Source organism: Microtus pennsylvanicus, chromosome 15 (assembly GCF_037038515.1).
Source record: "Microtus pennsylvanicus isolate mMicPen1 chromosome 15, mMicPen1.hap1, whole genome shotgun sequence".
Classification (NCBI taxonomy): domain Eukaryota; kingdom Metazoa; phylum Chordata; class Mammalia; order Rodentia; family Cricetidae; genus Microtus; species Microtus pennsylvanicus.
The window spans coordinates 25,245,016-25,482,201 of NC_134593.1; the positions used below are offsets into that span (position 1 = coordinate 25,245,016).

At 46.6% G+C, this 237,186-nt stretch overlaps 3 protein-coding genes across 7 annotated transcripts; 2 read left to right on the forward strand and 1 right to left on the reverse strand.

The window, feature by feature from the left end:
• Positions 1-1,751: 1,751 nt before the first annotated feature.
• Positions 1,752-64,488, reverse strand: Elp3 (elongator acetyltransferase complex subunit 3). Its single transcript, XM_075949990.1, has 15 exons — positions 64,011-64,488; positions 59,691-59,790; positions 54,631-54,769; positions 51,911-51,981; positions 51,203-51,266; positions 49,911-49,979; positions 47,235-47,389; positions 36,609-36,770; positions 33,981-34,107; positions 31,699-31,892; positions 22,908-22,998; positions 20,870-20,935; positions 19,194-19,421; positions 18,425-18,506; positions 1,752-2,831 (listed from the first exon to the last, which is right to left on the reverse strand). The coding sequence occupies exons 1-15, from the start codon at positions 64,147-64,149 to the stop codon at positions 2,755-2,757; spliced, it is 1,764 nt and encodes a 587-aa protein (XP_075806105.1). The 5' UTR covers positions 64,150-64,488; the 3' UTR covers positions 1,752-2,754.
• Positions 64,489-72,058: 7,570 nt separating this feature from the next.
• On the forward strand, positions 72,059-116,892 carry Nuggc (nuclear GTPase, germinal center associated). The gene is made up of 19 exons (XM_075949622.1): positions 72,059-72,166; positions 77,134-77,222; positions 81,244-81,348; positions 81,882-81,990; positions 82,702-82,924; positions 83,973-84,203; positions 86,391-86,600; positions 90,316-90,491; positions 91,736-91,754; positions 92,430-92,519; positions 98,561-98,666; positions 99,421-99,554; positions 104,100-104,264; positions 107,587-107,744; positions 108,983-109,121; positions 110,289-110,397; positions 110,925-111,061; positions 114,017-114,107; positions 116,671-116,892. Exons 2-19 carry the CDS (start codon positions 77,180-77,182, stop codon positions 116,814-116,816), a joined length of 2,391 nt encoding a protein of 796 aa, XP_075805737.1. The 5' UTR covers positions 72,059-72,166; positions 77,134-77,179; the 3' UTR covers positions 116,817-116,892.
• A 7,285-nt stretch (positions 116,893-124,177) lies between these two features.
• Positions 124,178-217,022, forward strand: Scara5 (scavenger receptor class A member 5). 5 transcript variants are annotated; one of them, XM_075949685.1, is made up of 9 exons: positions 124,178-124,507; positions 129,136-129,311; positions 147,573-147,701; positions 182,176-182,850; positions 188,603-188,683; positions 190,479-190,577; positions 192,301-192,348; positions 209,372-209,566; positions 214,947-217,022. In XM_075949685.1, the coding sequence occupies exons 2-9, from the start codon at positions 129,200-129,202 to the stop codon at positions 215,081-215,083; spliced, it is 1,476 nt and encodes a 491-aa protein (XP_075805800.1). In that variant the 5' UTR covers positions 124,178-124,507; positions 129,136-129,199; the 3' UTR covers positions 215,084-217,022. The 5 variants fall into 5 exon arrangements, with proteins under 5 accessions (XP_075805800.1, XP_075805797.1, XP_075805799.1 ...); XM_075949682.1 differs by having other exon boundaries at positions 129,177-129,311; positions 209,369-209,566; XM_075949684.1 differs by having other exon boundaries at positions 129,177-129,311.
• Positions 217,023-237,186: the final 20,164 nt, after the last annotated feature.

The following is a 237,186-nucleotide window of genomic DNA, read 5'->3' on the forward strand; positions in this document are numbered from 1 at the left end:
CTTTCATGTTACACACATAGCCAACGCTCAGAAGGTAGGGGGCCTTGCCCTGAGTTCTGCAGCTCCCAGCAGTTTCCATAACTGTCCAGTTCCTCCCATCAACTCAGGCCCTCTCTGGGAGCCAACGACAAAGTGTGTGTTTCTAATTGGGTGATAACCTTAAAAAAAAAAATACCCTTAACATCTTTGATGAAAAAAAATTTTTTTTAGTACACTTTGTTCTGTAGGGGTGGGAAACAGAAAAAGAATTTTCCCAAAATTTAAAAGCATTGCTCTGTACCGAGCTCTGTGACAATGTGCTTTAATGTATTTTTGGATAAATTCCAGTATGTTTTTGATAGTTTGATTTTTAAAAAATGGGTGCACAGTGTGGGCATGCCATGGTACACACGCGGAGTCAGAGGGACTTCTGGCTGGTTGAGGTAGGGTCGCTCTGGTTGTTTCGGTTGTGCCAGGTACATCAGGCTGGCTAACCTGAGCTTCTGGAAGATTCCTGCCTCGGCCTCCCAACACAGTGGAGTGTTGGGATTACAGATCAGGCTGCCACATGGGACTTCTTACCTAGGTTCTGGGGTTCAGTTTTATTCTTTGTGGTAATTTGAATGTAACTGGCCCCCATAATCTCTTAGGGAGTGGCACTATTAGGAGATATGGTCTTGTTGGAGGAAGCATGTCACTGTGCGGGCCGGCTTTGAGGTTTCCTATGCTTAGGATACTGCCCAGTGTGTCTGTCGATTTCCTGTTGCCTGCAAGATGTAGGACTCTAAGCTGCTTCTCCAGTACCATGTCTGCCTGCATGCCACCATGCTCCCTGCCTTCGTCGTGATGTCTCTTCACGGGAACAAAAACCCTAAGTCACCCTCTGAGCCATCTCCCTAGTCCAAAGCTTGAACACAGCAGAGCGACCTGAGCGCACTGAGGCCGTTGCCAAAGGTGTTCAGTGCAGGTCAAAAAAAAAAAAAAACAAAAAACCCCATATATCTGGCAGGACTGAGTCCAGGTGGCAGGAGCAAGGCAGCTGATCTTCCGCACAAGGTGGCCTTGGCTTGAGCAATACAGGTCTCAGAGGCTGGGTCAGTGAAGGTGGCAGCTACAGGAAGCGCAACACAGGCCAGGCACTTTGGTCATAAGAGACGCTAGGTCAGGAGCTGTGACACCTGCTGAAGCTCTGCACCTTCTGTAGACTTGTGCAGCCTCCAGAGACGCATGCCAAGGTGGGCTGGGGGTGACCTGGGAAGGGAACCTTGGAATGCGGGGCTGAGTGTCAGACGGACCAGGCATCGAGGTCACAAGAAGGGGAGGGGAGGGTGTCAGGGGTCCCTTGCTCGTTTGAAATTCTTGCTCTGAGTGGCCATCATTAAAATCAAACATTGTATGTACTTGTCTCCTGGTGGCTTCCTTGTGGGTTTGGGTTCACTTGACCCGGGGACACACGGTGCCTTGGCACGCTGCAGATAGGGAGCCTCGGCCCTCTGCTGGCCCAGCATGCACCAGCTCCTGTAATGCACTGTGAAAGCTGGAAGTGTGCGCTTTTGCATTTATGGGGGAAATGTCTAACCAAGAAATAGCTAAATTCCCCAAACCGCATTATCAGAAAGTGGCCCCTGAGACCCTGCGCCACCTGCTTTCAGCAGCGTTAATGAAATGGCAAGCGGCACCCGGGGGAACACACGGTGTCACCGGAGTGAAACCTGTAAATTCCTGACAAATGCCATCGCGTTTACAGAGCGAGGGAAAAAGCGCCACACCACTTCTCGTTTACGCTAAGGACTTTATTTTTCAGACCTTTAGAGAACAGTTTTCATCACACACTGATGGAAATGGCAGATGCCCAGGAGAGGCAGGCTCTCTCAGAGCCTAGACTACTGAGTGGACTAGATGAATGAAGGAGCCTTGGGAAACCCACCACCCCTCTGTGCAGGTCAGGCAGGCCTGCTTCACACACTATCAAACTCCTACGTCTCCATGCAGCACCGTCACACCCACCTACACAATTAGCATGCAGAAAGACACTTCTGAGGATGGACTAGTCTCGACCAGGGCCGCGAGGCTCTGGCTATGCACACTGGACCATGTCTGCTTAGGACAGAAGAACTGGCTGGCACAGAGCTAGCCTGGCACTCTGGAGATAGCTCACACCGCCCTGCAGATGACAGCCGGGGTCAGGGAAGGCCCCCGACAGGATGGCTGGTGATGGCTGGCACCAAGCTTATCAACACAACCCACAACCTCAGCTCTTCTTTTCCCAAACATAGCACATTTCAAGACAGAAGCACAGTCACTGATGACTTCCTGTGCAGGGTGAACGTGCACGCAGTTACAGGCCAGAGAGTCACGCCGACAGCGTTTCTGTGCTGCAGTCGGCTTTCATCTTTGGAGTATACAATCTCCTCCCGAGGCTGCCCCTTAGATGATAATCACAAGCAATTGATGGTCAAAGGAGTTGATTGGCTTTTGTCACAGCGTCGGAGCCCAAATGGGTCACCTGCAGCCTTCATGCAGAATTAGAAACTAGAAACATCATTTAAGCCTCAAAAGCAGAAGTAACTCCACGGGGACACAAAGGGGGTAGGTCCAGCCTCTGCCAGGAGAGGCTAGAGCTGGGAGCTAGCAGCCACAGGGGAGGGCACAATACTTCACAAGGGGTGGGGTGCAGGTTCATCTACTTGCTTAGCCACGGCTGGGTATTCAAGAGACCCTACTCTTGGTCTTCTGCCAGGGAGGTTGCTGCACGAAGGTAGACGGGCGTGGCCATTATTTTAGCATCTTTACCATGTACGGGCCTTGTAATCTGTAGCCAAGTTTTCGGTAGTAATTCCTGGTGCCAACACCTGCAAGGGAGATAAAGTAAACAGAGCTCTAGTCAGCCTCAGCTTAGCAGCCGTCAGAGCTGGCACGGGCCCCCGCCTCACGCCTTGTCTCTCATTCAGACTGCATCGCCGTCCAAACCGCTCTCAGCATAGCAAATCTGTCCCACTGCGATTATGCCGATGTCTAGTTGTATGAACACGGACTGCTGTGTAGGACAAATGCCCTTTCCCAACCGCTAGCACAGGACCAGGGTATATGGCACGCACACTTATGAGGGTCTGCGTGTACCAGTGCGCGAGGGAATGCAGATGAACAAGGAGCGGGGAGTTCACATACGGAAGGCCTATATTCCAAATGGCATTCTGGAGGTGAACAAGGCAGCAGCAGATGGAAAAATGGATTTCCACACAGCTTGCATAGCAGAAGCATGCATAGCTAAACATGGCCCCTGTCCGAGGTGCTGGGATACACAAGGGGTCACAGGAAAAATTTTCTTTCTTCAGCTGTCGCCAGAGAAGTGGGTTTGAGGGAAGGGCCCTGGCTCACAGGACACATAGTTTGTGAGGAGAAAGGAGGGCTTTTCTTACCAAACTGCTTGCCAGTTCTCTGTGGATGCCAGCTTAACTCAGTTCTGACAACTACTGAGAGGTAGAGCGGGTAAGTAGGGTGAGGGCTCAGCTCCCAGGATGCCTCAGTCTTAGACATCAGTTGTAAACACTTCAGTCTTACCCCAACAAGGAACAGAACACCCTCACCATTAGTTCTGCCCACTTCAGAGTGTCTGCAGGTTGGGAAGCGGCTGAAGCCCGTACGATGGACGGAGGCTCGCTCACCAGGACTAACTCTAACCAGGGGAGCCACACTGTCTTACACACTTCAGCTTGTCGTGTTATTATTACGACTTCTGCCTAACACGGGCTTGGTGCAGAGCAAGGGGCTGGTGGACATACAAAAAATGGGCACAGGCAGCAGCTCGGACTGACAACAGGAAGGCTCAAAGCCCAAGGGCCACCCTTCCCGAAGTTCTAGATCTGAGGGCATACTTCATGATGCTGCAGGTCTCCATCCCTCAGCGAAGAGAAGTGCTATGTCCCGACTAGTGAAACATTGTAACCCCCAAGATAAGCGAACCCAAATATCTCCAGTAGTAGGTGGGTATATTCACCAGGAAATGTAACTCAGCAGTGAGAAACAACTGTTATCTGTATCCATATGGAGAAATTTCCCAGAACCGTGTGGATGGAACCAGATAATAAAACATTCCATTTCAAAATTCAGACATGGGAAAGACTCCAAAATTTGGACAACAGTTAAATTTGAAAGATGACAAGGGTTCAGGGCCTCTGTGGTGCTGAGAATGCTGTCTCACATCCAGGAAGTAGTTACAAGGGATACACACTTGCTACTAAAGCTGCCATCTCGACACTTCTCTTTACTCCGTGTGTGTCACACCTCACTACAGAACCACTTAATACACATGTTCAAGTGTTTCAAGAGTCTGACGGATTCAGCAAAATAAGGCAGAGTGGGGCAGGAGAGGAGGCAGCCAGGAAGCCAGGATCAGGACAACCCAATGTGTTACAGATACAGACACAGTGGCCTGTGCCCAGCTCCTTCTAGAAGCCAGTTTACCAGCCATGGAACAGCAAACTCCATGCCTGACTCACTCTCAGCAGACGAAAGACCTTTTTATAGGTGGCACCGACTTGGTGAAAGCCGGAGCAGGCATGACCTATATAAGAAGTCACAGAACAGGGTCCTTCCTTGTGACCCACATCAGTGTGTGAGGACAGGAAGATAATCCCACTGGTGGAACAACCATAGAAAGTCCAGATTCAGAGCCTAGGATCACTAATGGCAGGTCCTAAAGCTTGAACTCCCATCTGAAAACAAACGGCCCTTGTGGTATCAGAGGACAGAACAGGCTGACCGGGTTGACCCCACTGATCTGCCATGTTCACTCCCATGCAGCTCTTGCCTGACTGCCCTCCAGTCCCAGCTCAGGCACTGGAGACCCGGGGGTTTCTTTCTTCTAGCCAGAGGCTAGCCCCACTTACAGGATCAACACCTCTCCCTCGTAGCTAGCAGGGCAGACTTCAATTACAGCCACTGGGTCAGCACTGCACGCTCTATTCCACTGTGTCTGCCTCCCTCCTTTTTAAGCCAACAGCTTTTGTCACTGGAGTTATTACAGTGAGTAGCACAGAATCAGGATGTAGTAAATGTCTGGGGACCTATTACACGCGCGTTACTTTCATGTTGTGTACTCACAGAGAAAAGTGCTACTGCAGGACGCACTACAGAAAACTGAAACCGGCGTGGCACTGCGGGCCAGGCGGTGGGAAGACTACGCACGGAAGGGGAGGAACTACCCTTTGGAGCCTTTCAGACCCCCACCTTGCTGGCCGAGGGGCACCATTTCCCATGCACTTACTTATGCTGTAAAGGTCTCAAGCATTTGAAAGTGGAGCCACAGGTCTACTTAGCCTGGAAGTCATCATGCAGCTCCCACAGTGGCTGGTTCACTCCTGATGCTTAGCCACTAACTTTCTGCTTGGGGGTGTCCCAAATAATCCCCCTCAGATTTACTTAGTTCAGGTCTTGAACACACATAATTCTGTTCATTTGTGTGGTTCCTGTCAAAGCAAGATGGTGGCCTCGTTTTAAGATCTGCTTCTGGGCAAAGTGTTTTTATAGATCACAGGCCGAGATAAGCCTGGATAACCAGGATGGTGAGAGCCCTGAGTTCCTGGATGGGTGGCTAAGACATGGGCTTTCCTGGAGTTCATGGGAACATTTCTCAGCAGTTACTCCAAGTGAGCTTCCTCCTCCCAGCGGGGGGACTCCGCTCCTCCGTCACATAGAACTGGGTCTTTGAGACCAGGTTGGAAAAGGCATCGGGGCTTTGTTGGGACCCTCTCTGGCTAGATCAGGAACATACAACAGCCCCAGTCAGTTCCTGGGGCTCTTGAGAACCTTCAAGTGCTGTGGAAAGCCTGGCCTCTGGCTGGTCCAAACTCCACTCCCCCCCAACCCCACATTTTCTTAGGCATCTTGTTTCCTGACATTAAGAATCGCCTATTTCTCCAATCTGCCAGACAAACTGGCCAGTGGGAAAGGGAATGTGGCATCACCTGGCTGCCTGAAGGCCCTTTGTGGGGCCCAGGCAAAGTCCTCAGTCACGGTAACTTTCCTGTGTTAGTCAGCCAGGAGAAAGCAATTACCCTTTGGAGCTGACGTCAGTGGCCTCCTGGACTGTGCTGACGTGCTGGGCTGTCTTGGTCCCAGATCAGCCTGGCTGCCGCCGCCTCTCCCCTACAGGAGCAGCACACAGCTGTGCAAGTAGGAGTTCTCCATTCCATCACTTGCGTGGGCTGCCGAGGACTCAAGCGCTATTGGCCGTGGTCTCTGGGGTGCTTACTATAGACTATAGAGCCCCCCGTTATCAGAGGAGCAGCAACAGTGGGGAGGGGTAGAGTCCAAAGTCTGGCTTTATCTTCAGGATTACTTGGTCCACAGTCAGAACTTATCTACGTCATAAGGACCTCATTTTTATGGTAGGCACAGTAAAAATCTGTATGGTCACTACTTTGCCAGCTGTGACAATGCCAAAATGAGGCAAGAGGAAAAAGAATACCACAAAACCTGCCTAGAGCAATATTCGCACATGTGACCAGCCTCCCTCCAAGTTATCTCCTTGGCCTCCATTTCTGCCTTAGGTCTTTTGGGAGAAGGAAATGTGTGTGAACAGACTTAACTGTGCAGACTACAAACAGTTATCAAATGGCTTCTGCCGTCTTCTCTCAAGGGAATGATGACCCAGGCAAAGTGGGGATTAAAGGAAGAGGGTATGACTTGCTCCAGATGAGGGGGCACTCAGCATGCAGTGGGGACGCCTCTGCTCTATAGGTAGATGATCTCCAAGTCTGGCTGCCAAGAGTCACTGGCCTCCTAGGACACCTACAAACCTGGACACTGGCAGTGACTGCATCTCGGGAACGTTTTCTATGCTGAACATGCGTAGACTCCAAGCCCCTGACACAGAAAGAAGCCCTGCTCTCTGATCCCCTCTCCCTGGCTTTGTGTGATGCCACTTAGCTTAAAACACAGTTCTGCCCGCTCTAAGGAGGAAGAGGGCACTACTCAAGACTGCGCTAACTGCCTCAGCCACTGGCTATGGGAGAGGGTTAACTATGGTTGCATAATGAGGTCAATACACGGTGTAGATTAAAACAGTTAACCAAGACATAACGGGAACAAACCCAGTTGTTTAAGTTCTACACTACGGAAGACGGGGAAGATAGTTCAGGGGATGAAGGGGGGAACTCTAGTGCAGATCCTCAGCATCCACGTTAAAAGCTAGGTGTGGCTGTGTGTACTGGGTGTCTCCTTGGATGAATGACCTGTACACAATACCAAATATGCTGCTGCCTTGGACAGTGAACTATCATCAGATCTGCAGTAAGCAAATCTCTCTTACTTCTTCGAGTATCTGTTGCAGCAGTCTGACGGACTAAGACACATGGCTATGGCCAAACAATTCACAGTCTGACATGAACAGGCTCCCTTGCTACCTGTTACAGTTCACCGCCAAGCTTATAAAATGAAATTAAAAGGGGGACAGTTTCAACTACACGAATAATTACTTCATCGGGGAAATGAATCAACCCTTCACACGGATGGAAACATAAGAGAACTCAGGCTGGGATTCCAGCTGGCAAAGGCCATGGGATAACTGAACAGAGGAAGAAATAATGCGGGGGCTCAAATGAGCACGTGCAAACACATTGCATCCTGGTATTCTGCAACGGAAGAAAATGTTGGTAAATGATTTAGACATTCTCATGCTGACAAGGAAAGGATTAGAAATCTGGAGGTGTATTCTTGTTCTCTGACACTTCTTCTCTTGGGGTACAAGGCTACCCTTTGTCATTAGCAATTATAACTGGATTGAATGAAGATTGAGCCCACATCACCACACTCCCACGGCCAAGTTCAAATGAGAAAGACAAAATACATTAATCTATCCCATGAAGCTAAAATCTGAGTTTTAAAAATTAGATATAAAAATGTAAGATGATGGTTTATGTCATTTAATAAAAAATAAAACAAATTAAAGAGACTGTTTCAATTATTTTTGCTCAATTAATCAGCTATCCATCCAGGGCTATATATGTGCTGCAGTATTAATACAGGGAAATATATTCATTAGTTTCATTCATTTACTATTTAAATGAGACTTTACTGCATCTCATTGATCTAAAAGGACGGCAATATTTCACTCAAAAACACACTGACATGGAAGTAGGGGAAAGCTTTTATTCTCAACATCTGAAAAAGAACCAATTAACCCAATGACCAGAAGTCTTTCAGATAATCTCTCTCATGTTCTGTTAATAAGGAAAAAAATTACAAAATTGATAATAGTTAGGAGCATAAAACTGAGCTCTTCTTCAAGGTAGCTAGTTATGGCAAGGCATTAATACCCTTTTCTTGACTGGAAAGAGGGTACCTGCAGGAACTCTGCTACCCAGCAGCCTAAGTGTCCTTTGCACATTTGCAAGGGGTCTTTGAAGATTACACAGTAAAAAGGAACACAGACCCAAAGTAGGAAACTTAGAAATCTAAACAGAATTTGGATTTCCCACATTCCATCATTTCCCACAGTGATGTCCAAGCTGGTGATGTTTCCCAGCATCCTGCAGGCTTTTCTTAAGAGAGCACGTGCCGTCTGATTTGAAAGTGGAGTGGCTATTGCGACCAGAGCAGATGCGTGTGATGGCACCAGTCACTCCCACTACCTTCTCTTGTCTCAAACCAGGAGCACATCTCTAAGAAGCCAAGGACTGGGAAAATCCACTGCCTGAAGCAAGACTACTCTCTTCTACTGACTTCTCTGACGTGGACTTTAAATGGTAGAGTAGGAGGTTCCAGAAGGCAGCCTCCAAACCACAAGAAACTACCTTGTGATACCAGGTTTTGCCAAACGCAATAGTGAGGGGAATGATTGGTGAATGGACAGGCCACGGCCTCTGGCCAGAAGCCAACTGAGAGGATCAATACTCTGAAAGCAGGCAGAGCTATGACTTGTCACATGTAAGCGGTCTTCATTGTGACTGACAGCTGACAGAAGAAACCAAAGAAGTCTCAACTGTGGGATTACTTATTAAACTACTGAAAGAAAATGACCAGCCAACCGGAATTCTATATTTGACAAGGACAAAGGAGAAAGACATTCCTTGATAAACAAAAGCTAAGGCATTTGTTACCAGGCTTGCCTCCTAAGAAAGGCTGAAAGAACCCGGAGCAATCAGAACTAAAGGGCACCATAAAGGGAATCACACAAACAAACAAAGCCATTAGTTCTAATTTACAATTTCTCTTTACTTCCTATGGAATCTAAAAGGCAAATCCATATAACAATAATTATAAACCTACGTTGATGAACACACAAGTCTGAAGTAAACCTGTGGTTAAAACAGCACACAGTGGGAGGGACAGACGGGCTAGGGCCAGTGCTTCAAGACATCATGCCACTGCCAACAGCAGAGCAAACAGTTTCACAGGAGCACATGGTGTGTTCTGTGGGTAACCATGTCAAGCCAGAAAAACACTGTAACCAGTGTGGAATGGAACCAGAAATCAGGAAGAGGTAGGAGGGAGGCGCTGAGGCTTGCAGGTGGAGAGCACAACTAGAGGCGGGGCCTCATGCTGCAGCGCGGGGGGGTGGGGGGTGGGGTGGATATCTAGGACGGGTGGGACTCTGGTGATGCAGCTGTTCTGGGGTCACTCACTTCTCATAGCTACCTCAGAAACCATAGTAACCGTGTGTTTGTGAGGTGTGCTGCTGAGCTGGAAGCCTCTTAAGACACGGCTTCTAGGCAGATGCAGAGCAGGCCCTGCACCGTGGGTCAGCTGGTGCTTTCCACCATGGAAAAACTTCCAGGGCAATGACCATGGCGGCTAAGATGGGGTCTCTACTCATCTCCAGCTGTCGAGGTGCTCTCTCTGCCTCGACCAGGACTTGGACAATTACTTGTGAGACTGAAGGCATTTTATCACACACACACACAGACACACACACACGATGAAAACTGCAGAACACATAATAAATATGTGGAAATTAACATACTCTTAAATGGCCAACAGGTCAGGGAGTTGGAAACTACTATGTGCAACAAGACTGAAAGCAAAGCAGGCTGATGGATCACTCCTATAATCCAGCACTCACAGCTGATGGAGGAAAACTGCCATACGCTTGAGCCTACCTGCAGGACAGTGAGTTCTAGGCCAATCTGGGCCTCAGACAAAGATCCCTGTTTAAAAAAAAAAAACTGAATACATTTCATTCCCATATACACTGAGTCCAGCAAAGGCAGTGTTCAGAGGGAAATTTATAGTGCAAATGGTCACACCGAAAATAAGAAATATCTCAAAATCGAGAAATGTCGGAGATAAAAAATGAGCATATTAAACTCAAACCTAGAACAAGAAAGGCGATGACAGAAACTAGGGATAAAATATTGAACAGAAAATAAAATCAAAAGTTCATTCTTAAAGCTGCTCAATCTCACCTCAGAGAGAAGAGAAACAAGTGGGGACATTGTTTACACCCACACACAAGAATCTAAACTCGTAAACAAAACAAGTGCAAACCAGCAGCAACAAGGAGCTGGTGAGAGGGCTCCCCGCGTAAAGGAGCTGGCCCAGGCCTAAGTTCAATCCCTGACATCTATCACACAGGTGGAAGGTGAGGAACGACTCTCTAAAGTTGTCCTGACCCTGACACATACACTGTGACACATGCAGTTGCCTCCCACTAGATAAATGTATCAAACCATTTTTAATAAAAGAGGAAAGAAATATAATTATGAGCGCAAACTATGGAAAAACTAGGAACAAACACCCTAGACAACCCACATGAAACACAGAAAATTTTCAGAAACACAAAACCTGACAGAGAACAGGATCTAAACTACAACAAGGAGAACCAGGCTCACAATCAAATGTAATCCCTCCATTCTTTAGATGGCTGGGGAGGCCAGGATCAAATAGCTGTAGGTAATTCTACCCATCAGATTTGAAAATAATTGGTATCAACTCTTCCTAAAGACTTCTAACCAATGGAAAAGAACTAATTCTCTTTGGTGTCAGAACTACCCAGCTCCAAAGCCACCCCAGCTAAGTCCTGTCACAGCACAGACCAGGCCTATCTCTATGTCCTGCTGAAGTTCTCACGTAGCACCATTAAGCAAATAAATAATTTCTCTTTTAAACCTCTAGATTAGAAGGAGGAGGATTGTGTTAGTCAAATAATCTGAGCAACCAGGAACTTGTGCACCATTCACAGGGAGAAGGCAAGGGCCTCATGGACACCAGACAACCACCTGCTCAAGGAGGCACAGTGGGGCGGGCATTAATAAACTAGCCCGCAACTACTGCCTTACAGCCTTTGTTCCCGAGAGAGAACTTGTCAGGGGCCAGAGCTCAGGCCAGGATGCCGGAAGAGTGAAAACGTGCCATGTGATATGATGGAAGCAGAAATCCCCAAACTAAAAGGCTCTAAGAACCCTTGGCTTAATGGGCTGCAGCAATATTTTCAGTACTATTTATCAATATCTAGTCACCTTAAGGGAGAGAATCCTGACTCTAATAGATACAAACAATAAAACATTATTAAATTAATGAATGTCAAATGTTTACAGAGAAAAAACCCAATACTGTTCCTAGGAGAGTTGATGAGGAGTTAAGGTTGCAATAAAGCATTATAAAAGACCAAAGTATGGCAGTCTCTTAAAGAAGGCTTGCTGCTCCACAAGAAACCTGAGCAGCGTTTACCTTTATAATAAAGGCAGACAGCCAATAACCTCAAAGCTCCCAGAACTTTAGGGATATCTGCACAGACGACATGGTACAATCCATTCCTCCTCCTAAGCAAAAGCACACAACCATTAGTGCCAATATCCACAAACCAGAAGGAACGGGACTGGGGAGAAACCTAGAGTATGGCCATGGGAGCAAGGCTAGCCTCTGGATGGCAGACAGTTCTGAAACACAAGGCGGCTAAAAGGTAAATGCCAACATGCAGTTCTTCCACTGCCGCCAGGCTAGTGTATCAGTGCTACTGCTTCTGTTGAGGAAATGTCCCCAAGACTCAGAAACCTACAAGATCTAAATAGTAGCCTACTGAGGAATACTGAGTATGAGCACTAAGGAGGTCATATGATACTTAGAGTCGGATGGTTTAATGCAAAATGCTACAAACTGGTACCTTATTCATTTACAACAAAGTGGTACCTGATACATCTACAAGGGACAAATGCCAAGCCCAAGGAATAAATATTCCTGAGATAAGCCAGGCAACAATGCTTCCGTGGCTGAACAACAAGAGACACCAATTAGCAAGCACACAGTCAACTTGTTATCTAGCTGAATAGTATTCTATGCCATCAATGCCAGTCTGATTAATGATGCTGACGTTAATAGAGGACTTGTAACAGCATAATGCTTTATGATGCATCTATTGTCTTTAAAAGCAAGATGATAGTAATGATAAAAAACAAGCCCACTGGAATACGTATCAAAAAAGCAACACGTATGATCTACTGTTAAAAATCAAAGTGGAAGAAGACACATGGAATCCAGAAAAACGTGCATTTAGTTAGAAGATGCTGCAGGGTAGTTTACCGAAAAGAAAATTATATGAAGGGTGACGGAGAGAGCACAAAAGAGGAAACACTCTTTCTCTTATTTTTTGCTAAGTCCTGTATTAACACACATGCACAAGTGGTACAAACTGGTTTGCATTTGGCAGGTTTCCTGGCCCATTAGCAAATAGTCTGCCATAATAAAGAGACGTTCTTTTGGGGACTCTGGTAGGATTATGAGTCCATTATCAGACAGAAGAGGCTACAAATGGACCCTGCTTTTCAACTAGATTATAATGCAAAGAATAAAATAACCTTGACCCAAAATGGAGAGCTGTGCAGGAACCTGGGATACAGGTGAGGTTTCTCAGGTCCAGGAAGTAAATCTCAGCTGGTCATAGCCTAAAGAAACAATTGCTATTTTCTGTCCACACAGAACATTATTAATCAGGGGCTCTGGAGCACAAGACCATTAATTTCTGTCCCAGGAAGCCATGTTGGATTATATAAAGCACAGACACATTGATTTTTGACTACTGGGGACTATAGTCACAGCTTTAGTCACATGGTTTTGAATAATATGATTAAGAATGACCTCATATTCACAGTGACTGTTTCACTCACCCTGTATTTAGATCTATCCTCCCCTCGTCATTGGCATCATAATAGGTTTAAATAAAATGGCTATCAGGCTCTGACTTGAGAGGTTTCTGACATCAACTATCCAGACCTTTTCTCATCTCTCACCATCACTGTGATCTATCAAGCTTGTACAGCTCTTGGCCAATGGCCATATTAATTTTCTACTTGAAAGAACACAAATAGAATACTGCTTATGACGAAGGTAGTCAGGGAGCTTGGGGAATAGCTGTCCATCTTACCGCATAGTGATTAGCTTGGCAAACTGAAACAGTAACATGATTAAATCTGATACCTAGCCAAAATTACCAAAAGAAAAAAAAAAGAATCCCTTATTCTGTTGAAGGTGCTAAATGGCGTTTTAAACAGTGGCTATTGATGGTTATATTTGCCCCTGTAGAAATGATATGGACATTGTGACATCAGAATTCTGGTTTCCATGGTGATTTTAGTGATGGCATTTGAAAGACGGTAGTTAGCTTTCTCAGTAGAGGTCCTTGCTCTTACTCCATAAATGAAGGATGAGATAAACTGCTTCTTGATGTTAGAAGGACAGGCTACTGATCATCATATAGACAAACTCCATGGATTTTAAGTAAACAGGCACCCGCAGAAGCCGCTCAGGTAAGCAGCCAAGACACTGATGCCCTTGAACACAACTGGGACTAGCTGCTTTGCAATTGAACAACAGCTAACAGATAGTCCCTACCAATACATTATTTTATAAACTAGTTTTTAAAAATTATTTTATTTTATTTGGAGATGGGGTTTCTCTGTGTAACAGAACTTGCTTTGTAGACCAGGCTGGCCTGGAACAGTTAAGAAAAACATGTTCCTCTGCCTCCCAAGTGCTGTGATTAAAGGCATGTGCCACCACTGCCTGGCTAACTAGTTTTAGCACACTGATTTGCCCATTTATATATATATGCACATGCAAAAAGAAGCACTTAATCCTGGTGGAGAAATGACTTGGAGCCTAAGGAGGAGTCGCATCCTCCCCTGCAAATGGGGATAATGATGGATGGAGATCCAGTTTGCAGAAGGCGGCTTAACATTACACCTCTCCTTTTAACATAAGAGTCTTACTCTGTAGCCCATGATGGCCTTGAACTCACGGCAATCCTCCTGTCTCAGACTCCCAAGTATTGGGATTATAGATTCTTTTATTTTTCCCCTCAACACATCTAGCGATTTTGATAATGATGAAGCTAAGTATTTCATTTTTGCTTTTAAAATAATTTTTACAGTTAAAGCTGACTGTTAACTTTAAAACTGTTTACTAAGGTAATTGTGTACTTTTAAAGTGTGTGAACTTGAATGCCTCGTAGTACTTCATCTAACCGCTTAAAGCAGTTTCAGTGCTTCTCATGGAGCTATGTTCACCAAGTACAGTGTACAGTTTTCAATAAATACCTGGAAGCAACAGATAAAAACATAAATAAGGAAAACGAGAATATGCAGAACCTTTCTGACTAGTGGTTCAAATCAGATCAAAAGCAAAGTTGCTAGCACTGTCCAGAGGTAGAGCACCAGATAATAAATCTAAGTAACAGAGAAAACCCACTGCCAAGATGAAGGGAAAGGCATTACTCTTACAGCTAGGCCAACACAATGACAAATGATCCCTCGACCCTTCTCCTCATGAGTCATGTCAAGACAGAACAGCCATGCCACCACTGTGTGTGACTTAGAAGAACACCACAAACAAGAGAGCAGAATTAGGAGCTGAGGAGAACGTCAGAGAAAACAGTAGTGTCAGTGGTGACCAAAGTCGTCACCATCAATTTCATCATGAAATACCTACCTGAGAATAAGAATGAAATTTATTACTGAAGAAATTAAAGAGTTGTCTATGGTATCAGAAAACGGGCTGGTAAAGTGTACTAAGACTTGTGTTTAAATGCTTAGTCCATAGGCAGTGGCACTATCAGGAGGAAATATCACTGTGGGGGCAGGCTTTGAAGTCTCATATATTCAAGCTATGCCCAGAATAGCACAAAGTTGTCCTGCAGCCTACAGATCAAGATGTAGAACTCTCAGCTGGCTCTCCAGAACCATGTCTTCCTGCACACTGCCGTGCTTCCTGCCATGATGACAACTGACTAAGCCTCTGTACTGTAAGCCAGCCCCAATTAAACATTTTCCTTTGGAAGAGTTGCCGTGGTCATGGTGTCTCTTCACAACATTAGAACCCTAACCAAGATACCAGACTAAATGGTCAAAGATAACCTGATGAACCTGATTTTAATAAAATTAATAAGGACCGTGAAATTCATTAGGTCACCAGGAGAGTGGCTGTCAAGGCAGGAATGGAGCACTGGCTCCCTGCACACTCCCCACCAACCATCTCTTTTCTGTGTCACATCTAATGGTGCCGTTCATGAAACACACCCCACAAACAGTAGTACCAAGTATCATTAGAGAATTTTGTATTAAGATCAATGTACAGAGCAACTGTTTGACTTTTTTTTTTTCTTCCCAAGACAGGGTTTCTCTGTAGCTTTGGAGCTTGTCCTGGAACTAGCTCTTGTAGACCAGGCTGGCCTCAAACTCACAGAGATCCGCCTGCCTCTGCCTCCCGAGTGCTGGGATTAAAGGCGTGCGCCACCAACATCCCGCTCTTTTTGACTTTTTATAAATGCCAGTTAAAACATAATTTGGGGCTAGAGAGATGGCTTAGCGATTAAGAGCACCCAGCGTTCAATTCCTAGCATACATACGATAACTCACAACTGTCTGTAATTCTAGTTCCAGGGGATCTGACACCCTCACAAAGACATATATGCAGGCAAAAAATACCAATGCACATGAAATGAAAGTAAATATATTAAAATACATGTGAGTATGATCATGTACACACACACTCACAATCACCACCATACTTAGAAAAAATTGAAGGAAAAAGCAACATTAACACATGACACACTAATAAACACTTGTTATCTACCTTCCGTAAGTTCTGAACCATAGATACAGAACGCACCTGCTACACAGCAAATGTGTTCAGTGTTTCCTTGTGAAGGTTGGTCAGAGTCAAACAGGAAGTCAAGGAGTCCATATGGGGCTTTCTTTACTACAATGGTGGGGCTCCAGACCAGAAGGCAGGAAACAGTGCTCACCAAACTTTCTCCCAAAGAACTCACGTCAGCTCCAAGAAGTCCTTCCAGGGCTGTTCCTATAGAAACCCATCCTGGCTGAAGAACCCTCTGCAGGGTGCCAGGGGAGGAGACCCAGCACTGCTGCAGACAGAAAGGTTCTCTTGCCTGAGTCTCTAAGCAACTCATTTCTTGTAATTTTAGAAATTCACCATGCAGATGACATGAAATTGAGCTATCATTTAGATTACGAGAAAAAACTGGTGAGCACAGATGCGAACTCCCACTCAGAAAGACACCCTGCTCAGAAAAAATAGATAGAGGCTCTTATGTGCAATTGGATTTGACCTTGGGCAAGTCGGGCCTTGGGTAGATACTTCTGAGGGAAAAGGGATGTCAGGAAGGCAGTGATGGAAAATGGACATCTGATTAGGGTCCCAAAGACACCAGAAAAATCACGTGCTACAGTGTCATCTGGGAGTGTAGGGCTGCAGATCAGAGAATTAAGATCACCTTAACGACTGGGAAGAGAGCATAGTGTTTGGAGAATACTTGATTCGAGCCTCTCATATTGGCCTGGAGACAATCAGCACACTGGCTGGTTAGCAACTGTGAGCTCTGAGCCCACAACGAGACCAGAATGCAATAAAGACTTTAGCAAGCTCTGTGGGTGAGTTCAGGTGTTGTCTGCCCCGTCCAGATGCACAGACAGAAGGCATTCTGAGGCAGGCTGCCCTTTCCTGGTACTCCTGGCCAAGTACAGGGGAAGCTAGGAGAGGGACTCATTCTCTATTACTCATCAGTGCCAGCCACATAGCTCAGCCAGGTGGTACTTTGTGGGATTCAAGTAATGGAGAAAAGGAAAAAAAAGCTAGACATGCTAAGAAGTACATTATTTATCTGGGTAACATCAAAAACCCAAGTCAGACTAAATGATTAAGTGAGCCTGTATGATTATATTTCTATAATTGTAATCATGAAGACCTGGGCACCAGTATTGATTTTATTGACTCGCAACTTCTTATTGATTTTTCTTTTAAAAACCTCATTTCAGCTTTAATTTTCAGAAGAATATTTCTTAGGTCACAGGTAAGCTTTTGGGATATGGTAGTAAAACAGGAAAACAAAATACATTCTGGGGCAAATACACCGTAAATTTTGATTCTGCCTTTCACGATCTTAGATTCCCTACTAGAAATTAGTAATTTTTTCTTATAGGGACACCACACTGAAGACTGTGAGTAAAAGGGGTTGTCCATCATTTCTTGCTCCCCCTACCCTCAAATCTCCTCATGTCTCCTCCCTAACTATAAGATGCCCTTGGTCTACAGGGGCGGAGGGGTGTTCTTACATGATTCAGAATGCACAAGTGCCTTGGCAAAGCTGGAGGAATCAAGAACACGGCAGGCTCAGGAAGAGCTCGGAACTTCCTCTGCCCTACCTTCCCAAATATTCTTCCAGCCTGTCCTGGAGGAAGACTACTAAGGATAGAGAGGTACCAAGAGGAACGAACAGGCCCTGCTAAGTCTCCCCCAGTTTATTATTCCTGGCTCACATCCTTCCTCCTACCATATTTTCCCATGACTTTCCACCCTTCATCAATGCTCAAGTTACACACATCTCCCGGCCTTCATTTGCTCAGGAAGGATGGCTCCTGTGTCTCAGTCATTTTATATGAATTTGCATACCTTCCTCCTGTTAATTTGTCTTTGCCTATTTAATTTTTGGATCTGGCCTGGGACCCTAAGAGGGCAGAGGAAAATTTCTTCCTCCTTTCCACTTCCAAATGAAAAAGCTGTCACTCAGGAGCAAAGGCAACAGCGGCGTCACGGGAAGGGCAAGAACTACACTCTGCCTTCAATCATCCCGAACCAGCAATCAGGCTCTACGCCGCTCACATTTCCTCAGGCCCATACTATCAAACTCCACTGCCACAGACAGAGCAGCTGACAGAGAGCACAAGAGACAAGTTGACCACAATGACCAGAGGTCAGGCGAGCAAAGAAAGTGCACTAGTTACTGGCCTGGCGCTCTGAGGAACCAAGTGCTTCTAGAACCCCAAGTTGACCAACTGCTCTCAGAAATTTCCCAAAGATTGGAGCATAAGTCCTTAGCTTGTCAGCCTGGACCAGTTTTAAACAGAGTACTCATACAGAGGCAAGAGAGTGACTCTCACTGTGGTGTCAGTGTGAAATGTCAATGAATGAATCATGAACTCCTCTCTCCAGTCACCTGATATAACTGCAATTTTCCCAGATCCATGCTCTTCTAGAGCGATTCTTTCTGCTTCTTCCATCAGCAGTGTGCCGAACCCCTAGAAAGAGCATAAAGGAGTTCATGGATTAATAAGGAAAGGAAATCCATTAAGAGAGGTCCACAAAACACACTAGTTAGTAAAATGTCTTAAAGTCGGTGATAAAAATCTACTGATGATTAAGGAAAAGGAAACCACTGGACCCTGCCCAGAGCCACACTTAGAGAAGAGGTCAGCATTGTGACAAGAGTCAGCTATGGCATTTTGGGTGATGGGGTTGGGTCAGCTCAGGGCTGACTTGCCCTCTGGTCTTTCTCTTTAGGAAGGTCTAGGCAACTGCAGTTGACACGAGTCTGGACTAATAGAATAGGTCTTATCTGTCCAACTCACCTTCCGCTTTTGAAAGGGGTCTTTCCTAAGTCTATTTCTGTTTTTAATATATTTTCCTGAAACTTCTAATTTTAGGTTGTTGGGGGTTAGAACAGGGTTTCATAGATACTACATAACTTACACCTGTGAAGCACATTCCTGCCATTACCTCATTTGATTCTGCAGGCTGTATCTGTTGTCCCCTGGTGCCCACAGGACCACATGGGAGCAACACTGAGACAGGATGCCCTGAACTGAAATGAACCCTGTTCTTTCCCGTCCTGTCTTTCCCTTCCCTCCTCACTCCACTGCTTTTGTTGTTTCCTATTTCAGACAATTTCTTATCTATAGACCAAGGAGAAGCAGGACGCAGATTACCTGATGCTGAAATTTGGAGGGATCCCGGCTGCTCACAGGAACTACACTTCCATACACGTGTAGTTCTCGGACTATGGAGACACCCCCGCCCAATTCGAATCGGAAAGTTTCCTCGGAGCACTTCCGCAGCCTCAGGAGGCCAATCAGAATGTCCTGTTCAGGATCTTCGTAGGACAGGAAAGTTTCCCAGCCACCATTGGCAACATAATCTCTCCGCACCAACTCAATCTGTTGGATAAAAAGCCATGAAAAAAACCTCATTCAGAATTAGAGAACCAAGCTCATTTTTATAATTGTATGGATGTGTTTAGGCTAATGTTCAGCTAGGAACAAAGAATGAATCATCACTAATTATGGCTTTTATTTGCCTTTTCTCAAGCACAGGATTAAATAAGAGCTCATGCCTTGTTCGTGGACTACTATAAATGGAGAACAATTTTACAAATATTTGAACTTAATTAACCTCGAGATTCTTACAGATAGCCCCAGCTCAGTGACTTCTTCTATAGAAATTTATGATGTCCTATGAATTGTCTCTAAGATATAACTACAGATTAATCACACATTTGGCTTTTAGAGCCCCCTTCCCCGTTTTGCTTTCAAATTGTCAGATACTCAATGGTTTCCCTATTTAGCCCTTACTTCTTCCACTAAAACCTACTTTTTATGTGTGTTTGGGGTGTGTGTAGGGGGGTGATCTTCGTCTCTTATTTCTCAATGGGACTTAAGAAAGTATAACTTAGCACAGGGCTTGTGAAATATGCCTAGTGAGGGAACGAGTATGTTAGAGTCCAATTGCCAGAGTGCAGGATGGATGATAGCTGCAGGGGGATTTCAATAGTAGAGATCTACATAAATTCTGACTCCAGCCCAATGTACAGATAATTCTATGAACACTATGGAGCAAGAGGTGTTCATTCAGAATTCTACTTATTTGAATAGGGATTTAACAGACCTATAACACCCTATAAATGGGTAGAACGTACTCAAAACAAAATAGATAAACCTCAGCTTAATGTTTGGTATATAATTAGATTAAGAACTTGTCAAAATGCAGTGTTGGGTGTACTTTTTCCCTCAAGAGACCCTTTAATGTCAACACGGTTCATGCTAAGAACAGAAACACTGATGCAGAGATCATCTATTCCAGCCTTGCTTACATGGGGCTACGAAGACTTGCACCCTGTAGAACACACTGCACCAAGTTAGATATGATGGACATATGAAAGTGAGGCTCCCCCGAATGCCTCAGGGTACCATGCCGAAGGTCTGCGGAACTCACTGAGTCATCATCAAAGGACAAGATCTGGAGGGTCACACAGAAGAGATCAGCAAGGCCCTCCACAGGAAGGCAGCCCCTGGTCCTAGGAAGCTACTCACACTTGAATGCATTCAGGTCAAATGACTGGGACTCTGAGTCGTCACTGTGCCCTTCAGAGTGACTGCAGACAGACTAGCAGCAGGGTAGAGCAGCCCCACCACAGAACATGTCACACACTGTAGTGCTGATGAAAATCAGGGTACAGCCTTGAATTTCCTAACCTGGCTCTTCCATAACTCAGTTACTCTCATGTCTGACTTTCCTGACTTGCTCTACCGAGTTATTCACTCATTTATGGGTTCCCTCTGTGAGCAGGTGGGGGTCCCAGTTTGGGACAGATTTAAAGGAAACTGACCTGGTATGGCCGCACTTTGTGATGAATTTCTTGGATTCCAACCTCCCTGGTTCTCACATCTCGGCACTGCAAAAAACACCAGAGTAGTGACTCATTCAGTGTTCATTTAACATAAATCCTGGGCTCACGTCTGAACATAACTTACACTGAAACAAAGGATGAAACCTTAGAAAAGCCATCTCTACTGAATTTGAGAATGGGAATTTATGAAGTTGTATAGTTTTCCTTTTAAAATGAATTCAGAATTCAAAGAGACCACATATAATCTTGGGGGAATAAAGAACATTAAGTCAGACAGTTAGAAAATAGTTTTGTCCAAGAGATGTAACTGTTTGAAAAACACAACCCCAAAATATGATTGAAAATATAGTCCTAAAATATGATCACAGAAGAGCAAAAACAAATTCTTAAATTTGTAAAACCTTCCTTCGGTATGACATTAATATTTTTAATACCGTATCATTTTAGATATGCAAAAAGATGCATATTAAAGGTATGTTTCCCTTTCAAAGAAAGGCATTGTGGAAGAAAGAACAGGAATTGGGAAGGAAGGGAAGATGTAGAAAGAAGCTAGCGTCAAGTATATGACACAAGTTGAACCTGAACTACGGATGGCTCTTGGACATCCCCTGGGTGTGCACAGCTTCCAGGAGACGATGCCAATACAATGCTTAGTCTGCATGGCCAAGACCTGTAACAATCCTCATTCCTACTCAACCCAGTGTACATCCTATACAGCCTGACACAGCATTACAAAATCTTGCATTATCCAACGGTATGTCCTATAGCATATTCTTCCCCTACAGAATAAACCATAAATATATTTCCAGGATTCTAATACTTTCTACTAGTGTGAGAGGATTGTGCTAGAAAATCTGACAATATCATTCAAGCAATTGTATTAACAATGCTTCTATAAGCGCTCCGTGTTCAGTTTTGCAAAAACAAAGGTATTTCGATGCTTTGGGAAACTTGCCCAGAAGGACACTCTGTTGATGTGGCCACCAGATCTGCAGCTTATCTACTAAGAGCAGATTCTATCTTCCAGCCCAGCTCTATACAGGAGACTGTGTGTGTAACTGAGTTACCTGCCAGTCAACAGGTACCTGCTGCTTATATTTCTTGTTTTTTCCTAGGGCATGGTTTTGTTTGTTTGTTTTCTATAAGGCAGAGACAAGTATTTTCTGGTAAGAACATTACCTATGGGAATTGGTTTTTAGTCACGCCTGGATCACTTAGCAGATCCTATCAAGGGTTAGGTAGAGCAAGGCTAAAGAAGACCAACAGATAGGGAGACTGCTAGCAGTCAGCCCTCCATGTGGTGCTGCTAATATACCGACATGCACTTGCTTATTTCTAAAACGGAAAACTTCACATTTAATTAATTAATTACACTCAATTAATTAATTATTATACTATTTTGTGTTGAATAAACCAATAATAGTAAAAAAAATTCTCTTCTGGACAATGTTCTAAATTTTTTTCCTCCATGATAATTTGAGTAAGCATAAAATAAGTCATGGGGAAGCCCACAAATGTGTGCTGTGCTGGCCTTGGAACCATTTCTCTGAAAGCATGGTCTATGCTTGAATACAGTCAACAGATCCCCTCACCCTCCCCCAACCAATGGCACTGCATTCTGGTGGCACAGCCTAACCCCTGGTGCCCTTGGCCAGGCACCACTCCTGGCTTATCTCTTTAGAAGCCCTAAGAAGTTCCTAGGATGCTTCATTTCAAACTCACTACTACCCCCAGAGACTGTCAAATTAACACCTTCCTTAATTCTTTTAGAGTCAAGAGAGAGAAGCTGCTTAGTAAATATAAAGCCAACAGGTCACAGAAGTCAGAAGTGGACAGAGACACAGCGGCAGCCTTGGTCACCACTCACTTCAGCTTCTATACGCTACACAGAACACCTGTAACATAGATAAGCTTTCTGACCCAACTAGTACCAGCAATGCATGAGAGCGACAGCCTTGGAGATACATATGATGAGATTTTTCTTTACAGTATCCCTGGCAGTCACATTTACTCATACCTGTATTCCAAGGTCTTTCATTCTTGCAAATGCCAGCTCTCGCAGGTTGCCATGTTCCACTCCTGAGCTGACGAGGGGCATCGGAATGTCTCTGAAGGAGAAAAACAAAACAACAAACCATCAATTGTGGAAAATATAAACCACTCTCCACAGCAGTATGGCAGGGAAATTTGAAAATGAAAAATAATGAAAATCCGCAAAGCCATGGAGCAAAAAGCAGAGGCAGAGCATCCTGAGGAGGAGAGGGAGCAAGGCTGAGAGCATCCCTATACCCCAGCTTTCCCATCTTCAAAGCTGATTCCACCCACCTCTGAGAGGGTTGGTGAAACACATCTAATGGAAATCACATTAGAGAACAGAGCATAGTATCTGCCCAAATGCCTGGGAGCCATTGGGAAGGATCTGGGGTTCATAGACACCTGTACTAAACAAAACAAGAATGAAAAGCAACAACCCTCAACCTACTGGAGAGAAATAACATTTCTGATTCATGTACCATTTTGCAAACACTTTCCCTCCCACACAGAACCTGAAACTCACCAAGGTCAAAAGCCTGGTTTCCGCTCTAACCCCTCACAGACCTTCCCCAGTTTTCCCCAACTCTAAACCAGAAGGGACTCTGCTTTAGGGGAATAAGATCTTGCCTAAGGTTGAGGAAATGAGATTTAGCTTCAGCATTGGTATAGCAGAGTGCCAGACATTAAGGAGATGCCAATCAGAAGCTGGAGTTAGGTGCTGTGTTGTACGAGCACCAGAAAGCTGATCAATGAGCACGAAGAAGCATTTCACAGATATGTCAGGCTCTGAAATCCAGAGGGTTCCATGAAGGTACTATAGAAACATACCAGGAGGCCCAAAGGGACGTAAAAGACTGGTTTTGTTTTTGACTATCTCGTTAGCATATATCGTTTATGTACAGTTTTTAGTAAAATGATTTTTAACTTTAGCATTTTAGTCTCTTAAATTCAGTATATACTTCAAAGTTGGTAATCAGAAAAAAGAATCACGCAGAAGTTTTGAAAGTAAATATTACTTAGCAAGGAATACATACTTTTGCTTAAAATCTTTCTGCTTATATTACATAAGCCAAATATAAAATCTTCTAAGTGCTCCTCTCTAACACTGAAATATTTTATAGCAACTTGTAAGTGTGTAGAATATATAACAGTCATTATATGAACACACTAAATATTTTAAAACTTAAAATATACTTCCAAACCCTTATTATACATATACTGAAATTAACCTGAGAGGATCAGCAGAGGGACAAACACATCTCGTGTCTTGTTATTTATGGTAGTTATGTCCTACACGGTTGCTATGAACAATGAACTAGACAAAGCTAGGGTAACTGCCCCGAGGAAATGCAGAGCTAGGGCTAATTCAACTGATTAGAGCATAACCTTGCTTTGTGTGTGTCTGTGCTAAAATAACTACAGTTCATATACCAGGAGGCTGCTCTATAATTCGTAGGACCTAGCACAAAGTGAGAACATGTAGCCTCTTATTATAAAATTATTAACAATTTCAAGATGGTGACAGGGGTAGCAAGCCAGGTGTTGGGCCTGTGAGACTGCATAGGCTGCATGTTCTTGTAGATGCCTATTACCATAGTAAACTTACAGGAATGCTACCAGTTCATAAAAGTCCGAAGTTGACGTCTGTCACTATAAAAATGAAGCACGGCTTTAATGGTCTTTGGTAGTGACATGCCTGGAGCACAGCAGATGGAAGCTCTCGGTTATTAAGGAACAGAAATGTGCAACTACAATTCTCAGAGATAGGATCCTTCACTGGAATGTGGAACCCATTTCTGCACTGGCCAAGCATCTTCTGCATGCAGAGCAGTGTATGATGGATCCCAACTCCACACTCAGACTGGGTTACAACCTGGGCCAGGCTGCTATAAATGGTTGACCTTGCTGCTGCATTGAGGTAGAAGTTTAAATTCTTTTAGGTTTCTCTAAGTAATTTAATCTAGTCTCTTTCCTGGCATGAAGAGACATCACACGTGCGAATACTGGCTCAACGGGTAATATTTCAAGCTTAGAGGTGCTAATATTTACAATTTGCTCATCAAAAACCTTCCCAAGCCATGTTAATGGCTGTTCCTGTCTGAAATTTCTCATGCATCAGAAGCAAGCTTTGGTTGCAAATTGGCATTCCTAGCCTGACGCCTCATAGTGATTTAATATCATATCGAGGCAGACAGCTGTCAAATAGCCTAGGGGCAGCAGCGATCTAATGCAGAGCCCATCATGTGCCTGGACAGAATTTTACTTAATCACTGACTACACTCCTCGGGGCTAGAATACAGAACCTTCCAGCAGGATGTACTTTATAAAAACACCCAGGAAGATGCTCCTAACCCAACTGTCAGAAAGCTAAAAAGTATGAGACAGTTAGGAGCAGGCAAGGGGGCAGGTATAGGAAATAATAACCAATGGAAACATCAAGTAATCAATTAGAAAGACTGACAAGCAGAAGGAAACCCTGAAATACGGTGCTTTCACTGCATTTTCTCCTCTCTAGAGACCCGCCTAAAACACAGTCTCTAACTCTTTCACCATGTCAACCTGAAAGGTTCACCTTTGCTAGGCAGCTGTGGCAGGCAGATGTTATGAGGTGGAATGACATAGAAACAACTGAACTGCTAAAGGGCCAGGACAGAAAAGACAGCCGTGACTTCCCTTGGCTTTGATTTCAAACAAAAACAAAGAAGGTATAGAATGCCTCAGGAGGAGGCTTTTGTGGTCACCAGGCTTCTTTCTAGAAGCCTGACCACCAGCCTCCATATTACAGTGAGGTGCTTTTAGATGTGCCTGGACCAGCAGCAGGTTTCTGACTTGCAGAACTAGCCTAATACTTTAAGACTGAAGCTAGAAGAAATGAGCTTGAACAGAACACCACTTGTCACAGCCACTTGACACTGCTCAACACCTAGCCTTCCTTCTGTACCTTTAATACACTTGATTGTGTGTATGTTTGTGTTGCTGTGTGCACACGAGTACAGCTGCCCATGGAGGCCAGAATAGGGTGTCAGATTCCCTGGAGCTGGAGTTACAGGCAGCTGTGAGATGTGTGAATGTTGGTATGAGAACTCTGGTTAGTTGCAACAACAGTTCTTGTGCTTAATGGCTGAGCCATCTCTCCAGTCCCTTCTCTGCACCTTTGTAATATGGTTTATGTTGCTCATTTACATTTTCATTTAAAGTTTTATCATCCAGATCTTGATATAAGTTTCTTTCTTGAGGTTCAGACATAACAAATTCTACCTCAGACTGAGTATAAATTTTAATACTCCTTGAAATGAAGCTTCAGGGTTTTAAACACACTCAATGCTATTTCACACCAAGAATGTTGCTGTCAGATGTTCTGATGCTCAAGTGCCCCATTCTGGCAGGAACTGTCAGTTCCCCAGCTTCCTATTTGTCCAGGTAAGAGGATTCAATGTGAGTGAACATTTATGAATTCCTTTAGGGGGATTTTCTCTATAAAAAGCACTCCCCCCCCTCTGGACCCCATGACTTGTAAATTGGACACAAGCAAGTCATGTAAGAACATAAACAATAATCAGATACAAGGCAAGAGCTAATCCCCACTAATGGGAAATGCAAATCATACCCTCAATGTAAAAAGTTATAGGCATGCAATGTTATAGAAGACAAGATAAAACAGAAATGATTTATAATAATTAGCATAATCTTTAGAAACACTGATTAATTGTATTCATATACACAGCAAACCCCATCCCATTTATAGTTCTTTTTTCAAAAGACTTAAATTATTAAAATGATGAAAAATACATAGATCCAATACCATATGTAATTCTTTCCATAGATTATTCTACTATAAAAAATAAAATTTTGATACATACCGATTTTAGCTATAATGGAGCCTAGGATAATAATTAAAGGGGGCTAGGCATGGTGGACGTACCTTTAATCACAGCCCTTGAGAAGCACATAGAGAGGTTCTGTCTCAAAAGGAGGTAGGGGCTAGGGATGAAGAAAGACCTGAGTAATGGTTAATATCAAGTGACAATTTGATGAGCTCTAAAACCACTTGGAGACAGGCCTCTGGGGATGCCCATGTTGCCCATGGGAGAGTATCCTGATTAGGTAAATGGAGGTAGGAGTACCCGCCCACTGTGGGTGGCACCACTCGCTGGGGTGAGATCCTGTGCTGTGTAAAGGGGAGGAAGTGAGATGAGCACCAAGGGTTGTCACTTTCTGTGCTGCCCCAAACTCCTCCTGCTGTGACTTCCTTGACATGTCACACTGTAGCCTGTGAGCAAAAACACGACTTTTTTTTCAAGTTTTTTTCAATTTATTTATTGATTTATTTTAAATATTTATTTATTATGTATATAACATTTTGCCTCCATGTATGCCCACATGCCAGAGGAGAGCGCCAGACCTCTTTACAGATGGTTGTGAGCCACCATGTGGTTGCTGGGAATTGAACTCAGGACCTTTGGAAGAGCAGGCAATGCTCTTAACCACTGAGCCATCTCTCTAGCCTCCTCAATTTATTTTTTTAATCTCAGCAACAAGAAAACAACTAAGACAGCCTGGAAACAGTCTAAATGTCTACCTAATGAAAGGACCAATTGCTACATAAGACAAACAGACATAAGACTATTATGCTGCCATTAAAGTATAGCCCTAAAGACGATATTATCTTATTTATATTTGAACGCTTTTAATTAACTATATCTAAGTTTTTAATATCTATATATAAACAGGCCCCAATGTGATGCTCTGATATTTCAATTTATTATAGAAAGTTTATTGCATTATTTAGTACATCTATCCCCCCCCCCCAAAGTATCAATTTCCTATGATAAGAACACTCAGAATTCTTTCTTATCCTAAATGCCTTTAGGGAAGGGACAGGGGCTAGGATTGAACCCTGGGCCCCACTTGCAGGCAGATGTTATACTGCTGGGCTACATTTCAGTCTCCTTTGCTTGACATGCAACTTTCCAGCATTTGCCTTCCTACTGCATCAACAGAGGAGCCACCCCTCACACTTAACTGCAACTGTGTTTCAATTGATGAATGAAGACCTAATGAGCACCCACCTGGCTCAACTTCATACTTGTGTGGATCAGTTTGCTTAGATCCACACACTAGTGAGATAATGTGGTGTTTGGTTCTCTGTATCTGCATATTTCATGTAAACACTGTCCTATTTACCAGTTCTCTGTAAAGATGAATACTCATCAAACAAAGATGTTTCTGTAAACAGTGTAAGCTCATTGTTAACACATGTGCTGAAGGAGTTGTAGGTTCTAAAACATTATCATATTTGTGTGGACAGAGTACTGTGTGGCTAGCTATGTAGGCATTAAACATTTGGAGAGTTAATATATCATACCTTGCTGGAGCCAAAGGAAAACATCACATGACTGCAAAGCAAGTATGAAGCACTGACCTGACATCAAAAACCACACCGTGTAAACATGGACCACCATATGCAATCTTACACACTACCTCAGTATTGCACAAGTAGAGGCTAAATTTCCAATGACTATTGAGGACAAATGGGAACTTACAGTCTATATTAAGTTGGAGTAATTTTTAAGTGCAGTACTGCATTCCTCAGTATTCTAGGATCCCAAAATGCTTGTTTCCACGAAGATGATGCCATATACATATGCTTTCAATCATCTCCAGATGACCTATCACATCTGGCATAAGATAAACACTGGAGAGTCATTGCTACACTGCTGTTATGAAGAACAGGAGGAGTAAAGTGTTTGTGTGCTCACTGTAGCTTTTCCCTGGGAAGTTTTTATCTGGGGTTGAGGCCATGGACGTAGAACACAAGAGACATCGAAAACCAAATGTACATAGACTATCTGGAAATAAAAATGGGCACAAACCAAATAGCAGAATGGTGAGAAGGCTGGGCAGGCAGAAGTGCCTGATGATTTGAGTGTGATTCCTGGAATCCGTGGTGGAAAGAGAACTGACTCCTGAAACCTGCCCTCTGTCCTCGTATCCTCTCAATGACATATGTGTGTATACTACACACACACACACACACACACACACACACACACACACACACACTCCTGAAAGTTGTCCTCTGACCTCCGTATATGTAGAAACCACACATATACACACAAAGATATAAAAAAAAGCCAAATAGGAAAATCTCAAACATGAATTTCCATGCAAATAGTCACATTAACATTTCAGCAATAATATCTAACTAAAAACATAAAACCAAAATATCTTGAAGAATTTCTACCCATGTTTACCAAAACCAATGTTTTACTGGACTAATTAGTCCATAGTAAGCTACACAAACCAAAATCTTTATGGATGAAAACTTGTATAATAAGTATCATAGTTATAAAGAGTTCAAAATAAAAAATAATTAAAAAAATGGAAAGTATTATAAAAAAATACTGTCTTTGAATTAAACCAGCAAAAGATTATTTTCAAACTTTGGAGAATCACCAGCCCTAGAGCATGGAAACTTGACCCCACTCTGGGAACAAGGTGGTGCTTCACCAGGCAAGTGCTGCTTGGACTCTTGGTCTCCTCAAACAGCTGTCCTTGGACTCAAGGGCATCATGACTCTATACCTTCAGGAGACCTCGCCATCCCCTGCAGTTATGAGGCAGATGGTGTCCCTCAAAGGCAGGGGGCTGCACACTAGATGGTCCTTCTCCCTCAGATACTTCAAAGATTGGGGCTGCTGTCACCCCCTAAATCCTTATTGTCTCAGTTGGTGCAGGCAGGATAATGGTCCGTGATGCCATTTCCTATGGTACCTGAAATGAAGCTTTTCACATTACCCAAGTGTCTCTGCTGCCCTGACTCAGGAGAAAGACAACAGGAGGCTTTATCGTCAGCTCCTTCCATTAGAAGACCCTGGTTCTCAGGGGTGGGTGGGAGTGGAACTGGCCTCCTCTGTGACTGGGTGGTGCAGACAGACACATGGACTCTTGTCCTGGCCTCTGCTACTGCTCTTGCCATGTCCTCTTTCCTGCTGTACTAGTTAACATCTGGGAAACAATGCCTAAGTCACAGAAGAAGTTCAGATAACTATAGTTCCTGACCTGCCGGAGAGGAAGAAGTAAGACGTGGCAAGACTTGGGATACTCAGACATTTCTACCACAACCACAAAACTGCCCCCAACACACACTCTGCTGTTGCTCTTTGACCCCAACAGAGTTGCACTAGCATCTTAGCAATGTCCTTCAAGCAAAAGGGCCCAGTTTCCATCTTGTATTTAGCGGTCACGTTTCTTCAGTCTCCATCAAACAGAGCTAACTCCCTGACCATGATACTCTGAAAGACGAAGCTGGTTATTTTCTAGAATGTGCACCTACTTGGGTTGTGTGATACTGGCTCATGATTAGACTCAGGCGCAGACACTGGGCTGTGGTTTTAATTGGCCCTAGCACATGGCACACAGCTCATTTCGTCGGTTTTGGATAATGGTCAGGCTTCTCCCGTGCTCTTTGGTAGGTAGGCAGTCAGTAGGTATTCCATTCTCTCAGTCTCCACCACCATGGAAGAAGTGAACCAGACCCACTGCTCCTACAGAGCACACGGGGTGAGGTTCCTATGAGCCTTTCACGCCACTTTTTTTTTTTTGGTCAACCATAAGTAAGTGCCTGTCCTCTGCATTTCTGTTTAAAGACATCTTATTTAATATATATAGTTGATTGATTCACACTGAACTCACGGCCAACAAGTCCCTCTTGGGCCTTCTCAATAAAGGTTCCCCAGCACCCGTTATTCCCTCTGTAAGCCACTTCACAGCCTCCCAGCACTTAAAAGCAACAGGCAGCACTTGAGCACTGTGTTTGGAGGTCATTTTAAAGAGCCAATTCCTAACTAGCTCACAAAAATCTGAAAAATGTAGCATTAAGCAGAGTGCAAAAAAAAAAAAAAAAAAACCTTGTTTACAGTGTGATGGCTGGAAAGAGGCAGAGAGGCACTGTTCTGACCTTGGCTAAGAGTGTGTACATGAACGACCCAAATTGTTCCCTATTCTGAGAATGATTTATGGCAAATGTGTTGCAAGGATAGAGTCTGAGTCACACAATTTTCTAGTAGGCAAATTTGCAAATACAGAATCTATATGTAATGAACACTGCTGATACTATGCTTTTGAGGCACACAAATTACTGACCTAATTAAGATTAGCAGAATAGATCAAAGGACTCGTACCTTATTCATTTGGTTATAATTTATTAACACACATATGTATATACTGCGTGCACATACACATGGAGGCCAGAGAACCGCTGGTGTGGTTCCTCAGGTGCTGTCCATATCCTTTTGAGATAGACTCTCTGTGGTCTGAAATTCACCAAGTAAGCTAGGCTGGCTGGCCACGGAGCCCCCAGGGCCTGCCTGCCTGCCTCTCTCCCCAGTCCTGGGATTACAATCATATGTGACTGTGCTAGACTTCATTTGGGTTCTGGGGACGATAGTTAGGTCCTCATGCTTGCATGGTAAGTACTTTAATGACTGACCCATCTCCCAGTCCCTCAATATATTTACTTTGATGCTCAGATTGCAGCAGAATTTGCCCAAGGGACCTATTCAAGTTGTTCTTACTTTCCTGGTTCACGGACAAATGGATGATGAATAAATATACAATACTGGCAAAGAGGACTGGGCATACCGTCCTTAGTTTCCTCACAGCATTCCTGATAATCTACTTGTAACTTAAAAAAGAATTCAAAACTCGTGATATACAACCAGAATACTCCTTTAGAGAGCATCAGTTATCTGGAGACTGAAAAGTAACACACACCTTTGCACTCGGTACACACGAGTCCACGGGGGCACGAGGGCTAGGATCCGAGCCACCAACTCGACCAGGTCACTGGGAGAATAGCTCCTGTATCGTCCCGATTTCCACAGCTCATACAGCCCAGTTCCACGGATCACCAGGGTAGGGTACAGCTTCAAACCATCAGGACGAAAAGCAGGGTTCTCAAAAAATTCCTATGGACAGATAACCAAAAATTATCCCTCCATTCGTTCTGTCCCCCACAGGGAAGGCTCACACCAGCTTCTCTCCACCTGCAGCAGGCCCGGAGCTGACAAGATATCACTGTTCAACAAGCCGAATCTGTGCTGCACTATACAGCCCTCCTGTACAGTACAGCCTTGTCCAGGCTGCCACCAGTCTCACACTGAGCATTAAGAGGCTACCTACCTTCCTTCCTTCCAGACGACAACATTTTTAATAGTACATATGACTGTTCAAACTTCTGAAAAATTGTGGAAAAAAAATTTAAGTCCCTTCAAAACCTACAATATAAACAAAGGGAAAACAAACAAATCTCTACAGTGTTTACAAGAGGGCCCTTTACAGAGGAAGTTGGCTGAGCCCAGGATGTCACACTTTTGTCGTCAGTCCAGCTGGCACCACTTCTGGCCTGGGCTAACAGTCCGTTTGTTAACTGATACTGAGCCACTCACCTGGCTCGTCTACTCTGGCATAGATCTCTTCCATCTTACAGTTCCACCTGCTGTTCTTTTATCTGGGAGGCAGCAGGGAGATACCAGGCTTTGTCCTTTCAGGACTTTGCATGGTGCTGATGCTAATCTTGACTGTGTGTCATTGTAGTGGACAGAGGTGGGTTCACAGTCCCGGCCTTTCCACCCCTGCACCGGACCTATCCAGTGAGCAGTACTCTAGCTCTCTGGCCCATAAATTTTAAATCGTGCTTTAAAATCTTTGGCTGCACTATCCTCGCAAACCTTCCATGGTTTACATTGCTTTTCAAATAATGTAGCTATAGGGTTTAGATCTCATTGACAGTCACCTTCCTAAATGCTGTATTCTTGTTGCACCATGTGGTCTTAGAGACATTCTTTTGTTAACTGTGCAATTTCCTTTGCAACATTTCTATTTTACAGATCTATAAGGTCTTTAATAAATATTCTAGACACCCACAAACAGCATGCAGGCAAGTCCTTCTCTGCCTAACCTGAATCTACACTGAGCACATGCCATCAGAAGACTACTGGTTCTAAGTAACACAGGGCTGCTATGTTCTTTCTGTAAAGACGAAGCTAGACTGAATTGGTCCTGGACCCATGATTAAACATGGGAGTTTAAAACATGGGTTTCTCTCTTTCTCATCTAAAATCACAAGGCATGATGAAACATTTTTAAAGAATTTTAAACTCAGAAGGACAATGAACAAGAAAGGAGATGAGGGAGCATGTGGGATGGCATCACGATATGAACACAGAAAACAGATGAAGCCTGGCACACAGTTCGAAAGGGAAGAAAACTGTAAGTTAAGAGGATGACGAAGGCCAGTTCATCACACCACAGTCCCATAAAGCCCACATATCAAAAGTCCTAGGCAGACTGGAACAGACACAGAGTAAAAGCCAACCCTAGATCCATGCTTGCACACGGAAGGACTTGTCTCGACTTCCTGTGCTGGCCGAGAAGCTTTTTTTTTTTTCCCTCTAGGGACATGGGACTAAAGGATTCTGGCCAAAAACAATGAGGACAGAAAAGCCAGCATCCCAGCTGACAGGCCATGTGCCTTATCTATGCCACCTGCACCATATGGAAATAAATGTTTTAGCCTACCTCATCTCCATGGAAATGTGAGTGTGCCTGTGTTACATGTGCATAAACAACCTCAGTTCCTAAAGCCTAAGCATTTTATAGTTTTAAAAAAAATCTTTTTTAATGTGTAAAAGTGTCTTGTCTACATGTATACCTAGTGCCTAGGGAGGCCAGAAGAATGAGTTGGATCCCTAGAATTGAAGTTACAGATGTTATGAGCTACCATGTGGGTGCTGGGCATAGAATCAGGTTCTTAATCACTGAGCCATCTCTCCAGCCCCAAGTCTAGGTATTTTAAAGCCTGAACAGAATATATTAAAATACAGTTTTTATCTGACAACGGAGAGGTAGGTAACCATTCTTTATTGTGTTCCTAATATTTTGGAACAGGTTTTAGAGCTTTGAGAATGGAAACACAAAAATAAACAAGCACGAGCAGAGAGGTGCAGGGAGCGTATAAAGGCAATCTGGGTCTGCTGGCTCAAGGCAATACTTACTATAAACTGCTCAATGTCTCTCTCTAGGCCCACGTTTGGCAGGTCAGGCATCATATGAGCTACCACTTTGAAACCACAATCTTTGGCCAGATGGAATGATTCACATGTTGCCTTCACAGTGTGGCCCCTGGGAAGAAAATGCATTACTGGTTAGACAAATAAATGGACAACCAAGTTAACAGGGGTGGGGGTGAGGTGGTGAGAAGGAGGAAAACAATCCATGAGACAGAGTCACTTGGCTGGGAACAGAACCCCAGAACTCACTTTTACACAGCTATAGGGAGGCCTGGAGGAAAACCACTGCGCTTCTTCCTTTTTTTTTTTTTTTTTTTTTTTTGAGACAGGGTTTCTCTGTGGTTTTGGAGCCTATCCTGGAACTAGCTCTTGTAACCACTGCGCTTCTAAGACACTGCTCGGAGGGCTGGAAGCAAATGGATAAGGGCCACTGTGCACTCAGATGACATGGCTCAGCACCAGCTGTAAAATCTGCTTATTACTGTAGAATCAACATTAAACAAGGACCATACAGCAGCCAGGCATGGCTGATACTCACTGAGAGTCCTAGTACTTGGGAGGTAGAGGCAGGAGGATTCAAGATTATTCTTGGCTCTATACCAGGATTGGGTACACAGTGGGCAACAAAACCCAAAAACCAACCATGAAGGGGCTTTGACTTCAGGTGTCATTTCATTTAGGATTAGGAAATATTGGTAGAGGGGGGAGTAAACTACAATATGAAGTAGACTGCACCAGTGTGTTCAGAGGGTCCATCAGAGAAAGGTTTTGTTGGCACAGGGTTGGATCAAGTCTCTTAGCATTTGCTTTCCTGCCACATACAAGCAGGAAGCAGGCCTTGATGACAGTTGGGGTAACTAACAATTGAAGCCTTGTGACAATTCCTTCTACCACCAAGATGCTCCCACTTAGCACAGAAAGATCTAGAAGCCATGAGCTCTACCATACTCCTTTTGGATACCCCACTCTCATTTCTAATTAGTTTTCATTAGTGAAGTCCAAAATTCTGGAATGGGACTGGGACTTTCTTTTGAATTCTGCACTCAAGAATTCTACTTCAAAGTCCACTGTATAATATGGTCATAATTATGTGTATATGGCTCTAAAAATTAAATTACAAAGAAATATTCATGTCCTCAGCTATACTGTCACATGGAAAAGTTGACCCCAGTGGAACATTCTACTGGTGAGCCCTGCTCTAAAGCACACCTTTATTTCTTCAGAGCATCCACAGCGAAACCTCTCCTTCCAAGGCTCCTGGACTTCCCTCCTAGCAGTCACCAAAATAACATACACTGCTTTGCAGGACTCCATGGTTTCCTGCTTAAATTACTCCAACAGCTGTGGCCAAGTCTGTCTCTTGTCAGCCCCCTTTAAACATCGCCCATACTGGAACAAAAGGGCTCTTACTTAAATGCAGGCATACTCCTATCTTAACTTCCAGCCTGCCTCCTGATTAAAAGCCCAGCTTGGGGGGCTGACTTCCTGGGCCCTTCATAATCCAGCCTCTGCCTGCCCTGTTCTCCCATTCTCAATCAGCTTTCCTTCAGGGCACGCAGCGAGTCTCCTCTGGGCCTTACAAGTCATTTCTTCAGGAAGCTTCCCTGGCATAGCCTGTGACACTACACTCTCCAGCAGCCTTCCTGTGTGAGACCGTCCCTACATGCTCCTATGTGTAGGTACAATACCTATTAGATATTTCCTACTTCCTCAGGTTCCTCGTGTTCCTAGCTGTAGGTACAATACCTATTAGATATTTCCTACTTCCTCAGGTTCCTCGTGTTCCTAGCTGTAGGTACAATACCTATTAGATTTTTCTTATTTGCTCAGGTTCCTCATGTTCCTAGTTGTAGGTACAATACCTATTAGATTTTTCTTATTTGCTCAGGTTCCTCATGTTCCTAGTTGTAGGTACAATACCTATTAGATTTTTCTTATTTGCTCAGGTTCCTCATGTTCCTAGTTGTAGGTACAATACCTATTAGATTTTTCTTATTTGCTCAGGTTCCTCATGTTCCTAGTTGTAGGTACAATACCTATTAGATTTTTTCCTATTTGCTCAGGTTCCTCTTGCTCCTATTTGTAGGTACAATACCTATTAGATTTAGATTTTTTTCCTGTGCTTACAAATATTCAACCAATCTCTGTTACTTAAAGGACCAAGTCCTGGAGCTATCATTCCTCTAGGCTGCTTTAAGTATGGACCAGTTTCCTTAACTCTCCTTCACAACCCCGGCCACGTGAAGTGACTTCCAGGTCCAACTCAACACAACTTCCTCCTGAAGCCTCCTTTGACACTCTGAGTCAGTGGTAGTTGCTGCCATTTTGAAATCTGAATTTCTCTGTTCGTCCACCAAGGGGGCAGTGATTTATAAATTTTCTCGTACACTTGACTTTCCCTGTGTATCCTCTCTAGATAGACAGAAGGGAATGTCAAATGACTACACTGAACATGAAGGCACAAGCAGATGATCTGAAGAGCATGGACGGGAGAAGAGATCAAAAAGCCAAATACTTAACTCTGAGACTGGGATCAAGGAAGAAAGGTGAGTACAGAGACAGAGAAAAGCCAGCAGACAGGAGGCTTGTGCTGGCCATCTGCCACCATCTCACCTGTTGGTATCCCTGGCCACATCTTCATAGACACTTTGCACCCCGATCTCCAGCCTCGTGCAGCCGTAAGTCAACATGTCGCTTAGATGCCGCTTCATGCAGTAATCAGGTCTGGTCTCAATCGTAATTCCAATACACTTTGTGAGGCTTTTCTCAGAATACCTGCAGAGCAGAACTAAAATGACTACACCTGACACAGTCTGGGGTCATTTCTTCCCAGCCTGCCTTCTCTTAGTCTTTCCAGGATCAGACAGGAGCTAAGTGTGTGGGCTCTGGAGCCGGATCGTGTAAGTTCAAATCCTAGCTCTGCTATTTCCTCACCAGGCACACAGTAATTCTATTAAGCTCTCTGGCCTCAGTATCTTCATCTACAAAATGATGGTAACAATGGTACCCACACTTCACAGAGCATCCTCATGTCATTACCGTTGTCATTATTATTCACACGCAGTTAGCTGCAGCCATAATCATCTTGAAAACAGTGATTTCACTGTGAAAAGCTATTTCTCACTTCCTAGCAACCGATTTCACATAAGCAAAACCCATTTGCATTACTTATTTCTCACCGCATCGTAGAGCCATTTTAAATACAAGAAACAAAGGGGAGAGGGGAGCAGCGTGGGCTGCATGGATCATTCGGGTGAAACGTCTAGCTTCTAGGAATGTGCAAAATTAGGGAGGGTTTTTGTCTCATCAAGTCTAGATACGAGAGCTTGAGGACCACCTTGGATTTAAGTTATCTGAGACGATGGCCTTACTCCCGGCCCAAGGTCAATCATCTGTCAGGGGGCTGGTGAGGTGGAGTGGCAGGAACTCGGTGATGGAGGTCACGGTGGTCAACACTGGCCCCTGACTATCAACTGAGAGGTGTCCTATCACCCCATTTACCTCAGGAAGACACTGAAGCTCAAGGGGAATAGACATCTTATTCAAGATACACAGGGAATAAAATCTAAGTTAAGAGTTGAAGGCAGGCCTGTCTGTCTCGGCATCTCTAACCTCCTAACTGTGACCTTTCTTCTCTGCTCCTGTTCTCACGGGCCGGGGGGAAAGACCAAGGGAAGCTTTTTGCAGTTATTTATTCCTCTTCTTTCTAAAGAAGTTTTGAAAAGCAGATATCATAATGATTTGTAACTTAGTTGCATTTCTTCATTTTTATGTGCCAATTAAAACTGACTAATTTAAAATTATAATAATTACTCAGAGTGTGAATAATCACTGAGCTGCAGGACTGGCTGTACGTACAATCTCATCTAACACTGGAAGTGTTTTGTATCACGTGACATCAGCCATAACCCACCCCCTATCATTTAGCCAGCCACTTAGCCAGAGAGCCTCTCTTTCAGTACTGCAGTCAACACCTCACCTTCTTAGATTCTGGGGCAGAGAGGAGCTGTTTTTCCTTCTAAGAGACAGAGCCAGGTCTACTGCTTTTTAATGCAGCCAGAGGGTTGTCTTAGGAAGGCTGCGGGGCTGCACTGAACCTACACATTTCCTGCAGGTTACCACTATGTAAGAAGCTCATGCCCTCTAAGAAACATAACAAGTCAATACTGTACACTGCAGGAGCTGTTTACAGGAGGCAGAGAGCAGGGCAGAGGGCAAGGAGAGCCTCACCTTAGAAACGAAGAGCAACAAAACCCATGCCAACCAGGTCTCAACTCTGCTCAAAGATTCTCATCCTGAGACATCTCAGAACCCTCGGTGAGGGCCCTGTATTCATCCACACTACAAAGCTAGGCTGTTATTCACGGCTATGTCTGCTTCTCTTTTCAGACGGGGCTCCCAGCAGGCCCAACAATGTTCAGTGACTAACAGCTTATGAGTTCTGCACTAACTCCTCCCATCAAAACAAAGAAATGAACATGAAGGATGAATAGGCGAATCTGCTGCAGCTGGGACAAAGGAGGACTCTCTCCCTTCCCACAGCCTCTAGATGACCCTGCTGGCTATCTGCCCTCTTGCAAACAGTAGAGGTATCTTGCTTTAGGTCAAAGGTTCTGGACAAACTAAAAATCTACTAGTTTTTAATCCCAGATTTGCTTTCCAGTCAAGCTATAGAATCCCAAACTCAATCCATTCTAGCTAAACTGAGAAGCAGATGAGGGCAGAGATGAAACACTAACTTCTAGTGTTCACAATCTACCAACTCTTCCCATCGTCTACAGGCCCCAAATGAGTTGTTCTTTGGACTGATGAAGATGTGCTCGGACTACTGACACCCGGGTTATTACTGAATGCCTCAGAACCACAAGCACAGAACAAAGGTCCTTTTACAAAACTACTGCCATACCTGGAAACTCCCTCAATAAAATCTGGTACTTCTCATAATCCATGAAGCTCTAGACTTAAGCCACTGGGCTTACAGGATTCATCCTCTCATTTTGGAGATCGTAATCCAATTTCTTTCTAGAGACTGGTTATGTTAATAGGATCTAAAAGCCAACAGTCTCTGCCCAATATAACTGAAAAAGTCAGAGAACTTTGATGTTTAACAGTACTACCAGGAAAAGCTGAGCTGCTGACATTGAAGATGAGAGAAAACGAGGCACCTATCACACCAGTCATGGCTGACGACACTAGAGCAGCGCTCGACATTCTTGGTTTTGATTCTTTCCATAGCTTAATGTTTTATAGTCATGATGAGATCGCCGAGGGACCAGGAGGAACAGAAAAAATGTCGCAGGTATGGCATGCTTTTACTGTCAAACCCATACTGGAATTTAGGGGCTAAATGCACAGGTGGATCACCCAAAAGCTGCCCTGACAGAGGTCATGGCTAAGTGAAAAACACAGTGTGGACAAAAGTACTCCAAAAAAAGTCTTCACATCACAAATGTCAGAGACAATCACCCGGGGGACACTTTAGTCCCCCTATTTTATTTTCCGCGACACGAGGGAGAGTAGAGCACAGAATATGTGCTTATAGCACAAGACAAGGCCAGGTGAGGAGAGAAGTCCGCCAGGCACAGAGCAAGTGCTCCTGACTTCCAGCTTTCTGGGCGCCTGAGGCAGAGGCCAGGAGGCCAAGATCAACCTCGTATGGAAACTTCATGAGGGCATTTCCACTTAGCCCATGCCACAGCCACCAAGTGCCTCTAACCTCTAGCCTTCAGGTAATGTCCTTACTACTTTCTCTTAAGATGTTCTCTATCAAGGGATACAGAGCAAACCAACTACAAAGAATCATAAAAGAATAGAATTCAATGAAATGATCATTCTGTTAGTGAAAACTAAAATATGGGGGGGGAGGGTGACTAAACCAGTAGACATAAAGACAACCAATATAGATTAATCATCACTAATTATACCAAATGTTAATACCACCAAACACTGCAATTAAATGACGCACATTATCAAAATGGGCAACTCTGCCTACTCCCTGCTCCCACAAGACCCAAGTACTATCGGATTCTGTCTAGAAGAAACCCAGTTGCTCTATAACATCACACAAGGGTGGAAAGTAAGCCAGCAGAAAGATCCAGGGCTGACAGGAAGCACACGAGGCTGTATGACAGAACTAACATCCAATAAAATAAACCTCCTAGGGGAGGATGTCAGGCCACTAAGGGCTGCCCTTGAAGGGCTGTGTCACATAGCTTTCTCCACCAGGATTCTTCCTATCGCGTGCTAAAACTACAGCCTGGAACCTCCAAAAGCAACAGAGCTTTTCTGTCTAAGCTGATATGTTGGGTGTTGCAGTGTCGCATAGCTCACTAAGGCTAACACACTAGGCTGTGCAAACACCAGACAAGGCAGAATTTACTTCCTTGCCAACACACATGCCATGATTCACTAAGAGGGAGCACATACCTGGGTCATAAAACAAGTCTCCACAAATTAAATAAAAGACAATAAAAAAACCCTGAAATTGAACTGCATAGGCACTCTGAACAAAATGAAATCAAATCAGAAATCAGTAAAGTATCAAACAAAACCTCACTGTCCAGAAATATAAAAATCAAACAATTTCCATATAATCCCTGGAATTGGAGAAGAAATAGAAAAGCTATTACATAAAAATTTACAATGAATAATTAAAATATATTACAATAATAATTTAAAATATAAAAAATGCATGGTATTTGCATAAAGAAATGCCTAGAAACTGGTAAGGTGGATCTCTGAATTTGGGACCAGTCTGCTCTACAAAGTGAGATTCTATCTCAAAATAAGAAAGAAAGAAAAAGAGCAGTCTTTAAAAAAACCCCACTTTCAATAGTAATATTACAATAGAAAAAGGATGGTCAAGCTTCCACATCTTACTTAAGTCACTAAAAAAGGAATGACCCAGGGGCTGGAAATGTGACTCAGTAGTTAAAAGCAGGTGCTACTCTTGCAGAGGGCCTGAGTTCAGTTCCCAGCACCCCTTATTCCAGTTCCAGAAGATCTGACATACTCTTCTGGTTTCTGTGGGCACCTGTACACACATGCATATACATACATACGTGTAAACAGACATACACATAAAATAAAAATGAAAGAAAATAAAAAAGTAAAAGCAATAAATGTCTTTACTGAAGATTGCTAATGGGAAGTAAAGGAAATCTAAATAAATGAGGAAACAGGCCATTTCATGACTGACAACTTGTCAACTCTCTCCCTAGAGACTGTGTCCTATCATTTGAAAACACCCTAACTCTATCACACTTTGCAAGAACACTGGTCACTGCCAGCTGATTCTGAATTTTACAAAGACATGCAAAGGGCTCAGCCTATCTACAGCAGTCTTGCAAATCAATTACAAAGTCAGAGGAGGTATACGATTTGTCTTCAAGACACGCTAAGACGGTACAGTAATCCGAACAGTGCAGTACTGGTCTAAAAGCCCAAACCTGCCAGCGGCACTGCACTGTGTGCTCCACAGGTATAGTCCTTTGATTCTAACAAAGGATTGATAAAATCTAAATGGGAAAGGGGAGCTTTAAAAAAATTATCTTGAAACAATTCACTTTCCATACTGGAAAAAAAAGAAACCTTGACTACCACCTCACAGTGCACATAAAAATTAATTCAAGAGGGGCTCAGAGAGCTAAATGTGAAAACGGAAATTTTAACTAGATGACAACATAGGAGACTAACCTTGTGTTCTGAAAACACGTGGTTTAGTAACAATACAGAAAGCAATGTTAAGAAAGAAAAAATTAGTCATATTAATTCTGCCCTAAGAGATCATCAATAGAATAAATAGTCAAGTACAGACGAAATTCTTGAATCAAGGGCATGTAACACTCTCCTACCACCCCCCGAAAAAAAGAAAAAAGAGAAAAAGATTAAACACTTCACAAAGGAAATATAATCAGACAGCATAAGCGTACACTCAAGTGCTCAATGACATTAGTCATCAGGAAAATGCAAATTAAAACCACAATAGATGCCATTACACACCCACCAGAATGGCTAAAATTAAAAGGACCGACAACAGCATGTACTGGTGTGGATGCAGAACCACCAAGTGCTCGCCCATTAGAGGTGGGAGTACAAACTGCACAACCGTTTCTGGCTGGCAGTTTTTCATAACACTAACAAACCTAGCAATTTCCATTACTACCCAAGAGCGATACATACGTTTAATCATAAAACAACCTGAACAAAACTGGTCACAGAGTTCTATTCATAAAGCTGTCAACTACAAGCAGCCCATGTCCACTGACAGAAGGATGGATACACACACTGCTTGGCAACTGCAGATGCACGTAACAACACTGCTCAGTAAAAGAAGTCTTCCACAGGAGACTACGTGATGGGCATGGGCATGATTCACCTAAGGCAAGTGGGCAAAAAACCAAAACCACCAGAAGAACTGCCAATTCTGGGAGGCGAAGGTGAGGGAGGAGTTTCTGGAGGAGCATAAAGGAACTCTGGTGACACAAACATTCTGCACTACTTAACTGGGTCTTGTTAAGTAAGTAGTTCAGGCTGGCCTCAAATTTGAGACCCCCTGCTTCTGTCTCTTGGTTGCTAGGATGACACCACAGTTGGCAATGTTCTGAATCTTAACAGTGTTTTGTTACACAGGTCTGTCAAAGCACACCAAGGTAAGCTAAGTCTGTGTATTCTGCTGTGTATAAACTTCCAGAGAAAACGGCCACACGGAATGCTAGTTAACATGGCACGTGGCAGAGCATCTGGGAGGACAGCCCAGGTGAGAACACGGAGTTCTCTGGGGTACTCAGCATTTCCTAGCATTCTAGCTTTCCCAAGATACGCAAGGACACAGTTGCAGGATTTAAAGCCACCGCTGAGGGAAGAGAGGAAGGAACGGAAATGAATTTAAAAATCTACGAGGAGAAGGTATGACTCACTGGCTTCTCGTGGGTAACTACCCTCTGAAATTGCATCTTTTGAAAACAGTCAAGGCACACTAAATGCAAAACGGGTTCTGGGCAGAGCTGATTAAAAAGGAATAAAACTCCTTTAGAAGATTGTTCTGAGCTATCTGGCAACATTCAACTCTGGTGACTGGTGACTCAGAAGGCACTATGGTCTTTTCTACCAAGTGAAGATGTTTTATGAGATGACAGTACTCAGTAGCTGTCAGTCTCTGGAGACCTGAAGAGGCTCAGTGATTACCAGTGGCCTGCGGGATTCAACAGCTTTTCCAGGGGCCAGGCCTGTGCTGTCCTTGAGCAGACCTGTGTTCCTCCACTTTCTGCCTGCAAAGGTTTCAGGCTTCTGGCTACCTGCTGGCCACAAACAATAACCAGGTTCATACTCTCGGGCTCTTTTGAAGTCTAATCCTAATCTTTGCAGTTAAATAGACAAATAAACAAACAAACAAGCAAACCTTTAACTACTCAGGTTAGACACAGGAAGTCCAAGGAGGGACACTTGAGTCTATAGTGTGACCCTCAGGATGCTTAACCTTCAAGACTGGTGGCTTGCCTGCCACCTCACAGAACTGAAGGCCAAGTTTAAAATGAACCCTTGAGCTGGGCGGTAGTGACGCACACACTTTAATACCAGTACTTGGGAGGCAGAGGCAGGCAGATCTCCATGAGCTTAAGGCCAGCTTGGGCTATACAGAGAAACCCTGACTCCAAAATTCCACCGACACATCTTGTCCTACTGAGCAAACTCACATCAGTGTTGTAGCTGGGCTGTGCAATGAGGAAATGTCTACTGTGGCTCAATACTGAGCCAGCTCCACGAAGGGAGGTGGGCTGCTCTGGAAAACAACTTCTAAAAGAATACATCAGACCCAAACCAGTTTTCCTGGGCTCTTCTTTCATTCACAACGATGCTAACATTTGAAAACAGTTTTGTTTCTAGCTCAGTTCAGAAACTGCTGCCTCAACTGACACAAAATGTCCCTTAAACACTTTATTATAGGGAGTTGTATGAAGAATCGACCTCAACAAAGCAAACAAGAGCTCACAAATAGGCACTTTTTATATTGCCTCACAAAGGACAGAGACGGGAGTGGGGAGAGAAGGGGCCAAGACACCAGCCCACTGGGCTGCAGAATAATGGAGTGCCACACTGAGGTGGCTTCGTGGCTCCTGGCTTGCACTTTTATTACTTCCTAGGAGCCATTCATGAGATTTGCTGCAATGAAGGCCCAAGTCAGTAACATTTTTTAAAGCTAAAAGCAGAGCGCCCTCTTGAGGTAAAGAACAGAACGAGCCTATGCTGGCCCTGGCCAGGCAGCCCCAGAAGAGAGGCTTTGTTCCCTCGTGGGCTTTTTGGACACATATCGTGATCCAAATTGAGTGAATTTCAACATAAAACCCAATTTTTATCACAAAAAGAGATGACGTATGGCCAAATACTCTGAGCACCAAAATATATATCATCAAACTGTAGCAAGATTGCCAACATTTCAGTTGACAAAAATGTCAGAGGAGCTGTACCCCAGAAACTCCGCATTTGCTTGGTCGGCCTGCTCCATCAGTACTCAGGGCTCAAACCCCACGGGGAACTCAGAGCCAAGTCACAGGAGAGGTGTGCCTTAACATAGACATAGCTGAACTTCACATATATAAACACTGTGCATATGGCTGACAAGATGGCTTATCTGTGCCATGTATCTGTAATCCCAGCTTTTCTGCTGTGAGATGAGAGACAGACAAGGGTCACTAGGCAGCTCAAGGGCTTGGAAGACTGGAAGGTAAGGCTCAGCAGCAGACTAAAGAGTAGCTGGGGCGGCAGCAAAGCAGAAGCAGAGGACTGAAAGCCTCCACACAAGCGCCATACATTTTAAAAAGAAATAAAAGAAATAATTTAAAAGTATTTAATGTAAGTAAATAAATCTTCCCAAGCTTAGGTACATATAGAGCCCTTTTCTCAACACAGGTTTCTTAAGTTGAAGGTGTGTATTTGTGTGTGCGCACACGTGAGGAAGCCAGAGGACATCGGGCTCATTGTCATGTGAGAGGAAAGATTCAGTGGTATTGAAGATAACACTGCTGGGGTTTTTTAGAAGCGAATGTGCTCAGTTGGGAACCCAGAGTCGCTCCTGCCACTATGTCTCCATCTTGGACTAATGGAGGCTAGTCCCCAACATCACACTTTAACTACACTTATCACATCTGACTCTTGAGTACAAAGAGGAGTGAGCTGAGTTACATCATCACTCCTCTATTCTAAAGTTTGCAGACTGAGGGTTTCACTAAGCATGACTCATATTCACGATGACCATTTTGAACGAATAGTAAAAATAGATGCCGTACCATCTTGCTACCGAGGTCCCTGTGGGACAAGTCACATACCCAGAAGTCTAGATTCAGGGACACAGAGTTTACCAGTATTTATCAGTCAAACACAAGCACTTGCTCACCACACATTCTTCCAGAGGATCAATCTTTTATGCAACCCCTCAAGCTATCCCTAACTTCTATTTACATTTATGAAACACCATCTTTATTTAAATTTCACAAGCCCAAAGGAAAGCAACAGGGGAAGGAAGGGACAAAGGAAGGTATAAGCTCATTCCAGGGGGTAACCCTACCAAAGTCCTCACTGTTGATCTCTGATAGCAGAGTGACTACTCAAAGTCCATTCTCATGTGTATTCAGGCTTTAGCTTCGGGTCAAAAAGCTCCCCTCATGTCCATTCTTGGCCTGATACTATTTATCACCACAAAAAAGCCTACAAGGCAGCACTATTTCACCCACCTTGTAATCAGCAGCAGGACAGTCTCCTTCCCTTTCACAAGAGAAGCCAAAGTCTGATGGTGCTAGGGGTGTTGGAAAGAGAACTACTCTCTTTTTAACATTCCGGTGCATGTGTGCACGCACACACACACACACACACACACACACACACACACACCCCTTTTACGCCTAGCAATTTCTAACTTCAGGCCTGAGGTTTCTATTCCCACTCTGCTATCAACTACCTGTGTTAAGCCTGGGTAAGCTGCTTTATGTCTCTGGGCTCTGGATTCCTCTAATGTAAAGCAGAGGAAATCTGAACACCACACTCAAAGGCTTACTGTGAAGTGAATCACAATGGTTCCACGTACATGGAACATGGTTCCACAACAAATGTAAGCCTCCTTTACTCTCAGCTCTTCTTCCTCCTTCCTCAGTGATGATCTTGGCCTGTGACAACCACACAGATAGGCCTGGGTAGACACATACATGATGGGACCGTACAGCACAAACTGTTCTGAACATTGCTTTTTGTCTTAGCACACCTTGGAGATGCAAAACTCTTCTACTAGATGAAACCATTCCTCCACGAGGCTGTGAATATCACCTATGACTGAAAATCTCCACTGTGTACCTGCAGCCAAGACTTCCTTTTCTGGACCCTACAGGACATCTCTATATACATCATGGGCATTTCAAAGATAACAAACCAAAAGTAAACTTCTTAATTTCCTCCATCAAACCTGAGCTTTCCTATGGCTTTTCCACCTTAGCACATGTCATTTCCATCCAGTTACTCACGCATCCAACGAAGGCTTGGCTTTTGATGCCTCTAATCAGTCTCTTCTCCATTATCACTGCCACTACCCTTGGTGAACCAAGGTGAGAAGGAAGCTTAGAGGCTTCTCACATTCCCATGGTAACTCTCTAACCTGTCAGTCGGAAGACAGTTCAATGACCTTGCCTGTTAACAAAGATGTGTTGGCTTGAAACAACACACTTCTACATTTCATACAAGCTCCAGCTCCTTGAAATACATAATTTGGCCCACGTTGAGTCTTTCAACGTCACCTGAGGACATTCCCTTGCTCACTGGAGTATAACCCAGTGTCCTCCTTGTGCCCTAAGGAAGGTCTCAGACTCGCCGTCCTACAGCAGGACCGTGTCACACCACGCCCTTTCCATCATACCCTTACTCTGTAAGACACCGATATAAAAGGAAAGCACCACAAGGACACACAGTTCTGTCTTGTTCACCATGCTGTGCCCACTGCCTGTAACTGCATAGACATGCGGCAGTTTGAGTAAGAATGGCCCCCACGGGCTCATATATTTGAATGCTTGGTCACCAGGAAGTGGAACTCATTAGAACAATTAGGAGGTGTGGCTCCATGAAAATAATTCTTTCCCATACACAGACATACACAAAGAAAGAAATTCAGAATATATACACAGAAAGGATCAAATCTTCACAGGTAGCTGCTAGGAGGATGAGCAAACGATCACTCAGTGAGAAAATAGGGCTTCTTACTTGATTGCCTCATGAACATTGTTTGAAGTGTGGCCTGATAAAGCATCATGCAAATTTCGGATAAAATAATCTCTGTATTCTTCTGGAAGGGCCATGAACGTTCCACCCATCACGATGAACTCCACCTTGTCCACGGAGTGACCAAGCTGCTTTAGCTGGAAGAAACACACACTCATCAGATCATCACCCTAGAGAAGCTGCAGGATTTCCAATTTCATCTTACAGTCGCACCAGCACAGTTTACAGTAAAACACATGTTGTTAATTCAGTGCATTTAAAAAACAACTCCTGGGGGGCTGGAGAGATGGCTCAGAGGTTAAGAGCACTGGCTGCTCTTCCAGAGGTCCTGAGTTCAATTCCCAGCAACCACATATTACAGCAACCATCTGTACTGAGATCTGGCGCCCTCCTCTGGTGTGTGGGCATACATGGAGGCAGAATGTTGTATACATAATAAATAAATCTTTAAAAAAAGAATAAAAAACAAAAACAAAAAAATTCCTGCTCAAAAAAGATGGGAAAGAGAATTAAAACTGAAGCAGAAGCCAGACTTCAATGCTGACAGTTAAATAGGAACTTAACAACAGGAAGAGTTTTAAGATATAACAGAATATAATAAATAAAAAATCAATATAATGTAGTATCAAATACTGCAAAAATTTACTGATCATATATTTTATGTCTGACTTCACAGTAGAAACACACAGTGGCGGGTGATGCATAACCTGGACTTAGTGCACAGGGAGAAAGATGAGTACTAGTTAGAGTGAGACTTCAAGATGCAATCTAAAGATGACTGTGGGCACAGGCCCTCAGGATGCTACTGGAAAACCAAAGCACTGACTGACTGCCCCAAAATGAAATATCGCACCTTCCCTACTTCAGGGCAGAAGGGCACAACGGTCCACTGGGTCAGCTACAATAACCTGGATTTGAAGTTTTAAAAGTTTTTAAATTTCTTGTTGTATGTTAGGTATAAGGAAACTGGATCAAAATGTCAAATTATGAACTAGAATATATCATGTAATGACTATCTCCATGGAACCTTTCAAAAATGGTTGTTTCTGCAAGTACCAAGTGGCACTGCTGTTACTGTGTCTGTGCATCTGAGGCAGCGTGTGTCTCCCCATCAACAGTACACGGCTAACAGAAAACTGTCCTGGTAGCATCTACAAAAGCTCCTGCTAGGACTCCAAGCCAAACTCCACACTCACCTGCAGAGGTGGAGACCCACCCCACTGCCACTGTCACTGTTTCCCATGGCTCTACTACATGTACAGTGAGAAAAGAATTGTTACTCTATGTGATTATCACAATGTCTAAACCTAGGATCTTCAAACATTTTAGTAAGTATACCTTTTCATACTCCGTTAAGACATTTTTAGTAGTATACCATTTCATACTCTGTTAAGACAGTTTTCCATCTTGCGATGGCTATTCTTGGTTGTCAACTTGACTACATCTGGAATTAACGAAAACCTAAATGACTGGGTATACCTGTGAGGGATTTTTTTTTAATTAAATCATCTGAAGTAGAAAACCCCCTTCTAATCCAGATCTTTTGAGGTGGGAAGATCTCTGTCACACCTTCTGCTGGAAGCCTAAAGAACAGGGAGAAGGAAGCTCTCTCTGCCTGCTTATTCTTGCTCTTGCTACCAAGACCATCCCTTCATTAGCTTCAGAGCCCACTTCTTTGGGGCTCCCCATATACTGAAGGTCGGCTGAGACATTCTGCTTCGTAGACTGAACTACTGGATTCTTAGACCATCTGTTCATAGGCAGCTATTGCTGGATAGCTGGCCCGCAGCCTGAAAATCATTTCATTTTATAAATTCTGTTCTATTGATCCTGACTAATATTATCTTAAATGAGTTACATACCATATTTGAATACAAAAACGAGGTCAAAGTCAGTTCAGAACACGTTTTCCCAAGCCTCATGGGCTCCCCGGGTAGGGTCCTCTTACAGCAAACACTCCTGCCCTACATGTGCTTGGGTGACAGCAAAGTGATCACTAGAACTGGTGGTGTTCAACAACAGACACCCAAACCCAGAAGCAACGTGTGTACTATACGCTCTATTTTAGACCTTCTATTTATATCGCCATGTAAATTACTATAACAACTACAGATGGTGCTTACATTTTAACACTTGTCAACTATGTTTAGAGAAGTTCAAGATCACCAACATAGTACTAGCTTTAACCTGTTATGTCAATGTATAAATTATATGCAATAAAATCCACCCCCTTTAAAAGGCACAAGTGGGGAGTTTGATGGAGTATACACCACCACGGTCATGGCACAGAACAAGTCCACAAGACCCAAACAGCCACCCACACCACTTTGCTGTAAACTGCCTGCTCTCACTGACCAAGCCTGTCACACTTCTTCACCTGGCTCTGGAAGCTGACGTTCAACCCCTTGTTGACTGTTAAAGAACTTTTACACACTTTCATAAGTGACTTCCTTCAAACTGAAAGGAGTACAAGAATATAAAATAAAAGCCTTCAAGGAAACAGGAGTCTCTAAGGAGTGCAAGTCTAACCACACATGGCACAGAAAGTCTCTCCAGATGAGCGTAAAATCACACTCTTCTCTCCTTCACAACGACTCCAAATCAAGCAACGGCACGGCAACACTTGAAGCACAAAAAACAATTTAAAAGTTTCTTTACCTGCTCAATCCGATGTCTTGTCTGCAGATAAGGGTCGTATCTAGCACGAATAGCTCGCATGGAAGTTGGCTAAGTAAATAAGGAAAAAATATCATATTATAGTCATAACAAATTAAAAAAATACTGAAGGAGTGAAGGGTTGTATTAAAATTAAACTACTCAAGGGATTTGAACACTAAAGCCATGCCTCATATCCCACCTTCCTTTCTCAGTTTTGGCAAGGTGCAGAACATCAGGTTAGTCCCTACCACACTGCTGAGGGTACCTCAACAGCAGGGCATCTTCTTGGTTTTTAGTCACCTTCTGTGGAAATGTAATGACATCCAAAGCATAGGTGCACACACACCGATGGGCACACATACAAGAGTCATGTAGCAAAATGCTCTTTGCACAAAGCCTTTATTGTTACACAAGGGTTCTAATGGTTCAGCAAATTGTCTTGACACCACTATCACACTGGAAACTACCGTGATGAAGCAGTTTCCTAGCATACAAGGACGATAAGCTTCTTTTTGGAACAGCAGCAGGTGGAAACTATTATAGAGACCCACAACTGGTCAGAATACAGAAAGTAAGTGATAGCGGAGTGGCTAACTCCAGCTGATACAACCTCTACACCAAACGCTCAGGGAGAGGTGGGCAGAAAACCAGGTCATGTCTTTTAGATGTGACAGGGATAAATACACTTACAAGATCCCAACAAATGACTATCTGAACAAGACAATGACATCACCAGCTGACATGCCAACATGGATGGGGATTTTCTAAGGCCCTACCACTAGATAATGAGCTACAGGCAATTGATGGTGCTGAGAAAGGGAGAATCAGTTTTTTCCAGGGACAAGCGCTCTGATCGATTATCTAATTCCCAAAGTCCTTGTGGTTAGGAAGTTGAGATAGGAATACTATTAAAAGGTTGAGGTCAATCTGAGTTATAAGAGAAATGTCTAAAAAAAAAAAAAAAAAAACCACACACACACACACATATATTCTATGCCTCAAATTCTTCACCATAAAACTGAGATAATCACAGTATCTTGTTTCCAAATACTGCTGAAAGGGTTGGAGTGGTAAAGCACTTGGGACAGTGGTCGGAAATAATAGTAAGAAATGCTCATGTTGGCACTGCTCCGGTGGCTTGGCACAATATGGTCAAATATCTGGCAAAACATACAGCGCAAATATCTGGCAAAAAGCTTTCTAATCAGGAAAAAAGCCCACACTTCTAAGAACGCTGGTACTTGTCACGCCACACTCTGGATCACAGCACTTAGTCAGGATTAAGTCTTTACCTCGTAGCCTGTGTAAGACTGGGTCGAGTACTCAAAATCCGAGTCAGGTCCTCCAGGGCAGTATCTAGACACAACAAAAAGGGAGGGCAGGTGAAATACTAGGTCCAACAGAAAATCCTGCTATCAAAGCGGTTTTGCCATCACCTCAAACAGCAGTCCGCTCTCGCAGCATTGTTTACCAACAAACAAACAAGACAGTAAGTGAAGGAACATGACGACATTCGTGTCCAGAACACTGCAGGCAAAGATCTTTACATCTTAATGCGGGAGCCCAGTTTGGATGATTCTATGCTTTCCTGGGGCCCATATTCAGGAAAATTTCCCTCCCATTTAATCTTCCTACTCAAGCCATGCATTTATACCCATGAATTCTTCTCAATGCCTCAACTACAGAAATCTAACAGCTATTTATAAGAATAATTTAAAAACTTTGATATTTTTCTGGTCCAAATTCATTTTGAATTTGATGCTGGAATCCAGGAAGCTTGTTAGTCACAGATGTCCGTTATCCCAAGCTCATAACCTATGGTATTTCAGCACTGCAGCAGTGGTTGCTCCACTTTCTTCAAAGTGCTGAAATACCTTACCAAAGCTGCGAGTCTATGCAGCAACATCTTAATATCACCAGCCTGCACTTGCAGGGCATTAGAAAATCTACTTACTAGTTTAACTGAAACACACATACCAACTTGTCAAAATCATACTTACACACATATATTCCCTGTAAAATTGATGTGTGGACATCTGTGAGGTTTGCACATCACAGCCACAACAGCAATCTATAAAAGAAAGATTAATTAAAAAGCTATCACTGAAAAATTAACACAGTTCTACAGAGTGGTTACCTTACGAGCGAAGGAAAGGAATGTAACTGGAGCTGCACATTAGGGTCTTCATGATATGAAGAGGGGAAAGATCGATGCAACCTAAAGAGAAATCTGGGTATCTCTCTCAAAATACGGATGGCGCTACACCCTAAAGCTGAATTCTTTTATACTGATAATATCTGAATTGTATATATGAGTTTTATAATTGGTTTTATGGTAAATACAGAATAAGGAACTGTTATTATTAATTTGTGGTGATGGAGACTGCATCCAGAGTCTTTGAACACTACTCCTTCACTGAGCTGTAAACCCAGTACTGGAAATTAATTTTTAAGGTTTGGATGAGTCTTATTCTCTCTCTAGTTTTTTTGCTAAAATATCGACAAAGGTCACTATATATATTAAACCTAATCATTATTATTCAAATTCCACGACACTCTAGATTTCAATCTATAGCAGAAAGCAGGGAAGTTAGGGACCAGACTGATCCAGAGTCTATGTGTAAAATCTCAAGAGTACCTGACCAAGTCCAGGATGGGTGAGGGAAAGAGCCTGCTTGAGAAAAGGCTGGTAGCAAAGATTTTAAGGCTAGGCCGGGCTATGGGGGTGCATGCATTTAATCCCAGCACTCGGGATGCAGAGGCAGTTGAATCTCTTTGAGTTCAAGGACAGCCTGGTCTACAAGAGCTAGTTCCAGGACAGCTACACAGGAAAGCCCTGTCTCGAAAAACAAAAAACAAACAAAAACAAAACAAAACAAAAGATATTAAGGCTATTAAGATATTAACACAGGAAGTAGCTGACCAGATAGAGCCACACTAAGGCTAACATGAGCAGGATTTCCTACAGACAGAGAGGAAGCTGTACGTATAACAGAGAGAATCAGGGCTGAAGAAACTAAAGTATTGTTCTCCAAATACAGTTGTTGACAGATCAAGACACCCCGAAACAGATGGAAGTGTGCTTATGTAAGCACACACATGTGTGCAGATTACCAAAAAGGCATGACCCAGCTCTAGTTACACAGAAGCAGTAGTTAAAGCAAACTGAGAAATGTGCTAGGAATGACAATCTTCACTACGAAGATAATGAAACCAAGGAAAGACAGGACAGGTATGTTCTGAGGAGCCATGGCAACCAGGTTCAGCAGGGATTCTGAACTGAGATGTTATTGAAACAGCAGGTGGTGAGAAGAAGACAGCAACGCACACAAGCTAAACTCCCGGGTTTTCATTTTTGTTTTTTAAGTTTTTGTGTGTGTACAAGTACTTGTTAATAACATATGTGCATCAGATTTGAAAGCACATTGTATGTAAAAATTGTGGGGTTCAACTGTCTACAAATATCAGAATCCAAAAGAGTAAGTCACTAAAGTAGCCAACACAGGCACCGGAAATGTCATGTCCTGATCCAGACAGCATACCAAACATACTGGGTCATACGATGAACATGGACTTCAACTCTGGAACCCCTTTCCAATGAACCCTAATCCTGACCCTGCCCATTTCCCCTGGCCTCTCACACTCAGCGATCCTAGAGCCTCAATCCCAATTCAGCCCATAATGCTTTACAGAGATCAGGACAAGAGTTCCCAACACAGCCTTACATTTCTGAACTGCTATGCAGGCCGGACCTGGACTAACTTTCTAGAAACTTGTCCTGCTCACATCAGGACCCTATACAGGCACCTGAAATGGTTTCTTGTTATCTGGTTTCTTTGCCAGATGTATGTGACTGTTTACAAGCTAATCCTAAACAAGGTCCCTAGTTGTCTCAGATGAACTCAGTATGAGTTCAAAGATCAGTGTGGTATCTACAGTGAGACTGTCTCAAAAAGAAAATCATCAATCAAGTGAACTCTGAGTTTCCGCCCATCTGTGGCACTTCCTGCCTGCACCCTTCACGCCCCTCCCACCTCTGTGATCTCTTTCCTATTCCTTTCTTGTTCCCAACACTCTGAGCCCGACCCCTCCCCCATAATCCAAGCATACTCACAGGTCAGGAAAGCACCATGCTTTCTGCTGGGGCTCCCTTTTGCTGTGGGGACCCGTATCTCTGGACACCCACGCACTCCCTATTGGAGATTTACTCCATAATCATCACATATAAAACTACCCTGCTGGGGCTGGAGAGATGGCTCAGCGGTTCAGAGCACTGGCTGCCCTTCCAGAGGAGCTGGGTTCAAGTCCCAGCACGCACATGACAGCTCATGGCTGACTGTAACACCAGCTTCAAGGGATCTGACACCCTCACACATACATGCAGGCAAAACATCAATACACATACAATAAAAATAAATTAAAAAGCGAAACAAAAGGAAAGAAAACCCTACCCTGCACCATGATATGATTTTTAGAAGTACCAACTGGAAGCTATCAGCAATAAGAGGGTCAGCAACAGTTGTTATAGTGTTAAGTGACCAAGCCTCAATCTTTAAAGACACTACAAAAACTGCTTTAAGCATACTGGCTGGCTTCCTTTCCCTTTCAGCATCGCTGCACCCCTCTTCACTCGAGCACACAGAACGACAGACTTCAGGAGTCTGAGCTCCCCACCCCCCCTCGTCATCGCCACCACCAGTTCTCCAGCTCAGCCACTTACCCCACTGGCAGTCCTGATGGGTTTGGCCCTTAACTTGGGAATCAGGGCCTTTCGATAGTGAGGAGGGACCGCAGCGATGATGTCCACCAGGCGGGGCTGGGATGAAAGGCCATACTTGGAAGCTGTCTTGGTTTTCACTCTGAAACCCAAGCATTTAGAGTTATCAAGATCACAGCACTTCAGGCACAAGTTACTGACAGAATGATGTGTACACATAACATCTGGCCCTGCTCTACCCTTCACCGGGGGCAAGAGCGGCTTAACAACCTATACACTAAGGAAACAAAGGTCAAAATCTGTTAGTAAGCACCCTGCTTTCCTTTAACCCTAAACACTAGGAAGTAAAGCAGGACTGTGGGCCCAGGATAATGGCATAGTGAAGGTCTCTTTCCAAACCTTTCCACCCTAAAGAACTACTCTGAGATAACTACCTTTTCAGTCTCGCTGTTGACATTTGGGACTGTGTGTAGACTTTGCCATGTGTCCCCAGGAAGAAATCAACCCAATCAAGAACTACTTCCTTGGATAAAATATAATATATAAAAGCAACAACAAATCAAACCAGAATACAAATTCTAGAATCTACCTTACCTATTAAAAAACAAAACAAAACAATTCTGTCTCCTCCTACCTATGACCCTATCTATAACCCCAAGAGTATCTTCTGTTCAAATAATTACTTTAATTCCTAAACCCCTCTTCCATTTGTCTTGCTATACCCAGGTTAGCTTCGGACTCAAAATTCTCCCTCTGCCCCTGAATGCTGAGATTACAGATGCGTGGTGTATCCAGCTTATCCCTTTATCTTCTCTACAATTTGACCAGCTTTGCTTTTCTTTGTGCCCACTAGCCAAATCCTACCGGTGGCATTGTCTTCTAATTGATCCACCTAGACAAAATCTGTGGGCTGTTCACAATGTTTTCAGCTAACTGAATAGCTAGCACGCACAGGCAACTATCCCCATATGTGGTATGTCAGGTGAAGCCACAGTCCTTTCTTGTGATGTGTTGTGGCTAAGCCCATACACATACACCACAGGCAAGGGCTGCTTCCCGAATACAGGAAGGGACTTTAACATGTGCTGGGGAAATTAGGGAAGACAGACCAGAGAAGCGCTCAGGTCTCAGGCAGTAGACACAGGGATGTCACTCTAAGACATTGTAGGAAAAGCTTTAGACTAGAATGCTTTCAGAGTCACAAGAGGACAATTATGACTCACTTATTCCTTTAGCAAATGCTTTCTAAGCACAGTGTTCAAAGGAAAAGGTTGGGTACAGCCACCTTAAGAAACGGAGAACTGGTCTACAAGAGGTCATGGATGTGGTGATTACATGACATAGTGGGGAGAACCCTTTCTCTGTGAACATATATAAGAGCAAATGCAGTAAAGAAAATAAGGAGCAGAGATGAAGGACCACTCAATCGAGAGTGTACCAAAGATCAAGGTGAACATGAATGTGTGGTAGAGATGGCTGGGAGTAGATAAGGGCACCAGACAAAGTGCTTCCAAGCAGACAGGAGAAAATGGGATGTGAGGTGATGGTGCAAAGGAACAAATGGGCTTTGGTTCCAAATCGCCATCTGTCAAGGATTACTCCCCCCTGGATGACTTACCGCCTCCACCTCTCAGATCACCCTTCTGTCAGTGAGGATGACACCTGCACCCAGCCCATACTGCTTTCATTTGGTTTTTAACTTTGTTTTTTCTTCTTTTTTTAGTTTTTCGAGACAGGGTTTCTCTGTAGCTTTGGAGCCTGTCCTGGAACTAGCTCTTATAGACCAGGCTGGCCTAGAACTCAACAAAGATCGGCCTGCCTCTGCCTCCCGAGTGCTGGGATTAAAGGCGTGTGCCACCACCGCCCAGCCAAGTTTGTTTTTTCAATACATAAGTGCGTGCCTGTGTTCCTGTGTCACTGTGGCAGTGTAGAGGTCAGAGGACAGCTTTTGGGAGTTGGTTTCCTCCATCCCCTACACTTTCACCTACTAGACCATCTTGCTGGCCCCTTGTGTGCCAAATTTTATGCCAATTTGACATAGGCTAGAGTCACCTGAGAAGAGGGAATCCCAGCTGAGAAAATGCCTCCAATAAGATTGGGCCGTAGGCAATCCTGTAGGATAGTTTTTTTTCTTTTTTGTTTTTTTGGGACAAGGTTTCTCTGTAGCTTTGGTGGAGTAGTTTCTTTTTTTTTTAAATATTTATTTATTTATTATGTATACAATATTCTGTCTGCATGTATTCCTGCAGGCCAGAAGAGGGCACCAGACCTCATTACAGATGGTTGTGAGCCACCATGTGGTTGCTGGGAATTGAACTCAGGACCTTTGGAAGAGCAGGCAATGCTCTTAACAGCTGAGCATCTCTCCAGCCCCTAGTTTCTTAATTAGTGTTTAAGATGGTTGTACATAACCTCTTCTACCATGCTTAGAAAGCATTTGCTAAAGGAATAAATGAGTTGTAATTGTCCTTTTTTTGGCTATGAAAGTATACTATTCTATAGTTTTTCCTCCAGCTCATTAAGGGTGATGCTGCCTCTGGGCTGATGATCCGGTTCAATAATAAAGCAGGCTGAACACACCATGGGGAACAAGCCAGTAAGCAGCACCTTCTTTGGCCACTGCATCAGTTCCTGCCTCCAGGTTCCTGCTTTGAGTTCCTGTCCTGACTTCCCTCAGTGATAGAGCTTGACCTGAGAGTTGAAAAAAAATGAAAGAAACCCTTTCCTCCAAAGGTTGCTTTTGGTCATGGTATTTCATCATAGCAACAGTAACCCAAACTAAGAAATTAGTAGCAGGAAGTGGGGTATTGCTGTGACAGACCTGATCATGTTGTTTTGGTAGGATTGTGGAAGGACTTGGAATTTTGGCCTGGAAAAGCCACTGAGAAGTTAAGAGCTCAGTGGACTGTTTTGTAGGAGCGTAGAAGATAAGCACACTGAGAGCAATGCAGAATATGGAGGCCTGGCTTGCGAAGTTTCAGAGGGAAGTCAAGACTCTACCTGGCCATTTGTGTGACAAATATGTGGTGTCTAGTGGAAAACTCAGCTACGAATAACAAGAGACCAGAATCGCTAAATTAAACCTTTGTTTTGTTGGAGCAATGGATGCTGGTTGGCTGGGGCTGAAGAACCAGCTGTGATTAAGAAGAGACCAGCATCACTGAGATAAAGTCTACTGGGAAGTGTTTCCCCAGAGTTAGCACATGCAAACTGTGTTCAAAGGTAGCCAAGGTCGGGGCTGGAGAGATGGCTCAGTGGTTAAGAGCACTGCCTGCTCTTCCAAAGATCCTGAGTTCAATTTCCAGCAACCACATGGTGGCTCACAACCATCTGTAAAGAGGTCTGGTGCCCTCTTCCGGCCTGCAGACATGCACACAGACAGAATATTGTATACATAATAAATAAATAAATAAATATATTTTTTAAACAAAAGGTGGCCAAGGTTGTACTTTGTGCTGGCAGTCAAACCTGGTCATGTGTATCCCAAGTAGTACAGGTTTTGAAGCCATGAAACAATCGTGGAAAGCAATTGAGGCTTGGCACTATGAGAGGTCAGTGGTGAAGGTATACCCAGCATAGTGGTGGAAACCCCAGGATTGAGGGGGCCATGAAAAAGCTGAGGCTTGGCACCACGAGGAGAGCCCAGGAAAGGCTACTGGTTAAAGTGCAGCCCAGTTGTAGAAGACCTCAACATTTTGAAGATCCCAGTACCATGAGGTGATCACCAAGAACAGCAGAAGCCGTGGAGTGGAGCCAGCCAGACCCTAGAAGGCGAGCTGTGTGTGCTGCAGAGGGCGGAGCTAGAGAAGGGGGCCAAGTACCCCGGAGGAGCCCAGAAGGTCATGAGTGAATCCCAGACATTGGACATTGAATTATTTACATTATTCAGATTGGGACTGTGCCTTGGTTCTTCCCTCTTGAAATAAAAAAGTATTTAACTTAATTTTGATTTCTACAGGAGCCCACAGTTGAAAGACTTGAACTTTTAAAAGGGATTTTAGATTTTTAAGGAGAATGAACTTTTAATCTGCTTGAATTGTAAAGATGGTGGAACTTTAAAGTTATTTATGTTTTATAGTGTGATATTAGTATTGATGTGCCATCTGAGGGATAAGTGAGAAAGAAAAGGTTCTAAGTAAAAAGTGTAGGCAATCTCCGTTTACAGAAAAGTGTTGTGCTTATGTGTCAAGCTGACAAGCAAGATGTGACTGTCTCACTGCAAAAGGTACCAAACCACGTGGCTAACATGGACAAGAATAATGGGCTAATATAGGTTATAAGAGTTAATAAGAAGCTTGAGCTAATGGGCCAATTAGTTTATAATTAGAGAGAGAGAGAAATGGTCTATAAGTTTGAGCTATATGCAAGCCTGTCAGGCATTTACTGATGGGGGAGGGTCCAGCCTATTGCGGGTGGTACCACCCCTGGGCTGATGGCCTGGGTTCTATAAGAAAGGCGGAGCAAGTCATGGGAAGCAAACCAGTAAGCAGCACTCCACTATGGCCTCTACATCAGTTCCTGCCCTGTTTGAGTTTCTGCCTGCCCTGATTTCTCTCAGTGACAGATGGTACCTAGAAGTGTAATCCAAATAAACCCTTTCCTCCCCAAGCTGCTTTGGTAATGGTGTTTCATCACAGCAATAAAAACTCAAACTAAGACACCCCTCATCAAGTTCCTGAGAGGATTAACTCAGCCATTACCTTCACTGTCCTTGTACCAGTGTCTGAGATATTGGGAGTACCTCATAAAGATGGAGGCAATTAGATTAGGAGGTTCGGACACAGCTTACTCATTGTGAAGGACATGATAGGACAAGGCAGAAATCTCCGTTTCTTAATGACTACACAGAAAACAGGTAGTGCAGGATCAGTTAACACAACTCTCCCACTCGGCATAGCGGGGCATGCTGGTAATTCCAGTACTTGGAAGGAAAAGGCAAGAGGAATGGCTTGAGTGTGAGGAGATCTTGGGCTTCAAAGTGAGGCCATGTATCAGACAGTTAGACAGACAGCCTGTTACTTAAGAACAAAACTGCAAGATTGCCCACTTATAGCTGCACTTACTTATTGAGATCGATGTCTCTCCCATGTTCGTGGGCATCAATCAGCTGCTTGATAACATCTCCTATAGTCAACAGCATCAGCTCAGCAGGGCTGAGATCTCCTGTAAAGATTTTAACAGCAGCAAAAGTCTCATCAACATCTTTTACGTTTATTTATCTATTCGTGTATATGTACATATGTAACACATGTATACACATGGGCATGCGCATGCAATAAAGTATGGAGGACGGGAGTTGGTTCTTTCCTTCCACTGCATGGGTTCTTGGCTTATCAGGCTTGGTGGAAAGTGACCTTACCACAGAGCCATCTTGCCAGCCCTCAGTAAAGATTTAACAATCTTACTTAGTAATTTTCCTTCCAAAATCATCTCAGGAACAGCTCAGGGGCATCTAATTCTAAAATAATTTCAAACACGCCAAACACATAGCTCAAGAGGAGGAGACACTAAATCTGTATTGTTCACAATCTGAACATCTTTTGTATTTTCAATTAATGCGCCTCTCAAAAACAAACAAACCAAAAAACAAAACAAAACAACAATAACAACAAAAAACCAAACCAACATTATCTGTTGTGGGAAAAGCTCCTTTTAGAAGCCCAGGACTGAGAGGATATTACAGACAGATACAGGAAAGAAGAAAGATAACTGCAGGAACAATCATGTACCTACGAGTGCAGGAAGGGGCCAGAGTAACTGAGTGTCTAGCCCTTCACTGCAGAGTGGCAATGATGAACACCGTAAGCCCACAGAGAACACTGAGATGCACTAACTCAATCTCAGACAGAGTGAGGGAAACAGAGCAGGAACTTGCCTGTCCCAGAATGCACTAACTCAACCTGAAGAGACTCAGGAGAAAGGACAGGACTACCTGCCCATTCCACAAAGATGTACTGAAGGGCCTTTGGCTGTCTTCTCATTATACAGTTCAGGCTGACTTGAATTTGCAGGCCTTGAACCTATGATTTTTCTGCTTCAGTGCTGAAATTATACTGCATGGACTACCTTGTCTGGCCTATAGAAGGATCTAGCCACATTTCTAAGACACCATCTGTAGACTTTCGTGGCCCTGTCTCGGCAGCCCCTCTTTCATCCACAGAAACAGGAGATGCTGCTGCATGTCCTATCATCTTACAGCCACACTGTCACAAATGGCTCAGCCAAACCAGGATAATCTCAGCTCTTTTTCCTAAGGGTCAGCGGAGCCTGTCTTTTACCAGCTGATAAGAATGGTGTGATGTCTTAGCTTGGGTGATGGCAACGACCATGCCTTCTGCCTGCTGGTGTAAAATAAAGAAGTGATCATGGAAGTGTGGCTAAGGAGGCCATGGAATTTACTGAGACCTTTCATCCAGTCCCATCTGAAACTCACTATCACACTGGAAAGCTGGTATTGCTATCCCATTTTATAGATGTTAAAAAATAGATCAAGCAGGGTTAAATCCCAGGTCCCTGTCTTCTCACCATAGTGTGCACTGTGTACCACACTGACTTAATGAGGCAAAGCTACAGACAAAACAACAAGAGAAAAGTCCACGTGCAGTCACTTCTCAATTCTACAAAGGTGGCCCAGAGACCGTGTACCAGAGGTGGACTTGGGGTGTGGGGTGAACACAGATGACATAGCATCCTGTCAGCTTGTACAGCCATATTCTCATACCCCCATCTGACTTCACTGAGAGGGCAGGAAGCTGTGTAGTGCGAAGTTTTACTCTTTTGGCTTTCTGTGGGGGCCTTTCACTCAGCTCCCAAATAAATCACACACGGAGGCTTATTCTTAGTTATGACTGGCTGGCCTTAGCTTGGCTTGTTTCTTGTCAGCTTTTCTTAAATTATCCCATCTACCATCTGGGATTTCCTTTTCTTTCCTCTGTATAACTTCCTTTCACTCTTACTTAGTGGCTAGATAACTGGCCCCTGAAGCCCTCCTCCCCTTGCTCTCTCTTCTCCTCCTCATTTCTCCTTCTATTTATACTGCCTGCCAGCCCCGCCTATCTGTGCTCCTGCCTCACGATTGGCCGTTCAGCTCTTTACCAGGACCTTCGGGTGTTTTAGAGAGGCAAAGAATCACAGTTTCACAGAGTTAAACAAATGCAGCATAAACAAAAGCAACACACCTTAAAATAATATTCCCCAACAAGGCTGGGCTGGTAACACAAAGACGTGTAAAACTTCTGGGAAACAAAGAGGATGGAACAGCGCCAGACATTACAACTACCTGTTCTGGTGAAAGGAGACCTATCTAACTTGAACACAGGCTGCCTGAACAGGGTTCAATAAACACACAGAACACTGGCCACTATGCAAAGGCATAAAAGGTGCTAACAACACTCTAACTTAAGAAATGAAAGCAGTTTTTAAAGAAAGAGAGGTTATCAATATAAACAAAAGGGGGAAAAAGATACAATCAATTTGGATTCTAAACAAAAGGCTTTTGAACAGTACATTAAAAATCCACATATGTGAAGACCTGAGTTCGAATCCCAGCACCCATGTTAAAAGCTAGGCATAAAGACATTAATACCTATAAACCTAGAATGTGTGAAAGAGAGAACCAGAAAGGACTATGGCAAGATTGCTGGCACTTGCTGGTTGCCAGCCTAACTCCAAGTTTAGTGACAGATCGTGTCTCAAGGGGTAGGGTGGAGTGTGACAGAACAGAACATTAGAACTCCTCCTCTGACCTGCGCTCCCACATACATAAGTGCAAACACCACATTTCTCTACCCATACAAAACAACAACAACAAAATAAAACCTACAAGACGCAAAGAAAACCTTTAAGCTGACAGGCAGCAGACCTGACCCAACAGACAAATCTCAGAAGACAGATGCAAGAGTTGACAAAAATAAATGTACACGAAAGCAAAAATGGTAGAGGGAATGACCGCAAGTAAACAAATGTAAGAGGTGATTTCAAAATAAGAACCAAAATTAGAAAACAACTTTCCTCAAGACCCTGCAATACCACTTTTGGGTATATATCCAAAGGATGCTCACGCGTACCACAAAGACATGTGCTCAACTATGTTCACAGCAGCATTGTTTGTCATAGCCAGAACCTGGAAACAACCTAAATGCCCCTCAACAAATAGATAAGGAAAATGTGGTACATTTACACAATAGAGCACTACACAGCGGAAAAAAACAATGACATCTTGACATTTGCGGGCAAATGGATGGATCTAGAAAACATCACATTGAGTGAGGTAACCCAGACCCAGAAAAACAAATATCATATGTACTCACTCATAAGTGGCTTTTAGACATAAAGAAAAACCAACCTGCAGTCCATAATCCCAGAGAACCTAGACAACAATGAGGACCCTAAGAGAGACATACATGGATCTAATCTACACGGGAAATAGAAAAAGACAAGATCTTCTGAGTAAATTGGGAGCAGGGGACCTTGGGAGAGGGCAGAAGGGGAGGGGAGAAAAGGGAAGGGAGTGGAGAAAAATATATAGCTCAGTAAAAACAATTTAAAAAAACCACAAGAACAAAATAAAAACTAAGGTGTTGGTGACTGTTAAAGCCAAAAGAGTAAAGTTGTGTGGCCTGGTCACCTCAGAAGGAACAAGTTATAACGAGGCAAGATCAAATCAATCTAGTGCATGTTGTGTTTGGTGCGACAAGAATACAGGCCATGCTGTTTGGAAGGGAAATTCCAGTTAATGCCAAGAAGCAGTGACCAACAACACACTTAGTTTTCATTTGATGCCGGGGAGTCAGGGGCTCACCATGACCAGTCGGCTCCACACATTAAGTATAAATTTAGACGACACAACTTCAAAATGGCTGGGTAAAGGTTCAGTTCCCAGCTATTGTTCTGACAGCAGACAAGCATTATCAGAACAACGGCTCAAGATGGTCTGCAGAGCTAGGAGTGGAATCTATTACAAATACTAAAAAAAATGTTTTTTTTCCTTTCTTTTTTTTTTTTTTAATGACCTCATTCTGTTGAAAAACCTGCACAACATTGCTCCAGGCCATTCCGGGGGTAAAACAAAAGGGAGCAAGTCCACGTAAAGCTGTTGCGCAAACTGCGTGGATAATTCCTACTTTAAGGAAGGGCCGACGCCTTTCCTACTTTAAGATTTAAAAACCAAACCAAACAACCAAATAAACACGCCCAATCAGTCGCCATAAATGAAACTGCGACGCCTTAAATCCACTCCCCCACCTTAACGCCTCTGAGACCTATCTTGGAATAACGGTACCATCCACCCAGCTACACAAAAGACACCAAGCAGCCCCTTCCAAAGAGGAAGAGAGGAGAGGCTGTTGGACACAAAGCACACAGATAAAGATAGGCCAGCCGACCCCAGGGCGCGGGGGTCCTCAGGGAGGCGAAATCCTTGGACGTGTGGGGTTCATCCAGGTCTTGCGGGTCATCCATTGCAGCCTCCCTTTCCCCCTCGTCCCGCTTTGTCTTTTTGGCACCTTTCCTCTTCTGCTTCATCAGTACGCGTTGTAGGGGGACGGCGCCACGTTACCGTAGCTCGGACTGCGGAGGAGCCGTGCAGCCGTAAAGCAACCCGGGACTGTCGTGAAAGCACAGCGATTGTACCAGAAAGCTCTTCCCAGAAGGCGGCGCGCGGAGCCCCGCCCTGTCTGGGTGGCGGCTCTCATCTCACTCTGACTGGGAGGGGCCGTGCGTTGCGTTCTGATTCTGTGGGAGGATGGAGAATTATTTTGGAACAGCCAGCTAGCCCTGGCTGGTACCGACCGGACAGTTTATTTAAAGCAGCTGCTCTGAGAAGCTGGGACGAGTGTGAGGTGTAACCTGAGTTCTTAAAGCAAAAGCCTGGGCTCTGACAATTTCCTCAAGTGGTGCTGCGACACGTGTCACCAGCAGAGTCAACCATGTTGGGAAGACGAACAGAAAAAGGAGACCAATGACCCCCCCCCCCCACACACACACACTTCACTCTCCTCCCCCACATCCACACCCAAGCCTGTCTTTTAGGGGTGTTGATATAAGCGTTAGTTTTTAAAGGTTATGGAAGAAATGAGGGCAGGAGCCACGAGGTATGCTTTGTTTAAACAATCCTGGAGAAGGTGTGCTCTGGTTGATCAGTGTCTCAGTTCTGCTTTGCAAGGTGGTCAAAGTCTTTATTGCTGATATCCCTCCAGGAGATCCAAGATAATCACTTACTGCCTCAGGGCACTGCTAATGGCCCTTAGATGGTCAGGAGTCTGCCCTTTGAGGCTCTGTTTTCTCTGGAGTCAAGGTGACTGCAGGTTTAGGACTACGATTTGTTTTTGTGCCTTCAGCCAGAGTAAAGGAGACAAATAGACACAAATAGACACAGAATGAAGACAGAAAACAGGCGGTTATCCTGCACTTAGTTACTTGTGGGCTCAAGTGGGGATTCAATGCTTGTTTTCTTGTCTTTGTTTTTTCCTCCAAAGGAGCGTGGGAAGTGCCTGTTTCAAGAATGCAGATGTGAGTGGTCCTTGCAAGGAGGTTTAGGAATTCAGGCACAGCACACAAAGACTGGATAGAAATCCCACACACCATGAGATTCAACCTTCACTGTGGTGAAAGCTACGCTCTAGTTTTCCTGAAAGACACTAGGCAAGACGCAAATATCAAATTGATCTTGCAAGCTCTGCAGTCTATAGCTTCCCTGAGTCTCAGATAAATGACACGACACATCTTTCTTGATAACTGTTCCGAAAACACTGGGTGAGACACCATGATCAAAATTATACAACATCTGGAGGTAGGACTTGGAATAACTTTTTCTTGAAACTTTTTCATGATCTCCTCTGTCCATGGACCAGATATTAAGAATCCTTCAAATTAATAAAGGCTTGGATGTGATGTTTCCAATTCCTTACTTCCCACTAGAGTTGAGGTAGCTCTGTTTTTGGTGCTACCATGACACTGAAACTGTTCTGGTCAATATTGATTTTTTTTTCAGTGTACAAAATTATCTTAATAGCACCTTCCTGTCAATAAAAATAAATTAGCTTCCCTGAAAATATTTTAGGACAAGGATCCCCACTCTAGAGTTTTCTATTATTTCTTTTCAGTGTCTTGTAGATACCTGTCTCATGTCAAGATACTGGTCTTCTTCAGAAGTCACTTGACCCTGACTCTTTCTAATGATTTCCCAGAGTTCCATGGTTTTAATTATCATCTCTCTGCTCTCAGATTTATCGTCCAACCCCCAGCCTCTTCTCTATCTATCTGTCATCTTGTTAGAATTTGATGTCAATATGTATTTCAAAACATTAACATGTATAAAACAGGAATCTGCTCTGGCTCTGTGCTGGCCAGTCTTATGTCAACTTGACACACAAACTAAAGTTATGAGGGAATGTCAATTGAGAAAATGCCTCCATAAGATCTGGCTGTAGCATATTTTCTTAATTAGTGACTGATGGAAAGGGCCGAGCCCATTGTGGGTGGTGCCATCTCTGGACTGGTGGTCTTGGGTTCTAAGAAAGGGGGTTGAGTAAGCCCTGAGAAGCAAGCCAGTAAGCAGTACTCTCCATGGCTTCTGCACCAACTCTTGCCTCCAGGTCTCTGCCCTGTTTGAGTTCCTGTTCTGTCTTCCTTTGGAGATGAACTATGATGTGAAAATATAAGGCAAAGCAACCCTTTCCTCCCCAGCTTGCTTTTGGTCATGATGTTTCATCTCAACAATAGATAGTTTAAGATAGACTCCAGTGTCATCAAGGTGTGGGAACCAAATAAAGCAAGAGATTATTGTGCCTCAAACTGAAAGACCCTACAGACCCCCTCCTCAAAACCCGCAGCTAGCATGCTCCCGGGGGAACATCCTGTTTGCTTTAAAAAAAATTCTCCGGATCAGCAGCCAGCCTGCTCTTGTAAGAACATCCCACGTGCTTGAGAGAGCAGGATGTCTATGAGATAGGAAGACTGCAGGGCAGGATGTCAATAAGATACAACATCAACAAAGCAGGTTGACTGCAAAACAGTATATCTATGAGATAGGAACAGTCATGCCCCCCTCCTCATTCCAATAACCACGCTTTTGCTTCTGTAAACTTGCTTTTTGCTCTTCCCTATAAAAAGCCCGCTCTCCAGTTGGCAGGCGTGCAAGTCCTCCAAAAGACTTTGCTGCCAGCAGGTACCTGTGTTTACTCAATAAACCTCTTGCTAATTGCATCCTGTGGTCTGGACTCGGAGTGTCCTGGTTCTGGGGACTTCATTGGAGGAAAAGTTCCTCTCTGAGGGTCTTTCAAAACAAGGGTAGAAAGCCATGGAAATGGTAAGACTTGTTCAGGTTCTGAAAACGTTTTTGATGACTTCAATAGGTCATCCACTCAGAGTGGGATCATGTGTGTGTGTGGGGGGGTAGACATCAATATCAAGTGTGAGACCACAGCTTTTGGAGCAAGAGGAACATATAGTTGTCATTATCTGATATGAGGTGTCTGTAATGATCTGTTCTATCTCTTTAAGAGACAGGCCACACCCACTTTCTCCTCTGTCCCCTAAGGCAGGCTAATCTTCAGCTTCCAGCCTGAGTTCTTCCCTTTTCCCTCTCCCCTAGAAGAGGCAGCTTCTCTCTCTTCTCTCTCTCTTCTTCTTCTTCTTCTCCCCCTTCCCAAACTTTCATAACCCGCTAAATAAATATTCAGCCTCACTGTGCATGGCATGCCTATCAGTCTGTCTGTCATAGGCCACTGCCATGTGGCTCGCTGCCGGGAACCAGCCACCTTGGGAGACCTGTGGTGTGATCTCGTGCACTGTCCCTGCGTGGGACTGGCTGCTCTTGGGACTGCTACCCCCTATCTGCCACCACATGGCCCGCTGCCTGTTGTTGCTTGGGAACCTGCAGCATTTCTGCCACTGCAGCTACTTGGGGATTCCGCAGCATTTTAATTAATCCATTTCAGTGTCCAGAGGGCCTGACTTTGGGTCTGTTGTATTTGGGATGCCTGGTGAGGGGCAGACCATGAAACAGATTATAGATTGAGATCCCAGTTGAGAGATTTAGATGTCTGGTGAAATTTAAAGTTGTGAAACAGGGTAAAAGAAGAGGCTGAAGTCTAAGCCTTGGGGTGTTCTATTAGCAGATCAGAGACAAGACTGGTAACCAACAATGAAACTGGCCGGGTACAGGAGGTGGGAGGAGAACCAGGAGAGTGTGGGAGACCTAGGAGCCAAGCCAATGTCAAGGAGCAGGGAGTTACCAGCGGGTCAGACACTACTGAGGAGTCAAGGACAGTGAGGACTGAGTTGATCAGGATCATTGAGGGACAGTGATGAGAAAGAACAGTTAGGAATGGTCCCAGCTTGGTTGGTGTAGGTTGATGTGATTGCTAGTCTTCTTTATCATCATGACATAGTTGGAAGAGAACTTCAATGAAGAATTGTCTCCATCAGAATTGCGTGAGGGCCATTTTCTTGGTGGTTAATTGATGGAGGAGGGTCCAGCTCACTTGCCTGGTACCAATCCTGAGCAGGTGGGACTGGGCTGTATAAGAATAAGACAGGTAGCTGAATGTGAGCTTGGGAGTAAGCCAGTAAGCAGCATTCCTCCATAGTTTCTGCTTCACTTCCTGCTCGAACTCCTGCCCTGACTTTCTTCATTGTTGGACTGTGACTTAGAAGTATAAGCCAAATGAACTGTTTCCTCCTGAAGTTGCTCTGTTTAGGGTATTATCACAACAACAGAACCCCACTAGGATAGTTCATAATCGATACAGAAGTGAGGGTTGAGAAAGCTTGTCATAAGGAAGGACCGATAAATGGGGTAGTAGTAGCTGGCAAGGAACCTGAGATTAAGGGGTGATGCAAAATGGCAGTGCAGAGTGGTGATGGGGCACTGGAGTGGGGAGCAGTCATGGGAGTAGGGTGTGATGACACTATGTGCAAATTCTTTCATTGGCGTTGATACTTTTCTTGAGTTCAGTGGGAATTCAGCCTGGCAGGGTGACCAAACCTCTAACCAGCCTAGCATTCAGATGGGCAGTGTCAAATGCTAAGAACGGTCATAAACCAATAAAACCAAATCGAAGACCCGGATATTAGTCCACACACATTCGGACACCTGATTTTTGACAAAGAAGCAAAAAAAAAAATCAAATGGAAAAAAGAAAGCATATTTAATAAATGGTGCTGGCATAACTGGATATCACCATGTAGAAGAATGAAAATAGACCCATATTTATCACCATGCACAAAACTCAAGTCCAAAAGGATCAAAGACCTCAACATAAAGCCAGCCACACTGAACCTCATAGAAGAGAAAGTGGGAAGTACACTTGAACGCATTGGCACAGGAGACCACTTCTTAAATATAACTCCAGTAGCACAGACACTGAGAGAAACAATTAATAAATGGGACCCCCTGAAACTAAAAAGCTTCTGTAAAGCAAAAAACACAGTCAACAAGACAAAATGACAGCCTACAGAAGGGAAAAGATCTTCACTAACTGATGTGGAAGTCCCCTCTGTGTGCTGTGATTACCACTAAAGAATGGTAATGTGATTACCATTAAAGAAACTGCCATGGCCTGTTGATACGGCAGAACTTAGGTAGGCAGGAAAGATGGAACTAGATGCTGGGAAAAAGAAGGTGGGGAGAGAGATGCCATGCATCTGCCAGCCAGAGATGTGCTGAAACTTTGCTGGTAGGCCATGACCTCATGGTGATACACAGATTAATGGAGTTGGCTTAAATTAAGATGTAATAATTAGCCAATAAGAAGTTAGAACTAATGGGCCAAGCAGTGTTTTAAATAATACAGCTTCTGTGTGGTTATTTCAGGGCTAAGCTAGCCAGGCGGCCTGGACAAACAAGCGCCTCCTCCAGCAACTAATCCCACATCAGACAGAAATCTGATCTTAAAAATATACAAAGAACTCAAGACATTAAACATCAAAAGAACACATAATCCAATAAAAAAAATGGAATTCAGACCTAAACAGAGAACTCTCAACAAAGGAATCTAAAATGACTGAACAACACTTAAGTAAATGCTCAACATCCTTAGTCATCAGAGAAATGCAAATCAAAACAACTCTGAGATTCCATCTTACACCTGTAAGAATGTCCAAGATCAAAAACACTGATGACAATTTATGCTGGAAAGGTTGTGGGGAAAAGGGAACACTTATGCACTGCTGGTGGGAATGCAAGCTGGTACAGCCCTTGGATGTCAGTGTGGTGATTTCTCAGAAAATTAGGAAATAACCTTCCTCAAGACCCAGTAATACCACTTATGGGTATATATCCAAAGGATGCTCAATCGTGCCACAAGGACCTGTGCTCAACTATGTTCATAGCAGCTTTTTTGTCATAGCCAGAACCTGGAAACAACCTAAATGCCCCTCGACTAAAGAATGGATAAGGAAAATGTGGTACATTTACACAATGGAGTACTACACAGCAGGAAAATAACAACATCTTGAATTTTGCAGGCAAATGGATGGAGCTAGAAAACATCATTTTGAGTGAGGTAACCCAGACCCAGGAAGACAATTATCACATGTAATCACTCATAAGTGGTTTTTAAACATAAAGCAAAGAAAATCAGCCCACAAATCACAATCCCAGAGAACCTAGACAATAATGAGGACCTTAAGAGAGACATACATAGATCTAATCTACATGAGAAGTAGAAAAAGACAAGATCTCCTGAGTAAATTGGGAGCATGGGGACCTTGAGAGAGTGTTGAAGGGGAAGGTAGAAGTAGGGAGGGGAGCAAAGAAAAATGTACAGCTCAATAAAAATCAATTAACGAAAAAAGAACTGTCATAAATAACCCAGGTGTCCCTAACAGCTTCCCAACCTATTATATATATAATATATTATATATATATATAAAATATATATTCCTTTTTTTAGTTTTTCGAGACAGGGTTTCTCTGTAGCTTTGGAGCCTGTCCTGGCACTAGCTCTTGTAGACCAGGCTGGCCTTGAACTCACAGAGATCCTCCTGCCTCTGCCTCCCGAGTGCTGGGATTAAAGGCGTGCGCCACCACCGCCTGGCTCCAACCTATTTTAAATGTGATTTAGTAGCACTTCTAAATAGTTAGCTATGGAGACAAGAAAATCGCCAGTAGGGGGCAAGCTAAGCACGTATTGTATGCTTGTAAGTGATGATCTGGTGATACTCATATTGATTTTTCTCTGTTTTGAAATTTGTACTGGCAAAAATATAAAAAGAAAATACAAAAAAACTTAAGGGGAAAAGTCTCTGAAATTCATATTGATATTTTAGAATCTTGCTTATGTAGGGAGGACCCATCCCATCAAAAGTTCAAACTAGTTTTTGAAATACTCTAAATATTTATCTTCAGTCCTGCCCATGTTATGATTTTTGTTACTTTATGACCCCATTTTGGAGTAATACCTAGAGTATTGTATTGTCCTGGTATCCAGGGGTAATAGCCCACAGCCGGGGGTTGAAAGAATGTATTTTCCTAGCCAGGCGGTGATGGCGCACGCCTGTAATCCCAGCACTTGTCTACAAAGGGAGTTCCAGGACAGGTCTACAAAGGGAGTTCCAGGACAGGCTCCAAAGCTACAGAGAAACCCTGTCTCGAAAAACCAAAAAAAAAAAAAGGAATGTATTTTCCTGTGTCCTCAGTCAGATCAACAGGTCAACAGGGTAGCCAACCTTCACAAAGGGAAACTTTTATTTTCTGCCCTTCTCTACTGGACAGTACTTTAAAAACATTTGTTTTTTAAAAAAGAACATGGATGTTGTAAGTTCAAGACCAGTCTAGGCTACATAGTGAGGCCCTGTCTTAAAAGAAAAACAAAATAATTTTTAAAAAAAAAGTAAAAAAATCTAAAGTTTAATTTCTCAAAAATTATTTGAACCTGGCTTTCCACTTTTTTTTTTTTTAAACAATCAAACCCAACAGTGTTTCACTTTTGGTGGAATTTATTTGGGGGTAGCGCTGTTTGTGTCAAAATTGGATTTTATTGATAGCAACCTGTTCTCCAGCTCCCTCAGTCAGGCACATCCGGGTATCTGGGAACCAGCCCTTTGTTTCTCTGCCCCGGCTCCATCTGGACAGCAGTCACCCTCAGGGAAAGTGTGCGGTGGCAGGATGCTAAAATCTGTTTGGGAAGGAAAAGTGGTCAAGTCCTGCCTGATTGTGGGGAGACAGCAGGGAAGGGCACACGATCCCCAGTTCATGTGCAATTGACGTTTAAATGAAAATAGAAAACAGCATATCTTCCTACTGAGGGCGGAAGTTGGGATAAATAGAACACCGCACATCTCCATATTGAGGGAAGAAGTTGGGGTAAAGAGCCTGATGTGGTTGGTTTCACTTCCGCTGTGTTTTCAGATGTGGCTTTGACTGTGACCACCGAGGGCCCTATCTGGCGGGTCCCTGGTGTCTGCAGTGTCTGAATCGATGTGTCTCTCTTAGCTACTGCTTCACTTGTGGGCTTCTGGAACTGAAGCAACACTGATTGGGTTTTTTTTTTTTTAAAAAAAAAGTCTTTTTGATTTTTCAGTTCAGCAACATCTGGTAAGTTGTTTTTCTTATCTATTCTGTGATATGATTTGTGGAATTTTTAAATAATAGAGTCTTTAAAATGGATAGTTTTAGATGTAGAGAAAGCTTGAGAAAATAGTTTGTGTAACCTGCCCTTAATTACCTTGCTTATCCTGGAGGGGCATATTAGTTATGAATGAGTCCATGGTCATGAATGAGCATGAGTGCTAAGGAAAACTCTGTGTCTTAGTGGATGAATGTTCCAAGTTTATGTCCAGGGTCCATATTCTATCAGACCCCATCCAGGATACCATGTCACACTTGGCCCTTCTGTCTCTAAAGGTTCTTCTTGGCTGTCACCTGAGAGCTTCCTTGTGTTTGATGATATGGATCATTTTGAAGGGTATTGATCTTGTACTTTGTAAGATTCTCTGATATTGGCATTTTCTGTTATTTTCCTCATAGTTAGATTAGAATTAGGGGTTGGGGGAAGAAGGCCACAGAGCCGAAATCTTTCTCATCACACCTCAAGGAGAACAAACAACATCTCCTTGAGCTGTAACTATTGGTGCTGATCTGGGTCACCTGGCTGGCTGGTACTGGGCGAATTGCCCCTTCCTCTCCGAATTCTATATTGTACTCCTCAGAGGGAAGTCGGTACACAAAATGACCCCAAGGAATAGGGCATTGTGCTTCTGCCCATGAGGATGGTTTTCCTTTTGTCAGAACTGAATGATATCTGCTTAACTCCTCCCATTCACCTAGGGGGAAACATTGACAGATAAACATGTCACCCTGTGCTTTTTCTGCCTCTGGCAGGCATGTAACATTGGACACACTGGTGGTTGGTGACAGCCACCTTTTTCCTCCAGGAATTTGAAGGTCTGGCTTGAGAGTTCATATGCTATTTAATGACTCTTGACCTTGCTGTCAGGTGACCATTACTTTACTGGGTGACTGTGGGTGAGTTCCTTCCCCTCTCTGTGCTTCAGAGTACATGTCTGTAAACTGAAAGCCAGGGCTGATAGTCTTCCTCTAATTCCACTCACCACAGCTGCGCTCGGGTAGGGATGAAGAGTTTGTATCACTTTTCTCACTGTTCGTTTATAAAGAGGCCGTAAGCAAGGACAAACCAGAGAAGGGGAGGGTGAGAGAGGCAAGAACAGCTGTCAACAGCCAGTTATTTAACAGGAAATCAGCCCTGGGGCAGCTGCCCCATGTTTAGCATTACCTGCAGAGCATCATTTGAAAGATGCCATTCTTGGGCTCAGGGCATGCGAATGTAAATAAGCCCCAAAAGCAAACCACGAGGGCTGGCCGTGCAGTTGAAACCCAACTGAAATGAGCTGTGCTCGCACAGGTCTATAAGTTGGACTGCTTTGGATTGGTTCTTCACAGACACCAACCCGATTTCCCCACCCTTATCACCTCCCTCTGCGGGGCAGTGTGTTCTGGCGTTGGCTGAGGATGGTTGTTTTTAAGACCGTGAACTCAGCACTGAGGCCTTCCCAGTTGCTCTGCTCCACTCCTTGGGAGCTCTCATTGCTGTTGTGCTGCTGGTGGGGTTTCATGATGAGGGGTGCCATCTTTTCAGCATCTGTTTACACCAGAGAACACGCCTTCTGCTCACAGATGGGAAACCCAAGGCCCAGAGTTGGCAAGGTGACTAGGGGATGTCCCACAGCTCCACGGCTCTTTGGGTTGGTAGCAGAATTAGAAGCAGGGTGGCCTCTGCCACTTCAGCATTCAGCTCCATATTGATGGGCTAGCCTCTTAGAGGTTTTCCTTTTGCTTTCTTTATAGAGTATTTCTGTCCATTTTGTCGTGCCTCAGTTGGTCAACCAAATGGCCCCTTCCTCACAGTCTTTGAATTTGGCAGAAGGGATCTGAAACCTAAATTCCTCTAACTACATTTCAAGTAGTTTCCATTATCCCTACATGTTGGTTAGAAGTCACAAATTCCTTGTGAACTGGTACTTGGCCGCTGTTTTGGTGAGAGGCTCATGTTTTGGTGTCTGCACTGATGCAGCTAAACTCAGTCTAACCCTGGACATATATGTGCCAACAGATTTTTCTGGACATCATGTTCTGTTGATGTAGTAAAAGAAGTCAGTTGAACATTCCCCTGACCCTGAAAGAAGCCCAAACCTCTGCTGGTATTCCAGTATCCAGTGAGCGGGCCCGCTTCTTCCCTTCACTCTGTGTGCTTTTAAAAATGTGCTTCGACCCGCATCCCTCTGAAAGTGAAGGTCCTTCTTCTCGAGATGAACCTTAAGGCATCTTCAAGTCTAAGAGCCTGAGCATGTTCATGTTGCCCGATGTCAGTGTGGTAATGATGCCTTTGCCGTGGTTCAATTGTTCTTTGGGGTTTTGTTTGGACTCACTAGTCCTCCTCCTCCTGGAGTTTGCATTCTAGAATGCTGATTGTCCCGGCAAACCATAGGATTTTGTCCAGCAGTGGGATCATACGTTTCCTTTGGTCTGCAATATTCACGAAATCAAAATAACGGCTAGTGGCTAGCGTTCTGTGTGACGATGGCTCACTGCCCCACCCTTCTTTAGAAAACAGCAAGGTTCTCTGTTACTTCCTCATTTTGTACTGGGAGTCAGACAGGCCTCGCTGAAGAGAGGCCATGCTGTGGCTCATCGCCTTTTCTGTCCTTATTCATTTCGGTCCTGATGTGGTTTGGTATGTTTAGTGTTTGGAACAGTGATTTTTAAATTATCTATTTATTTTCACGTGTATGGGTGTTTTGCCTATATACATGCCTGTGTATTATGTGTGTGTGCCCACTACAAACATAGGCCAAAAGTGGGTATTGCATCTGCTGGGACCAGATGGTTGTGAGTTACCATGTAGGTGGTAGGAATCCACTTTAGTCCTCTGCAAGAACAGCCAGGGCTCTTAACCGCTGAACCATGCCTCCAGTTCCAAGTATTTCAATGCAGAAGTCGCTGTGTCTCTCGTGGGATGTGACTTTGAGCATTCCCCCTCCCAGCGTTTCTGCTGTGCACGTCAAACGAGAACTCAGAATCTCAGCATTTGAGGACGAGTCCATTACCAGCTGGTCATACACATAGGTGCCATTTTTCAGACTTCTCTAGTATCAGAGAACCTTGTAGAACTCATAGTTCAGTAAGGAAGAGCAAACATAAACCATGGTTACTGCGCTGAGCACAGTGGTACATACATGTAATTCCAGCACTCCAGAGTTTGAGGAAAGAGAGTTGTGAGTTGGAGGCTTTGGAGGAGATCCTGGGCCTAAGCTGCATAGAAAGATACTGTGGGAAAGGGTGGGGGAAGAAAAAGAAAGAGAGAGAGAGAAAAGAAAGAAAAGTTGACATAATTGGGCCATTTACAGAACAGCAGGGACCTGAGAAGGGAATTATTAGGAATTCAGACACAATTAGGAATTCTTATTAGAGAAAAAAATTCCAGGTACACACTCTGGCGTTCACAGGGAAGCAAAGGGTCAGGGCATCCTAGGGTGCCAGTTTTGTGGACATTCACCAGGACTCCTTCCCTGGAGAACCATGAGGATGTGAGGGGCTCGAGAGAGGGAGTGGAGAGCTAACATGCTTCCAACCTTGCATGCGATCAGCATCCCATCCCATCTGACCACCATGTACCAAGCATGAAAGGCGGTTAGTCCGGTCAGATCTGTATGCTGAACTAAGAATAGATCATTTCAGCTGATGAGCTGTGATTTTAATTTGGGGGTCATGTGCAAATAAGGTGCAGGTTGCCTTATTTGGTGAGTCTGTCTCACTAGGGCCCCGGAGACTAGTGGAGACCGACACCTCAGGAAGGTTTTGCATATTTCAGAGGGGCTGGTGGCTCTGGTTTTGAGACACACAGCTGAGTGCTCTCCCACAGACGCAGTGGCTGTGGAGAGTAAGGGCTCTGGGTACTCCCCCAGCATTCCCTGGGTTCTCATCTGTGTGGGCAGAGAGAAGGGCTCCAGGGTGACGCATGTTCAGCTCTTCAGTATTCTCCATTCGGAGCCTCCATGGGCCCTGAATCTTCTTCATGCGCATGTCCTGGCTTATCTGCCAGCGACCTAGACACAGGCCAGCTCTGACACTCCCTTCGGATGTTTTCACACTGCTCTTCCTCCTGTGGATGCCCCATGCTTCAGGGCTGCATTTAACCTACCCCCAGTCAGGTGTCTTCCTGCAGAAGTGGGGTGAGTAAGGTCCATAAGACCGAGTCACCAGACCTCTCCTTCCCTGCTCAGTAACCAGCCACTCAGCTCCAGTCCCGAGAAACGGCATGGAGTCACCCCAGCTTCAAGCTGACTCTTGCTGGAAATATATGTCATTGGCACAAGTTCGAGTTCACCTGCCTGCGGCACTGACCTTGCCCAAAGCAATGTGTAGAATTTGACGTCCATAGCTCTGGTCACCAGAGGCTTATTCTCATTTCAGAATGGGTTGTTCTGAAGATCTCAGGCAATATCGAATTAAACCGTCCCAGATAACGTGTGATGGAGAACCAGTGATCACACACTGATCTTGGTCGCATCTCACGTCGACGGGTGATGCGTGAGGCACAGTGAGGGTTTCAAAGAGATGTGAGAAGACTCCCCGCTCTCTGGAAGTTAATGGAAGACATAAAACACAAGTATATTTATGTATTCTCACTTTTGGAGGCTTGTATTTTTATTCTTTAATGAGACACAAGGTCTTGCTTTGGAGCCCAGGCCGGCCTTGAACTTGTGATTATCTTTTTTTTTTTTTTTTTTTTGATTTTTCGAGACAGGGTTTCTCTGTAGCTTTGGAGCCTGTCCTGGCACTAGCTCTTCTAGACCAGGCTGGCCTCGAACTCACAGAGATCCGCCTGCCTCTGCCTCCCGAGTGCTGGGATTAAAGGCGTGCGCCACCACCGCCCGGCTAACTTGTGATTATCTTGTTTCAGTCTTTCAAGAAGTGGGATCGTTACTCCACCCGGCCGCTTTTTGTACTTTTAATGTGTGCATACCTCCTCTCTATCCTTTCAGGCTGGTATTCCTAAGCAGACAAAAGGAGCAACTGACTTAGCAGGAAATGGCAGAAACGGAGGCTTCCGCGGGTGTGATGCCACACTCAGGTAACACTCCTAAAATGACCCTAAATAGGGCCTGGCTACTGCTGTCTGTTCAAACACTGGGACTGTGCCCACAGCTGGCGTTCTTTGCTCTTCATTTGGATGCTGTTTTCTAATGGCAAGTTAGTAAGAACCAGCTGTCAGTTTTTCAAAACATTAACTGAAGTAGTCTGTTCATAACAAAGCGAGCTGCTTGATGATCAGTTGTGTGTGTGAGGATTCCTATCTTAAAAATAGTTTCTAGAACCCAAGCTAGGACTCTCCGAAACCTAAGGCAGCAAGGTGAGACCCTTGGAATACTAGCAGGTGGCTTTTCTCAGAACAGGAGAGATGCGCCTAAGAAGTGTCTTGTTGAAAAACGAGTCCATTGGAGTCAATGTGGGCAAGCTTCCTGCCTCAGCGGGCTGGTGGAAGATCTCTCGGGCCACAGCGAGTGCCTCTTTGAGGAAGCAGAGGGGGCAGCTCCCAGGTACTGGATCAAGGGTATATCAAATCATCCTTGTTTTCAGAACCGAGGAGCAAAATCCTCCTCGTCACTATGGAAACAGCTCCCTTAAGGGAAAGGGAACCAATATTTCCAGGTCTGTGTGGATAGCAGCCATCTCATGAAGTCTGACAGGCCACTCAAGCAAAAATCTCTGCAACTTCTGGGTCCCTTGGGCTGAGCTCAGAGCTAAGGAGGGGATCCTTTGTTTTAGCAATGGTTCACGTTGACTATAGAGCTGCACCTTTTGAGGATCAGTTTTCAAAAGCAACACCCCTGCCTGCTTCCTTCCATCCACCCCCTTCCTCTTTCTTAGAATATTTCAATAGAGCTGGAACACAACAAGGGGATGGCCAAGCCATTGTAGGGGATAAGAACCACGGTCCATGTTCAGGCCAGTCCACTCCAGCTACAGTTTAATAGACCCATTCATGATATAAATCCAAGATGGAATATTTTATCCTTTCCAGGTGGCTTTTCATTTTTGGAACTGAGAAAAGAGTTATAAACCTGTTATTTTATCTGAATTCTTACCCCAGGCTCCCACTAATATCAGATGAATTGCCGAGTCTTACGAAGTTGAAATGAGAGCTCTCGATAGATGGGTTTATTCCTTCTTTGATGCATATGGCTTAGAGACTGCATGAACATTGTTCACACAAGAGTACCTGAGTTACAAAGTAGACATCCTTCTATATTATTTTGTAGATGACTGTGCATGCATCCTGGCATTCTGAGCTGCTTCCTGATCTTTAGTGTTTGACCTACAACTGGCGCAGGCCTTTGAATAGCATGTTCTTTTCTTTTCTGCCTCTTTCTCTCTGGCTGAAGCCACAGAGCCAGCAGCTCCTTGGTATTTAGCTCTGCAGTGCTGAAGCTTAGCCAGGATGCATGCTTGCAGTTGAGATCAGTCACTTCCCGGAACAGAAGGATCTAGTGAACAAGCTTTTCATCTGTCACAGCAGAAGCATGAGGTGTCATCCGCTCAAGCTTTGGCACATGTGTGGCTCTGCCCTGGAACCTTCTGTGGCATATGAGCTGTCTCCAGAAGGCATCAGAATCTGCTCTGGGAGATGCAAGACTGAGGAGGTGGTGCTGGAAGGCTGTGTGTGATGTGTGGGAGACTCACATCTGGAGCCCAGTGATGCAGGCTGGGGCTTCTGCTCAGGCTGCTACCCTCGGTCCCCACTGAAGTGCCTCATCAGTCCGTCGGTGAACTTGACCTGCTTAGGCCACACTCAGCATTGGGGCCTTATATCCGCTCTTCCCATGAGCTCAGAGTTGCATCTCTTGGGACCAGGTGTTCCAGGTCCCTCCATGGCTATTTCCCTGGGCAAGCCCTAGGTGCGCTGGGTTAGGATCATTTGCAGCAACTTGCCCCAGAGACCAAGCTGTTCCCCCTTTCTAGCCAGGCAACACTAATGAGGTGTGTTTTCCAAATCTAAAGCACAGCCTTCCTTAGGCTTAGGGCCCTTACCAGCCTTCCACCTCATAATCAAGTCCTCATGTAAGGGAATGAATGACTCCTGCAGACTTCAAAGATCTGATTTCTATTTTCTCCTGCTTAAGGAAGCTGCTGCTAATGTCTGTAGGTGAAGAAGCACGGGGCAGGGGGGTGATTTTCCAATTTATTAACCAAAGGCATCTTTTATTTTTTATAGTATATTTTATTTTATCCTTTTGTGGTATTGAGGTTGAACCCAGGACGTCATGCGTGTTAGTTAAGTAATCGATACCACTGAGTTATTCCCATCCCCCTTTTTAATTTTCAACTTGTGTATGTATAAATGGTGTATGCATGTCCATGTGTTCATGTGTGTTTGTATTTATATGTGGGCACAAGTGCATGCGGGTGGGTGTGCACATGCATGACTACATATGGAAGTCAGAGTTAAATGTAGGCTATTTTCTTCAGCTGCTGTTCACCTTATTTTTTTTAAGTTTTATAAAAATCTTTATTGACAAAAAATTTACACAGTATACAATTTGACTGTTTGTATCATTTAACAGACTTTATTCCAGCATCTTTATAGGCCTGTGACACCATTGTCACTTTCTAGTTTAGAGCATTGTTATCTTCAATTTCATACACACATATAATGTATTGTGATTGTATTCCACCTTTTTTTTTTGAGACAGAGTCTCTCGCTGAACCTGGAGCTTACCAGTTAAGCTAGGCTGACAACCAGCAAGCCCTAGAAGCACTGGGTTAGGATCGTGGAGCTCCAGAGATCTGCTTGTCTCTGCCTCCACCATGCTGGGATTGAAGCTGGCCCAGCGTAGTTTTTACGTAGGTGTTGGCAGCTGCACTCTGGACCTCATGCTGTTCCATAAGCACTTTACTTGCTAGGCCACCTCCCAATCCTGATTTTAACCTACATTTTGAGATAAGCTCTTAGTAGATGTCCCAGGCCGGTCTAGATGCCAGGATCTCCCTGCCTCAGCCTCCTGAGTAGCTGGGGGTACAATTATGTACCCCCAGGCCCAGCTGGAAGGCATCCATTGGGTAGGGAACCCCTCACACTGTCAGTGCTTCTAATTGACCAGCCTTTTGGTTTACAGATGAGGAAGGACTCAGCGGCTTAGCAGAAGACACTTGCCATGGTTACCTATTTGCTTTCCCCTCTGTTCTGTTTCTGATGGAAGTCTGAAAGGCCTGTTTGATCCCTGTAAATTTCCTAAGGCTTAAACTTGGCGGACTGTATCTAGCTACTTTGGTTTCTGAGGACATGCAAATAGCCGTTTGCCTGTGGCGAGGAATGTTGGAACCAGATGCGTGATGGTATTTGTGTATATATATATGTGTGTGTGTGTGTGTGTGTGTGTGTGTGTGTGTGTGTGAAAGAGAGAGAGAGAGAGAGCTTGCTAGGACCCAGAATCACGTGGAGACGAGCCTAAGAGCGTGTCTGTGACGTGCTCCTAGGTTGGGTTAATTGAGGTGAGACCCACCCTAACGTGGGTGGCACTGGCCCGTATGCCAGGGTCCTGGGCTGAATACGAGGTGAGACCCACCCTAACGTGGGTGGCACTGGCCCGTATGCCAGGGTCCTGGGCTGAATATGAGGTGAGACCCACCCTAACGTGGGTGGCACTGGCCCATGTGCCAGGGTCCTGGGCTGAATACGAGGTGAGACCCACCCTAACGTGGGTGGCACTGGCCCATATGCCAGGGTCCTGGGCTGAATAGGACGACAGCAGTGAGCTGTGTATACATTACTCCCTACTTCCTGACTGCCGATATTACGTGACCGGTTGTCTTGTGCTCCTGTCACATGAGCCAAAATAAATCCTTTCTTCCTTCCTTGGGTGCTTTTTGTCAGGATATTTTATCACAGGTAACACAAAAGTAACCGATCTAAGGCACAACAGATGCAGTGACCCTGAGAATTAGGTTCTAAATTGAGACAACCAACTCCTCAGAGCAGGCAGAGCTAGCCAGGGTGCTCTGAGGCCTTCAGCTTGTGTGCACTGGCAGAGGGAGGCCAGGATCCCCTGCCCACCCTCAGCCTGTAATCCTCTATATCCTCTGTTTATCCCTAGTGGACTGTGATCTGTTTAAAGAACCCATGAAGAAAAGACGCAGGTCACATCGAGACCAGCAGTTCCAAGCGTTTCCCTCTGCGGAGCAAAGCGCTCTTAAGGAATGTGAGTGTTGGGAAAGGCTGGTGTGGCTATGGCAACACGATGCTGCCTTTCACAGACAGGTGCAGACACTCGGAGGGAAAGATGGAAAGTTCCGAAGGCAAGGGAGCATCTCCACATGCACCTGCTCCTTAGCGTCTCCACAGAGATATGTAACCTTTATGTCCGGGCTGCTCTGTTATCAAAATAGCCTTTTCTGAATGAGAAGACAGTCTGGAGATGGTTAGCTAGGTGCTCTGGTGGGTATTTATACAGAATCCACAGGAGAGAAGACTCTAGAAGGGCTAAAGTCCATGGCAACACACAGAAAAGTGTAAGGGGAGTGCAGAGTGTGCCAGTCTCTGGAGGTGATCAGAATCTACACGGCCTGTCGAGCACTTACCTCCAGCGGCAGATAGCTTGCTCGCTGGTTTAATTGACTTCTCATTTTGCTGAGATCTCTTCCTTTTCTGCAGTATTCAGTAGCCTCCTCTGGGGACCTGGCATTCTTTCTCTGCCAGGTACACTCCCAGATAACCCATTTCTATTGATTCCAGATGAAAAATTGGAGTCTCGGACCAGGAGGATTTTGAGCAACACTTATCAGAAAATGATTCAGTCTGTTTTCCTGGAGGACAGCATTCCCAGTGGACTCAAGTATCTCATGTGAGTCTGGAACCTGCACCCTCTAATCCGACGCCATATCCCCCACCAGGAGAAAGAGAAAGTGCTCTCAGTTAGAAACAGCACAAAAGGGCAGGAAACAATTCCTGCGGCTGGAGGCTTTCTTTTGGGCTATATTGTTTGGGGTTTTGTTTTGTTTTTAGGCACTGACAGGAACCATTTGTTGTGTGACCACGGTTGTCAGCTACTCTCCTGTGATTGGTCCATTTTTTACTGAAACTGATGCTCAGAGAGACCAAGCCATGGAGCAAAGTCACACTGTGGATAAGGGGAAATGCTCCAAACCCAGCCAAACTCTGTGTCACTGAGTTCATCAACTGTCCGTACAGAGTTGGCTCAAAGGTCCTCAGTCAAGTCGGTGACATAGTTGACCTTGCTCACAGGACTCCAGGTCGCTCCTCAGACTTTTCTGCGTGGGTTTTATTAGAGACGAGAACATGGAACACAAACAAGGATGTCTCTCACATCTATGTAGACAGTATAATGTTTGTGGAGAATTCTCTTTACCAAACATTTTTACCTAGTCCTGTTTGCTCCCCAGTCCAAGTCTATGTAGAAAATAGGAAGCAGTATTACCCCTTCGTCAAAGAAAGGAAGGATATAGTGAATTGCCCAGGATCGGACCTTAGTTTCTTTGCATTCTGTTTTGGTGTGCTTCTTCTCATACTCCTGTGCACTCTGAAATGGATGCAGAAACCGGCTTCTTGCCTTGATTGAAAAACCACCGCTGGAGCCGATCTACGTAGGGTTCCTGGGAAGCACTGGAGCCGGCAAGAGCTCTCTGATCAATGCCCTCATCCAGCAAGCCATGTTTCTACCAGTGTCTGGAGAAAGCATTTGCACATCATGCATCGTCCAAGTGAGCTCTGGCTGCTGTGAACAGTATGAGGCCAAAATACACCTTCTGTCTGATCAGGTAGGCCAGCCTGCCCCCCGTCTCTCATGTCTCTTCTTTTCCTTTCTTCCATGAAGTTTTTCTCTCGACACTACCAGAGATTGCAATTATATCATTATAACTGCCGCACAGGGACTGGGGAGATAGCTCAGTTGGTAAAGTGCTTGCCGGGTAAGCACAAACACTTAAGTTTGGACCGTCAGCATCTGTGGAGAGTAAAAAGCCAGGTGAGAACAGTAAAACGCCAGGGGGACAGAGATAATGACCGGCACTTGCCAGCCAGCTGAATTGGTGAGCTTCCATTTCACTGAGAGATGCTGTCTCAAACAAACAGACAAATACGGTGGAGAAGTGATTGAGGAGAACATCTCATGTCAAGCCCTGCCTTCATGAAATGTGTATGCACGCACACAAATTACTATAGAACATTCATCTGATGAAACCTATTTCAGCGAAAATATTCTGCAGGGTGAGATGGGGGTTCTGGCCCAGGGCCTTGGGTCAGCCATGCCCCTCTTTAAGCCCCTGCATGTTCATTGTTCTCATTTCTTTTCTGTTTCTGTGACAAACATCATGGCAAAGACTAACTGTGGGGAGGAAAGGGTTTATTTGGCTTGTGCTTCCAGGTCACAGTCTGTCACTGAGGGAAGTCAGAGCAGAAATTCAAAGACAGAAGCCACGGAGCACTGCCGCCTGTTGGCTCGCTCCCTGGCTGGCTCCCATGCTCATCCTCAGCTTGCTTTTTGTGTAGCTCAGGACCATTTGCCCTGAAATGGCATCACACACACTTGACTCCCTTCCGTCATTCAGAAAATCAAGACAGTCCCTCACAGACATGGCCACAGACCTCACAGGAGTGAGACGGTTCCTCCTTTGACCTTGTCTCAGATAACCCTAGACCGTATGAAATTGATGAAGCCAACCATTTACTGGACCAGTTAGGGTAGCTAACTTAGGGTTCTGTTCTCAACCTCTGCCCCCCATCAGGGCCTGGGGCTCTGCCCTTCCCCTTGTTACCACCCCTCCCCCAAGTCTGTCATGAGCAATGTGGCTTGCTCTGCCTTGGCAGGAGTGGAAGGCAGAACTGAAGGACTTGACTACGCTCCTGCACAGGGCAGAGGGGCCCAGGGAAGAAGACGCAGATATGTGGGCCAGGGATGATGCAGCAGAAGAAGTGGCCGAGAAGCTACAGATGCTGTATGGCCGTGGGGCAGAACAGAGGCCCTATGAGGATTTGCTAAGGACGAAGCCTGGAGTGAGGATTCCGACCTCCAGAACCATCACTCTTAAGGCAGAGGAGGTAATGTCAAGATTTATTTTTCTTTATTGTTAGTCTTAAATATAACAATTGAATATATCAAGGGGAATTGTCTAAGGTACAGTGGTTTTTATTGGAAATAAACTGTTACCCAAATCAGAATTAGATATCATCCAATTATCTTTCATTATTTATGCCTATAGATGGTTAACTTTGATTTCCAAATGAAGTTTTTATGCTCAGAAAAGACTACAGTCAGATGAGGATTAATTTGGGATGACTTTGAGTGAAAATGAGTATATATGTATTCATTATATATTATATTATATATCATATATAGCATACTATAAATATATATAAAGACTTGAGCATATGAAGTTTATTCGTTAGGGTCTTAGATCGGTTCAGTAACTCAGCTGTGTCAGATTCAACGTCTCTGTGGTCTTCTTGGCCTTCCATGGTGCTTGTGGCCTCTTAGTCATAAGGTTGCTGCTGAAATGCCAGCTGTTGCAGCTTGTCTCATGGAAAGAAGCAGATGCATGTTGGCAACAAACACATCTCCCATTTCAGGAAGTGGAAGCAGTCCCAGAAACACCATTGTTAACTTTGCGTGTGGATTTCATTGTTCAGAACTGGGCTGAGTGGCTCTCCTTAGCTATGGAAGGCAACAATCTGACTTGCCCTGATTAGATCAACCTCACTGCCTTGGCTCCCCAAACAGATCAGGCTGGCACGATGAAGCCTGAGATGCCCATCCAATTTCAGAATTGGCATACGTTCTATTATGCTGAGATTCAGAATCTATATTAAGACAAACTATCTGTGAAACCAACACCCACCCTATAAACATTGTACATTAAAGAACCTAGGTTTCCCACAGTGGGCCAAGTGACATGGCTCAGCAGGTGAAGGTACTGGCCGTCAAGACTGACAACCTGAATTTGATCCCCGAGACCCACAGAGTGGGAGGAGAGAACTGGTTCCTGCAAGTTGTCCTCTGACTTCCACGTTTGCCCTGAGGAATGCTTATGTGTGAACTTACATGTATGTGTCATTCTCTCTTGCTTTCTTTCTGGGCCTTTCCATAGACATTCATCAACAATAGCCACCATGGATCCTAGCTTTTCTGCTCTCTAAAGTGTACCAGTTGAGACTTACTGTCCTAATGTATGTAAGTAGGAACAGTAGACTGGAAACCTCCTCTTCCCCCAATCTCACTCACTGTTATTGAAATATTCTGGAAAAGCATATATATCAAGTGGGCACACAAACACACACACATGTATACACACACACACGGGGGCGGGGAGGAAGGATTTATTTATATATATATATTTATGTATATCTACTTGGAAATTTTTTTTAAATTTTCTTAAAGATCAAATTTCTGATCAATCTTTAATTTGTAAAATATGATCATTAGGTCATGATTGATTTTCTATAATTATACATGAGACTTCCAGGAACTAAATTCTTCACAGTTGCCTTTCGCCATGTGGAGAAAATATGCTCTAAGCAAAATTTAGAAAACTGCATCAATTTTAGAAGCAAATGGAATCTGGGAGATAAATTTAGCATCCTATAACTGTTCTGGAGTCCTCTTCTAGCTGTGTTGGGCTGGTTTTTTATATTCTGAACTGCCTTAAACTCACTGTGCAGCCAAAGATGCTCTTGAACTCTTGGTCCTCCCGTCTCATAACCAGGTTATGCAGTGCTGCGTCCAAACCCAGGGCTTTCTGCTCGCTAGGCCAGCACTCTATAAGTTGAGCTACATTTCCAGCCCCACTGAGTTCTAAATATTTACTTCTTTTATTTTGTTTTATTTGTGTGTGTGTCTCTCTCTCTGTGTGTGTGTATGTGTGTGAGAGAGAGACAGAGACAAAAACAGAGACACAGAGACAGGGATTCCTTGGAGTTGGAGTTTCGGACAGCTTTGAGCTGCCCCGTATGGATGCTGGGATCTGAAGTCTGGAACTCTGATTGGGCAGCAAGTTCTCTTATCCACTGAGCCACCTCTCCAGCCCCAACTATGTTAAGGAACTTGAACTTGCTGGTCTCCGGAGTCTTCACAGGCTCACAGGTCCTTGAGGAGACCATTCTGTGCTTCCTGGTGTCTGTTGTCTGAGGACTTCTCACTGTCCCTCAGCATCCCTTCACTGACTCTGCATCACAGCCAGGATAAAGAGCCCTCAGCGTGCTTGGTCCGTGCAACCTGTCGTTTCTCTTCAGGCAGGAGAGCTATCTGTCAAGCTGGACCCTTACATCCGCACTCAGAGGAGCAACTGGGATGGAGGATCAGCTGAAACACAAATCTGGCCCTTGATCAAATACGTGGAAGTGATTCTTCCCAAATCTGCCCTGATTCCGGAAGGGGTTGTCCTGGTGGACATTCCAGGCACAGGCGACTTCAACAGCAAGAGGGATGAGATGTGGAAAAAGGTGATTTTTCCCCCCCACGGGGTTTATCTTTCTTCTCTCTATTCCTCCACCCCTTCAGAGAAACAAGTTGGGATTTTGTGAACTTGTTGACATTAAATTCTTTCATTTTTCTGTATTCCGGTGTTGAATAGGGGCTGTATGTGGATGGCCACAGAAGCTGGGGGAGAAGGGATTGCAGGGGTGTGTGTAGCCGGGACAAGAGTGCATGACAGACGAGAAGGGCAGCAACAGAGAGGCCTAGGGAAGCAAAGTAAGGGGACAAGGAGGCCGTGAGCACAAAGAAGGCTGTGTTACTTTTCTCCTGCTGCAATAGAGTGTCCTGACAAAGAGCAACTTAGGGGGAAAGGATTTGTTTTGTTGGCTACGGTTCCAGAGGTGGTACAGCCCACCATGGGGAGAAAGAATGGTGGCCGGGGCACAGGGTCTGCATGACAATCAGGAAGCAGAGTGATCTCATTCCATCCTCACTTAGGAAAGAGAGTCAGAGAGAGGCAGACATGCGGTCATGTGAGAGAGTGGGTGAGAACAAGAGAGAGAGAGAGAGAGAGAGAGAGAGAGAGAGAGAGAGAGAGAGAGAGACCAGAAAGTGGGGTTGAGCTATCAGAAAGGATCCCTAACTTCTCCCAAACAGCACCATCAGCTGGAACCAAGCGTTCAAACACATGAGCCTGTGGGAGGCATCTCCCATCCAAATCATAACAGGGCGGGGGTTCAAGGTACAGAAGTCAGTCACTCAAGAACCAAGAGTCTGACTCTCTATTGGCAAGGCAGGGAAGGATGATGCTCTTTGACAGAGGGAGGGTCATGGTGGGTGTGGAGGAGGGAAATGGCCGAAAGCATGCCTGGAGCTGTCTACCTTCATCCTGCTGCTTCTGGGTTAGGCTTTTCAAGAAACCGGAAGGAAAAGAACAGACAGACCATTCTCTAAAGAAAGAAAGTGTGTGTGTGTGTGTGTGTGTGTGTGTGTGTGTGTGTGTGTGTATGTGTAACATAGGACCTCAGATAGATGGGGACAGGGATGGGGGAACACAGGACCCCAGATAGACGGGGACAGGGATGGATGATGTCTTGTCACTGTTAGTAGCAGGGCTACTATTATGAAGAACTCTTACAGCTCTGTCAGTGTACACTAAGTGAACAGAGAGCCAGATTCTACAGCTGAAGCCGTGAAAGTTCAGAAAACAGAGTCCCTTGTCCAAGGCTAGCCAGTAACAAAGTCCCTTGTCTAAGGCTAGCCAGTGACAAAGTCCCTTGTCCAAGGCTAGCTGGGGACAGAGTCCCTTGTCCAAGGCTAGCTGGGGACAGAGTCCCTTGTCCAAGGCTAGCCGGTGACAAGATTGAGTGATATCAGGTTTCTTAGCTGATCCACAGGGCTCTATCCTCCCCATCCCCGTCCTTTTTTCCTCTCCTTTAGGACGAGGTAGTCCATGTCCTTCACTCTGGTCAGTGGCTCAGGACTGGCCATGTGAACTTTAGTTTCTCACTAGTCTTAGCCCTAAACCCTCAGTTAGTTTCAGGCCAAGCAGAGAGTGACAGCTAAGGAGGGGCTGGCTCTTCCCTTGGATGGAACACGGCTACAGCCAGTTTGGATATACTGGGCTGTTTATCAAAGCCAGCAGATGTGGCCTGGATCACGCTCTGAGGAGGCTGGCTAGAGGGATAGGCTGGTTCCTAGAGTGCTCTGCCTGGCCCCTCTGCCCTGCATTCCTGAGGTTGTTTACAGCTTCTCACAGGAAGTTACAGACAGCATCTTCTTCCTAGGAAGAACCAGGAGGGGAAGGCAGCAAGCATTTTTACATTGGTGTCTAAATGTGGGTCCATTCCAAAGAGATGAGGGTCAGGGTCCAGATGTGTGTGACTCCTTTACTCCCCTGGACCTAGTTTCTTCTCTTTAGAGGGCACATATTCTTTAAACTATGATCTATGGAACAAAAGGACTTGGGGTCATGTTGAAGGAGGCCACTTGTTTGTCCTGGCTGCCCAGAACCAAATTAACCACACAGAAACTATATTATTTAAAACATGGCTTGGCCCATTGGCTCTAGCTTCTTATTGGCTAACTCTTACATATTAATTTAACCCATTTCTATTAATCTGTGTATTACCACGTGGCTTACTGGCTAAAGTTCTGGCGTCTGTCTCCATCGGGGCTATATGACTTCTCTCTGACTCCGCCCTTCTTTCTCCCAGCATTTAGTTTCTTCTTCCCTACCTACCTCTGCTCCTCCCTGCCATAGGCTCAAGCCAGCTTTCTTTATTAACCAATCGTATTCACAGCATACAGAGGGGAATCCCACATCAGGGTCAGAGAGAGGTGGGAGGCATAAGCAATTGATGTCACCATCATGATGCAATCAGAGCAGTTCTGTGTTTAAACAAGCACCCTGGTCCCTTCAAAGGCATTTGCTATGAATTAGAGTCTGAGGAAGGGGAAGATGCTGGGGCTGCCTTTTCACCAAAGGGATGCCTTGGACCAGTGGGTACAGTGCACAGGGGTCACAGCAGGCCAGTTAGGAAGTTAACCTAACCCCAAATTCTGCCGCTCATCAGCTGTGTGGCCTTAGAGAAAACTGTTTTGAAACTCACTGCTGTTAACTCAAGATCTCTTGACCTTGTAACGTTTGGAGCCAGATAATTCTTTGTTATCGGAAGGTCGTCTGGGCATTGTAAGATATTTAGCCTTTATGTGTAAGCATTTCAAATTGTAACAATTAAAAATATCTTTAGAGGGGCTGGGGAGATGGTTCAGTGGCTAAGAGCATTTACTGCTGCTCTTGCAGAGGACCAGGTCACAACTGATTGTCAGTTCAGCTCCAGAGAAGTGTACACTCTCCTCTTGCTTCTGTAGGCACCCGTACACACAACACACACACACGTACATATACATGCATGCAAATAAAAACATTCTTTAAAAATATCTTCAGGGATCTCCAGGCATCCTCGGGGTTAACACAATTGGTATGCTTCAGAATAATGAGAGTAATCATTCTCAAGTCACAAAATAGTCATACCTTTCTTTATGTGCAACTTATTGTATTGAAAAACTGAGAGTCAACTTGGTTTCTGATTGAGGTCAGCATTTTGCATATACAGAGATAAGACAGACAATACAGTGAGAATCATGTCACAGGGCCATGCATAATTGTCACTCAAAGATGAGCATTTAAGGAAGCAGTTGTTGGGGCTACTAATGTCATGTTTGTTGACCTTTGGAACATGAATTATCGGGCATTTAGCTTCTTGCTAGGTGAGCAAAGGAAGTTTTGAAGAGCCCTCCTGTGAGGCGACACATGTGACCGATGGGTCTGGGCCCAGAGCACTGATCTTTAGAACTCTGTCAATCATTCTTCAGGAAGCTGGGGTTTCTGATGGGCCAAGTGCTTGAGGTTCTGTGGACTCTAAGATGCAAGGCACAGAGGTCCCCTTCCCTCTAGAACTGCCCTGAACAGTCAGAGAGGAGCTGTGGTAGGGAGTTGAGGTGTGTAGGATGTCCAGGAGAGGGGGTCTGCTCATCGGTGCTAATCCAGTCCAGGGCCCTAAAAGACAAATGGAGGCACACATGAGTATCCACGAGCTGCTTCCTTGGCTGGTGCAGAGAGTGGAGTAGGAGCCCTGAGTGAGGGGCAGGGGTGGAGAAGGCAGCGGGAAAGCTCCATCACTGAACTGCAGGCTCTACCACTGAGATGCTGTCCACCTTCTGACCCTTGTCCTGCAGACCATTGATAAGTGTTCTGTGATCTGGGTGATCAGCGATGTAGAGCGGGTTTTGGGAGGAAAGGCCCACGAGGACCTTCTGAATGAGAGCATCAAAGCCTGCCAGCGTGGCTTCTGCAGGGACATCGCCCTGGTGGTCACCAAGACTGACAAACTCCACTTGTGGGAGTATCTCAGGTATTGTGCTGAGCTGGCAAGGTTGTGGCTCATCTGGCCCTGGACTTTCTTTCCTGGGTCCTGGCTGTGAAAAAACAATATAATGTCACCTCAGGCTTCACCAAGTGACTCTTGGGGATGAAAGAGAAGTCTGTGTGACTAGTTGAGATGTCAAGATGTCTGGGTGGGTTTGCTCAAAAGTCTCAGGCATGTGGCACTCCTGGGGCAGTTGTGTGCTAAACCACTGTTCTCTACGGAAACTCTGAAATACCATGCACAGTATAGAAAGAGTGCTTCCTGATCCTAGGGACATGGAAATGTAGGTTCCCTGCTACTCAGAGGAACATACCATATCCAGCCTGCTGTAACTTTCAAGTGTCAGATTTCGCCTCAGTATTGTTTACTTAAGGTTTTTAAACTTAAAACTTAAGAATTTGGCCCAAAGGTTTTAGAGTACCAATCTAATGACTAGGAATGAAAGATCTGTATTAGAGATAATGGGTTGGAGAGCTTGGTGGAAATTAATAATAGATGTCTTCGTTTCCATGTGACTCTGTCCCCCAGTTACTAGGGAGAGGTGGGACTTCCCTTCCACCTTGGGATACCGTTGAGTAAATAAATGAACCAGCAGAACAAATACAAACAGGCTGTGTTGAGCACACAGCATGAGGTCACAAGATACAATGTCAGTGTTACTGGGCCATTGGAAATTCTCTGCAGTCTCTGGAACTCATCACATGTCCCCTCCACATTCCTCCCAGGGTCACCAAAACTCAAGCCTGGCTGTTTTCTCTAAAATTTTTCCTCTTACGGTCTAGGTCAGAATTCTAGCTTCATTTCTCACCCCTGCAATTTATCCTGCCCTGCTCACCACCACAGAACGTCTGAAGCTCACTTTTCCAGGGCCAACATTGAAACTGGGCATCATTAAATCTGATGGGCACTGAGGATTGCCTCATTTCTAAGAGCACTGTCTAAAAGAGGGACAAGCCCAGTACCATGGGAACTCAGAATGAAAGGGCCACCCTCTTCCTGGGAAAGGGAGTGCATTTACAGGACATTGCTTACCATTGGGAAATAAAGGCTCTCTTTCCAAGATACTGGAAGAGGAGGGGTGGTGGTGGAGGGAGGGTTGAGCCAAAAAGAGCTTATACAAAGACAGGGACACGTTTGTTTGTCTGTGCTGCTTTCTGGCAAAGTTGGAAATTTTGAAAATGCAAAATAAGTTTAGTCATTGTTACTTTTTTTTTCTTATTTCATTTTAGGGAAAGAAAGATTGGAAATGTAAGTATGGACCAGTCATTTAAAAACATCTATTTTTGTTATTAATTATGTATGTGTGTGTGTGTGTGAGTGAGTGAGAAAGAGTGAGCGAGAGAGAGAATGTGTGTGTAGTGTTAGTGTGTATGAATGTGTGCAAGTGTGTGCATGCATGTGCTATGTAAGTGAAGATCCTGTGGAGGCTGGAAGAGGGATGGATCCCAGGAGCTGGAATTACAGGCAGTTGTGGTCCACAGAAATAGATGCTAGGAACCACACTCAGGGCATCTGAAAGAACAGCAGGTGCTCTCCATCACTGAGATATCTATCTCTTCAGCATCTGGACCAGTAATTTTGTTGATACTGTTTTGTTTTGGAGACAGGGTTTCCTCTGTGTAGCGCTGGCTGTGATAGCACTCAGTCTGTAGAAAAGGCTGGTCTTGAACTCACAGAGATTCGCCTGCCTCTGCCTCCTGAGTGCTGGGACTAAAGGCGAATCTAAAGGACTAAAGGTCCACCCCAGCCTGGACCAATAGTGTTTTTTAAATAATGTCTTTTGTGATTGGTAGTACATTATCCTAACATGTGAATACCCGAGTTTCTGGGTCAAATGAAGACAGCTAAAATAACATGCGCTGATCACCTCACCACTGCCCATAACCCTAGCCTCTGGCTGCTGTGTTTTTTTTCTTAACCCAGCAAGCTATACAGAGTCAGAGAGAGGCTGTTTTGCAAAGAAATGAAGTAATCAAACTACAAAAGACTAGAATTCTCAAGGAGAAATTGAAGGTGAGTTTGCAGTTTTGCTGTGTTTTTCTGCTTCTCTGTCCTCAGCTACTGAGAAACAGATGTTCATTTGGTCCTCTGTGGTAACAAGGTTAAAAGCTTTGGAGTAGACAAGTTAGACAAAAGTAAGTCCTGCTGCTTGATACCTCTGTGATCTTAGGCATGTTATAGTACCTCTTTATGCCTCTCCTTTCTTGTCTGTAAAATGGGGAGCTAGTGCTGTGTCCCTCGTGATTACTGGAATGAGTAAATGAAGATAGATATTGTCTCCAGGGAAAGTCAGGGCTAAGTATAGTGTGTGGGTGCTTCCCAGGGAGCCAGCTCTATGGGAACAGGTTTCCAAGTCCCATCGGCAGTAGGAAGAGGTGATACTAGGGAAAGGTATGGGGAAAATTCCCAGATTCTTGGGAATAACTGAAAAATAAAAAACCCAGTAGTCTTAGGCTGGGAAGATGGCTCAGTCGTCAAACACCGCTCCGCAAGCTTGAGGAGGAGACTGAGTTTGGCTCCCCGACATTCATATCAAAGCTGATATAGCTGCAGGCGGCTCTAGTGTAGGCCAAACAGGCAGCTCTCAGGGGCTTGCTGGTCAGCAGTCTAGCTGAGACAGTAATCTCCAGGTTCAGTGAGAGACGCTGCCTTCAAAAACAGGTGGACAACAAGAGAGAAGAAAGTTCATGTTAACCTCCAGCCTCAATATACATACGCACTGATAGCACACCTCTTATATACATGTATATACCACACACATACACACACACGAGAGAGAGAGAGAGAGAGAGAGAAAGAGAGAGAGAGAGAGAGAGAGAGAAAGAGAGAGAGAGAGAGAGAGAGAGAGAGAGAGAGAGCGCCATTGTCTTTAGGACAGGGGTCCATGGAGCAGAGGCAAGAATACAACTGCAACAGGTGGCCATGTTTGACAAATCATGCAGTAAAGCTGGAGGCACAACAATTATCCTATAAGAAACTTAGTTTTTTTTCTTAAATTATTTTTACTACTTTATCAATAAAATAGTGAGCCATAAGCTTATCCCAATAATCTCGTATAACTCTAAAACAGAAATCTATTTGAAGATTAATTCTGGCCATCACAGCACAAATGATGGGCCAGAGGATGTATACTGCCGTAGGTGTTGTGGGTTCGCCCAAATGAAATCCTCAGTTCCACTGTCAATGGCAACACTTGGCTTCTGTCCAGTTTAATCAATAGCTTTGTCTTGACTTCCATAACACGAAAGCAGAAAATGCATATTGTGCCATGTAGAACCAGAGATGCCAAAGCTTGTGTTACCAGCTCTGGATGAGCAGGCCTCCTGCATGAGCTGAGGTCTTCTGCTGAACAACTGGATGCCAGTTTCCATGAGGCGATAACTAGGCAAAGCTGTTCTTAATCTCTTGCACTGTTCCTGCTGGCATGAAAGAAACGTGCATTTTATGAGGTCCTAATCAGATTATCTCAGGAAGTGGAAAGCCATAGTACTTCGGTACTCAATTCACAGCTATGTTTATTGCTAACAAATGTGGCAAATTGATTTGCATGAGTTGGGATCTGGGCAGCAGTGTGCCAGGGTACAGGGTTGCCGTGGTTCTTGGTGTTGAGTGCAAGTTCTTTTGAGTCTGCAATCCATGGAGATCCCCACTGATGGCGAAGTGATGGATCAATTCTCCAACCACTTTGAACCTTCATTTGTTAAACCTTCATTTGTACTATTTGCCTTTGGAGCAGATTTCATCTTACTCCTTGAAAATATGAGGCTGAAGTTGAATAAAAGGTAGTCATTTTTATAGCTACAGGCCAGTAGATTTTAAGTCATAGAAATCAGAATTAGAAAAAAAGTTTGGCAAAGTCTCCAGAGCAGATAGGATGCAGGGCTTAGCAATGAGTGTTGGGAGAAGGTGAGAGAAGTGAGAAGGGCCTGGGGAGAAGAGATTTGGGAAAGAAGAGCATACAACTCTTTCAACATGGCAGAGAAGGTTTTAAGGACAAAAAAATTGCTAGGGACAAGCATCCAAATGGTGGCTAATCACCATCTGTAACTCCAATCTAAGGAGACCCAATACCCTTTCCTGGCCCGTGTAAACACTGTATGAATGTGGTACACAGGCAGGCAAAGCACCCACATATAAAATATATAAAATAAAAATAAAAAAAACCTCAACAAAAAAATTGCTAGGGAAAGGTTAGAAGGTTGCCTTGAGCATTCTTCAGTGGAGAGATTGTGAGAGAGACAGGACTGTGGTGCATCTGCCTGCTCTTGTTTAAACTGGGCTGCTGAGAAAAAAGGAGGGATTCTCTCTCTCTCTCTCTCTCTCTCTCTCTCTCTCTCTCTCTCTCTCTCACTCACACACACTACTGTGCACACACCTCCCTCCTGTTTGAAGAAGCACTCTTCTAGAGTACTAGAGGGAAAGGGGAGAATGGGTACTTTGTAAGATGTTCAGTTCCTTTCTTCCTTCCTCTAACCCTTCTGAGACTTAAGAGAAAATGTAAACAGAGACGTGCCTTCGTTTCCCTGCCACCCAGACCCAAATAATCACACAGAAACTATATTAATTATAACTCTGTTGGGCCAATGGCTAAGGCATATTCCTAGCTAGCTCTTAACATCTTAAATTAATTCTTTTTTGTTAAACTATATATCACCATGAGACTGTGGTTTACCTGTAATGTCCTGGCATCTTTCTCCTTTGGCGGCTACATGGCATCTCTTTGACTCCACCTACTCTCTCTATATCTCTGTGATGGGAGATAGGATGTGATGGGAGGTCTTTCCATTTTCTAATATCTTCTCAAATTTCTTTCTTCAAAGACTTGAAGCTCTGTCATAAAAGTCTTTCACTTGCTTGGTTAGAGTTACACCAAGATATTTTATATTATTTCTGACTATTGTGGAGGATGTTGTTTCCCTGATTCCTTTCTCAGACCATTTATCATTTGTATACAAGAAGGATGCTGATTTTTAGTCATGTTCGCAGCTCTGTCACTAGCTGGGATTAACACCTCTTCCCAGGCAGTCCCCATAATTACAAAGGGAGCAGAACAACATCAGCATATCCTGACCCAGGGTAGCAGCCAGTCTGTCAGTGCTTTTGGCAACTCAGTTGCTATTGTGACTTGAGCGCCTGGCCACCAATACAAGTCAAAAATATGTGGCCTGTATAATATTGTCCCACAGTACTGCCATATCATCTGCAAATAGCAATACTTTGACTTCTTCCTTTCCAGTTTGTATCCCCTTGATCTCCTTTAGTTGTCTTATTGCTCTAGCTGGAACTGCAGGTGCAATATTTGAATAGGTATAGGGAGAGTGAGTAGCCTTGTCTTGTTTCTGACTTTAGTGGAATTGCTTTAAGTTTACCTCCATTTAATTTGATGTTAGTTATTGACTTGCTATATATTGTTTTTATTATGTTTAGGTATGTTCTTTGTATCCCTGATTTCTCCAAGACTTTTCTCATGAAGAGGTGCTGGATTTTATCAAAATCCCTTTCAGCATCTAGTGAGATGATCATATGGTTTTTTCTTTCATTTTATTTATATGGTGGATTACATTGACAGATTTTCATATGTTGAACCATCCCAGCATCTCTGTGATGAAGACCGCTTAATTGTGGTGAAATCATCTTTTTAGTGTGTTCTTAGAATGTTTGTGAATATTTTGTTGAGTGTTTAGCAGCTATATTCATAAGGGCAATTGGTCTGTAATTCTGTCTCTTGGTTGAGTTTTTGTGTGATTTGGGTTTTAGGGTGGCTGTGGCCTCATAAAATGAATTTGGTAATCTTCTTTCTGTTTCCATTTTATGGAATAATTTGAGGAATATTGGTATCAGCTCTTTTTTGAAGATCTGGTAGAATTTTGCTCTAAAACCATCTGGCCCTGGTTGTTTTTTTGTTTGTTTGTTTTGGTTTTTTGTTTTTTCCTGGTTGGGAGACTTAAAGATTGCTTCTGTTTCCTTGGGGGTTATAGGTTTCTTTAAATTGTTCAGCTGATCTTGATTTAACTTTGGTAAGTGGTATCTATTGAGAAAATTGTCCATTTCTTTTAGATTTTCCAATTTTGTAGAGTACAGGTTTTTTAAGTATGACCTATGATTCTTTGGATTTTCTTGTGCCAGTTATGTCTCCTTTTTGTTTCTGATTGTGTTAATTTGGATATTCTCTCTCTGCCTTTTAGTTAGTTTGGACAAGAGTTTATCTATCTTGTTGATTTTCTCAAAGAGCCAACTCTTTGTTTTATTGATTCTTTGTATTGTTCTCTTTGTTTCTATTTTATTGATTTCAGCTCTGAGTTTGATTATTTCCTGCCGTCTCATCCTCTTGCGTCTGTTGTTAAGTCACTGATATGAGAATTCTCTAATTTCTATATGCAGTGCTATAAACTTTCCTCTTAGCACTGCTTTCATTGCATTAAAGGACTTTGAATTGGAGCAGTGTCAGGGAAATATTTACAAATTGACATCAAGAACACATCAAAAAAATCATCCACCAAGACTAAGTCGCTTCATCCAAGAGACCTAGGCATGGTTTCACATATGTAAATCAATATTGCCATGCCCCACCTAGGAGACTCAAAAGCAGAAACCATATGACCATCCCTCTATATGCAGAAAAAGTCTTTAAAAAAAATCCAGCATTTCTTCATGATAAAATCTCAGGGAATCTAGGGATATAGGTACATATCTCAAGATTAAAAGTAAATTACTCCATATTGAAATAAGTATGATTATTCAGCAAGAAACTTTTGTGGATCTGGGAGACATTAGGAGTTGTGAGTAAATATGATCAAAACACATTGTATGGCCGGGCAGTGGTGGTGCATGCCTTTAATCCCAGCACTCAAGAGGCAGAGGCAAGCACATGTAGATCTCTGTGAGTTCGAGGCCAGCCTGGTCTACAAAGGGAGTTCCAGGACAGCCAGGGCTGTTACACAGAGAAACCCTGTCTTGAAAAACCAAAACACAAAACCAAAACAAATCATTATATGAAATTCTCAAAGAATTTATAAAAAATTATTTTAAAAGGAAACTTTAACTTTTGTAGGACATGAAGAAAGTTGTTTTTGTAGGACATTTCTTTGCCTGGTCGTATGCTGGGAAATGTTTAAACACCAGCTGTTTAAAACAAAATGGAACAAAACAGTAGCATCTGACCCTTCTGATTTGCGCTGTGTGCCAACTCCTGTGCTGTGGATACCCCCAACATTGCTAGTCTATCCATCAGTACCACTCAGGCAGAGGTGGGAAGCCACGTGACAACCAGCCCTCAGAAGCGGGAATGCAGTGGTTTCAGCTTACCTCTGCCAACAGCGCATATTTTTGGGCTTTCGGTGTTTGGTTCTGGGACTTAGCCCAGGGCCTCACACATTGCTCAGCACGCACTCCGCTGCTGAACCCCGCCCCGAGCCCCGTGGTACTTAAGAACATTTATTTTCCTAAGAAGGATCCTCTTTGCACATTTACGTCTGAGCCATTTTCTCTATGCATTTCCTGCTGTAGTTGAAATTTTAACTTCATAGTTAAGAGAATTCCGTCCAGACATCAGTTTCCTTATGAGCCTGCTAAGAGTGGGCAGCTGGCAAAACTTAACACAGGAATAATGTTGGCGGGGGAGGCCACTCGCTTGGTAAAGGACCTGGCTTTGGATCCCCAGTGCCTGAAATCCTGGTGCTGGAAGGCAGAGATATGAGGAGCCCTGGCATGCTGGCGGCCGTTCTCTCTGAAGCTGTGAGCTTCAGGTTCAGCGAGAGATTGTGACTCAAGTAACAGTAATGGCAATGGTAATAGTAATTGATAGTAATAATAGGAATTGTAATCATAATAACAGTGCAAAGCAATTAAGAAACATACTTAACATCGCCCCCTGATGTCAGCGTGCAGAAGCGCGCACATGTGCGCATGCTCACGCCTCACATCCGTTCCCCCAAGGCACTCTTGCAGAACTGAAAGTGAGTGAGCTGAGGTTGCCAGGAGTTCCTCTGCGGCCTCTGGTGCTTCCTTCCCCACACTTGACCTATTGTGCTTTCTGCGTGTCTCCCTTACTGCAGAGAAAACTGCCAGCTGACTCCAAGGTTCTGGAAGCCTCGGATCTGGTGTACACAGTCAGCGCTCACGAGTACTGGCAGCAGTCCTTCCTTACTGATGAAGAAAGTGGTAATTTCTAAGTTTTTTTTTTTAACCTCAACCACTGACATTCGAAAGAATAAGCTTACACTCTAGGCATTCAGCACGAGACTTTTCCATGCCACAGGCGAGTTTTATTCCCACTTATCAGAGCTTCTGTGCCTACTAGCATGTATTATGTGCCTTGTGAATGTGTGTGTGTGTGTTACGTACATATAATCAATTTTTTCCTCCTTGTGTTGTTGTGTATCTGAGACCAAAATTCTCTCTTCCCAATTATACCAGAGTTAATAACAGTCAAGACAACAATGGGTTGCTATTTCCTTAGTTCGTCAATTGCCCAGCTATAGGCGTCAGACATAGTAAATGAATGCACATTGCATGTTTGTTGGTGAGGCAGGGCTCCTTTCTTTGCATAATTTTGAGCCTAAATGCGGAGTCAAAGATCATCCATGTGCAAAGATGAAAGGGAAAGCCAAACTTAGGTGGCATTGGCCATGAGCACAAAGGAAGGCTAGAGGATCCTGAGGCCCATGGGCACCCGCGGGCTCTTGGTAGCTAAATGAGGGTTCATCAAGCTTGATCTCAGTCTGAGCCTAATGGGATTATGTCTACACCGGTCTTAAGAGATGTGTGCACAGGTGAATGCATGGTGTTTAGGGAGCAGAAGTGTGCCATGTTCCCCAAGCCAGGCAACGGCTTCGTGAACTACCTTTATGAATTCTATTGCTATAAATGCCTGGGCTTTTCTTTCAATATTATCTGTGCTGCTTGTGAATTCCAGAAGTTCCCAAGTTAAGAGAATATATTAGAAAAAGGCTCTTGGACAAGAAGAGGAGGCTGGTAACCAAGTATGTCACTGAAGCCTTTGGTCTGCTGCTCCTCACTGACACTTTCAACCCGGAGGAAAGCCTGCTGGTAAGGAAAACCCCTGGGCTGTCTGGTACTCTGCTTGAACACATGTAAGTTAGGAAGACCCCTCGATTGTTTTATACGCCACCTTGGGCAGGTGTCATAGTTAGCTCAGATGTGAACTTGACACAGCCGGGAAGAGGAAGCCTCAGCTGTGGAACTGCCTTCATCAACTTGACCCGTTGGCATGAATGGGGGGCATTTCTTGATGTAGGGAGGTCCAGCCTACTATTGGCATTGCCACTCCGAGGCAGGTGGACCTGGGCTGTTTAAGAAAGAGAACTGAGTAAGCCAGATGGAGCAAGCAGTGTTCCTCCAAGGTCTCTGCTCCAGCTCCTGCCTTGGCTTCCTTCCATTATCATGGGCTGTAACCCTTAACATAAATGAACCCTTTCCTCCCCTAATTGGTCATGGTGTTTATCACAATCACAACAGAAGATGGCAAACTGGAACAGTAGGGCATCTCCATTGCCATACCAGGAAATTAACCTAGGATGTTTTCTTCTTTTCCTGTCAAAGGAAGATATATTGCCTTTAGAGTCTAAGAGGAGAAAATGACGACCGAAGGGTGAAATCATAACATTGGGGTATAAGAGAAGGGATATTTTACCCGGACAGGTTTATTGAAAGGAACATGCCCCAATACTTGGATATCTGGCATATCTCCTAAGACCTAAACAAGACGAGATGTATTTAAATGATGGCTGGGTGACTTGGCTTATAGACATCCTATCCATTGCACTGGAGATGATACTTACAGTCTAAAAGATAGCTCATCTGCCCATGGGTTCCCTTCATGTCCTGGTATGCTGTGAGGTCCATGTCCCCATGCCAGGAAAACGGGAGGGCTTCCAGAGGGTGGAGAGAGTGTGAGGCTGAAGAAGCAGAAAAGAACTCTTGATTCCCATCAGATGAGGGCTGCTAGGTGGGCACCCAGGCACAAAAGGATCGCATAGAGACAGGCAGGGGCACACAAGGGTCATGTAAGGGCAGGCATGGGCACACAAGGGTCATGTGAGCGCAGGCATGGGCACACAAGGGTCACGTAAGGGCAGGCTCGGGCACACAAGGGTCACGTAAGGGCAGGCACAGGCACACAAGGGTCACGTAAGGGCAGGCACAGGCACGCAAAGGTCACGTAAGGGCAGGCACGGGCACGCAAGGGTCACGTAAGGGCAGGCACGGGCACGCAAGGGTCACGTAAGGGCAGGCACAGGCCTATGTGTAGACTGATTCATAGACTACATGGAGATAACTGACTGGCAAACACAGGCTGACAAAGGCAAAGGCTTGGGCCTCTGATTCAAGGTCACATTTATGCATACACACACACACACACACACACACACACACACACACACACACGAGGAACTCTGCCCCAAACAGTTATATAACAGCTTATATATCTATCTTCTGGGATTACCAGACCTCCAGGCCTCATCATCCTTTCTGCACTGACCCTCAGCCCCTTGGATGTCCATGTTTTAGTGACTCATACAGGATATCCGTACCAGGATCATGTTGTGTATACCTTAACTGACCCTTGGGGGCTTCTTTCTCTGACTTGCCTTCAGAATCCCAGTCTGCATTAGTTACTTTCCTGGTCGCCGTTAGACAATACCTGGCAGAAAACAAAGCAAAATAAAACGAAAAACCGACTGAAGGCAGTAAGGTTATTGTGGCTCACAGTTGAAGGGATACCATCTGCCATGGTGGTGGGCCATGAGCAGCTCAGCTTGCTCACAGTTTGGTGGCCAAACAGGCAACAGAGAGCACAGAGAAGAAGGGAGGCTGCCCTATAACCCTTAAGGTCCACCTCTGCTGACCTAGGGCCCTGTGTGTGCCAGCTAGGCTCCATGTCCAGAGGGTTCCACAGCCTCCCCAGACAGCTCTACTGGGTGGGGATAAGTGATTGAATCACGGGAGCCTGGGGGAGGGGGGCTGTCTCACTGGGATGTAACAAACAGGAAGGGCAGTGGTGCTGTGAAAGAAAGGAGGCTGGAGAAGAGGGGCGTCAGCCAGAGTCCAGACATTTCTCTTCACAGTCTCGAATGCAGACCTTGGGAATGTCCAGCTAAAAACTATGTTTAGTCACAGAAATGGACAGGTTTCTCTCTGATAGATGCCCCCCCCCCCCAACAGAAGGGAGCTAACTGCCAAAAGAGAGACTTGGAGATGTAGGTAGAAAAATCAGCCCCTTCCACAGTCGCTAACTGCGTTGTTTCTTTTTACGAGACTGAGTGTTCAGACATCAACCAGACGGCGTGTGAAAACAGAGCCCAGACTCATACCCTACTGTCAAGTGTCCAGCAAATCAGCGCCCTACCCTCTGCACCCAGTTAGGAAGCCAGCCTGCTGGCTTCAAGTCTGAAGCCTGGCCGGAGATCAGATAGCCATCTCTAGTCACAATCCAGGAAGCTGGACAACTTCTGTAGCCAGCAGCTCCAACTGGCCAGGCCTCGGTGACTAGTTTCCCTAACCTTTAACCGGGCACAGAAGCCAATTTTGAATCCTTAACTAACCAACCACACGGGGGCTTGTCCCCCCAAACTGAAGCAATGGTGGTTCCGAGTAAACAACATTTGCTTTGCTCCTTGTCTATTTCCACACTTGGATTTGCCCACCAGATCTACATGATTGACTAGTCCAGGAAGGAGAGGGGCTGAGTGGGCTCTTGGAAGAGGTCCTGGGGCTGATCCTGGCCCAGGAAAGGAAGGCAGCCTTGAGCCTGACAGGTGGCAAGAATAGTCAGAGACTGGAGACGTGACCTCGGTGTGAAAATAAGCAGAGCAGCGCGTTGGCCAATGCCGGGTTTGGAAGACGGCAAAGGGGGAATCAAACACAGCCGTTTGTCACACTCCTTAGGCTTTGTTTTGGCTTAGCTGCATGAGACAAAGCAAAGCAAAATTCTGGGCATCTGAGACTTTTTTTTTTCTTTTCCATCTCTGATTTGACTGTTGTCCTCTGAAATGGCTGGGGAAGGGTTTGACCTTTCAGTTCCCTGAAAAAGTTCTGCAGGGTGAAATCTGCCTTTTTGCCCAACACTAGATTGCTTTTGGAAGTGCCGATGGAAAATCAATCAAACGTGATGCGTGTGTGGGCGGCTTGTTTTACAGACACAAGGACAGGATATTTTGGGGACCAAACCTGGAAGTGTCTGTCCCTGTTTGCTGTTCTTTGCCTACTCAGAAGTGCAGGCCCTGGGGGCTCATCCACCCCTCCAAACCTAAGCCATAAAGACACAGGGGCAGAGGCTGAGGAGAATGTCGCCGAGGGAGGTCTAAGGGAATTGCGGCAGCTTTCCTCAAAATTCCTTGGCCTCCAATGTTGGTCTTAATTCTTTGATGGAAAGTTGGAAGACAAGAGTTCCGTCAGTGACTTTGGATTCCTGAAAAAGAAAGAAAGAAATCAACCCTAAAATGTGTGTGCTTCATCATTTTTCTCAAGATTGTGTTTCTAACCAGAAGTTTAGATCTGGGGATAGTTAGTGATTTTTCAGTAAGTGATTATTTTTTGGATGGACAGGAAGTTGGTCCTGACATTTCGATGTCAAATGAGCCCTGGACTAATGCATATAAAGTCCGGCTTCCCCTCTTACTGTGTTTTATATCTAGCCCTTTACAGCAGGGATTTGTTCTGAGAACTGTGACCTTGCCAACCTTATCATTGTGTTATCCTCACCGTGTGTCTATTCATGAATACAGATGGGTGCTTCCCACGCACCTAGGCCCAGACATTATCACCCAGTCATGAGGTCGCTCTCTCCTATGTAGTTCACTATTGCAGACAACAGCATCATACAATGCATGCCTGAGCATGTTGTTTTCCTCAGTCGGCAGCATTCTTCTGGGAAGATAGGATTGTGGCTTTATTTCTATGATCTTACAGCGTTGCTCATCAAAGTGTGGCTGACGGTCCAGGACCATTCACTTAGCGGCTGACTAGGAACACGGAAACTTAGGCCTTCAGATTTTAAAATGGAGGGCACATTGAAACACTGCCCTCAAAACGGCTTTGTGTAAAGCCAAAGACTGAAATGCTTGTCAATTCAGATGGCATTGAGAAAATCTGTTTTCTTTTAAAGTTTTTGTTGCATTTTATATTTGCATGTATTAATCATCCATATGAATGAGTTTTATTATGACATTTTCATACATGTGTATAATGTATTTTGATCATATTCACCCCAGTGCCTGGTCTTGTCTCATTTCTATTCTTGCCAGTACCCAAATTTTGTTTCCATAATAATTGAATTGTCATATGGCAAAGATGAAAGGTTTCTGCACTATGAAGAAAAACCAGAGTATAGATGGTTAGCCAGTTACTTCCTCACATAGGCTGTGGATTTTACACCCCAAATAAGTTGCAACAGCTTTTTTGTTCTGTCTTCCATGCTAAGTAACCCAAGGGTGTCTGTGCACTGAGGATGCCTTCTGCAGACAGTAAGGATTAATCTCCTTTGGTTGAACTGCAGGTTAAAGCTTGTGCTAGTGACAGGTTTTCATAGAACAGAGTTTAGGGAATCTGATGCTCCTTGTGACCTGGCCCCAGACTGAACACTTGAACATGGGTGGCCTGCGGCGATTTGTGGAGGAGAAGATGGAGCTGCTGGAGAAGGCTATTGAGCAGTGCTTTGCCTGCGTGGAGCAGCCCCTGCAGGCAGGCGTCCAGGTGGCCAGGGCTTCCTACCGCCGTATCCTCGGGACATGCCTGGTGGTGAGTGGCCTTTTCTTCTCTTCAGCAAGGTCAACTTGGTCTCCAAATGCCTCTGATACCATCACCTTGCTTTCTAGAAGGAGCTAGAAGAAAGCAAGACATGGCTTGCTCACACCTATAATCTTACCTAACTCTGGAGGATTGCTGTGGGTTTTAGGTTAACCTGGGTTTTGTAGTAAGTTCCCAAGTAGTCTGGGGGAACTACAGAGTGAATTCCTATCTCAAAAACTCCTAGTCAAAATCAATCAATCAATGAAGCAAGCAAGCAAGAACACAAACAACAGCAGGGAAAGAGTGAAAATTCTGTGTAGGAAATCCTCTACATAGATGGTTGCCCACGTGTGGTGGGGAAAATTAAGCCTGCCGTTCAGCAGCGGAAGTACTGGGCTTCAGGGTTTGAGTTTCTTAGTTTGAGGGTCATTTACAGTAAACGTCTGGCTAAGGCGCAAACCCTTCAGTATGTTAAGACCATTTAGAGATTTCTCGATCATCTCTTCTATAGAATGGGAATGCTAGGTGTCTGCCCTAAGTATCTCCTGGCACTGATGGCATTATCAGTCCTGTTAGACAGAAGGAACAAACACCTTGCAAGCTGCTTGCTTGGCATAAATAGTTTTATGTATCGGTCAGATGTGTGGAGTTTCTCAGAGATGGAGCTGTAAATGCGGGGTAGAATTCTGTTAAGACTAAGGGGTGAAAGGAGAGTTCTGTCATTTTGCTCAGCAGTCATGACAGGGTGTCACAGGCACAGAGGGTGACTTGAGTAACAGGCAAAGCTCAGGAGGCTGGAAAGTCAGATGTTGGTAGTGTTTGCTGAGACCTATTTCCCTGACTTGGAGACAGTGACCTGCTCGTGGTGCCCCTTATATTTTTTCCATGTGTGTGCGCACGTGTGTGTGTGTGTGTGTGTGTGTGTGTGTGTGTGTGTGTGTGTACACGCTGCATAACTAGTGTCTCTCTTATAAGGACTCCCATTCTATTGAATTTGGAGTCCACCTTTGAGATCTCACTTACCCTTAATGACCTCCTTAAATGTCTCTGCTGTGGGGTAATGCTCTTGTTCAGTATAAAGATTTGTCACGTGTATCTGTGGTGGCCCACACCTTTAATCCCACACTTACAAGACAGAAGCAAGCAGATCTCTGTGAGTTCAAAGGCCAGGCTGGTCTACAAGAGCTAGTTCCAGGACAGGCTTCAAAGCTACAGAGAAACCCTGTCTCAAAAAATCAAACAAACAAAAAGTTACTTCTATTGGATTAATAAAATGCGGATTGACCAATAGCCAGGCAGGAAATAATTAGGCATGACAACCAGACTAAGAGAATTCTGGGAAGAGAAAGGGTAGAATCAGGAATTGCAAGCCAACTGCAGAGGAAATAAGATGAGAATGCCTTGCTAGGAAAAAGTTACCAAGCCATGTGGTTAAACATAGATAAGGATTATGGGTTAATTTAAGTTGTAAGAGCTAGTTAGTAATAAGCCTGAGCAATAGGCCAAACAGTTTATAATTAATACAAGCCTCTGTATGCTTATTTGTGACTAAAAGGCTGCAGGACCAGGTTGGACAGAAACTTCTGTCAACAAATGGCACCCAACATTTTGTAGCTGTATCCACGTAAAACCCAGGAGACTGAGAGAACTTGGGAAGAGATTCTAGATATGAAAGAACAGAATCAAGCATGGCTTCTTTGTCAGGGTCTGGTGCTAGCCCAGACCATAAATTATTTCTCTCTGGATCAGACCCCAACATAAACTATCTTTCCCTAGACCGGCATGGAGGTGCAGGAATAAAGACACACACAACTCATATGACTTTATCAAGAAGGCTTAAATCAGCATCTCTATCAGGCATCCTCCAATTACAAAGAAAGGAGCAAAACAACATCCTCACCTTTTGTTAGGTTAGCAACAGCCTGTCTGGAAGGTCATGTGACCATTTCAGGTAGGGAACTATGGCTTGATAGCCAGGCTGCCACACCATATAGAAATATGGGCCCACACTTCTTGGTAGCAGCATTTTCTTGGTGGGCTCTGTTATCTAGAGGCAAGCAGAGGTGTGGCTCCTTTATGAGAGGCTTCGTGACTCAGCATTAGCAGCAAAAGCAGCTCTTTTAAGATGCCCTGCTACCAAACACTTAAGTGGTGTTTATGAGCAGCCAGCAGCATGCTTCTTGGTGGTGGCATGGACCTAGAAACTCCGCAGAGTTGTGGCACTATAACGTGGCACCTACCAGTAACTCTGCCAAGAAGGTAGATTCTTAGGAAATCCAAGGAATGGGGCAGAGCCAGCCACCAAAACCTCTTAATGCTAGCTATGATACTTAGCAGATTAAAAACTCATGTGGTCAAAGATAGAGCTATACAGTAAAGACAGATTCAGAAAAAGAGAAAAACAAATAAAAAACCCCTCTAAATGGTTTACAGTATGTTTAAAAATATACATAGGCTTGGGAGAGATAAGAAAAGAAAACCTAGCTGGCAGAGTGGTGACTCCAATTGTATTTCATTAAATATTCAACAAAATTTTATACTGTTCCTCAGGGATTCCAAGATATATACTTACTGTTAGTCTGTAGTACACTTTTTCATTTATCCCATAATTTCTCGCTTAACAAATAGTTGTCAATCACTACTTGAGTCCTTGTCAGAGGCGAACATAAAGATGGGTGAGACGTTGGGCCTGAGCTCAACAATCTGACTTTCTGGCATAGAGACTGGCAAGTGAGGAGACGGGCAAGCCAAAAATTGTCTGGAAAGGCGAATTAGTGTATCGGTGACAAAATACCCAGTGAGAAACAGCTTGAGGAAGGAAGGGCTCATTCTGGCTCCCAGTTTGAGTGCAAAGAACATCATGGCGGGGATGGCGTGGCTTTAGGAGTGTGAGGCAGCTGGTCACACTGACTCTGCAGCCCAGAAGCAGAGAGAGACGAATTCCAGTGTCTTGATTGCTTTCTCCTTTGAGTTCGTTCTGGGACCCTCGTTGACAGAATGGCGCCATCCACATTTAGTATTGGTCTTCCCAACTCAGTTAACTTAATCTAGAGGTAGACTCTGGCACGTAGACAATCAGTATTATTCATCATAGAGGCTTGTGATTGACATGAACCTGAGACACTTTGGAAGTCCAGGCAGGGGCTCCCAGTCACCCTAGAGATGTGACCTTGATCGCTTAATGCCTTGAGGACCTGTTTCAAGACTGTGCTGTCTCATTTCCATTCTAAGATTCTCAGTAACGAAGTTTGACCAATAACAGTGAGAATCTGACCCTGTGACTTTCTAGTTTCTTCCCACTGACTTGCTAATTCATTGTTTAATTGTCTAGAGAAGCAGAGGGAACCAAGGTTTTCACCAGACCCTGAAAGCTGTTTGCCTCAAAAATGGCGTCTATGCCTCCAGGACTCTGGCCAGAATCGACCTCAACGGAGCCCTCTCTCAGCCTATCTATGACCAGATCGACCCTGTGTTTGGAGGCATTTTTAGGTAAAGAATCTTTCATCTTGCTCTCTCATAAATACACATCTGCAGGACATCAAGCCAGAGTCTCGGATTTAAGAATTTATTTCCTTGGCTCTGCAAGTGTAAAGAGTAGCTGGTTATTTGAGAAGGAAAGCTTAGCTTCTGGCACAACACAAAAGCCATCTTGGTTTGGTTTACTTAAAAATTTCCCATGGTGACCCGGGGTACAGATGGAGATGTTGCTTGCAGACTAATATTATGATTGCCATTATTTTCCAAATATCTCCTACGTGCAGCAGGGGATTCGTTTTCTTAGGGATCCGAGCCCTCGTACAGGGTATTTTGATTGGAGAGTGTGGAATACAGCAAGCGCAAAGCCTTTAGAATGTTCCCTGAGTGTTAAAAGAAAATGTGGCTCAGGGAGGATGCTGTCTGCCTTTGGTGCATGCATGCTCATGAACATGACTCGTGGGCCGTGTTCCCTGACCTCTAACTCTCCTTCATCAACAGAAGGAGGTTTCTCAGATTCCCAGTGCAGCAGCCTGTCCCAGGTATCCCTTCTCTATCCCCACCATTCTTTAAACACAGTTGGGTCCTGCCATACCATCTTCTACCCCACCCTGTGGGATAGACGTAGAGCATCATTCAGTACAACCTGCATCTGTCATGCTAATCAGCATCTGCGTGAGTCATCAATGCTCCCTGTGACTCTACAGAGTAGCTCTGGTCCTTTACACATGAACAAGTGGACCACGAAGAACTGTGAAACTTTCCCAGGAACCCCAGATCATGGAAAAACCCCAGGATTCAAAGCTCACTCTTCCTTAGTGGCCTGCTGCTTCTTCCTCTTCAGATATTCTGAAGAAGAGAACTCCTCCTTCATTTCACTTCCTCCCATCTCACCTGTGTCTAAAGGTTCAAGTCCTGCCTTCCCTAATGCAAGCACTGGCAATCACAGACAGTGAGTTTGGAGTCCGATCTCTGCCCCTTACCAGTTGTGTGATCTTGAGCATGTAGACCATTCCCTCTGTATGTCAGTTTCTCGTCTGTAAAATAGGCACCATCGTAATGACATGTAGGGCTTGAGGCCAAAGGCCTAGAACAGCCCAGTGTCTGGCACACTGTGGGGGATCTGACAGCTGTTACGGTTCATTGGTTTTTCTTCTTTAAAGTAATAAAAGAGAGCCAACGTGTCTCGTGCTCGTCTTGTCCCCAGAGTCACCACCATGGTCTGTTAATCTGTTCCATGGCTTTCTTCTTAGGGATGGGAAGCCGAGTGGTTCTGCTCTGATGGTGCACATAGATGCTTTCAAATGTTCCCTAGAAGAGAGGATGGCAGAAACCGGGATAAGAAATGGCTGGAAATGCGATGGCTACAAGAGAGGCCTCCTAATCCAGGAGGTATGCTCCTCAGAGAGGGTGCAAAAGACGAGCCCTGGCTTTCTTCTCCCTGGATTGTCTAGGGACTGGATGTGTCTCTCCAGGGCCCTGTGTGATATAAGACATGGTAGGATGAAGATGAGAGAAGAGGTCCTAAGACCACCACGGAGGCATAGGATACTCAGGAGAGCTTTGTTCCATGGAGAAGCAATTAATTGGGCATCTGAAGTGGTGAAGCTGACACAGACCCCAGGATATTCACAGAACACTTAAATGTACAATAATGTGCATCCCATAATAAGATTGGCACTAACCTCGCCATCATTTCTGCCAATTTTATGAATGAGCCAAAGAAGCAAAGCTTAGAGGAGTCAGCCATCATCATCATCATCATCATCATTATTGTTGTTATTATTACTATTATCATCATCATCATCTTATTTCATGACATTTGCTAGTATTGACAACTCCAGGCTCTTGCGTGTGAGTCACTTTCCTCCAGGCCTAACTCGAATCACATGGCAATGCTAGGCCTTATGCCAGTGCCCCTAGCCTCTCAAAGACCTTCCCTGAGTCTGTGCTCTACTTTGTACACACTTTGTAGAGTATGATTTTTCCCAGGTGTGCAGGGGCTCCTTTAGGGGATAATGACACTCTCGATAGAGTCCTTGCCCATGGGGAGCTGGCAGCTGAGCTGTCGGGACGGCGTGCAGACAACTGTGCTAGTTACTTTTCCAATAAAATCCAGACAGAAGCAAATTGTCTGATAAGAAGGGTTTATCTTGGCTCACAGTTTCTGGCTACAGTCCACCACTGAGGGTATTTCATGCTGGCAGCTACTCACACGACACCCACATTCAGGAAGCAGTGAGTGATGAATATGGGGGTTGGCCTTGTTTTCTCCTTTTGGTCCATGACCCTCCTGGATGGAGTGGTGTTACCCATATTTGATGTATGATTTCTGTGTATCAGTTAACCTCATATCTATAAAATCCTCACAGACCTCTGCAAAGGATTGTTTCCTTGGTTATTCTCGGTCCTGTCAAGGTGACAATATTGGTCATCACAACAGCCAGCCTAACAGAAGGCAGGAGGGTGGGGTGGGGCACACATAGGCACACACATAGGCACAGCTGACTGCCTCTGTCGGAGGAACCACCCCAAATATCTCTTAACATGCTTTCTCAGATAAGTGCCATCCTGGGAGGCCTGGAGGGCCATATCCTCCGGAGAAAGAGGAAGATCTACGAGTCTGTCACCAGCTCCATTCAAAACGACCTGAAGCCCTGCTATGAAGGTGGTCCTCAGGGAAGCACTTCCTCTTCCTGGTTTTCTGGGATCCCATTTCCTATCAACTTCCTGCTCTGCCGGCAGCTTTCTAAGAACCCATCCATCCCACCTGAGTTCTTGTACTGCTCTCAGCCTAGATGCTGAGACAGTAGCAGGATGCAGGGAAAGGGGCTGAGGGGCCTCTCTGTCTACAAGTTGTGGCTTAGGATACAGTGTTCACTTGTGCCTTCTTTAAAGGCTTGTGGGTCAACTCTCAGGCCCCTTCTTGAGTTTGTTTTAGGAAGTGATTCTGTAACCTGCTTAACTCAGTCATTAGATTTTCTGAATGATAATCTAAATCTTAGATGGTGTTTTTTTACATAACGTATGATATATATATATATATATATATATATATATATATATATATATATATATAGTGTGTGTGTGTGTGTGTGTTTCTGCTTGCTTGCATGCCTGGCTTTTCTTCTGATGCCACAGATTTCTCAGCAGTCCCTGCTATCATGTGACTGTGGCTATCTTTTTTTTGGTCAGAGGCAGCTCAGATCGCTGGCAGGAAAGCCTGTGAGAGAATGAAGGATGTCATCCGAAGAGGGGTGGAGCGGCAGGTAGCCGAGGGCATGTTTGAGAGGGCTCAAGAGAGGATGTGGCACCAGTTTCAACAACTGAAGGTACTCTGCCTCGGCAGTGGGTGGTTCAGTCCTGGGGAGCGTAAATGGGGAGCTGGTACAGGAGAAATGGTAGATACCTGTGCCAACTAGAGCCGAATGCTCTCTGTCCTGAGCCTAGACAGTGCCCACCGTGCTCAGCATCCTTTCTTCCCTGCCTGCCCTCAAACGCTACTGTCCACTACATCATGGGGCTGTGACTTTAGAAACACAACCCCCTCAGCTCTGTCCCTTGTCACACATCTCTACAAAGTTATCCGTAGGACAGGGGCCTTAATAGTTAGGTGGGTGCTTGGGTCTTGGCATGAATTCCCTCACTGAATCCCCAGCAAATCTGTGAGGTGGTACTCTCGCTGTATCCCTTCTATGTACTAACAAGCCCAGGCAGAAGAAATGAGCCAAAAGGTCACAGCTACCGGGAGTCTGAGCTAAGTAGAGAGTTCAGGACCAGGTGACATGGTACCAGTATCCAACAGTAGCATAATCAGAAAGCAGTAATATTTTTTAATAAGGAAGATGGCTCAGCTCAGTACAATTTTGGTAAGAAAATATCAGAATATATCCGTAGGTCAGTGAGTGGAAGGACCTGGCTCAAATTCAATTTTGAGTCCATCTGTTTCTGATATGGTTCCTAAGAGTCCTCTTGGACCCAAATATCCTGTTATCTCTGTGTGTCAGATGTACATGTCTTGGCTCTGGGTTTCTTAGCTTGCTTACCTTCTCCTTCCCAATGACAGAAAACCTTCATCTTGGTCTCGTTAGCCCCTCCCTGGCCATGAGGCTCCAAAGTCCTCTGTCCCAGTTCAGGCTTGGCTGACCTCCATCCCACCCACCAGAGGAAACCAGCTGTGGCAGCATCAAGCCAACTCCTCACTCACCTCCCTGAGACTGTCTCTCCTGCTTCTTCCCAACTTCCCCGTTTGTTTCAGAAAAGCCAGTCTCTGTTGTATAAAGCGGGGAACTTCCCTTGGCCTAAGTGAGAGCTATCTTGTTTATTAGCAGCTGTTTGATTCCACTCAGTTAGCATGGTACCACAGACCAGAAACACATGTGGGAAGCTGACCAAACTCTATAGAGCCGTTCTCCACTGAGTATGCAGAAATGGTATCATTAAGCTACTCAATGAAACATGTTACTGAAAAGGGACTAATACACTGACCATGTGCATATATAGCTTAAATCATAGACATGTGGATAGATAAGAATGGGTAAGATCATCTTGTGCTCCATCCGCTCACTTTTTTTTTTCAAGACAGGGTTGCTCTGTAGCCTTGGTGCCTGTCCTGGAACTAGCTCTTGTAGTCCAGGCTGGCCTCGAACCCCCAGAGATCCGCCTGCCTCTGCCTCCCGAGTGCTGGGATTAAAGGCGTGCGCCACCACAGCCCGGCTTTCCTCTCACTTTTTTAAAAATCAAAAATATTAGTCAATTTTTGCTGGGTGGTGGTGGCACACCTTTAATCCCAGCACTTGGGAGGCAGAGGCAGGTGGATCTCTGTGAGTTCGAGGCCAGCCTGGTCTACAAAGTGAGTTCCAGGACAGCAAGGACCAAACAGAGAAGCAAAGACTAAACAGAGAAACCGTGTCTTGAAAAACTAAGAAAAGAAAAAAGAATATTAGTCAACTTTTAATTATTTAAAAATGGAAGGAATTTTGTTTTATACATATTTAGTGTGAGAAAAGTTCCTGTTTTTAAACTGCCCTCTGGGCCGATGAGATGGATCAGCAAGTAAAGGCCCTTGCTGCCAAGCCTGGCGATCTGAGTTCGATCCCCAGGACCTACACAGTGAAAGGAGAGAACTGACTCCCACAAGTAGTCTTCTGGTTCTGACTGTGCGCTGCTGCCTGTGCCACCTCCCTCTATAGACTAACTAGCTCGCTAACTAAAAACAAAAACAAGTGGATCCCTTTATAATGTTATCGTAAGCTGAAGAGCAAAAGACTAGTCTACTGAATGTATTGATCAGTCTCTGCTAAACTGATCAGTCATACAATGTCTTAGTTAGGGTTGTATTGTTGTAAGGAGAAACTGTGACCACTGCAGCTCTTATAAAGGAAAACATTTAATGGGGCCTGGTTTACAGTTCAGAGGTTTAGTCCGTTATTATCATGTCAGGAAGACATGGTCCTGGAGAGCTAGCTGAGAGTTCTACATCTTAATCCTCAGGCAGCAGGAAGAGAATGACATTGGGCCTGGCTTGAGCATTATTAAACCTCAAAGCCCACCCCAGTGACATACTTCCTCCACACCTCCTAACAGTGCCACTCACTATGAGCTTATGGAAGCCATTTTCATTCAAAATACCACATGCGGCTTGCTGATTTGCTGTTACCATAGTGAGCTAACTATATCTGGTTTAGAGAGCTATAGCGCTCCCTCTCCCTCATCTTATAGACAAGGATGCTGAGGCCCAGTGAGCTGAATTTACTAGTCAATATAGGGGCATTGTTCTGGCATTGAAGAAATATAAGGCTAGGAAGTGAGATTTGATTTCAAGGCTAGAGTCCACCAAGCTGGAGGAAGGAGTCTTGGTGTTTGCCACAGGAGATAAGAAACAGAGAAGGGCAGACAGGGGTTTTAGGTGCTCAGAGGGTTGAGAACAGCAGAAAGACATTTCTCAGGCCTTTGGGGAAGAAGAGTCGGTCCTGTCTAACAAGGTGCGCTGCACGGGGCAATGGTGATAGATACCCACCCAGGACTCACGCAGGAGAGAACTGTGAGTTTGAAGCTGCATCTCTTCTTTAGCTCCAGATTCAGTAGGTTGCCTCCAGGAGACAGCCTGCCCTGCCCCTGCATAGGCAGGGAGGGAGCTGCAGAGGCAGGAAGTAGCCGATGAGAATGCCTTCTGCTGATGGCCCTCTGGGTCATCTACAGCTAGGGGGTCCAGTGAAGTTCATTCTTTATAACTCGCTTTCCTGTAGGCTGCTCCATCCTAACGATCTGATGTTCTTGTCATGTAGCATGGAATCACTGAGAGGGTCAAGGGAAGCATCACTACCATGCTGACCCTTGCTGCGCCCCAGGGAGATGGTCTCTACAAGGAGCTTGTAGGTGAGTAGAAAAACGTTTGAACAGAGGGCAGTTGTGCAGTTGCCCCTGGTTGAGTTCAAAGATACCAAAGTAGGTGGGACTGGAGAAATAGTTCAGCAGTTAAGAGCACCAACTGTTTTTCCAGAGGACTTGGGTTCAACTCGCTGCACCCACATGGTGACTCACAACTCTCTGTATCTCTAGTCCCAGGAGATCTGATACCCTCTTTTAACCTCTGTGGATACTGCACTCATATGATGCACACACAAGTATGCAGGCAAAACACACATACAAATGAAAATAAATAATAAAAATGTAGAAGCACAGACAGCAAGGTTGGAATTTCTAGAACAAGTTCTGCAGATGATGGTTTTGACTGTCCCACTCTGCTGAGGACCCAACAGAGACGAGTGCTTGGACTCAGTGGATGCCATCTTGTGTAAGTCTCCCCAGTCCTCAGAGATACTAGCCACTGCTCCAAGGCAAGACAACGCAAACCCCTGGGAGCACAGCCCAGATTGTGGGAGACACGTGGTTAGTGGGCAGTGGAGCAACTGCTGTGGCTGTGAAGCACCTCAGCCCAGAACACAGCAGTAAAAAGCATCTCCAGCAGGTGTTGGAGAGGAAGAAAGGCATGTGGGAAAGCATGCGTGGTGTATAGCCATTTGTGGAGGACGTCTCAGGGGGACTTGAGTTTTTATAGTCACTGTATCATAGATTGCCTTTATGGAAATCAACTGTCCAGTTGCAGACAACTACCCCAAGTGTGACCTAAGTTCTGCCTGCCTAGACGAAGCGTTCTTTTCCTCCTAATACCAAGTGCATATCATGATGGAAGACTATGCCAGATGCCAAGGTTATAAAAGGACCATATGGCAAACTGTGCATTCAAGTATTGCCTCGTTTGTCGGAATGGAACCTTCAAGACTAAAGAGCCCAGACTTTTCCCCCCACTTAACAATAGAGTAAAGTCACCTATGTGGTCTCCCAAAAGAGAGACAGGGAAGAGCAAACCAGTAAGTAGTAGAATATATGGTCCAGGAAGGTGCTCAAGGGAGGACTCATGAGAAATGACACTTGAGACCTGAAGGAGAGGGTCCACTCTAGAGGCAGATGGTTAGCATAGCTGTGAAGCAGAGCCAGTTCAAGGCTGGACACTGGGAAAACTGTGTTAGCCAAGGCTGGACACCAGGGAAGCTGTGTTAGCCTAGGCTGGACCTTGAGGGAAGCTGTTATCCACACATGGTGAGCCGATGATGGCTAGAGTCAGACCCAAGGTTCATCTGAAGTTTCTACCCTGAGGACTGTGTTGGTCAGAGTTCTCTAGAAGAACGGAACACAGAGAATGTGTGTGGATGTGGAGAGGTCCGTTCACTTGTGGAAGTCAGGCATATCAGACATTTGATGGAAGAGCGTAGCAGGCCGGCGACCCTAAAGAGTTTTGGTTGGAGTCCAAAAGTGGTCTCTGCAGAGCCATGAACTGATGTCCCAGGTGAAGGCCAGGGTGATCGGAGAATCTCTTCTTCCTCAGAGGGAGGGCAGCCTTCAGCTGGTGGCATAACACGTTAAGGGGAGGTGGCGACTGTGCTCCAGGTTCCCCAGTTTAAAAGAACCTCCCAGACAGACTAAATCCGACGAGTGTCTGGACACCGTGGCCATAAAATTACCCCTCATAGCTGACCTGATGGCGCATGCTGGCAATTCCTGCACTTGGGAGTCTGAGGCCGGAGGGTTGCCTGGGCTTATATCATGACAGCCTATTTCAAAACAAAAACGTTAAAACACACAACTCACCAAATAAATCAAAACCGAAACCAAACAAAAGACATGTACAAAACAGATAGCAAGCTAAGCACAGCGAGAGCACAATCAGAATCAGATTAGAAAATGAACATCTTCGATTCCAAAAGAGAGCAAAGCACGTTCACTGGGAACAGAGGTTGGGCGAGGAAGGAGGTCTGGGGGACAGAGATCTGCCTGGCGGGATTGTGGGCAGGTCCCACCGTGTCCTCTGCCTTGTGTCTTTCTTCACCAGGCTCTGAGGAGGTCTAAGAGAACGCCCAGAAGGTTCTCAGGACTTTTCCCCTAAAGATTAATTTTACTGTTTTTTTAAAGTGTGTGTGTGTGTGTGTGTGTGTGTGTGTGTGTGTGTGTGTGTGTGTATACATACACGTAGGCACATAAGTGCAGGTGTCCTTGGTAACCAGAGGCATGGGATTCCCCTTGAGGTTGTGTACTGCCCGCTGTGGATGCTGGACTTAGATCCTCTGCAAGAGCAGTAAGTCCCCTTTGGGACTGAGCCAGCTCTCCAGTCACCCAGGGCTTTTTGAGGGGTAGGCTCTTTTGAAGTGTGACCTCCCCGCAACCCATGCTGAGATGTCTTCAGGTAACAAAGAGACTCCCTGGCTTGACTGGGATGTTTATAAAACAAAGATACAGGATTTTCTGATTATTCCAGATCTTATATCCTTCTAAAGTTTCAGTTGCCGAGGGCTTCGTCCAGAGGGCTGTTCTTGAAGTAGCATTGACCGGGTGTGTGCGTGTCTGTGTCTCTGACTGCGCATGCGTGTCCGCTTCTCCCTAGACGTCAGGAGTGAGCAGAAGGAGATGGAGAAGCTCCACAGAAGCCTGAGGGAGGTTGCCGAAAACGCGCAGCTGCGGAAGGGCATGCAAGATTTCCTCCTGCGAATGTCCCCCAGCAAAGCAGGCCCCCGTGGGACAACACTTTAGTTTGAAGGACTTAAACCTGAAGATATGAAAATAAGCCTGGAGCCAAATAACAGTAATTATTATTATGTTTTTGAAACAGAATAAAAATCATTTCTCATCTTTTGAACTTTCTATATAACATAAAACCAGGATATCATTATTTTTGGTATAATTTTATTTTACAGCCGCAAATCTGTCATCCTGAGTCCTGAGTGGACTTTTGAGCTCTAAGGACAAGAACCTTACACTTCACAGAAGATAGATATTTACGTGTTAGAGAGCTTAAAAGTCAAGCAGAACGTTATAAAATTCGGCCTCAGGGACCAGACTGTTTCCAGCTCTAACAGTGATGTGACTTGAGGAGGAGGCGATGCTGTCCCGCGGGATAGGCCCGTGACCAGGTGTTGGTTACCATTCTGCGGCTGTGATAGCAAACCCTGGCAAAAGCCCACTTACAGGAGAGTTATGTTGGCTCAGGAGTCTGGGCACTAATCCGCCATGGCAGGAAAGACGCGGCGAGGAGTCAGAGGCTCTGCTCACATCCTCCGGCGTCCAAAAGCAGAGGATGAATGCCGGTGCTCAGCGCCCCTCTAAACAGAAGCCAGTCAGATCCCTGCTGGGCTCCAGTCTTTTTGCTTGAGATCTTAAAGAAAATTCCACTCCACGTAGACAAATACAGATCTGGAATACAGGGCAATGTTTTTAATAGGTATTTGAATTTATCAGTGGGGTAGTTCTTTGATTGTAAGGTCTTGAAGGATGGTAGTTTATTTTTAAAGATTTATTTTATGTTTTAATGTGTATGGGTGTTTTGCCTGCATGGATGTGGGTGCACCCATGGAGGACAGAAAGGGGCACTGGATTGCCTAGAATTAGAATCACAGATGGTTGTGAGCCACCATATGGGTGCTAGGACTCAAACCTGGATCCTCTTCAAGAGCAGCCAGTGCTCTTAACCACTGAGCCATATCCCCAGCACCCAAGAATGGTATTTTCTTAAAGGCTGGTTGCAGTGTGGGAGCTGAAACTGAATCAGTGAACTTTGTTTTTAAATCTTGTTACACTAAAATCCATTGTGTTGTCTTACACACACACACACACACACACACACACACACACAGCAGGCCTTTCTCTTTCTAAATTCTCCTGCCTCGGCTCTGAAATTCTGGAATTGCATGTGTCCAGCACCACATCTGGATTGTCTTCTATAATGTGAACACATTTTAGAAACCACTGCATGGTTTGACAGCATAAGGCATTATGAAAATACTTGTTCACTGGATCAGGCAGATGTTCTAAGTGTTGGCACCTTTCACCACACAATTTCACAAAGTCACGTTTCTTAATACTTTCACCGGTGTCCCCAGAAAAGGCCTGAAGTGGTGGGAAGCTGTGACGCTCAAGGCAGTGAGCACAGATTTAATACAGTTTTGGTTTTCCCCTAAAGGCTCGTCTCCTCGTTGTCATAGATACTGACAGCTGTTTGAAGCGAAAGGTTCGCTTTCAAGCCAGTTTCCACTGTATAACAATGCAAAATAAACCCCTGCTCTAGTAAACGCTTCTTGTTAGTTACTTGTCCACAGAGAAGAGAAGCCGCATGGGTAAGCTGTCTGTCAGGGGGTCTTGTTTGAGGATGGGTTCTGACTCAGCAGGTCTGGGCAGGATAGAGAACTGCAGCATCCGGACAGATTCCCAACTCTGCAGGTCCGAGGTCTTAATTCTACATCTTTGGGCAGTGTGATGATTAGTAATGCTGGTGTCAATGTGACGGGATCTAGGGTCGTACAGGAAAAAGCCTGTGTCCTTGAAGGGGTTTCTAGACTGGGTTAACTGAAGAAGGAAGAGCCGTCATAAGTGTAGGGGGAGCGTTCTGTGGGCTGGGGTTCTGGGCTGAGCAAGGAGGAGACAGGGAGTTGAGCTTCGGATTCATCATCCCTAGCTCTGCTTCCAGACTGCGGATACAACGTGACAAGCTGCCTCCCTTCCCGACTGTGGGCACAATGTGATAACCTGCCTCCTTTTCCAACTGTGGACACAATGTGGCAAGCTGCCTCCTCCCCGGCCACCATGACTCCCCGCTTTTGTGGGCTGTACCCTTGACTCTTGAGCCCAAAGAAATAAAGATTAGATATTTGATCGCAACAGCGATGATGACGACAACCATGACCATAATGATTAATACAGCTAGCAAAGGGACAGAGTCCAGAGTCTCAGATTGAATGCCTCAGATCCTCTGCCTGGTCACCTGGACAAATGACCTCTTCGAGCTATAGCCTCCCATTCTGAGAGACCAAGCTGCAATGTTCTGAAGGCTAGGAATTTTCTTTTGGGGTGAGGGTGGGGCTGGGTGAAAGAATAGGGAGGAAAGAACAGGCGGAGGTTCTGCGTCACTATGGGGCCAGCAATTTCCAGAAAATGCTAAGGCAGTTAACACTTTGGACTCATGCAGCTGAGCAGCCCCAGAGCTGCCTGGGAGACCTTTCCAGCTCTGCTAATTCTTCCACTCCTGAGTTCCCACTGGGAGCGAACTGCAGTATCCTTGAAGGTTCAGTGTTCTCCAGCGTCCAGCTAAGGACAGCCCCACCCCCATTCCTGGGCAGCTTGGTCACCTCTTCATCATAAAGGATTGGGCATAAAGAAGGCTTGAGGCACTTGGGAGCCTCTCTGTGGTCTTTGAACAAATGCCGGGCTCTTACAGTAATATGAGACTGTGTGATTGCCTGTGTTGAACTGAGACTTGGAATGTTAGCACGATGAGACCCTGGAAGCCTGCAGGGCTCAGAGTGGCCATCCGTGTGGGCTTGGAATGTCAGCCCTAGATACTGGGGTTTCAGCCGTCTGCAATGTGTCCAGAGCCTGCTGGGATGTTGTCATCAGCTTGGAGACCAGCTGGTTCTGGGCCCAGCTTTAGGAAATGTAACAGAGAGAGGATGCCTCAGAGAAGGAGCCATGCAAAGAATCCCCTGTAGGCAAAATGCCCTCTCTCTCCAGAACTAAAAGAATGAATGCACTGTCTTTTCAAGGACTCGTGTCTCCTTAGAGAGTCTACTGATAGATTTTTGTCTTTTATATTTATTTATTTATTTTTATGTGCATGACTGCCTTGCCTTTGTGGAGGCTTGAATTAGAATGGCCCCCATAGGCTCATATATTTGAATGCTTGATCCCCAGGTGGTGGAACTGTTTGGGAAGGATTACAAGGAGGTGTGTCCGTGGTGACACACTTTGAGGTTTCAGAAGACTGCCACCATTCCCAGTGTCTCTCTCTACCCTCTGCTTGCAGACTGAGATGTGAAATCTCAGTTCCTGCCACCATGCCTTTGCTCCACCATCATGGACTTTAACTGTCTGAAGCCTGAAGCCCAATTAAACACATCTTTTTATAAGTTGCCTTATTCATGGTGTTTCATCACGTTGATAGAAGGGCAACGAATACAGCCGGCATGTGTATATCTGTACCATCTGTGTGCCTGGCACCTGCAGAGGCCAGAAGAAGCTGTTGGATCCCCCAGGCATGGGGTTGTAGACAGTTGTGGACCACCATGTGGGTAACTAACTAAGAGCAGAACTCAGGTCCTTTGCAAGGGCAGCAAATGCTCTTAACTGCTGAGCAATCTCCCCAGCCTCCCTACTGATCTATTTGAAAACAATTTCTGTGACTGTAGAGAAGACAAATCCAGTCTGAGTTGTATTTTCTTTCTTTTTAGAAATACAGGAGCTAACTATAAAAAGTAAGAGTGAGAGCTGGAGTGAACGCCGATGGGAAACAGGTTTTTGGCGTGATGGTTGAGTTTAGGAAGCTCTTGCTTATGGAAGCCTTACACAGCAGAATGCTTGCATGCCTTCCTTTGATAAATATGCAATCCAAATAAAAACAAAATTTCCATTTTGCACCAGCTGTAACTTATGCTTCGGGAAAGAAAAGAAAGACACTAACTCATCACTCTTTTCCTCTCTTTCTTAAAAATTTTTGGTTTTTTTCTTTTTTCTTTTTGGTTTTTCGAGACAGGGTTTCTCTGTGGTTTTGGAGCCTGTCCTTCACAACAGATTTTCTGTGTAGCTTTGTCTGTCTTGGAACTCACTCTGTAGACCAGGCTGGCCTTGAACTCAGAGATCTACCTACCTCTTTCTCCCACGTGCTGGGATTAAAGTTGTGTGCTACCAATTCCAACTCCTTCTTTTTAAAAAATTTTTAAAAAAATTCTCTCTCAACCTTTGTTTTTTTCCCCTCTCTGCTCTTCCTGGAATGATACGTGCTGAGATGTCTTTACTGTCAGGCTTGTGGTGTTGGTGGACGGCACGTTTCCGGTTCTCAGTTCCTGAAAACATGCACGGAATGTCCTTTCTCTCCCTGACCAGAGAAAGCTAAGCAGCAAAATCAGTTCTGAGTTACTGTCACTCAGCACGATAGAGGGGCTTTATCACATTTCCCTTTAGAAGTGGGGGGGAGGCATCAGAGGTCACAGGGTCCGGCAAGCCACATGATGTAGGAGACCCGTGGTGCGGTAATCCTGTTGGGGAAAGAGTCCCCGACTGTGATCACGTGAAGTCCATAGTGGGAATTTTCGGTTCTGACAGGCAGTTCTAGCTGACTCAGTGCTGATCCAGGATGGTGTGGTTTGAATGATAAATGTCCCCTATAGACTGATGTATTTGAATACTTGGGTCCCTGACTGATGGTGCTGTTTGGTGAGGGTATGGAACCTTTAGGACATAGAACCTTGCTGGAGGAAGCCCATCCTGTACGGTAGACTTTGTGGTTTTATCGCCCTACTTCCTGTATGTGGATGAAATGGGATTGGCCCTTCCTACCATTGCGGACTCTCCCTCTGGAACCCTAAGCTAAAATAAACTCATCCCGTAAGTTGCTTCTAGCCACGATATTTTATTACAACAGAGAAACAACGAATATAGGCTTTTGCATGTGGAGAGAATTCTGAATCTCCGCAGATAATTCAGAGAAATCCAGAGCTTCTCCCCGTGGCAGCCCTGCGTGGATTGGCCACCCCAAACCTCCTCTGAGTGATTTCTTCTCCGAGCCAGACACGCCCTTTTCTTGCTTGCTCACTTCTGGACCCTTCAACACCCTTGCTACGGTTCCTACCAGATGCATCCAGAACCAAACACGCCATCATGTATGAATTTGTCAATGCGGACTTCAGGGACTCTGTGACCCCCGTTCTTCTGCCTCACTTAAACCCGTAGTGAATCACACTCACTCAGAGTCATGGAAAGTAAGTGTTTTAAGTGTGCCCTGGGAAGCTGGTAGCCCACATCCTGTTCATGGGGAGGACATCATTCCAACACCAGTGTCTGGTTTACATTTATCCCAGGACTTTCTTCTTAAGGGTTTTGGCCTAAAGGCTCCCTCTGTTTTTACTGGTTTCTTATGATTGAATGTTTGGCTACCAACTACAAATTGCTCACATTATAATAATTTCATTATCTAATTCTCAAGAAAAATTTGGATCCTCTGGGCTCTGAGATACAGCCCCTGGAAAGCACCCTGGCTCCCTGAGTGTGACAATGCAAGGGGCTCCAGGTAGGTCCCTTGAGGTAGCCCAGGGAGGATGCTTATCTACCTCACAGCCTATGAGTCTCGGACAGTGTGGAGAAACCCGGGCTGTCTCCTGCAATTTATCATCCACACACCTTTTGGAGAATGAACTCAAGTGAGTCCAGGGAGACAGAACAGGTGCTTGGGCAGATTCCACAATGGGCAAAGAGCAGGGAACTCCGGAAGGCAGGGGTCCCTGCTTCATGACTTGGCGTTGACGCTAGCTGTCAGCAGTGGGCACTGTGGGGACCCACATGACAATTAGTGTCCCATTTGTCAGGAGCTGTCAACTCTGAAAAGTAATAGCAATGGCTGACCTTTGGGATGCCCGACTATGTTTTTAAAGATTCCCTTGAGTCAGGGAAGCCAAAACTAGGAACCTGGTTTTAGGGACTGTAAAAACCTGTGTTCCAAGAGGTTCCATGACTTAATCCACAGCCACAGAGCCGGGGGACTGCCTGGCTGGAGACCTTGTCTTCTCTTCACAGGGCCCCTCTGAAGGATGCAGCTCATGAAGTACATAGCAAGGGTTGGCTTCTACTTCCTCTGGGCCCATTTCTGAGCTATGCCCTCCATTCCCTGCCCCTTATACAATCACTGCTTTTTCCTTCCTATAACACCATGCCCTGCAGGAGCTGCCTCTGGGGACAGTCCGTGAGGTGGTCACTGAAAACGACTAGGACTTTTCGGAGTCAGCGAGCATTGGCAGTCGCACACTTATTTACAAACCTTCTGAGTGCTGCGGTCCAGATCCACCACGTGACCTGACCGCTCAAGGCTCAGACCGGTTTTGGAAGGAGGGGCGGTGTTTCTCTGAGATCATCTCACTCTCCCCAGCACTCTCGTCTGATTGCGTCTTTAACATCTGGTTGGATCTCCTTTTAATCTCTTTTACTTGTATCTGTGTTTATGTACGCATGCGTGTCTGAGTGTACACATTTACAAATGTATGTGGGGAACTCAAGTCAACCTTGGAAGTCATTTCTAAAGAGCCTCCTCTGTCTTGGGAACTTTATACAGAGTCCCTTACTTGCCTGGAACTCACCAGGTAGGCTAGGGTGGCTGGCCACTGAGCCCAGTCATCCTCCTGCCTCCACCCCCAGCACTGGGGAGCGTGGCACAGCGTGTGCCGCCATACCCATTTTTTTAAAATGTGTGCAAGTCCTCCTGCTTGAGAGGTCAGGGCCAGCAGACGCAGTTATCTCCCGGACGGTGCAGCTCTTTTTACAAAGCAATTGTTTGCGCTGCTGTTTCCCATTCTTAGAGGTGCGGACCGTCAGGCTCCCAGGCGGCTGGCTGGCTTCTTAGTCTTGTCTCTTGCTCTTCTGCAGTTTTTGGGCTCCACAGACACTGGCTTTGTTGCCGAGTCGTCTTGAGCTTGACTTTGGGAAGTTCTCTCAGAGCCCCCAGACATTATTCTAAATAGCTCCAGTGTGAGTGTCCAAGTCCTTTGGGAGTGGATATGACTTCAGGAAATGCCAAATTTGCTGAATGAATGAATTGAGAAATGCCAGTTCTGCCCTACAATGCATTAAAAAATAAATCTGGTTTCCTCGGGTGTGTCATAAGCCAGACCTAGCTGCCATTTTCCCAGAAGTTGTCCAAAAAGTATTTTTGAGGAGCGCTTTTAGAACAGGCACTGGATCCCAAAGCCAATGCTGATTTGCTCTTCTGGCTGGGGCTGGAAGCTCGGTGTATAGCTGTAATTCAGACAGTGGCCACAAGAGGGCGAGCATAGCATAGTCCAGACTCCGTCTAGCTGTTGCTCTAAGAACTTTTTTTTTTTTTTTTTTTTTAAGACTGGAGGTTGGAGCAGCTCCCACCCAGTCAGTACCTAGCAGAGCTGCGGGAGCCTCCACAGAACATCTCCGGATCGCTTTCTGAGGCTGACCGCTGAACCAGGTGCAGACCCTTCACCCAGCCACCAGGTTGAACTGCTTCTCCTACAGAAGTGACCCTGTGGCCCTGACCTGAGATAAGTCACTAGGTGACCCCCGCAAGCCTCTTTCTATGACTCCATCTGGATTTGGCTGGCTGTGGGGACAAGCTTTAAGAGACTGCCTGGGTCTCTGTGGGACAGCAGTCAACTTTCTGGCTATCATGGCAATTGCTGGGAACTGAAGGCGTGAACTCCAGCCTCCACACAGGCACACAGGTGAGTCGTGTCGCTTTGACCTGGAAGCTACGGGGTGGTAAAGCTGCAAAGGCAGTGGAGGGAACGATGATCTGATGAAGCAGAGGACTGGGAGGTCTTGCAGACACAGAACCTAGCATTGCCTGCTTCAGGTGGAGAAGTCCAGTGTTCTGAGCCTGTAGACACCTGGGCCCGAGGACCCAGCTGCTAAGGATGTAGAACATGAGCCTGCACTCGGATGCCAGAGGGATGCTGTTATTTCTATTTCATTTCTGTTTATCTTATCATGTCATAGCCTCCCAGAGCCTATTCAGTGAGTAAATGGTCAGGGGACAGCCACTCTGTGTGTGTGTGTTGAATATATGGATGCATGTGTATGCATGTGTATATATGTATGATATGTATATATGTATGTGTGTGCATATATATGTATCTATGTACACACATGTGACACACGCACACATATATACACACATATACACACCAGGGTACTATGTATGATGCAGAGGTTATTGAAGGAGCATCTGCTCCTCTCCAGCTGTGAGTTAGGATCCAGAGAACTGAGTACAGTTAGAAGAAGGAAGGGTTTAAGATCTACCTAGCAGCTTTTTCTCAGAGGCCACATTTGCAGTGACCTTGTTTGGTTTAAGTAAGTTTTAGAAACTTGGCAATCCAAAGAAAAGCTGTAAGCCCTGCCGAGTTAGAAGCCAGAGCACACAGAAACTAGTTCCGAGTTGCAAGTGAGGCTCCTGATCCATCTTGACCCTTCTGGTGCTCCCGGTGAAACTTCCAGAACCGGGGTCCTAATCTCAGTCCTATGCCACATTTGAGATTGTTTTTTTGCAAAGGGAACCCCACACAGCTTCACTTCTAGGACTTTTTGAGCAACGGGGAGTCTGCAGGACTCTGAAACCCAACCAGTGAGACTGGATTCTCTTTGGACCCCCTTCTCCAGCTATTCTATAAGACATTGTAAAGTCCTCTCTCCCACATCAGCTCCCATGATCCTCACCATACCCCCTGGACTTCACACCTCAGGGGTATAGTGCAGAAGGCTAGATGAGACCAGCAGATTGGGCCACCTTCCCAAAATGAAAGATGGAAAAAGGAACCCTTGTGCCGTGAGCTGCCCCACTTCCACACCTGTGTGAAGGTGTCCCCCACACACCTGTGCAGAGTATGCGAGGATGTCCCACACCCGTGCAGAGTGTGTGACAAGGGCCCACACCCGTGCAGAGCGTGTGACAATGGCCCACATCCGTGCAGAGCATGCGAGGATGTCCTACACCCGTGCAGAGTGTGTGACAATGGCCCACATCCGTGCAGAGCATGCGAGGATGTCCTACACCCGTGCAGAGTGTGTGACAATGGCCCACACCCATGCAGAGCATGCAAGGATGTCCTATGGCATTTTCAGCTGTCAGATACAGACTCTGACCCTATTCCACCCTTTGTGGGGAGTGAATCCTAACATCCCCTGGAGGTCAGTAGAACGCCCCTCCCTGTTTTCAGGGTGGCTTCTCTTTGATTGGCAAAGCTGAAGTCCAGGCTCTTTGAGCACCAAAACTTGTGGGTCCCTCAATGTGGCCCAGGTTTCCCCTTCCAGGCCCCTCCCTCTGATCATGCCCTTACAGGGGTGCACTGGCTGGCCCTCCAAGGTGTGTTCATCTCTGCTGCCTTATAGTAGCCCCAAAGATGGTCACTGAAAGTGACTGACGCACATGTATATCCTTGGCTGAGTCAGTGCTGTGTGCAGGGATCTCCTGAATGATCTGATTACTTCATCTTCCACTCTCATTTCCAATACCATCATCTGTAACATGAAGGGGGGCCTGCTTGTTGGGGTTTCCATCCTGCCCAGTTCCCCACAGCTGTTTAGCCCCAAAGAAGCTATAAAGCTGATTGGCCCATTAGCTCAGGCTACTTATTAGCTCTTGTAGCTTATATTAACCCATTGTTCTTTATCTATGCTAGCCACATGGCTCAGTACCTTTCTCACCGGCCCTCCTGTTACAATCATCCTTGCCTCTTTGGTCTTGGTTAGGTTATCTTTACAATGGGAATGATAAAATAATGAGCTGCCTCGCTGCTCTGCTCCTAGTGCTCCCAGGAGAAACTCCAGCGAGGTCCCTCAGGGAAATTCGTCTGAGGCCCAAGGGATGTTTACAACGCACTAGCTGCTTACACTCAAGATGGTCAGCTGGGACATGGTTGAGAATGCAAACTGGGCCTAAAGGTCATAATAGATGGAGTCTCAGAGTCCACCACCTGCTCCTGAGTTCGTGAGGAGAAAACCCAGCCCCACATAAAACTGGAACGGGCAGAACATGCTTACATTTCCCCCCCCAACTAATGAAGAGTTGAGCATTTCCCAAGTCATTCCTCTCACATCTGCTCGGCCCCAGCCCCTTTCTCTCGGCTCCCCTAGGCTGTTGCTTAGTCCAGCCAAGAGGTGTTAGGAGGATGGCTAGGCGGGTTGCCTTGTGGATACACTCCAGATCACAGTGGTCTGGAGCCAATCTGGAGAGAAGAAAGGTGGCATGAAAGTAGGGTTCCCTGCCCTGTGGATTCTGGGGCCCTCTGGCTGTAGACGCTGTTGCCTTTGGCAGATCCAGGGCTGCAGAAACGGTGCCTTCTGTTTTGTAACTCCTCAAGATCGGGGCCAGAGGGGAAGGGACCACACACATCCTGAGACCAGGGAGGATCCCCTATGGCTGAGCAGGGCTGGAGCCACCCAGTGCCCCACCTAGAGGCCCTTGCTGGGTGGAGGGCTTGGATAAAGAGCCAATGTTAGGAGACTAGCAGATTGGACACTATGGGGAGAGGCTCAGAGAGGCTGGGTGGGAGCTGTCTGTGTGAGAGGTCCTGGAAGACCCAAGGACCATCTTCATCTCCTGTCCCTTCTAGAGACTGGAAGAAAGACCAAGAAGCTGAGTGCTTGTGTGTGTGTGCCCCAGCGAGTGAGCCAGTGTGGGGAACGGGGCGTCTCATTACTTGGAGTGAGGGCGTAGAAGAGACCCCATCGTTCCTGGCTCATTGGAAGGGCAGTTGAACATCCTCTGCTCAGTCCCAGCCTCTTCTCAGCCCCAAAGGCCTCGTCTCTGGAGATTAAGTTCAAGTCGGGAAAAGAGGGCACATGTTTTTGCTCCAATCTTGCCTCCCCTTCTGTATCCCCACTCACGCTTCCTTCAGGTCCTGCCTTTAAGATGGGATGGGTTGACCCCTAAGACCCATTGCAGTCTCCCTACCAGGGCCTTTCAGGCACTGTACCATCTCATCCAGCTCGTGGGAGCTTGCTTGTTTCTCGGGCTCTCAGTGGGTCTCCTCCATGCTGGGATTATACCCATCTTCCTGGAGGCTTCATTTTCCAAATTTCACTTTAAAGAGAAAGAAATAAACACCACCCCATCTGACTTACTTTCTCTTCTTCCTTTACGTCCTTTTCCTTCCCGCCACTCCCTCCTCCCCTCCCCCATTCTTTATTTTGGTTAAACATCCAGACAGCTAAAAAGCATCAGGAAAACCAGTTGACATAAACTTATGGCCAGTTAGGACTGTGTTGAAAGCAGCGTGCAAAATTACAGGGCATATATGTGAGGGGGAAAAGCCAAAGGATTCTGTGTAAACAAACACTTTGCAATTTGGTTTTATGAAAAGGATTTTTCTCATTACACAAAGAATGCAAATGCGTCTTAGAAAATCTCAGAAAATCCCTTCCAGCCTGGGTCTCACAATGCCTCTCTGCCCTGGAGCCACCCTCTTGTGCAGGCCCTGAGGATGGCCTTCCAATCACACAGTTACGCGGGACAGAATGTGCTGGTGGAGGCCTCGCGGCTGTGCAAACGCCATGGTTGGGTCCCTTCAGGGGAAAGGATTTCCCAAGTCCGGAGCTCAAGACCTTGCTTCAGCCTTGGGGGATCAGATAGGCATAAGTCCCAGGGTCAAGAGTTGTTCGTTAAGACTCACTGAGACTGCTCACCTGCTAGGTTCCCTGGGAGATGAATTCCTGCCTCAGCCCACTGTGGAAATAGGGTGCCTTCCCACCTCCTCCACTGACCCTAAAACTCTCAATGCACCTGTGCTTCTAATTTCCCTTATGCAATTGTCTGACCCTCCCAAGCTGCTGATGGCTTCCTTAGAGGTTCTCAAGCTCCTGGCGCTACTAACCTTTAATACAGTTCCTTCATGTTGTGGTGACCCCCCTCCCCAGCCATAAAATTCTATTTGTTTCTACTTTATTACTGTCCTTTTGCTCCTGTTATGAATTGTAATGTGTTTTCTGACTATCTTAGATGACTTTGTGAAAGGGTCATGTGACCCCAAAGTGGGTCACAATCCACAAGTTGAGAACCTCTGTCAGAAGCTGTCTGTAGTCACCATGTGGGTAGTAGCATTTCCTTCAAGTGCTGTCCAGCATGGCCATGGTGTCTCCGGCCTACGGCTCCAGCCCCACAGAGAGCTGCTAAGGGAACAGCTGAAAACTGGTCAGGGCTTGGCCTTCTAGCACTGAACAGGGAGAGGCTGGAGCTGGAGGGGTCCTGCACCTGGACGGTGCACCCCGTTCCTGCAGAGGTAGAAAAGACCACACTCCAGGCTGGGGGTCCTGCGGGCGGGCACCTGGATCCACCCTTTGTTTGTTTTCCGCATAGTTGACTGGGTGTCTCCTTCCTCTGTCGCTCGCGCTACCCAGTGTCTCCACGGCTCCAGGACAGGATGGATAACAAAGCCATGTACATGCACACCGTCAATGACCGGGACAGCGGCTCCATCTTCGAGGAGCCCTTTGATGGCAGGAGCCTGTCCAAGCTGAACCTGTGCGAGGATGGTGAGTACTTCAAGCTGTCAAGGACCCTTGCTTACCGCCCTCCCCCCCCCCCCCCGTCCCCACCTTGGTTATCCCAGTGCCTGCTCGCCTTCCTGTCTAGCTTAGCAGATGCTGAATATTAGATCTTTGGAGGTCCCTTCTGTGGGGTTTCTATCATTCATCTCGATAAGCCTATGTCATCGGCAAGGTGAGGACCTGTTTTACAGATGGACTTGTTGAAACTGAGAACAACATTAAAGATTCTATCACTCACCAGCCCCTCAGAGGGGATCCAGCATAGAATATCCTTGCTCCTCAGACTGGAGACCGAGGAACAAGGGCATTTTAACAGCTCCATATCCCTGTGCACCAGCAAGCAGGCATTTAGTAGATGTCTGTACTGTCCCCGAGTACTGTACCTAATAAAAGCTTGCTTCATGCACAGATCCATTCTTCACGGGGCTTGAGTGGAACAGGGGGACACTGTCCCTTCAAACTGACAGCCTAGAGACAGTCCCTCATCCCTGTTTAATCCCCAGAACAGTACTTGATTTTGGGACACCCTGTCAGTCGCCTCTCTCAGGAGCTATGGCTCTTGCCTTTTTCCTCATGGGAGCAGATGTAGGACAGGAAGCCGTGTCTGAGAGAGGAAAGAGGGGACTGCCCTAGTGGAGGGACAGACAGGGGGACCTGAGTTTTTGAGCAAGGGTTCCTCGACCCTCCTGTGGGGTGCTCAGCTCTTTGCCCGGTCTAGTCTGTATGCGAGCTGTCGGGGATGCTCTGGAGGAAACTGGACCAGTGCCTGGCCTCAGATGACTCAGGGTGACTTGTGGGAGGAGGAGCTGGCCCGAGAGCAGTCCCCTCAGGGTGGATGCTGAAGCCAGGCAGGGAAATGGCTCCTGGAAAGGGGCTGAAGGATGACTGTATCATTTTTTCCTCTGTTGTGACAAAATGTTCAACAAAAGCCTAAGGAAGAGAGGGCTGATTTTGGCTCACGGTTTGAGAATGTCATGCATGGCAGGGTGGCAGGGGCCATATTTCATCCCCAGTCAGGAAGCAGAGAGGGACAAATGGGGGTGCGAAGCTCCCTTTTCTCCATCTTATTTACTTGAGACCCCTGCTATATGCTTGGGATAGTGCTAGTGAATCTCCCCCTTCATTTAAACATGTCTGAGCATCCTCTTGGACAAACTTAGAGATGTGTCTCCAGGGTGATTCTTAGCCCCAGCAGGTTGTCAATCAAGACAAACCATCACAAAAAATTTTGAAAGAGAAGAGGTGCGAAAAGATTCAGTCAACATGTTCCCAGGACTAGGGAGAGAGAAGGAAGGTACACACACACACACACACACACACACACACACACACACACGCATTCATGTATGTGTGTGTGCTGCCTTGTTCAGGATATCAGCAAGGGTGATGCTGGACCATGCCCCTGATTCAGTTCTATTCTCATTGGCACATTAGGAAGGAGGCCAAGTTTGGCCAGAAAGGACTGGGGTTGAGGGTGGTTGGAGGGAGTCCTCCAAGGTCAACCTGGGACACCAGGCTTAGGGTGGGAGCGAAGCCTGCAGTGGGGTGTCACTGGGGCCACCACCTTTTCTTTCCCCCCTTTCCCTTCTCCCTTTCCTGTTTTCTGGATGTCAGATCAAAAACAATCATTCCTTTGGACCTGAGAAACAAAACCAAGCAGTGGGCCCGGCTCTGTGCTTAGTGGCGCCAAGCTGATGCATCTGCCGGAGCATCCATGATACAGTGATTGATGAGGCTCTCAGCTGCGCTAGTGTCCTAAGGAAGGGTTCCCTGGGCCCCGGTTTCTGGTGCAGTGATGCCAAGAACTGTGGATTCCAGACTGACTCTAGGCCTGTGTCTTCATCTGCCAGAATGAGACACAGTGGGTATCTCTGAGATCATTGCATTCGGGGTGTGGTTCTTTAAGTCCAGTCTTGGGGATTGATGCTACCCCCATTTAAAGGCGAGTTGAATCCTGGGCCCTGATTATATGGCCAAGAAACCCAAGCTCTCCTCCTGGGCTGGCACTCACCTTCAGGATGGGGTCCCGAGCACTCTCCCTAGCCTCTGCTGCCGAGGACGATGCTTTATACTGTCCTCACTGCCTCGGATCAGGCCTCCCAAACTCTGGATTTTGCTCTCCTGCCTTCTGTCCTGCTACCCCTCCCACCTCTGCTCCCAGCTCTCATTGTCCTTACTTCCACAGCCTTTTCTCTCTCCGCACACTTGGCAATATTCACAGTCGTTATACTGTTTCTTCTCTGCTCAGGTGGTAAGATGTAGGCTGAAGGAAGGTTGGCAACTCCTCCAAAGCAGGAGGGCTGCTTTGTTCTCTGATGCCTCCCAGGCCCAGGGGCTAGCACTCTCTAAATGTTCACAGGAGAGCCAGCTAAGGAGTAAGTGGATAATAAGAGAACACGGACCTTGACATCTGAAAGTAGCAAAGCGAATGCCTTTGTACCCCGCTTCTGAGTTCTTTGCATTCCTTTACTCTTTGTCCCCTGCTGGTAGGTTCTGGGGGTGGGGCACAGAAGTGGGGAAACACAAGACAGCCTGGATCTTTTTTGGAAGGATCCTGATGCTTTTTTGATCTTCCTCTCTGGAGAGTGAAACAGAGGAACAAGAGGAGCGAGGTCAAGAAAGGAAAGAAGAAACTGGAAGGAGGTGGCAAAGGGAGGAAAACCTGGGCCAGGTCCATCCGGGAAGCCTTCTGTAGATTAAAACTGTAAAGTGTTGGATGAACTCCAAGCCCCTTTGAGGGCGGCCTCCTAAAATGTAGGGTGACGGGACGCTGTGTTTCTTCTTGTTGGAGTCTGATCCCTTGGGTCTTGGCATGGAGCACCTCAAAGCACAGCCCAGCTGTTCAGGTGTGACTCAGATTTTAATGTAGGTGGGACTTAAAGAACTGTGGGTGGGGACTGGAGAGATGGCTCAGCGGTTAAAAGCACTGGCTGCTCTTCCAGAGGACCGCGGATTCAATTCCCAGCACCCATATGACAGCTCACAACTGTCTGTAACTCTAGTTGCAGGGGACCCAACACCCTCACACAGACATGCATGCAAGCAAAACACCAATGAACATAAAATTAAAATAATAAATTATTTAAAATATAACATTTGGGAGGGAGGCAGAGGCAGGGAGGCAGAGGCAGGTGGATCTCTTGAGTTTGAGGACAGCCTGGTCTACAGAGTGAGTTCCAGGACAGTCAGAGCTACTCAGAGAAACCCTGTCTAGAAAATGATAATAAAATAAAATAAAATAGATGAGCACCATGGGTGTAAATATTCACGTTAGACAGAGGTCTGGCCCTGACTGAACACTTCCAGGTTCTTCTGTCTTGGCCTCCTTGCCCATCACTCCCAGCATGAGCCCATGGGTTCTATCTGTACCGTCCCCTTCTTGCCCACAGTCTTCCCACCCCACACCTACCTGGGCTCCAGCCATCACCTCAAGTCCCATGGATCCCTTTCCCAGGCACAGCCCTGCTTGGATCTCAGAGCTTGTGGTGCTGGTATCCAGTCACAGCCACAGAATCCCTGACAGAAACCACTCACAGGAGAAGAGTTTACTTGGGCTCACCGTTGGAACGGGTCTAGCCCACGGTTGGCTGCATTCCTTGCTTTTGGGTCTGAGGTGAGGCAGAACATCGTGACAGTGAGAACACAGATAGCGTAGCCCACCTTTTGACTTCATGGTGGCCAGGAAGCAGAGAATAAGTCCAGGAAAGGACAAGCTACAGCCCCTGAGCCCTTGGGAGACTCTCAGTTCTCAAGGATCAGATCTACCATCCGGGAACCAAGGCTTCAACACCTTGAGTCTTTTGGGGGACACAAACCATAACTAATCATTGTATAAAATATAGTGTATTCTGGCTGGCAGGGCTCTTGTGTATGTGTGTGCGTGCGTGCGTGTGTGTGTGTCTGTGCATACACTCGCGTGTGCGTGTAAAGTTTCTCATCCTCACTGCACTACAAATATCTTGAAGCCAGGGAAGGTGATTGGCTCTTCTGTGGGTCCTCCAGGCACTTTTTAGGCAATGGGCACTTGGGAAATCTCGGGGATAGTCAGCATGTGACTTACCCAAGGCCACTCAAGTAGTTAGTAGCGGACTGAAGCCTGACTCAGGACCTCCCTGCCTATAATTCAGGGGTCCTTCCTGGGAAAGGAATTGGAAAGGGGACTAGTGATTAAGAACTGATCTTCACCTCTAAATTCTGATAGGGAAATTGGCTGGGAGGTGGATGAGAATTAAAACACAGAATCTGCCTTTCACCTGGCAACCCTATCTTCAGGGATGTGGCCCGGGCCAGCCACCGGCTTGAGCTGGGCTCACTCAGTGGAGTCCTAGGCAGGCGTTCATGGGAAGACAAGGCTCACCCAGCCAGAAAAATGTGTGGCTGTACTGGTATTGACCCTTGCTTGATTTCCACCCCCTACCCTCCTCACCAGAGCATCAGGGACAAAGGACTCCATCTCATCAAATGAGCCAATGTCTCCGGTACAGGCTGCAAGGCCGAGAGTTCCTGTTATGCAGGCAGAGGTTGGAACTCCACAGCATGAAACAGCATCAGGTCTGGGGGTCGAAGCATTGTGCTGCATGCTGGATTGGGGGGCCCATTGCCCAGGGAGTGTCCTCGGTGCCAAGGAAGGGACCCTCTGCTAACAGCATCTCCCAGGGTCACCTTGCTACTGACTGTTGCCCCCTTCTTTCCCAACTCTTCTATTTCTCCCCCACTTTTCTCTTTGCTTGCTCCTAGCTTCTGCCTTCTTCTCTCCTTCCCTGCCTTCATTCCTTTTTACTTCACAGTTGCTAAGGGGAGCAGAGGGACTGTGGCACGCCATTGGTCCCCTCCATAGAAGGCCCCCCTTTCTAACACTGGCATCTTCTCACCCTCACATCTGTCCAGCTGCCTACCCTCCAGTGGCCTTGGTAGTTCAGGTCCTCTCTATCTCCGAGGCCCTGTCTTCCTCTCTCTATGTCTTATCGCTCAGCAGCCTCCCTGGAGCCCCCTGTAGACCAGAAGCCGAGGGGCAGGGACTAGAACCTGCTAGGCCACTGCATAGGGGATGTAATACTGGAAATGCTTAGAAGAACCATTGCAAAGACCCGAAGGGCCCCGTGCATGTTACTATGTTGTCTCATTCAGTCATCCCTCCAGAGACTCAAAAGAGGCGCAGCCAGGGTTGCTCCCTATTCTTTCTTCCCTCCCATGCTCCTTCCTCTCCCTTGCCTCAACCTCGCCTCATTCTTGTTTCAACCTTCCCCCTTCAGCCTTCCTTTCCCCCTGCCTGCTCAGCTAGCTGGGGACCCTCTAGGCTCTGCCGCTGGCTTTAGGACCCAGAGGAGTCCTAGGAATGGAAGGCTCCAGGCTGAGCCCGCCTCCTCTGAAGCGGTTTGTGAGGCCCTGAGAGAGGTGTTAGTGTCAGAAAAACATCGTCCTGCTTCTCTCCCCGTGGCCTCAGCCCGCCCCGCCTCACGCACGTGTGGCGTCATCCATGGCTGCCCACGGGAAGCCAGGGGAGGTAATGAGTTACATGTGCTTCTGGTGATGGCGGGGTGCCTGCAGCCTGGACTCTGCGGTCCCACGTTCCTTCCCCATAAAATTAAATTATTCTCCCAGGGGACCTGCTACATCTACCTTCCGTACAGCAGACAACCTTGCTTCATTTGGTGTAGCCGAGGGCTGCTGGGCAGCTACGCAAGGGTCTGGCTATGACCTCATTGAGGGTCACCACCCTTTATAGGTTAGAGTGGAAGAGGGCCCTTAACTCATTCGGTACTGTAACACCAGGGGACATATCCTGGTAAGCAAGAGCGGAGAGCCAAGTACTGGTAGATAAGGTTGGGAGCACTGGGGATGCTGGTGGCCTGGTGACCCAGTCGGTTACGGTCCCAACACAAAGAGACTCAGAGAGGGGGGAAAGAGGTCAGAATTGCAGTTTTTCAGGTCATAGGCCACACACAACCATTGTGAGCTTGGGTACAGTCCTCAGGCTGGGTGCAGAAGCCTCTGTGTACCCCCTCCCGATTCCACTTGCCCCTGTTCTGTACCCTACCTCCTCCTTAGGCTCAGGTACCAGGGGACTCTGGTAGGAGATGGAAGGAGGGAAGACGTGGGGGCTTGGGTCTGTCCCATTCCTCAAAGCCTGCTCTGCAGGGCTACCTCAGGCTAGGCTCCTCTCTGGGGGAGCTTATTATTTCTGAGTTCCAGCCACTTTGTTTCATCCCTGAGACATCCTCAGGCCCAAGGGTGGTGGCAGCTCCAGGACCCCGTTCTGTCCCTGGCGAGTGTCTCATTTCCTTGCCTCCCATTGCATAGACTCCCTTTTTAAAACCTAGGAGTCTGTCTGCTAGACAGGGCCATCCTTTGCCTTGGCGGGGGGTGTGGCTTTGCTCAGAGACCTCATCCTCAAATAAGATGAATGTCATTGTCCTTCCAGGACCAGAGGAGGGTGTGACCGAACCATACACAGCTGTAGACACTCAGTGCCATGTGCTTCTGTCTTTACCTGTTTGAGAGACCCTGAAACCCTTGCGGAGGTGGGGGAAGGGAAAGACAGAGAGGTCCTGAGGAGGAAGAAGGGGAAGCTTTAACACAACATCACAGACAAACGCAGCATTAGGCATGTTTATTCCTTGCTCTGATGTGCTGGGCTTCCTTCTGTGGCACACCCTGCTCTGTTCTGGGGTAGAGGTGGTCCAGCTGCAGCCTTCAGGGACACATCAAGCTCAGTCCCATTCAGATGGCCTAGCCCTCCTGTCTTCCAAAGCAGACACCCTGTGACCCTTCCGACGTGTGCTTGCAACTGCTTGGAGAAAAGGAGAGAAGGCAGGGACTTCAAGCCTGATTTTCTCTGCTCAAGGGAGAAGCCAGTTCGCCCATCACAGCAGGGTGGAGGGCGGGTGCCTTACAGTTCTGGAAAGAATGATGGTGCAGATGGAGACCGGGCTGCATCCCCCATTTCCACCTAGCAAACATCTTCAGCTCAGGCATCTGGCTGGGGACGGGAACTTGGAATCTTTGCTGGCATTTGGGGGCTATTCTACAAGCTGGTGATCTTCTGGGATTTTTTTTTTGTTTGTTGTGGAATGTGTGTGTGCACGCATGTGGTGTGTGTACATGTGCGTATATGTGTGTGCATGTGTATGTATGTGTGTACATATGTATATGTGTGTGTGCATACACGTTTATGTATGTATGCGCATGCATTGTATATGTATGTGTGCATGAATGTGTGTGTGTGTGCATGTGTGTATGTGCACTCATGTGTATGTATGTGCATACATATGTATGTGTGTCTAAGTCAGAGGTCAACCTTTTGTTGCTATTTCTCAGGCATCATCGTGTTTTTCTCTCTGATCTGAAACTTACCAGGTAGGCTAAGACAGCTGGGCAGTAAGCCCAAGGGGTCTATTTGACCTCCTTCCGCTGGTCCTGGGATTATAAGCACATACCGCTATTCCAGCTGTTTCCATGGGTTCTAGGGTGAACACAGGTCCTTGTGTTTGCAAAGCAAGCCCTTTACTGCCTGAGCCATCCTTCCAGCCCAAGAAGAGGACCTTTTGGCCTAAGTCCTGATGCCTTTTGAGTCCCTGTACGTCTAGATACCATATCTCCCCTCTACTTGCAGTATCCTTTTAAGACAAGGGCACTGCCTTTCATTTATTTTTTTAAGTTAAAATTTAATTTTTCAAATTTCATACATGAGGACTGTATTTACATCCTCCCCCCTTCACTCTCTCCCCTCCAACTCCTCCCAAATGCTTAGGGCTGGCCACTGTGCACCAGATAACCCAACAAGGCTCTTGTTCCAACAGAAGCTGATCTTTTTCTCCCAGTGGCCATCAGTCACCTGTAACTCTTCATCTCGTGGTAGGGCCTTGCGAGATTTACCCCCATCCACGTTGCCACTGTACCAGTCTTGTTTAGATGACCAAATTTATGAGATTTTATGGGTGTAGCTTCTCTGTTCTGACTCTTAAACTCTTTCCGTCCCCTCTTCTGTGATGCCCTCTGAGCTATCCGAATGGGAGCTGTGTTGTAGAGGTATCGGCTGGGGTTGGACACCTCAACCACTCAATTCTCTTCATTTGGATTAGTTGTGGCTTTCTGGAATGGTTTCCATCTGCCTCAGAAAGGAGTGTCTTTGATGAGGGGTGAGAGCTCATTTACTGTGAACATAAGGATACGCAGTTAGAGCGCAGATAGGGATCATCCTGGTTTAGGGATGTGGCAGTAGTTGGTCCTCCTTTAGGACCTGCGGCTTCACCAATCATGGGTGGTCAGTAGTTGACTAGGTTTAATGTATCAGACATTAATTCTCTCCTTTAAATTTGCTTTAAGTCCAATTTAGACATCTTTGGTTGCCCTCAAGACGCAGGTGCCACTACTACACCCTTGGGGCTATCTTGCAGTGCTGGTCCTTAGTGTGGTCTGTAAGCTTTACAGCTGGGTACAACATTGCTTAGTTTTCTTTCTTGTCAGCTGGCATAGACTCTTCAGATAATCCTCAGGGAAGTGATTTCCAGGTCAGTTCCAACTCTATTCCTCCGAGTCTTGTGTCAAACATATACCGTGTCTTCAACAGTAGGGTCTCACCTTCAAGTTCTGAGAGACAAACAAGGGTGAAAGCCTGGAGGTTTGGGGAGTCTCTTTGACTTTCCTGACTAGCAACTTGAAGGGAGTTTTCCCATGGTCAACACTGGGAATTCTGTTAGCTAGTCTATGGCATTTGGGTAGATTATTATCACCACACATGGCATAACTTCAGTTGATATATACATACATGCATATATAAACATATATCAGGTACATATTTTCAAGTAAACCTGAGATAATATGATTTTATTTGGGACAAAAATTGTAGTACCTTCTACCAGCCCCCTCCCCCAAGTCATTCATTCTTTGCATAGGACTCCATGGCCTTCTCCATCCCACTTGGATCTTGGTAGTTAGCTGACTCTCCTTCCCTGCCCTTTGCCACGTCTGGACTCTCTTTCCATCTGAGTCTTAGCTCTCAAAGCAGATGAATAGCAGCCAGCAGGCGGTTCTTGTGTTGGTGGAAAATAAGCACAGGCCATCGATTGTTTTCAAAGAATCTTTATCCAGAGTAACCTTGGGAACAGATAGAGCTTGGGGGAACTGACAAAATTATACGACAAACTGCAAGTATTAGGAAGAACTGTCCTAGAGCCCCCATGGAGTCTTAGTGGAATTAGTTCAGGCTGCCCCCTCCCCATTTTAACCATCTTCTCTCCTTTTCTTAAAAATGGATGTGAAAGGTTCAGACTCATTTAATGATGGAGGTGATCACTTCTACATCCACCCCTACCCTTGCACCTCCTGTTTTCTGGCCTGACTTCCCCAGGGACTAAACAAGGCCTGGGGGCAAACAGGGTCACTATGTTAGCTGCTCACTATAGCCTAGTTGACTGTGCTGAGATAGGAAAACCAAGCCATGTGGTGGTGTTGGGTTTTCTTTGCCTTCCCACTCAACAATCAACATAGAATACTCTAACTCTGCTCATCAAAAAATGTGGGGGTGGGTGGGGTACCTCTACACCAATAACCAGCTCTGTCATAGGGCGCCCCCTAGCTGTCCTCCAATTGTCTTTGGTTCTGATAGCTTCCTCTTCTTCTTCTTCTTCTTCTTCTTCTTCTTCTTCTTCTTCTTCTTCTTCTTCTTCTTCTTCTTCTTCTTCTTCTTCTTCTTCTTCTTTAATTTTTCGAGACAGGGTTTCTCCATAGCTTTTGGTTCCTGTCCTGGAACTAGCTCTTGTAGACCAGGCTGGCCTCAAACTCCCAGAGATCCGCCTGCCTCTGCCTCCCGAGTGCTGGGATTAAAGGCATGCGCTACCATCGCACGGCCTGACGGTATCTTCTTGCAGACAGATATAGATCCCATCGATGGAGGACTCACCACAGCCCTGATCCACTAGAGATCCCATTCATGTGCCCAGGTCACAGCATATGCTTCCAACCCTGGCTATAAACCAGAGTTCCCAAGATCTCCCCCTCCAGTCTAATTTGCTGCAGTGCCTTAGAGCTCAGGAAAACACTTTAATTACACGTCCCCATTTATTACAATGGGTGTTACCAAGGATATTGCTTGACAGCCACATGGAAGCGTTACATAGGATGGGGTATGGGAGAGGGTGCAGAACCCACATAACCTCCTGGGAACCATGGTCCACAAAATCAGCTATCTAGAAGCCCTCAGAACCCAATATTTTTGGGTTTTCCAGGAAGCTGTATTAGCTAGTATGATTGAGTAATCTTTGGCTATTGACTAATCTTCATCCCCTTTCCCTTCTTAGTGGTTGAGGGGTGGGCTCCACGTTGACCCTTTTCTGTGTACCTTGGTCATTTTAGTGGCCAGGTTTATTTTAAAGCTACATGGTGCCCACAACTATTTTACTGATGTACAAAAGACCTGTTCACTCTTGAGGTTACAAGGGTTTGGGGAGATATCTCTAGCATATACAATGAAGGCCACCATATGCATCACCTTATCTAAGATGTTTAGGCCCGTCCGGATCCCGGTAAGACTTACTGCGTAGCTCATTGTCACTTCAGGCCAGAGACTGTCCTTCCTTGACTCTGTCCCTGCCACATATGTGTCCTCTTCACTTTTATGAACAAATCTTAATGGAGGTCCCCATTAAAAGCACACATTGCAGCGGAGCCAGAGGTCATTTGGGGCTGCTTCTCATCATGCATGCCGTACAATGAAAACATCGGGAGCGATGAGTAACCAGTGTGAGAATGAAGCTTATCCTAATGAAGTCAGACTTGGGCAGGTTTATTGGAGATCCTTGGACAGAGCTGAGCACTGGGGGTTCCTCCCAGCAATAAAACGCCAGCCCCACCTGCTGTTTATGGGCCTGGGACTAATACCAATGAGAATCAAAGAAAATGACCGTCGTGATTGCTAAAACTCAAGTTGATGGATTCAGAACCATCCCATTCCCTGGGTGCTGTTACCACCCAGTTACTTTGGAGATAAATACCTGATTTATCAGACTTGCAAGTGATTGAAAGAAAAATAAATCTAAGCAGATAACTCCCAAAAGGGTCTAAAGTTGTAACTAAAATTCTGAAACATTATTTTTAGAGAAATGGAACGTTCCATTTTCAGGGGAAGAGCATATTGATGAGAAACAGCTTGAAATGCTTCCTCATGTCCCACAGCCCTTACATGACAGACAGGCTTTAAATCTCCCTACAAAGGGCTCCACCCCATGCCTGACCTCCTGGCAGGGCTGGGACGGGGGCTGGGCTGCCTGATGATACTCTTTGGGCATGCTCTTGTTCCCATTATTAAAAGCACTCCACACGTCTAACCTCAGGGAATAATAAAATACTTTAAGACAATCTTATTTTGAATATATCCTATCAAAAAAAAAAAAGAAATCAAATGTTTATCCCCCAAGTAAAATGAATTCTACAATAGACAATTCATTTTCTGTTCAAGAATGTGTCTTCACATTCTCTCTTGATATGACAAGTGTTTTACTCTAGAACCATGGACTTCTATGCCCCAGATCTGTGATTTCATCATTGGAGCAGAATGAGGCTGTCCAGGGTGGAGTTCAACCCACAGAATGTCGAAGAAAGCTCAGTTGCAAGGGCTTGACTGCGTGGTACACCTACGTGGGCACTAAGTGATGTTCAGAAGTCCTGGGTACGTGAGGAGAGCTACGCCTTCATTTGCCCTTTCAAAACAAAATTTTGCTCCAAGGTACATTTTTTTAGCCAAGCAGAATTTGCCAATTATTTATTTGTATGAGGCAAATGTAAGAGATGACCTTTCCAGCAAAAATAAATGTGCTCACATGTGTCCATTCCTACAGAGAACCTCACCAGGCCCTGCTGCTGTCTACCCACGTGGGGAGGACAGAAGTGCACCCCGACAGTTACACATAAGGAGGGCAGTGCAGGAGATATGTGTGTGAGGTCCTAGCATAGTTCTCTTGCTGTGCTTAGTAATCATCAATGTGCTACCTTCCAGAATATTCTCGTGTGTCTGTGTGTGCATGCGTGTGCATAGATGTCCTGAAATACTGTCCACCTCTTTTCTTTCTATTCCTTTCTCTCTCTCTCTCTCTCTCTCTCTCTCTCTCTCTCTCTCTCTCTCTCTCTCTCTCCCTTCCCTCCTCCCTCCTCTTTCTTTCTTTTTCTGAGACAGGATCTCTCACTAGTTTGGAACTCATCAAGTAAGCTAGGCTGTCTGGTCAGTGAACCCCATGGATCCTCTTGTCTCCACCTCCCCAGTCCTGCGATAATAAACTTGTACCACCATGGCGCGTGTGTGTGTGTGTGTGTGTGTGTGTGTGTGTGTATGTGTGTGTGTGTTACCATCACCAAAGTCAGTGTTTCCCACTACGTTCAACACAGTGGCACTAAAAGTGACTGAGTCACACACAGATGCGGATTTGCCATTTTAATAGTGAGGCATTTATTTAGCTACCTCCTAGGAAGGCATTAACTCTCTGCTGGTGACGATGATACGGTTTTTATCCCTAAATAAATTTAACTTCAGCAGTGGGGTGATGTCAAGATGGCAAGGCCCTGGGATACCCAGCCATGGGCAAACAGTACAGGGAGCTGGTAGATGCAGATTTTTAAGGATGGGGACACTCCAGGGGTCATGAGTAGCCACCTACTCCTCAACTAAATCACCATCTCCTATGCTGGCTCACTGAGCCTAGATTACTATCTCCTATGCTGACATACTAAGCCTAGATCACTGTCTCCTATGCTGGTACACTGAGATCTTTAAGTCATTTTATGTGGGCTTAGTTTTCAAATTGCCCAGAGCTGTTAGCCTTGCCGTCTCATGACCTTTTGGACCACTTCCCGGTCTCCAAGAAGCTACTGTCTCTTCTGGAGGCCATATCCAGAGGGGAAAAACTTCCCCCATAACCCTCTTAGAGCCTGGATTCAAGTGGTTCTCAGCCTTCCTAGTGGTCATGTTGTGGTGATCCCCAACCATAAAACTATTTAGTTACCACTTCCTTACTGTAATTTTGCTACTGTTATGAATCATAAGATCAATATTTGTGTTTCCCGAGGGTTATAGGTGTCCCGTGGGAAAGGGTCATTGCACCCCAAAGGGGGTTGAGAGCGGCTGGCTTGGAAGGCTTCGTTGTCCTTCACCATTTTCTCCATCAGTCTGGTGGCCAGTGCCCCTTCGGCTGCAAACGACAACAACATTTAATAGCTAGCAGCTTCGCCAGGACTCGCTGCAGAATCGTTGTCACATTGGGAAGAACACTTTCTTCTCAGAGTCCCAGATTTTGAATCTACAACAGCTGCTCATGCACCCACAAGGCTGGAGGGAGAGGAGAGACAAGCCCCGTGGTCAAGCCTGCCCTTCAGGCCCACGGGCATGGTGTTCCTCTATGCAGATTCTTCCTCAGATATGGAGTCACCTCTTCTGCCAGAGCGCTTCCAGTAGAGGCTCCACTTCCCTCTTCACTGTTCATGTGCCTTCTTCTGGTCCCGTGGGAGCTACTGCAGGGCAGTGGCTGCCTTCATTCAACCAATGTGCTGAATAACACGTCACCACAACATGGCCATTAGGAAGGCTGAGAGCCACTTGAATCCAAGATCCCAAATAAACACAGAGAGACTTTTTCTCTTACTTATGAATGCCTGGCCTTAGCCTGGCTTGTTTGTAGCCAGCTTTTCTTAACCGGAGTTATCCCATCTACCTTTTGCCTCTGGGCTTTTACCTTTCTCTATTTCTGTCTATCTTTTCCTTCCTTCTTATTCTATGTCTGGTTGTGTGGCCGGGTGGCTGGCCCCCTCTTCTCTCGCTCCTCCATCTCTCCTTCCAGATTTCTCCTTCTATTTATCCTCTCTGCCTGCCAGCCCCATCTATCCTTTCTCCTGTCTTGCTGCTGGCCGTTCAGCTCTTTATTAGACCAATCAAGTGTTTTAGACAGGCAAAGTAACACAGCTTCACAGAGTTAAACAAATGCAACATAAAAGAATCCCAGCACTCGGGAGGCAGAGGCAGGCGGATCTCTGTGAGTTCAAGACCAGCCTGGTCTACAGAGCTAGGTCCAGGACAGGCTCCAAAGCCACAGAGAAACCCTGTCTTGAAAAACCAAAAAAAAAAATGCAACACATCTTTGCATCATTAAACAAATATTCCACAGTATAAACAAATATAGCACATCTTAAATTAATATTCTACAACAATTTGCCACCTTTTTCAGATAAAGAATTTGCTTGAAAATATGCCTCCTCATTTGATCTAGGGGAAAAAAAGGCAAGCAACAATAAAAACATGCTTCTCTATGGTCTGGGGAGATGGCTCAGTCAGTAAAGTGCTTGCCACACAAGCACAAGGTCCTGAGTTTGATCCCCTCCAATTCATGGCAGAAGCCAGACTTGACAGCACACACCTGCAGTTCCAGGACAGCCAGGGATGGGTGAGTCTCAGATTCTGTGAGAGACCCGTCTCATAAAATAGAGCACTGAGGCAGGCAAAGCTGACCTCTGGCATGTGTGTGCACACACACACATACAGACACACAGACACAGTAACAACAGTTCCTCCATTTGTTAGTCTTTGTCTTAATTTCTCTTTCCTTCCCTCGTGGACATATTCTCATATGTTCTAGGCATCTCGTCGTGGTCTTCACGTTCTGCTTGTCCTACCATTTGTGGAAATTTATGCCTGAAGCCCCTCTTCTGCTCCATTTGAAATAGTTTTCTTTAGCATAGGAAGGGATTAAGAGTTCCTAAAGAAACCACACCCTCTCAAAGGGAGGTCAAGTTTCCTCATGTTTGTCTACAAAGGGATCTATCACAGGTGGGGTGCTCACTAGTAAGTAGAAGCCTCAGATACAAGGAAAGGGGCTTCTCTCTCTCTCTCTCTCTCTCTCTCTCTCTCTCTCACACACACACACACACACACACACACACACACACAGAGAGAGAGAGAGAGAGAGAGAGAGAGAGAGAGAGAGAGAGAGAGACACCAGAGTGTTACATGCAATGTGCACACGACATCCTCTTGTGGCGAGCTAGCAATACAATAACAATACAAATGGCAAAGGTTCGCCTTGTCTCTGTATACATTGCTGTGATTCTCCTCCTCCTGCTCTTGTTTTGAGACTCAGGCATGGGCGACCCAGAGCAGGGCAGCTGGAACTCCCACTGTGGTAATGAGAACTAACATGTGTACAAGATTATACGGAGCTGTGCCTTCTGCCCTGGCTCTTTCAGGAGGCAGGCTTTTCTCTGTTAAGTGGCAATAAGAAAGCTAGTGGCTCTCACCAGAAGAGGTTGATGAAGTGTTCCCAGAGCCTACAAATGCAGGACTAAAACCAGTTGGATCCTGGTATAGAAAGAGATGGAAAATTCTAGAAAGAAAATTCCAGGTACGTTAAAGAAAAAAAAGAAAAGATGATCTCTGTTCAAATGCTTACGGAGAACCAGCCTGATTTCTCAAAATTTGCTAACATTTAAGGATTGAGAAGAATGATCGTTGGCTTTTTATTCTTTGGCAGTTAGCTTTGCGTTGTGCCTGATGTTTTATGGTGAGGTTGCGCAGCCGTCCTGCATAGTGTTTTAAAGGCAGTGTTTACAGTCAAGTGGAAGATATGAACGGGAAGATGCTGTTCAAGTCAACACACCTCTGAGGATCCAGGCATCTCTGTTTAGCTTCACAGGTATCAGTCGTCACCCACAATGTTCCCATGGTAACCAAACCTGCAGAGGATGCTCAAGAGAGAAAACACAGCTCTCGAAGTGCCTCAAAGCCAATGAAACAACCAAGGGTCTGCAAGCTTCTCTCACCAACCCTTTCCTTCCCCATACCCATCCAATCAGTGGCAGTGGACTATAAAGGACGGTCCCTCGGGAGGGCCCTGTCACCTCCATGGAGCAGAGAGTGAGAGAGAGACTTTGTGTTTTGAAAAGAACGTTGTACATTGATTCTTATAAACTGTCCTGGGATGGGATGGAAAAGGGGTCCTTGCGTCCCTCTTTTGATTGACGTAGAAGGTCTGTAAGTTTCCTGGTCTCTGTGTGGGCTTTGAAGGACTGGCCTTGAAGGACAAATTGCATCCATAGATGATGCCCTGAGTCCCAGTGAAAGGTTTCTCACTAGCAGTAGCTGCCATCTGCGGTCCTGAGGATGGGGCCTTGGGCCCAGTGCATGCTAGACAAGCACTCTGATCTACCAACCGCCTTTTTTTTTTTTTGAGGCAAGGGCTCACTAAGTTACCCAGGCTGGCCTTGAACTTACCATGTAGCCCAGACAACCTTAAATTTGCCATCGTCCTGCTTCAGTCTCTCCAGTATCTGTATTGACAGGTATAGGGCCCACAGGTCTACCCCTCCTCCCAGGGTTTATATTGAGAATAGCTCGCAGTTTCTGGCAAAATATCTTGTTTGTTCCTGTGCTCGCTCTACCCACCCTGGTGGTTAGCTACAGGGGAGTTGTTTGCTCCCAGGCTTGAGCCTGGTAATTTCCCACCTGCCTGGGGCATTTCTACTATGCAGCAGTTAGGTATATAAGGCTTTCTCTAAGGTTGAATAAATGACATTCTGCATTCTCTCTTCTTGAATGACTCACGTCTCTAGCGTACTTTAATCTCAGCCCCTTTGCCGGACTCGTGAACTGTCCCATAGTGCAGGCGCTACAGACAGGTATAATGGTTAATCTCCCCCCTCCCCATCCCTAACCCAAGACAGAGTTTCTCTGTGTGGCTGCCTAGCTGTCCTGGAACTCACTCTGTAGATCAGGCTGGTCTCAAACTCGTAGAGATCCGCCTGCCTCTGCCCTCTGAAAGCTGGGATTAAAGGTGTGCGCCACTATGCCCAACTATAATAGCTAATCTTGGTTGCTAACTTCATCAGGTTTTAGAATCACCATAAAAACACCCCTCTGGGTGTACCCATGAAACCCTTTTCAGAGAAGTTTATCTGAAGAGGGAAGGTCTACTCTGAATACGGGTAGCATCAACCTACGGGCTGGAATTCTGGTCCTGAATAAAAAGAAGCATCCCCATTCATCTCTCTCTCTGCTTCCTGGCTGTGGATGCCGTATGACGTCATATGACAGACACCCTGCAATATGGACCACATGCTCACACCAAATAATGTCTTTCTTCCTTATTGTTTTTGTCAGGAATTTTATCTCAACAACAAGAAAAGCAAATAATGCATCAGGCATTTAGTTAGCTGACTTTGGATGTGAGCCCAAAGACATGGACACACTGTCTGTACGGCCCATGACAGCAACCAATGTCTTCTCTCCAGAAGATGCTGTGGTCTAACTGCACAGGATGAGGTTACTACGATTTTTGGTTAAACCCACGTTTGCAGATGTGGCTTCCAAACCTGTTTTATTCATGCCCTCCACGGCTTTTAGCTTCTAATTGTTGATGACATTAAAGATAAAAAGGCAGACAGCGCTTTCTAGCACAGTGGTTCTCAACCTGTGGGTCACAACCCCCACAGGGTTGCAAATCAGACATTTACATTATGGTTCATAACAGTAGGCAAATTACAGTTATGAAGTAGCAATGAACTAATTTTACGGTTAGGAGTCACCACAACATGAAGAACTGTATTAGAGGGTCGCAGCATCAGGATGGTTGAGAACACTGTTCTATCTCGTCCCCAACATTCTAGTCTTACGTAGCCCTCCACTTCCCCCAGAGCAGGTGCGCCTGTCCACAGTCTGGCCAGAGCCTTGTGCTCCTTCCCATTTTCTCCGAACTACTTGCAAGTCCTAATCTTTTAGAATCATTATTAACATGTGTGCATGCATGCACATGTGATGTGTATGTGTGGGTGCGCATGCCACAGTGCACCATGGAGGTCAGAGGGAAACTCCATGGAGTCGGTCCTCTCTGTGGGGGCGGAAGTCGGGTCTCCAGGCATGTGCACTAGGCATCTTCATCCATTGAGACAGCAATTTTCCTGTTGATTTTTCTCCATATTCCCTGGATTGTGGGACGTAATGGCACTTGGTAAAGAATGCATGGTAAAGCCTACCGTAGTGTGGTTCTGGTACTTGGAGATGTGTTTACAGGGACCATGCAGACCTGTTTGGGTTATTCAGAGGGCGGGTGGAGAACAAGAAGCTGAACAGCTTGTGGCGGTCCTGCAAAGTTCCTGTACCATAGACATTCAGGAGAGCCTAAACGTCTGTATGCAAGAAGGAGAGGCAAGACCTCATAAGAACAGTCCATGAAGCTGTTTTCAAACATCGCTTCTGTTCCATTTCTTCTCCTTTAGGTCCATGTCACAAACGAAAGGTGGGTGGCTGCTGTACCCAGCTGGGCTCCCTGTCAGCACTGAAGCATGCAGTCCTGGGGCTCTACCTTCTGGTCTTCCTGATTCTTGTGGGTATCTTCATCTTAGCAGGTAAGAGCAATCTTTCTGTATCCAGGACTCTGGGGATGAGGGAGGAAGACTCAGCGCCTCCGTTCCCCACTCCCACTGTCAGAAGCCCGAATGCTGCACTTGTTGCTATAGAAACCCAGAGAGGAAGATGCTGGGCCACCTTGTTGCTATGGAAACCGGAGAGGAAAACTGCTGGCTGGTCTTTCTGACTGAACGCCTTCTTAGGTAGCATTGCCTGTTTCTGTGTGGAGTGGATTGAAAGGGGAGGCATTTGAGAGTGTGGAATCTCTGAAGCCAGTAGGACAGATCCAGCTCCCTAGGGTGGCTTCTGACTGTCCCTGCATCATCAAGAGACACATGCCTTACACAAGGACTCCTCAACCTCTGGGGTGTCATCAAAACAGTCATATAGCACTTTGGGGCTGAGGCTAATAACGGCCTACCCCTGTCCCTAACCCTAGCCTGCTTCCCTTTGCAATTCTGAGGAGGTAGAATCGTTTCTATCTCAGCTCACGGTTCTTCCCCCATGACTGCTTATGAGATGGGCCTTTGATAGGTGGGATGGGAAGGGGTACATCCTCGAGCCAGGGCCAGGCAGAGCTGGCAGATTTAAAAAGGGATCAAGATGGGGGCGGGTGTTGTTACACTTTTAATTCCAGCCCTTGGGAGGCAGAGCCAGGTAGATCTTTGTGAGTTCAAAGCCAGCCTGATCTACATAGTGAGTTCTAGGACAGCCAAGATTATATAAAAAGAGATTGTCTCAAAAAAAAAGGAAGGAAGAAAAGAAAGAAAGATAAAGGAAGAAAAATAAGAAAGAAAAGAAAGGGATTCACTGGGAGTCTGTTGGCTTTGTGCTGTGAGCAGCCCAGTTTAGCCACCTGCAATTCATCCCACCATGATGGAGACAGCAAGGCCAGGCTCTGGCGGTGTCTTCCAGGCTCTCTCCAGAGGAACAATTGCTCATTTCCACCTTCTCAATGGAGACGTGGACAGCTTGGCAAAGAAGGTCAAAGGGATTCTCTATCAGATGAGACCCTCCCCTGTACCAGGCTCTGTGCCGAGACTGAGACACAGTTCAGTAAGAGCCAGGGGATTCTCTGAAGGAGGCTGATCCAGGGTCAGGTGACCAGAGCCCTGGGTCAGGAGACATGCAGTGGGCACTGTGCTAGGGTACAGAATGTTGTAGGAGTGGAGACACTCTGAGGAAATGGCTATTGCACAGAAGAGGGTGGGGCTGTTTGGAGTGAGGCTGTGGACCAGGTAGAGCTGCCTTGGAGTGCGCAGGGTGGGGTCCTTGAGTTAACTAGAGGGCAAGACTCTGGAGGTTCCGCCCATACAGATGACCCTTTGCTGGAAATGCTGAAATGATGCCCAGGACCTCCCTGTGGTCTTGACTCACTCCCCGTCAAGTGGAACCAGCCACTTGGGCATTGTAACAGGATAGCTGATGTTGCCTGTGCCTTCAGGTTTCCACACTCAGGGTATCAGGGGCGGTGCCTGTCTCACCAAGTCCTGCACTGAGGAATGGCCAAAAGCAACACTGAGAGCAACTCTTGACTCATCCCAGCGACCCAAGGATGGTGTCCAGCAAGGTCTACCGTGGGCCAAGCCAGTCAGGGGATGATTTGAACATGTTCTTGGGATCTGGGTTTTGTGGTTTTGGCTGCCAGGACCATAACAAATTTCTGGAATGTTTGAAAAGTGTCTCAACCCGGCAGGAAAGCCATGGTGTTACAACTACTCTGAACAGGAACTTTTAAGTGGCCAAAAGGGGTTTCTAAGGGTGGAAGGGGACCTGGAATAGGACCTTGGAGGCTAAGGATGGGGACAGGGAGATACCATCTCGTCTCAAGAGAAGCGTGCAGGGGAGGAAAGTTTTCTTCTGGTACCTGAAGGGCTGCCACATAGAAAAGGGTAAGGCACATTCTGCTTGGCTGAGGATGGACCCGAAACCTAAGAGTGGATATTGTGAAGACGGGCGGCTGTCCGTTCAGCACAGAGAGGTGCTCTGCGAGCAACAGCGCTGTGCGGTGTGACACAGAAAGGCTCTCTCTCTTGGCTAAGTGTTCTCATGGGATTTATGATGACATCCCGGAAGCTTCAGCAAGGAGGGCCGGATGTGGTTTCCCAATCTTGTGGAAACACTGCCAGCCTTCCTTCGTTGTTCAAGTTGTTCTGACATGAGCAGGGTTTTTGGGTCATGACTGTTTCCTTTCAGCCTGCGAGTTTTGGAGTCACGGAGTATTGCCTGTGCGCGATGAAAATTTAGAGTGGATCAGAACTAATCTCTTGGCTCAGGGGGTGTGACTGTTATCAACTGCCTAGATTCCTGTCTGGACAACCATGTTGGCCTCAGGGAGAGGTTTTATAAGGGAAGCCCATAGAAGTGCAGGCAGCAGTGGCCACTCCCATCGGAAGGAGAATGTGGTACTTAGAGAGGCTTTTCCATGTCTCAGGGATGAGGGCTTTTGGGCCACCTGACTGAATACCTCCAAGGATGCTCCCCCCTAGCAAACACCAAGATAATAGGAAGTGGAGGAGGTGGTTCGGGTGATCTGGAGCTTACCTGGCTGGCTCCCTTTGGGGTTCACTGGGGGTGCTTCACCTCAGGCAGAACTGGCCATCCGTACCCCTCATGCTATCCTGTATTGTAGCCCAGGCTGAACTGGAATTCACTACATAGCCCACACTGGCCCCAAATTCTTGGCAGTCTTCTGCCTCAGCCTCCTGAGTCCTGGGCTTATGGGCATGTGCCACCACACCTGGCTTTAATTCTTTCTTAATAGCAACAGCTAACAATTGCCATCATCATCTTCAACCATGGGGATAAAAAGGTAATGAGGTGTGGTTGCTGCTCAGGATAAGTTTAAAGTCTCTCTCTCTCTCTCTCTCTCTCTCTCTCTCTCTCTCTCTCTCTCTCTCTCCCTCCACACACACATACACACACACACACACACACACACACACACACACACAATGTAGCTACGTATAGCAAATTATGCTAAAAGAATGCCCCTCTCCCGAATGCCAGAGTTGTGGAGTCCTCTGCCTGGGGAGATCTGACCTGAGCACTAGCTATTTCAATTACCTTGTTTCAAGCAGGCTGGTCCCTGAAACCTGCAGACAATGACGTGTCCTCAGAGCACACGGCCATCTGCACTGTGGATGCCGATGCCACCATGCATCGTGGAGGTCAGAGTATGATGTCATCAGTCTTTATACGGACAGTCCCGAGGCATCCCACCCTGTGTCTGTAGCCGCTGTCAAGGACGTTGCTCACTGTGCGACAGAATCCTGACTCTGAGGACAGAATCCTGACTCCTGCCCCTGTGGTGGAAAGAGGCGTGCATCTATGAGGCGGTAGTTCTCTTTCATCTATGAGGCGGGGAATCTTACGTCATTAAAGTCACTTTCGAGGAGTAGTTAACATGGGTAGAGTCAGCTGTCACCCCATCGCACCTCGTGGGGATTTGAAGGTAATTAAAATGAGAACCGAGAGGCAGATCTGGGGTCCACCCATAGCAAGTACAGAGACCACAGAGAAAGGATTTGCGGGGCACCTCATTTATGCTCCATCTGGGACCTCTACACTTGCTCTTCCTAGCCCAGCCCCACCTTCTTCTGTCACAGGGAATCTCAGTCTCCGTACCAACAGCCTTAGGCCCTTTAGGACAAAGAAGGGTGTGGTACTTAGCTTTGCCTTACAGTTTTTTGTCTGTTTGGTTTGATTCTTCAAGGGCCGACTTTCAGATGTATGAATGGATGAGACAATAAATGAACAAGACAACTTTGGAAGACACTCATGTGGGGGGAAACAATATTTTCACTTTATTCTAGCCTCTAAAGGATATGAATATGGAATTGCCCGTCAAGAACATTTGGCACCTGGCGGTGGTGGCTCACACCTTTAATCCCAGCATCCCGGGAGGCCGAGGCAGGTGGATCTCTGTGAGTTCGAGGCCAACCTGGTTTACAAAGTGAGTTCTAGGACAGCCGGGGATACACATAGAAACCCTATCTCGAAACAAACAAACAAAAATTATTTGTCTAGGAGACATACTTATGTAGCCTAGGGTGAGAGCACACATTCATCTTAGTACATGCTGGCCCTATAGTCTTCAGAGAGTATGAGGACAGAGAGGGCTGTGCCGTAGTTCACACTGGAGTGAGTCTGGATCCTCGAGTCAGCCCATCTGGGCTTGAACTCTGGCTTCTCCACCGCCGTGTCCCCTGACCTTTCTGGACTTGGTTCTCCTGTTTCAACAGAGGAAGCTGACATTCCTACCCACCTCCCTGAGTTGCTGTGAGGGTTACAGGGTCGCTATAGCTGAAGCACTCAGGAGTGTGGTCGGTACCCAGCACGTGTGGCTGAGGGAGGGACTGGTCCTATTGGTGTCATTGATAGTGTCACTCTTTCTTCTCCTTGGTTTCCTTGGCAGTCCACTGAGATGAATAATGGAGAAATGGAGACTGGAAGTTAGTTTTGGCTCATCTGCCAGTGTCCCATACTCTCAGAGCATCTCTGTGCTAACTGGATATAATGCTATTCATTTGTAATGTCAGTAGGATGGACATGACCACCGTGTCTTCTTTCCTCCTCCTCCTCTTCCTCCTCCTCCTCCTCCTCCTCCTCCTCCTCCTCCTCCTCCTCCTCCTCCTCCTCCTTCTCCTCCTCCTCCTTCTCCTCCTCCTCCTCCTCCTCCTTCTTCCCCTCCTCCTCCTCCTCCTCCTCCTCCTTCTCTCTCTCTCTCTCTCTCTCTCTCTCCATGACTAAGGCACATTTTACATAACAGCCAGCACACACACACACACACACACGCACACACACACACATACACACACACCCGACACTGAATTGCCTGATTTCACTGATAGTTTTCTACCCTATTCTACTCACTTCTTTTTTGTTTTTAAAACAGCTCCAACCCAGCCATTCATTTCATAATCTCTGAATGGAACACAGCCATAGTCTGAAAAATATTGGGTCAAATGACAGTTTTATTTTTCGCTGTGTCTTTTGCATATTGTAAAAAGAGTGCCGTTCCCACTAGGTTCTGGACCCTGAGGCCAAACTTGCGGTTAAACTCCAGGCTCCACCATTGAATGGCTGTGTCATCTTGGGAGTAAAAAGAGTAACAACCTTCAATATTTCTTATTTCCTCATTTGTAAAATAGTCCACACCCCTGTAGGATTGTTGCAAAGATTAAACAAATTAATGCGTGAAAGCGCTTAGTTTTTGGCACAGGAAAAGAACTTGGTGACCATTAGATTGTTATTATTAACACACTCAGAGGGATTTTGCTTTGAGAAGAGCAAAGGATTAAGTGACCCACTGGTTTAGCCTGAGCACGCATGCCTGTCTGAAGATAGGGCTATGCTTGTGCAGTATGTGCCCAAGTCCCAGCTGATTCTAATGAACCAAGACAAGTGCCCCATGATGCCATCTAAGGGCTCCTGGCTCAGACCCCGGACAGCATTCCCAACTTGTGGGTCTAGAGCAGAGAAGGTACTCGTGCCATATCCATGGTGCCAGCCCCACCCATGGCACCGAGGCTCAGTGTTGCAAGGGGCCTCCAAGGACATCTTGTACAGCCTCCCTCCCTCTTCACTCCCCAGGCAGATAAAGTATTCGACTTTGCCTGAAGGTCAGCCACAAATGAGAAAAACATTTTTATGCCTCCCGCTGTCCCTCACGCTGTCTGCAGTGTTGACTGGGTGCAACCCCCAGAGTGAGCAAGCCCGTCCCCTCTGGCTCAAAGGACCAGGTTTGGAGACCCCTATGTATGGAGACCTCTCTGCATTCCAGATAGACATGATTGGTTTGGATTCCTGTTCCTTCCACTCTGAGAGAACTTTTTCTTGATGAGGCATTACCTCTTGTATTCTTAATTTCCTGTATACAACCAATACTAAATTATTAATGGATAGAATAAGCACAATACGCCATTCTTTCTCAATACCCATAACCCCCCCCCCCAAAAGCTCTAGGTTTGAGCTTTGATAAACATAAATAGACACTATCCATAGTGTGGTGTGGCCAGGGCAGCATTTACCAGATTAGGCCGACTGTGGTCTGGACCATGTAGATCTAAGTATGGAATACTATCCAGCCCCAAACAATCATGGTCATTTCCTGCCCTAGCCCCTAGATCTTTCAAACGACACACTTCCTGGTAAGAGTTCTCAGTTCTCTGATGGGAAAACAAGCTTTATTGGTCCTGCTGCTGTTTCAAGTTAAATGCAGATGTTGTCAGGGATCCCAAGGAGATGTCATCACGCTGGATTCTGCCAAACATTGCAGCCTGTTGCACCAATTTGACAATGGGTGCAGACATCTGTCATTCAGCTTTCCCCTTCAGCCTGTGCCAGCGTCCCAACCCAAACCACACTCTGTAGCCTGTTGCCACATGTGCCGTTCCCTGGAGAACGTGACCAGGGGCTCACCAGCCCACACTTTTCCTTTTCCCCTTGTGCCCCATAAGGGGAGACAGGTCACCTCCAGGATCCTTAGATTTGGCCAACACCCACCTGAAAGACTGCGGCTTCCCTGAATCCCACCTGACTCTTCTGGGTTTCCCACCTATCAGAGCATCTCCCATCCCCTCTTAGGGCTAAAGTGGTAGGGAAAGAAGGACCAGGATAATTTTGACACGGTGACACCCCCCCCAACCCTAATTCTTTCACCCAGGATGATGGCTCTGACTTCCCCGAGGTGAGAAAGGTAGGGGACAGGGACAGACAGAACGGTGACAGCATGATGGCTAAGTTCTCTCTCTGGGTCACCAATCAAGTCCTGGCTGCACAACAGGGACAGAAGAGCAGAGGCGAGATCTCATCTATGTCCCACTGGAATCCTTTTAGGCAAAGGACCACATATAGTCACCACCTTTTTATAAATAAAGTTTTATTAGACTACTGCCACACACATTCATTTGCATATATCTATGGCTGCCTTCACTCTGTAGCAGCCAGGTCAGTGGTAATGGCCCTTATATAACCTACAGAGCCTAAAGCACTTGCTGCCTGACCCTTAGGAGGAAGGCTTTGGCAGCTCTGCTCCGACAATTTGCTTGTCAAATTGAAGCTCCCAGAGCCTCAGCCTCATGCTTCACAATTTTCGAAGAGTTTTGGGTAGATTTTGTCATCCATCCCATAACACCAAAGGAATCTAGGAAACAGTTTATTTGTAGAGTGATGGGAATGGAATGCAGGGTCCGGACACTGTGGACAATGGTCCCACAGGGCTGGGTGTCAGGTCTGGGGTATGGAGGGTATCAGGAGAATATGGTATTTCCTTGACCTGAACTTCCTGGTGTGAGGTAGAATCTACTGTCTGGGGAAGCACAGGGACATTGGAGTTAGACGGCTGCAGGGGAACAGATCGTGGCTTAGCTACTGACTGTGGACAAGCTATTCCAAGGGTCTGATTTTTAGTGTCTCCATCCACAAAGAGGAAAGGACTCTTCTCCCTGGACACACACCTCGCCCTTAGTCCCCCTATCCAGGAAGAAGGGAGTCCTCTGCACTTCTCACCCTCGTGGCCAGGGTGCCACTAACTCATCCTATCAACAAGTCACCTCTCTTGGTGCTTAGCCATGCAAGTCCGCTGGCGTTAGTGCGATGGTTATAACTAAGAACCTAGATCTTATTCACTCCACAGATATGATCACATGTGTTGAGTCTCTGCCAGGACACGGAAGAGGAGGGCACAGGAGACTCTGTACAGCCCACAGACCTCCCTAGAGAATAAAATTTTCTAAGCAAAGAGAAAAGGAGGCAGGGTAGGGCTAGCTCCTCCCTTCTTCTGTAGCCTGCCTTTTTCTTCAGGGTTCAGCACCTTTGCAATCTACCTGTCCTTCTGCCTTCTGCTGGGGGTGCCCAGGGCTACTGAAGGGATTTTGTCACTACCTGGGGCTGTGAGTTTGGATTGAAGTCAAGCAACTGGCATGCTTTTGCTTCCACCCTATTGGTGAGAAGTCAGAAACACTTGGAATTTCTGTGATAATCCTGTCGGTAAGATGGTGTAATGGGCACACCCAAGGACACAGAGCCTTCCCTCATCACATCCAACGTATTGCTTACCAAATGCCAGCTGTATGCCACACACTGTGGGGCACAGGGGGAGGAGAGGACCAAGGAGATGCCCTAGCCATAGAAATCAGACCTGGTGGGGGAACAGGAGTAAGGAAAGGACCAAGGAGATGCCCTAGCCATAGAGATCAGACCTGGTTGGGGAGCAAGAGAAAGGAGAGGACCAAGGAGATGCCCTAGCCATAGAGATCAGACCTGGTTGGGGAGCAAGAGAAAGGAGAGGACCAAGGAGATGCCCTAGCCATAGAGATCAGACCTGGTGGGGGAGCAGGCAGCAGTGAAACAGACAGAACCAGCAGAGATGGTTCAGGTCCAGCAAACCAGAGTTTGCATCTTAGCTTGATTATTCTTTTTAATTTTTTACCTTTAAAATTATGAGTATATGTGTGCTTCTGTGTGAGGGCAGGTGCTAACTGAGGTCAAAGGTATCTGATCCCCCTGGAGTTGGAATTACAGGGGGTCGTAAGCGTGGATGCTGGGAACCGAACTTAGGTTCTCTGCAGAGCAGTACCTGCTAGTAACCGCTGAGCCATCTCTCCAGCCCCTGCTTGAGTTGTTCTTGTTCTGCAAGATGGGGAAATGATTTAAGCTTTCCCGAGCTTCATGTTTTAAAAGCATTAAAATGGGGACGTGAGTGATCGCTTATATTCCAAGCTGTTGCCTCCAAAGAGCCTCTGTATGTTCCCAGCCTTGTACCAGGCACTCAGTGAATGCTTCCTTGAGCTCAACAGGATGTTCTAAGATACTGAAAAGTTCTAGTTCAGTCCAAACAATCACTGGGTGCTCTTGGCTTCTTGCCCCAACCTGCATCACCTGTACCTATTTGGGAACAAGGAGTTTAGTCTGGGCCCTCTTTAGTGTCTGCAGCTGAACTGTCTCCCTAGTGACTGACATCACTATTGTGCCCTGGAAGAGGAGATGGTGTGTTGCTTTCCTGGCCACCCAGACTCGAATAATGACACAGAAGCTATTTTAATTACAACACTGTTTGGCCAATAGCTCAGGTGTATTTCTAGCTAGCTCTTACATCTTAAATTAACCCATTTCTATTAATCTGTATATCGCCATGAGGCTGTGCCTTACTGGTAAGCTTCTGGTATCTTTCTCCTTCGGCAACTATGTGGCCACTGCCTGATTCCGCCTTCTTTCTCCCTGCATTCATTTTAGTTTTCCCACCTACCTAGATTCTGACCTGCAACAGGCCAAAGCAGCTTTTTTTTTATTAACCAATGGTAATAAAACATATTCACCGCATATAAAGAGGAAGCCCACATCAGTGCCCCTCAAATTATGACTGTCTTCCCCTCTGATTTTTCTCCTGGATCCCAATCTAACACATTCCATGAGCACTCGGTATTTTAGTAAGCACAGTAAACTTGGCATACCGACAAAACTCTTGATTTTTTTTCCCTCCCCCAGTATCCTGCATCTGTGCAAATGGCTCGTTGTCTACCCAAGTGTGGATTTCAAAGAGAGGAATCCTCCTCAGACAGCCTCATCCTTCTCCTGTCATTCCATCAGCACACACCCGTTTCTCTCACTTGACTCTTCCCGGTCTCCATCTAATAAAAAATGTTGCCTAATGTGTAGTGCCTTAAAAAAGGAGATATGTATATGCCAGCAACCAAGGAGAGTGTTTATGAAGCCATGAGAAGGGGAAAGAGAGCCCCTAGTTTGTATACACTTAGAGGACCACTACGTAAATATGTATATAAAAGGGTAAAGAAAGGGAACTTGGAGACATGAGAAGCATAGTGTCGGGTGGGTACAAGGTTTGCTGGGACATAGTTTTCATTTTTGGTCTTCTCTAACTCTGTTGGTGCTGGTAATCAAACAGCCCCCTTTAAAATGCCACAGGAATCCCTCTTAAACTCAAAGAGCTCAGTACCCAATGGAGTTCCTGTAGTCCCAATGCATACTAAAATACACACACACACACACACACACACACACACACACACACACACACACACATATATACACACACACACACATCATGTCCAACAATAACAAAATTAGATGCACAGGAATTCAGCCAATTTAAATGGTACTACTAGTGGTTGGGGTGGGGGCTGGGGTTCACCCTGCTCCTGGTTCAAAGCCTGTCTCACAAGCTCCCTCCCATTGTCTACTTACGATTTACATCTGGCCTCCACAAAGGGCACACAGATCAGTTGGACCTAGAACCCAGGCCAGGCAGAGCTCTCCTCAAACGTGATCACGCGGAGCCAGAGCTCAGGTCTTCCGTCATCCCCTGGATTCTTCACGAGTACTGGGGGAGAAACGAGGCAGCCAAAAGTGATTGACACCGGGGTTGATTTTTCCACAAGGACTCAAGCCCTGAGCCAATTCTCTGTTCCCCTCGTTTGGGCTCAGCACAAGCAGCCCGGGTGTGTGGGTTTTTTACGAGGCCTGCTTTATGGCACATGTTCTCACACAGATGTGCCGTCCGATCATAGTCCTGCATTGAAATTACGAAGCAAAACCCACGAGCTCTCGGAGATGACTTTTCAAATTTCCTTGATAAAATGGCTTTATGGAAACGTTCCCATTCCCTCCCGTTGCCTGTTGCTTTCCCTTTAACTAGACATCTGGGGCTGGGCTAGCTCTCCCCATCCCAGCCTGGGGACATGTGGAGCAGCTGGAGCTGCCTGCTCTCTGCTGTTTGTTTTTCTTCCCTAGGCGAGGGGCTTGGAAATGGTACGTACGTTTGAGGAACTCGAAAGTCCCCAGCCACACAAACCCTAAGCATGTGGTACCCAAGCCGTGTCCTTCCTCTCCTATTGGGCAGAGAGGCTAGCCCCTCATTCCGGACAAGCTTGTAGAAGCCCAACCCAGGCCTCGCTACCTCTTTATTTGACGCTAGAAGGGATGGGAGGCAGTGAAGAACGAAGACTCCAGCCGATGGGCTGGGAGCCAGGTCCCCAAATTTCAATCGTGAAAGCTGAGCTGGGGCTTCATGGGGTCCCTCCCAACTGGCCCATCCATCATGTGGACTTGGGTGGGACGGGCTGACGCTGAGTAATCGCTTGCCTGGAGAGCTTGCCTGAATCTAGCCAGACTCTCCCTTAAGTTGCCTCCATCATCCCTGAGGTTGAATCTCGAGACCCAGACTGAGTTTCAGTCCATCTTCCCACTCTCCGCCCTACTCAACACCCCTCTCAAATTACCCTCTGGAATCATTTCACTGTGGGAAAATACAGGGTAGAAAAAATTGCCCTAATCACCATTTTAAGTGTAGATTTTTTTTCTTTTTTTCTTTCATTCTCCCTACCCCTCTGAAACAGAGTCTCACTATGTAGGTCTGGCTGGCCTGGAACTCATTATGTAAATGAAGCTGGTCTTGAACTCACAGATCTGCCTGCCTCTGCCTCCCGAATTCTGGAATTAAAGGCGTGCACCGCCCCACCCAGCCTTTGACTGCACAGTAATAATATTGTGTGTATCCATGTTGTTGTGTGGCTGTCCCTACCAGCTCGATTTCCAGAACCTTCTTCAGCTTCTCAAGAGGGAACTGTGCTACTAACCACTCACTTCTCTCACCCTCTGTTAGTCCCTGGCCATCTCCATCCACTTGCTGAGGCTACACTATGTACCTCCTGCAGATAGAGAATGATTTCACTAAAATCAAGGTTTGTGATGGGTTGATTTCACTAAAATCAAGGTTCATCAGTTATACGCTAGGCATGTGGAGTCGCTTCTGCCTTCTAACAAACAGTGGTGTAGACAGGGGTGTCTAATAGTCCGCTTAAGTCTCCGCCATTCATAGTCCCCAAGTTTTCAGTCTGTGTGTGTGTGTTGTGGTATGTGTAGTGTGTGTGTAGTATTGTGTGGTGTATAGTGTGTGTGTGGTGTGGGTGGTACAGTATGTGTTTATGGCATGGTATGTGTGTGGTGTTGTGAGAGAGACAGAATGGGATATGTGGTGTGTGTGCGGTGCATGTGTGTGTGTGTGTGTACGTGTGTATGTGAGTGTGAGTGTATGAGAGAGGGAGGAGGGAGAGAAGGAGTGAGGGTGTGTGTGTGTGTGTTATGTTTAGTGTATGGCATGTGTGTTATGTGTGCTCCGTGTATGCATATTTACATGTGTGTGGACACATGTATATGCATTAGGAAACCTTTCACTGTCTCCTGTAAACTTTTTCACTTTTCTCAAGGCCTTCTTTGCAGATGTGGTAGGCAGGGCTGGGTTCTGGGGCTTCGATGTATGAATTAGAGAGAGACGCAGTTCAACCCTTGACATGCTCCTTTCCTCCCTTAGTCAATATGGGATTAGTTAGTCAAAGCCCTTATGTGACCCAACTATAGCAGCACCACGTGGGTGCATCAGAACCCACCCACCATTCCCACACTCTGACCTCAGTCACCTTCCCAACAGCAGCTTCCTTTCACCCTGTGTTCACACGCATGTATACGTCTCCTTGCTACAGCCGCGCATGTGTTTCAATGTTGTTATGTAAGACACATCTCTGTTCTTTCGGATCCTTTGGTGGGGGGTAACCCCCAGGACGGAGAACAGTTTATGAACAATGCTAACACTTTTTACGGCTCAGGATGCAGTTCGCCAGAATGTTCTCCAGAAGAATTTTGCACAGTCATCAGCAGTGTGTAAACACTGTGTTCTCACCAGCATGAGGTAGCACTGGCCGTTTATATTCCGAGAGAATTCCTGTTTTGTTTTGCTTTCTTTTTGCTAGATAATGATCTCATAAAGTTTTTTAAATCCATTTTTTATTAAGTGAATTTTACAGCTTAGGGGAACCGAGTCTTTAAATCTCTCATATGTCTACTGTGAACTATGAAGCTAATTGTTCGAATATGATGTGCTTGTCATCCTAGGCAGCTATGGGGCGACCAAGGAGGGCTTGCTTCCTGTCCCCCAGAAGGTTAGGACAGACCATCACATCTTATTTATTTGTTTTTTTTTCTTCAAATGGCATATTGTACAATGTTATTTTGTTCTATGTGGTTCAATCCCAAATGACATGTTAGCTTCCTTGGTGGTCCTTGGAGTTCTGTCCTGAACTGTAAGGAATGGGGGATCTGAATCCAGCATAAGCCTGAATACCAGAGAGAGAGCGAGCTCAGACCCAGCCATTTAATACTGATGGTGCTGAAGTGGTATCACAGAAATGGAGTGGTTGTGGTTGTGGTTGTGGTGCAACAACAATCATTTTAATGCTTAATGGACAAGAATAGTTGAAATACTTATGGGTACAATGGGAAAATTTGCTTGTTTGTTTTGAGACATGGTGTCAGTCTGTAGCCCAGGTTGACCTGGCTCTCACCCTGGCCTCAGAATTGAGGCTAATCTCCTGCCGCTGACCCTCAAGTGCTGGGCCTGTGAATGTGAATTAGCCACCATGCACATATTCAATTCATGTTTGACAACAGTTTTTAAGGCAAGGTTTGGGTTTAAGGCCGATGTTATGCTCAACATAAGTAAAGGAGGCACAGATGCCACCTGATGCTCTTGTCACCATAGTTACATTAATAAAGAGCGTGCATAGGATTGGGGTGTGACCATCCTGTTCAGCCCTGTGTATATCAGACCAGTCTCATTTATGACTCCCTTTGTTTTAAAGCTACCGAGAAAGGACACCCTATCACCAGCACCCACACATCTTTTTATTTGAGTCATCAACTATGAATATTTTGCTACATTTTTGTTTCTTTCTTATTTCTTTATCTCTTTTCTCTCACCCTCCTTTGTATTTAGTAAGAATTCATTAACAGTGAAGGTTAACTTTCTTCAGTTGCTCCAGTAATGTCAATTATAGCATCATTTTGATCCTGGGGCACCATCCAGTCTAGGGTCATACATGTGAATATCGTGTCTCATTGCTCTTCCATCTAGAAAGACTCCTGGCCCCTCACTGTATTTCATGACACTGACGTTTTTTAAAAAGACAGGCCAGTTGCTGGGCATACTCTCCTACAGCTTGTGTCTACTTGTTTTCCCCATGACGGATGTAGATTAGATGTTCTTGGCATTCACAATACATCCTGCCCAGGAAACAGATTATCCCAATTTGTTCTTTTATGAGTGGTGGTAAATCAAATCCTTCTTTAAAATGATGCAGTTAGATTTATATACTGCCAAAACATCTTGGGTTATCTGTTATTAGGAAGCATTACGAATCTAGGGAGCAAGCCCAGTTAGTCAATGGCTTGCTGTGCAAACATAAGGGTACACATTGCAACCTCAGCACCAAGGTCCATCATCACTCATGGGTCTAGAAGTAGTGATGTTATGTAGAAGACAAGGGCGTTTACGTACAGCCCTGACTCCAGGCATGGCAGTGATGACCAAAGTAGAAACAACAGAGAATGTCAACGCTTCTGCATCTACCTCCCCATTTATGCTTCACATGCACCTTGAACACTTAGTTTGTTGGTAATTTTATAACATTTTAAGTGTGTCTGTGTTTCAACTGTGGCCTAGCACCGCATGTCAGGTCTAGGACATTCCTCTTGTGCTTGGATGGATAGGTGTTGAATGGGTCAGTGGTTAGGTGGTTAGACAATGTGTGGATGCTTGCACAAGTGAATTCGTAGGTGAGGAATGAATATGTGGGTAGCTATATGGATGATGATGGATGGGTGGGTGAGGAGTGAGTGCGTGAGTGAGTGATGGCTGGCTAGATATATAGATGAATGGATGTGTGTACAGATGCATAGACGGACGTGTTGATAGATGGACAGACTAGTAGATGGTTGGATGGTTCAATGGATGCATGCATGAGAAAGGGTAGTTTGGGGTGTAGTAGGGGAGAGAATTGCTTTAGCATTGAAAGGAGAAGACAGAGTTCTGAGCCTCTTTGGAAATCATCAAGTGATCACCAAGCCCTAGGGGGAGCTAGCCTTGTGGCCACCTGGGTAAACAAGGTAAATAACTATACATCGAGGTTTTAAAAAGTCACAGATCTCAGACCAGGGCCAGAGAAACACACATCTGGATCTAGAGTCCCTGGATCCCATCTAAGGGTCTGGTTTTCACAGACCAGTAGTGGGAATATTATTTCTTCTCATTAGCCTCAGTTCTTTATCTGATATTAATGGCTACTGAAGGCTGGCCAAGTGTCTGTTGCTCTGTGTTAGAGTATTAATGCCAACAGAGTTGATAATGAGAAGGGAGTCACCAGAATGCAGGGGGTGAGCGCCAAAGGATGTTAATGGTGGCCGTGGCCACGGCTTGGATGTGAGTGGAGCTCAAATATATATGCCAAATCTTCTTCTCTCGTATTTGATTTCCTCGACTGGAAGAAAATCTGCATAAAACACAAAGCACAGAACCTGGGTCATAGTAGATGTTCATCTAGAGTTCATTCTCTTCTTGAGTCTTTGCACACAGCTCTCTGGGATAGATGTCAGTAATTGCACTTTTATATGAAAAATGAGATACTCAGAAAGACGATTCCTTTGCTGAAGAGAATGTAGCAGAGTAATGGCAGATAGGATTTAAACCCAGTTACTTAGATTACAGGTTAGTGATCCCTTCCTTTCTGACTTAGCTGTGCCTCACGTTCCACCCGACTCTAATATTCTAAACCCCCTTCTCTTATGTAACCCTGCACACAAAGCTGCTGGAGTTTGAAAAACTGTAAACATGACATGCATGTAATAGGTTTTTGGGGTTTTTTTTATTTGCAACATGTTAAAGGTTGTCATCAAAATTGTTCTGTTTGGTTCAAAAGGCTCTGAATCCATCTCACACCATGCTGTGACCGATGACTGTTGCTGGCACAGTTTCATACAAGCCTTTTGCAACACTGAATGTTTTTGCAATACTGGAGATATCCTGCAAATTTTATAATGCCAAATACTCTGGGGACCAATCAATCCTCCCAAATCATTATTTGTGTTAATGGTTTTAATTGGAAAGATCCCAACTGTTTAGGTAGAAAGGTCCTTGTGTTATTGTCAGTAGAGATTCAGACGAATGGCTAAGGGGATAGGTGTATGCATATATGAGTTAGTTACAGGGTAGATACGATAAGTCGTGGGTGAATGTGTATGCAGATGGATAGATAGATGAATGGATGTATAGTAGATGAGTGGATGGATGGATTCATGAATGAGTGCACACATGTATGAATGGATGGCTAGGCGGTGGATGAATGGGTGAACAGAAGGATAGATTAGTGGGTAGATGGATAGATCATGGATGCATACATGTTTGGGTAGGTGGATGATAGATAGCAGATGTGTGGTTAGATGGATAAATGAATGGGCTGGTAGATGATGCATGGATTGACATCCAATTCTGGTTTTCTTGACAGCTGTGTGGAACAGGAGAATGAGATATAAACCATGTCTGCAAAAATATGTGCATGAGTCTTGACTGTGTCACCAGTGATATAGGTGACCCAAAACATGTCATGCCTCCTTTTCCAGTCAAGATTTCTTCATCTGAAAGTGAGAAGTAAATTAAGGTCACTCTCAGCTCAGAGCATCCATGATTTTACTGTCTTCCTAGTCCACTTTTTGGAAGACAGTGATGTGAGAAATTCAAAGGCTCCAAGCCTCCAGTTCTGAGCGAGAAATCCCAATAAATGTCTATGCGCCTGGCAAGCCTGGCCCAGATGCCTTACACGCTTGTTAGTGAGGATAATTTTCAGCCTCCTTAAAATACTTTATGACAGGCTCAACAAGTGAAGAAACATGGATCTGAGAAGAGTGGCCAACACTGTTCCAACCAAAAGCTCTGTGGACACCCTGGGGGAGCAATGTTGAGTGGTTTGAAAGCAAGCACTTACAGAACAAATTGTCCGAAAAGATAGAGTGGAGAAGCACGCTGGCTGCCCTTGATGATTTCCCATCCCAGCCTTGTGGGACGGAGGCTAGGAAGCAGCCCAGAGAAACACAGGAGGAGGCTTGCCCAGTTTTGGTGGGTTCCTGCTAGAGCAAGATGGGTGGATTATGCATGGACACGAGACAGAATGAGGCAGCCAGGCTAGTGTAAACCCTGCATTTGCTGTTCTTGAGTGCAATTATTCTGAACAGGCCACTCAGTCTTGCTAAGCCTCAGATGTAAATTCAGACAAGGGAACAAGGACCTCAGGGGCTCTCTGTCTGACTGTGAGTAGACACGCATTAGTGTTAGCTTCTCTTTTTGTCCACTCAAGTCAAGTAGTTAGACCTCAAGTTCCTCATTCCATCTTTATTTCCCCTATGGCAGCATGGGCCTATAAACTGCACACTGAGGAGGTGGGGACAGGATTATTTCTGTAATTCACTGGTCAGTCAATCAAGCAAAATCAGTGATCTCCAGTCCAGTGGATGACCATCTTAGGGCACAGGGTGGAAAGCAAATGAGGAAGACACAGGACATTACCTCTGTCCCCTGAACTTACACACACACACACACACACACACACACACACACACACCTGTACACACCTGTACACACCTGTACACACAGGTAATAATAATAAAAAGACAGAGACAGGAGGCTCCACTGGTAAATGGGAGAGAGCAGTGTGGCCACTGGCTTGAGGGTTGGCAGCCCGATGCTGAATCAAGAGACACACTGTCCCTGCTGTGGGAGCCTGGAGTCCACCTCTTCCACAGCCACTTGCCTTGCAGCTCTCTCTAGAGCCTCCATCTCCCCAGCATCTGACTGTCGATCCAGCTTTTCATGGGGCAGGAAGAAAGGTTCACCATTGGGGCAATGGAGCACAAGAAGTCTCTGTTCCCCCACCTTTAATTTCCTCTTCTCAGTGGCTGGAGTATCTTGCCAGACCCTAGGTTTCAGACATCACCTGTCCCTAAGGAAAAAAAATAGGCTGAGAGCTGGAGAGATGGCTCGGCTGTTAAGAGCACTGACTGCTCTTCCAGAGGACCCAGGTTCAATTCCCAGTGCCCACGTGGCAGCTCACAACTATCTGTGACTCCAGTTCCAGGGGACCCGACACCCATGAACAAACATTAATGCACATAAAAATAAAAATAAATTTTAAAAAATGAGGCTGAAGGCATGGCTCAGAAGCTAAGGGTGTGCACCGCTTTCACAGAGGACCCAGGTTTGGTTTCCAACACCCACTACAGGTGACTCACACCTACCTGTAACTGCACACTAGGAAATCTGACACCCTCTTCTGGCCTCTTCATCACCTGCAGTCATGGGCACATACCCCCCCCCCCCAGACCTTTATGTAATTTACAAATAAGTCTTTAAAAAATAAAAATGAAAAGATCTGGTCCTATATCTGCGATGCCATACATGTGAAACTGTCTAGCACAGTGCCTGGCTATCAGTTGAAATCAGGAATAAACAGGGTTTCCTTCTCATGATCAGAGTCCAGCTGTTGTAGCTCTATAGTAAAATGTAGTCAAGCCAAAAATGTGCACTGGAGAAAGGTCAGAACCTTCACCAAGCAGTGAGGCTAAACTGGATGTCTGCGTGTAGAACCCAAATAGATCCATATCCATCACCTGCACAAACTCAACTCCAAATGGATCAAGGTCCTCGATGTAAGATACCCTGAATCTGACAGAAGAGAAACTGGGGAACATGATTGGGCTCACTGGCACAGGACCCCAAAAACACAGGCATTAAGATCAACAATTAATCAGCGGTACCTCAAAAAGCTAAAAACCTCCGTACAGTAAAGGAGACCATCATTTGAGCCAATAGGCAACCTACAGAGTGGGAAGAAAATCTTTACCAGTTATACATCTGAAAGATGGTTAGTATCTAGATATACAAAGAACCCAAACAGGCTGAATGTCAAGGAAACAGATAACCTGAATTTACAGCAGGGTATAGAACTAAACAGAGTGTTCAGAAGATGAAATGGAAGTGTCTGAGAAACAGTGTTTAGCATCCTTAGCCATCAGGTAAACGTGAATCCAAACAAACTAGAAATTTCATCTTACAACCGTCAAAACAGCTAAGATCAGTAAGACAAGTGTCAGCACAAGCTGGCGAGGATGTGGGGAAAGGAGAACTCTTAGTCATGGCTGGTGGCAGTGCGAACTGGTACAGTCACTGTGAAAGTCAGTGTGGTGGCTCCTTGGGAAACTGGGAATAATCTGCCACAAGGTCCAGCCATACCACTCCGGCATACACCCTAAGGAGGACTCTACCTTCTGCTACGGAGACACTTACTCATCCGTGTTCTTTGCTGCTCTTTTCATAATAGCCAGAAACTGGAAACAGACTAGACGTCCATCAGCTGAAATGGATAATAAAGATAGGGTACTTCTACACAACAGAATATTATTCAGCTGTTGAGGAAAGTAAAATTTGCAGATTTAACCCTCATCAGAGAAGCTCCTTCTTGCAGTAGATGGCGATGAATGCAGAGACCCACAAATGTGCAGAAAGCGAGAGACTTCGGAGTGCTCAGGCCAAAGGCTCCCTCCAGGCTCAGGGAGCTGCTCAGAAGAGGAGGGGGATAGACTGGGAGAGCCAGAGGGGGTTTCCAGATGCACATATAAACTCACAGAGACGGTGGCAGCACACACACAGCCTGCACACCAAAGCAGACAGAAATCGCAGCATGAGGAGGCGTGGGCACAAAGTCCCACCCCTAGCTGAGAAACTTCACAAATGAGAACTGCTTGGAAAGGGGAAATCAGTTTTCTTCAGTGGAGAGATCTTGGCTGGAGCAACCGCTCCCCAGGGCAGACCCTGTGGTCAGGAATAGATGGCCGGCACAAACTGGACTTCATGTTTCCTGGTGGGGTTTTTTTTTCTTTTAATTTTTTCTTTTAAGAGAGAGAAAGACATGAAGTTGAATGGGTAGTAGGGGAGGGGGGATCTGGAAAAAGTAGGGGAATGGGAAAGATACAATAAAACATACTGCTTGAAATTCTCAAAGAATAAATTTTAAGGAGGGGAAATGAGTATAACGTAAAAATAATAAAATGACGTCACAACTTCTTAATACAGCTTAAGCCATGGGATTGTTTTTAAGATGTGTAGATGAGCACTCTGCTAACTCAGTGATGAAATAAAATGCCAGGAGGGAGTGACTGTTTTTATGATGGGTGGGTGCTCCAATTATGGAAAGGGGCTGAGCAGTACATGAGCTTCGGGCCTGTCAGGCTTGTTTCCATCCTGAACGCCTTAAATAAGAAAGAAAACTCAGTGCTGGGCTGGATGAGAGCAATCCACACGCACGTCTCTGTGTGTGACGTCACCGCAGGAGGGACCTTTTTATTGTCATAGGCCAGCTGGGAACCTTTGCTTGAATGAAATGCTGAGATACCTGGGAAGGTCAGTGAGCTTGTCACTTTTCTCTAGGTGGGACCCTGTGTCCCATGTGTCTGAACACAGGGTCTAAAGTTGCCTGGAGACATTTTTAGTTCTGTATATCTGTCGTAAGTACTCCGTCAGCCAGTCATTGAGAGTGACTTTCTTGAAACTGCTACAACCAACATCAGTGGCGTGCTTTGTCTTATGGAGAAGGTTCTCCACGGGAGATTTATTTTTTTAAATTGTGGTACAATCACGTGCCACTAAATGAACTAATTAACTCTTCACCATGCTGAAGCAAGGTCAGCGTGTGACGTGCCTCACACTGCGGTGCCCGCTTGGAGGAGTCGTGAGTTTCTGAACGGCCATGGTTGGATTTCTCAAGTGCAAGCCCAGGGGTGGCAAATGACTGGCAGATGCATTCGGCTCTGGGAATACCAGGCCACCAAGCGTCAAAAGACTCAGAAAGGCTTTGAAGAACGGTGTTTCTCAGCCTTCCTAACTCTGTGACCCTTTAATACAGTTCCTTATGTTGGGGTGACCCCAGCCATAATATTATTCTGTAATTTTGCTACGGTTACAAATTGTAACGTAAATATCTGTGCTTTGTTTGTTTATTTGTTTGTGTGTATGTGCTTTCTGATGGTCTTGGGCAACCCCTGAGAAAGGGTTGTTTCATCCCAAGGCTTGCGACCCACAGGTTGAGAAACACTGCGGTAGCGCCTTCTGAGTATCCTGGGTCAATCTGTCTGTTGTCATGAACATGGGAATTGTTACCTGTCTCTCATGTGTACTCCAGATTTTCCTAGCCAGACTCACACAGTGGGTAGGAACCTCACACTCATGGATCAGATGACTTAAAACATGCGTGAGCCTACAGCCTAAATCCAAACTTGTATATGGCTTCTCAAGACAGTGGAAAGCCAAGAAGTGAAGGAGCTAAAAGCACAAAGGAAGACAGGGTTTGAGGTGACCCGTTGGCAGGGTGGAGGAAGGCATGCTTCTCGTTTTGACCTGGGATTTCTGTGGAACAAGAGTAAGAGGCGGTGGCCTCATTGTTGTGTGTGAGGTGTGGCGGGAGATGGGGGGCGGGGAGAATAAACCAGGAACTAGAGGAAGCACGTGGCTCTGATTGGTCTCCGCTGGGACTCCACCCCTTTCTGCTATCTAAGGAGCTGGTCATGTGAGCCTCCAGCTGGCTGCTCCAAGAAAGCCTTATCATCTGGCTCCTGCCTCCATCCAGCAGGATCTCCCAGGGGTCGAGGGTGTGAAAGTATAACTCTCAAACCATTCCCCATGTTTCTAAGATGCCAGATGCACTGGAGGCAGAAAACTCAAGATGGGGAGGGTGGCTGGGTTGTGGTACAGCAGGTGGCACTTTCGGGGACTTGGGTGCTGCAGACGCAGTTGGAGGAAAAGACTAGCCCATGACTGGAGGCACAGCTCACAACTTGCCAAAACAGTCCAAGCCCATCTTTTTCTAGGAAGAGCTGAGGACACTTGTGTTTCATGACACTCTGCATTTTCAATCATTCAGTAACACTTCTGACAACTGTTTACTCATCGCCGACGAAGCTCAAGGCTCTGTGTCAAGCATTGTGCTGGTCTCAGCATCTTGACTCGCACTTGGACAGAATCAATCGCTTTCCTATCAGGTACATGTGCCTAGTAAAGTTCTCCCCCCGCCCCCAAGTGTGTGTGTTGAATGACTGGCCATGATTTCAGACAGTTTAGCCTCCAAAACGGGAAGCCAGGGCTAATCTCATGGTTAGGAGGCTTTTGGTTTATAATTCGTCTTGGATCTCATTTTCACAGTAATCAGCAGAAACCATTAGAGACACTGTGTGCTTGGATGAGGATGAGGCAACCCTTCTTCCAGGACACAGTATACACAATGTATCCAGCCTGGCCTCCAGGGACAATAACAAACACATTGGTGGGACTGTCCTGCTTTGAAGTTCTGAACGGGCATCCTATCTAGCCTGTGTACCAGCAATGTGTCAAGGACAGGACCTATCTGTGGATGATGGGCAGAACAAAGGGGACTTTCCAAGATGAAGACAAGTGGAGCAGAGTGTGGTGGAAGGGTTGTCCCCTCACTCTAGCCATGAGACTTCTAGTGAGGTGGCCCAAGCCAGGCATGGTCAGCCCCCTCTGGGATCTGCAGCTCCTGAATGGATCCCCACAGTCTCTGGTGAATGGGATGTTCCCCCATTCTACTGATGAAGAGACCAAGGCCAGGAGGTAGAATGACCATTAATGACCTGCCTCCTGACCCCTGTTCCCACGGCCCACACCACTGTCGCCCTCTGGAAGGTGGCTACAGAGTTGTCAATATAAAAGCAGCTTCCAGGGGAATGAAGCCATGCGCAGCCACAGCCAGGAGTCCACAGGACTGTGAACTGCAGGGATCACAGCAGGACAGCGTGTCTGCATGCGTCCCCCCTTGCCCCCGACACACTCATGGGGTGTGGCACTGAGACAGGGCAGGTGGAGAGCAGAGATCCCAACACTTCTCATCAGCCCCTGCTGAGGACACCCCAGAGCTCAGGCAAACCTCAGTCCATCAGAGGAAGGAAGGCCACCCTGAGGCGTGAGCATTCATTGTGCTTCTGATGTGTGATTGGGAGCGACCAGGAGAAAAAGTGCCAGCCCCTTGGTTGAAGTTGCAGGTGGCTTAAGGCCACATTTGCCCACAGACCAGGTAGCGAGATAGGCAGCTCCTCATTCTCCATCCACAGCCAGCTGGTCCCAGGCAGGCCCCTGGAAGCCAAGAAGTCTCAGGCCCTGCCTGTCCAGCTTTCCTCAGAACCTTCCAGCTCTGAGTCCTTCTCTCTGAACAGGCCATGGTACTGAGACTGTGTTCATGCAGGAACAATGGGCAGTCAGCTTCCCTGAGGGGCTGAGTGGATCCTTCATCATTGCACAACTAGTTTGACCATAAATCCAAATTAAGGGAAAAAGTTCCTCCCTAAGCCCACACCCTACATCAAGTCAGTGTTTTGTTTTGCTTCTGCCTCAGATCCACCCTTTTCCATATCTAGGTTTTACAATGTCATTTCTGAGGTGCTGTCCCACCTAATATTAGCATAATGATCTCATGAGAATTTTACCATCTTTGTCCTGGGCATTTATAATTTTAATGACTGAAAAGATTCCTCCAAGGGAACCCTGAGGAGAAAAAAAGCAAACTTTCTTCTCTGGTTCTCAGTCAACAGTCAGAGGAGACAATGGCACACGATGTCAGCAAGTCTTCCTCCCCACACCAAGCAAGCAAGAGGTCCTGCCAGGGATACCAGTTGCATGTCTTCAAAGTTACTTCTGACTCTCTCCCCAAAGACAGTGCCAGTCCGCACAGGCTGAGGACTCGGTCTCCAGGGTGTACCGCCTCCACTGCCAGACTCGGGCCAGCTTTGTTTTGCCTGTGCTTCTGATCGATGGGCTACAAACCAGGGTTTCCAGAAACCTGCCTTTGGGATTCGTTCATTTCCTAGAAAATCCAAGGAAGCAACTATGCTTAATGATTCATATCATAAAGGATATGACCGAAGATGGAGACCAAGATGCGCCTGGGGCACAGCAGGCAGTTTTCTTTGGACGTGACAGTTGTGAGCCGCCCAATGTGGGTGCCAAGGGCATCCAAGTTCTTTGCCATGTCATCTTCTAGCTATTTGGAAACTCTGCAAACTCAGTCTTTTCAGATTTGGAAGGTTCCTTTTATCGACATGATTGATTATAGCACTGACCAGCGGTAGCCTCTCAACCTTCAGCACTTCCTCCTTCCTAAAGGTTGGTGTGTGTGTGTGTGTGTGTGTGTGCGCACGCGCGCGTGCACATGCACTGGTACCAAAAAATCCCAACTGTCCCAAATTGTTTCTTGCCTTTTTCTTGTGTCCAGATACCATTCCTGAAGCCCCTGGTGGCCAACCACCATTCACTTCATGATCGTCCCTGGAGACACTTCTGGTAGATTGTGCAGATCTGAAGTGGTTATCACTCCTGAGCCAGGAAGGGGGTGAAGAACAAAGGCATATTTTGCAATAACACAAGGACACATTGTAACTGACCCAATCTTTTCCCGGTGATTCCCCTGTTTTAGCTTGGTAAATAAACGTAGAAACCTTTCCCCGTCTTTTGAAAATTTTTCCTGACAGTAAGTTCCCAGAAGTTGGATTAGTAGGTCAAATGGTGTAGACATCTTTTCTTTATTCTTAAAAACAAATAACAGAGTAGGGCGGTGGTGGCACATGCCCTTAATCCCAGCACTCAGGAGGCAGAGGCAGGTGGATCTCTATGAGTTCAAGGCCAGCCTGGTCTACAAGAGCTAGTTCCAGGACAGCTAGGACTGTTACACAGAGAAACCCTGTCTCAAAAAACAAAAAACAAACAAACAAAACAAACAACCATCCAAGAGGCTGGAGAGATGGCTCGGCAGTCAAGAGCACACGCTGCTCCTAGGGAATCCTAGTTTGTTTTCTAACGCCGACATTTGGCAGCCCAGAACTCTCACGTCCCAAGGAAACTCCATTTCCCCAATTTTTTTTTTTTTTTTTTTTGGTTTTTCGAGACAGGGTTTCTCTGTAGCTTTGGTGCCTGTCCTGGAACTAGCTCTTGTAGACCAGGCTGGCCTCGAAACTCACAGAGATCCACCTGCCTCTGCCTCCCGAGTGCTGGGATTAAAGGTGTGCGCCACCACCGCCCGGCTCCCAAATTCTTATGGTTAGACAAAATCCAAAATTCCTCAGGAACTTGTAAAGTTAGCTCCTTTCTATCAAAAGGAGCCAGTTCCTTTATCATCAGCAGAAGGAACAAATGGCTCTCTGTGACGCCTACTGGCATGCCCCTGATACCATAAGCACCTGTCACACATTTCTGAGTCCATGCTAGCTAGCATCCTAGCTCTCCTCATCTCTTTCCCTACCCTAACTCCAGCTCTAAGGGTCCAGCACTTTCTTCTGATCTCTATAGGTACCTGAATTTACTTGTACATACCCCCACACAGACACCCATGCATACACACAATTTAAAACAACAATAGCCAGTTACTTCCCATTCGTTATACTAATTATATACTTCGTTATAGACTCGGAGCACGTTCCCACAGTCTTATTAAGAATCTGCCCTGATCTCACCACGTCTCACTGTCTGCCATCTTACAAGGGTGGGTTTCATCTGCTGGTAGGGAAGAGAGGGCAGATGAAACCCATGCTCCATGCCTGTGTGTCTCCAGCTCACTGGGCATAGTCTAGGACCCTTTAGGGGACTGAACTGAAGTTGTGTCCCATGCCCAGTAGGACTAAAATTAGAGATGAGATTTAAAGGAGGGACTTAAGGAGGAATGAGGTCATAAGCGTGGGTCACGATCCATGGTCTTCTAAGGACAATAGCAAAGAGCAGGTATGTGAGTGTCCTGCACACCCAGTGAGAGGCCTTCGGAGAAACCCAGCATCAGCAGCACCTTGAACTCAGACTTCCAACCTCCAGTGTGAACTTCCCAGTCTGCGGTCTTTCACGTAGCAATGGGGCTGGCTCCCATGACGTCCCCCTGTCCCCAGGACTATTTTGTCAGACTTGCTATCTGAACTCCAGAGTGACAGCAGTGAGTTTGGATCAGGCCTTCCTGCATCATTTGAGGGCCAAACAAACAGCCAAATTGAAAGCTTTTTGTCCTGAACATGGGGAAAAGCTGCCAGGAATTTTTCTTTGGTTCATTGCTATGTTTCCTTGGGCCACACTGGGCCATGCAAGCACTCATCATAATTACCTGAGCCCGTTGCAGCATCCATCACAAGTCCCCGAGCCACCCTGACCATTCCCATCATGGACAAAGACGAGGTGATAGGTGGAAGTGAGAAGATGCAAGGGCATCCTGGTGCTGAGGAGAATGATGTGACGCAGAGGCCATGCATAAGCCCCGTATCTCTTGTCCCCTGGTATTTCACTAGGAAAACACCAGTTGAAAGGTGTCCAGTTGCAGAAAGAGGTCTTGGCAGGACTGAATGCAAAGCCTGGGCCCTATGGGTCTGCACTGGCCACACACAAAGGGAGGTTGCTCCTGGTTCTGTCCTGTATCTTGGGGTCGGGAGAAAAACGATCCATGTCACAGCTCTGTGATAGACTCCGCATTGAGAGTGCTGAAAGAATATTGGGCTCTACTTTTGTGTACATGTATGGGTCTGCATGCACATGTGTGTGAGTATGGGTGCGTGCGCGCATGTGCAGTATGGATGTGCATGTACCTGCGCGAGCATGGGTGTGCGTGCCCGTGTGCGAGGGCACAGGTGGAGGTCAAATGCCAGCCATGGGGTGGCATCCCTTGTGATGAAGGATGCTTAAAAGAAATCCCACGCTAGCTTAGAATTGAGAAAAATAGACAGTTATTTATCTAGCGGTACACTCACAAATCAGAATCCTCTGCCAGCATGGAGAACAGAAACTGAATCCCCGCAGCCAGAAAAGAGGCCGGACGCATGCTCTATATCGGCATAAATAGTATAAGAGGCCACGCCCCAGTGGGCGGGTTACTACTGGCTGTAGGATTTCCTATAGCACCCTTGGGAGCTCTCCAGCTTATTTTTGGAGTCAAGGTCTCTCACTGGCCTCAAATGAACTGAAATTGCCTGGAGATAAACTGTCAGCGAGCCCAGGGTCCATCTGTCTCCATCTCACCGGTGCCAGGACTGCAAACTCATACCACCAAGCTCAGATGATGTTCTTACACAGGCATTGAACCCAGGTCCTCATGCTTGCAAAGTAAGTACATGACCCTGCCCATGACCTCTGCTCATAAATGATTTTTTTTTTCACTCAAATGGTTCACCATGACCTCAGGTAACATGGCCCAGTGCCACAGCCCATCTGAAGAGCCTGCCTCTCATTTCTCGTACTTTCTTGAACATGCTGGCATGGCCATTACCAGCCTCATCCTCCCCAACACGCTGCCTTGAATGTTCTGTGACTTCTGATACCTGCCTGCCTGCCTGTCTTCTGCGTCACTGGCCTGATGAGAAGGCAGGCTTTGTGCTGGAACCTTGGGAGGAGTGTAGGCTTACACCCTACTCCTATTAGCAGGGTGACCTTGAGCTAGTAACTGGAAGGCTCATTTTTAGATTTTCCCAGCTGTGAACAATGGCACTCCTCATTGAGGACAATGTCTTGTCTCAAGAGTGGAAGGACCACGGGGACATTAAAGGACTCTTGGGAAAGTGCCTCCCTCCGGGCCAATTCTAGATAAAAAGAGAGCGGATGCCCCACGCAGCTTTGTGAGCTGGAGGACAGCTATGGCTCTGGGGCCTTCCCCGCCCAGCAGCCAACCTCGTTCACACACCTTGCCACCTCTAGGATCTGCTTCACCAGAAAAGGGGCGTGGCCATTCCTACTCCCCAAGCTTTCTGGGAAGGGCAATAGAGCAACTTCTAAAAACCAGGACACACGGTAGATGATGTCTACCATTCCCTTTCCTCCTGCCTGGGTTTGGCAAGGGGCTGTCTACCCTCTTAACAGATTCAGAGGAGAGAACCAGTAAGGGGCAGATGGCCCAAGTTCCCTCTTGATTTGTGCTTCAATCTCTTGGCATTGCATCTCAGAAGAATAAGAGTATGGGTTTTGTCCTCGGCACCTCCCAGGGAAAGGTGGGTTGAGATAAAGCAGCAGGATAGATGTGTGGCCCTATATAAAATACGGGACAGGGCTGAAGGGTTGGCTCTGTGGGTAAAGTGCTTGGCTTATAAACATGAAGACCCGAGTTCAATCCCCAACAACCACATAAAAATTGGGGCATGTTGACATCCATTTGTAATCCCAGTACTGGGAAAGTGGAGACAGGAGGATTCCTGGGGTTCACTGGCTAGCCAGCCCAACCAAATTGGCAAGATCCAGGTCCCAGTGAGAGATCCCGTCTCAAAAAACAAGTCGGATAGCTGGAGGAACAACACCTGAAACTGACCTCTGACCTACACACACACACACACACACACACACACACACACGCACACACACACGCATCTGATGAACACACACACACACACACACACACACACACACACACACAGGCTGGATTTAGCACCAATGCCCAATGTTCATGTCCCTAAATCCCCAGTGGCCCGGAGAGCCTTCCTGCCTGCCACACACATGGGCTTCACTGTTGTTAGTGCACTCTTGCTATGCTGGGGAATAGCAATCTGGACAGGTCACATCTGGAACACCCTGACTGAGCCTGAAGATGATGGTTTTATTCATGAACAAGGCAACTGTGGCCAGGGAGCTGACTCAGAACTGAGTGTGGATGGAAAGCCAGGTGGGGCAGTGGAAGTTATGAGAAACAGGCTTATTCAAGACCCTGATCCTCCTGCAGCCTGAGGCAGGCATCCGTGTATACACTGGCTATATATTGTCACAAAATATGCACTAATTCATGAAGTAGGACCCAGGAATCAATAACAAGTCAGATTCTGGAGTTAAATGGCTGTGTGATTCCTACTGAGAACCCCAGCTCCAGCCTGGGTTTATGCTAAGGAGCTCACTATCTTTCATATTTACTCAGCATCTAAGTGTGTCTGCCACAGTTTGTTCTCCACGTTCAATCCTTCATCAGAGAGCAAAGATGTTCATACTGGGGACCCTGGGGACCCTGGAGCCACATTTCCAGAGTCCAGCCATTCTCCCCTGCCTCCTGGTCCTGTGATCTTGTGCATGACTTACCCTCTGCTTGCCTCAGTTTCCCCACTTGGAACACGAGGATGCTAATGGTATTTGAGATTTTGAGATTCTTTGTATTAGCATGGAAGACACACAGAAGAGTGTTTGGCACGCAGTGAGGATGCAGGAGATGCGGGTTGTTGTCTTTAGTTTATGGTTTACTTTCCCATTTGTGAAAGCATAGAAGTTGAAGAAATCATTAAAACACATTAAAAGGAGGTAAGCCAGGGAGGGAGATAAATGAGCTGTTTGCATAAACACGAATTAAGAGAGTCACACTCAAGAAAGAATTGTTCCCTGTTGAGGACAGCAACCATCTGGAAGGAATTAAAGGGGGGAGGGGATGGGTCATGAGCCGAGAACACTGTTGGAAAGAGATAATTCACTCCGCTGTGCGTAAATGGTCCCAAAGGAAGGACATTGCTCTAGGCTTGGCCAGCATGAGTCGGGGCCCAGAAAATATTTGACTCCACAAACAGTGATTTGATTGGTCTACATACCTAAACTAGAGAGGCCATTCCAGTGAACAGGCACATCACCTTGAAAAGGCTGCTTCTGTAACAGACTTATCCTGATAGCAAGGTACCACGCGCTAACTGTGACATGAGCAATGAGGGATGTAATGAAACACTCTTAAACATCTACGCTGTGAGTATTAAGAATTAGCATAATTTGGGAGAGTCCTTGACTGTGATTTTGTTGTGGTTTGGGTTTTTGAGACAGAGGGGAGGGTGGTCTCAGTCTGTAACCCAGGCTGGCCTATAATTTATCATGTAGCCTAGGCTGACTTCAAAGTCGTGACAATCCTCCTGCCTCAATCTCCTTTGTGTTTGTTGTGAGCCACCACATCTGGTTATGGGATTTTTTTCTTAAGTCATAAAAATATCTATATATGTTTTGGCCTACTAATTCAACTTCTGAGACTTTATTGTTATGAAAATCTTAAGTGAAAAAGAGAGAGAGAAAAAGAAAGAAAGAAAGAAAGAAAGAAAGAAAGAAAGAAAGAAAGAAAGAAAAGAAAAGAAAAGAAAGAAAAAAATGTCTGCTTTTATTTGCTGGGATAATAGTGTGTCCCCTCCAGAAACTTTTTGCAGCCAACAGAATTAGAAGAGAATAAAAGAAAGATGGCAAAATTCTTGTGAAATAATTATAATATTAAATGGAGAACTCTGCAGAAGTGGCATTGTAAAGCCTGAGTATGCAAATGGATAGAGCTGGGAAAGCAAAGCAAACAGTGCTTTGATGGAGGTGTGGGCTGTGGGAGGAGCCTTGAAGGAGGGTGTGGGCTGTGTGAGGAGCCTTGAAGGAGGGTGTGGGCTGTGGGAGGAGCCTTGAAGGAGGGTGTGGGCTGTGTGAGGAGCCTTGAAGGAGGGTGTGGACTGTGGGAGGAGCCTTGAAGGAGGGTGTGGGCTGTGGGAGGAGCCTTGAAGAAGGGTGTGGGCTGTGGGAGGAGCCTTGAAGGAGGGTGTGGACTGTGGGAGGAGCCTTGAAGGAGGGTGTGGCTTGGGGGGGTGAGCCTTGAAGGAGGGTGTGGCTGGGGGGGGAAATGAGCCTTGAAGGAGGGTGTGGCTTGGGGGGGGAAAATGAGCCTTGAAGGAGGGTGTGGCTGGGGGAGGGATGAGCCTTGAAAGAGGGTGTGGCTTGGGGGGGAAATGAGCCTTGAAGGAGGGTGTGGGCTGTGGGAGGAACCTTGAAGGAGGGTGTGGCTTGGGGGAGGAGTTTCTTTCTAATTTGGATTTGTATGCTGATTGGTTGTGCAAGGATCAAGGACTCCCAGAGACTCCCTGGGATTGGAGAAGGCAATTGTCTGTTGTTCCTATATGGACACAGGTTTAGCTTCATTCCCTGGACAAAGAGAAAGGCCTAAAGCCTCCAGGTACCAAAGAAGGGTCCAATGGGCAGAGCCTGTGGCCTTCAGGGCTGGGAAGGAGGGAGAGGAAAAAGAATTCCTGGCTCACTACCTGGACTCTGGGCAAATATGACCTTAAACCACCTGCAACTTCAACCAAGGGGTTGGCACTCTTTCTCCCGGTCGCTCCCAGTCACTCATCAGAAGCACAATGAATGCTCACACCTCAGGGTGGCCTTCCTTCCTCTGATGGACTGAGGTTTGCCCGAGCTCTGGGTTGTCCTCAGCAAGTACTGATGAGAAGTGTTGGGATCTCTGCTCTCCACCTGCCCTGTCTCAGTGCCACACCCCATGTGTATTGGGGGGCATGGGGGGCACATGCAGACACACTGTCCTGCTGTGATCCCTGCAGTTCACAGTCCTGTGGACTCCTGGCTGTGGCTGCTCATGGCTTCATTCCCCTGGAAGCTGCTTTTATATTGACAACTCTGTAGTCACCTTCCAGAGGGCGACAGTGGTGTGGGCCGTGGGAACAGGGGTCAGGAGGCAGGTCATTAATGGTCATTCTACCTCCTGGCCTTGGTCTCTTCATCAGTAGAATGGGGGAACATCCCATTCACCAGAGACTGTGGGGATCCATTCAGTGGCTGCAGAGCCCAGAAAGGCTAACTATGCCTGGCTTGGGCCACTTCACCAGAAGTCTCATGACCAAAGTAAAGGAACTGATCCTTCTGCTAGGCTCCATCTGTCCATACTTTTGTTTAAACTAGTTTGTCATTTAAGGTTGTCAATCAAGGTGTGATTGACAAGCTAGAACAAGTACAGAAGGCAGCCAGAATGTCTGGAGGCTAAGCCTGGCCTTGAGAAAATGAATGAGGGAAGCAGAGATTTTAAGCAGAAAAGATCCATGCATTTCTTTGAAATTCTAAAGGGCCACCCTGTCAGGAAATGCATGGGTTCTACATTCTACCAAAGGGAAAAATCCATGGATAGAAACTCTGGCATGGCCAACTCAAATATGAACAGAATGCAAAACATTCCAATATTTATAACTAACTGACGGAGGGGAGGCTGAGTGAGCGCTTGGCAGAGTGACTTTCGTGGTCAAAGCGAAGGGGAAAGTTGAAGCAGGCATCCAAGGCTTCGCTCGGTTCCACACCGCAGAACCTTATCTAAAGTGACTTGTGTTCAACACAAGTGCTGTGTGACTCCAGGGACATCCCAGAGGGAGTACAGGTGCGGGTCATGTGACCCAAGAACCTTCACCACCCATTTTCCTCTTTCTGCAATCAGAATTCTCTTTGTGATACTTGTGAGCTCCGAATCAGAGACAGGAACTGAATCTTCACATTGCCCTTTATCCAGAGTGCTGGCAATCTGCGCCGACAGCGGACTGATGTACCCTCGATACCTTCACTCCATCTCTTTTCCAGTCAGCGGATCTTACAGGGAGAAAACAGAGCAAAGCCGGTCAATCCTTCCAGGGCTCGGGGGTCCCCCTCTGTTTGCCCCTCTGCTCCGGTGTCAGCCATGTTTCTGAGACTCGTGATGTCTGTGCCTCTCTCCTTATTCCTTGTGCTCTCCCCCTCACTCTATGGCTGTGTGGGCTCAAGAACTTCTAGAAATGCTGAGTCGAGTTAGCTTTTGCTGGTTTTGACTTTGTAGTTCTCCAAGGGTGTCTCGGCTGAGGTGGGGAGGTATCTCCGAACAAACAAACTCCCAACAGTATGTGGATGCTGAGCTAGAAATCCATGTATGTTGCTTCCTTTTGACTACAGGGAGTGCATATGTGTCTCTGTAATACAGAATATAAACATGTCCCACCATTCCCCTCCTGTCTCCTCTCACTTCCCAATACAGAGTCCTCAAAGAGAAGTTGTATGCCTGCTTTCTTGTTGGACTAAGCTTTGCACTAAGTTCCTGGTCTTCTGGTTTTCAAGATTTCCAAAGCAGAATTAGCTCATCCTTCTTGCTCCAGTCCCACCATAGCTGCTGGTTTCCTTTCCTGACTCTACAGAGCAGAGCAGCGGTCCCTCGATACCTCGGCACCCAGTTTGCAGAAGCTCCCAGGAGACACCGCGATGCTAGAATCTAGAGAAGAAGATTTCTCCTCTTAGGATATTTCACAACCAGGAAAAGGACCGCTATCCACAGGGAAATGTTGGGAGGGGGCTGGAGTGGCTCGTTTTGCTGGGGATGAACGTAGAGATCCTAAAAGGGTGAAAGGGAGCAGAGAAGGAAAGGAACAGGTCTGAATGCGCCCCCCCCCCACACCCTTGGATGCTGTTGCTGCAGTAGAACGAGGTGGGACCTTGAACAGAGGAAGCCACAAACCGGCAGCACCGTAGCTATCAGCCTGGCTCTGCCTGTTGCCTGATGGGATTGCTTTAAGCAGCTCCAGGGAAGACATAGAGGAAAGTCCAGTTCTGGGCTACCCCACTGGGGTAGGATTTGCTGTGCTATCATGGACCATATTAACAGGTCTAGCTGTAAAAGGAGGTACAATGGGATTGGCTTAGTCTGTTTGAGCCACTGTAATGCAACTCCTTAAACTGGCTAATTTATGAACAACAGAAATTTCTTGCTCATGGTTCCAGAGGCTGGGAGTCCAGGATCAAGGCCCCAGATGATACAATGCCTGATGTCATCTCTTGTACGTCCTGCTATGGGGATAGGGTGGACAGTTTCCTTGAGTTTCATGTATAAGTCATGATCGTATTTGTGATAGTGTATTCTACCCACATGACCTAGTCGCCTCCAAAAGGTCGCATCTCTTAATGTTGTCACTGGCAATTAGATTATTAAGTTCCTGTAGGTGCATGGGGAGAACTTTAGACGGTTGCTGGTACCCGTTTCCTGAGGTGGAAGGGATCATAAGACAATATACTCTTTCTCTCAGTGTGTGTGTGTGTGTGTGTGTGTGTGTGTGTGTGTGTGTGTAACCAAGTTTAATTAGAGTTACATGGTGAACAGTATTTAGAGGAGCTTGAACAGCTAGCCAGAGGCCACATTATTGAAGAAAGCATCTCCCTTCTCCAGCAACCATTAACCGCCACTAGATCTTCAAGGAGGATGGGACCTCATGAAGCCCTCTCTCCTCTAGGACAGAATGCTGGCAGGCCAGTCTTGCGTGGTTCTGTCCATTCTTGAGTACAAAGGCGCTGCCGTATTTGGCAGACATCCTTGTATACCAACCCTTCCTCCTGAAGCAACATTCTTTCCATCCCCTCTTCCAGGACGTTCCCTGAGCGTTGGAGAGAATAACCAATATCTTCAGTTGAGTTCCACAGAACTGTCCATATCCAACATCGATCCAATAGAAAAACCCTGCCATTTCCTATTACCTAACACACAGTGTGTATTTGTGCAGCAGAGTCTAAACTAGGCTCCAACCTAGAGTTACCAGGAATCTTTTAAAGTTCCGAAGTCCACATTCTACCCGATGTCAGCAATATCTGCAAATGATTATAGTGGTACATATGTTTGGGGACCACTGTTAAGCCCAGTGCCCAAGATCTACTGAAGCACTCAGGATCAGCCATTCCTCCCTTTCATTCACTTTTTATTGAGCACCTATTGTATGCCATAGATTTGCCTGTTGTTATCTGGACCTTCCTACCCAACTCCTTTTCATTTCTCACCTCCTCTACAGTGTCCAGGCCTCGAAGTTCCCCCGATGACTTGAAAGCGCTGACCCGGAATGTGAACCAGCTGAATGAGAGCTTCCGGGACATGCAGCTCCGGCTGCTGCAGGCTCCGCTGCAGACGGACCTGACGGAACAAGTGTGGAAGGTTCAGGATGCGCTGCAGAACCAGACAGACTCGCTCTTGGCCCTGGCGGGCTTGGTGCAGCGGCTGGAGGGTACGCTGTGGGGGCTACACGCGCAGGCGGCACAGACCGAGCAGGCTGTGGCCCTGCTGCGTGACCGCACAGGACAGCAGAGTGACTCTGCGCAGTTGGAACTCTACCAGCTGCAGGTGGAGAGCAATCGCAGCCAGCTGCTGCTGCAGCAGCACAAGGGCCTGCTGGATGGGCTGGCGCACAGGGTTGGCGTCCTGAGCGAGGAGCTGGCTGATGTAGGCGGGGCACTGCGTGGCCTCAACCACAGCCTGTCCTATGACGTGGCCCTGCACAGCACGCGGCTGCAGGACCTGCAAGTACTGGTGAGCAATGCCAGCGCCGACACACGCCGCATGAGGCTGGTGCACATGGACATGGAGATGCAACTTAAGCAAGAGCTGGCCATGCTCAACGTCGTAACGGAGGACCTGCGTCTCAAGGACTGGGAACACTCCATTGCCTTGAGGAACATCACCCTTGCCAAAGGTACTTGAGTGACCCAACCCAGCCCATAGTGATTCCTGACTGCCCTTTCTGTTCAGGGATCTCCCTCCAAAGCTCTTCCCAAGGACCCATCTCAAAATGGCAGTTTAAACTTATACCCTCACCTTTAAGTCTTACGCCATATGACTCCGGAATGCTCTTCCCAAATGAGTGTAGCTCCAAGGAGAATTCTGCACTTGAACTTGGCCTGCTAGAAACGTGTTAGAAAACATACATTGTTTGTCCAGGTAGAGTACATTCGATTCATTTCCTGAATACAATTGATTGTGTGTGCTGGCACATGCCTGTAGGCAAGCACTCCGGAGAGGGAGGTGGGAAGATCAACAGGTGGAGGCCAGACTGGTCTATACAAGAAGACCCTGCGTGTGAATGAATGAAGTTTTTCATGAATGGGTTATTATTGCTGTGATGAAACACCATGGCCAAAAGCAAACGGGAAATTCATTTGGTTTACACTTCAACATCATAGTTCATTATTGAAGGAAGTCAAGGCAAGACCTAAAGCAGAGCAGGAACCTGGAGGCAGGAGCCGATGCAGAGGCCATGGAGGGGTGCTGCTTACTATCTTGCTCTCCATGGCTTGCTTAACCTGCTTTCTTATAGATCCCCAAACCACCAACACTGGGATTATACCGCCTACAAGCCCTACAGGCTCGCCTATGGTTTGATCTGATGGAGGCATTTTTCTTAGTTGAGATTTTCTTCTCTCCTGCAATTTTGGCTGTCTCAAACTGACATAAATAACTATCCAGCACACCCAACAACTGTTAGCTTAGAGACCTGATTCTGCTCTTTCCTGATAAACCAGCCTCTCCCTTGTCAGGGCTGTGGGCTTCGTGAAATCCTGATTGGTCTAGTAGTCAGCCCAGCTGAAACTATCCTCTTAAATACACCTTCTGCATGTGGGTATACCAAGGGGCATGCCACACAGCATCTCTCGAGAACGGCACCTCTCTGGGGATGTATCACTGTCCCCTTGTGTGTTGGCATGGGCAGTGCGACTCAGGAAGCTTCAGGGTGAGATGGAACTAGGGTCCAGTGTGGGTTCTGGCCTGTGTGAGCCATTCTTCAATGGCTCCTGGTATGCTCTCTGGAGGATTCCCTCTGGCCCGGTCAACCTTGCACTCCCCTACAGAGGTAGACAGAACCATCTTCAGCTCTCCAGTTCACTTTCAGCCCCGAGTCCTCTCCTCATCATGTTGTGGTCAATCCTCTGAGCTGCCACAGTGACCACAGGAAGCTATAATCACCTTGGAGGCCTTCAGCAGTACATATCCAGAGTGTTCTTGTATGCTTCCATGCTTTTCTATACTGCTGTTGGAGCGGCTTCCTGTCATAATTCTATCTCATTCCTCTCTAGTTTAATCCTCTCTAAACCCACATGGACACGTTCATGCGCACATGTATGCATACATGCCTATACATACACATAGAAATACATAACACACTTGAATGCATAACTCACATGCACACACACACATGCACAGACACATTCACAAACACAGATTCCTGCATATATAACTCACACGTGTTTATACAAACATACACAGACAACTACATACCTAAGTCAAATGTACATACATAGCCATATACATCCACAGGCACACACATAGACGTCTCTGTACATAACTCGGGAGCATACACACGTTCATATGCACAAACACTGGCATACATAATTCAGTATATGTGTACACACATGAACAGACACGCATACGTGAATGCATAACGCATGGGTACACACATATGCACACACACAGATACCTACATGCATAACTCACATGTATGCACCCACACAGGCAGACACATATACAACGCCCTCCCCTTTGCTCTCCTCTGGTTCAGAATCCACAAATACTCGAATGCATGTACTTTTTAAAGATGAGAGCATTTACACGATCCTTGAGCTTTCCCCCCAAATGGCTTTCATTCTCTCGCTTTGCTGCGCCGTTTTCTGTGGCTTCTAACCTCAGTTCACCTTCGTGGGCATTCAGCAGAGCATTGTTTTTTTTTTTCAACATCAAGGAGGTCCGTCAAAAATCTGTCTGTGGGATTTAAAGGCACAGAGAACTTAGCCTATCAGAGATGGGGAAGAGAAAAGAAACTCAGAGAGGGGAGACATGCCAGAAAACTTTGGTACAGCAAGCCTTGAGGCAGGCCACCCAGCCACATGCAGATGGCTAAAAGGCAAGCCTTCTAAAATTCTTTGGAATGGGAATGGGCCTCTAAAATCATCTGGTCTAATCCTCCTGTATCATAGCGGAGAATCCCACGGCCCTGAGAGGGGAAACGGCTTCTCCAAGTCAAATGCCAAGCCAGATGAAGAGAGCACACCTCTTAATTAGTGAAAACAAGTTTTCAAAGCAGCTTCATCTGGCAGCTGCTGTGTTTTCAATAGAAAACACCATCTAGTGGATGGAGGAGGGAGGCCTCCTCAGTCTGTGGAGTTAAGGGGTGGAGGGTGGGGCTGGATTCTAGGTCTGCCAAGGGGACTCTGGCTTCCAGTTAATAGAAGTGGACCATGGCTGTGAATGGGGGCCACTTGTAAGACAAGTGTATATCTGCTCGAGGAGAATTGGGGTATGTGTTCAGGTCCTGGGTGGGCTATATGATCCTCCCACCTTCTTCAAAGTAGATGAAGGATACTCTGAGAAGGATAGTAGATCGATACATCCTGTCCCCATTGCCCATGAGGGTCTCTCCAGCAGGGTTGCTTCTGAACTTCTTGGAGGTGCTGTTCTCCTGGCTCTGGAAAGGAGCTGGCAGTCTCTGCCCTGCCCTTTTCTTCGTGCAGGGTGTCTTGAATGAGGAAGGGAATACCCTGCACTTATGTTGTGGAAGAGTAGATGTCCAGGGCCCTGTAGCTTTGGGAAACTGAGGCAGAGCAGTCAGTGGCAGGGTCCTTGTGGGCTCAGATGGTAGGCAGACCTTGTCCCAACCCCATCCACACTGTGATCTACCTCAGAAAACAGAAACCAAGACACGTGACTATAAGAATCAGAGAAGTAAAAAGGCTCACAGGGGCAAGGCTGGCCATAACTGAAGTTGTAACTGCATGTACTGCCCAGAAGCAGAATGGCAGATGTGGGTTGGCACAGCTGTAGAGGGCCCAGATCTCAGAGCCCAGGCTCCCTGGCAGGGAGAGACGGAGAGTGAAGTAGGGTGAAGTGCCTGGGGTGGGTGGGGATTTAGCAACAGAGATCTGAGCTGAGTTCCCTTTGTTGTTGAATTTGACCTGGAGGGGAGACTTCTGGATTCAGAATGGGGATGGAGAAAGGGGTGATGGAGCTCTTTTTAATCTTAGCCCTGCCTTTCACTGGGCGTGTAGTTTTTGGTAAAACAGTTTTCGTATCTTGATCCTGTTATCTGAGAATTGGGGTCAAAAATAAGATGACGCCTAAAACCTTCAGCTTTTTTTTTTTTGAATGCTTTCTGTCACTCGTGAATTAAAAAAAAAAAAGTTGACTGCTTTTTCCTTGCTCTCACGCTATTGAGTTGTTAAATGGCTGTCAGCTTGGGTTAAGGGCTGAGGACAGTGCCAACTTTTGGAATGTATCAGTACATCTCGATCTTGGCAGCCGTGTTGTTTTGTATGTATTAACACCCTGTGATCTCATATACTCGTTCGTTTGTCAAATATCGATTGTGCAAGACCCTGGTCTGCTGTGGGCCTACATGCTTTGGTTTCCTGGGAGACCACCACAGACTGGGGCTAAAAATAGCAGCTTATTGACTAGAGGTTACGAGTCTTTAACCTAGCATCTATAGGGTCTCATGGCTCTGAAACTCAGAGGGAGGGTCCTCCTTGTGTCTTCTGAACTTTCGGTGACCGGGGCAGTCTTGGTCAGCAGATGCCTCTTTCCCATCTCTGCCTCTGTGTCCCATGTCTCTGGTCACAAGATTAGGGTCCATCCCACTCCAGGATGACCTCAGCTAATCACATCCACGGAAACCCAGTGTCCTAAGAAAGGGGAGGAGGTTCTGAGGATGGATGCGTTGAAAGCACTATTCAGCCAGTAGAGCAAGACGTGAGTGTTTGCAGTCTGGGTTCCCACAGCAGGGGCAGGTTTTCAGGATGCCTTTGGGAAGCAGAAAAGAGAGAACCACAGGGCAAGGCTGTGTGAGGGCTCCATCAAAACACCCCAGGTCTGCTTCTCCAGCAGGAACCATGGGACCAAGAAAGAATCACCAGCAAAGCTGCAAGAAGCAAACCCAGCTCGCAGACATATGGAGTTGACGAGGGGTGGGGAGCTTCTGTGCTCACCAGCCTGGGAACAACAGGTGTCAGAATGAGTGACAGGAAAGTGGGATGGGCGAGATGTCTGGTCTCATGGGTGTGGCAGAAAGGATGAGTGCCAGGCAGACCTGGACCGAGAGCATGGCTCCTTCACCAGCTGGCTGCCTGTGTGGCCTCAGACAAGGAATTTCCACACACGGTACAGGCATGGAGGCTGGAGGTTGAATTCAGTCATGTATACTTGAGTCTCTGCCACACTGCAGCCTCTCCTGGAAGGAAGCCCCACTCACAAGCCATTAGAAACGTATCCTCCGGTCAGGTGCCAAGCTGGAAACCTGAGCTTCGCCCGGCCTCCTCCACTGCTTCCCCAGGAGGAGCAAAAGCCATCCTACTTTCTAAACAGCCTGGCCCTTCTCCCATGTCTCGGATGGCCACTTTCCTAACCCACGGTTCTTCCACCTTTCACCTAAATGACCACAGCCCCTGCCTCCCTGCCTCCCTGCCCCTCTCACCTGCCCCCTGTACCATCCCTCTTTCACACACAGCCCAGCCATCTTCCTCCTTTCCTTGTATGCAGATCTAATATGGCTCTCCCACCAGGCCCCTTCCAAGGCTTCTAGTACTCCCCAGGTCAGGGTCAAATCCAGCATCTAGGCCCCCAGTACTCCCACTTTCCCAGCCCACCGAGCCCCTAGCTTACGTAGCTGCATCTTTGCCTTAAGCTCCTGTAGGGATTGCTTTCCTCTGCACAGAACTCTTCCTCTTCACGCTGGCTTGATCAGTCCTGATCACTGACACGGAGGCTGAGGGGGCTTAGACCACAGGCATTTCTTTCTTTTCAGTTCTGGAAGTTAGGAGACTGAGTTCAGGCTACTAACATAACTGGGTTCAGGTGAGGGCTTCCTTTCCTGGTATATACATATGGCTTCTTGCTTGTAGTATCCTCGTCGGGCAGAGAGTGAGAGAGATGTGGGGGACGGGAATGAAGGCAGAGGAAAGGCATACATGAGCGCTAGTGCCAAGCTCCAGACAGGAGACGGGAGCTTATGCTATAGCCCAGGCTGGCCCTAAGCTCGCCATCCTCCTACCTCTGCCTCCTGAGTAAGTGCTGGGGCTACAGGTGTGCTCCGCCATAGCTGACTTTCCTCCTTTTCTCAAGCCACTAATCACACTGAGAAAGTCCCATCCTCATGACCTCGTATAAACCCAGTCCCCTCCTACAGCCCCACCTTTCCAAATCATAAGAACTTCAACATATGGACTTGAGAGGGTCATCAATAACCCTGAATACCGTCCCCCTCTTCTTTACTTAGCTAGTACCTGTTTCTTCTTGAGATTTCAGGAAACCTCCCCTGATGCCCCCCAGAGCCGAGTACCTGGCATCTCCATGCTTCCAAAGCAGAATCCTGGCTCTTCCTCTCGTTACAGGCGGAGCTGTTTGCTTTCTCTGCGGATGTCCTGGCTTTCTTACCCTCTAACCTTGTTGTTGTCCTCTTTCAGGGCCACCAGGACCCAAAGGTGACCAGGGCAATGAAGGAAAGGAGGGAAAGCCAGGTACTCCTGGATTCCCTGGACTGCGAGGTAATGGGATACCCTGGGAGAAACCTGGGGTGGGGGTTCAAGTCCATCCCTGACCTCTCTTCCTAGGGATAATAAACTTCCACTGTTCTTCCACCGGGTGACTAAGCGGTCAGTCTAGTCACAGAACAGGCCAAATGCTTTTCCTGAAAAAGTACCAGGATCTTAAGGCAAGAACTCACAAGAGTCCCCAGGTCCTCTAAATCACTGCCCCCACGAGAAGGTGTTCTATGATACTAGGAGTCTGGCATGCCCCTGCCCCATCTCACTTCCTGATATCCCATTCCCGGTGGCTGGTGGCAGATGGGGTGGGGCGTTTAGAACCTTCTAGAAAAACTATATTTTCCTTTGGCTCGTGGTCTTAGGCATTTCTTATCAGGGACTCTGTCAAGCATGTGAGTCTACCCATGGCTGAGCCAGGGTCACATGTGACATTCCTCAGAGTGAGGAGGTTTCAAAATGATGCAAGGAGAAGAAGCCTCGTGGGGAGGGTTCCGGTTATTTATTTTAGGAATTGTTCCTGCCAAATCACTAGGTATATTACAGACAAAGAAGAGAAGACAGGGCCTGGAAGGGGAGGTCTCCAGCCTGACCTCCGTTCTGTCCTCAGTTCCATGGCCGAGGATGCCCTGAGGTTCCCAGGACAGCGGAGCCACTTTTCCTGCCCAGTGAATCATAGGGTGGGGAGCTTTGGGCACATCTTGCCTTAGGCTTGGAGCTCAGTTGCCACAGGACTCTTAGACCCTGGGAACAGATGCATCGTGTCAAGAAGGGAGAGACATTCCATCAATGTCTTTGACGTCCTCACACCCTTGGGAGGCCACTGTCCTCTCCCAGTCATTTGATAGTAGCCCTGGGGTAATGACTTGGGGATAGGTTTCTCGTGCTGTGGAAAAAAGGGCCCAATGAAAAGCAGCTTGCTCTCCAAGCAGGAAAGAACAATTAGGCAGTTGATTAAGAGAACTGTGTTCTGCAGCGATGACTAGACTCGGGTCAGGACTCTTGGGGGCCTTGGGCTCTTGCTCATAAAAGTGTTTGCTGATTCTGGCTCACCATGGTGCATTCAGTACAGGCTGTGGCCACAGGGTCTGATGGCCAAGAACCTGGAGCCCAGGGCCTAATGGGACGGCAGGCTATGTACCCATTGATTGGTTTTGTGGACGTCCTCACAGTTTTGCCTCTTTGTTTATGGAAAGAAAGGGAGTGTTTGGTTTGGTTTGTTTGTCTTTAAATAGGTTGAGGCATTACCTCACCCTTCGGTCTCTCACTAATGCCATCCCCATAGCATCCCCTCCTCCCTAAGGACCAGCAAACCCCTCAGCCTAAAGTGTGACATGATGCTGACCAACCATGATGTTTCTGTAAAGAAAGACCAAGACTCAGAGCCTGCCTCCAAAGCCCTTTGCTGTGTTCCCAAGTGACTTACCAACTGTGAGCCTTAATTTCCTTATTTGTAGCATGGATGAATTAATACCTTTATGTTAGTCACGAGGATTAAATGAGATTCTTTATCCCTGGCGCACAGAAAGAAATCCAAAAGATGTGTGCAGAATTTAGAAGTCCAGCATGCGTATGGGTATCTGGATGGGCCTGGCACTACTGTCCACTCGCAGCACTACTAGGCCTTCAAGGATGAAGGGCCAGGGAAGGGTGACTAAGGTGCATATACAGATGCCCTGAGCCGACCTGCAGGATGCAAACAAGAAGACGCAGAGGTGCATGAATTATTAAACCAGGCTTTGGCATCTAAAGGACTTTTCTGAATCTGTAGCTCCATCCTTGTCTCTTCTCACCCTAGGTCTGCCTGGAGAGAGAGGTACCCCAGGACTGCCTGGCCCCAAGGGTGATGATGGGAAGTTAGGGGCCACAGGTCCCATGGGCCTGCGCGGATTCAAAGGTAACACTGAAGCCCACTGCAGCCTGAAGCTGCCATTCAGCAAAGTTCTGTGCGTGCACGTGCATGCGTGTGTGTGTGTGTGTGTTTGTGTGTGTGTGTGTGTGTGTGTGTGTACAGGCTTCAACCCAGAGATATAAGCAACGGAGGCTAGCAAGAACAAAACTAGACTGCAAGCCCTTTTTGCCCCTCCTCACTAGTTACACCAGCTTCCCCGCCTTCTGCAAGACTCTTCGTGCTTCCCCTAGTGCATGCCTATGGGTATCTGAATGGGATATCCATTTATTTCACTTCTCAGGTTGACGTAGCCAGCACTGTTTCTTCTGATAGCTTCTTTCTTCTTTCTCTGGCTATTCCCCTTGCTCGTTTTTAAGGGAACCTACTTCAGAGTCAGTCCCTATGGCTCCCTTTCCATTCAGGATTGTCAGGTTGGCCAGGTGTGGTGATGCCCTCCTTTAATCCCGGCACTCGGGAAGCAGAGACCCGTGGATCTCTCTGATTCCAAGGCCACTGTGATCTATATGGTGAGCTCCAGGACAGCCAGAGCTACATGGAGAAACCATTCTCAGATAGATGGATAGATAGATAGATAGATAGATAGATAGATAGATAGATAGATGATAGATGATAGATCAACAGACCTGCCTTCATCACTGCAGAAGACAAGGATAACTGATGTTCCTTGCACAGATGCCCAGGTTTCACTTATTATCAGGATAACCTAGTACTGTTCATCATTCCCACTTTGCATCTGGGAGGTCTCCCGTTCTAGATCATTGGAAATTCATATTCTACTCTTTAGCGATAAAAAGTACTGAGTTTTTTTCTTTTGTGATCCTAATTTGAAAACACGTAACTTTTAAAGACTGTAAAGATAAACCATGCTTGCTGAAAAACAGCTAGGTAGTACAGAGACGTAGGAAGGGCAAAGTAAATAGGAAGCCCTTTCTCCTTTGGCCCCTTTGGCTCTTGCTCTTCAGAGTGACCACTGTGAGCTCTTTGGAGCACATGCTGCTGGATGCTTCCCTAAATGTATTCAGCCATGTATGTGGTTGCTTTTGTTTTGTTTTGTTTCAAACCCAGGATCGCAGTAAATTCTCTCCCTTGGCATTTTCTGATCTGCTTTCTTCACTCACAGTTTGCAGTGGGCTTTTGACTTGCAGATGTTTGTCTGGAGAGCGGTAAACTAGAATCCCCCTTGCCTTGCTCTGGGCCCCTGAGCAGTGCCAGGACATTCTGCTTTATTGAAAGAGGAGGAAGCTGGGGAAAGCTCTGATCTTTTAACCAACCCCGGAAAGGAAATTCCACAAGTCCTTGGAAACTCTGCCTCATGTTTTACAGTCTCCCCTACCAGAAAAAAGCCGCCTGACATATAACCTGTCTCCATGACCGCTGGAGCTCAGTCCCCTTCCGTATTGCGGTTGTGGGAGTGAACGTGGGTGTGATTTTTCTCTCCAACTTTGACTTTGCTCCATTGCCCACCTGCCCCGTCCCAGGCTTCCCTTGGTGGTATGTGGTAGCAGGGGCTTTCTGGTACTTTCACTAGAGGGAGTAGTAGACTCTCTCACTCTTTCCCTGCAGGACCAGAGCAGACGGCATAATTATCTTCTCCACAGTGCCCTCTGGTGGCTGCTGCCTGGCCGTGGGTTAGCAAATCCAAAGGTAACATTCCACTAACAAATCAGGTTTGTTTCCACTCCTAATGCCTGTTTCCCTTCTGTTGCAGGTGACCGAGGCCCAAAGGGAGAGAAAGGAGAGAGAGGAGAGATAAATGGTAAGGGAGTTCTGCTGGGTTACTGGGTTCTTTGGGGATAGAGTGGAGCCCTTTACGGTCAGGGGTCAGGTGCTGGAACTTGAATATCAAAGAATCTACCTTCTTCTTTTTCTTTTTCCTTTTCGCCCCCACTGGCATTAACAAGCCCTAGGGGGGTTGGGCTGGGGCTGTGAGAAAGGATGGGGAGGTTTCCTGCCCGCAGCATCACTAACTGCCTATGTACAATCTTTGGGCTTCCATTATTCCTCTATACAGTGGAGATAATCAGAGCCCTGACCGAGCTGGTTCATGTATGACAGAGTCCAGATGCCTGATTCAGGGCCCATGAGGTATCAGCCATTAATATTCCATGTTATACACCAAACCGGACATTCTTCTTAAAATCACTGGAGATATTTGGTAACGCGCAGCTGCAGACTTTGCAGAAACAGCCCACGCGATGCTCAGGGAAGAGTGCAACCTCTTCCGTCTTCGCCTTTGTTACTTCCGGAGCCATGAGACTAAAGACATTCCCAGGCAAACTCTGCCATTTCACATGGGAACGGGCACCTCTGCTGAAACCCTTCCTGTACTGGTTGCAAGCTGGCTGATCTAGCCGAGCCACATGTCTGTACGATCTATCTTCCTCCAAAGTACTACTCCAGGGAGACTCAGGGAAGAACGCATAGACCCTTGTAGCCAAGTTCCAAACAAGAATAGAACATGTAGTACGTGGTGCCATTGGCTCTGAGTCTATATTCATGGGTGGGCTAGCATGTCTGTGGGCACCTGTTCTCTGGGCATTGCCCTCAGGATTGTGGCCTGGGTACCAGAGCTGGGGAAGTACAGTCTGGAACATTACTTGGGACTTCCCCCAAAGGACAGGGTAGCAAATGTGGTCTTTAGGGTACTGCCTAATCCTGCGCTTAGTGTCTAGTGACTGTGACAAAATGCTGCCGGGGTGGCTGAGAAGCACTGGGCTGTGGCATTTAGTTCTGAGAAATAAACAACTTGTGTGGGGTTGGGCAGGAAGGGAGGAACTGTGTGGAAAGATGACCTTTGAGAGTGAGATCAGAAATGTTGCCCACATACCAGAGGGGTCTCACCAGGATCTGTCTGCCAGCTGATCTCTTAGCTGGCTTGAGAACCCAAACGGGAGGTCACAGCTAGTAGAGTGAGCATGGTCACTATCTACCCAGACAGAGCAGGTTTGGTAGAAGATAAAGCTGGATGGCGTGAGGCTCCCAGCTAGAGTCGGGGGAAGAGCGCCCCTCCACTTAACCTTATAGCCTATGGACTGCCCAGCCAGGGACTGATGTCAGTTCCAGAGGAAGGAAGGTTTCTTTCTTATCTTGGGGAGACTACACCCAGACTGGAGCCCAGGGCTCATCTAGAAAGCCCAAGCCATAGCTTGTAAAAGAACTCTTAGCTTCTCTTCAAAGACCCCAGAAACGGTCTTGTACTATGGAACTGGAAGGTGAGGGGCTTGGCTAGCTGGAAGCTATCCACAGTGTGAGGAAGGGCACAGACAAGAATTCTAGAACCACAGATCTGGAAGGCTGTCATTTACCTTCCCCACAGCCAGAGGCCCAGGACTGAACACGGGGAAGGTGGCTTTCTGAATCTGAAATGGAAAGTCAGGCCACGGTCTTGGGACAGTGGAGTCTTGGATGGGAGAGCTGGGATCCCCGAAGTTCCTAGTGTGCTCCTCCTCCCTCATAGCTCTAGATGCTGGTAGAAGCTCAGGCTGATGGAACCTTTGTCTCAGTTCCGAACTGTGGTCTGAGTCTGTGAGACAGCAGTGTTGCCTTTCCACAGCCTCCGCTTCCCAGGTTGCTTCAGGATAGGTCATCTGGAGACTCCTGCTGCATTTCCACAACCCTTCTGTCCCTGAGGTATTAGTTATATCCCTGAGACCCAAACTCTGGGGAGATGCTCACAGCTCATCTTTCAGAAAGTGTGGAAATTCTGACAGGCACTACTTCTAGGGCTGGCTTTCATAGTCATTCCCTGGGCTCTGGGCAGCTCCGCTGTAGGTCCTATGGGGTAGGAAGTGTAAGTTCTCAGTGCCAGAGAGCCTCAAAGCCCTGAGCTGGTGGTGAAGGGTCAGCTCGCCAGGCTGAGTTCTGGTAACTGGCTCCTTTGCCAGAGACTTGAAACCTTTACCAAATACTTTAAGTTCACCTGCATTGCAAATACCCAAGGTTGCAACAGGGAGTGTTGCTATAGTAACAGTATTCATGACAACATCAAGATGGACGCCTCTCACTGGCTAGTGGACAGTGCATAATATAGAAATCTCCCAGGAACCACGCTTGCAGTCAGTGTTAAGGTATTTTTCAGAATAAAAATCTTGCCAGTATTTATCCATATTGAAGCTGGAGTCTTGGGATTTGGGGGTTTGGATAGGCTTCAAATCACTTCCTGTCCCATTCCCAGCCCCATCAATGCAGGTCATTGAGCAGACACCAAGAACAGAGACATGGAGGGACTCCAAGGTAACCCGCTTAGATGATGCCTGCCTTGGGTCTAGAATCCAAATCTCTGGGTGTTTTTCTTGATGAGAAGTAAAGAATTTTATTTTCCCCTCAGGCCTTAGACATCAATCATCCCATTAAATATTTGACTTTTGGAAATTTGGGCCAGGGAAAAAACAAGATCCGTACGCACGTCTCAAGGAAGACAGGCATTTGTTTTACCTTGCTATATGGCCTATTTGCAAGACAAATATACACGTGTATAGGTAAAGGTTTGTTTAAATCCTGGGGCATGAATTTTAAGCAGTCTATAAGCTCAGATTGCTTTTAAAAAATTTCTCAGTTTGATTTCACATGGGAAAAACTCTGCAGCCGAATGTGGAGTGAATTCCAAGAAAGTGTTAGTTGATAGTTATCATTGGAAGATCAGAACACTGGGGAAATGCTTAATATTTTGTGGGTGTTTTATTGTTTAAGTAAAGGGGGTTCTGGGTCCCAGGGAAGCCAGACACACACACACACACACACACATACACACACATGCACGCACGCGCGCGCGCACTTACTCAATATTGAGTTCAAAATAAATGGACAAGGGCTAAGGGATGGCTCAGTGACTAAGAACGCTTGATGGAGAACCCATGTAAGAGGCTGAGTGTGGGCTGTGTGCCCCTGCAGCCCCAGTGCTGTGGGGGTGGGGACAGGAGGATCACTGAGGCCTGGTGGTTGCCAGTCTAGATCCAGATTCAGTGAACGGTCCTGTCTCAAGGGGGTAAAGTGCAGACTGAGAGAGCCTTTGGCCTTTGTGCACATGTGGGTGAGCACACACGCACACACACATGAACATGCACACACATGAACATGCACACACACATGAACACGCACACACACATGAACATGCACACGCACACACACACACATGAACATGCACACACACCACAGAATGAATGAGTGATCAACGGAGGGTGATTCCAGATAGTTTTCCAGTGGCTGCTGAGATGTTAGCTACTTCTGTTTAAAAACGGTGAAGAAACTCCTTGAAGTATGTAGATTCCCATCCTCCTATACCTGTGCCTTGGAGAATAATGTCACACCAAAAGCCAACCTTATCTCAGGCCTGAAGAGATGGGGTTGTTGCTTCCTCAGTGAGCAACTAATAGCGCTTTGTTAGCCTTGCTTAGAACCTAAAATCCTTGTGTAACTTGTATGTCTCAGCAACAATGTGTCTAGGGAAACCTTGGTAAGAAAACTGGGCCACTTGCATAATAGTCACTCTTTCTGGGAGGCAGGAGAGAGATTTTGGAAGCATCTATTTCTTAGTTTTCACAGTGACCTGTAAGAATCACAGTTATTATACTCATGATATGGAGATAAGGGGGACTGGAGGTTGAGAGGAACCTGCCCAGTGATCCCTGGCATTCTTTGTAAGGGAAGTCCAGGATACAAGGAAGGCCTGTCTGGTCTTGAGTCCACACATCAATCCTTCTGTATCATCTTTGACTTAGCTCATGTCTCCTTGGGCCATGGTGTCTATCCTGAGTAGTTCGGGTGGAAGGTGCTAATTCCTTCCTCAGCAAGTCTCAGTTTCTTTTAGGGAATCTACTCTGTTTGGTCTGCACTTTGCCAAGCTTTCCTGTCTCTGTGGCTCTGAGCAGGGCTCAGACTTGTGCAGGACAGGCTCTGGATCTGCCAGTCAAGCCCTTCTGTCTCATGCCCTTAGCATGCTTCCTGATGGTGGAGGCTGACTGATAGCCCAGATACAGAGGCGTCTGCGTTTCTCTGTGGTGGTTATTCACTCATTCATTCAGGGTAGCTCTCCACCAGTTCATTCATTCTCCTTGTCCTCCTGGTGTCTGGTAATTTCTATGTGGAAATGGAAAAGAATCACACACACAGACACACACACACAGAGAGAGAGAGAGAGAGAGAGAGAGAGAGAGAGAGAGAGAGAGAACAAGGACGAGGTTGAAGGAGGCCTGTGGAGATCAAGATGTGATAGAGCAGAGCTGGCTGCAGGGCAGACAGGGATTGGGACCCAGGGACCAGCAGAGAACTGACTTGAAAAAGAGGCCAGAGAAGATGAGGGGATTCTCGGGGAGTGGGAACTGGCCTCCCTCACTTGTATCAGAATGAGAAGGTAGGTAATGTAGACGGAAGGAAAGCAGGAGGTGAGGAGAATACGCAGGAGTGAAGAGGGGCCTGTCCCTTTGGCAAATGTCTACTGAGTATTCGGACCAGGAGCTTCCACCTAGCAGGGGGAGAGAGACCTGTTAACAGTTACAGGTGACCTTCAGAAGAGCTATAGACGTGGGGACCATGTCAAAGAGAAGTTCTGACCCAAACACTAAAGGGAAAGTTGAGGTCCGGTAGGTACTTGGGAAGAACAATGGCATTCCGGATGCTGGGAGCTGGACATGGAGCTGGTACTCCTGTAGACAGGCTGAGTGAGAGTCTAAGGTATTAGAAACAAAATCCAAGCTCAGGAGCCAAGAGAAAAACCCTCCCATAACGTTTGCAGTGGTCCAGGAGGTTAGCCTTGACCCTCTCTGACTTTGGGAAGCCACCAGCAGGGTCTCCGTAGAATTGAGCACTGGGAGGTGACTGGGGGAGAAACAGACCAGAGGCTTTGTCATCCTGATAGCTCTTCTCCTTTCCAAGATCTGAGGCATGCCAGGTGGGCCCTTCCAGATCTTTTTCAGAAACATCACCCCAAACAAAGACAAGACCCAAACTCCATGAAACCCCCCAACAAACAGTATGAGCCGTGGGGCAGCTCAGAGAAAAACTCTGGCTTCTTCCCAGCTCATCCACATGCTATGACCTCAAGCTGACTTTGCCCGTACTGCAAGTTTTCTGGCACCAGTCAGGTGTCTATTTTATCAGTATGGACTCCATAGGTTCAGCGCTCAGACTCACAGGGTCCCCACTTTATATCCAGTTGCTGACATCGGTGCGTCCCGTGACCTCCTTGAGTTCAGTCGTTTGCTAAAACGTTTCACAGAGCTGGCCCCTCCTCCTGTTTCTCCCCCTGTAAAGGGAGGTCAGCGGAAGAGAGTTAGGAATGGGTCCTGTACCCAGTCAAGGAACGAACGCTGATGGCAATGCTAAAAGAAGTGCAGTCCCCTTGGGAACACAGCCGTGGTGAGGTCATTGACAGGCTGCTAATATCTGTATTCTCAACACATCTAAGTGAATACAGGAGTCGAGAGCCAGGGCCTGAGCAGGGCAGCTAGTTAGGAAACAATAAACAAATGAATGTTTGGCATTCGTACTAAGCAAGAGTTAGCAGCCAGGGGCATATTCCGGATTTGGGAGAGTTGGCTGCTTTGAATGGCTTTTCTTGTGGGGGTATCCATGACGGCCAGTCAAGCCAACCAGGTTACTGTTCTGGGTCCAGCATGCTGCTAGCTCATCGCCCTGGCTCTGTGCCCGTCAGTTTTTCTGCCCGACACCTGGAGGCAGCAGCTCCCTTAGGATTCAGAGGTCTACTTTCTGGGATCTGCCCTGCAAGTAAAGTCTCAGTGAGCCAAACCTCAGGCAGAAGGTGAACAAAGACTCCTTGATGGTGCTGGAGAGGTGGCTCAGCAGTTACTCCAGCTTGCTGTTCTTCCAGAGGACCCAAGTCTGACTCCCAGCACCCACAGCGGGTGGCTCACAATGCCTAGGTCCAGCTCCAGCAGATCCAACACTGTCTTCTGGCCTACATGCACACGACATACACATTTTTAAAAAGTAAACTAATTTTTTTTAAAAGGCCTTGCAAGCACTAAAGAACCGAAGTTGAGGTCATTGATGTGGGTTTTGTACAAATAAGGTTTAAGTTGAAGCAAAGTTGAGATATACAGAAAAACTAGGAATGACTGGACAATTTGTTTAGAAAACATTCCAAACAAACTCAAGAGTGACTCCCAGCCGCTGGGACCCTGAGTGCTCGTTCTCTCTCTCTCTTTCTCTCTCTCTCTCTCTCTCTCTCTCTCTCTCTCTCTCTCTCTCATGCTCTCTCTCTCCTTTTCTTCCATGGTACTGCTGGGTGTAGAGTAAAACAAGAACCTTGCACATGAAGCTGGAAAGTCTGGGGGCTGCCATTAATTGACGTCCTAACTCCATGACCCTCTCCATCCTTGGATGGGGAAGATACCTTGGAGGGTATTTGTGGTCTCCTTCAGATGGCCTTGTCTCCCCCATGGGTGGCAAAAAAGCTTTTTTTCTTCAAGGAGATGCCAGTGGGATTTATATGGAAAAAGAAAGAAACGGGAGAAGACCTCCGAGGAGGTCTTGTGGGTGCTGTGGGGGTAAGGCTACCCGTTGGCTTCCTTGCTGACTCAGCCTGGGCGGGTCACTTGCCACCTCACCATACCACAGTCCCCACCATGATGCTCCCTCGGGCTCATTCTGAGTTTCACAACACAAACACAGACCACCCTTGTCACTGAGTTCTCTGTGTGTCATCCCTCCAACGGAGGCAGACACTACCGAGGGGCTCGTCCTCACCTGGGGTGGCGGCATTGGTCTACGCTGAGTCTCCAGGTGAGGATTTACAATATGGACTTGGGGTTGCTTAACCCTGGACTGGGAAGGACCCAAACTAACATAGGAATCGGTGTGTGGAAGGAGAAAAAAACATCCCCAGGAGTCCCCCCAGAGTGGCCACTGGGCCTGAGGGGATAGGGCGCTGGTTAAGCAATGCATCCAGAAAGCCTTTCAAGTGAGGTCTTTCAAATGTCAGCATCTCTCCCTGGAGGGCTTGAGTAAGGCTCAAGGCCTGCTGACATGAGCAATCAGCGCTCTTGAATGTCTCCTGGCTCTCCTGGCTTCCCTTCTAACCCAGAAAAAAAAATTAAAAAAAAAAGAGTTTTATTGACTCTCTTGTCTTGGTGCCATTTGAAAAGGCCAGAAAATAAAAGGAAGAGAGAGGATAGCCTCGGCTACCCACACAGCTGTTCAATAGATAGCCTCAGCTACCCACACTGCTGTTCAGTAGATAGCCTCAGCTACCCACACAGCTGTTCAGTAGATAGCCTCGGCTACCCACACCGCTGTTCAGTAGATAGCCTCGGCTACCCACACCGCTGTTCAGTAGATAGCCTCAGCTACCTACACTGCTGCTTGAAAGATACCTATAAATACAGTTGTGAGAAGCTTTGGGCTTCGACCCTCTCCTACTGCCGTGGTGCGAGCTCCTAGCGCAAAATGGCAAGGTGAGGTCTTCATTTATTATTTGATAGATGCATCTTTCTTAAGATTTAGTTTTACTCTTTTCAACTGTGTGTATGTGGGCTTGTTGGCATGTACACAAGTGTAGGTACCTGGATCAGAGGCATCAGTCACTGGAGCTGGAATCATAGATGCTGTGGGCCATTCATGTGGGTGCCGGGAACCAAACTCATGTCCTCCCTAAGTGCAGAACGCACTCCCAACCACTGAGTCATCTCTCCAGCCCCACGACACATCTTTTGAAAACAAGATTAATTTATTTATTGTGTGTATATGTTGATGCCAGGAGTCTGATCTCCTTCTATCATGTGGGTCCCAGGGATAAAACTCAGGCTGTCCGGCTTGGCAGCACCTTAACCTACGGAGACATGTCACTGGCCCCGAGACACATCTTTATTGACAAAGATCAGGAACCAGGATAGTTAGCAATAGTAGCATCAGAGAGCCAGGCACTTAGTTTCCAAAGACTCTGTGACCAAATCAAGCAGAGAAAGGCGGGAGTCAGCAGTTTAAAGGGCCAGTATCGGGGAATGGGGAGATGGTAAAGTCTTTGCCATGTGAGCATGAGGATCTGAGTTCAGAACACACCTGAAAAGCCCTTGTATGGTGGGTGGCACGCATGTAACAAAATCTCTAGCCAGCTAGTCCTGCTGAACGGTGGGGTCCAGACTCAGGGAGAGACACCGACTCAAAAAATAAGATGGAGAAAAGGAGAGGAAGACCCTTGACTTCAACCTCTGGCCTCCATAGTCAAGAGCACACAGACAGACAGACAGATAGCAGCCAGAGCACCTCAGGGGATATAGCGGCTGCATCTTCTACCTAATAGTCCTTAGTATCCCTGGAGTATCTTCCATCCGGAGACCCAGCATAAGGGAGACACAGCCCAGAAACAGCCCAGGAGGGGTCACTTCTTCAGGTGACCTAGACAGAGTCTTCTCCCTTCTTCTTTCTCCTTGGCGGGGGTGGTGGCACTGGCCAACCTAGAACCTCTAACAAAACACCCTGAAGAGGCACCAGGTCCCCATTAGGATCAGAGCAGACCCCCTCCCCCCGTAAATGGAGTTTCCTACACCCACACCCTCGGGCAATGCCCTCCAGGAGAGCCTCCCAGAAAGCCTCCCAGAAATGCCTTCCTTCTCTTCAGGGATGGCTCCCAGGTTCCCATATGGATCACATTTCCTGTTGAGAAGTGTCACCCCAGCCTAGGGGGTAGGGGACTCCAGGCCAGCTCAGGGCATGAGGAGTTCTTCCTTTATAAGAGAATGAAAGTTCAACTTTCTCAATGGGCAGATGGTCCAAATTATCCCTGGGCCCCCCGCCCCCGCCCCGCTCCGCAGCTGCAGAAACTGCAGAGCCCATTTTCCCAGCCCCGTGTGTTTATTTCTACTCTCCACAACCTCCTTTCTTCCTTCTTGTTTGGCTTTGGCAGCGGGGACTGCAAGGCAGGAAAAACAAACATCAAGGGATTGGACTATTTTGACTGTAGCTTGGGCTCGCTTTAGAAGCAGAGTTCTCCGGGTTCTGGGACCCTCCCATACCTAGCCGCAGAAGGCTCTGAGTTACTTAGTACTCCACCCTGTTCTTAGAGCCCTTAAACAGTGATCTGGATCCCACTCACCCACCCATCCACGCATCTACTCTCTCATTCCGTGCAATGCATTGAATACTCACACTGTGCCATTGCTAAAGCTTGGGTTTGTGTCCGGAGTGTACCTGCTACGATTTCCAAATTCTTGTGTACCAGAACAAAAATACAGACCATGAATAGCGATAGAAAAGGTATAAGGGGAGAGGGAGGAACTCCTGAGAGTGGAGGTGCACTGGAGAGCTGGGACAGGTCCCAGACTCAAAAGCCTTGAGTCCTCTCACGGCCCATTTGTGACCCTTTATAGGTCATTTACACAGCACTGACTTCCCAGATGGGACTTTCCTTGGGCATTCTGTTTTGTTTTCCAGTCCTTCTGCCAACTGTTTTTCTTTTTTCTTATAGTAATCTTTTTTCTAAAGATCTGATTTATTATTTATTTTTGCCTGTGTGTGTGCATGTGTGTACATGTATGCGTGTGTGTGTGTGTGTGTGCGTGCAGTGCCCATGGAGGCAAGACAAAAGTGTCAGACCCCTGGGGCTGAAGTTACAACCAGTTGTGCACTGTCCAACATGAGTGCTGGAAACCAAGTTCTGGTTCTCTGGAAGAGCAGCAGGAGCCAGCGCCCTTAAGCACCGAACCATCATCTCTCTAACCCTGCATCTTAATCTCGATGACTTTCTCCATACCTACTTTCCTGCTGCACCAGTGTCTCTGTGTGTAAACGGGGACACAACGGGATGTTGGATGGCTGTCATCGTCTCATACGTAGTGGAGGGGTGGGGTGCACAGGGATCCAGGAGAGGAAATTGCAGTGTAATAATCCGCAAAGACAGGGGGCACCCTTCAGGGAAGCCTTCCCAGAGGTGATCTCTATGTGTGTGACAAGGCTGGACAGGTGGTGAGCATATAGCTACATCTGACCTGCTCTAATACTGCTGTGGCTGTGCATGAAGACTTCCTTCAAAGTATTCAAAGTACTCCAGACTGTTCAAGATTGTCCTTGTGTTAGAGGCTTCAGAATCTCCCTGGCTGATTCCTATGTGCAGTCAGACAAGGCTTTAAGTCGGAGACACATACCCTGTAGCTTAGGACAGGAAGTGCTGAAGACGCAATGGGACTCCTAAACAGAGAGAAAAGCACCTTACATTTGGAGAGGGCTGCTCGTAGACAGCAGCCACCAGTGTTAGGCCAGGGGCTCGCTCTGTTTGGCAAAGGAGAGGCTATAGCTTTAAGCACCCCTGTGTGACCCTTGGCAAATCACTTGACACTTCTGGGCCCATTTCTTCTGTCGAATGGGAGAAGCTATGACAACTAACTCATGGAGTTGTTGTGGACGGCACAGGATACATGTATGGGACACCTTGCCATCGTACCTGGCATTCGGGCACTCAATGGACAGACTTCCATTCCTTGCACTGCTCCTGATTTACCCGAAACCTCCCCAGCACTGGGTTCTGATGGGGTCATGCCTGGGGACAGCTCTGAGCCATTCTTGACCAAAGCATGATGGGAATTCCAGACCTGCTTCAGCCTGGAAACCAGCTCTGAGGGATGGCAGCTGCAGGGCCACTTCTGTGACCCTCCCAGATCTGCCCAGCAGCAGGGGATTGAAGCAAGTTGCTCAGCTATGCTGAGAGTAGAAAGATAGTTCACAGTGTGCCCCCCAGTAGAAGCCACGAAACACCCCACACAGGGCGAGCTAACAAGGTAAAGGAGCCCGTGGATGAAGAAATGCCAGGGACAGCCTGAGATGCCAGCATCCTATAAATAAAACCAGATGCCAGTTAGAAAGTCCTGGGGTGGATTCCCCAGAGATACTCTGCCTTCCCTCCCATACCCAGAGGTAGCATGAGCAGCTGTCAGGCCCTTGGAAAGATCAGTGATCTGAGTCTGGCTTTGGGGAGGGACCCAAGTCCAAGACCACTTCCCACCTGGGGCTCAGGGAACCGTGACCCAGATCCAGACTTCTTCCCCAGGATTCTGCTTCTCCTACAGGATAGCAAGAGCAAAGCAATGCTTCTGCAAGAAGAATCCCCACACACATTAGATTTATAAGGACTGTGTGTTAGCCACCCAAGAATGGCCTGGGCCACGGCGCGGAATTCCCGGATCATTCCGGAACTGCCTTGCTTAACAAGTCACATCCAGTTTGCATTAGTGTGCCGAGAGTTGCTGACAGCAGGAGCCAGGCTTCTGCACCCCCACTCCCTCCCCTCTAGCAAGCAAGGAGCCAGAAGCTGGGGAGAATAGAGGAAATGAGGAGACCAGTCCAACTGGAGAGAGCAGCCCCCAATGGTGTGCAGATAGGTTTCCTGCATGCCATCTCTGCTGCGGCCCCTGCTATGCAAGCTGTCCTCCGCAGGGCGTGGAGACGCCCAGAGTCAACCTGAGTGCTGCTGGATGATCTGCTAGAGTTCACGGTGTTGGATGTTCTAAGTCCTTGACACCCACTAGTGATTTCACTGGCACCATTCTAGCTATGTGTCCAGAGGTGGCACTGGCCAATGACACTAACACTCTAAACCAGCCCTGAAGGCAGAGGCAGCCCACTTCTGTGGTTAGGGCCACCTGCTAGACATTATGCCGAGACCTCTGCTCACAAAGGGAGTTCTCTGAGGCAGGTCAACCCTCGGGTGGGTGTGGCCTTGCACCGTTCTGTCCTCTTCAGCTGTTTCTGGGAGTCATCGGAGTCATCTGAGTCACTTTAGATAATGGGTCTGGGAAAAGGCCCATCATATTGGCAAGTCTCGTACAGTCAGGAATGAAGGAACCCAAGGAGGCTCTGGGCCACTGCTGTAAGTTAAGGGGTCAGCTCGTCTAGTGTCTCATCTCAGACTTGGCCTGGGGACGCCAATTCCTGATTCTCAGACTTGTTGCTCCTGCCTCCAATTCCCCCTCTCCACAGTTCCCAGCTCATATTCTTGAGAGATTCTGGAATTTTCATTACAGTGGCTTGGACAGATGTTCCGAGCTAAACCTCTCTTCTGGACCTTTCCCACATAGAAGGAAGTGCCACGGGCTGTGGGAACAGCACACCCCTTGATCATTTTATCAAATGTCACAGCCTTACCACATGAATTGGCAAAGTCAAATTGGCACTGGTGGCAAGGTACTGAGCAGGTCCAAACATCAGCCACTATCGCCACAGGGAAAAGAATTTGGCATCAAGTGAGTTCTCTATTGATTTGGACAGCGGTGACATGCACTAAGGGCAAGAGGGGCCAAGAAGGAGGTGCAGGGCTTGGCAGGGCCAGGAGAGGGGAGGGGAGTTACAAAAGGAAGGAAGTTGAGTAGTGCCAGGGCGGCCCATACGGGTTTGGGAACTGATGGTTATCAAAGCAGGTGGCTCTTGTTGGACAGATGCGGAACACAGAGGTCTTGCCTTAGTGCTTGCCTGGGAGAGCACGAGGCTGCTCCAGGAACTTGCTGTGGCTCTAACGGCGCCTTCGTGCTGGGTGCAGTCATTCTGGGGCGTTGACTTTGAGTTGTTGGGAATGATAGCTATGTCTTCTTGAAGTCCTCTTAGGGCAAGGTTGAAGTGCAGTTAAAAGGAGGGTTCAAAGGGGCCTGGCTTGGCTTTTGCCAAGAAGAGATCCTCTCATCAACTGGGAAATGACAGTGGCGGTGAAGGAGCGAGGCGGAGGGTCTCATGTATCAGATCCAAAAGAACCCTAGCTGCCTGCCCTGGTGGACCCTGCCCAATCACCTCTTTCCCCAGACACGCTCCTCTCCTCCCTACCTGGGCTGCTGCCTCAGAGGCACAGCTACCGTGTTTTACAGGGCATGGCCTAGGGTGGTCTCCTAACACTGTGTTCAGAAATGATGGGACCATACACCCATGTCCCTGTTGCCAGCTTGCCAGGCCCTGGAAGTTAAGATGAGTACAAAAGAGAGACAGGAATCGTGAGGTGCTCAGATGGGCTCTCTCATGAAGACATATATCCACCCACGCAGCCCTGGCCATCAGACCTGTTTAGTGCAAACAGCTGAACCGGATCAGTGCTTGGGCATCAGGGACTGTCACAGCAGGGGAAGTAGGGGAAACACATATGGCCTGAGGTTGGAGCTTCCTGGAGCAACCTCTAGTGGAGCCCTCTGCATGGAGGAGTACCAGCCCCGCCTTGGACCTCCAGAGTTAACTGTCACCAGCTTCCCTTGGTGGGATGGCCCAGTGCTGGGAGTGAAGAAAAGTGGTGCTCTGGGAAGAGGGAGGCCTGGCTTCCCAGAAAGAACTGCTCCCTCTGCCTCAGTTTCCTCATCTCTGCACGGGGGTGGGGGTGGCTGGGGCATCCCTGAGTCCCCTGCCGTCGCTGGCACCCTCTATGGTCCCCTCCTTTTCATCTGTTGGTTTGCCTGAGTAACTCAAGGCAGAAGACAATGCTTTTGTTTCCACAGTCCTTTGGCCTCCATTTTCACCTAGGAATGTACTTGGGAGTTCCAGAGGCGCATCTGGATGGAGAGCTAAGTGAGCAATCAGAAATAGAAATGCAGGTACAGATCTTTTATAAGAAAGGGACAGGTGATGCACAGGAGAGGGACCAACGCACCTGGCTTCCTCCAGTGCCGAGGCTTCTGTGTCCTTCCCTTACACCGTGCAGATCTCAGGAAGAACGGACAACTCTGAGACAGAAAAGAGCACAGCACTGGTTAAGCCCCCAGTGCAGACAGATCTCTGCTCTCCTACTCACAGGGATGGCTTGGATAAGTCACATCCCCTCTCTGCAACTCTGGCCCCTTGTGTGTCACATGAAGGCTTTGTGTCATCTCAAAATCTTGGCCAATCATTTGTGATGATTGGAAAAGCTCACTGATGTGTCCCCATGAACTAAGATAGCTCCATATGCTACATGATAGGACATCCGAAGACCACAGCTAAGCGGCAGCAAGATGCTGCCCTCCACAGCCTCAGGAACTGCAGAACTTTCTAATCCGGACCCACTCGTTTCTCCATGACCTGACCCAAGTGTGTCCCTTTCCATTTTGACTCGAGAGGGAGGTCTGGGCGTAGGAACCCTGAGGCCTTTTTCAGCGTGGGTAAGGGCTATAGGAGCCCTCACCAGGAGCAGCCTGGGTAATGTGCAAGGCAATTCAGCGGGTCTAGGAACAGGAGGCAGTTTCTAGGATCTGGGGAAGCAAAGTAGAAAGGCATAAGCAGAGGTCAGAACCACTGACATCCCTGGAAGCTTGTAAGCAAATAATGAGCCCCATTGAACTGCAAGAGCAAGGTGGCCACATGGCTACAAGTGGCCAATCCCCTGCCCTGGTTACTTGACTAGTGTTTTCCAAGCAGGGATGCTTCTGGGCTAAGCCTTGGGGTAACTGCAGTCTTTTCAGTATAAAAGGTAAAACCTCTACCTGCAGGTGTTGTGGTGTCCATAATCCTCAACCCTAGAACAGAAGGGAAAAGAACTGATGTACAATCCTGTGGGCATCTTGGTATATCAGCTAAGCTTGAAAGGTGGAGGCTACAGAGGGGGAGCTCTGCCCAAGAGCTGTTAACTGCAGGTTGGGGACAAACTGTCAAGTTAAGATCACATCCCTTGTCTGTCGTGTTTCAGATGAGGAACGATTGCTTAAGCAATGGGGGTTTTCCAGCTACGGAACAGCACAGCAGGGAAGCCGTGGTGGGGAATACATGGTGGTCGGAGAGTGAACCAAGCTGGTCACATTGCCATCAGGAAGCAGAGAGCAAACAGGACATTAGGCCAGGCTTGTTTCCCATTACCTCCCAAGAGTCCAAAACTTTCTAAAGAGTACCGCCAGCTTGGGACCTTCAGACTCAGTAGCCTGCAGGAACATTCTGCACTCAAACCATCGCACTGGCTGAGGCTGCCTCTCAGGCACCAGATCTGGCTAAGTGGAGGCTGATCTATAAAAGATGGGGCAGGAGCCTTTCTGGATGATGGGAGATTGTTTAATAGGAAAACTCTGGCTGGAGAAGAAACTGCTGGGAATAAGCCGGATTGAAATCCCCTACACAGAGAAAACCTAAATTTCTAAGTGAGACATGACATTCTACTTGGGCTAGAGACAGACTCTCGGCAGAAGGCTTGGTGACTCTCCAGATATACCGAGGGAAGTCGTGTATCTGTAGCCTCCATGTTCCTTTTCAGAGCCCAGGAGGTCAAGGACTGTCGAGGGAACTACGTCTGGACCCGAGTCCCTGAGTTGGGGCAGTCTGAACCTTACTAGGAAAAACTCAGTGTTTGTGTTTCTCTTGTTCATCCTTCCAGATGGCACCTCACCTCATTCCACCCACTTCCTTGTCTACACTTCTAAGATGATACCTTCCACACCCCCTGCTCCCATCTTCTGTCCCTAGCTATATACTTAACACCACTTGGAAATGCATATATTGAGACAGGTTCTTAGCACGTAGCCCAGGCTAGCCTATGGACTAATGCTGCTCCTACTTCAGCCTCCCAAGTGCTGGAATTAGAGATGGACGCCATGACACCTGGCTTTACTATTTGTTTCCTAGGCGTTTGTCAGCTTCATGAAGGCACATCCTTTATCCATGGATGTATCCATCTGTTTTAACAGATGCTCAGTCATTCATTCGGCTGTGTGAGTTAGGGAACAGAATGATGCCAGTCTAGACAAAGCAGAGCAAAGAGACTAAGTCAGGGGCTCCCTGAACACCAGCCCCACCCGCTTGCCATGGTCCAGCTTTTGCTCTTGCTCTCACCTGATCCTCAAGGCTGCCTGGCTTGTGACCTCTGACCCCAACAGGCTTCTGTTCTCAGCCTCCCTGCATAGGATGATACACACACTCTCAAGTGACCTGGTGTTGATGAGGCAAGGCAGGTCTGGGGAAACCTGTAGCCAGTCTGAGATCAAGCCTCAGGCAGGAGTCTTACCTGACTTCTGGTGTCATTGGGTTCCCTACAGTTCCCAGGGAGTTTCCCTGGTCACACGTAGCCTCTAGGTTCCACCTTCCCACCAGTTTCCTCTTCAAGGTTCCCGTGTTCTCCCATTACACTCCCCCACCCACCCCGTGTCCCCCTTGAGTGCTGGTGGGAGCTGGGTTTTCAGTAACTCTCAGAGGTGGCTAGTTGTCTGATCCACGAAATGAATAGAAACTGGTTCAGGGAGTTGAAACTCACTCAATGCTGAGAAGAGGTTTTGGGAGTCAATTCTGCTATACACTTAAACTGTGTTTTAGAAATCAGTAGTCAGGAAGAGAGATGTCAAAGACTAAAACTAAAGCCATGTGGCATACAGCCGTAATCCGAGCATTTGGAGGGTCAGCAGGGCTACATGAGACCCTGTCTCGAAACAAACCAAACAGACCAAAAAAGCAGGAATTGACACACTGCGACCTCGCGTCTTTAGCTCTAGCTCTCTCTTCCCTGTATGGAAGGAGGGTCATTGACAAGGCCTGGGTGGGGTCCAGGAGTGTCCAGAGACAGGTAGTCATGGTGACTCTCTTAGCAGATGGTGTGGGGGTCATTGACAAGGCCTGGGTGGGGTCCTGGAGTGCCCAGAGACAGGTAGTCATGGTGACTCTCTTGGCAGATGGTGTGGGGGTCATTGACAAGGCCTGGGTGGGGTCCTGGAGTGTCCAGAGATAGGTAGTCATGGTGACTCTCTTAGCAGATGGTGTGGGGGTCATTGACAAGGCCTGGGTGGGGTCCTGGAGTGTCCAGAGATAGGTAGTCATGGTGACTCTCTTAGCAGATGGTGTGGGGGTCATTGACAAGGCCTGGGTGGGGTCCTGGAGTGCCCAGAGACAGGTAGTCATGGTGACTCTCTTAGCAGATGGTGTGGATTTCACAATGATTCGCCTGGTGAATGGCTCTGGACCACACGAGGGCCGAGTGGAGGTGTTCCATGAGCGTCGCTGGGGCACGGTGTGCGACGACGGCTGGGACAGGAAGGATGGGGCTGTCGTGTGCCGCATGCTGGGCTTCCATGGCGTTGAGGATGTGTACCGGACAGCTCGCTTTGGGCAAGGTAAGGTACGGATTAGATGACGGGGAAGCAATTGAAGGATTCCAGGCCTTTTCCCACCAAAGCCTGCATCACCTTCATGTGATCTAGCCAACTTTGCCCTGGGGGCCCCATCCCTCACTCCTGTTCTCAGTACACACCTCATACTGAAAAACGCTTTCTTTAAACATGGAGAAACTTGGGTGAACTAGAATCCAAAACAATAGTTCCCAGTGCATCAATCAGATCTGTTGACCATTCAATTCTGTGTTCCCTGTTCCTGGGCTGTGTGCACTTGGGCCTAGCCTCTCTCCATTCTGCATCTTGGTGTGCTTGTCTGGGAAAGGGGCTTACAGACTCTGGGATGCTTTCTAGTCTAGGCCCCTGGGAGCTAAGATGTTGCCGCTCAGCTGTGCCTTCCCATGCACAGGGGACCAGGATTTGAGCTCATCAGATCACACTCAGCGGCTGGTGACCTGACACTCAGATTGGCAGATGCCCACCACAGGGGCTTGGAGTGGACGTGAGGTACCGGGCAGGCTCACCACCTTGCCCAAGGCTTAAGCTTTCCGTTCCTCTGAGCTAAAATAGTTACAGGGACTCATAGCGTAGCCTGAGGAGAGAGGGTGGGTGGCTTGTCCTCTGCTAAATGGATTGTCCCTGAAGGTCCCCACTCCTCACAGCTGCCTAGCTTCTTATCCTGTGATAGACTACTGCGGTTCTAGTTCTGGGAGCCGTCTGCAGAGTCCCGTTGTGTATTGGTTCTTGGTGCCACCTGATGAGTGACCACCAGCTCAACACCCCGGCGTCCTGAGCTCTCTACTTCCTTCTCCTCCTCCACCCCAGCCCCTCCTTACACTCCACAGGCTGTCCCAGGAGCTCATCTCTACACCTGGGGCTCCAGTCATGACCCGGCTCATTCTCTCTGCCCTGGAATAGGCCCCTGAGCCTCAGGCCCTTCTGTGTCCAGAGAGACACTTCATGCGCCTGTCAAATGGGCCACACTTTCTTCCCACTGGATCCTTACCTCTATCAGGGCCTATAGCACCATCTTCTGTTAGACTCCATCTAAACCAGGCCCTGGGCACGTCCACCCCATCACCAACTCCCTGTCTGCTCCATCCTCAAGTCTTACAGAGTCAACAGTGTCCACCTGTCCAGGGTCTCTTGATCTGCCTCTTCCTCTTCCTCCTGACCGCCCCACCTTAGACAGTGTTCCTAAGCGCAGAGGAATGCTTAGCATGGGAACTGGACTCAGACTCCTGTGCTTGAATCCAGTGACATCCTTGAGCAGGTTCCTTAACCTGTCCGCGCATCTTCTCTCTCTTTCTAAGGATGGGCTGCCGGTGGTAGACGGGGTTGTGTGCGCCAACCTCTTAGCATGGTGCCGGCACCATGGCTCATCTCTTTTCACTATTCTATTGTGTGAAGATGGCTGTTGGCCCCAGGGACCTGATAGCAGCTCTGAGCTTTTATTCACTACTATCATTTGTGCTGTCTCAGCACAACCTGCAGGTCAGTTCGTGGGCCTGCCTTCTCTAGCTGCCAGCCGCCTGCCTAAGATGAGTGGGTGCCTGTGTTAGCCCAGTTCTGACTCTTCAGTGGGCCTGTATTGCTCTTGGGATCAGATTAGCTTCCCTTGGCTCAGCAACAAAGTCCTTCTTTTTAACCCCTCCCCCAATTGTTCTTTGAGACAGTCTCACGATATAGCTCAGGCTTGCCTTGGGCTCCCTAGGTAGCTCAGTCTACTCTCTAGGACGCAATCCTTCTTCTCCTCCCCCAGGTGAAGGGGTTTTAGGTGTGCACCCTTACTACCAAGCCCTCCCTGACCAAAGCCCTTCCTAAGCCACCTCCTACCACTCCCCAGTTGTCACGGGGTGCTTCTATCTACTGTGCTTCTCAGAGGCACCTGATGCCATCTCCTGTCAGCCTGTCTCTGCACGGTACCTTTCCCCATCAGCTCTAAAAGTCAGCTCGGTTTTGTCTCCTGGAAGGAGCTTTCCAGGCCCTCTGATGCCTCCTCAGCTCATGATGAACACACACTTTAACTCCTGTGGCATACTCTGCATGTCTCTGTCACCCACGCTGTTCACTGGTTTATTCTAAACACCCAGAAGAGCACCGAGTGGAGGGGAGACCCCCAGATTATTTGTTTGGTGAACGAATGGTCACCTTCAACCTAGTGCTCTATGAGACCAGCCTGGGCTGGGTCTCAATCTCACACCATGGTAAGAAGCACCCATTTGCTTTGTTTTCTGTTCACCAGGAGGCTCTGTGCTGAGCCCTTTGGCCCTGGAGCTTTACTGTAAACCTCAAGAGACACAACCAGGGTGGAGTCTGCCTAGCCTACACAGGGCTCCTCAGACCTACATAGATCCCTGGATCACCCAGGGCAAGATAAAGTCCTAACAAGTTTCCAGGCTGGTCCTGGGACCTCACCTTGTGTAGCCAGAGATGACAATGAGTGCCTGGTGTCTTCAGAGCACTGGCTTCTGTGACCTGGGCTGGGGGACACAGATGTCTGCACCACGCCTGTCAGAGCTGCAGTTTGGGGCTACTCTTGAGATGACCCTGCTCCAAGTGTACTGGCCTTCTTGAGGCTGGACACTGGCCAGTCCTGGCAGAGCCCCAGGCTGGGCTTCCAGTGTCCACATCCTGCACGCACATTTGGGATGTGCGGTCTTTGGCCTGTTCTTTATTTGTTAGTCCCCTTTATTCGCTTTGGGTGTGACTAACTCCGCAGAGCTCCGGGGCCTGCCGCCTTTTCCTGGGTAATTTGTGAAGTGATGCGCTTTCCAGGAGACATTTAATCTGCAAACTATTGCTGGGCCTCAAAGGGCTTTATTGTGTGAGAGCCAGATAAAGGCTCTGGTGAAGACAGGGCCCAAGCAGACGGCGAAAGGAGGCCCCTCCCTACTCCTCGTCCTGTCCTGGATTCACTGCGTGGCAATCCTGTGGCAGAGGACACTGGCATCTCCATGGAACGTGTCTAAGCGGCTTCATTCATGTAGTTGGTTTCATCAAGAGCACCGTGGCTTAGTCAGTCCCTTGAGCTTCTCTGTAAAGCGATGTCGTGGGCGGGTCTAGGACGGGTGACAAAACTGGGGGTTTTCATAGTCTCAAGGATTCCACAAAAAAAAAAAAAAAGAAGGGATCATCTGGCTGTGGGGGAGGACACAGGATGGAGGTCAGTTACAGGTCTAGTCCCTGGCTACCTCTCCTATTGGCTACCATGGATACCAAAGCCCTTCCCAATACAGAAACATCGTGTTGACTGCTGCGGGGTGACAAGGCCAGTGACACTGGAACCTGGGTTAAAACCTTCAGCCTTGTGCTTTATGCTCCTCGGTTGTATTCATTATATTTTTATTACCATTGCAAAAAATCCTCTACAGAAACAACTCAAGGAAGGAAAGCCTGGCTTCAGAGAGTTGCAGCTCATCCTGGTCGGGAAAGCTTGGTGACAACCGCTCCTAGTGGTAGTGAGGAGGTGGCCCCTCTTGCATTCTAGTGGACGGGGAAACAGAGAAATCAGGCTGGAGCCAGGGGGTGCATATAACTTCCAGAGCCTGTGCCGCGCACCGCGCCCCCATGTCTGTGCTCTGTGCGCTGGCACCCAGTTCGCGAGCTTCGGGCAAGGGGGCTGGAGGTTAAAATACACAGACACACACAGACAGAGAGACAGCGACACGGGTCATCCTTGAATTCCCCAAGAATGCTCCCTTTATTGTGTTCAGGGCAGATTATATAGAGATAGCCACGCCCCAGCCAACCCCACCAGAAACCACTCTCCTGCCATCAGGAACTCCTGAAGGTCACATGCTCAGAGGAGCTGTAGGCACTCAGATCAGGGGATTACAAGAAATTCAGGATCTGGGGTCTCACTGCTCCCAACAAGCCAGGACTTCAGTGACCTACTTCCTTTTGCTCAATAGGCCCCACCTCTTAAAGGTTCCACAGCCTCCCCAAACAGGGCCACCACAAAGAAACAAACGCTTAAAACAAGGCCCTGTGAGGGAAACACTTCCGCTTCATACTATACTACACATCGTAGGACTAACCAATCAGGGTGCTGGGGGGAGCAGCAGTGCAGGTTTGCCCAGGATTCACAGGAAAAATCCCATATCCTGGAAGACTCCTCCCACTAGGAAAACTAAAGCGTACCCCTGCCATGGTGCTGAGCCCTGGGTTGAGGCATGCTGCATGGTGCAGTGAGGGCTTGCGTTTGCTGCTGTCACCAGGGCTTACGAAGTAGCAGAGTTCAGCTTCCCTGAAAACGCAGGTTCTGCCTTAGCAGGACAGGGTGGGACCCATCGTTCTGCATATCTTACAAGTTCTGGTGATACAAACCCCCTACTGCTTCCATGGGACTCATGGCGTTAGTCATCCTTCTAGAAGGCCGCCAGCATCTGGAACCAAGCACAGCCATCAACACAAAGAGCTCACCGGCACCACCACCCCCAGGCCCCTGCTGCCCAGCTCATTAGTAGGAGCCCAGGGTAATTCGCACAGCTTGCTTCCTTTTCCTCACAGGCAAGCCCTCTGTTCACTCTGGAAGGTTATCCCAGCTGCCCTAAGCCCCGGTATTCTAGAAAGATACCAGTGCCACATTAATACCATTTGGAGCTTGGACGCTATTCTGTGACAACCCACTAAAGCTCCAGGCTCTCCATGTGTGGTCACTTTCAGACCAGCTGACTGGCCCATTCCTAGCTGCAAGTCTTAGGGACTCTGTATTAGAGGGACTAATCCAATGATTTAATGTTTTGAGGACATCTGATTATAATGTCAGATTTGGAGACCCTTTATCTTTCTGGAACTATGGTTTTGGACTCCCAGAATGGAACCATTGTAGCAATGTTGGTTCTAAGATATCAGTTCTGGGCCACGGAATAATCCAGGGTCTGTCTGACATTACCCTTCTGATTAGGCCTTGCCAAATTGTTCATTCATACAAGCTTCAAGGTACTGAATCTCAGTGTCAGGGGGAGTCAGTCATTAAGGTCAATCTGGGCCTAGGTGGCAAGATTTGAGTTGGAAATTAGACCCTGCCTGTGACAAACTGTGTAATCTGCTCCCAATGGCTCTCTGTGCATAAGTGTTTCTTACTATCTACCCCAGAGTATAATGGTGAGGACCATAGAGGCTCCCATCTGTAAGAGGCCTGACACATAGAAGATACAAACATCAGTATCATCTCTTATTGCTGGTCCACCCATAGGAAGTTAAGGCTATAATAAAGATGCATTCTCGGTAGAGCAGAGAGGGAAGATGGCCTCTACCGGATTAGAGAAAGCCTGTGGGGACAAACAGGCCACGGTCATGTCATTTACAGGCATAGATCCCCTTTTCCTTTCTGCCTCCGGAATAGCTGCTAAGGAGCTGTGTGCACCTCTCTCTCCAGGCACAGGGAAGATTTGGATGGACGACGTGAACTGCAAGGGGACCGAGCACTCCATCTTCCACTGCCAGTTTGCCAAATGGGGAGTGACAAACTGTGGGCATGCCGAGGATGCCGGGGTGACGTGTACCACCTTCTGAAAGTGGGTGTAGCCCAAGGCCAGCACCCTGCCGTGACCACACTCCTGTGTCTCTGGGGAGGTAGGAGGACTGCTTGGAGCCACCTGACCGTGGTTCATGACCAGTTCAGCACTATCCCCAACCCTGCTGCCAGCCGGCCCTACTCTGGTTCCAAGGCAACCTGATGTCACTGGCCTTCCAGACGACTGCTCCAAAGTACTCAGCGGGACCTACGTTCTGTCTTTCCTTTCCACTGGGGTTTCTACATGGGGGGCGCTAGTCAGCGGAAGCACCAGTATGCTCAGCTATCTGAAGACTATTCACGGGCCTAGCGAACCTGTGTTATAGATGGTCTCTTGGTTACAGATGGATGCTGATATGATGTCACAGGCAAGAGCTGCAATGGAGGTGGGAGGGGTTATGGGTCATTGGCTTTGCAGGTAATTCCTTAATTCCAGAGTTTCACCATCCACCTCCCCTGCATGTGAAACCCTTACTGACTCTGTTTCCCCTCTTTTCCTCTGTCTCTTCACACTCTATGTTAGTTTGAGGAAGGGGCAGAGAAAACATAAGAAAATTCCAGCTACCAGAAGAAGCCAGAAACCCGGCTGGAGCCAGGAAGAGAAGGGAGTGACTACTGTGCTGTGCTACGTTGTATCTTGGGTGCTGACATCACTTAACCACTTTGCTGTGTTAATACAAGGCAATCAGGGCAGGACCCTGCCTCCAGGTAGTGCTCACCTGGCCCATTCATCTGGCCTCCAAGTTAGAAGACCAGGGATGATCAAGACTAAGACAAGGTTCCCCCATGAACCTCGGTGTACCCTTATTAGGCCTAAGCAACAAGCTTGGGCTGTAGACATTGGTTATTGGAAAGTTGTGTACTCCAGATCTTATAGCAAGTACGTATAAGATCAGACAGGATGGGTTTCCAAGTCAAACATCCCCACAGGAGGGCTGACTTGGAGGGTGACAAGGAAGCCATCTACAGTAACCTGAGGCCATCAGTCATTAGAGGCTGTGTCCCAGGGCAGCTGGTGACATTGTACCTTCCAGGCCCCTTTAAATATAACCCTGTGATCAAATGGGAACTGGTCCTGATAAATCCCCCAAGGGCAGGAAGAAGTGTGAATTCCCTATAACCTTCCTTGGGAAATGAAGCCTGCGAGCCGCACTCCCCTCCTGGTTACAGAGAGAGCCCCATTCTGCTATTGACACAAGGAAAAGGTTGAACTAGATGGCACGTGTGTTCCAGAACTGGGGGGCTAGGGAATAGCAATTGAAGGCAGACCTGACTGGCTATAGCAGGGCCACAGACACAGTCATGTATCCCATGAGGTGAGCGTTATCTTGCTGGGAGTGAGGAAGACCTAGGTACCCCCAGGTATAGTTCTCCCGAGAGATCCTGGCTGGCCACTAGCCTATACGTGATCTTGATCATTCTTGCTTGCAAGCTGCGTTACTCACTACTGTCCTCATGATCTGACCAACTGTTATGTTTACATAACATGCATGTACTCATGCATCTTCTTCCAGAGCCGATGTATGTATGCCTGTATAGCGTGGCGCTCCTTATCACATAGCTCAGCACATCACAATGGTTATGTTTTAAAAGATATACTAAAGGTTGTTGTCTTTATTTAGAAAAAAAGATATTTTAAAAGTGCATAAATATCACTTTGATAATTCCGGGAAAGAGCCCAGTTACCCAATTGGTGAAGACTTAGGTAACTTTCTCGCTTGGTCTTTACATGGGGAGGGGGGATACAAGTTTGGTTTTATATCTATCAAAGAGATGTTGAAAAGTATTTTAACCATAAAAATAAAAGTCGAATAGTTTACAGACCTACCTATGAGGACATGGAAATGACCGTGGACTGTATTTCAGGGACTAATGGAAACTAGGCCTAAAATACTTCAGACCTTTTGTAAGAAAGGATTTCAATAAAGCAAACGTTTGAAAAAGATGTCACTGACGAGTGGTCGAATTAGTCAGGGTTCTCTAGAGTCACAGAACTAATGGAATGAATCTCTATACGTGTGTGTGTGTGTGTGTGTGTGTGAACTTATTGGAATGATTTCCAGGCTACAGTCCATCAATGTCTAGTTATGAATGGAAAGTCCAAGAATCTAATGGCTTCTCAGTCCCACGAGGCTGGTTTGCTAGGATTTCGAAGAAGGAATGAATGGGCTGATGGAGGTGAGGGCAAGCAAGCTAAGAACACTCTTCCTTCTTCTGTCGTCCTTATAAAGCAGAGCATTCTAACAGAAGGGGCGGCCCAGATTAAAGGTGCACCTTCCAGCCTCAAGATCTGGATTAAAGGCATGTGTCCTCAGGCCTCAAGGTCCAGATCACAAGCGTGCCCTCCCTTTCTCTGTTATAGCTCTTTCCAGATACAGTCAAGTTGGCAACCAGGAGTAGCCGTCACAGTGGTCCATCATATTCTTTATCATGAAGACCCAGGGAGTGTGGAGGATGGTAAAGCCATCTGATTATCCTCCAGCAGGGGGGTTGTTAGCATGCGCGGTACATTAGAAGACTCCTCAATGCTTCCAGAAGATACTCAACACACATTGGCCAGACTGATAGGATGTGTAGTCTGTTTTCTGTTGTTGTAACAGAACGTTTGAGAAGAGGTAGCAGCCACATCTAGCAAGGGACCCATGCTGCTTCGACTCACCAGAGAAGGAAGATGACATATGGGTCTGTGCCACAGAGACCACGCATAAAGATGGGCTTGTTTTAGAACAAACTAGGGACGGCATCATTAAACTAGTCCTGTGACCTCTGGGGAGAAAGGAACTCACCCATCCATGGGGATTCCACCCCTGTTACCCAGACACCCCGCCAAACTGCCATATTGAGGAACCAAGGTTCCAACACATGCATGCGTGGGGGACACACTCAAATCACAGCAGAACCATGGGGTTTAAGCCCCATTTGGTGGTCACCAAACAGGAGAACAGCCCTCACGGCCCATTCGTGACAGGATGGTTTTGAAATTCACTTTATCTCCGTCAAAAGGAAGTATTCGTGTTTGTGTCGACGAAGGAAAAGTGTCTCAGTTAGGGTTTTGTTGCTGTGAAGAGACACCATGACCACAGCCACTCTTATAAAGGGAAACACGTCACTGGAGCTGGCTTACAGTTCAGAGGTTCAGTCTATTACCTCATGGCGGTGAGCATGGTGGCCGGCATGCAGGCAGACAAGGTGCCGGAGCAGTGGTGGAGAGTTCTACATCTGGATTGGCCGGCTGCAGGAAGAGAGAAATCCTCGGTCTGGCTTGGGCTTCTGAAACCCCCAAGCTCATTCCCAGTGATACACTTCCTCCAACACAAGGCCTCACCTACTCCAACAAGGCAGCATATCCTAATCTTTTCAAATAGTGCTGCTTCCTGTGAGCCTATGGGAGTCCTTCTCATTCAAACCACCACCAAAGGACGCCTGTGTTTTTCTTCTCACCTCTAGAACATGGGGGCACGCTTCCCTTGGAGTCCCATGGATGCTAAGGTCGTCCAGTTAGGTACTGGGTGTGCAGTTCCTGGACTCTGTTGTCTAAAGATGGGCAGGAACCACAGTAGCCTGTGAGGGAAGGTCCGAGCGCCACAGTCCCGTAGTCAGGAGCGCTCAGCCTTAACTTATGCTCGTTCTGGCTAGCTTGTTTTCTTTAACTTAAACTAATCTGTTTCTCTTCATTTGTGTTTTGCCTTGGGACTTTTTACCTTTCTTTCTGTATGTCCTAGTATGTACCTGCTGGCTGGTGGCTGCCTGACTGGCCCCTAACATCTCCCTCTCTTTCTCCCTCATTCTCTTCTTCCTCTTCTCCTTCTCATTCTTCCTCCTCCTCCTCTTCTTCCTCCTCCTCCTCCTCCTCCTCCTCCTCCTCCTCCTCCTTCTCTCTCTCTCTCTCTCTCTCTCTCTCTCTCTCTCTCTCTCTCTCTCTTCTCTCTCTCTCTCTCTCTCTCTCTCTCCCCTAGATTTCTCCTCCTACTTATTCTCTCCACCCATCAGCCCCATCTATCCCTCTCCTGCCTAGCTATTGGCCGTTCAGCTTTTTATAAGACCAGTCAGGTGCCTTAGGCAGATGAACTGAAACAGCAACAAACCTTTACATAATTAAACAAATGTAGCACACCTTTACAAAGTTAAGGTAGTAGTCCACAACATAGAAAAATGTAACACATCTTTGCCTAGTTAAAGTAATATTCCACGACACAGTCCTACCGAGATGTTTAGGGTGGCAGCTCAGGGAAGTCCTCATACCCTGAGTTTGCTCTGGGCTACTGCAGTGTGCTAAAACACAACAGAAGTTTCTGGAAATCCACCAAGGAGCTACCCTTTTCCCCTCTTTTCAAAGGCCTGGGTGGTAGCCTGCTCCTCTGAATGGTAGCCTGCCCCCTGGATCGTAGCCTGCTCCCCTGAATGGTAGCCTGCCCCCTGGATGGTAGCCTGGTCCCCTGAATGGTGGCCTGGTCCCCCATACGTACCATAGTGGTTCTATGTGGACTGGGTGCTGGAGGAAGGCAGCACCTACCATCTTCTGCTGTTCTCTCCACTGTCCAGAAGTCAAACATAGTCACTTCCAGTAGACAAATGTGCATAATGGACAAGGTTTTGGAGTCTCTACCCCAGTTTCTTCAGTGACTCTGAGGACAAAATAATAAAAGTCTTGTGAACATTCCATAACAGGTCCAGGGTGTGGATCAGTTTGGTTGTTTGTAAACTAGGGGCCTTCCTATAACCTTCCGTAGAACACAACTCACCCAAGCTTTATGTTTCTCTCCTCCTCCACCTGTAGGAGCTGAAGCTGTTTCTGCCTGCCAGGGCCTTGTTAGTCAACCCTATCCACCAAATAGAATAGGTAAAGGAACTTTCTGGAAGAAAGGGGGAGACCTTGAGCAAGTCCAAGTGGAGTCAGTAGTGTGGGATCTCCTCATAGGTCTTTCTTTAGAAGTTGTACCGGCCACATGAGCTTCACGTATGTGCTGATCAATGTTGAGTTGCCAAGGCTTCACAGGGATGCCCGTGCACCTTTCTGGAACTTTCACCTTGCCATTCCGTTCTCTCACGTACTGAGAAATTCTGCGAACCTTGGCCTCTGAGCCCCGGTCATCAGCCCTCACCTCCACACAGCTGCTAGACTTGGCTTGCTCCTCACGCTGCCTGGAAGGAATCTGGGCCAAGGTTGATCTGCCCAGTTGCTCACCTCATCTCGGGGATCACAGTCTTCGTGTTACGCGTTGTTCGATGTCTTAAATGATAGGTTTCAAGAAAGTTGGGCAATTTGCGATTTTCCAATTATGTCAGAAGGTGGGTAATTCTGGTAAGTGTCCCCCAAGGCCAGGAGCCTTCCCTGTGGCTATTTATTGGTCCAGGAGAATCATAGGGGACGTCTTTGTTCAAACACGGCACCATTTGGCAAAGATGAGCTCTGGAAAGATCTGGTAGGAAGAGGTGACTGAACAAGCAAAAGCTTCCTGCAACCTTCCCTAGTAGCACCTCCCTCCCAGCCCCTCCCCTCTAGACTCCCTTCGAAGGTCAGTCCCAAGGCTCTCCACTGGTTCTTCTTTAGCATTTGAAGAACTAAGTCTCAGGTGAGCAACAAGGAAACCATTTCTGCACAGATACAACAGGTTTAAAACAGACAAGATGTCCAAGTAGGCTATACAGCAGCGGCTTGTGTTGTGGCCCCTCCCCCAGCTTGCTTGCCTCTCAGGTCCTTTACAGTACTCACCAGAGGCAATTTCCTATTCCCCAAACTGTGAACCGAGGTAGTGCCTGTTCCCCTGACGTCCACCTGAGCTCCATTCCTGGAGACGTGGTTGTGGTCCTGAGGACAGGCCTCACACATGTGCAGTGGACAAAGGCAGACTCACTTTCATGGGCACCATGAGAGCATTCTCTCCTTGCAGAAACTCATGCCCCATCCGTGGGGAAGTGGCACGGACACAGTTCTCACGCCCTTTGTTTACGTATTCACTCATCGTGAGCCGACTAAGTATCGATCACGCGTGAGGCCCGTTTACCATGATTAACAGGTGTCAACAGGACCTGCCTGGCATTCTTTGCAAAAGGACAAGAGAGAAAAGTGCACATGTGTACAAATTTGGTCCCTGTGATCACAAAAACAGTTCTTGTCACTGCCTTTCAGACAGCCCTGACCACCCATGGAGAATACGATCCATTGACAGGAAATGCACAGGGACGTGAAGGTGCTTGTTCGCAAAGCACAACGATTAAAAGTGTTCCTCCACTTCCGGCTTCAGGCTCCGTGCCAACTCCAGGCTCCGACCCCGACTCCTTCCATAATGGGCCGTGATGTGGAAGAGTAAGTCCAAGAAGCCCTTTCCTTCCTAAGTCGCTTTGGTCATGGAGCTTTAAAATTAAAAATAAGTTGGGTGTGGTGAGAGATTAGTCTGTAATCTCAGCTAGTCAGGAGACTGAGGCATTGCAACTTCAAGGCCTGCCTGGGTTCCATAGTGAGTTCAAGGTTAATCCGAGTAAAGGGAGCAAGGCCTTTTCAAAATAGACGTCTCAAAGGACCAGGATGTAGCTCCGGGACAGAGTGCTGATGGAGCACATGCAAGACCTGAGTTCAGCCCCTCCTACCGCAAACTAATAATAATAATATCTAATCCAAATACTTTTAAAGTAAATAAATAAAGTAAATAAAAATATTTGGAATGCAAATGAGGGCAAAGAAGAGGTGTAGCCACAGAGGAAAACATGGCAAAAGACTATTATGTGCAAGTTTATGCCAATACAATTTTGGGAGATTAGATGAGACTATAGTTTAAGACACATGTGGAAACAGAATCAAGATAGTGTGGTCAGTCCAAGAGAAGAGAATCTGTCGTTGAAATGCTTCCCACAAAGGAAGCAGCATCCAGTGACTTACAGGGTGAACTCCAGCCCTCACAAAACACAGCCTGTCCGGGTAGCTTTGAAACATGGTAAGGGGGAAAACACCGTCCTGGGTCATTTTGTGAAACTTGAATCACTTTCATAACAAAATGAGACAAAAGCATAGGAAAGCAGAAAGATTCCAGGCCATTCTCACCCACCAACACAAATACAAAAGCCACAAACAACATTTTAGTAGACAGAACCCACCAAGCACCAAGAATTATGCATACGGGCTAAGTTGGAGTTTTCCTAGAAATGCAAACTTGGTTTGACATAATAAAAATCCATAATTGTAATTCTTCACATTAACAAACTCAAGGAGAAAAATAAACAACTCTCTCAGTAAACACAGAAAATTCAATATTTATATGCAATCAGAACTTTTAATGGGCTAAGGAGAGGTGGGGACTTCCCATTAAGAACTCTGTCAACAGCATGGAATAAACAGATGTGAATGTAAACATTTCAAGTGTGAACGTGGAAATAAACAGAGAGAAGCGTCAGGCTGTCTTTGCTGTTCTTCCACCATGTCCAGAGATGCCGGCATGCACGACAAGGAGAGGAACGCTATGGGGACTGGGAAGAAAACCGACTTTAGCGTGTATAGGTGAGAGACTCACATTTATAAAACTTCCGAATAAGGAGCTCAGCAGATGGCTCAGTAGGTAAAAGCATTAAGATCTGAGTTCAAATCCCCAGCACCCATGTCAACATCTGGGCATGGCTTTGTGTGCTTGTCACCCCAGCACTGTAGGGGAAAGAGACAGGGATTGCTAAGATATACTGGCTGCCAATCGAGGGCCAGACCCTGTCTCAGAGGGAAAAGGCAATGATTGATATCTTCCTCTGCCCTGAAGCTGTCCACTTCCTGTGCACACATAACACCCAACTACCCTACCCTGTCACACAGACCAATTTACAAAACAGAACAACCAATGGAAATTGCTGGATAAAGACACCTTCCTTGTGTGTGAGCATAACTAAGATGTAAACTTCAAACTAAGTCTCCTCATTCCAGATAGAGTCTTAACTGGATGTTTAGAAAAACCAAGAAACAAGTATTGAGGGCTCAGCAGGAAAAGAGACAACCATGCTCCCCCCCACACACCGGAGAGTAGGGACCAGGCACTTGCCTGATTCCCATGCTGGGGTCCCCTTGCTATTAGCTGTCATGAAACCCCATCCTTTCCCCCCACGCTGCCACTTCTGTTTGCCCAGACAGTCAGTTCCACGAGGGCGGGAACAGAGTGGCAGTTACTCACTGTGCCACCTGTTCTGGGTACAAGGCCTAATAAATGCTAGGGCAATAGTCTAAATGTCTGTGAGCCCTCTTAATGCATACATTAAAATCCTAATCCCCAAAGTGATGGTAGAAATCTGAGTCCTCAGGCAGTGGCTAGGGCAGGGATTGGTACCCCCCATGAGTGGCCCCCTCTAAGAGGCCCAGTCTTTTGTCACATCCACAGTAAGAAAATGGCTCTCTCTGAACCAGAAGCAGGACTTTACCAAGCATCAAATCTGTCCATCCTTGGGTGCTCTACTTCCTAGCCTCCAGAACCGTAAGCCATAGAGTCCCATTCTCTGTTAGCTACTAGTTGTGGCAGTTTGCTACCGCAGCCCACATTGTCTGAGGCTCAGATTTAATATCTGAGCATGAAGGGAGATGGAGGGGGACAGAGAGGGTTCTCATTGCCCTGGAAAGAAGAGAAAAGAATGGTGGTACATGGGAACTAGGGACGTGGTTTGCTTTCTAGGTAGATGTCATCACTTTTTGATGGAACATCACCTTCAAAACCGGAAGCAGCTTCCCAATTGTAGACACAATGGAGTCATCTTTGGGAATGGTAGTACCTACCTTTTTCGTTACTGCTGAAAAATATTAGCAGATAAAGATGGAGGGCTGGTGATATAGCTCAGTTGGTAAAAGTGCTTGCCTCCCAAACCTGACTTGAATTTAACCAGACAGACTGCATGGTGGAAGGGGAGAATCGACTCTTTTAAGTTGTCTTCTAACTTCCAAATGCACACTGTGGCATGTGCATGTCCACACACACACATACATCACACTAATAATAATAATAATAGTAACAATAATAATGAGTTTTAATACAAAAATAAAGATATTAAGTCCCCACATGAAACTTCTCAATGGTGGGTGACTACCTCTTGGCATCATCCTAGAGCAGAAATTTTATTATAATTAGTGGAGATTTTTAGTATAATAAAAAAAATTATGGAATGTTGAAAGGAAAATTCCTGTGACCAGTTACATTTAGCAAAATTAGTGTGAGCAAGGAAAACCAAACAAAAGTAAGCAAAAGGAAAAGCAAAAGCCAAAAAAACGGTTCAAGAATCAGGCTGCTTCCAAAACCGGAGCAGATTCTGAGAACTCCAACCAACAACGTAACCTGACATTTATAGAGAATGGAACTGTGAGAGACAATTTAATTGGTTACAGCTTAATTAGATAATTGGTTACAGAGCCTCCTGCCATGAGCTAAATAAAGGCCTGCTACTGTGATTAAAGCCCATATTGCTTGACTGTTGGGCTTAGGCCAAATCAATGTCTCCTATAAAATTTTATTTGACAGGAATATGAGGTTGAAGGACCTAGATACTGAGTGTGCTTTCACAAACTCGTGGATGAACAATGGCTTTAGGGTCATTGTTATAGACGGATGTATCCTGTGCACCTTTAGTGAAGAGGGCTAAAACTGTTCATCTGGAAGTGTTTTGCACACTTCGAAGTGTTATATAAATAATAGCTTGGATAACATGGAAGATTCTGGCTTAATGGGAGAGGAGGTCATTATCGTTTAAAGCTGTGGGGAATTGGTGTCCAATACAGTGTAACAGGGATGGCTCAGCAGTTAAGACCACTGGCTGCTCTTATAGAGGACCAAGGTTCAATTCCTGGCACCTGCATGGTAGCTCACAGCCATCTGTAACTCCAGGTCCAGGGACTCTGGTGCCCTCTTCTGGTCTTGAGTACCAGGCACACACACATGATGCCCACAAATGCAGTCCTAACACCCATGCACATAAAATAAAACAAATTGCATTTTAAAAAACTAATGTATGACATAGATACCTTCATGAATATTCTAGGACCAGAATAGACTGTATTTCATCAGATAACATTATTAGAGTGAAAACATCCAACACAGTTTTATCTAAATTTACAAATAAAGAAATAGATAGATAGATAGATAGAGGCATACATAGATAGATATGTAGATAGATGATGGATGGATGGATGGATGGATAAATGGATAAATGGATGGGCTAGGGATATAGATCCGTTGCTAGAGTGCTTGCCAGCAAGCATAGCACTGCATGGAAGCAGGTGAGGGGGTGGCACAGGCCTGTAGTACTAGCCCCTGGGATGAGGAGTTGGGAGAATCAGAAGTTCAAGATCAATTTCAGTTTTATCTTCAGTCAGCTGGGAATGGTGAGATCCTATCTCAAAACACAAAAAACAAAGAGAACACACCAGAATTTTTATTTTTTAAAATCATTTTGTGTGAGTTGTCTACTCAGAGGCCCTTGGGGGCAGCTCTTTCCTGAATTGACAGGCACTTCCGTGTCTGCAGTGTGGGTAGCTTCGAAACTCTTATTGGGGCTCCATTCTCTATACTGTCATAGGGCATCAGGTCAGAGAGCAAAAGAGAATTCTCTGAAAGGAAGGGGGGCAAATCAAACTGTATTTCAAGTTTACCTCCGCTTCCACAAACCTGCTGTCAGCTCTCTGGTGACATCTGCCGGCTCACGAGAGAAACAGACTGGAGCCGGCAGAGAACCGCCTACCAAGAGTGAAGCCAGGTCTAAGCACAAGGCAATCACAATACTGTTCCTTGGGAAGTACTGGGGCAGGGCTCAGCGTTCTGTGTCTCTGAGAAGCTCCTAGGTGCTGCCGCAACTGCTTGCCCACAGCCGTTTGAGGAGCAACAAGGTTCAACAAAGCTTTCAGAGCAAGGACTGTCAGAGGTGGAAAGGATATTAGAGCTTGTCTTAACCAGCTCTCTTGTTTATAGGTGAGAAAGCTGCAGAGCAGAAGTGGGTACTCCAACAAGCATGTTTGGTGTTTCATTTCCTAAGCCTATGTCCCAAGCCTTCTGAAATCCAGACCCATGAGAAAGGTTTGCAAAGGGCAGTAGGATATACATCCCCCAAAATGCCACTTTGACATAGGACTGTTTTAAGTTGAAAGCAATTAAGGAGAAACACACTCAAAACATCCTTCCTTCCTTCCTTCCTTCCTTCCTTCCTTCCTTCCTTCCTTCCTTCCTTCCTTCCTTCCTTTCTCCTAGAGTGGCGTAGAACTTTTTAAGGTTGTCCCTCCTCCCCTCTCTACCAGTAGGGACTAAATTGATCACCCGAGATGACTTACGACCCCTAGCAGCCTGGACACCACACTAAGGTATTTTATGCATTCTTGACCCACACTGGAAAGCCATATCAGTGCCATGTTGTCTAAACACACCCTGGCTGGACGGTGGTGGGAGACACTCACTCGGGAGACAGAGGCAGGCGGATCTCTGAGTTCAAAGACAGCATGGTCTACAGAGTGAAGTCCAGGACAGTCTATACAGAGAAACCCTGTCACAAAAAAAACCCAGCAAAAATAAACACATCCTGGCCCATAAAGCCACCTCTTCCCTTGAGTGTACACCACCTCTTCGCCTCTTTGAGAGAGTGGTTTGTGAGGCAGAGGCCACCAGAAATTAATTTGATAGCCAGAGTCTTGGCTATGAAAATGCTTGTTTATACAATAGCTAATTGTTTTCCTATTTGGGATGCGCCGTTGGCTATGAAAGTAACCCACATTATATGCAATGGAAGGTGCTTCTGTCTTCCAAACAAATTTCATATTTTCCAGATGGTGGTGACCCAGTGCAGACTACTGGGAAAAAGTGGAGGGCATGGGGCTTCCAAATAACAGTGGGTCCTTCTTCCTGTGGCCTCTGGCTGCAGACCATAGAAGCAAGCAGACATCAGACTGCTCCTGCCTGTCACCCACCAAGTGATGATGGGGTTCCTTCAAGCCTGACCCTTTTCTCTCCCCAAGATATCTATGTCACCATGTCTTGTGGAGAGCCTGCACCCACAGAGGTGGTTGCTCCCAGAGCTAGGTATGATGGTGCAGGCCTTTAATCCCAGCATTCTGGAGGCAGAGGCAGTCAGATTGCTGTGAGTTCGAGGCCAGCTCCAGACCAGCCGGGGCTATAGAGTAAGATCCTGTCTATGAACAGGGAACAGTTCCTCCCGGTAATCATGCCATGAGGGTAACAAATAGCACTATTGATGTTTAACTGGAAGACTGAGCTAACCCTCAGCTGTAATAGGTATAATTGATCCAAACTTTGGAATGAATTACCTTGAAAAAAAGATTAGCCAATGCCATGTTTTATAACCAAGGGACTTGGAACGGATTATCCCCAAACCACAATTAATGGGCAGAATATGGAAAATGAGCCCTGGCTCATGGAATTCACTAACATTACCATTTAAAGAAGTGGCTAAGGTTTTGGAGTTAGACTGCAGAAGTGACGTGTGTGTGTGTGTGTGTGTGTGTGTGTGTGTGTGTGTGTGTGTGTGTGTAATCTGGCACAGGGCAGTGGAAAATTCTCTGCAGAGAAGAAGATAAGAGGTTTCTTCCAGAGTTGGCCACTGGCTGGATGTGTCCTTGGGCAAAGCTTCTTAGCCTCCAAGGAACTCAATTTCTGTGTTTGTAAAACGAAGGACTGGAATTAGATGGTATCTCTGTTCTCTACGGGGTCCAGTATTGTATTACCGCCAAACCTCTTCACCTGCTGGCAAGGTGTCTCAGCAGCTAAAAACGCTTGCCACACAAACCTACATTTAATTCCCACAACCCACATGGTAGACAGAGAGAACCGACTCACACAAGTTGTCCCCTGAACAAAACATGCATTGTGAGGTGCACACACACACACACACACAAATTCACAAACATAAACAACAACAAAACCAAAACCCAGCAACAGCAAAACCCAAACACCCTACTCTGCCAAACCAATACAGCAGAAAAATCTGCTCCTACGAGACAGAACTCTTTTGTCCTGTATGCCACACTCAAGGCCATTTTCCTCTCCAGTGTTTCTGAGAAAAGTGTGTGTACAGCAAGTTGCCTGTCACCTGGGGCCCCCATCCCACTCAGCATTGTCTCCTAAGCAAACAGCACAGATTTTTGGCACACGTCACCCCTGTAAATGCTGAGTGAAATGAGCAAATAGAACCTTCACTTGCTGGCCGTGACTTAAGAACATGGTTTTCTTGACTGTACTTCCAACCATGGTCCTGTCTCCTCTTCAAAGCAAATACCAAACACAATGCTCTGCCCGGTCCGTTTCCTTATTCCCATGCCCTGACCAGCAGATTCCAATCCTTCTTCTCGTTCAGGGCCACTGAGATAAACAAAAGCTCACCAGAGACTACAGCGTTGGCAAACCAGAGAACTCTCCCTAGGGACTGGGACTGGTATTACGCTTCATCAAGCAGAATGAAATGGTGTTTATGGTATTAAGGCACTTTTCTGGAAGCACTTGTGACAGAAACCTTTAGCCCAAGCAAGAGAAGCATGGAGCAAGTTTACGGGAGTCTGCCAGAGGCTGCTCTGGACTTTGCAGGGACTAAAGGAGAGGAGGGAGACCATTCTTGTGAATCAGCGAAACCCTGTAGTCGCCAGATGGGAGAGCTTGGAAGCTGTGTTACAACTGGTGTTGGGGTCATCATTTGGACACCACACTAACGCCATACCATGCTCCTGTATGTGGAACTGGGTGCTGTCCCATGGTGTGACAACAGTGTAAGGGTCATTTCTTCACCCACCTCTGAATTTGTCATAATTAGGACAGGCTGAGTTAGTATCATTAAGAGGACATAGTCGATGGTCAAGCCACAGAGGTGACAGCAGCCGCTGCCTCAGTGGCAGCTTTGCTGAGTATCTGGGGGAGTCTGGTGGAGTTGCTGCGTGTTACCATAGAAACCAGTGTCTCTTTATAAGATTCTTTTTTTCCCCACTGCCCAGAGATTCTTAATCTTGTTTTTTTTTTTTCTTTTTTTTTTTTTTTAAATATTTATTTATTTATTATGTATACAATATTCTGTCTGTGTGTATGTCTGCAGGCCAGCAGAGGGCACCAGACCTCATTATAGATGGTTGTGAGCCACCATGTGGTTGCCGGGAATTGAACTCAGGACCTTTGGAAGAGCAGGCAATGCTCTTAACCACTGAGCCATCTCTCCAGCCCCCCTTAATCTTGTTTTTAAAAAAAGGAATTGAAGCTGGGCAGTGGTGGCACATGCCTTTAGTCCCAGTACTGGGGGAACGGTGCTGTTTTATTTTTACCTTTACAGCCAGGGCAGACAAGTTGTCTATCTCAGCAGGTGCCTGGAGGAAGAGGACAGGGAAGAGGAGGAAATGCCCATGCCTGTTTGCCTGTCTGCATTCAGCCAGCATGGAGGTCAGCACTTGATGGACAAGGCAGTCACATGGCAAGGAGGAGGGCGCTAGAGAAAGATCAAAGCCTGGAGGGTTAGGAAAGCTGCTTAGGCTCTGGTTAACATTCAGAAGAAAATCATTGGTGTTCTATCGGGAACTCACCAAGGCCAGCTGGCCTGGGTCTGAAAAAGCCTGGGATAAAACCGGACTCGCTGAACATAGTGGACAATGAGGACTACTGAGAACTCAAGAACAATGGCAATGAATTTTTGATCCTACTGCAGGTACTGGCTTTGTGGGAGCCTAGGCAGTTTGGATGCTCACCTTACTAGACCTGGATGGAGGTGGGTGGTCCTTGGACTTCCCACAGGGCAAGGAACCCTGATAGCTCTTTGGGCTGACGAGGGAGGGGAACTTGATTGGGGGAGGGGGGAGGAAATGGTAGGCGGTGGCGGGGAAGAGACAGAAATCTTTAATAAATAAATAAAAAAAATTAAAAAAAAATACAAAGGGCAAAATTTCAAAAAAAAACATTCAGAAGAAAAATATAGGTGAGAAGACAGAAGAAGGAAAAGTGACTGTTTCTGAGGCAGACCCGACAGAACCCCATGGCAGCCCTGGAAAGACTGCACAGAGGACAGGAATTCTGGGAAGGGGTGGAGGAGGGGGAACACACATTATCTCATTAAAGGGATAATTATTCATCTTTTTATCTCTTCAGCATGGTTTAAGGTAGATTCATCCTCCTGAGGGGTGGTCCCTTGGCCAGGTGACTGGCCAGCTGGACTTGGAGGAGACAATGGCACGTCTCCACCCAGAGGGAGACCCCATTCTTACTGTAGCAGTGAGGGCAGCAGCAGAGGTATGAGTACGTGTCTAGAGGGGGACATGGTGGGGAGCAGAAAAGGCAAAGCGTGTAGGTGATGGGGATAACAAAAGCTGTGGGGGTACAGGATGAGAAAGGTAAAGGTCCAAAGTCAGGCCAGCAGGTGATGATGCAAGTGTTTAATACCAGCACTTGGGAGTCAGAGGCAGGCAGATCTCTGTGAGTTCGAGGCCAGCCTGGTCTACAAAGAAAGAAAGAAGGAAGGAAGGAAGGAAGGAAGGAAGGAAGGAAGGAAGGAAGGAAGGAAGGAAGGAAAAGATCTAAGGTTCAAACAGATCACTAGCCCTGGATTCTGGAAGAATACTAGGGAGCTGCTAAGCCTTGGAGGCCAAGGGTCTTGACACCAAGGTTAGGAGTTGTAGCTGGCTGGCACTAACAGCTATTGACTGTTGCCACCATTGCCAAGTGTCAGGAACCCACTGGCAACAAAAGCTTGGATCACTAAGCCTCCTATCTGAGTACCTAGACATGATTCTCTAGTTCTCAAGGCTATGAGCATCCCTATTTTTCAGGCCCACCCACAAGCCTTTGATACTCAATAGCTTCATGCTACAAAAGCTACTCATTGCTTATAGCCAATATCTATTCAAGTAGGACAAAGGGGCCCTGGCCACATCACTGGTTGACACAACCACCACTTAACTCTGTTGTCCAGCTTCCCCTGTGTGTGGCCTGTTATCCTTCCAACCCCCATAGTGGCAAATCCCTAGCAAAGCTTTTGCAGCCCCCAGTCCCTACCATGAGCTTCTGAAACACTGCAAAGTCCAGCTCCATCAATGCTTGCTCTGTACAGTCAGAGAATGAATGCCTGCCATACTGTACATTTTGAGTGAGTGAGTTTAATAAGTATACTGCAAGCGAAAGTAAGTTAGAGAAGAGAGAGAGATCATTAAATCAGATACTCAAAACATCCTTTGAAAATCAGCCAAAGACGTCCCGTTAAGGCAGCCAGCTGGAGGTTCTGACAAAGAGTCCCAGAGAGTCTCCTTGGATGAGGCTTCCAAGTAAAAGAAGAAACAGAATCAGTGAGGCCATCATCACAACAAATGTTCGTAGCATCCTGCAGAAACCCACTGGGGGAGTCGAGGAAGTTGGCTGGCGCTCCCACCATGGCTGAAATGCTGCGGCTGTTTCTCGCGCAGGCGCGCTCACGTCGTGGCGTAAACAAACAACTGTGAACCGTGGTTCGCCCTCTCGCTGTTTTGAAGGACACGGTGCTTTCACTCTTGGGTCATTTTGTTCCCTTCTCTCACAGAGTTCTCTCCCTGTCACAGAGTTTAGGGTGCCAACCCTTCTCCAGAGTAGGCTTCTTGAAGGACACTTGAAATACACACTTGGGTCTGAGGTGGGGCAGGGACCCTACTTCCAGAGCCCGCTTCTCATGGAGCCAACAGCACATGGCATTTTGTTGCTGTGCCCTCTGGAGAAGAGGACACTGTATCCTCAGAGGGAAGAAGACCTGGGAAGCTAAGAGCGATGCACACTGTATACTCACTCAGGAGAGGGAATAGAAAGGCCACGCATGCCTTCTTCAGCCCTCTGTTCTGTGGTGTTGCTGTTGTTGCCACTACTATTGCTTAATGTGGTTTTTTGTTTGTTTTTAATTTTGAGACAAGTTTCCATTTCTCCACAGTCTAGACTGGCCTAGAACTCATGGTAATCCTGCTGCCTCAGCTTCTCGGGCACTGAGATTACAGGTGGGAGCCAGAACTTGGCTTCATGCTTTTTTATGAAGAAATAACCCCACTCATGAAGGTGGAGCCCACACGGCTTATTCCCCCCTTTAGAGCATGCCTCTTAATGCTTGACTAGGGAATAAGTTTCACCATGAGTTTACAAGGACACAGCAGTCTCCCAGCTTCGTGCTCTTTTCTTTACCTAAGTCCAGCAGTGCTCCCAGAGGGACAATCCACCAGAAGCCACACGCCCAGAGGAACTTTGATTCTTCCTCCCGCAGCAACCAGCAATGCCAGAAACTCCTCTGCTTCACGAGCCCCTCTCCAACTCAGGACAGGATTCTGACCAGCCCATGTCTCCTTGAGCTGTGAAGCTTCTGGTTTTGCCTCAGGTACACGGCCTTGGGCTTGCTCATATTCTTCCTGGGAGGAGAGCTATTTTTGCAGGGTTCTCTTTGGCCATCTCTTTCCCCGGCCACACCAATCTTCTAGGCTACACTAATTCTGTGATACGTTTATCTAATTATTCTTTATCAATAAAAAATTGGGAGTCAAGACCTAGCTGCTGCCAAGGACCATGTTGGGGTCCATGGTTCTACCATGGCTGGGGTCTGTGCTGAAGTCCAGGTCCTGAATTGCCACCAAAGGTCACATAAAGGTCCAGGGTCAGGGCCACAACCTGAGGCCTTGGTGGTGTCTGGTGGTCATATGGCCACCAGAACCATTCCCACATAAGGGGCCATTTCTTCCACACAGAGCCAGGATGTTGTCTGGGACCAAGTTGCAGCCAAAGGCCATGTCTGGGTCTGTGGTCCAGATACAACTGGGGTCTGTGTGGATGTCTGTGGCCTGTGTCACCTCAGGAGGCCTTAGGAACCATGCAAGATGAGATCAGCACCATGCTGAGCCCATCCTGCCTTTCGCTGGCCCTGGGAAAGCTGGCCTTGCCTGGCCACTACAGCAAGAAAGCTGGCTCCTGCTTGTTGAAAAGATGGCCCCCACCCCATACCACCGGCCAGGATGAACCAACCCTCAGTGCATGCTTGTGTAAGAGGGCAGACTCCATCACCTTGCCCTAGGCAGGTGGTCCCAGGGGCCCGGACTGACCAGCTTGACTGCCACCCCAGGCCCACAGTCGGGCCTTGGGTTGGCCAACGATAGCACCTACCCCATTTTGGACCTGCTGGAGCTGTTAAGGGACTAGTCCTGTAGAACAATACCTGCAAGATCACCAAGACTCATGGCAGCCACAGGATGTCCTAGAGCAGTTCCAGTGAGGATTCAGAGATGGTGGTGTACCAGAAACCAGAAGCCTTGAACTAGACCAGTGACTCACTGGCAATGAACATTTGCCAGTAAAACTGATGGGAAAAAGAGGTATCCTATAGGTCACACTGAAGCCTCCAATGCCACCAGGATGAATGAAGAGGTGATGGAGAGGCAGGAAAGAAGGAGAAGCAGAGATTTTTCTGTTGTTGTGTATTTTGTTTTGTTTTGGGGTTTTGTTTGTTTTTTATTTTGTTTGCTTGCTTTGATTTGTTTTCTTTTGTTGGGGGGATTGCAGCAGGGATGAGGGGAGGGTATGGGGGGACCAGGAGGTGAGCAAAACTGGGGTGCATGATGTGAAACTCCCAAAGAGTCAATAAAGATGTTAAAAAATACTATAAAAAATCAGGAATCAGATATCAGCGTAAGAACCTAAATGATCAGAGAAGTGGCAGAGAAGCCACCAGTGAGCTCCTCTCTTTCCCATTCCTCCATCCAAAAGGGCTGAGATCTTCTCATCCCCATCTTACTACATCCTGTCTCCTATCTGTCCTCAGCCCTCCAAAACCTCTACGGTTAATTTTGGTCAGCTAATGGCTAGCTCCGTTAAGACTCAAAGCAAACTTTATTGTCAGAATGTGATTGAAATATATCATGACAATTCTGTGTATCGCTCTACGGTTTCTCTACTAATGCTCCGGGTTAGAAACCTCATCACAGTTTGATCCAACAAGGTGGGGCCACTCGCAAGTGTGGGTTTTGATGCCAGGGGTTTATCCTGAGAATGAGAATGCTCTTAGCTCCTTCCCTGATGCTCTCTGGTAAACTAACAGATGAAACTAACACACTCGTGTTAATTACTTCCAATCCAGACCTCCCGTTGCTGCTGAGGCTTCAACCTCCTCACAGTCTGTTTTGAATTAAGTTGGGTCCTCTGAGGGCAAGCGAGGCGCTTTTTGTCTCTCCCCTTAATGAAATCTCTAAGCCACAAGCCTGGAGTTGCGGAATTGGAAGTGGCCTGCTTCTCTTGTGAGTAGCACCTCGCTTTAAGCAAATGACAGGGCGGAAGTGATCACCTCTGGCCTCCTTGGCTGGCCTCCTATCATGAAACCCTCTCCCTAGCAAGGAGCTGGGGCCCAGATGATTGGAGCCTTTGTATTTGTGACCTTTCTACTATGGAATCTTAACCCTTTAGGTGGATGCTGAGCAGAGGAGAGAGCATTTGGTCTTTTCGCTGTACTCACCTGGGCTTCAGCGTGTGGCCGAGAAGATGGCATGGAGATGGCAGCCTGTTCATCACCATTGAGGGCGGAGTTTCTGACACAGATGGGGAGCATGGGAATCAGGGTTCAACCCTGACAGATTTCCACTTCTCTAAACAAGTTTTACTGGTTTTTCTTGAATAAACTCTTCTTTATTTGCTGCCTGCCCTTAGGATAATTTCCAGAGTTCTGAGTTTGACTCACCGACTTCACCAGTCTGTTTGCTTGGCTGGGGACCACACCACTCCTCACCTGTCGCTCAGTGAGTGGAAAGCACAGTGGTTGTTGTTTTAAGGTAATAAGAGTGTGGTCATTTGTTTTGTGGCATAGAAAAGTATCATGCAGGGCTGGAGAGATGGCTCAGTGGTGGTTAAGAGCATTGCCTGCTCTTCGTAAAGGTCCTGAGTTCAATTCCCAGCAACCACATGGTGGCTCACAACCATCTGTAATGAGGTCTGGTGCCCTCTTCTGGCCAGCAGACATACTAACAGAATATTGTATGCATAATAAATAAATATTAAAAAGAAAAGAAAAGAAAAGTATCGTGTAGAGGACTAGAGTTCCCCATTGAAGGGAAATTGATATAAGCAAGCACTGAAATAAGATGATAAGTAGGCTAAGTTGAAAAGTTGAAAGAACAATACCTACAGTCAATGGGGCTGCGGATGTAGCGCGATGCTTGTCCAGTGCACACATCGCTAGCGCTGTGCAGAGTGAGTGTGGTGATACTCACTTGGAATCCCAGTGCTCTGTGTCAGAGGTGGAAGCAGAGGGCCAGAAGTTCCAAGGTCACCTACTACACAGTGAGTTTGGGCTGCTCTGGGAGATCTTGTCTCAAAAAGATAAAAAATAAAATACTGATCGTCTTATTTTAAAAATGAAATATTTTAAAACATTATTTTAGAATGCTGAACAGTCAGTATTGAAAACACTGCCACCTGTTGGGAGTAGACATTAGTCACAGGCAAAAGCATTGTGTTTGCTGTGTGACTTACTTTTGCTGGGATAAAATGCATGACAGAAACAACTGTTTTATTAATATTTCAGATAAAGAGACAACTTAAGAAAGGTTTATATTGTGTCCTGGTGCAAGGTCAGGTTTTCTTTAACAGAACTAACAATCCTAATGACAGTCACCTTATACCTGAAGCTTTAAATGTGCCATGCTCCTTTCCTTACCAAACGGCATGCCTTTACATCTTCTTGGTTACTATAAACCCTGCTAAATGCAGACATCATCAACCATGACACAGTTAGAATGTATACTGCCTTGCTATGCTCTGCTGATGAATGAATTCATTACTTTTGAATTCAACTCACACAAAATTAAGGACATAGGTAAAATGTAGCCATTTTTTTTTTTTTGGCCAGAGGAACACAAATGGTCTCTACTTCAATTCCTGATAGAGTCCTTACTATTATCTTAACCTCATGAACAATTTTACTACCCATATTTCCGGTGCTAGTCTGGTCTTCTGAACTTCCACAAGAATGGTTTACTAGGTGAGCTGGAGAAATGGCTCAGAGGTTAAGAACACTGATTGTTCTTCCAGAGGTCCTGAGTTCAATTCCCAGCAACCACATGGTGGCTCACAACCACCTGTAACGAAATCTAGTGCCCTCTTCTGGCCTGTAGGCATACATGCAGACAGAACACTTTAAAAAAAAAAAAAAAAATCTTTGCAGCTGAAGAGATGGCTCAGAGGTTAAGAGCATTGCCTGCTCTTCCAAAGGTCCTGAGTTCAATTCCCAGCAACCACATGGTGGCTCACAACCATCTGTAATGGGGTCTGGTGCCCTCTTCTGGCCTGCAGGCATACACACAGACAGAATATTGTATACATAATAAATAAATAAATATTAAAAAAAGAATGGTTCACTAAGTTCTGCTTATAGTACTCTAGGACTATATTCATATATATTCAATATATTCATATTCGTATTCCTCCTACAGTCTAGTTCCAAGGCCTAAAAGGTTGAGTTTATACAGCAATGACACCATTCCTTGGTACTTGTGGTGGTTTGAAAGAAAATGGCCCCCAAAGGAAGTGGCCCTATTGGGAGGTGTGGTTTTGATGGAGTAGATATGGCCATGTTGGAGGAAGTGTATCACTGTGGAGATGAGCTCTGAGGTCTCATATATGCTCAGTGAGACAGACCTCTTCCTTTTGCCTGCAAGCTGTAAGACTCTAAACTATTTCTCCAGTACCATGTCTGCCTGAGTGCCACCATGTCTCACCATGATGATAACGGACTGACCCTCTGAAATTGAAGCTGCCACCTCAGTGAATGTTTTCCTTTTTAAGAGTTGCTGTGGTCATGTGCCATAGCAATAGGAACCCTAACTAAGACAGTATTGTTTTCTACAGTCATTCCTTTTCCCATCATTGTGACAAAATGCCAGTTAGAAACACCTCAAGGAAAAAAAGACTTGTTTGAGCTCACATTTTCAGAGAGTCAGAATCCCCTCAAAGAGGGAAAGGAAAAACGGGTTTGCTCCATGGCAGTGAAGGTGTGTGACAGGAGCTGGTTAGCAGGGCTGTTGATGAAGAGGCAGAGGAAATAGGCCAAATCAAAGCAAGTAAAACTCCAAAGGCAAACCCATAGTGACCTCCTTCTGTCGTCCAGACCGTACCTCCTCTGTGGCCCACAACAGTGCCAC

Excerpts from the sequence above, each read along its gene's own strand:
- Elp3 (XM_075949990.1), bottom strand. The coding sequence starts at position 64,149 with ATGAAGCAGAAGAGGAAAGGTGCCAAAAAGACAAAGCGGGACGAGGGG. Across the intron at positions 34,108-36,608 it reads GTGGCCAGGGATACCAACAG|GGGCCACACTGTGAAGGCAA; the intron begins GTGAGATGGTGG and ends TTTTCTTCCCAG. Across the intron at positions 22,999-31,698 it reads CGTGTGTACCGAGTGCAAAG|AGACATTCCGATGCCCCTCG; the intron begins GTGTGTGTTACT and ends TTTCTCCTTCAG.
- Nuggc (XM_075949622.1), top strand. The coding sequence starts at position 77,180 with ATGGCAGAAACGGAGGCTTCCGCGGGTGTGATGCCACACTCAG. Across the intron at positions 81,349-81,881 it reads GCAAAGCGCTCTTAAGGAAT|ATGAAAAATTGGAGTCTCGG; the intron begins GTGAGTGTTGGG and ends TATTGATTCCAG. Across the intron at positions 82,925-83,972 it reads TACACCTTCTGTCTGATCAG|GAGTGGAAGGCAGAACTGAA; the intron begins GTAGGCCAGCCT and ends CTGCCTTGGCAG.
- Scara5 (XM_075949682.1), top strand. The coding sequence starts at position 129,200 with ATGGATAACAAAGCCATGTACATGCACACCGTCAATGACCGGGACAGC. Across the intron at positions 129,312-147,572 it reads GCTGAACCTGTGCGAGGATG|GTCCATGTCACAAACGAAAG; the intron begins GTGAGTACTTCA and ends CTTCTCCTTTAG. Across the intron at positions 190,578-192,300 it reads GGGCCTGCGCGGATTCAAAG|GTGACCGAGGCCCAAAGGGA; the intron begins GTAACACTGAAG and ends CTTCTGTTGCAG.